Raw genomic sequence first — 288,358 nt, forward strand, 5'->3', positions numbered from 1 at the left:
CCTTTCCAAAAGGATCAAGGCGGGTTACAATAAAATATAGAAATATATAACACATACATAAGTAAAATTACACATCCCCTTATCCCTTACTTTAAAACTAAAATACCAACACTATCAATACAAATTAAAACCAATGAAGGGCAATAGTCTCATCTTGGACTTTGATGGGGTCACACTTTTTTATTGTTCTGCATGCCCTCTTCAGGCTTCTTTCACAGCTCCATTTAGCTGCTTTTGTTAAATTTGGTAGTCCTCCAACCACAGCAAACCCCTCAAAATGCCTCATCCAGAATAAAATCCCCTTTAAATACAATATGGGTTTGTTGTTGTCATTTTTTAAAGTTTTCATGCTTACTGCTGCTAGTGGTCTCTGAGGCTTCTGATGTGGACTGAACCTTTATCTCTTTTCATCTCTTTACCAGGCTTTTTAGTTGTTATCACATATAGGAATATTAAACAGTATAACCCAGCCATGTATTCATCATCATCATTATCATCATCATTAGGTTCTTTCCACAGTGTCTGTAAAGACATTATACAGACATTTCATGAAGGCTTTTACATGTTCAGAATTCTTCCCCTTGTATCAGATTCATAACTGTCTATCCATCAAGCAAAACAATCTCATATGTTGAGACACTGCACATATTTAAACAGGCATTTGTGAATACATGGGCATCCAAAGAGTTAACATCCTTGAACATTGCTATATCTTAGAAATATCTGTTACATAGGTGCGGGACAGACCACCCAAAAAGGGCAGCCTGCCGGTGCCTGTTTTTCCGACAGAGGGAAGCCACAGCCACCAAACCGTGCAGCTTCCCACCGGCAGAAAAAGAACCTGCAAAAAGCAAGTTGTTCTCAAGTCGCAGCAGCGGTGTAACTAGTGCGCCATTGGTGCACTCGTTACTTAAGTGCCATGTGGCGCCATGCAGACACCACATGGTGCTTACATAACAATGGTGGTGCCCATGTATACAGGGTGTCACCATTGTTATGCCCTCATCACGTGTGAGGGTTGTGGGGCGTGTGGGTGCTCTGCCCCCAGGCAACCCTAGCACATGATGAGGGCATCAGTAAAGGCCCATATGTAGCAGGCCATACACAAGCATCTTAAATGGTCATCCATTACAATATCAATGCACATACATCTACTTTAGCATAAGCCTAGATGTTTGTTTTACCAGTAATGTTTTTCTCTTATCAGCATGGTCTATCTTTATCAGTATGTCTGGGAAACCTATCAAGAACAGCACAGCTGTCATATACAGCATTCTTCATTGATGCAGACTGTAAAGCAGACTAACCTGCTAACATTATCTTGGCCTCTTTTATTCTCTCTCCAGCTTTGCCCAGGCTAGCAGGTGTTCAGTCAAAACAAAGGTGCTGACTATTCCTCGTTTATAACATCCAATCAAAATAAAGTTCTTTAGCTATTAATGCACTCTCAGCCCAGTTGGAGAGGATATAAACAAGCTGTGTAGAGCTGGATCCTGGCTGCCTTCCATCACATTATACCAACCATTACACCTGCTAGGAGGTTATTCCCAGTCACATCTGTTCACATCTCACAGTGTTAGATGCACCAGCATTCTCATCTTCTATCTTATTTATGTTTGAGGAAGCATTTTGATGCCACCAGATTCTCAGTGATGCATGCACACATATTCTAGTCTATCTAGCTTTCTGCATTGTATCTTATGCCTTAAATGCTATACTCTATAGGTCATACTCTGTACTTCATAGCTTCATTCCCAGAGCACAAAGCTGACAGCTAAATAAGCCTGGCCTGTAACTCTGAGGGGATCAGCACAAGAAAGGCAAATTTTCATGAGCAAAAAGGAGAATTGCTCTAATGTGTCCTGGTGGTAATCTTTGGGGACATCAAAATACCCAGCTGGGATCTCTCATTTGACTCTACTGAGTAAAATGCTGCTACACCAGTTGTTTCTTGGGAAGAGGTATCTAATTTGCAGAGAGAGCTCTCAAAGCTCAGATGGAAGTCTCCTAACATTACCAGTCAAAAGGTGTTGTGCAGCTTTTGCTTGTTAAAACAGTTTCTTTCTTCTTCTTTTTTAATTCTCAGGGTAAGAGGAAAGAAGTGCTGGGAAAGCACTAGCAGACTACAAATGGAAGACAATTATGTCTTTATCTGCTCCTCCTGTTGCAATACTACAAAATGTAAAATGTTAAAAATGTAAATGATACGTGTTACTCTTTTTATCAGTTTCTGAGATCTTTCCACAGACTGGTGTCCTTTGTTTCTCTGCCCCATGAGCTGAACAATGAAATCCTGGAGGCAGGTGCTACTATAGAATATACATACCTAGTTGCCAACTACAGTCTGTGTGTCTGTATAGGGAACAGACAAAAAAGCTTACCAGGGATTAGCTGGCTACATTCCTTTTCACATACTAAGAAGCAAAATATTTACCCCTGTTGAAGGCAACCAAGTGGTCCTTTATTAATGTTCATGGGAAAAAATTCAGAAGGAGGGATTAGTCAGTGGAAGAATTACCTTTTTTAAAGGTAATTTTTATAACCGCAGTCTGCCCTGAATCTAATGCGAGTCCCCTGTAGATATCATGGTGTAATGGTTTGAGTGTTGGACTGTGACCCTGGAGACCAGGGTTCAAACCCCCACTCGAGCATAAAAACCCACTGGATGACCTTGGGCAAGCCACATTCTCTCAGCCTCAGAGGATGGCAATGGCAACCCCCCTCTGAAGAAACTTGCCAAAAAAACCCTATGATAGATTCATCTTAGCGTCACTATAAGTCAACAATTACTTGGAGACACACAACAACATGTACTCTTCCTTCACTGACTTCAAACTGTGGTAAACCAACCCTGTTATGTTGGGGGGCAACTCCTGCTAAGCCTTTGGAATGGAACACAAGTCTTTTGCCCACAAGTCCTATCCTGGAGACTTGTTTGTTCTCTTAAGCAACATCCAATTCCCACAATGTAAAATTTCTGCAGAGGTTCAGACCTTCTACAAATGTTTCAAGTGATGGTGAACCTTTTACAGACCAAGTGCCCAAACTGCAACCCAGAGCCCATTTATTTATTGCAAAGTGCCACGTCCCTCTGGCTTTCTAGTAAGAAACTCTGGCAAATTCTGTACTAGGGCGACAGCATGTGTGCCCACAGAGAGGGCTCTGAGTGCCACCTCTGGCACACGTGCCATAGGTTCACCATCACTGGTAAACCAGAAAGAACACAGTGGAACTTACTTCCAAGAAAACTGCATGAGATTATGGCACCACTATTCATTGTCATCTGTGTTCAGAAGAGTCTGAAGAATTTTTGAATCTCTGGTTCAGAGTGGGCTGCTTAATTTGGGGTAAGGAAAGTAAAGCCACAGGTTCCATGTCCCCCAGGGCCATTTTGGCAGCCCCCAAGGATCCAAAAATATTGAGAAAAAATTAAATATTTGTGACCAAAATGCTCCCTGTTCCCTTTTTTCCAGGTTATCAGGGCAATTTAACCATATTTTTACTCCTCTGTGCCTTTTTCCAACAGGAAGTTATCTGGACGTTGACTTCTGTGTCCCTTCCTGTTGGAAAAATGTCCTTTCCTGGGCCAAATATGGGTCAAAAACATGGCAAAATTGCCCCATGCCTCCTAGGAACAAAGCATTTGCAGGCAAAAATTTTTTTCCAATAAAGGCCCAGTACAGATGGGTGGGAAGCGGCATGCTGGCACTGATTCTAGGGTTTGGGAGTGCACAGCAGCCACACACTCCTCAACCCTAGCACATAACAGCGGCATCATCTTTACGCAGCGCTGTCCATACATTGCACATGCATTGATGATGTCGCGCATGCACCACATCCAAATCGGGTGGCACATGTGTGACATCACCGCGACGCCCCAGGATGCTTATTCCATCTTGGCAGCATCGTTGGAAGGAGCTACATTTTGCAGCTCCTTTTGCAGCAGATCATTGCTGTGGCTGTGCAGTTGCCGTGGCAACGATCCAGAGGAGAAAGGGATGGCCTCTGGCCGCCCCTTTCTTCTAATCTGTACTGGCCCAACGTGAGAGAATGATAAGGTGAGAATGCAGCCTTCCAAGGTCTTCTAGGGGACAACATAGCCCATCTCTGACACTTAAACATACCTAGCTTAACTATTGCTTGGACTCACTAGGATTAAACATCAGCATTTGTGTTCACTGTGTGCATGTATATGCCTTCAAGTCCCCTGTTGACTAATGGTGATCCCATGAATTTCATAGGGTCTTCTTAGACAAGAAATACTCAGAGGTGGTTCTGTCAGTTCCTTCTTCTGGAATATAGCCTACAGCTCCTGGGATTCATTGGTGGTCTCCCATCCAAGTACTAACCAGGGCTAACTCTGCTTACATTCCCATATCTGGTGTCTTTAGGATATTTAGGCTCTTGTGTTAAGCACTAGGACTTTATTAAATGAAAGAATGGATGGAGTGAATTTCCCTCAACATGGATTTTGAAAAGCTGTAACCCATTGGTAGAACACATGTAGAAGGACCCATGTTCAATCCTTAATATCATGAGATAAGACTAAGCTAGGAAAGACTCCTTCCTGAAACTCTGGAAAGCTACCATCTATCAGTCTTGGCAACATATTGGGTTAGATAAACTAGTGAGCTCACTCAGTATAAGACTACTTGCTATCAAATATCATTGGGAAGTCTCTACACACCAACAATTAAAGGAAGGGTTCCAGAACAGTTTTCAGACAGACCTGAACCTCAGCATTTAATTTCCACTGCAGTCCGCTGAAGTTCATGACCATTTTATAGACTGGAAACTGAATATAACAGTACTTACCTGGCACTTGCAATGGGATTGCTGAGTATTATTACAGTCATTTTCCACTTCTCAGCAATCCACAACAGCCTTTGTAGAGAAGACATATCCAACAGAATTTCTGGGCTGCAGCATGGAGAATGTCTGACATGGGTATGTGGTTTCATAAAAGTAGGTAAAGACAGGACTAGAAAGCTAGTACATTTCTTTAGCTAGAGTGGGAGAAGGAATCATGTAGCCTTCCAGATGGTGTTGAATGGCAGTTCCTATCAGGCCTTGCCAACATGGCCAATGATAAGATGTGCTGGGAGTTGCAGTGCAGCAATATCTGGAGGACTGCATGATCCCCACTTCCAAAATACAATGTTTGGAAGTCCAGGTTTATATCCTAGCTCACCTGTGGCTTCAGCAAGTAGCTTTCTTCAAGTCTATGCCTACAGCCTCATTTAAGTACAGTGCACCCACACCATACATGGGCTCAGCATAAGCAGACTCCAGGTCATGCAGATGGCAAGCCCTAATACAATAAATGGGGCCCATGCCCATGTCCATGGTCCATGCCACGCTGTGCGCCATGGGGGCACGCCCATTCAAATGAATTGCGCTTGAGTATATGTGCCATTGGCCTTATGCAGGGCGGGCGGGCGGGAGTCCGGAACAGATCCCCCACCCACATAAGGCAAGGGTTGACTGTATCTGCAAAATAGGAATAATATTTGAAGACATAGGTTGCAGGATTGACATCAGGATGAAAAATGTCATGATGATAAACAAGGATGTGTGAAGCCTCCCTGTGGAATGTTAATGTTAAATCTGCTTACTTTTTCAAAGGCCAGAAAAGCTCTTGGGAAATTTCTCTAAGCCCTCAGATTCTGCCTGATTTAAGTTGGTGCTGTCATCTTTTCCTGTTGAATACATGAGCCTGGGGTGTTCTGAATGCATACAGACTAAAAGCAATAGAGAAGTGTGGGAATATCTGTTCCTTGTGTGTTGTTGTTAGCTGCCCTTGAGCTGACTTCAACTTGTGGTGACCCTTTGGATGAGACATCTCCAAGTTCCTCTTTCCTCTGCTGCTCTGCTTAGATCTTAAAAGATTTAGGCCTGTGACCTCCCTGATTGAGGCCCAAAACAGATGGGCCAAAAGTTTAAAGCTGCTCTTTGTATGATGCTTTCTGTATACAAGTTGAACAAGTAGAGTGATAATATACAGCCTTGCCTACCTGACCCCCTTGCCAATTGGGAACCATTATGTTTCTCCATAGTCTGTATTACAGTGAAAATAGGAATACTTGGCAATGAGAGTAAGAAGAAAAATTCGAATTCTCAGAAGTAATGCAGGCATTTACATCAGTCCTGCAATCTTGGCATTACTGACATCTCAAACTTTGACTCAACTGTCTTTTGGGATGAATTGTAGGGTTCAACAATCCTAGTTGTTGAACAGTTAGCACCCTAGAAAATAATCACAGGATGATCACTACAAGGGGGAGAACCTTTCATTTGAGTTTAACTATGGTGTGATTTTATGCTTATCTGACTGAATAAGGTTTTTGTCTAAGCTTGAGGCACTCAGTCAAAACACACCTAGTGAAGTGGATTGTTGTAATCCATAACCAGTCATGCGATAATAAATCTGTTAGTCTTTTATGTCCACATAGTGATTTGTTGTTTGACTAACCCCTTCAAAAATGTGGTAAATCATGGTGGCAAATTGTTGCAGCCCCTTGCCTGTTTCCCTGAGTTCTTATGTCTTTAATCATGAGGTGGGGTGGGGACCTGGGCATTGCAGTCAAGGAGGAAGCATTAATATTAATAATAATAATAATAATAATAATAATAATAATAATATCTTTATTTATAGCCCGCCTTTCCAAAGATCAAGGCGTGTTACAATATAAAAACAGTGTTACAAAGTCACCAAAAACACATCAATTAATACATATTAAAAGATAAAAATTAATAACATCCGATCTAGCACGAATGCAAACAGTAAAGGGAGAGCAGGGGCTACAACTGGGACATTAGGGGAAAGACTGCTGGAAAAGGAAGGTTTTTAGCCCCTTCCTGAAAAGGTCAAGGGAGGTGGCCGAGCGGAGCTCGCCGGGAAGCGAGTTCCAGAGCTGTGGGGCTGAGATGGAAAAGGCTCTCTGTGTTGTTGTAGAGTATTTTGCGTCTAGAACTCATAGTAGTTGCTTCCCGGCAGACCTGAGTGTGCGGGGCGGATTGTATGGAGAGAGGCGGTCTGCCAAGTACCCTGGGCCCAAGCCATTTAGGGCTTTATAGGTAATAACCAACACCTTGTATTGCGCCCAGAAGCGAATGGGCAGCCAATGCAGATCTTTAAGCACAGGGGTTATGTGACTGGCCCTGGAAGATCCAGTGACCAGTCTTGCTGCCATATTCTGAACCAATTGTAGCTTCCGGGAGTGGTACAAGGGTTGCCCCATGTAGAGCGCATTACAGAAATCCAATCGAGAGGTTACCAGAACATGTACCACCATTTCAAGGTCCCCCTGGCCCAGGTAGGGACGCAGCTGGCATATCAGCCGAAGCTGATAACAGGTGCTCCTGACTGTCACATCCACCTGAGATGTAAGGTGGAGCGATGAGTCCAGGAGCACCCCCAGACTGCAAACTGAGTCCTTCAATGGGAGCGTGACCCCATTCAGTACAGGTAGACAAACATCCATTCCCGGGCCAGGGGAGCCTATCACGAGCACCTCCGTTTTCTCTGGATTCAAACTGAGTCTGTTTTCCCTCATCCAGCCCATTACCGACTCCAGACAGGCATTTAGAGGAGAGATGCCATCCCTGGTCACTGCATCAGTCGGAGATACAGAGAAACATATTTGGGTGTCATCAGCGTACTGATAACACCGTGCACCGTGTCTCCGGATGATCTCTCCCAGCGGTTTCATGTAAATGTTGAATAGCATGGGGGACAGAATGGCTCCTTGAGGGACACCAGATGTAAGTGCCCTCTTATCGGAGCACACGTCCCCCAGCTGCACCATCTGGAATCTACCCGAGAGGTAGGAATGGAACCACTGGAGTGCAGTGCCCCCGATTCCTAGCTCCCTCAGGCGTTCCAGAAGGATACCATGGTCAATGGTATCGAAAGCCACTGAGATGTCTAAGATCACTAACAGGGACACACTACCCCTGTCCATGCCCAGACGGAGATCATCGACCAGGGCGACCATGGCAGTCTCAACTCCATAGCCCGTCCGGAACCCGCTTTGAAATGGGTCTAGAAAATCAGTGTCTTCCAAGACCGATTGAAGCTGGACTGCAACTGCCCTCTCAATCACCTTCCCCAAGAAGGGTAGCAGTGAAACAGGCCGATAATTATTATGCATCAGGGGGTCTAGGGAGGGCTTTTTTAGCAGCGGTTTTACTATGGCCAATTTTAAGCTGGATGGAAAACACCCTTCCCTGAATGATGCATTGATTATGCGGTGCAACATAATGGTTACAACCGGCCTCCCCTGAGCCGCTAACCACGAGGGACAGGGATCGAGAGAGCAAGTTGTCTTCCTAACGCTTCTAAGGATCTTGTCCACTTCCTCAGTACTTACAGACTCAAAATGATCCAGTACAATTGAGTCCACGGAGGCTCTGGAGACCTCTACTCTGGTTCCTGAACTAATAATTATTGGCTCTTGTATAAGCATCTGGCATATTTGACCCAGACATTCCAGCAGTGCTTCCTTCCACAAGATGGCACTGGGCAGCACCAAGTTCCACTCTTCCTTACATCCTTTCTATGGGAGGCCCCACAGCAAACCAGGAAACCCCACCCCACCCTTCTTCCTATGTTTGATCCTACAAGACCATTCTGTTCAATGAAGAGTGTAAGAATTTCTAGAAATAATCTTCCAGAGATCCAAATGAGAGCTGTTTATGGTTGTGAGAGTAGAAGTACAGCTTGCTGGACACAGGGGCTCCTCTGAGAAACCTTTGTTCTCAGTTTGGTTCAGATGAGGGAGGTGATGGAAAAGAAAAATATTTGTATGACATTATTCAGTGGATGTCATCATGAATTAATGGCAAATAAAAAGAATTAGGGCTTAATGGGAGTTGTCACTTCACCATCCCCAAATCTGTTTAATTTCTGGTTGTCTACCAAACCAAACCAAACCAACCAACTTCTATTTAATGAGTTCTATGGGAAGGCTGGGTTGGATAGCTTGCAGTTGAAAATGCTAGCTCACAGAAATGTTACCTATTGCACTACAAAAAGTATGTGCACAGTTTGTATTCCACAGCATGCTAATGGAGATCCCTGGTAAGGAAGGAAACCACAGGGATGCCAATTCAGCACAACAGGTGTAGTTAGGAAGTGCAAAGCCTGGTCAGTTAGTTGTTAGAATATTTTGTAAAGGTTTGGGGCTGTGGCTGGGCTGAAGAATGTTGCAGAAGGCAGCTAGAAGACCATAACCATGCGCAGCTGAGCTAACATTCCCTTGGAGGCTTCAACTGATAGTTTTCTTTGGGCTAGAATTCTGGGTCAGACTGAGGTGGTGGGCTGGAAGAGTTTCCCCTTCAATCAAATAGGACAATGACTTGCAGTGGGGGTGGCTCTTTTTCAGTCTGAAGCTTGTTAGCTTTCTTAAGTCACCTCTTTGGGATGCCTGAAACTTTTGGTTGTGTTGTGAAGATTCCTCAGCCTATAGGATGAGGGAGATGAATATTTGGTTGTAGGCAGAACTGAAGCCCTCTGGGTCTGGACATTCATTGATGCTTAAAAGTAAAGGGATTTGTTCCTGTGCAATGGCTGTAATTCTAAATATAGAGGATACTATCTAACTGTAACAGTTGGAAACATTTTTACATTTCCCCCACCAAGTAAAATTTGCTATACCAGAAGGCCATTGAGCCAAGAGAAAGGTTTCAACATAGACTTTTCCATTAAAAGGTATTCCTACTTTATGGCCAGTTTCTCTCACCTTGCATTCCTACTCGTTCCCTCCATTCTGGTAGTCAAGGTCTCCTGTCCCAGCCTAAGATTTCCACTGCCCCATCCTGGATTCGTCCTTTCTCACTTGCTGCCTCTCACTCCTGGAACCTTCTTCCCCCATGAGTGTGGCTCATCACTTCTCTAACCAGTTTTAAACTGAGTTAAAGACTATATTGTTCAGGGAAACATTTCCAGGTAGTGTGTGACTGTTTTTGTTTGATATCTGATATTTGACCTGATGTCTGTTATTTGATGTTTTTAACCTGTTGTTTGCTTATTTTATTCTAGCTTGTATTACTATCTACCGTTATAAGCATTTGTTATTTTTTAGATTGCACAGTACTGGCAGGTTTTATTATTCTTATCCATGTTAACCATTCTATGTACAGCACTGTGCAAATTTACAGCACTTTATAAATAAAATGTAATAATAATAATAATCCCACATCTCTGCCTTTTCAGCAAAAGATGGACATGTTACAATAAACAATTCATTTCACAGGGATTCCGTGATAAACTGGAACACCAAACAACCCAGGTCAAAGAAGGAAGCACTGCCAAAAAGGAATATACCTGCAAATTGCACAACACAAATACTGAAAATGAATTAAGAGAGAGATTGTCTTTCTCCAGGCTGTTTACATTTTTCTGTTCCTGAGAGCAAAGAAAGATGAGGTGCTTATTTTTTTTGTTCTGTATTTGCCCTTAATTTGTATAAAGAGGGAGATAATTATCCAAACATATGATGACATGATAGGTTCTAGCACTGTGTTATCTTTTCATGAGTTCCATGACATCAGGGGTTCCCCTACAGGTGTTGAGGTGAACAGATCCCACAGCAGAGTGTCTCCCACATGACCCATCTGTTGACCTTTTCTTCTGATGTGTTTTTAGAAGAGCAGAGAGCTTCCTTTTGCAGATTTTCATTAGAAGACCTTTCCTTCCTTGTTGCCTCACCTTCTTCTCCAGTTGTCATCCTCATTCACATGACACCCGTGGTGAGTGGTGTCTTCCATGTCAATAGAATGGTGACTCTCCTCTGGTTTTTTTTATCTGGCCATTAAAGGAGCTGTGTAAAGTTCTGAAGCTATTTGGTAATCGATCCAGAGATGGCTCCGTTAAAGATCAGATTCACCATCTCATTGACATAGTCAACATCATGCCATAGCACTATTCCCAGTATGCAGCTATTGTATACCCAAGGCAGTCCCTTGTTGTCCTTTGAAGGAGCAATCCCCAGGGCTACCAATAGCAGATTTGGGCCCTGGAGAATTTTGCTTTCCTCAGATGGGATTTCTAACAGCAGATCTATGTGACAGGTAAGAACTGCTAATTGGTGACCATGGAGAGGGATCTGAAGAAGGCATTCTTCTCTTGCTCCCCAACCTGACTTCCTGCAGGCCAAGAAGAGTCCAGAGACTCTCTGGGGCCTCACAGCAAGCAGTAGCAAGAAAAGTGGAGGATGTGCAAAGGGTGGTCAAGGAGATGTGCAGAGGACCATAACACACAGAACATAGTCAGACCACTGGGCCATGGTAATTTGTACTGGTTCCCTGCTCTTGATGATCCCACTTGAAAGGGAAAGAAAAGCCTTTTAGGAAAAGATAAATTCCTGCCTTGCATCCTCATCCTAGATTTGGCATAGTTACTTAGCCGATCCAGCCTCAGAGTTGCTTTAGCATTCCCAGCAATTCTTTGGCAAATTTAATAATTTCTTCTAGAACTGATTCTTGTCTGTTTGGGCTGGAGCTGTGTCTGGTGTCTCAGCCAAAAGCCTTCTAAGGTTAAGTGCTGACTACTTTCTGTCAGCCCTCCCTCATATCCTGTATACAGGCACAGCAGGGCACAGCTCTGAGAAAGTCCTACGTGCTTTGCCCATCAACTACATTTTCTGCTGGCCAGGAAGAGTGACAAGAGAGACAGCATTGAGTATTCTTCCCCACTCCCTCCCCCCACAACAAACAGGCAAATTGCACTCAACTTTTCAACCTGGCAAAGAGAAGAAAAGAGGAACTGGGAAATCTAGAAAGAAGAACTGGGTGAAAACCATGTCTGTAGTGTGTGTGAGAGTCTGACTGCAGCTGCATGGTCATTTCCTTGCTTGGAGGAAGCACCACTGAATTTTGGGGGATTTACTTCTGATTAGACATGCAGGAGATTACACTGTGGGCCTCTTGGCTAATGTCTACGTTTAGCTGCTGCTGACAGAAAAGGCTTCAAAGTGGGTGGATATGTGGATGCACCATTTTTACAGTTGGGAAGAATGAAGTCGGAGGGTTTGCCACTTCTTTTGGGCAATCTGGTTTTCTGCATATTCAAATGAAGCCCTCCCTGATTTCAGTGGGATCTAACTGCCAAATAAGTGTGCCCAGCATTAGAGTGGCTCCATTCAGTCAAGGGTATGTGTGATTTTCACTGTACCCAGCACTTGCAAGCTGCATAAGGATCTAATTGATCTGAGGATATTGTTGTTCATAACCACTGAGATACTTTCCCCTCATTTTTGTAATGTTTAAAAAAAAATTAATTAGTTAATTTTTATTGTTGTTTAATGTTTTAACTAACTGAATGCAGTGGTACAGTGTGCCCTTGGTACCCACTTGGGTTTGGTTCCGGAACCCCTCATGGATACAAAAATCCATGGATGCTCAAGTCCCATTAAATACATGACACAGTTATATAAGGTGTCCCTTATATAAAATGGCAAAATCAAGGCCTACCTTTTGGAATTCATATATTTTAAAAATATTTTCCAGCTGTGGATGCTTGAATCCATGGATAAAAACATCTGTGGATATGAAGAGCTCACTGCATGTTTTCTTAATTCATACTGTAAGCTACCTGGGCTCTCCAGTACTGGGAGAAAGGGAGGCAGTTATAGAGTTGGGAAGGACTGCAAGGACCATCTAATCCAAATGCTTGCCTTGGAGGGATGCACCACTAAAGTACTCACAGAAGATGACCACCCAACCTCTGTTTAAATATAGCTATAGTAAGTATATTTTTATATCGCTTATCAGTAAACTAAGCATTCCCTAAATGATTTACAATGTGTAAGCCAATTGCCCCTAACAATGGCTACTCATTTTACTGACCTTCAGAAGGATGCAAAGCTGAGTGGACCTTGCAGCCCCTGGGATCAAACTCACAACCCTGTGGCTGCAGCACAGGCATTTAACCACTGCACCACCAAGGTTCCCTATTTCCTGACATAGCAGCCAGGGATGGTGTCACCTGTGCAGCTGCCCGGGGCACAGACCTCAGAGGGGTACAGTACTGGAAGTACAGTTTTATAAATGTATAGGCTTTTTAACCTTTGTAAAAATGCAATTGACAATTCATGCTTTGTGTGCTGAAAAATGAAAAAGGTATTAAAATATGGCTGTGTTATTTATTCTTGCAATTTAAAATAAATTTTGGAGTTTTGTGTTTTGAGCTTTTCCATTGAATTAAAACATACTGTAAACTAAAATGAATATATATGTTTCTACTCTCATGGTCTATGTATTAAAGGGAAAGACACCAAGGGCAAAGGAGACATTTCCCAGTATTTTCTTGAGGCCCCTGTGGTTTCCGTCTTATGACAGAAGCTATACCTATCAATACTATAAATGGATGTGTCCACATGGAAATGGTCCCATAAGATGTGTCTGAGCCTATCTACTACCTCTGGTTTGTTGTTGTGTGCTTTTTTTTTTGAAGCAATCTATAATACAATCTGTTGTATTCCTCAGACCATTTACCATGCTGTCAGGGAATGATGGGAGTGGTAGTAACTACTGGTTCACAAAGTCTGATTTAAATTATTGCTGAATGTATGCATTTTCTTCAATTTTTATGGATTCTTTTTAGAATCCTACTGAAAAATACAGAATTGCCCATTGATACTAAGCCTGAAATAGAAAATGATAGGGTCAGACACTGAGCTGTGTAAACAATAAGTGCCAAACCACACCAAACTAAGTGAAAGGTAAATCAAGTGATTGTTTTGTTTCAGGTTGAATAAGACCCACTCAGTGCTTTCCTTGCCTGCTCCAGAAGTAAGAAATTTTTATCCTGTATTATCCTCATACTGTCATTTAGCTACATAGTCAGCATTAGTATGTAAGCTTCTTCAGCTTAGAATTTTGGAGCCACCTCCACTTCTTTCACCTCTTCTTCCAAAATCCAGATGAGTTACAAAGGATGAAAGCCATCTCTGCATGTCCCAAACTCCGTTTTCCCCCACCATCTCTGTGGGGGAAACTAAAGTCCACGTTTCATCTTCATATTTGTGGTTCTCACTCACACAGACTTTGGCTGTCTTGCATGGCAATGTTGTACACATAGAGATTGCTGTGCTGTGGTCGCTTGTGGCAAGGATCCTCCACAAGGTGGCAGCCATGGATCAAAGTGGTCGTCTGCCTTTTGCAAACTCCAGTAAAGTATAGTCATCCTGTCAAGAACAAGCAGCTTCTGAGATGAGTGGCTCTTTGCGAACCTTATTTTATTCTTACTCTAGAAATTCAAAGCAGAGTATCAAGTTCAGCTCCTTTGAGAGGCTGATACCTACCACACTCTTCCCACTGCAAACTCCTGGCCCTACTTCTCATCTTCTCCAAATTTCACCTTTCTGAAACCTTCTCCTCCACATCTCCAGTTCTGGGTCATCCATGATATATTTTAGGCTTATGTAAAGAGTAGCTTAGCAATAATAAGGGAGGAAGCCAAGAGTGTCTTCTCTGTAGCCCTACCCTCTTAGGATGTGGACTGAGCCCAGGCATCCCAGCATCTAGAGAGAGTTTAGCTCCCCTTAATTATATCCCAAATCACAGCCCATTTATTTGATAGTGAGAGATGGAGAGAAAAATAGCAAAGCCTCCACAACAGCAGCTCTTCCATCTGTGTAGTCCCATTCCTGAACCAGTATTGATGCATTCGGACTTCCACTCTTGGTCATGCTGGAACATGAGTAGCTAACATTTAGCCCCCATATGCTCTCCTAGTTGTTATTTGCCCCCCTTCCAAGGATTCTTGTGACCCGCAGCAAGGATGACAAAATCTTTTTTTCTCTTAAAGGCAGAATCATGCTCTCCAAAGTCTCCCACTATTTATACCACTGTAGCAAGAAAAATAAAGAGTTTCTGGATTTTCACTGTATTTCTACTCATTGCCCTACCTCAGGGCAGTGAAAGGGCAACCCTTGGCCCACACAGTACCCATGGGGCCTCGTTTCATGGCTCTTGGAACCCCCACTCCCCATTTTAAAATTTTTCTTTTCACCTACTTTTCCCCCACACAATACCCCCAAGACACCCACAACACTTAAAAGAAAATCACCACCCTGCAAAAATAGGCCAAAAATTAGGCAAAAAGGAAAACCAGAAATGATGTGGCATCACTTCCAATTGTGCCAGGAGCACTAACGCGAGCCACTGGAGTGGGTACAGGAAGGAAAAATGCCCCCCCCCACCTCTGCAGTTACCCACCCTTGTCCTAACTATATAGCCTAAAGGCAAGCAGGTTTAAATGAAAGGGAATATATTTGGATTGTATAGATTACAAGAGGGGTGCGATTTGATCTAATCCAAGGTGCCATTGTTTGCCATTTTATAGTTATTTATATTTAAGAGTTATAATTCTGCTCTTTTTCTGATCACAAATACATTTCCTTTTGATCATTAACTCTTCCTTTTCTCTCCCTTTTCCAGACAGCTGCCAGCTTAACCATGTAGAACATACATGCACACAGGAATCTTGGTAGGAATGTCATATAGGCAACTTGGAAACAAGTGGGATGAAAGGGCTGCTTATCTTGGGTGGTGTTGGAGGAGGAGGAGCTTCATAGTATTGGTTTTGCAGGTGAGACATCTAGTCAGGCAGTGTGTTATATACTGTATAAATCAAGTGGTCTTCCATTTAGCAGGGCCTGCTGAGTAGTAGCACCAACTGAATCAGGTTACTCTATGGCACCACTTTCAGAGAGAAGCCAAAACCTAGCTTTCCCAAAATACAGTTGGCTTGCCTTTTAAAATGCTGTTTCTGAGTATCGGTTACTCCTTGTGTTGCTCTTATGTGTATTATTGATTACAGGTTGAACCTCTCATCTGGAAATCCGAAAACCACCAAAAACTTAAAACTTTTTTTGCTGCCAGCTGCCCACTTCCACCTTTGAAGAAACGAGGTTAGTCACACGACTAGTGTCCCTGGGATTTCCCTCAAGGAGCCCTTGCTCCATCACTGTTAGAAATTTGTGTTTATAGGATTGCAACAGCTGTTATTATAGATTTGGAAGTTTCTATTTTAAGTTGTTTGTTGGATGTTTTGTAATATTGTCATTGTGTGTCAATACTATATATGTGAGTGGATTCATGTGTATATGTATCTGAGATTTGTTTTTTGTTATTTGTTTATTCATCCAGTAATTCTGTTACTTTTAACTTTGATAAAGTTAAAAAAAATTATGGAGGTGGGGGAAAGAGGGGAAGAACTCAGGCTCTTGCAGCTCCACTCACACAAGACCCTTTTAAAAGGAGACATTCCAGGCTTTTCCTACCCTGGCATGAAAGTAGCCCTTGTAGTTGGGGAGGCAGGGAAAAGTCAAAGTAGATCAGGTGGAGTGAAGCACCCATTGGTAGTGGATATATTCTGTCTCGATCTGCTTGATCCAGCATAAATCTTAAATGCATATACAATGCTGGGCATTGGAAATACAGAACTAAAACCCATGGCTTGAATCCTATTGTTAGTCTCAGCTATTGAATCATTGAAATTTACTTTTGTGTTCACTCAGTTCTAGGTGGAACTAAGCAATAGGAATCAGGCCATCAGTGCTTTCTGAATATCATTCAATGGGTTTCCATGGTTAGTCCAAGTTCAACATGCAAAGTGTTATACCACTTTGGCTACAGCTCATGGTTATTTACTATTTTAAAAAACCACAGTTACCGCTTGTATAATATCTACCACAGCCTATATTAATAACAAAACATTAGCATTACTTATGGCCTGCCTTTCCTCTGATTAGCTTAAGGTGGCATGTATGGTTATATTACTCTTCACATGTATCTTTTAATTAGGTCAGGCTAAGAGAGACGGGGAGAGGGGGAGGAGAGAGATCAGCTCATACATACATAGTATGCACCAGCCTCTTTGCAGCATTACATCTTACTTAGCTATGATGCTGTGCCAGAACAATTTCTTCAGCCCAAAGCTGGTTGCATGCCTTCAAGTTCTTTCCAACTTATAGGGACCTTAAGACAAACCTATCATGAGATCTTCTGCGGCTGAGAGCATGTGACTCATCTAAGGTCACCCAGTGGGTTTCCATGGCTGAGAAGGGAATCAAACTCTGATCTCCACAGTGGTAATCCAGTGCACAGGCCACTACATCACACTGGCTCCTTGATACATGCTCATACTTGTAACTGTAGGAAGCAAGCAAGCAAATGGCTGAAGGACTTCGGCCTCATAACTAGGTTAGTAAGTGCTTAAATGATAGCTGGTTCCAGAGAGTAGTCTGAGGATCAAGGAAGCAGTGATCTTGTTAAAACTAAAGTAAGGAACAGCCTGGTCAGTACTTAGATGCAATGTCCCCTGGCAAACTCACGGTTCTAGGATGAAAAGGAAAAAAATCAGGATATAAATGTGCAAAATAAGCAGGCAACAGGGGAATAGTTCAGTTGGGAGACTTTCCAGCCATGGAGAGATTTCTGAGTGGATATTGCCTTCCTCTCCCCTCCTTCCTATCCATGGAAATTACAACACTAATAATCCGAAGGCATTATTAACCCATAAAAGGGCTGCCTGAGACACCCCTCCCCCCCATCCCCTGCTGTTTTTGAGACAGAAGGTAATCACCCTGTGATTAGCATTTGCAAATGGCTGGGCCATTCATCCCCATAGGAACTTCACTCTACAAAATCAAAAGGAGAACAGTTCAAACCACTTGGTCCAGCAATTTTCGACCCCGATTGACTGGCAAGCAAGGATATGCTGTTATTGCAGGCTGGCTATTCAGAGGTTGTTCTCTATAGTGCCAATTCTGTTGCCTCTACTTTCAAAACACAAGAGAGAGAGAGAGAGGGAGGGCACTGCCTCATTGCCCCATTAGTGACATAGGTACATGCCCTGCAGCAAGCAAATCATGCTGGTCTGTATAATTTTGACACATCCATAGTCACTGGGCCAGTCCCATCCTTGGGCAGTGAAACAACTCTCCCAGATGGCAGATTCTACAGAGTATAGAAGTATCAAATGAGAGATCTTGTAGTACCTTGGAGACTAACTGAAAGAAATTGGCAACATGATTGTTCATAGACTTAGAATCATACAGTTGGAAGAGACCATACGGGCCATCCAGTCGAACCTCCTGCCATGCAGGAAATCCAAATCAAAGCATCCCCGACTGATGGCCATCCAGCCTCTGATTAAAGACCTCCAAGGAAGGAGAATCCACTGCACTCTGAGGGAGTGGGTTCTACTGTTGAACAGCCCTTACTGTCAGGAAGTTCCTCCTAATGTTGAGGTGGAATCTCTTTTCCTGTAGCTTGCATCCACTGTTTTGGGTCCTGTTCTCTGGAGCAGCAGAAAACAAGCTTGCTCCCTCCTCAATATGACATCCTTTCAAATATTTAAACAGGGCTATCATATCACCTCTTAACCTTCTCTTCTCCAGGCTAAACATCCCCACCTCCCTAAGTCGTTCCTCATAGGACATGGTTTCCAGACCTTTCACCATTTTAGTCGCCCTCCTTTGGATGCATTTGGTCACATAATGATTCTACAGACTAACATGGCTGTATCTTTGAATATACCACTATAGAGGTATCAAAACAACTTTCCATTGTCAACAGGGAGAAAATCAGCATTAGTCTGGCTGCAGTTGTCCATGACCTGGCAACCTCCCAGTAAGATCACAGCAAAAAGAATTCACAGGACTAGTTTTGAAAATTGCCAGAAAAAAGTAACCAATACAAAACCCAGGTTACTAACTGGGATGGAACCCTGGAACCGTATCTTAGCCATGTGTCAAAAACTCTGCTGCTTTCATCCATTTCTGGTTATCATCCACAATGCTGATAAATACCTTGAAAGCCCTGCATGGCCTGGGACCAGGGAGAGCCTGTGGAAATCACCCGTACCCCCATATGAAGCTATTTATGGTCATCTTAAGAGGTGTTCTTCCAGGTAAACACTACTTCTACATGTTGCAACAAAGGAAAGGGATTTTTGCTTCTGCTACTCCCCACCCTGGTAGTCTTGCCTGTCACCTAAACTAATGTCCTTTGGGTAAAGTCCCCCCTCCAGCATTCACCTTTTGAGAGAGTTTGTATTTCTGCTGCAATTATTTTTAGTTCTATGTTTTATTGTTGTCAACCATTTTATTGTGTGTTGGTGCTTTATTATGGTCTATGACCCCTGGACATTTTTAATTCAGAACCAGGTCAAATAAATGGTGGCATTACTGTAAAAAGAAGTACACCTATATAATCATATCAGCCATCACCTCCAGCTCAGGCATAGAGTAATACAACCAATTCATCACTGGGAAGACATTTTCTCAATCCCATAGACATTTTCTCAATCCCATATGTACGTTTCCTCTTCTCTTCCGAGGAAGCAAAAGAAGATAAGAAAACTGGACTTATAAATAGCTTTGTGAGAAATTGCTTCTTCGGGACTTTATTATCTGGAATACTGCTCCTTGGTATCATACTACAGTTAAACTACAAGTATTCCACTTTTAACACCCATGGTTCTGTCTTGTAGAATTCTAAAGACCAGCAATCTAGGGAGGAATATTTAAAATCTGATTTTTAAAAAAGGGGGAAAAAGATTGTATGCCTGAGTGCAGGGAATTGTCAAATTAACAATTTGTACACTCCTCTGGGAGCCTTTTTGATCAAAGGGCAGGGTATAAATGTTCTAAATAAATAAATAAATAAATAAATAATACAAACCATCGGATGGAACTGTGGCAGAAAGTGGAATAACAGCACTATAAATGTGTGTGGTGAATGGGCCTCTTATTTAACAAAATGAGATGAATTCTGAAACAGACTTATATGAGAGGCTGTGATAAGCCCCTCTCAGGTAATTTCCTTTATTGAGTATGGGAATACCAAGTCTGGCTACACTGTTGCTTTCACCAAGTTTAGAATAAGAGGTGCCTGTCTACAAGAAGGCTCTCTGCACGAGGCTTTCCATAGGACCAAGAGCCCTAAAAAATAGGGATCTTGATCAGAGGGAAAGAATCCACATGAACAGGGACCTTAGTCTTGAAGAAAAGTGACAATAGGAGAATGGGAGATACGTTCCTGTGTTGGGAGAAAGCATGGAGTATTACACTTCAACTAGGTTACAATTTCATGAACAATTTATAATTTGGAATTTGGATTGTATGTGAGAGGGGGGAAGAGGGGAACTATCAATATCAAAAGGAATCAGAAAAAAGATTATATGTTCAGTCATTTTATCAATTTAGCATGCCTAGACATATATTAATATATTACTAATTACTAATATTAATACTAATATATTAGTATAATAATATATTAGTGCTAATGTGTTATTATATTATATATTATACATATTATTGCTAATGTATAATTAATTATACATTATATACCTGTATAAATAGTTCTATTTACAAAACCTGCATATTTATATTTATTTATCAGGCTTTGTAACCCTGTCGGGACTACACACCTTGAAGGCACCAGATCCTGTCTGATCTTGGAAGCTAACCATGGTCAGCCCTGGATAGTCATTGAATGGAGGACCACCAATGAATGCCAGGTGTTGTAGGCTATATTTCAGAGGAAGGGATTGGCAAAACCAGCTCTCAGGATTGCTTGCCTAAGAAAACTCTATGAAATTCATGGGGTCACCGTAAGTCGACAGGCAATCTGAAGGAGCATGTAGGCACATACACACCTTTTGAGTCTTGTCCCCCCCCCCATCCATGCAAGGGGTAGGGAAGTAGCAGCTCTCCAGATTGTTCATAGACTTAGAATCATAGAGTTGGAAAAGACCATACGGACCATCCAGTCCAACCCCCTGCCATGCAGGAAATCCAAATCAAAGCATCCCCGACAGATGGAAGCTGTAGTTTCACAACCTCTGAAAGGCCAAGTGTTCTACATCATGTGCTCCTTCTCATGTTAATTGGCTCTTACTGGAGCCATTAGAGATGCTTTGGCCTGTTACAGACTGCCAAAATAAAGCTGCTTCGGGTCTCTTTGGAGATATGCTATTTAAATGATGCATGCATCCTAAGAATCCGGAAGCTGCACCAAAAGCTGCACTCTGGTGTTTAGGAATGGAGTGTGGCTTTGGTGCGACCTCCGGACTCTTAGGACCCATGCATCATTTAAATAGCATACCTCCAAAGAGACCCGAAGCAGCTTTATTTTGGCAGTCTGTAACAGGCCTTTAATTATTTTTACATGATCAGCTCCTTTCCTGGCAATGCACCACCCTGATCTGGCCTTTGTCACCACTGCAACACAATGGATGGGAGCTAGTTTAGACCATGAAGCACAAAACAAGCTCTGGTGTATCTGCTGAAGCGCATAGTAATTCTTTCTCTCCTAGCCACACAAAAATCCCCACAAATTCTCAACTCTAGCCTCTCTCCTGCCCACTTCCACAAATGCAAACATGAAAAAGAACACATAACATATTTAGGTGATGTGTAAGCTTAACAGAGGAAAAAGGGGACAAAGGCAAGAGCTCCCCCTCTCCACAAGAGGTTCCCGCTGAGATTTTAGATTCCGGTTTTCCAGGGTTCAAAAATGTTAGTGAAAACTTCCACAGAGCAGGAGCAGCTCTGCTCTCCAGACACAGAAAGCCAAGAGCGAAATGAAGTTCCCAAGATGCCTGCATTTATTAATTAGAATGCCCAACACGTTTTGGAAAAGTGTATAATTACTTTGCCACGGGCAGACTGATAAAGAGCTTGGGCATGCTGAAAAGAACCAAGAGGTCTCAACAGGGCACTCTGAGGACTTTGCTTCTCTCTGGGCTTTGCCCATTTCTGCTCTCAGTGCCTCTCCCTCTGTGCTGCTTATTCCCTCTGCTCTCCTGATAATAACCCTCCAATGAGACCAACAAGGGAGGAGAGAAGAGCTTATGCTCTCCCCATCTTTACCTGCCAAGCTTATGTGTGAAGAGAATATCTGAATGGGGCTACAGTTGTAGCAGCTGATACCCTTGTCCTGTGGGAAGGGAGTGGAAGAAAGAAACAGAACTATACTATAGCCCTTCTTTGTTTACATGAACTAGTTCTGGGCAATGACTTTATAACTCTCACAAAAGGCTCAGCAAGACTATAAGACTAGGAGAGATTGCCTGGTCATATGATAAACTGAGCTTTTGCACAAGCATTGGTCTTCACCAGAGCTTTATAATTTGAAATCAGCACACAAAAAAGGTAGGTTTTTTTCCTTCCAGTACACAGATTTTCTTCTCTTGAAATTGACATTACAAACATTAAACAAGGAAGAAAAGGATCACGGAGAAGAAGGAATGATTTCCATGACATACACAGACATAGGAGAAAGATAGCTATAATGGGGTGGGGGGATAATTCAGAAGATGAAACAGTTTATAAACTGTTAATTAGCAGTATTACAGAAAACCTTGATTGGTTCTATTCATCTCCACAAGTAAATTGAACAGAGGATATTATTCTTGGCTGCTTTTAGCTGCTATGGTAAGGTCTGAAGCCCCCTCCACCCCCATTTCTGGCCAAAACAGAAACACGTCTCACAGACTCTGCACTAGACCAGTTTCAAGGGTCTCCCTCTTCTCACCCTCCAAAGGCTTCAAAACATCCACAAGGCAATGCAATAAAGTCTAGGGGGTCCTATTGTTCCCCACAAACACTTCATTGTCACTTGTAAACTAGGGAGAAAAACCTTTTTAAAAAAAAAAAAAGTGATGGAATGGAGTGTTAGGTAGAGAAATCTCCAGTCAGAGGGATATGGTTTCCTATGGAGATGAGAACACAGGGCATTCATTCACAAAAGGATATTTGGTAGTCAAATTAGAATTTCTGAGAACTTCCTTTTAGTTACTTCTGAACAGCCCAGTCAGCATCCAGTAGAACTTCTCTGAGATAGAGTCAGCTGAGAGCCTATATAGATTTATCATTTTAGGTGTCAAGGTTCAAGTACCCTGAGAACCAATGCCCTTTAAGCTGGGCCCTTGGACAAATATGCTCTCACTAAAAACCTTGCTGAATTTGGGGGAGATGGAGAGGAGGTGAAAAACAGATAAGCTCACTTCTCCTTAGAGAAGCAATTGGGGCAAAAGCAGCAGCAACCTACGTCAAGGGACCTATAAAGATGAGACCACCATATCGTTTCCAGACTTGAGAGGTCAACCAATCCCCTATGTCTCATCACAAACTCATAGCAAACCTATTAAGCAATTGACAGATGGTGAAGAAATAATGTCTCATCATTCTCTGTTAAAATATCATTACTTCTCCAAAATTGTGCAGGAGTAGTCATCAGACCATTCGTTTTCTTTCACAGGACACAGGGCAATGCAAGACCTTGCATCCCCATCCCCCTGACTAAGAGAGGGAAAAGTGGGGGTGAGCGAGAAGAACCCCTATGGGGAAAATGCAGACACAGAAGAAAGCCAAGGAACAGCATCTGGCCAGATGTTTCTGATATTGCCCTTGCATTTTCTCCCTGCATGGGGGTAGGGGTGCTTCAGAGGTTGCTGAAGAGTTCGTTTTTCTTGCTCCAGTCCATCTGTGGTGCCCTTTTGGTGGTGCGTTTCTGATGGGCACGCTCCTTGGCTACTGCCAGTGGGATGTCCAGGTCAAGCACAGGATCAACGGCAGGGCTGCTTTTCTCTTCTTTCTCCTGAGAATTGAGCTGTAAGAGTGGGAAGGAGCAGAAAGACAGTAAAGCACACAGTCAGTATGGAGCCCTGCTATCCTGCCTAAGCCCCACTTGTTCACACACACACACCCCATGCATAGCGCAAGACCAAGTAAAACACAGTTAAGTCTAGCCTGTAGTGTCTGAGCTTTCTTTTTTTAAAACATAAAGCTTCAGAGAATGACTGGGTCCTGTGCCCAGTGCTGGCACACAGTTGACACAACTTCTGGTTGCCTGAACATTTGTATTTCCCACATTCCACTAAGTATTTGTATTTCCCACATTCACCCAATAAGGTATCCTTCTTGTTGTTTTGTGCCTTCAAGTTGATTCTGATTTCTGGCAACCGTAAGGCAACCCTATTGTAGAGTGTTCTTGGTAAGTTTTTTCAGAGGAGGCTTGCCATTGCCTTCCCCTGAGGCTGAGAGAATGTAACTTGACCAAGGTAGTGGGCTTCCATGGCTGAGTGGGGATTTGAACCCTGGTGTCTCAAGTGTTCCATTCCAACACTCAAACAATTACACCATGCTGGTTCCCTGAAGGCATCCCAGGCCTCCCTATTCTAGTGGTACATACCACTTTAAAGAAGTAGGTCAATGCAACAGGCCAGCTGCATGGCTTGGGTGCCCAGGCATAGCTCCACCCCCTCATGAATCAGTGCCAGAGGCTGGCGTTGTCCACCACATTGGACAGATGATCCTGTTTGGAACTTTGTGGGCAGAGCTTTTCAAAGCACCTAGGTTGAACTGGATGACAACCCAAATGATGTTTGTCTTCGCTACCTTTTGGTATAGTTTTATTGTTACGTTACAAGATATTTGTAATTTCTGATTTTAGCTATAAGCAATTTCTGAGATTTGCAATTTGTAATGTTGGCAGTTTTTATGAAGAATTATTAGCCACCCTGAGCTCTGGTGAAGAATGCTGTTGTTTATGGCGACCCTAAGGCAAACCTGCTACAGGGTTTTCTTGGCAAGAGTTGTTCAGAAAGGTTTGCCTTTGCCTCACTCTGAGGGTGAGGAAGTGTGATTTGCCCAAGATCACTCAGTTGGTTTCCATGGCCAAGCAGGGATTCAAACCCTGGTCTCCAAGTCCAACACTCAAACCACTATACCAAACTGTCTCCAATGAAGAATAGTGGAGAATAAATTGTACTGTAACAAATAAATAGTAACAAGCATAACAGCAACTATGATAATGACTCAAGTTGACAAGAGTATGAAACACAGGCCATCTCTTTTTACCTTGTCTATCCAAACTACTCTGCACCCCCAATCTCAATCTCTCTCCCCCAAACCTGAAAGAGAGATAGGACAATTGTCTCCTAAATTCTTAAAAGCAGAAATGAGATAAGAAACCATGGAGAGGTGAATTACAAATAAATTCAAAGCTTTGTATTCTGATGCTAAGCAGAATTGCACAAGTCTGTCATACTTCTTCATCAGGGAACCAAAGAGAGCCACAACAATCTTGTCAGATGTTGTAGCCTCTTCAAGACCTTTTTGCAACAGAGATCACCCTCTTTTTTCATGCTAACAAAAGACCCAGAATCCAGCAAACCCACTCTGACCCACTCTTCATTTTCAAAGCCTGCACATGTTCTTATGCTAGTGTGATCACCAAGCCCTAGCAATAACTACAACTCTCAAGAAAAAGAAACAAGAAATACACACTCAAAACTAAGATAATTGACAGTTTGACCATTCTCAGTCTCATGGAACATAATCTACAGCCTGTACAGGCATGGGTTGCATATTTAATCCTCTCTTTTGTTTCAATTACTTTTGTTTTATTTAAGTGGAGATTCATAAGGCAATCTCCCTAGGAATGCTGGTTGAAGCACTGTCATCAGGCCTGAACACACTTGGTATGAAACCCTAAAGAGACTATTCAAGTTATGTCAGGGACACATGGCTCATGTTAATAAGTTACACAAGCCATGTCAGTCATTTTGCATAACTGTTTCCTCCTTGAAGGCTCATGTTTTCACAGGTTATCAGCAAAATCTGGGGTGGAAACAGGGAGGAAGATGAAGAACAGGTCACTGGCACAGTAAAAGAGCCCTAAATGGCTATTTTTCTTCCTGGCAAAAGCCTGGCAGCATTAAACACATTTTTAAAAAGGCATGCATAATGTAACATGGAGTTTTGCCTTGAGCCTTTCCCACAGCCCAACAAGAGAATTTGACTGATGCTCATAACAGCAAGTTGCTCTTTCCACCAGATAAGTCTGAACTTGCTATCTCATTATTCAAATTCAATTGTTGTAATTCTGAGACAGTTTCTAACTCCAGTGAGTGCTTATATTGTTCCAGCACCCCAATGAGCAGAGGTGGACAACTGTGGCCCTCTGAGTGTTTTTCTCCTACAAGTTCCCAGTAGCCTGAGGCAGCACAGCCAATGGTGAATTGCAGTTCAAAATATTTGCTGCCCAGCCTTGATTCACACACATGTCAGACACTGGATTCTTCCCACCCATCTTTGCTGCCTCCTTGTAGTGCCCACTTCAAGGCTGTTTTCATACCTCATTGTGAGGTTCATTTAAAGTTGGAGAAGTAGACACATGCACTGGGCTAGAAGGACTTTCAGGGACAGGCTCTGGCTGATCATCTCTATTGTTCTCCTAAAAAGAGAGAAAGAAAACATGGGGGAGCAGAAAGAATAGAAAAATTAACTGAAATCGAAGGCAATAGAATCAAATGCATTATTTTCCACATCAAAATGCCATTTTTCCATTCTAGCCAATTCAAATAGTTTTGCGAGAAACATTCCTTCTCCCACCTCTTTGGCAAAATTTTGGGCATGATTGTCATCAATTCACTGCTATTCCACAGTTTGGTCTCTCAGCCTTGGTGCTACACTGGGGCCCAACTAGCACTGATCCTCAGATATGCAGGGCAGAGAAACACCTGAAAGTTTTGAAAAGGGCTAAGGAATGGTAAAATAAAATAAAAAATCAATAAAAATTGAAGATCCCAAAAGGTGCATATAAGCAGACAGAGGAGGACTTTGAGGTGAAGAAATGTTCATTTGGCAAGGGGGTATTTCCATCTCTCTCCCCTACACTAGAAATCTCTTCCAAAATGTTAGTGGGTATGATGCTATACAAGGGCACAATGTGGCTGCCATGAACACAGTACTGGAAAAAATACAGCTGCTGGAACATGATGATCCAGCAAAAGGGGAGGCAGGGTTGTTCACAGGACACTTTCACCACACTGTGATGAGTATTCAGAATGGTCAGAATCACCTCCACCCCATTATTCTTCAATGTTAATGCAAAAGCATCTAATAGCTGGCCATTGTGCAATGCTTTAAAAAAAATAATGGGAGGAGGAAAGATTATCTGGCCCTCTCTCCACATTTTAACTACCATCTGCCCCAAATGGCTAATGATTTCACTCCATAAAAGCTGCAGAAGCTTTTCTTTTACATCTTACTAGAGCAAGAAGGCCCAGTGAAAGGGCTGGGTATATGACAGAGCTACTCACAATGTGCGAAGTTGATAGGTGCACACATACACACATCTCTCTCCCGACCATCTATTATCCACCAACAAAATTTGGATTAATCTGGGCAAAAGTTGATGTTGTTCAGGTTTTAGGCAAGATGCCAGAGAAGGATGAGGAAGAAGGAGGAAGAGAAGGAAGAGGGGAAGAAGAGGAGGAGGTGAAGGAAAGCCCCCAACCCCCAACCCTCCACGACTGGAGAGAGGCCTATGGCCTCTCTCCTTGCTCCATGGCTGCTGCCACGCCAAAGGCATGGCAGCATCCCCAGAAAGCCCCCAACCCCCACCCCCTGCCACTGGAGAGAGGCCTATTGCCTCTCTCCTTGCTCCATGGCTGCTGCTGTGCCAAAGGCGTGGCAGCAGCCACGGAGGCCTCCCTACCCCGCCGCCGCAGCCGTGCCAAAGGCACAGCAAGCAGTGACAGGCACCCCAACTCCCCCCGCCTCTGCCAAAGAGAGAGGACTACACAGGCCTCTCTCTTTAACCCACTGCCTTTGCCATGCCAAAAGCATGGGAAATGGTGGTGATGGCCCCCGACGCCCCACCACAGCTCCTCCTACCTGTGCTGCTCCTGTTCTGGGCCAGCCACTGCCCCTTGTGGGCAGTTGGAGGCACTGCAGGCAGCTCCTCTAGTGAAACCTAGAGGAGGAGGAGCTGTGGTTGGGATTGCAAGCGCGCCAGAGGCGCACGAGCGCCCAGGCCCCTTGGGCCTGGGACAAACTGCCAAACCTGGGCAGGGACCATTCAAGGGCCGCAAACCCGGGATTGTCCCATGTAAAACCAGGATATGGCAAGCCTACCTGGAACCATTCTCCCAAGCACCCAAGAATGGCAGCCAGGGAAGAGTTTATATAAAACCAGGGACATGAAGGGAAACTAAATGGGCTTCTCCACCTTCTCACATGCTCCCTAGATATGAGAACGGGCCATGCTGACTGAGCTCCAGTCTGCCTCTTCCTCAAAAGAGAACAAGCAAACAGGAGCATGGGAAAAATCTGCTTCTAAGCACATAATCTACTGAATGCCCCCTGGCTGATAAGCAGTGATCTGGGCCTCCTCCAAGCCTCTTCATCCCTGAGAAAGAAAGAGATCAGGGGAAAACACTCCTGTCCTCTGTAGCAATTTAGACACAAATTATGCCAGCTCCAAGCTTCTGGGCCTAGCAGGGAGGGGAGGAAATGCATGAGTCTATTTCTCTCTCCATTTACACACTTGGCTGAGGAAGGAGGGTGCAGGCAGAGGAGAGGGGCTGGTACTGCTAATTGACCAGCCTCTCCACCCCTGCCTTTAAGAGTGATAAAAATAAGTTGCTTATTCCCATTTGTGAAAAATGTCATGCCCTATTAGAAGGCTAGAAGAAGGGTTTGTGTGTTGTTATTTTTCTGGCCATGTGAGAACCATTCATTTAGACTGAATAGAAACTATGTAATATCACAATTCTTTCTAGGTGCAAATCAAAACATCCTTCTTAAAGACATTTGCTTTCCACTTCTGCATTTTCTGTGGCAACAGTGGTATTTTCTTGCACAAAAAGCAGTTCTGCTGGATTTATGGACAAAATAAATATTTGGACATAACCAACCAATTCCTTATTCTTTTTAGCAGGTAGTCAGTAGATCTCTTTCAGATACAGTTAAAGCCAAAAAGTTTGTTTAAGTTAGAGTGAGGTCTGAAACCTACTCCACCCCTGAGAGATGGATGCATGTGCATCGCTGATCAGCTCATAGACAGCCCCCACTGTGCTGGGAATTTATAGCCACCCAAAGCAAATGATGTAAAACGCCTTAACACCTGATATGTAACAGGGACAGCTGAGTAGCAGCATTTCATTGGCATTTAGTCCACCACTAGAAGAACAGGGGTTTTTGGTTGCTTCAGCAGACCAAAGATAACATGACATGAGGAAAAAATATGATACCTTCATCAGAAACTTGTTTTGTATGGGGCATCATCAATTAACCATATTAAATATATATACATTTAAGTGTTATGAAGAAGTAGGAGCTTAAAACCAAATAAGCAAGGCAGGGAAGTAACTTAAGGAAGCTAGTAAGATGCTATCATGAACCCACCCATGCTTCTTGCACTCAGATCCCTGAGTCTCCTATTCAGCCTGTGGGAAAATCTGCTACTTTAGATTTCTAACTCTATGGCTGCTTTTAAATGCAATATTAAAGCACCATTTATTGTTACAAGAATGACCTTACCATCCTCCTTGGGCTTGTGTATTGCTCCCTTCCCCTCCAAAACCATCTTGTTTCCATTTTTGACTGATCTCAATTTAGCATATCATACGTTGGAGTTAATCTTAATTATTTTTAGTGAAAATAAGGCAGTTTTGTAAACAAACTATAGTTAAGCATAATCACAGTTTGTCCAGGATTCTGTGATACAAGAAGCAATGGTTAACTGAAAATAAAAGGACAAGATTATCAATTTTTCATTGCCATGCTGAGAAGGCAGCGATAATTCTTAACACTAAATAATGGTTTAATGTTACATCGTAACCAGCCCAGCCTCTGCAACATAATACATTCAGGTTTAGGGCTTTGATAAACTTTACAGAACACCTTTAAAAGATAGGTGCAGGAGATCACTGGCTATATTGTCCCAGGTACTAGAATCCTAAGCAGTGTAACATTTCAGAGTCTTTTACAGTTGCTGCCTTAATGTTTTAAAACAAGTTTCTATTCCTGTTTTTTTAGGAAAATGCATATGCAATTCAAAAGCAATTACTATTTTACCTCTCATGGAAGTTAGGTTTATCAGTTCATAGTGCAATACAGCCACTTTCCTTTCTAAACTGGCTTGCTGATTATTAATCAATTAAAGCAACAACAAAAAAGTTGTATGGTATATATGTATATAGTCACAAATCTCTTCCATTTAGCTTTACTCTGAGAACATCTTCATTCTGTCCCCTTAATTCATGCCCCCCTGCCCTCCTTTTGAGGTTCTAATGAGGTTTCTTTTCCGCTCTGTGTTTAATTAGGTTTTGTTTTTTCAAAGCAGACTGGAAGTAACATGGCCTTTTGGGAAATTGGGACTGGCTGTGAGATTCCACCCACAGGGTGAAGAATGGGCCATTCTGTTCCTGTGACAAGAGGCAGGCCCTGAGATGAGTGACATTCCTTCGAGGGCTTTACCCTCCTCTCCTCTAGCAAGAGGCCAGCTCTGCTCTGAATAAAAAAATAAAAATTAAATAAAGAACCACAAAGGCAGCAAGGCATTGGGTCTGGCTTGAAGGATGTGTATCTGTGTGTGCGCACATACAAATGTTGCCTACTAATGCTATGGCAAACAGCACAGGGCTGCTCTTCACTTTACCCGTATTCTCGATGGACAGGGTTTCTACATGATTAAAATTCTGTGACAAAGATGTCACCATAGGCAAGGCTGACACACTTTATTGGGTTCATGTGTCTGGGACTTCCTAATAAACATACACTGAGAGGACATTAGAGTCATTCTGGAACCTGCAGGCACTGTTTTATACATTTTCCTACATGAGGGTAGAATGGAAAGAGAAAGAAATAAAACTGCCCTGCTGAATGTGGCCTTCTCACAACGTAAGAGGCCCATAAATGATCCATGTACTTGGCAGCAGCTTTACCTTTTCCACATCACCATTGGCAACTGGCTCTGGCAAAGGACCTGAGGGGGGAAACCAGAACAAAAAACATGTAGTTAATGGAAGAATTCCATTTAAATGGATTTCTCTACAACCTTTCTGCTGGTTAGCATATCCTTTGTATAAATGTCAGCAGCCTGAAACAAGTAGAGCTCCTTCTACTGTGACCTTCCAGTTCTGTCCCAACCTCCCATCTTAATAAGGGCCCATTTATACATGGAGATGCTTCCTCCATTTCAATATGCCATTTGATTTACTGGATGGATAGGTGGATCGGTGGCATCAAAATTATATACACAGCTTCAGCCTTAGGCTATCCTTCCACCACCCAAGATGGCAGAAATCATCTGGGAAGAACCATAAGGTTACTTCTGCACACACAGTTATTAACAACATTTTTAAAATTCCACTATTCCACCCCAAGGAGCTCCAAGGTAGGTTCACATCCTTCCCCTCACAACAAACCTGTGCAGTAGTCTGCATGTTAAAAAAAAAAGAGAGAGAAAGACTTGAGAATGTGACTAAGGAGATTTCAGTCTTGATTTTACTAGTCCTGGCCCAACACTCTGGCTTCTAAACCATGCCATCTCTCAGTGGTGTCCGTACATTTGTTAGTGCCATTTCATGAGACAGCATCATAAGGGAAGAAGGGCTGGTGCCTTCCTACAGCTGCAGGTGGGTGAAGGGGTAGCAAAGGTATGATGTTAAAGGTAAGTGACACCACCACTGCCCCACACTTCAGTCCATATCCAGGAATGCAGTTGTAGAGAGAACTTTTGCTCCTCTCCAGCCTAGTCTTGGCAAAGGGCTGTGCTACATGGCAAGGACTGTAGCCAAGACAAAGTTTAAGAAGATTGTTTGCAAGTCCAAAGGTCTAGGATTCAGTCCTTGGCACTGAGTGACTATGAGCCAGAGAAGGCTGCCTCCCAAGACCAGAAAACTGGGAGCTGTTGCTAACCAGCAGCTATCTGAGTGGCATAACTGACAAAACAGTTATGAAGTAGGAAAAAAATTGTTGCAAGTCTTGATCTCATGAACCAAACACACCCTTGGAGCCAAAAGCGAGACTAGGTAGTGTCTTATTTGGTTCTAGAAATGTGCTTGGTTTTTGGCCTCTGTGGAGGAAACTGAGCCCTGGTTCTCTCACATACTCATGTGCATGTACACAGATGACATATGAATACTAGGATACTTTTGACTCATCAGTAGCCTTTGCAATGAAATGCTTCTGCCAAACCTGTAAGACCCTCCTCCTAGCGCACTGCTTCACTCTGTCCTTAACCCCAACACATGCATTCATGTCTTTGTGTGTTAACAACTAACAGAAGTCCTAGGAACCGCCCTCTCTCTCTACCTACACTTACTAGAGTTCATATTGCTTTGCCGATATCCTGCATTTGCTTTAATCCCACTTACAATGGTCAACTGGTTTGTTGTCTTTCAACAGTTTTTGCTTTATTCTTTCTTTATTAAATTTTTATCCTGGTCTTCTACTAAAAGTGAACAAAACAACAGTTGAGATGGCTAATATCACTAAGAACAAATTAAACTACAAAACCATTAAATCATCACAATAGTTAATACAGGCTGAATCTCCCTTCTCCAGTATTCCAAAATCCAAAACTTTTTTCATGGAAGGCTGAGATAGTGACACCTTTGCTTTCTGATGGTTCCTTGTACATAAAGTTTGTTTCATGCCAAAAAGTATTTAAAATATTGTATAAAATCACTATGCATCTTTTTAATCTGGCCTTTTAAAATTCAGGCTATGTGTATAAGGGGAATCTGAAACATAAATTAATTTTGTGTTTAGGTTTGGGTCATGTCTCCAAAATCTCTCTCTCTCTCTCTCTCTCTCTCTGTGTATGCAAATACAGGTATTCCAATATCCAAAAAAAATCCAAAATCCAAAACACTTCCGGTCCCAAGTATTTTGAATAAGGGAGACTCAACCTGTTATCATGAAACATCCAAACATTTCATATTTCCTTCAATATTTAATTTAATTTATTTTCATATTTCATTTAATATCATATCATACTTCACTTTATGTCTCACCTTTCTTCCAATAAGTGACCCAAGATGATTAACCAATTATGTTAAAACCAAAAACAGTTAATACCATGGCTAGTACATAAGTTTTAAGAAACTAACAGTGACATTAAAAACGTAAACTTTAAAAGATCCGCTGGAAAGACCCATGCAATTATTCCTGCCTATATTAGTAATAATTTTTTTAAAGTTCCACCCTTTCTTCAAAGAACTTAGAGTGGTCCAAATGGTCTTGTCCACTTTGTCATTATATTCTCACAATGACCTTGCGTGATAAGGTCGACTTAGAAAAGAGACACAGAGAGATAATGGATAAAAATGGCTCTGGAAATTTCCATCTTGGTCTTCCTGGTTTTAGCAGCCACTTTAAAACAGTTTTTAAAGGCCACATTAAAAAGATGCATATGCACACACTTCCTAAAAGCCACAAAGAGGGGAACTGAGTGCAGTTTTGATTGGAGGGCACCATCCATCTTGTAGGAGGGCACCGTCCATCTTGCTCATCTTAACATGCGGGCAGGTTCATAATGAGACAAATAGTCCCTTGCAGAGACATAGCCACGATTTTGGGAAGGGAGGGTCCAGACTAAGTGCCACCATTATAATGGGTCTTGGGCGTGGCGGTGCGGTGGCACACACCATTCATTGTATCTAATGGAAGGGGGGTCTGGACCCCTCAGACCCTGCCCCCCTTGGCTATGGCCCTGTCCCTTGGGTCACCAGGCCCATGGCAATTTAGGTTTTTGAGGACTGAGCCCATCACCTTACACTGGAACCAGAAAAAAAATGGCAACTAGTGCAGGTATTTCAGTATTGGAGTAATATGATCTCAATATAATTTAATTATACTTTTGGATTATTATTTTATTGGACACCTTGGGTTCATGGGGAGATGTGATATATAAATATAGAAAATAAAATATGTAGCATAATGGAGTGGTAGTTAACCTGAGAGTGAAATGTCAGTGTTTCCAAATGTTCTGAAATAGAGAATTGGGGGCCCACCAGAACAGTGCCATCAGGCTACAAAAATGATCTTCCTTCCTTCCATCAGTGAGCCACCCCTGCTGGATCTCAGTCTTCTCTGTGAACAGAAGGAGCCCTTCCATTAAAGGACACCTAGGCCTGTTACAGACTGCCAAAATAAAGCTGCTTCGGGTCTCTTTGGAGGTATGCTGTCTAAATGATGCACGCATCCTAAGAATCCGGAAGCTGCACCAAAGTTGCACTCCAGTGCTTAGGAATGGAGTGTGGCTTTGGCGCGACCTCTGGACTCTTATGATCCATGCATCATTTAACATACCTCCAAAGAGACTCGAAGCAGCTTTATTTTGGCAGTCTGTAACAGGCCCTAGATAGAATCCAAGCCACCCATGTACAGTAGGCCTTGTTCATGCTCTGTAACCTCCTCTGATGCATGAGGTTTGGTGATTTTTGCAAAAAAATCATTTTCCCACTCAAGCTTGCCTCCAGGTACTGAGGTCTCTCTCACACACCCAAACTAAAATAGGACCTTTCATTCAAAGTTAAAGCATTTTTTTTAAATTAGCCCCTGCTGAGCCCCACACCCGGTTCTAGGCATGAAAATCTAGTCCCAGGTCCCTCCCTCAAGTTGCCCCATCTATATCCACTTATACACTCTATACACTTATGCAACCTAAAGCCAATCCAATATTTTGTTGTCTCCATAAGTTGTTTCTGACTTATGGGTTTTCTTGGCAAGATTTGTTCGGGGTTTTTTTGTTTTGTTTTGTTTTGTTTTTTTGCAAATCCACTGATTTCAATGGGCTTAAGCATGGCCAAATTTGCATTGGATTCAAACCTACAGATCATATATTTCTGTGAAAACCCACTTCTAAAACCTTCATGCCATGTCCTGGGGACGGTCATTCCAAACTTTACTTCAATGCCAACAATGATCTGCATCAAGAAATGCAAATACAACCACAGCAGCAGGCTGGATCACCCTGTCACAATCCACCTTGTGTATTGCATTACTGATGTTCAAAGGAAGCAGCCAGCCCTCTGTTTAAGTGTGGTTTGGCATCCATTATTTAGCTAATTCTGAGGTATAGCTGCCAAAGACACAAAGGCACTCACCTGACAATGTATTCTTTGTTGATCCAAAGGAGAGAGAAAGTACATCCCCCTCATGCTTTATATGAGGCAGAACTTTGGACTAGCCTGGAAGTTTCTCTGTTTATTCAAATTCCTACTAACCTATCCTGGCTCCCTTTCTGAGTGTTATACCTGAACAGGACTGCTCTTGACCATCGACAACAGCAATACAGTCCTGTGTCACTTTAAAGGCTAACAAATTTACAATAGCATGAGCTTTCATGGACTACTAGTGTTATATATCCTCAGCCATTTCTCCTTTGCATGTGGGGATGAGTAATTAAAATAGTTTTGTGTTCCTCTCCCCATATTTGAACACCTTGAAACAATGTGGAGGAATTCTTTTATATAGAAAAAAACATATGGGTTTTGTACAAAATCCTGTTTTCTGTGCAGAAACCAGGTTTTTGCACAAAACCCCACGTTTTCCGACACAGAATAATTCCTCCACAACACTTTGGGACATTTGAATACTGGGAGAAAATTGTGCAAGATTCTCACAGCAAGCAGTGATTCAGAAAGAGACATGTTACTCCCAGGGATATCAAAAAAATTCTGCAGTAGATTGGGTATCAGTGTACTCACCTAATACACTTCACTTTCAGAAATCCTTAATTTTAAAAGAATAATTCTGAGGATTTTCTTAGTTGATGAACCCAGAAACTGTACACATTTTAAAAATTCTGTACACACTGCTCTGTATTATTTATGCATGACAAGAACAGGGCGTCTGTGGGACACTTTTCATTGGTAGTTCTCCGAACTGAAGATTGAAGAAATTTGTTCAAAGCCAAGGGAACCCATTCATACAGCAGAGAGAGCTCTCACTCTTTTAAACTTCTCTACCTTTTTGCAAATTTGAGAAGGCCTTTTTCAGGACTGTAGCATCTTTTATTGTTCTGGCCAGCCAATTGTTGAAAAAGAATACCCACTGAAGGACTAACTGTAGCACTAACAATAAGCTATTTTGGTGGGAAATGTAGGAGGTTAACAGGATTAATTAAGAGATTCCAGAGCACTTCCTCTGGCTTTCTTGTCCTGTGAGTCCCAGCACACTAATCACTGAAGCAGTGCTTTCCTTATGCTTCCCCATCCACCCATCACCACAGGGGATCCCAAAGCAGGCTTGAAGTTTGGAGAACATATTGCATAAGATATATACTTGGGAAGAAATGGAAGGGAAAGGTGATTCAGGATTGGGCCTCTCCAGTTCTTGGAGACTTCAGCTCCTTCACACAGCTGAACACACTGTACAACAAATGAAAGAACACTCCTGTAAAGCTCTTTTGGACTACCACTCTCAAAAACCCTTGCCATTGGCCATGTTGGATGTTGGCCATGTTATGAGAGCTGTAGTCCAAAATATATGAAAGGCCAGGTCTTGCAAAACAGACCACAGAAAGAAGCATGTGAATTTAAATGGATTCGCAAGGGCTCACTGTATTGTGTTACAGAACTACATTGATCCTATTTCAGCATGGCTGTCACTGCATTTTAAACTAGGTCATACTTAATTGTTTATAGGAACACCTGTAATCTGTCCTAGAAAATTTATTTAAATTTAAATGTGAGGGCGGGGCATTAATTATTTTATTTTCTTCAAAAGATGCCACCCAACTCAAGATGCATTTGGCACTAGCATTTAGGAAATGTTAAATCCCTGTATCATGGTATCCTTTCCAAACTGCTTGATCACAGGCAATCTCCCTCACCACAATTTCTTTCCAATACCTAATTTTGAAGTTGAACAGACAATGGTTATGTAGATTCTTCTGTCTTAGAGAATTCCTACTTCTAGCCAACTACACAGGGTGTCTCCTTTGAGCACTTGCATTCTCTCATCTTTACCTTCTTTCAAAGTCATGGTTTATGCTTATGCACATTTCGTAATCATATTTTAACCCATGTTGGCACATTCTGATTGAAAAGAAAATTTCATTCATTGGCTGGCTGGCCATGTGTAATTTTGAATCATGCTTAATGCCAGTAAGGGAATTTGGGGGGCGGGGCATATTCTTAAGCCTGGCTCCCAATTTCTTATGCCATTGTTTTCAAAGAGTGGGCATACACTTGTCACCTTGAACTTATGGAAAGAAAGATGGGATATAATTAATAACTAAAGAAACAACTGTACCAAACTTGTGTACTGCTAATATTCCCTTTTTTATTAATGACTGTATGCACACACCAAATTAAAAACTGAGCATTATTTGACAAAATTAACACAGAATGCACAAGGGGGACTAGTGGAACTCAATTTGCCTGTGCCTTAAAGAATTTAGAGGCACCTATAAGCAAGTTGGCCCTTGATGGAAATTGTGTGGATAGTCACTTTCCAACTGGGGATCCTGGAACTGGTAAGCCCAATGCCATCTCTATCAGGAAGAAGCACTCATCTGCAGCTTGCAGAGTAGTTGCCACTGCCTGCTTCCTTTTTGCACTTTTAGTGGTGCTTGGTTCATGAAGAGGGGAAGGTGGAAAGTGAGAGCATTTCTTGCAAAAACTGAGTCAAGACTCATTAATAATAATAAAAAGAATTTCTCCCTGGATACCAGGACAATATCTGTCACAAATAGATGATGCCTCACCTTTCAGATGCGCTTCAGAAGGGATTACTTTGCACTTCTTGAAAAATTCATCTGTCAAACTATCCACCACCAACAGCTTGGTGTCGTCTCCACCAGATCTTATGGCTGAAACAACGTCTGCATGCTGCTTGCCTTCCATGCACACCCCATTCACCTGCCAGGAAGACAAGATAAAATAGATTCTTTATCTGTAGATTTGACCATCCACAGCTTGAAAATATTTTAAGAATATATAAATTCCAAAAAACAAACCTTGATTTTGGCATCTTATATAATGGACACCATTTTATTGAGCCACTGCATTAATGAGATCTGAGCATCCACAGATTTTAGTATCAACAGGGGGCCCTGGAAGCAAATCCCACTGGATACCAAGGGCCCACTCTGTTAAGCAAGGCTGTCGCCTTAGACAGATTTTCTGAGATGATTCACATAATGTTCAGTAGTGGTGCAGCTTTTGCTAGATGATGCACTTTTCTCAAATGGGGTATGTGTGTTTGTGGATGGAGAGCTTCTGGTCCCTGGGTCAAATTCAGCCAGGAAGGATCAGCCCTGCAGTATCCTCACCAGGCTTTGTTTCCTTTCTCAAAGAACACTGCTCACAATCCTTCCACACAAAAATCCATTCCTGGTTGCCTTAATGTTTCCTTGTTTCAATAGTATAGTTTAAGGAGTGGATGGGAGGGAGTATTTTATTCTTAATAATGTTAGATAGCTGAAAGTCAGAAATTTTTGTTGAACATTCCACAAAAAAAATCACTTTGCTGAAGAATCACAAAGCACTTCCTTTGAGTCCACACAAAGTTGTTTATCAGACGAAGGGAATTGGAAGTATAATCCAATGGCAATCTGAATGCAATCATGGGGTTTAATGTTATTGTGTGATAACCCACTACACACAATTCGGGCAATGGGAAGTCAGTCTGAACGCAATCATGTGGTTTCACGTTATTGCATGACAGACTATCACATGCAAATTCGGGCAATGGCATGCTATTTTCGGGCAATGGGGAGCCAGTTCGAATGCAATGCATATTCACATAATTGCACGAAACTTGCGACTTTTAAGTGAATGCATTCTGGCCCCACTTTATTTTCATTCAAATTTAAGAGAAATTCCTCTCGTTTGATAAACTCCTAAGTAATCTACAGAGGCCACTGGGATATTTTCTATGGAACACACATCTCAAAGATGAAGGTCACAGGTGGTGAGAAACTGCCTTTAAGGGAAACCCATCTGCCATTACTAGTCCATCCACTGACAAGTCCCCAGCACACCTCCAAGGAATTCAGGGTGTCTCAGAAACTGTAAGACCCACCACTATAGAAATGACTAAGGTGATGCCACTGCAGTGTTGTGAAATTTGCTAAGAACCTCAAGTAGTCATCATGACCAGAAATAGAAATTCTTGGCAAAACAAAAGCTCCATACTGGTTTGCATTGATGCTCAACAATTATCCCAGTCTTACAACATCCAGAGTTACAAGGAAGAAGGAAATGTGGCCACAGAAGTCTGCTGGAGATTATTTTATCATTCCTAATCACCAGGTCTGAGGTTTCTGTGCTTCTCAGAGCTGCAGTTTCGAAAACATTTTAACCAGGAGCATTGACCCACAAACTGGTGCTAAACTTTGGGACTCAGCACTTGGCATGATGCAGCAGAGAGGTTAGGAGGGAATGTTGCTGGAATGCAACTATAGGGACAAGGCAAACCTGCCAGGGCACATATCCTGATGCCAGGGATGTAATCAAATCTTTTATTGCAAGTTTTAGGTAATGTCTCGGGTCTCTACTTTCAAGTCTAAAGTTAAGTCTCAAGTCCTTAAAAGATGCTTTCAAATCAAGGCTCAATTCAATCCTGGGAGCCAACTTTGAACAGAAAAAAAGATGGTGGAAGGGAACTTATCATCCCAGGCAACTCCCATTGAACATATTTGGCCAGAAGCTCAGGAAGAGAACACTTAAAAGATTTTGGAAAGCTGCTGTCCTAGGAGACAATCCTGGGTTAGATCATTTATTGGTCTTACAGTAAGCCAGTTTCAGATGCTTTTGTAGGCATGGGAGTTACTACAATGAGGTACAATCTTGTAGCACCTTTCAGACTAAGTGAACAAAAGAAGTTGTAGCATTAGCTTTTGTAGATCTGGTCAAGCGCTACCTGGAATATTGTGTCCAGTTCTGGGTGCCACAATTCAAAAAGGACATTGAGAAACTGGAGCATGTCCAAAGGAGGATGGCTAAAATGGTGAAGGGTCTGGAAACCATGTCCTATGAGGAACGATTTAGGGAGATGGGGATGTTTAGCCTGGAGAAGAGACGATTAAGAGGTGATATGATAGCGCTGTTTAAACATTTGATGAGGTGTCATATTGAGGAGGGAGCAAGCTTGTTTTCTGCTGCTCCAGAGAACAGGACCTGGAACAATGGATGCAAGCTACAGAAAAAGAAATTCCTCCTCAACATTAGAAGGAACTTCCTGACAGTAAGGGCTGTTCGACAGTGGAACACATTCCCTCGGAGTGTAGTGGAATCTCCTTCCTTGGAGGTCTTTAAGCAGAGGCTGGATGGCCATCTGTCGGGGATGCTTTGATTGAGATTTCCTGCATGGCAGGGGGTTGGACTGGATAGCCCTTGTGGTCTCTTCCAACTCTACGATTCTATGATTCTATACTTCCTCATATGCAACAAATAGACTCGGACTAACATATTTGAATTCTACAATCACATGGTCACTTACATGCATTTCTATACACATGGAAAATCGTATCCAGTTTCTCATGTGTGATAGTAAAACCTTCTGTCAAAATTACATATATTCCAAAGGAGTAAGGGAAAGAAAGATATTTAAGATAAAGGGGATTAGTCCTGGTTCCTCTATTGGCAGTAGACATGCTAGCCCTGTATTTCCACCTAATCTTCAAGGAAGTCTTTTCCAAAGTAATGCAATAAGATGTTCTCCAAAAGGATGAAACTGCCAAGATATCCATGCAGTCAGGTACCACAGTACAGTAAGATGCCCCTATGTTCTCTGAGGTGAGCAATGGAGGGGAGACCTACCAACCTGACCCTGCACTAATTAAGGCTTCTCTCCATTAAAGTTTAAACCAGGGCAGAGATGGTCAAGATGGCAGGAAGGAAGAACCCTTCCTCCCCAAGCAACAGCCACTGAGTTGAATGCACAGTAATTTACCTGGCAAAATACTGGCTGCCAACTTCTCTTGTGGCAAGCAAAGCTATTACTTGCTAGTTTAACCCAAGGACAGAGTTATGGCGAAGATGAACAACACAACATTATAAAATGTGTCTACTGGCCTCTGGTGTGCACATGGGTCTAAATTTGTCAGGTAGTCACACTGTCAGTTTGTACACAAGCATCACGTGCCTGGTGCAGGCCTGTAAATCCAGCCTGTGTACATCTCCGGCCACACACACCTGGCAGCTTTGCTTGTACAATCCTGTGCTAATCACTTCAGGAAAATCTGATTTTAATGAGGTTTTGCTGGTTTCTCTGCTAATCCCTGAACGGCTCCGGCATAAAAGATCTGGCTGTAATTGGTGCCAGGGCAACTAATACATTTGTCTTCCCCCTAGTTCAGCAGTTCACAAGCCTTTTAATGAAGTGAGTCAATAACACAGTTCTGTCTGCACTGGATTCTCACAGTCTGACAAAATCATATTTCACTTACACCTTCTCAGCCCTGCTATTTATCACACTTATATACTACTCATTAGCCTAGATTCTCTGAGCAATGCACAAGGCAATAAAATTATGTTCAAACAATTACTATCAACACCATGTAATTTAAAAAAAAACAACGATAAAACCTGCAGCAAATAATTTTAAAAAGAGCGTATGAACTGAAAATAAAACCAGCAGGAAGTACAAAAGAGTACAAAGATCTAAAAGCATTAAAATAGTTCTTTAAATCCCTGGGAGAATTTTTAAAAGATCTTCACTGAAACTGAGTGGAACCACTGAACCGGAAAAAAGCAGACCTTCTATGGATGGGAGCCACCAGTGAAAAAGCCCTATTTAATCTATGACTTGGGACATTCTCTTCTGGTCCTTTAAATGGATTTATTCTGCTATATTTGGGCATAATATATCACTATCAAAATGGGCAGCATTACAGTTAATAATGTGTTTAACGTTATTAGCCTGGTGGGCCAAGACCCTGGAAATGATTTGAAACTACAGGAGTTTTATCCCCTAAACTAATGTTCAGCAAACAATGAAAATAAGCATATTTTTTTTAAAAAAATACTTCCTTAATTAAATGAATATCTTAACATTCTTCTTGTCTTTTCTCAAAGTGTCTGTTCTTTCTACCACTTTATTCTCACATCAATTTTTTGAGGTACATTGAAGCAGAAAGAGAACAACCGGCTCAAGATCACCCAGTCTTACAGACTTGCATATTCCTGAAAAGTTGTAATCCACTCCTAAACATATCATTCTTGACAACCTTTTTGCTTTGTTGTTGTTGTGTGCTTTCAAGTCATTTTTGCCTTATGGTGACCATAAGGCAACCCTGTCATAGGGTTTTCTTGGCAAGATTTGTTCAGAGGGGATTTGCCCATTGCCTTTCTCTGACCTTGAGAGAGTGTGACTTCTTCAAGGTCACCCAGTGGGTTTCCATGGCTGAGCAGCAATTGGTATCCTGGTTTCCAGAGTCACAGTCCAATACTCAAACCACTATACCATGCTGGCTCAAGTGGGACATGTTACTATATGGAATTTTGACCCCCTATATAGTGGGCAATAGTAATAAACAGGTCATTGTGTCTTTTTGGACTAACATGACATCTCAGGGCTCCATGAATTCATATAATGAGGACTGCTATAAAAACAGTGTGACTTTCCAGTTTGAGGCAAACAATTTGTGAGGAACAAACTGGATATATCTTCATCACATTTTTACCCTCCCCATTGTGATCTGTGTGACTTCCCCAAGGTCAACCAGTGGGTTTCAATGGCTGAGCAGGGATTCAAACCCTGGTCTTTCAATGCCCTAGTCCAACATCCAAACCATTAACCACGCTAGCTCTATACCATTTTTTGGTGGCTGTCCTATTTCTTTCTCACTTTTGAGTGCTCTTGTTTCAGACTGATGTGCATCCATACTGTTAGCCCCTTGACACGGCCTTCCCACTTCCACACAACTCTTACCTCAATAATACGGTCTTGAGGTTGAAGCCCTGAAGCTTCAGCAGGTGAGTCAGGATCCACGACCCGGACGTATTGGCCTGGCTTGGTTTTATCACTGTGGAGGTTGAACCCATATCCATTGGGACCCTTCTTCATTTGGCAGAGACGAGGCCGTAATTCTTTCTGAAGGAGAAGAAACACAAGAAACGTTTAAGCTTGAGAACCTCTTTGTCAATGTCTTCTCAAGTTATACAGAAAAGGACCAGAGTGGCAGCACTTGCTTCAGTTCAAATGTTGTTCCTTAAGGAGCACCTCTGCAGTACAGCTTTGGGTCTGCAGAGGATTACACACCCATCCCTGTGACAGGTCTCTATGTCCCGAAGCATGGCCACAAATATATCATTCATCTTATTGTTCCTCCATTAAGCTCAAGGGGGTACAGAGAAGTCTCTTCCTCCTCACTCTTACCCATACAGTGCATAGCTGACTTGTGAGACAAGCCAGTCAGAGGGGGAGAGAGACACAGACTAGTGCAAGGGAGAGCAGTGAGTTTCTGTATGAACTAGAAACTGGATCTCCCATTGTGCCATCCAAGACATTCACCATACTATCACACTGGTCCCGCATACTTATTTCATATTAGCAATGGAATTAACGATGAACCCCTAAATTTAGAAACCCCTCCAAACCTGCACCAAAGTTTTGCAGCTGCTTTGCAATGTTTTAATAACCCTCCAACATTTTGCAATCCCCCCCCCCCCCCCGTCTGTGATACAGACACATCGATTCAGGGTTTGTAGTTAACAAAGCTAGCAACAGAGATAGTTCTAAATACTGCAGCCTGTCTATGTCTGCAGAAAACACCATGAGCCCCATAGAAGGGAAGATATATTCTGTTGTTGTGAGTTGGGGCAACCTCCTGCTAATTTATGTTATAGCTTTTATTACTACCATGTTTTCAAATATTGATCAGAGGAAAGAGAGCACAATAGCCCCACCAGCCCCATTCAGAGCTGAGTGCTACTAATTTGCTCTCACAAGCAGAACTTCCTATTGTGGTTTACTGGCAGTTAGCATACATCATGACTCTACATGAATAGCACTACCCCCTCCACCAACCCAGAACAGTGCAGGATTCAGCTCAGAAACTCAGATTTTAAAAAAGTTTCTAGCACTTATAGCTGCACAGGCAAGCTTGAGTGAGTGTGGACTGTTGCATATTGGAATCTCAGAAAATCAGGGAAGTCATTCAGTGACAGCTATGAAAGGGAGCATGTGTTTTTGCCCCTCCTACAGTTCAGAACAGATTAATTAAGAAAGTAGTGGAACAGTTCAGAATTATACAAAAATTGTGCAAATCTGCATATTGATTTTGTAAATGGAAATAATGAATTTGCTGACTGCATAATTTAGTTACAACTGGTTATGGACTTTTCATCCCTTTTCTGTAAATTGCTTCAAGATGTCTTGGCCTTCAGAAATGAGGCATAAATTTAATAAACAAACCAGGTGACTCAAGGCAACTTTTCCTGGCATAAAATATGTCAGGCAATTGTTTAATGTAGAATACTCCTGTTCAGTTTACATCATGCACTGAGAACAGTTTTGTAACTTTTGTACAACCTATTCAAAGATGACACAAGAAGTGAGTAAAGAGGGTTCACATTTCAGACATGCTACCTACCACACACCTGCCAATGCAAACAAGCACAAGAAGTTACCATTTATGATACTTCTCACTGGTATTTATAGTTGCAATAGCCTACCACTTTATTCCACTTGTTAACCACAAGATCTACAAAGATTAACACCTACTTAGTACTGAAAGTTTTCATAACAGTCTGCACAAATTAGAAACACCCTCATCTTGTTGGATTTCCTTCTTCTAGTACAGAAATAGGTAATTTGTGGCCCACCAAATGTTGTTGAACTGTAGTTCCCATTACTCCCTTACCATCAACTATGGTGGTTAGGGCTGATTGGACTTTTAAGCCCAACAAAACCTGTAACACAGGGCCAACTGGCAGGGCCACCTTGCCTTGTATTTTTCCTTGAGTGAAGATAGCACGGCTGGGTGGTAAGAGAGGGTATTTAGTAACTATTGGCCCAGTACAGACAGGCCCTTTGTGGCGTGCCCTTGACATGCTAGGGTTGCTCAGGGGTGGGGCGTGCACACACCCCGCAAACCTAGCATGTCACGGGCGTGCCGCAGCTGCGTGGTGCACACAGCGATGACGTGCCAGCAGCGCAGCGTCCAAATGGGGCTGCACCGCTGGCATGTAATTTCAACGTTGCTGCCGCTTTGCCATGGCGCAAGTGCACCACAAAAAAGGAGCTGCTTCTGCGCACTCCTTTCTTGCTGCACAGCAACGCCACACAATTTGGTTGCTATGGCGCTGCTGCAGAGCAAGGAGAGGTGCCTCCCCGGCACCTCTTTTTGGCACTCTGTACCGTGCCATTGTTGTGCTAAACGATTCTCAAGTGTAGAAGTCCTGGCACACCTAGCAGGAGTTGTCCTCTCCAGATACTGAAGTCAAACCAATAACAGGAGCACAAGAGTTTCACTGAAAAGGAAACATTCCATCATGTAGCATGTCTCCATGATATACAGGGTCCAAATCTAGCCTGAACCATGTCATTTGCTAACACAATGAGAATGAAACATACCAGATACTACAGTCCCAGTGATGCCTTCCAGATTACTTAAAGAATGAAATAGTGAGGTCAAAGTGTGTCAGTTCAATAGAATGTGCTTCCTTTTAACAGCACTTCCTCTCTGTGGTTTGCTCTCCATTAACAAATGCTATAATTCTGTGAAGGCTGAAAATTTAGTGCAGAATTGCACTGAGAACTTCTGTTGCTTGCTGAAATCTCAGAAACCTCAGTCAGGGAGCTCCTCCTCCAGTGACTCAGTCCAAACTTCAAACCCCAGGAGGATTCCACAGGATGCAGCCATAGCAGCATAATTCACAAAACTGTTGAGTGGTACAATGGGGCATTCGTTGCTATCACCACCCTGATGGCCTCTCATGAAGAGAAGAAAGAGAAGGCAATGTGCCCAGCAGTCTTCACACTCTTGTCCTCTGCAGATACTGAAGTCAAACCAATAACTGTACATGTTCAGGGAAGCAAATATCCAGTAACTGAAGCATATCTCTATGACATATAGGAGTGTGTCCAAATCTATGCTGAGCTATCTCCCTCATTAACTATCTGTGGTTAAACTACACCCATTTCTGAAACTCATGCAGTGCCTCTCAGATAACTTTTCAAAATAAGGTCAACATATGTCAACTGTTTATCTAATTGTGGATCCTTTATTGCTCGAGAGTGAACTTGCAAGAGTTCAACACGGGAAGTTATGAGAGTTGTACCCCAAATAGCAGCTGTTCTGATAAACTATTTACCACCTTGTTTGCAGCTAGGAATGGCAAACCAGTTTCCTGTCCTGAAATCCTATGGAGCCCTTTAGAGACCCCACTCTAGGTGAGCACTCATGGCAATGATCTTTCAGCAAAGGAATAAAAGGGAAAAAAACAAAGACTATGGGGGAAGCAGAAACTGTTCCTGTAAAGCTTTCACAATCCATGCTGGAATGTCTCCCACATGCAGCTTTGGTATTTTATGGAATAGACGCCAATGCTGCTACTCATCATCAAACTGAAGGCTGTGAAAACCCTCTGCTCAGTAATTTAGGAGTGGGTGAGCGTCTTTAAGCACTTTGATGTTGCAAAACACATGTGTACCATCATGTGTAAGATGTGGTACCAAGAGTATGGACAGACTTGAAACATCTGTCTCAAAATATAAGTGGATGGCCTTGCTGTTGGAAACATCTTTTTCTCAGCCACCCATAGAACAACAAACATTGGAGATAAAGGCAGAAAAAGAGCAACTAGACTTAAACATAGTCTTTACCAAGAATGATACCGCTTCATGTATAGCTTCTGTATCTGCACACAAGCACCTACTACTTGAATTACAGGTATACCTCAGTTAACAAAGCCTCCAACAAAGATGCTTATTTTGACAAAATCTTCTTACAAATCCCCAGCCCCCTTTTTGTTCCTCCTCTGACTAGCTGGAATTTTTTAGCAGCTCTGGCATTGGGACTATGATGGAGGGCTGGTGAAACAGATTTTTAGCATCAGGTTGCAACGGCATGTCTGCAGTGAACAATACAATAAGATTTAAGATGGGGGAAGTGGGATTTCACTCTAGCCAACCTTACTGTAGTTCTGTCTGTCTGCCTACAACAGGGAAGATTAACAGCAGCCCCCTCCAGAATTCCTTACTGGGCATTTATGAAATGCAAAAGGAAGAGATAACCTTGCCTTATCAGCTCCACCCAGCATATTAAAAAAGAGAAAAGAAGGGAGAGGGAGGGGGAGGAGAAAGAGAGAGAAAACAGAGAGATAGCTAGAGAGAGAACATAGATTTTATAAATGTTGGCTACCAAAACAAAATCGTAAGAAAAGTGATAGAAAATAATTGTTCCTGGAAGCATTTTGGAAGAAGCTTTCAAGTGGTCACTAAGTCCAAAAATATTTTTGTCTACTTGTGTTTATTTGACCTGGTTGTTTTATTGCTGATGTGCATATTGTTACTAGTTTTGGATAATAAGTTTGCTGAAATCTGTTGAACTGCTCTTCCTTTTGGAGGTGTAGGAACCTATCCCTATTCTTTCCATGCTATTTCTGTTTCTGGTACCAAAGTTTGTATTAAAGAAGTAATGCTCAGGGTTACATCTACATTGTTAATTGATGTATACCTATAATGCATGGGTAGAGAACATGTTTTTGTGGCCATATTCTTTTGGGAGTCACATCCCAGTACCAAATGGGGTGAAACCAGGTATGGGTAGGACTGTAACCAAAAGCGGGTGGAAATCAGAGTTGTCAGACTGAAAACTAACTATTGCTGTGTAGAATGGGAAATTTCAGCAGATGTTGCTTATCATGCAACCAGCTAACAAGCAACATCAGCTGAAATTCCCACTTCTATGAAACCATTAATGGTACAGGTGCTCACTCCAGTTTCCACTCAGACAACTCTAGTAGGAACACCCTTTTCCTATCATTAAGGAAGATACCATTCCGTTTCTTGGAACAGTTTGTTCCATGCAAGGAGACAGAATGAGATATAGTTATAATGATGGTGATGTGCTTGGTGCATTTCCCTCTCTGCCTTCTGCGTCCTCCTGACTGACTCACTGTTTTATCTGATTTCAGGAAAGTAAGTATTCCCCTTTGATAGAGTTGTCAAGTCATGATCGACTGTAAACTGTGGACTTTATTGCATGAAAAAAGAAAGATGAAATCAATCAGAAGAGTAATGGCTTTCTCCATGCCACTCCACAAGCCCTTGTAGCATTTCTATTCTCTTCCTGCCCAAGGGGAGATGGTCATCGAAGTGTGCCTTTTGCCAAACAGATTTTTCCTGTTTAGCAAAAGGCATGCTTTGATGACCATCTCTCCTTGGGAAGAGAACAGAAGTGCTACTACATTATATGGAACAGTATGGAGAAAGTTGCTACTCTTCCAGTTGATTTCAGCTTTCATTTCTCATGTGGTACAGTCCTATGTCTCAAATAGTATTGGATTATGACTATGAAGAGCAGGTTTTAGATCCCTGCTTGGCCATAGAAACTCACTGCGTGACTTTGGGCAAGTCAAACACTCTCAGCCCCAGAAACCTAAAGTGGATTATGTATATGTTTGCTCAAGAAATTATCATATTTACATATACAGTAAACAGAGTACAAGGGTTATTGTAAATGGGGAGAAGACGGATTCAATTAACATTGAGAAAGGGACCCGTCAAGGTTGTCCACTGTCACCATTGCTTTTTTTACTTGTAATTGAAATTCTTAATAATAAAATAAGGAAAGATGATCTAAACGTAAATTTAAACTCCGTGCTTTTGCGGATGATTTGATGATTATCTTGGAGAACCCTAAAAAATCAGTTCAAATACTAGAAGAAGTTTTGGAGGATTTTAGTATATTATCAGGGCTTAGGGTGAATAAAAAGAAAACTGGGATTCTAACTAAAAATTTGTCTAAAAGTGAAAAAGAAGAATTTGGATCTCTTACACAATTTCAGCTGATTAATAAAGTTAAATATTTAGGTATAACCTTGACAGAGAACAACCAAGATTTGTATAAAAACAATTATGTTCCGGTTTGGGAGAATATAAAGATTGATTTAAAAAGATGGGGTAAACAACGATTATCTTTGTTAGGAAAGATTGCAACAATTCAAATGATTGTTCTCCCTAGAATGCTATTCCTGTTCCAAATATTGCCATTTGTAACAAATAAGACTTCTTTTAAGATTTGGGAAAAAGATATAACGAACTTTTTGTGGCAAGAAAAGAAACCCCGGGTAAAGCTTAAAGTACTGCAGGATACTAAGAGCAGAGGAGGGTTGGGATTACCCAACTTGGAATTATATCATAATGCAGGCGCTCTAAGTTGGATCAGAGACTGGATACTGTTGGAAGATCACAATATGGGCTTAATTGAAGGCTACGGTCTAAAGTTGGGTTGGCACGCATATATTTGTTATGGATCAAATAAGGATATTAAGCTATTTAAACAACATTATATCAGAAACTCGCTACTAATTACTTGGAACAAGTACAAAAAATTGTTATATAGAGGGTTACCTAAATGGACTTCTCCGCAGGAGGCGTACCACAAGAATGAAAGCAAAGCAACGACTAATTGGCTGAGATATGAGAACTTAGTAACGAGAGTTGGAGGGCTAGAGGTTTTAAAAATGGAAGAGGATATAATAAAATTAGACCCCCAGCTTACGTGGATAAAATGTTGGCAAATTAGAGAGGATTGGAAGAGAGACAAAGATGTACTAGACAAAGAAGATGCACAGTCTGAATTTGATAAGATTATTAGAGGTAGCAGAATCAAATTAATCAAAAATATATATATATTTCTTTTAAGTATGGAGATTTGGGATGAAACAGTGAAAACTAACATGGTAAGATGGGCACAAAACTTACGAAAAGATATTCCTATGGCTAGCTGGGAAAACGTATGGAAAAGAAACTTACGTTTTACTACCTGTAATAATTTAAAAGAAAATTACTATAAATTATTTTATAGGTGGTATTTGTCCCCAACCAGACTTGCCAGAATAGCCAATCACGGAAATCCCTTTTGTTGGAAATGTGGTGAAAAAGGAGGTTCCTTTTATCACTTATGGTGGACGTGTAAGGGTGCCCAAAAATTTTGGAAACAGATTCATAGACAGATAGTTGGTACCTTAAGGAAAAACATACCTTTGAGCCCAGAATTATTCTTGTTAAATATCACAGATGGTATCCAGGATAACTTGATACAAGATGAGCAGAGCGTTTTATTATATATGATTACCTCCGCACGATTGAAATGGGCCCAGCATTGGAAATCTAATAAAATTCCATCAGTAAGGGATTGGTCGTTAAAGCTGAATGAGTTAGCTATTCTAGATATGATCTCTATGTCCAAAAACAATAGAACCCAGCAACATTACGAAGAAAAATGGGACAAGGTTTCAGTATTATGGGAAAAATACAGTAAGAATGTTGATTAAATGAAAAATAGCTTCTCTGGTTTTTTTACTTATATAGTATTTTATTCCATTCTTTTCTTTTTTCTGCTTATATAAGTTCAGCAACACTGTATATCTGTATCTGTATTGGACGTATGTATGGTTACTCAAATAAAATTATAAAAAAAAAGAAATTATCATATTTGATATATTCATTTTAGAAATGGCTTCTTCGGGAATAATTTTTCCAACTGGATTTCCTTTTAATGTTTTGTCACCAAGCTAGAAATAGACAAAACCATCAAGATTACAGTTACACAGTCATTATATATTCTGAACGTTAGTTTCCTCTGCAGTGTTAAATGGACACTGAATGCATTCATTTACAGAAAAGCGGAGGGAAGCTGAGTCCATGACATATTCAATACAAATTTTGCTAACACAAACCTTTGTCTTATCTTTAGTTTCTGCTGTTTCTATCTGTTATTTTTATTGTTTTTGTGGACTTCTAAAAACAATGGCCTAAATCCAATACTACACACATAGTAATGTTGGAATTTTATATGCCCTCTCCCTTTCTCCATCCTTTCCTGTGCCAAGAGCATGCTCCAAGGGTTTTTAATTTTCCAGAGCAGATCTCTGGGGGCTGTGGTTAGGGACATGCCCCTCCATTTATGCTAAATTCCAAAGTGTAGTGTTGGAGAGTCAGCCCTGATTAAAACGAACTTCTCTTATCTTTTTACAGTTTCTCAGTTTGGCATGAATACCTCCAAACACAGATCAGTTTCCTAAATATATGCTTGAGAAGATGAAAGACTATGAAGCCGGTGAGAAGCAAGAAGGCTCAGAGATAGTAGCATGCAGAGGTCTCATTAGCATCTTCCAGCAAGGCTAGGCTTGGTAAAATCCCAGGATATATTCTTGCACCAAGTCCTAGGAAGTGTATTCAGCAACATTCAAAATACTTAGAAATCAGATGCTTCAAAAAAGGCCAGGCAGGACTACAAGAACATCCTGTGTTAAACACTGTATTCATGCTCTACTAAAATATTTTGTAACTTTTTTAAAAAAAAAGCTATGTTATTCTAAGAAGAGAGAACAACACGAAACAACCCTTAATGGGGAAAGAACATGTCTGCAGCCTGGATTTACTTCCAGGCCCACACATTTCTAAGGCTAGATTCTAGTTTTACAGTAGACTGGAGAGCAGAGGGTGCCATCACTATTTCAACAGACCAATGGCATTTGTTTCTAGTGCCTTGTCTCTTGAGCCCCAAGTTTAAATTCTCAAATTGTATGTGCTATTTCTAAAAAACATTCTGCTGGATAGGGAAAAACACAGATGGAATCAGCACTTAGTACTTAACATCACACCGATCAGGGTTTTGGCTTCAGTTGACATATATCAGTGACGTACACCAGCCACAACTTTTATTGCTTTCACTCACATTCCTTCTTGGAAGATACTACAAATTCAGAGTGCTGTTGAGGTAGTTCCATGCTCTCGGATCAATTACTTGGAACAGGTTTTACTAGAAAGTAAAATACTTGGTGCAATCAAAATCTCATGGTCTACTTTATAATTTAGGTACCCAAATCTAATTGACAGTCACAACAAGAGAGTGCATCAACAAACTCACTTGAAGTGTTCATCCATTGATTCAATTGGATTAGCAATGGGTTTTAGGTATATTTTACCCCAGACAAGGACTCCAGTGTCTCAAACTTGTGTCAACAGTTCTATTACCTAAAGTTCTTTGTCTGCCAGAAATAGCCACCTCTAAAATGGTCAGTTTCATGTGAGCCTGGGGAATGCATTTTTAACACCATGCAGTCTACGGAAGCCGAACTTAAAACGGGAGAAAAAGCTTGTGCCTTTAATGCTTGTATAAAAGAGCGTATACCACATCTTGTCTGATCTTGGAAGCTTGGAAGTTTCAAGGATCAGAGAAAACTAGCCAATAGGAAAGACATATGATTATTACGGAAGAGATTATTATGGAGAAAATATTTCAGAAGAAAGAAATTCTGTATTTGTTTTCAGGATAACGTGTTTTGTGCCACACTCATTCTATGTTTGTCACAGCCAAAAGTTTATAGTTATGTAACAGTCTGTAGTTTTTGGCATGGCCCTAAGGAAGATGACAGAGGTTTTCATATGATTGACAGGTAGTTCTTTTGCATTGCTCACTCCCAGATCTTCAACTAGCACAGACATGCAGACTAGTAAATCAATGAACAAAAACAGTTCCCCTTGAAAACTCTTATTCATGCAACAGAGCTCCCTCCTTTCCAGAAATGGAATAAGCAAATGATAAAGTTTTAATCCCAAAATGGAGATATCTGAAAATAGTTATAGGAGGGTAAAAGCAGAGAGAGTGCCATACTATCTAGTACTTGCAATTTAAAGCACAGTAATCTACAATGCTAATTCATCCAGTTCTGCGTAATGCATGGAGTGGCTTAAGGATATAAGTATACAGTGATCCAGTCACAGAATTAACTCCATTATTTTCAATTTGGTTATCTTTGAATCTGAATTGAATGTCAGCTAAAATCAAGTACCTAAAATCACCCAGACCTAAAATCTACAGGTATCATGAAGCAATAAATTTAATCTAGACACTGTGATATGTTATACGTGGAGTTGGAGGGGGGTCCCATGTTCCATCAAATCCAATTCCTTGCTCAGTGCAGGACCTGCAGCTAAAGGTCCCCAGACAGTTGTTGTCCAGCTTCACATGTGCAGAGAAAGAAACCCCACCACCTCTCTAGACAAGTGTTTCCATTGCTGAACTGTTCTTACTACAATCGGCCCTTCTTATACACGGATTTTTTATACACAGATTCAAGCATACACGGTTTGAAAATGGTCCAAAAAGTATAGATTTCAAATATTAAACCTTGATTTTCCATTTTTTATAAGGGACACCATTTAGCTATGTCATTATATTTAATGGGACTTGAGCATACATGGATTTTGTTATACACGGGGGATCTTGGAACCAAACCCCAGCGTATAACAAGGGTCCACTGTACTAAGAGATTTCTTCCAAATGTTCAATGGAAATCAACCCTAAAACCATTAGACTTGATCCTACCCTCTGGAATGACAGAAGATAGGACCAAACACTGACCTCTATTTCAGCATTCTATTGACAGAGGAGGCAACCACATGCCCACATTTAACCCCTAAGTAGGATGTGCAAGCAACAGCACCTTCCTGCTTGTGCATCTGAGCAACTAATACACATTCAAATCCAATTCAACCATGGAGCAAACTGGGCAACTCCAGGCCAGGCTTAACATTTCAACCTACCATAACCTACCTCTTTGAGTTGTAATGGAAAAAATGGGGAGTGGGGAAAAAAACATGCACTCACTTCCTTGAAGTCACAGGAGCAGAGAAGAAAGGTGGGATGTAAGTTTTTAAAACGAGCAATAAAAAATAGCCTGGGAAATGTAAAAGAGGAAGAAAATGAACTCTCTGCAAAAGAATGGCTTGTGTATGGTTCATAAATAAATCAGACACTGTTGCAGAATAGCCAGATCACTTAATAACTCAGTCCTCACAATAGTGCTGCATGGCATGGGAGGTGGCTTAACAAGCCTTATGAAAGGAACTAATTAAGGATTTGGAGTGGGGGAGGAAATCGCCCAACTTGCCTCTCCTCCCTTGTGCCATGGAATGTACCAGCCGAGCTAGTGCCAAGTTTACATTAACCAAGTATTTAATGCAACCCTTTCTTGGATGGCACTTCTAAAGCACCTCTGTTGATTTCATGAATAAAAAGGAAAGAAGGTCCCAAAAGCAAAGATTCCCTTTTTCTCAGCACAGTTTTAGCAGATGCTAAGTCAGCACACAGCCACATTTGAACTGGGCAAAATAACATAGAAAACTGCCTTGTTCTTAGTCAGACCAAGACCTCTTCCTAGCTCACAGTTGTTTAGACTGATGGCTCTGAACCTCTGCTCCTCCAGATTTGATTTGATGTGATTTGTTTTTATATTTGATGTTTTTAATTTGTTTTTTCTTTTCTATATGGTAATTTTATCTATTCCTCTTTTTAATTGTTACTATCTTAGAGTGTACGCCTTGCGCAGGCTTTTATATACTCTTTAAGTTTACCGACTTTGTACAGCGCTGTGTATAATTACAGCGCTTTAGAAATAAAGTTTAATAATAATAATTAGTTAGATTTCAGCCACTGTATTATTATTATTATTATTATTATTATTATTATTATTATTATTATTATTTCTACCCCGCTTTCCTCCCAAGACTGGGACCAAAAGCATCTTACAGTCTAAAAAACACAATACAATTAAAAACCTACGAAAACGACTATTAAAATTGTAATAAATGATCACTGACCATTTGGGCTTGGGCTTCTGGGAACTGAAGTCCAAAGACTGAATTGATGTAGAAGACCAATTTATAGTATCTTTCCAGGGTTTTAGACAGAAAATGTTTGAGTCTGAATCTGGGTCTTTCTACATGTTAAGCAGATGCTCTGTCACTGACCCAAGGCATTCTCCACCCAGTAAAGTATTTCAGCATAGTATCAGATCCATCTCACCTAATGTACCACAATGCCTCTTTTCCTTTTTAAGGAACTGAGGCAAGAAGCAAACTAGAGTGAACTGACCAAAGTTACACAAATGAGTCCATATGAGCTGGGAATCTCAATGTTTTCTGCTGCTCATGGATGATGACATATCATCAACCTCCTCCTTGATGCAATGACCAAGTCGGCCTCGAATTCTAATGGCATCTCCTCTCTCAATGAATGTCTCCGGGCAATAATGGGCTGGATGAGGAAAAACATTGAAACTGACGGAGGTACTCACGGTAGCGGCCCCAAAACCAAGAATTGGGTTGCAACCTCCAGTCCTGGATGGGGTCACACTCTCCTCTAGTGACTGTGTTCGCAGTCTGGGGGTGCTCCTTGACTCGTCACTCCTGATGACAAATCAGGTAAATGTGACAGGCAGGAGCACCTGTTATCAGCTTCGGCTGATACGCCAACTGCGCCCTTTTCTGGAAGTAAGGGATCTCGAGACTGTTATACACGCGCTGGTAACCTCATGTCTAGATTTCTGTAATGCGCTCTACATGGGGCTACCCTTGTGCTTGATTCAGAAACTGCAATTAGTGCAGAACATGGCGGCCAGAGTAATGTCAGGAACACCAAGGAGGGACCATATTACTCCAGTAATAAGTCCCTCCACTGGCTGCCTATTAGTTTCTGGGCCCAGTACAAGGTGTTGGTTATCACCTTTAAAGCCCGAAATGGCTTGGGTCCAAACTATCTCAGGGACCGCCTCCTCCCATATAATCCTCCCCACACACTCCGGTCCTCTGGGAGGAATTTGCTGCAGCCTCAAAGATCTAGGCTTTCGACTACCTCCCAGAGGGCTTTTGCTGTTGTCGCCCCCAGATTATGGAACGACCTGCCAGACGAGATCCGTCAACTGACATCTTTAGACAGCTATAAAAAGGCTGTCAAGACAGCTCTCTTCCAACAGGCCTTTGCTGGATAGATAATCCTGGCCTCAGAAACCCTCTTCTCATGAGAGTCCCCAAGGTCCTCCCTGGAAATTTAAGTAGAATGCTACCGCAGTTTACTGTTTTGTCTTGTCTTGTTTTGTAATAATGTGTATGTGTTGATGTTGTTTTTAATTATAATTGATTTAATAACTTTTTAAGGGGGGGAGGGAAGTAGATTTTGATGTATGATGTATTGTATTTGATTACTGTTAGCCGCCCCGATTGACCTCAAAGGGGCAGGATATAAATAAATTTTTATTTTATCATTATTACTATTTAATAACCTTCTTAACTTCTTCTGGTTTATGCAGCTTTGCTCAAGCATCACATATGTACTCAAAACAACAATAAATCCAGTATCTTGAGACAACAGCAAAAAACTGCAGGTTGTCCAAAAGCCTAGAAGTATGGTTTTCATATTTAAAAAAAGAAGATGGGGAAACCACATTAATGCAGTGATCCTGAAACTTGTGCTCTCTAAGTGTTGGACTACCATTTCCACTGTCCTCAACCAGAACAGGGCAGTAGACCAACACATTTGGGAGCACCGAAAGAGACTTGTGAGAAAAGGCTATGGGCAGTAACATCTGTTGGTCCTGCCTGTATGCAATTTATTGCTTCAGAGATGATCACCAGGGCTGGCAGGCATGTTGCATCTGAAGCTGGCATATCCAAGCCAAAACTGCGTAAGAACCAGCAAGTACAAAAGTTGCAAGTGATTTTAAAGCAAAAGTATGAGAGCTTAAATGTTAAACTGTAGAGGGGGAGGAAACTTTGTGTACAGCTTCATTCTTACAGCTGCACCCGCTTAGAGGTGGAATTTATTCATGTAATGTATTCAAAATTTTAAAATTAACTAAAACAGAATTAGCAACAGCAATAGCAGCTTCATTTATAGCAGCTTCATACCACTAAGTAGTCCCTAAGTAGTTTACAACTGTAAGCTACCTGGGTACCTCAGAAGGATGCAAGCCTGAGTCGAGCTTGAGCCCTGTCTGGTATTGAACTCGCAACCTTATGGTTTGTGAGTAGGTGACTGCAGTACAGGCATTTAACCACTGCAGCACCAGGGCTCCTGGAGAATTGGGAGCATGTGGCCCTCCAAATGCTAAAACTCTTATTATAAACCATCATAGGCATTAGCGTGAGGGACTATGGGAACTTCAGTCCAAAAATATTTGGGGGCATCCAGTTTTGCATCCCTAAACTGCACTATGTTTTCAGAATTGTTACTATGAGCTGCCTTGGATCCCTTCAAGGAGAAGGGCAGGACAGAAATTAAATAAATAATAAATAAATAAATTGAAAGAAAAGAAAGAAAATAGGAAGAGTAAGCTCAATTACTGTAAACTTTGATCCAAGAAAACAATGTACTCATCCAAATTAGAGCATTAATCTGGATTAAACATTCCTTCAAAATGCCTGAAATATATGACAATCAAGTAAACTGTAATATTCCCTTAAGAGCTGCCACTTCAGAAACATCCATCTGGTTACTTTACAAGTGACATAATAATCTGCTACCAAAAGATGCAACGAAGCTACATTTCTATAGTAAATTTTTCATAACAAGTAAAATTTTCTAGTTATTATTAAAGAGCATTTTAAAGCTTTTTAGAAGCATTTTGAGTGGAATTTTTCTGAAGTTGTATGTCATTATTTTATCAGTTTCAAACTGCTTTTTAAACAGTGCAACAAAAAGTAATGATAAAAAGTAATGAGTTGCATAGTACATTTTTAAACTTTAATGACAGAATTACTTTTTGAGACTTTGTAAGTGGTACATAATTGGACTACTTTTAAGAAAGAACTTTCCAAGCTCTCAAAAGGACAGTGATCAAGCCTCATTTAAATTCTTTATCTTAAGGCAATACCTCAGTGAAAGGAAGCTAAACTTAGTCCAACCTACTCCATTCCCCTCTCATGTCAAGTAAAAACTGCACCACATCACTGGCAGTACCTTTGTGCTGTGTTACCCAGAATGAAGAACCATTAAAGCTCATTAACATTTTTTTCACTGATCTGCACATTTATTTCTTTTTTAAAAGAAAGCAACATAGTGTTGCATTGTGGTTACTTGCTAAACATAAGGCAGTAAGACAGCTTCCGTCAGTGGGCAGACATGCTTGCTATATGTAACCTCAGTGCAGAATGCTATAATTGTATTTACCGCCTTAGTTTCCTGGCTGCTGAATATTGCAGAAAAGTAAGAATTCTCTGCAACCATTTAATTTGTTGTAAGCTCTTTCTACTAGCTTGCATTCTGCCTATGACTAAGTATATGAAGCTATCATCACATGCATCATTAGTGGCAGCTGATGTCTTCCATGTCAGTGAAGCATTAAAATTTGATGCGGATTTTTGTTGGAACTTTAAATGCACTATGCAAGATGGAAGGTCCCTTTGCCAGAGCAACTTCAGTACCGAAGATAGTTCATTTAAAGTTCAGACTACAGCCCAGTGTCATGGGAGACATCAGCAGCCACTGTATAGTGCAGTGGTTCCCAGACTTTGGTTCTCCAAGTGTTTTGGACCTCAACTCCCAGAAGCCCCAGCCAACTTAGCCAACAGTCAGGAATTCTGGGAGTTGAAGTCCAAAACATCTGGAGAATAAAATTTTGAGAACCACTGGTGTAGTGCAATACATTATGCATACTACTGCAAATTGTAATTTTTACAATGCTATGATGTGGCTACCAAAAAAGAATGTCAGCTTCAGGGCCCACTTCAGGTTGGCATCCCCACTCCACCCCACCCCAATATAATCAATCAATAGAGTCTATCTACTCCACATTTTCCCTTCCCTGTGTCCTATAGAATTCCTCTATTGGACAGCATGGTTTTGGTCCCTCCCTTCTTCCATTTAATTTCTAAAAGTTCTCAGAAACATATACACTCAATTATTATTCTGCCTTTTAGTGGGGCCACACTTGCTTAATTGAATAAAAATTAGCAAAAATGACTATTAAATGCCCACTTCAGCTGCAAAAGAAGAAACTTTTGGTCTGAAACAGGGAGGGAGACCGATGGATTTTCCCAGAGAGGGTTTACCAAAAGCTTGGTTGCCCTGACTAGGGTTGCCATAAGTGAGGACCTCTAAACCGGGACAAATGTAGGACAAATGTAGGGCAACCTTTTCAAATGTAGGACACATTTTTATAAAAAATGGAGGACGCGCAAAAAATTGAGTTTTTTTTTTAAAAATGTTAATATAAATGCATGTTTTTAGGCATGATCAAAATGGAGGACATTTGGGCATTATTCTTAGACAGATGGCAGAAATGGACTTGCCCTCGGGTTCAACTGTACTTCTCAGAAGTGTGTACTTGGGCAAGGGACTGTGGTTTTTCTTCACTGCGCATGAGTTTGTAAAAATCACAGCAAGTTACATTGGCCGTGCCTCAGAGGCTTGTTGATATCAGTATCACCACCACCATCATCATCATCATCACCACTATAATTGGCCAAGAAAGGCAGACTCGTTAGCATTCAAAGCATCATAAATACACAAAAAATGCACTTGCATATATTTAATAATAAAAAATAAATAAAAAATAAATAAAAAACAAGGCAGGGGTGTATATATTTGATAATAAAAATTAATGTAATAAAATAAAAAACAAGTAATAATAAAAATTAATAAAATAAAACAAAAACAAGCAATAATAAAAATTAATGAAATAAAATAAAACAAGCAATAATAAAAATTAATGAAATAAAATAAAACAAGCAATAATAAAAATTAATGAAATAAAATAAAACAAGCAATAATAAAAATTAATAAAATAAAATAAAAACAAGCAATAATAAAAATTAATAAAATAAAAAATAAAAAGCAATAATAGGAAGGTGGAGTCGGAGGAGGAGGTGGGTCGGCGCCGCAGCAGCCGCATTAGCGGCAGCGGCAATGGCCGGAGCGGACCCCCCAAACCGGGAACAAGGCACGGGTGGGGGCCCAAACCGGACCGTGACCGGGAGGGGCCCCCCGAAACCGTGAATGGCACAGGGGCCGCCGGGTTATGGCAACCCTAGCCCTGACTCTCATGAATGCTTGCTTGAACCTGCACAATGACAGCTTGGAAAGCAAGATCACCTCGTCAGATATTGATTTCTAGAAAGGCTGATCATTGTTTCACAAAGCCATCCAGGAAAATGTTGGGATCCAAAACTACTTCCAAGCCATTAGAGACAACAATCCTCCTCAGTTTGGGATGAATATTCTCACTAGGATCATGAGAGTTCCTGCTAAAAGGCAGAGATTGCTGGTTATTTCCTCACCAGTAGAATGGTGAACATCCTCTAGATTTTACTCTGAGTCAATTAGTTTGGAAAACTCATTTCAAGATCAGACTAAAATGCAGAATTGATCCACTACCTAAGTAACATAGAAGCCAGTGGACACACCAACTTCTTAGTACTGTTTCCAAGTGCTCGATAGTATTGCTGTTCATTTGAATTTACAGTAGACCCTTTGGATTGGTTCCAGGACACCCCGCACATGCAAAAAAAAAAAAAATGCAAATGTTTGCACCTCATACTATTAAGTGGGGCAACATGTATGCACATGCTTTCACAGGTTGATGTTCACATTGCTGCCTGTTAATAATATGGGGTGTGATGGTTCACAGATGATCATATTTGCAGATCTGAAGCTCGTGGATCCGAGGAGCCAACTTTAGTTTCATTTGGTGTCTGTTAACCAGATGCTTCCGCCTTCTTCCCTTGCTGGGATGCTTTGCAACATATTAAGTGGGGGCTCTAGTTCCATTCAACCTTTATTCCCACAACTCTACCTCCTCCTCTGCCCCTCCCTTTTTGGTAAATGGCCCATACTAAGTTCAGACAGAACAGTTCATTCAGAAAGGCTGAGTATGCCAACCACAGGGCATAAATGCATCATACCAGCATTCAAATCACTGAGGCATCTTCATCAGGAAAATATGGAGAAAATCTTACCGCAAGAGAAGAAAATTTTACTATATTTTTTTTCTACTGTCTTCATTTCAAGACTTAATAACAATTGGGGGGTGTTCTCTGTCGGCATCACCCTTTCCTCAAGACTATCTTATACAACACCTAAGCAACCATCTGAAGCAAAACACAGACTTGTGAGACTGACATCATCACTTTTGCTCCCAACCATTATTTTTAGTTTCTTTGCCTGATCATAGAATCATAGGCGCTGTATAGACAGGCCCTATCAGGCACCGTCGTTATGTGCGAGGGGCGGTGCTTCCTGACGCGCCTCGCCCTTCGCACGTAACGAGGGCGTAAAAATGGCAGCACCCTATACATATGGGCGCTGCCATTTTGATGTGACGGACGCCTAGCATCCGCACATCTCGGCTCCTTGATGACACTGCAAGTGCACCATTGGTGCCTTGCGGCATCATAATGGCGCCACAGAAAGAAGCCGCTTTTTGCAGCTTCTTTTTGTTGCGCGAGGGAGCCACGCGGTTTGTCTGCTGCGGCTCCCTCGCACAACAAATGAGGGTGGCGGGAGACCACCCTTTTGAGTGGTCTGTATCTCGCCATAGAATCATAGAGTTGGAAGAGACTGCAAGGACCATCCAGTCCAACCCCCGCTGCCATGCAGGAAATCTCTATCAAAGCATCCCCAACAGATGGCCATCCAGCCTCTGCTTAAAGACCTCCAGGGAAGGAGATTCCACTACACTCTGAGGGAGTGTGTTCCACTGTCGAACAGTCCTTACTTTCAGGAAGTTCCTCCTAATGTTGAGGTGGAATCTCTCTTCCTGTAGCTTGCATCCATTGTTCCGGGTCCTAGTCTCTGGAGCAGCAGAAAACAAGCTTGCTCCCTCCTCAATATGACATCCCTTCAAATATTTAAACAGGGCTGTCATATCACTTCTTAACCTTCTCTTCTCCAGGCTAAACATCCCCAGCTCCCTAGGTCATTCCTCATAGGGCATGGTTTCAAGACCCTTCACCATTTTAGTCACCCTCCTTTGGATATGCTCCAGTTTCTCAATGTCCTTTTTGAATTGTGGTGCCCAGAACTGGACACAATATTCCAGGTGGGGCCTGACCAAAGCAGAATACAGTGGCACTATTACTTCTCTTGATCTAGACACTATACAGTGGTACCCCGGGATACGAATGCGCCGCCTTACGAAATTTCCGGGTTACGAAAAAAATCCATTCAATTAAATAGTTCCGGGTTACGAAGGTTATTCCGGGTTACGAAGAAAATTTTTGGTGCTTTTCGGCGCGATTTCGCACGAAATTGCGGCTTTCGCTATTAGCGCCTATGGGCTTTTCGGCTAGCGAAAGTTTCCGGGTTACGAAAGCGGCGGCGGAACGAATTAATTTCGTAACCCGGGGTACCACTGTACTTTTATTGATGCAGCCTAAAATTGCATTGGCCTTCTTAGCTGCTGCATCACACTGTTGACTCATATTCAACCTGTGGTCTACTTGGACTCCCAGATCCCTTTCACATGTAGTTTCATTCAGCCAGGTGTCCCCCATCCTATATCTATGCATTTTATTTTTCCGCCCTAAGTGCAGTACCTTACATTTCTCCATGTTGAATTTCATTTTGTTAGCTTTGCCCAGCTTTCTAGTCTATTCAGGTCATTTTGATCCTGTCCTCTGGAGTATTAGCTATTTGTCCAAATTTGGTGACATCTGCAAATTTGATAAGTATACTCCCAATTCTGTCATCCAGGTCATTGATAAAGATGTTGAATAACACTGGGCCCAGGACAGAGTCCTGTGGGACCCCACTGGTCACTTCTCTCCAGGATGAAAAGGAGCCATTGTTGAGCACTCTTTGGGTTCGGCCAGTCAACCAATTACAGTTACCTTGTCTGGTCCACATTTTGTAAGCTTGTTTTCAAAGCTAATGTGCTTTGAAAGGTAACACATAGTGTGTGCCTTTGGATTGGCCCAATAAAGGTATAGATTCAAAGACTTGGCCTCTAGTTTGATCAGGTCTAGGGGAGGGCGAGAATCTATAACATTAGAGCTTTGCTCCCATTTGAGTGTTTAAAGCTGCATTCTGATTTGCTGTCTGTCTGGGAATGCAACTAGCCCTACCTGTTTGCTTCAGTGGGAAAGAAGGGAGGCAAACCGACTTAACCCATGAAGGGAGGGATCTAATAATGTATATCTTCTCCAGCCTAAAACTCTCAAAGCAAGACCTTGAATTTTCAGGCCTGGGCCCATCAAACTTAATGAAAAGATGGACAGAGCTAACTGCACACTAACGCAATGATCTGCACCTGAGAATATAGTTAATGGAGCTTGTACTGCAGCCCAGACAAACAAGATCAAACAAGATGCGGGGGGGGGGGGGGCATTTGTATGGAACATCCTCAATTAGACAATGTAAAATGCATGCACACACTTTTGATCAAGCACACAAAATGTGAGGATGTTTATTCAGTCTTACTGGACACATGCCAACCTTTGTAAACTTCAAACCAGTGTGTGCCACTCTTACAATAAAAGCAGAATGGTTAACACGTGTTCTATGGCTTCCCATTGATAGCAGTACTTGAGTCAGATGGATGCAGATTTTTTTTTGGGGGGGGGGGGTACATTTTTAAAAAAAGTGTAAGAGCCTGATCTCATTATTTTTAAAACGGTAACCTGTTGCTCTGTTCATCTTTCCTTTAAAACAATTTGATGTGAATTGTTGTTGTGTACCTTCAAGTTTTTTTTTCAACTTATGGTGATCCTAAGGCGAACCTATCATGGCATTTTCTTGCAAGATTTATTCAGAGAGAGATTGCCATTGCATTTCTGTGAGGCTGAGAGTATGTGACTTGCCCGATATCACCCAATGGATTTCTATAGATGAGCGGGAATTTGAACCCTGGTCTCCAGAGTCTTAGTCCAACACTCAAACAGCTACACCACGTTGGTTCTAGTGCCTTATCTCAAAAGGTAACACTATTACCATTCATTGTACTAACTCACAAATATGTCTTGATGCCCTCAATTTACCCTCCTCCTCCTCCAAAGTGATGTGTTATAGGTAGCCTGTCATCCTGTCACTTCTAATCTCTGGAAAGTGTGCTCTCTCTGTAAACAAGTCAGAGGAGTTCCTGTTGACCAGAGATAATTCCCAGTTAGTTCAACAGCCTTTGCAGTGACCCTGGGTCTCCTTATCATGTAAGCAGGCTCTGTTGTGCTTACGTGGTGGTATCGCTTTCATTGTGTATCACCAAGGATCCATTACATACAGTACAATAGGGAACTAAGGGATACGCTTCATGCCTGTCCCATGCTGGGATTCTGAACATTTCCAAACACTTCAGGTGTCCAGTTGCAACAGCCAATTTAGAAGTTGTGAAAAGAGTTCACTTTAAAAAAAGAAGAAACATAAACTGTGCCTCTCCTCAAGCAACACAGGGAGTTATATTTCTTTTTAATGCAAGCATAAAGCATGCTAATTATGTAACTGTACACAGATGCATTCAGATTTTTTTCCTTCAGTTTTTTCTCATAGAAGAAGAGATATTTCTTGGCAACCAGCCTCAAGCGCAACAATTTAACTAGAACCTGGAAGAGTGGCTTCAAAACCCAGTGGCTAATAAGTTCCAGTCCCTGGATGAGATCCAAAAGATACAGCTCAACAGGCTGTTGGATGTAACTGTTTTGTAAGAAATATCCCAGGGACACTTAACAGAGCCTAGGTCAGTGATGGCAAACCTATGGCATGCGTGCCAGAGGTGGCACTCAGAGCCCTCTCCATGGGCACATGTGCCGTCGCCCCAGCACAGAGTTTGCCAGAGTTTGTTACTAGAAAGCCAGAGGGACATGGCACTTTGCAATAAATAAGTGGGTTTTGGGTTGCAGTTTGGGCACTCGGACTCTAAAAGGTTCACCATCACTGGCCAAGGTCCTACAGCATATCAAGCCAGAACTTCCCCTAGAAGCCAATAAACTGAGACTACTGTACATTGGTCATCTCATGAGAAGGTATGACTCACTAGAAAAGTTAGTAATGCTTGGTAAGGTAGAAGGCAGTAGGAAAAGGGGAAGGCATCATCACAGGTAGATAGTCAAGAAAGCCATAGCCCTGAGTTTGCAAGACCTGAGAAGGGCTCTTGAGAACAAGGTGACCTGGAGGTCTCTCATTAATAGGGTTGCCATAAGTCAACTTGAATGAAATTAAAAACATAGTGTCTGCCATCATCACACCATTCAAATTGCTCGCAGGGACATTGTTTTCCAGCGTCCAGGTGAGACAGGCCTGGAATTCTAAGATGTTCCAAGGAAAGATGTCAGTTTCCTCAATTCATTCATTCTCTCCATCACTCTCTTTCTGTGCATGCATGTGCACATGCATATCTCTGTGCCTGTTTCTGGTTTTCAAAGGCCAGAGTGGAAGTCAATAGTAAACACATTCTTATCACCACCCACACCCAGCTATTCCACCCACAACGGAAACTCATCAGCTGCAAACCAGACAAAGAGGCAATTTAAATACTAGGAGGAAAGATTAAGGGGCTCAGGAAGTTGGCTGGTTGGCAAGGGTGACAAGGTCAGTAGAGCTGGACAACACTGACAGGTGAGGAAGCTTCAGGTCATGATGCTGTGCAGTTTGAGTGCTCAGAAAGTAACAAGGGGATTGAGAATAATGTGTAAAAGAAATTCACAACAAGCTTTCTTGTGCTTGCAGGGAAAACACTGAAAACCACCTAACGTGAAAGGCTCTCCTGTCTCCCAACTTATTTGCATGAAAAAGGAGCAGCTAGAATTGGTGTCAAATTCAACTCCAACATCTTGCTAATGCTCACATTCTCATGGTGCAACAGCTGTGCCCTCCACTTTGCTGAGTCACCTGAAATTTAGCTAAACATTACGATGGGGGAAAATCTATCTTTTTCGGGGGGGGGGAGAGTTCTTTCTCACTTAGGAACAACCTAGTGTTTATGCCCTTCAAAACAAAACCACACACACACACCTTGTCTTGTGATCTTTAGCAGGCGCTTCCATGGCCGATTTGTCAAAGGTGTGAAACCCAAAACTAGTGAAGCACTCAAAAGGCTTTGAAGGCAAGCTGTTGAATCAGAACAGACCAAGCCTGCTGAGCAGCTTTTCCAATGCCAAGTTACCACCCTGGACTTTGGCAGGAATAATATACAGCCCAGCTTAAAAGAGTGTGTCAAGGTAGCTATTTTAAGTATTTTAACAGTGAAGCTGTAACTAGGCCGTATTGTGCCTGGCACTGTCTCTCTGAAGTTGCTAGCAAAAAAAGTAAAAGTAAAATAAAGAGTCCCTAATACAAGGGTTATAAGGTTCTTTCACACTACACATTTATAGCTTGCCTTTCGAAGGCAGGCTAAGACGTTTTTATTTAAGCAAGTTTTTAAAACATAAGCATGGCATGGTGGTTTTTATAATGAGCATGTGTATTTGTCATGCGTTTTAACTTCTGTATATTTTAATGTAATTTTATATTGTTTTTAGATTATTTTAGCTGTTTTAAATTTTATTGTATGGTTTTAAAATCTGTGAGCCACTTTGGATCCCTTCGGGGAGAAAGGCGGCCTACAAATGAAATAAATAATAAAAAAATAATTTTAGCATTATTATTCTGCTTTAGCTGGCATGGCTGCATCCTGTGGGATGCTGGGATTTGTAGTTTGGTCAGAAGCACCAGAGGAGCACTATGGCTGGTAATTCTGAAGGTTCCTCCATGAACTCCAAATCCCAGAGTTCCATATGAATGGCAGTTAGTCAAGCCTATAATTGGCTAGTATGAAAAATCTCCTTGCAAAATGGATCAAGATGTCATTTAGAACTAATAGCAACCAGTTGTTTTTAATTTACTTTTAATTAAAGTTAGAATTTTTGTCAGTTGATAGACAGAGTCATTATAAGCAATGATACTTCAAAAAACACCTGCTTTAAATTAAAACCAGAATTTAGTACAAAAAAGTGTTAAATCCTACATGCCTCTTTAAACAGATTTATGATCCTCCAATCTTCTTCCCCACCTTCCACCAAACACAAAGAATCAAATACTGTTATTTTGTGTAAATAGTAAGATAAAACAAAACAAAAAACTAGGAATACACATCTGATTTGAAGCCATGTATCATAGGTCATGTCTGTGGTATTCTTTGCCACAGTCTACATCAAACACAGCTGACATTTACTTCTCATTTCGTGGAGAAACAATGCTTTGCCCATTATTTATCAGTTTTGCTTCTGATAAATTCTAGGCAGTGGATTGTAGACTTGCACAGTATCAGACTACAGCCCTTATCCCCAGCAGAGACTTTGCACAGTATGCCCCCGTCCCGCCCTCCTCTAGCGGAAGACTCATTTCTAGCACTAATCTGCCCAAAATTTTAGTGTATTCATATTGGATAGTTTAAATTTTTTGATGTTTAATCTTTTTTTTTTTACGGGTTGCTCACTGTTTTTATGATTGGGGGGAGGGTTGTGGTTTTGAGGTTTTTAAATTGTAATTTTTAATTGTTTAATTTTTAATTATACGGTTGGAATCCACTTTGATTCCTTTGTGAAAAAATGGATTACAAATTATTATTATACACAAAAAAGCAACTAAAACCCAATTAGTTTCAGAGCTGCCCCAACCCATTTCCAAGCATCTGAAGAAGTTGATTAAAATCCACAAAAGCTGAAGCTCAAAGAAATCTGTAGTCATAAAGGTGCCACAAAACTTTTCATTCCACCTGGAACAGATTGTACTCAGTTACAACTGCCACGACTATTTTGTGTAGGCAGAAGGCTGTCAGGATGATTTGCATTAGTCTGAAAAGGTTTCTGACTCTTGGTTATTTAACAATGGCAGCAACAAAATGACTTCCTTCCCAAATATGCTGCTGAAGTGAAGAAAGCTTGGGACTGTCATAAGTACATTTGTGTGTGGGAAGGGCTGTGAACATCATTCAGTTCTGTTTCCCGAGCAAGTTCTTCAGTTCTTTGACTTTTGCTCTAGTTGGTAGATCTCAGGGTTCCAGGAAAAACAGAGATTTCCCGAAGCCTGTATTGTGCCTGCCCAGGTTTTAAGAGGCATGTAATGAGATATATGACCACAGGTTTCAAATTCTGTTCCTGGGCAATATTAAAGCCTTTATGTAGTTGTAAAACTGGTACATTCTAAATGTTATTGTAACCAGTTAGTACACATGCTAGTTTAGGAAATGAATGATTTTACAAGATGGGCAAGGATTAAATTAGGTCTTCTCATGGTATCGTTTGACTCATCAGTATAATTCACTGCAGTACACATCACTGGTGGATGCTGATTGCATAGTCCAAATGCTAAAAACATTTCAGTTGTTGTTGTATTTCAGGTTTGATCTGTTCCAGGACCTATTTGTTTTGTCTTTTTGGTTGTCCACTGTATTCTCAGGACTCTTCTCCGGTACCATATCTGAAATGAGCTTATTTTCTTTGTCTGTTCTCTTCACTGTCCAGCTCTCACATGCAAATATAGTGATGGGGAATACCATAGCTTGGATGATTCTAACTTTAATGCTCAGTTGTATATATTTGCTCTTTAAGATCTTGTCTAGGTCTTTCATCATTGCCCTTCTTCTGATTTCTTGACTGCAGGCTCCATTCTGATTATGTTTGATCCAAAGTATAAGAAATCTTTAATTTCCTCATTGCCTATGTTGTATTTATGTAGGTCTTCTGTGGTCATTATTTTTGTTTTCTTAATGTTAAGCAGAAAGCCTGCCTTGGCCATTTCTTTCTTCACCTTCGTTGTAATTGTTCCAAATCAATGTTTTCGGCTAGTAATATGGTGTCATCTGCATATCTTAGATTGCTGATCTTCCTTCCTTCTGTCTTCACTCTTCCTTCTTCTAACTTTAAACCTGTTCTTCATATGATGTTTTCTGTACAGACTTTGAACAAGTAGGGTGATAAAATACAGCCTTGCCTGACCTCTTTGTCAATTGGGAACTAATATTTCTCTTAATTCTGTTCTAACAGTGGCCCCTTGTCCTCAGTACAGTTTTTCATCAGAACTATCATATGTAGTTGGATTCCCATGTCTTTGAGAGAATGCCATAGCTTTTCATGTTCAATGCAATCAAAAGCTTAATAATCTAAAAAGCACATACTGATTTTCTGTTGGAATTCCTTGGTGTGCTCCATTAGCCATCATATGTTTGCAATGTGGTCCCTAGCGATTCTACCTTTCCTGAAACCTCCTTGCACCTCTGGGATTTGTCTTTCCATATGTGATTGGAGCCTGTGTTACAGAATTTTAAGCATAATTTTGCTTGCATAATATTTCAACCCCTTGTTAAAATGTTCTGCAGGTTATCATTCTGCAAAAGTTAGAATTTCACTGAATATTAGCATCAAATATGTAATACAGAGATAGAAAAAAGTGTTGTTCATTATTTGCTTTGAATCAAAAAATACAAATTCCATTCATGCAAGCAAACTCAAGATTTTACATATAGTGGAAGAAATGCTAGATGCCCTAGGTGGATTTAGAAAAGGAAAAGCACTAGCTATCATATTACCAACATTCATTGGCTAATGGAACATATCAAATAATTTCAGCAGAATATCAGGCTGTATATTATAGATCATGACTATGGTTTTGACTGCACAGCTCATGAAAATTGAGGACTGCTCTAAAAGAAATGGGTGTGCCAGAACATTGCACTGTCCTGATGCATAACCTATGCTCTGCACAAGAGGCTATTGTTAGAACAGAGATGAACAGAATAGTTTCCAATTTGCAAGGGTGCATTTTATAACCATATCTACTTAATTTGCAGGCAAACACATTGTATGGAAAGTAGGATTAAACTTAGATGGTGTGAAAATGAAAGAATGAGTGAACATTCATGGCTAAAACTTCAGTAATTCAAGTTATGGACATGATACCATCTTCACTAGCAGAAAATAGAAAGGACTTGCATTGAGTACTGCAAAAGTTAAGCAAGTGCTAAAGCAGGATTGCAGCTGAATGTTGTTTATTGTTATCTGCCTTCAATATTGTTTGACTATTGTTTGTTATTAACCACCTTTGAGTCACTCCTGACTCATGGCAATCCTGTGGATGAGACATTTCCAAGACTTCCTATGCTCCACTGTTCTGCTGGGGTCCTGTAAATTCATACCTGTGACCCCCTTAACAGAGTCCATCCATCTGGCACATCATCTTCCTCTTTCTGCATCCCTTCACCTTTTCTAACATTGTCTTTTCCAATGATTTGTGCTTACTTATGACATGGTCAAAGTACGACAACCTCAGCTTTATCCTCTGGGCTTCCAGGGAGATTTCAGGCTTTATTTACTCTAGGACCCATTTGTTTGTCTTTTTGGCTGTCCAAGGTATTCTCAGCACTCTTCTCCAGCACCACATTTCAAATGAATTGATTATCCTCTTAGCCGCCTTCTCCATTATCCAGCTGTCGCATCTCTACATGCTGAATATAAAGGCAATAAAAATAATGTTCACAGAAGATCTGAGTAATTTAAAGTTGATGGCATTGATGTTGAAATGGTGAAAGAGTATTTACATCTTGGCATACTTATCAAAATGGACAATGTAGTCAAGAAATCAGAAAACAGGGATTAAATCCTGGAAGGGCAGCTATAAATAAGATCATTCACTATAAACATGTATTTGAACATCTAAATCAGGATTATCCATACCATGGCATTTTAGGTATCTATATACAGATGGAAAAGCAGGACAGTGAAAAAAGCTGATGGGGGGATAAGTGAGGGAGGCCGAGATGGCCGACAAGATACACAAGGCTCAGATGGCCCAGCTGGGTGGACATACCATCTTTAGCAAGATCATCCACAAGGAGATCCCCGCCAAAACCATCTTCGAGTACGAGAAGTGCCTTGTATTCCATGACATTTCTCCACAAGCTCTAACACATTTCCTAGTGGTCCCCAAGAAGCATATTGCTCAGCTCTCTCAAGTGCAAGATTCTGATGAAGCACTTCTTGAACACTTAATCATTGTGGACAAGAAATGTGCAGCTGATCTGGGCCTGACCAGGGAGTTCCAAATGGTGATAAATGAAGAGCCAGATGGTGGTCAGTCTGTCTACCATGTACACCTCCATGCCCTTGGTGGCTGTCAGCTAGCTTGGCCCCCAGGTTAAGAACCAGGGAAAGTGGAGAATATTGCCCCCAAACCATCTCTTCAATTTAGTGAACTCGTTTCTTGAAAAATCCAACCACTTTCAACAAACTTCAGCCACGTAATCTTTCTTGAGGAGAATAAAGAATTTGTGCAATCCATGTTTAATGAAGTTCCATGCATGTTTAATCAATTTTTTAAAAAAAGCTAAGAGGGGAAAATAAAGGGTCAAAACAGACGGCCCAAATGCGCTGTGCTGGTGCTGATTTTAGGGTTAGGGACCGCGTGGCAACCGCACAGTCCCTAACCCTAGCACAGCACAACAGCGCTATAATGGCGGCATCTCATCCATACAGGTACCACCATTGTGACGCAAGCGACGCATGGCATCTGCATGTCGCCATGCGTCGCTTATGTAACGTCTGCCCTGCGGTGCTAAAAGAACCCGCCATACGGTTTGGTGGCTGCAGCTTCCCTCCGGAGGGAATTAGACTGCCAGCAGGCCGCCCTTTTCAGGTGGTCTGTCCCGTGGCAAAATCAATTTATTTGAGATGTGTTGCTGGAAAAGAGTTCTGTGGAGGCCATGGATGGTCAAAAGAGAAATAAATGGGTCCAAGAAATTTTAAGTCTCACTAGAGTGACCAAACTGAGAATCAAATCATGCTCTGGACCTATCAGAGATGACTCACTGGAAGGATAATAAACTGTCAACTTAAAGTCAGTAGGACACCGGCAGGACAGACTAATATAGACAGCCACTGACAATATCACTGAAAGCTATGGATGTCACTTTTTCGTACATTATCACTGTTATGATTAAACACCTATATAACATATATTTCGATAAATATGTTTACTGTATGTTTTCTTTCATGTACATTGGGAACAGGAATCATGCAACCCTTCAGATGTTGTTGGATTACAACAATCCTAGAAAGGATAGTCAAACCTGGAAGTTGCAGTTCAAAAATATCTGGAGGTCCACATCCATGATGCATGTTCAGAAGAATCTCTTTTTCTATGGAAATGGTCCTACTCCATTCACATGACATGGAGAGGAAAGGAGAAAAAGCCATCTGCTTCTTTTGGGCTTGCCTCCTCCAACCTTGAGGAAGACGTGATAGGCTACAAATTTCACCATTGCTACCAGAATGAGCCATGCTGGCAATGCTGGCAGGAGTCTAAACATAACCAGAAGGCTTTGAAGTTCTAGGAAACTGCATCAAGCATTAAGTGTGACTTCTTACTCACCTCCTTTCACTAGGACATTTTCAAAAGATCAATGATTGCAGTTCTGGTCCACTTATCAGCTTTTCTAGGTTAAGACACTCAAATGTTTCTAGGCCAAACGCTAATGTGCAGTACCACTAGTTCAGAGGATTTCATTTACTGTTGAGATAAGAGATCAAACAAGGACAGTGCAAGACATCAAGACAACTAGGAACTCATTTAAGAATGGAGGTTAACTAAGAGATACTGTCCTGATTTAGCTTTAGGGACATGTGCAGCCAAAGCCTACAGCAGAATCTTGTGTCCATTCATGGCTGAACAAAGTAAGGTTTTGAGTTTAAACTCAAATATTTTCTTTTATTATTTTTAGCAATACGGTATCTCCTTTGTCACAAAGGTCTGTGTGCATCATGTACACTTTAACACTGAAACTTGCTCTTATATTCAAAGAAAGAAAAGAATAAACACACATTGTGATCAAACATACTCTGTGCTATTTATACCAAGACTCTGAAAATGTTAAAGCTATAAATATTATTCCGAAAAGAAATAGCCATAAGATATCTTGCCACTGTTTAATCATAAGGAATATAGACACACAATTATACTTGAGGTAGAGAATTCCTGAGACTGGACCCCAACCACCTGGAGTTCCATCATTGTCTTCTGAGACTTACAAGATGACCATAACCACAATTCCATCACTGGGTGATTTCTCAGCTTTTGTGGAAGTTATCTCCCCATTCTAAAAAGTTGAAATACAACTTTTGAAATACAATAGGACTTAATTACTGATAAGACGACATTTACTGGAGCACAGACTGGCAGTCTGGTCTCACTCTTTTGTCACAGTCGTGTCTACCACTGGAATATGGTCCCCATAAATTTACATGAAACTGAATTCAGCCCTCAGGCTGAAAGAAGTTTCCCACTCATTATGTGACCTCTCCATTTCCATGATCCTTGTTCATCTGTAGAAGAGTTTCTTAAGTCACCTAAGAAACAGCTACAGATCCCACAACCCACTCGTCCACACCCGAACATCCGTCAGGATATCCACAAAATCCTTAGATAAGATGCTCAGTTGGGAATCCCAATGGTAAGCTGTTCAGGACTCTTTTAATAAGAGGTATTTTGCGAGTATTGTTGGAACAATGTATACAAACCCACTGAACTTTTATAATAATTCTTTGACTCATATTCAGGTCTTGGTTTTAAATATTTCAAGAAAGTGATGAAGAAAAACAAGTGCCTTCCAGAGTATTTAAGCTGACCTCCAAAGGTCTTTAACTATTCACCAAATTTTCCCAAAAATATAGAAGACTGTTTACAATAAATATTGCTTTCTGTTAACCTTAAAATATTTTTCTGAATGCAGGCATTTTCATTCCTTTTCTATTATCCTTCTAACAAAGCTCTTTTTACAGCACTAGATGACTGTGAGTATATTCCTTGAAGTCTGTTGACCTATGGCAACCCAATGTATCTCAATGGGTTTTCTTAGGCAAGAAATACTCAGAGGTGTTTTTGCCAGTTCTGTGTTCTGAAATATTGCCTACAAACCTGGTATTTCTTGGCAGTCTCTCATCCAAGTGCTCACCTTCCTTAAGGGATTTGGTGTCTTTATGGTATTTAGGCACTATCTACCAGATAATTAGCCACTGGGAATTCAAAGCAGGCACAATTCTTGAATGCTCTGTCTGCCTTTAGAAGACTAAGAACATGTTTTGCAGGCTCACAACTTACAGGTTTATATATAAGATTTGCTCTAGTTTCTTTGGAAAAGCCTTGTCTTCTAAAATGGGGCAACTGGGGCCTTCCAGATGTTCACCCCCAGTCAGTTCAGCAAATAGTAAGGCAAGCTGAAAGTTACAGTCAAATGGCATTTGAAAAATCACAATTACCCATCTCCGTGTTCCAGATGTTGGTACAGTTCAGACACTCCAGAAAGTAACAGTGGCCAGACATTTACCCAAATCATTCTTAACTGAATCATCAGTTAAATAGTACATAAAAGTTTATCTTCTATCAGCAGAAAGGTTTTAACATTTTTAAAAAAAACAATTTCAGATGGGGGGCAAGGACCAAATTATAAAAACATCTAGCATAATAAATAGCAGAAATGCAATCCCTTCTGTATCGTACATCTTAATGCATTTCAAAAAGTTAGCCATATGTCCATTTTGCCTCATAAAGAAAAATGTTTGCCCTAGTTCACCTGGTCATGTCACAGGTAAAAAGGATGAAAAAAATGGTCCCCCAACTTCATGTCATGGCAAATTATTGTACCATAAAAATTGACAGTGACCCACAACCTCTTTTAAGAAAAAGCACAATTAAAAGATACACAGAGCTGCCTACTATATTTGTGTATTATCTTCTACTCCAGAAATGCCTCCTTTCTGTTAGCCACTGCTGATCATTCTCCTGTGTCTCTGAAATATAGTCATACCCACATTACAATCATAGTATTTGTTGCAGAGAAGTGGCAGAATTACCTGCATGCAAAATCGCCATCCCTGTGTCATGATACAACATGAGATGGGCTCCTTTGAAGGCATACAATTTTTACACCCCAAAATACTTTGATATTCCCCCAGTTTCAAAGAACCCTTTGTTATGAGAAGTTTGAGAAACAATGAACTAGTCAACAGACTGTCTGTCTTTGGAAAACAAGGGGGGGAAAAGACATCCAGAGCACACATAAAACTCTCCTGGCTTCAGGCCCTCAGTCACCCCATTGACCAAGCTGCCTGTCCCTCACACTGACAGAAAAATGGTTCAAGCTTGTTAAGCAAATAAAGGCCAGGACAACCCAATAAAGTAAATAGGACTCTGACACATGCAAATATTCCAGCTGGTGAACAAGACCTGAATGCTCATCATTAACTCAAAGTGGACTTTAAGCCTGGGAGGAAAGTCCTGTTCCCCAGATAAGCACCTGACAAAAGCATTGGTCACCATATATGTTTGCAGCGTGGTTTAACTTCACTGTATGGCTCAAATGTGCAGAGCTAACTGCACCTCCTTCTGCTCAGAACACTCTTCTACTTTTAAGCATCAGTTCTAACTGAACTCAAGGCGCCCCCACATTTTCAAAAATGATTACACAAATAGCTCACAACAGTAGCCCATCAAAATGTAGTTGTATGAACAGAGTTGTTGATGCAGCCATAATAGGGATGTTGAAGATTAATATGGGATCTTGATTCCCATAAAGGAAGACTGAGGGATTCAAGAGCACCAACTGCACAAATACAAGGCTAGCCTCACACCTGGATAGAGTGAGGAAACTGTTTCTGGTAGCAGATGCTATGGGGATGGGACCACCAAAAAGCTGTTGGTGGACTGAACTATGTATGCCTTGTGGCTTCCTCTATGCTACTGAAGGGCAGCTAACCCAGGTTAGCTTAGACATATCTTGCTAATAGTGGTAATTTGAGTTTCAGCTGACCGGTTTGGTGGCCTTCTTTATAGAGAATGCAATAGGGAGTGGAGACCTGTCTTGTCCTTTGCCTCAACCAGAAAAATGTTTTGGGTCAGCCTTGCATGCCTCAATGAGTTCTCACTAAGAGAAGCTTCAGAAATCTCTTCTCCACTCATAATACCAACAAGTCTGAACTCTGCCCTTAAAAAAAAAATTGGGCATAATTATTGTCCCTACATCAGAGACTTGAAGAAACTGGACCTTGGTGCTATAAATGAAGCAGATGATCAAAAAGGAAGACAAGATGTGCAGTGTGGGTATTCTCACCATCAGCAGCTTCAGATAACTTTTCCAAATGGTGAGAGCTAGCTTTGGAAATCAAAAGGCAAAATCTGAACTACCCTGTAATATATGCAGGAGTGGGGGCAGAGTTCATCACTCTTCTAACCTTCACTACAGCGGAGGCCAAAAGTGAAAGCTAAAATAAATTTTAAAAGCACACACACACACACACGTTTAAAAATCAGTCTCAAGAGACTATTGTGAAATTCACTCCAGCTCTTCTTAACACTCAAAGGTTTCAGCAATAATCCAGCACCTTACAACTGGGAGTATACACTCAAGAACATGGAGATATGATAGGCTCCAATTTAAGGAAGATCCTGATGGAAGACGCGAAGACTGATGAAGCAAAATCAAATGAGGAGACATGGATATGAAAAAATTCAATTCAATTATTCCAGTTCAATTATGGGAAAAGTCAGGATATGAGGCTCTGCAGGGGAGAAAATTTCAATACTGCATTGAGCATGAAATTAAGACCCCATTCACACTACGAAAATAATCCAGGATGATTTCGGGTTGAACCTTTGTTGTTCACACAAATCCCATATGCACTTGATACACTTTGGGGGAAGGGGGCTGGAACCCCCCCCCACTTAATCCAGGATATTTGATACTGAGTTTATTTCCAAGATTTCCCAAAATATCTGCATCAATCCGCATCTTCGGCAGTGAGAATACACTTCCAAATCAATTCAGATCTCTCTGTATCATTCAAGGGAATGGAGGCAGCTCCATTTTATCCCAAAATGATGGCATGTGTGAATAACAAAGGGGTTACAAAGACTCAAAGAGATTCGCAATCCCAAAACAAAATGGAAACAACAAACCCAGGACAAAAAAATGAGTGTGAATGCATCAAAAGATTCATCCCAGCACAGATTTAGTTCCTATGTGCTGAGAGAGTACCATAAACCATAATACTGTTTTACCAAAAAACAAACAGCCTGACAATACTTTCCATGTATTTCTCATCATAACTGGATTATTTAACATGTCCCAATAAACTCAGGCACATCAAACCAAGCCAGAAGAAACAGCTAGGTGAGAAAGCACGCATCTCCCAAGGCCAAACTGCCATGGCCCCATACAAGATATGTTCATGCAGCAAGGTGACAGATGAGGCTCTGCTGTATTCTTTGATCATGTTCTCCCATGCCAAAGGCTGCACACCTTGGCAAAACAAGATCACCCCATGATTTTTCTTCTTTTAAAAAATGTCATTCAAAAACATCAAGTTTCAAAGTCAAATTCTGAACTTACTTATTTTTTGAAATTCAATTGGTTCACTAAGTTTAGCTTCCTCTCAGCAAAGGCACAAAACTACAACAGCTCACATGACAACTGAAGACAAACAAACAAACAAGCTTCATTTATATACCGCTTCATACTGCCTAAGCAGTGACTAAGCGGTTTACAACTGTAAGCTAATTTGCCCCCAACAATCTGGGTACTCATTTTAGTGACATCGGAAGGATGCAGGCCTGAGTCAAGCTTGAGTCCTTTTGCTAGTCTTTAACTCGCAACCTTGTGGTTTTGAGTGAGTGGCTGCAGTACAGACATTTAACCACTGCGCCACCAGGGCTGAAGTCACACAAAGAGATCCAATGCCACCATGCGCTATGGCAGGAAGGGCCAGTGAATGGTCCTCCAGACGTCATTGGATAGCAGTTCCCATGATCCCTCACCACTGCCTATGCTGATAGGAATTATAGTCCAACATCTAAAGGGCCGCATACTCCCACCATTGTACTAAGCTGTGGCATTTCTCTCAATTCAAAAAGACCCTGAGGGAACCTAGAAAAACTTTTTTGAAGTGGGGGACTGCTTCAAAATGCCACAGTAAGAGTGTCCCCTTATAGGTTTAAAAAAAGAGCTGTCCTTATTGCTTGAGGGATGACAGCAACTGACAGTTGTGACTTTTAAGTTACCTTTGGTTGCCAGAGCCTTGTTAGCATTGACAGTTCAAGCTGAAAGGAAACACACCCTTAAACCACCTCTGTGACTGAAGAAACAATGTCCTGTCATACAATAATCTGTATATTTAATGCTTCACAGAGATCTTAGATCCGGAACTGAGGTTACAACTTCCTTCTTTTCTCTCTACAAGGCCTTCATGAATAGACCAAATGCTAAATAAAATAAAGCCAGAAGATTGAAATGACTGAGCTGGCAAAGAAAAGGCCAAGCAGCAACCCTAAGTGAGAAAAGGTTGTAACCTGGGAGGGACTCTTGAGAAGTCAAATTATTTCACAAGGAATTACTTCTCAGAAAGAATTGCCAAATTAAAAACTAGAGAAGACTCCTGTAGCTTCCAGTTTGCAGTCTGGCAACCCCTTCTGGTTTAGAACATGGGATTTCAGCAGGTGTTGCTTGTTATCTGATGTGCGGACAAACAATACCTGCCAAAATTCCCTCTTCTAAATATGCTTTATGCAGTAGCCCCCTCTAGTTTTCACTCTGGCAACCCTACTGCCAGCACATGTCCTGAAAGGCTGTAAACTGGGGTGGACAACTTTCATGGTGGAAGCCACTTTTTTTGCTCCAAGGTCCTCAGAGGGCTGCATCAACAGCCAAAAAATAGGAGAAGGAACCCAGGAATGACCAGAAATCCACCACTGGTTTTGAAAACTAGATTTTTGTTGTTGTTTCCATGTTAGAGGGGGGGACTTCAAACTGACTCCACTCTTCTAGGAATTTCTAGGACAGGCAATTGCTGGTTTTTCTCCATAAAAGGGGTGGGTAGGTCAGAGGCCAAAGGAACATTTTCCCCACCCTGATACAGCATGACTGCTTATTTCCCCAAATGAAAAGCAACCCTACTTGCCATGTTAGGCAAAGTTCAACAATTCTCCCATCTTCTTACGTTCTGCAGTTCCTGAAAAAGCTAGATGCTGTGCAAAGCAAAACTTCCAGCAGCGCAGGTCACAGGTGTGGAAACCTTGGCCCTCTAGGTGTTTTGGTGTACAGTTCCCACTAGCATGGCTAATGGTAAGGGACCATGGAAGTTGCACTCCAAAATATTTTTTGTGTAACCCATACACTATAAGCAAGAGGTGGGAAATTTGCAGCTCTCCAGTTGTAGGACTGCAGATCCCAGCATTACTCACCACTGGCTATGCTGGCTATGGCTGATGGGAGCTGCAGGCCAACATCTAGAGGACCACACAGTTCCTAACCCTTCTGGTAAGACAACAGAGTGGGTAGGGCCAGTTCTGAAAAAACCAACCCAGGTATCCAACTGAGCTCACTGAGGCTTACTCCCAAGTAAGAAAGCATAAGGTGTTTGCATAAGACTTCTTCAAGCCTTTCCTTTCCACTCCTCTGGGCATACTCTTTACTCTGGCAGCAAAGATTCTGTTCGGTTCTACAGGACTCTAGAAAAAGCAAAAACAAGTCTCTCATAAGTGTGGTCACTTAATATCAGAAATGAAGCATTCGTGCCATTGTGGCTTTGATTAATGAAAACAACATAAATCACTGTAGGAATTAAACCCTTTCTCCCTTACTCTTAATGAAGAAAAAAAATAAAGGCATTACCCCTCCCAGGCTTGCTATAAGAAGAAGAAGAAAAGTGAAGTCACTCTTCACAGTTAAGGGAATGATTAACAGCAGAATCATTAACTGGTCCCATGAAAGGTTTTTTGTGGAGGGGGAGTTATTTTTTATTTTTATTATGGGAGTGGGGGCAAATTCAGCTTTTCTGTTTCTTCCATGATATGCCATTGCCATATAGACCTGGGCTCTGATTTGGAACATCTTGCTGATTGCTTTCCACCCATTTCTTCCCAAGAAGAAGATCTATACCACAGTCATATCACACCTGGAGGATTCTAGCCCTCCACCCACCATTAACCTAAGGTGAGGCAAAGCACATGCCTGATAAGGATTTGAATTGCCTTAAATTAAGATAATCTCCTCCAATACTCCTTACAGGAAGTCAGAGGGCTTGTCACCAAGGGATCATGGGCAATAAAACAGCAAAAGTACACTATAGTTCATCTAGCAGCAGCTGGATAACATTTTCCATTCTCATAATGTCACCTAGTCACTCTGTCTGACATTTTAACCAGAACCCTGGGTATATTGCCCCTGACTGAAGGACACATATTTCCAATGGCATATTTTCAGCTTCTGCTGAAGGTCACAAGGCAAATGCAGGACAGTGGTTTAGGACTGTTGACTACTTAGGTAAGTTCCGAACGTTCAAACGTGTTTTGCCACAGAAGCCAAATTCCAATTTGGGAATTGTCCAGGAGAGTGGAGCTGCATTCCAGAGATGGGTGGAAGCTAAGGCATAGGGCAAGGCCAGATGCAATTCTTACAAATCTGGCCCTTTTCCCACCAGGTAGCCAAAGCACAGTTCAATTCCATCCATGATTACTCAGGAGGAAGCCCCAGCTCAATAGCTCCCCTACCTGCAAACCAAAGTTCAGTTCCATGCCAGTTATTTTAAGTATAAACAGCTTCCTCTCTCTTATGAAGGATGGTTAACACATGATGCTGGGGAGGAATCTGAACTTCCCCCTCAGCTCTATAAGATGAACATCAGAGCTCTCAGAGCAGCTTTGATTAATGAATTTATCTGAATCTGTGTATTTATCCAAAACAAAAATTGGAGAAGGAGATTCAGATATGCAGGGAAAGATTGCTCAGTATCAGGGTTCACATGTGTTCTATTTTATATCGGATATTCCATATTTGGGTTTTTACAATCTGGTCCAGTCCCACACCAGGGAGATACATCAACAAATTCCTGTATTTGACAGTGGCTTCCAAGAGATCAACCCTCAAACATTTAGTATCCAGCAAATTGACCTCTTAATGGGTCCTAGAATTGATCAGGTCCCTGGAAGCCAAGATGATTAACTTGAGATGGTCATATTTTAGCCACATCATGAGAAGGCATGGCTCACTGAGAAAAAGAATAATGATAGGAAGGATGGAGGGCTGTAGAAAGAGAGGAAGGCCCCATGTAGATGGTTGGACTCTATTAAAGAGGTCACGGGTGTGAATTTGCAGGATCTGTTCTAAGCAGAGCAGTAGAAAATAAGGAGTCTTGGAGGTGTCTTATCCACAGGGACGCCATGAGTTGGGATCAGCTTGAAGGAGGTTATTAACAACAACAACAACAACCTGGCCTATTACAAATGCTGATGGTCTATCTGTTGGGAACATGGCTGGCTTGATGCCTAGCTTCCTCCTCTCCTATCTGGTCAGCTAGAATGATCAGCAAAGTGAAACTATTATTTCAAGATGACTGATCTGGCATTGTAAGATCTGTTTTTGAGGTTCCCATGAGATTTGAGGTCTCATAAGAGTCTGAATATCATTCAAGAGGTTGGAAGACCTATAAAGGCCTACTTCACATAACCCAGTCAGTCATGAACAGACATCTGACTTTGTCACTTATTATGGCATTTAAAATCTGGCAACCAAGGTTTGTGTATTTATCCAAACTGATATGGAGCAGTTTCTGGGCATGACCACCCCACTGTCTGAGACTTAGAACTGGACCTGCTTCTCCCTCTCCATATCTCACCTTCTTCTTCATAACCAGACTTCCTTCAATTGTTTTATATTTGCAAAAAACCTAAATACTACAATCAGAATTAAAGCAAAGTACATTAGATACTGCATTTTTTAAAGAAAAGGCATATAGCACCTGTGTTTCCATGCACTCCCTTAATAATTTATCTTTCTTATATATTAAGAGTAGCCTGCTGTTCAGGTTTATTCTGTACAAAACAAAGTTTTGTTTGTACAGAGGAGACTACAGTACAATGAATTTTCTAACATTCCACCCTTCAGTTAGATACTTGATACTGTTGCCACAACACAGTGTAGCAACACCAATTAGGCGAGCCCTAAACAGAAGGAACCAGCTAAAAACAGATTTTATGTTTTCTAATAAAACTGAGAGATCTGTACTTCAGAAAAGAATACAACTCATTGTTTCACCTTATCAGGATTTTGGCTTAAACCAGACATGGGAATCATGCAGTCCTCTAGCTGTTGATGAACTGCAGTTCCCAGCAGTCCCCCTTTTGGTTATGGTTCTATGGGTTTCTGGAAGTTGCAGTTCAGCAATATAAGGGGTCGGATATGAGTAGACACAAGAGACAACCTCATAATTTCATGGTTTTTATATTTCATATTGGGAAAACTTTTTCTCCAAGGCAATCAGTCTTTGCTGACTATCTTGAGTGATAACTCCCATCATTCACAACAATCATGATGAGAGTTGTGGGCCAACATGTCTTACAGGAATCTGATTGGGATCTTTTTCCCTACTGCCTGTCTTCATTCAACAAAACATTGTGAGCTAGGTAATGCTGAGAGACAGTAACTTTGGCAAGATCACCCAATGGGGTTCCTGGTTGTGTAGGGGCATAAATCTTTATCTCTTGCCCTAATGCTAACCACTACACTCCAATGTCACTATGCCATATTCATGAGGCTTTAAGCAGAGTGGCCCTTCTCATTTCACCATCCAAATATAATCAAAGAACAGCAATCCTAGCAGCTGAAAGATTCCAGCAAAAACCATGTCTGCCACTCCTAACAACAGAGCCATCAGGGTGGCCAAATGGAATGAACCATCAATGTTCTAGGGTTAAAGTCCATTCAGGACAACAGTTAACAGAACAGTTTAGTCATAAGCAGAGGAGGGGAAAAGTGATGACTCAGCATGGATACAAAGTCCTGTTTTCTACCACTGCCCCTGGCAACACCTCCTACTTGTACCCAGGCAGCACCCAACACCATTTGGGCATGTTATTAGAGAATAGCACAAAGCATCAAGCTTGAATCCCACTGCAATGGAGACAAGACACCCACAAACTTCAGTGCTTGGTCTAGAAATCTGTAAGATAAAAAAAGGGTAGGCTCAAACCTTTACACTCAATTCATTCGTCCAAAGTACAGTAAATGCTACTCTTCTGAATCATCTCATAATTAAAAGCCAAGTCACAACAATAGCACATCAACATCCCACTGGGAGGCCCCCTTGTGTCTATTATGTGGTTACTCCTGGTACTTTCACCAGGAGCTTAAGGGCCCTTTCACAAGAAAAACTGTAGCATTATGACCCCTTCAGGTGCCATGACAAAGACTAAAAGACTGTTAGTTTGTCAGTCAAAGGCAACAGAGAAGGATTTTAAAGGCTCCTCCCTAAAATGCAAATCCCAGAATTCCATAGGATGTGAGCTTGGCAGTTGAAGTGGAATCATAATGCTCTAATTCTATAGTGTGCAATGATGCTAAGTTAACATGAAACATTTATCTGCCAGCTAGGAGTGACCAGCAAGGCATGTTTTTAAATTAATAATGTTATAAATTATTATTTATTATTATTATTGGAGGCATGTTTTTGTATTTATACCTAGAAGCTCTAAGTTTTAAGAATGCCAATTTCTTCTCTCTCACACCCTTCCTGATCCTTACTCATTTTATTTCTTGCATCCATCCAACAGCAATATTGGCTTACCAGATTACTGTTAGAGAATTCAAAGTTTTGTTTTGTTACACCGCAGGTGATCTATTAGCTTACTGTGGATTTTTCTTTCTCCCTCCCCAGTTCCCTCAATTATAGTCTCAAACAGCTGTACCTCTTAGAGGAAGTGCAGCAACATCACTGCATCCTCCACCACCTTGTCACTTTCAGTTTTGCTGTTCTGGGTATGCCTACAGAATCTGACCCACATAAGACATTCCTCTGAAGGTAGTGGGTTCCGTTGCATCAGAACATCTCTCTGCATCAGACATAAGGTACAATTAGTAATGCCATGACGGCAGGGCTTGAGGGCAGAAGTCCAGCACCCCACCCACTCCTAAACATAGCAGGTGCCAGCTCACTGTATTCTGAAGTCAAGGGAATAAAAGGTATTACCATCTAAAAGGAGGGAGGCATAAATACTACTAAGGTCAGGGTCCAGTAATGGTGAACCAGATCAGTGCATATGATCCAAACGCACTAGCAGTTCTTTCATGAAAAAGTGTCACACATTCTGGGATTTTGGGAAAAGAGAATACTCTTCATCAAAAGCACACACATGCACAAAATCTTAATCCACAGCTGATTTGTGGAATTCTGGTCACATATGCTTAAAATTACCTAAGCCTATGAACAAACAAAGGTATTTCCTGGTTTCTTCTGTCATTTACACCAGGGGTGAGAATCAACTGTTGTTAGAGTGCAACTCCCAACAATCCCAGCCAGCACAACCTAGAAGTACTAAGAGTTGTCCTTCTACAATTTCTGGAGATGGCAAAATCCCCGGCCACAATTTGCACCATGAGCAACAGTTGTTTGCCAAAACATTCTTGTTGTCTGCCTTCAAGTCATTTCTGACTTACAGTGACCCTAAAACAAAGCAACCACAGGGATTTCTTGGCAAGATTTGTTCACAGGATGTCTGTCCTTGCCTTCCTCTGAGCATAACCCAAATTCATGGCTGAGACAGAGAGAGTGTGATTTGCCCAAGGTCACCCACTGGGTTTCCATGGCTCAGTGGGGATTTGAACCCCAAGCTCCAGAGCCAGTGTCCAATGCTAAAATCACTGCACCATGCAAAGGTACATCCCACTAAATTCTTTGGGGCTTATTCCTCAGTTAGCATGCAAGGCACTGCAACCCTGAAAGCAAACACAGTGCTGAAAGCTTCATAAAACATAAAAGCTTGATTAATGTCCCCCAGTTACAACTAATAGTTTCAGATCAGTTCAGTTTAAGCAACAAACTAGTCATCAAAAAGAAGGCACGAGTTCTCTAAGCAGAGAGTAAAGGCAGTTTTTGGTGTGTTTGCACGTTCTGAGGAAAAGCAGCATTCAAATCCCCACTCATCTATGAAGATGACTGGGTGACACTGGGACAATCCCCATCTCTCAGCTTAACCTACTCTTATAGGCTTCTTGCAAGGATGGTATGTAAATGTAATTAATACTATTAATAGTATTAGGAAGAAGATCAGCAATAAAAGTCCCAGTTAGAGAACTGTAAGGACTGCAGGCCTTGCCTAAGACTGATTGAATTTTAATTGAAAGCAACTCGATTGGGACTGCTCTGAATTCATCAACTGAGCTAAACAGAATGAAGTTTTCATTCACAAATTTCTTCTCCCTTCACAAAAGACCAGCTAAGCTAGATGCATAGGGAATCAGCATGAAATCCCTGAAAATACACATGGTTATTTCACAGGCAAGAATTCTCCTGATCTAGTTACAAATGCACACACACACACACGGATCCCAGAAGTGTTTTGAAGGTGTGGAATCGGGTCATTCTTAATTTTTCCTACTTGTAGGTACATATTTTTTTCCTAGTAAAACAAACAGGATGCACTCCATTAAAATAAGAACCACCACAAATTAATGAAGCAGGGAATAATCTGACTACCATGAAAACCATGACGAAAATAAGATGTAAAAATAAGAAAATATAAAGAAAAATATAAGGAAAGTGAAAAAATATATAAAATATTATTAAGTGAATGTAATGGTGCTTCTAAGATCTCCTATCACATCCCTTCCCCCCATCACTACTGTAAAAGCAAAAACTGTGGAAATACGTTGGAAGATACACAATCACACATAATACTCTTGAAAGAAATGTAAAAACATTTATATCAACCAAGTTCAAGGTGCAGAAAATCAGGCATGAGGAACAGTCAGGGGCAGAGTAAATTACATCTCTCATCCTTCATCAATCAATCATTCTTAAATATGAAGACTCTTACAAGCACAATGTATACCTAAAAGTCATCTCCATGTATCCCATCTAGCTTACTCCCCAATATATGTGCATAAACTGGATCACAGGCACTTTGTTATTCATAGGAGGACTCAACTACAATAGCTTCCAATTGTTCATGTGTGTGTGTGTGTGCATCATTTAATACACTTCTGAGAATCGTCAGCTATAACATAGGATTCTTGGTGGTCCACTCTGCCTGATCATTTTTTACCAGGATGGCTGACATTCCCATTCTACTCTCAGTTGGGCTTCAGCCTCCACGCACCCACTGTTCTAAGGTCTATGCACCAGCGCATACACATACATACTCTTAAGACAGAGAAACTCAGTTTCTCTCCACAAACACAAACAAAACAAAAAGCATTAACCAAAACAAATCTTCCATCTTCCATCAGAAGACTATAATCAACAGACTTGGTTTCTTTTCTCTTTATGATTGCTGATTAATTAGCAAAATATTTTGAGCAAATGCCTTGCTTCAGATGTTAACTGCAGGCGGCAGTTACCACCTGGAGATCTCAGTGACAGTATTTACAACAAAGGACAAAGGACAAAACAGATTAGCATCTCAAAGGCACAGCACAATGTCTTGAGCTCCAGAACCAGGAAGAGGACATTCAACTGGTATGGCTACTCAAGGAGGTGCTACTTAATCCATGGATCAAATAGTAAATCTGTCCAAATCAAAAGAAATATCTGAGCAGTGAACAATACAGACCCAATAAACTATGATAAATCTGGAACACTAATAAGTCTTCCAAAGAAAGATAAGGTGACATAAAGATGTCAGAGCACCCACTGGCCACTTCTGGAAAGTGTTATCAATTGGCCATGCCCAGCATGTTTTGCTGTCTGATGGCTTATCTATGTTTCACGTACAAAAGATGACTGGACAGACACCAACACTGACAGGACAGACACCTCCTCTGCACCAGGAAGCAGCCACCTAAGTTAAAGGATGCCAGGCAAACCACTCCCCACCTTACTGTCAGTACTCTAAATAATTTGCCATCTCACCCTGCCCAAACCCTGGCCTAGCCATATACATATTTCTGTTCCAGCTTCCAAGCCCAGTCATTAATCTTCCAATTTGTATTCTTGTTCAAGTCATTTCCAACTAAAGGCAACTGTCACAGAGTTTCTTTGCAAAATTTCAGTAAAAATTGTAATTTCCTCTCTTGTTCCTAAGCGGAGGAATGAAGAACCACTGAGATAAATTGCTTTCAATGATTCCTTCTTCCAGCTTTCTTTTGAAAGCAGTTCATCTTTAGGAAGACATATTTGTTAGTGAAAAGCAGCCAAAGTCATTCATTCCTAAACAGCGTAAGTTCAAACACCCTATTACCTCAAAATATTTAGAAGAGTGGTCCCCTGTCATTGAACAAAAATCAACGTCTTCATTTCACTAGCAAGTACAAATATTTACGGCTAATATATGCCTGCAGTATACTGTTCATTATTACGCTGTGAGGCTGCTCATTATACTTCGGTTGCTTGACTAAATGAAGATGGTCCCTAGGGCTCTCTTACAGATGTGGTTGACCAATGCCAATTGGGGCATTATAAACAAGTGCAGGACAATACACATCAACTACCAGTTTAGATTCTCAGCTCTATAAAAATTTCTGAATAGATAGTAACTCTTGTTCAGAAGCAGTGCCAAACCATTTTTATCTACATAAAAAACAACAAAGTGCCTCTGCTCCAAGAGTGCAGCCCTTTAACACTAAACAATTATAGTGCTATGATTTCACTTCAACTGCCATGACAACATTCTCTGGAACCTCTGGATCTGCAGTTTAGAGGGATGTTTAAAACATCTAGGCCTCTCATATTTTATATGCATAGACCGGAGATATGAATTTCAGGGTTATTTGGTTTACCGACAATATATTAACCAACATTAAGTAATCATCAAGCTAGTGACTATCCTTTTTAGTCACTAAGTTGCAGACTTTCCTAACAAACACACAGGCTTCCAGTCCATATCATTTGAAGTCAGGTGGCATTTGTCCAGGCACAGAATGGCCAGACCTTGGGCTGTAGAAGGGCGATATGGAATGGGCATTGTGAAGACACACCCAACTAAAGGTGGTGGCAGGTTTGGGTGTGCAACGCCAGTACCCTGGTGAGATCAAACTCTTCTACCCAAAAAGGCTCTGAAGCTGAGTGTAAAGTTCAAAAAGGGGAAAGTTTAATTTAAAGAACAAAAATAAAGAGTTTTCTCCTCCCCAGCTCTAGATAAAAGATACTTTACAGTTTCAGCAATCTTCAGGGAGTCATCTTTCTGGGTCTGATCTTGGTTTGCTCTCCTCTCTCAATGGAGCTGGTGCAGGGTCTTTCAGCTCCTGAATTCCTTTATTCACTTGCTGCTGGTAACTAAAATGGCTAAGTGGTGTAAGAAATGCCCTTTCCAGCTGTCTGGGCCTGTTTGCCACCAAAAACAGCTCTCTGTCAGCTCACAGCCAAGACTGCTCCAAACTAAAAAGCCTCTAGCTAAGGCAGAGCATGCTGGGAAAGGGCAAACCAAACCTGGAAAAATGCAGGGGATCCTACAGCTCCTCCCACAGCTAATACAATGAATTTTCCTACACTAAAATATTCTATGGCCTGAACCAACACGAAAGAAAGTGCAGGGGGAGATTCAAATAGTCCTGGCAGGACATCACAGGCATGCCTAGAGATGCCTGTGTGTCAGGCAAGGCAAGCACACTGTGCCCAAGTGTGAGAGTTGTGTAACTCTGGATACTTATGTGTATCCAGCTAAAGACTATTCCAACCTATGCAAAGCTAGATACTAGTTTTATATATTTATACCATTTGCCAAGAACTGGGTCCAGTGTATCTCACAATAATAAAACAATTAGGAAAAAATGGTTTGGTATCACATAACCAAGCACGATGTTCATGCACCTTACTACCTGTCCTACATTCCTATTTAGTGGGAAATCATAGTTCAGCTGAACTAGATAAACTATAGTTTACTGGTAAATCAGAAGGAGCAGGGGAGGTAGCTCAAGAGTGCATGCCAGGAGATGGACATGAGTGCACAGAGTGCTCATTCATGGAGCACCAAGCCATGGCTGGGCAGCCACAGAAAACTTGGTGACAACTAGCCAATTCCACAGCAGTTCATAATTCTACTGCCAGCCATTTATCATGCCAGCTTGACTATCTGTTTATTTTCCCTAGAAAAACATAAATGTTATGCAATTAGCTTTTTCTTGATTACTTTGCTGACTTATCTCTTAAGAATCACTCTTAAATACCACTCCTTAAGAGGTGGTAGAATTCAAGTCTACAAAAGTTTATGAAAGCTCATGTTACCAGCTTCTTTCTTTTAGTTAGTTTCAGAGATGGTCCTTTAAGAGTTAGTTTCCTGTTACAAGAGATAAATGATACAGGAACTATTTGGCATTGCAGCCAATAGCTAAATGTAAATTCTGTGTTTTCTCTCGAAAGAGGGTGAGCTAAATAATGCCAGCCTTTATGTTTTCATTTAAAAAAACAAATTGAGATCAGTTATTTTTCCTTTGCCTTCTGACATCTGCAGCACTTCTGGAACCAATTCATTTATCTTCCAATCTCCGTTTTGAGATTAAATCTAAATTGCAATCTTCTTCCCCATCCTAACTTTTTTGAACCTTTGGTTTCTTCACCATGCACCACCTTTACTACCACTGACTCCAAAGATGGGCAACTTGTGGCCCACCAGATGTTTTTGCACTGCAACTCCCATCAATCCTGAAATACTAATGGACCTCCCTTCCATATGAAGCCGCTGGGTGAGATCATCCGGAGACATGGGGCAGGGTGTTATCGGTACGCTGATGACACCCAAATCTATTTCTCTATGTCTCGGATTGTTTCAATGACCAAGGAGGGAATCTCCTGCCTGAATGACTGCCTGAGGTCGGTAATGGATTGGATGAGGGAAAACAGACTTAAGCTGAATCCAAATAAAACAGAGGTACTCGTGATAGGTAACCCCAATCCGGGTATGGAGATAAGTTCACCAGTTCTAGATGGGTCACACTTCCCCTGAAAGACTGCATCCGCAGCTTGGAGTGCTCCTGGATTCGTCGCTTCAACTGTCTTCTCAGATTGATGCAACAGCCAGGAGTGCCTGTTATCAGCTCTGGCTGATACGCCAGTTGAGCCCCTACCTGGAGCAGCAGGACCTAGAAACGGTCGTACATGCTCTAGTAACCTCTCGTCTTGACTTCTGCAGTGCACTCTACATGGGGCAACCTTTGTGCCACGTCCAGAAGCTTCAATTGATACAAAACATGGCAGCCAGACTGATCACCGGAAAATCCAAGTTCAACCATATTACACCTATTTTAAAATCACTACATTGGCTGCCTATTAGCTTCCGGGCACAGTACAAGGTGCTGGTTATCACCTATAAAGCCCTACATGGCCTGGGTCCAGTCTACTTGAAGCAATGCCTCCTCCCATACAATCCTTCCCGTACGCTCCAATCCTCCGGGAAAAACCTCTTACAATCTAGAAAGACCAGACTGGCGGTGACCTCCCGGAGGTCCTTCTCTGTCACCGCTCCAAAAACGTGGAATGACCTGCCGGAAGAGATTCGCCAATTATCCTCACTCAAGGCTTTCAAAAAGGTGACAAAAACCTTTCTCTTCCGGCAGGCCTTCCCCGATTGATAATACCCAGAACCAACTGAATCCCCCTCCTTTTATTATTTTTCTTATTTGTGGTTTGTCTAGTAACTTTGTCATATTGTTATGTATTTTTAACAATGTTTTATTGTTTAATTTTATACTTGGGAGGGAGGGTTGGGCTGGGGTCTTGTAGGGCTTGTTGTTTTTATTGTTGTATATTGTATAAACTTTGCTGTTACCCACCTCGATCCTCAAAACGGAAGAGGCAGGATATAAATAAATACTTATATTATTATTATTATTATTATTATTATTATTATTATTATTATTTTATTGTGATGGCCATTAGTATATGTGTGATGTTGTCATTTTGTTATAAGGATTAGTTATATTTATGGAGAAGATGATGCTAGGGTCACTGTTATCAATGGGTCTCCTTTAGTGGGGACTACCAAAAAGATTCAGACTAACAAGTATGTACTTCTACCCTTTTCCCACATGCCTCCTATAATCTCAGGCAGTGGTTTTGAGCACTTGTCTGCTCTGTTTTGAGTGATGTCTGCTGCAGTTTACCTTGCTATAAACCAAGTTGTATTGATGTATTTATTCAATTACTCTAGGCCAGTCTACTTCCAGGAGTGTGCAGATCTCAAGGATAACTGGTAGGAGATGAGTTGTGTGAATTCTCCAGTCCAACAAACATTTCCACACAAGACTGAGCTGCAAAGTTCTCTTCAAACTAGCATCCCCACAGTCTAGCATTCCTCAGACTAGCATTCCCAACCAAGACTCAGGCAAAAAACAAAAAGCCCTTGCAATACAAGGGCTGGGACCTGGAGAATTGTCAAACAGAGTATAATTGATTACTTTTTAGCATTTATACTCACTTGATTGTGTCTCCTTTGAAATATTGTTCAATAGCCTCCATATGTTTCTGGAAACTCTTTTACTGAAAGGATGAAGGGGGGGAGGAACAAAAGGAATGTAGCAGCATCTTTAACGCTAAATGCTTTTTATTTTAGCATGAGCTTTTGTATAAGCCGTTGTTGGAGGATTCATACATTTTAAAAAAAGACAGGGTGTAATAAATACTTAAGTGTTTATATGGCTCCTTTCCAACAGATTACTTTTTTGAATGGTTACTTTTTGGATAACAATTCCCAGCCTTCATTAGATTAAAGAATGTGGCTTCCACCTCCTACAGCACATAGCAGGATGCACACTTCCACTGACAGAGGAAGTCACTCTGTGCAGCTAAAGAACAAAAACAAACAATCACAGACTAGCATGCATCTATACTGTTTGACACCATTTTAACTGCCAAGCATCCTTTCTACAGAGTCCTAGGACTTGTAGTTTTGTGAAGCACCAACACTCTTTAGCAGAGGTGTAGTTGTAGTTTAGTTGTAAAACTAAAAATTCCAGAATTTCATAGGATGGCGATACAGCACTTAAAATGATGTCAAACTGTATTATTTCCATAGTGAAGATGCACCCTTAAAAGAGCTACATGGGCATAAAACAAAAACATGTCTCGGAGTAATGTGTTGGTTATCTCGGGTAAAAATGCTTTCACTCTCTCTCCTGGATATAACATCCTCTTCAAAAATCCAGAGAGAAAGATTAGGTGGGTGAGAGCACCAAACAAGACCTTTTGTACAGCAACACCTACACTTTGGAACTCCCTATGCAGATCAGTTTGTCTTCGTATTTGACTAACATTAGACAAGAAGTAAAAGAAAAGTCTTTTACTACAGGCTTTTGATGGCTTCCAGTATCCACTGTCTCAAAAATGATCATACAGTAAAAATCCCTTGATGATTTGTTAAGTTATAGAGATGGGATACCTCATATTATGGTTACTTTACAAAATGTTTTTACTGTGTGACCATTTTCTAGATAGTTTATATAGTTGCGTTATTCCACTGGACATGTAAAATTGTATTATTGTAATAGACTCATGCAATTTATAGTTTAGTAAGTTTTTGTAGTATTGTTAAGCAAGCATTCACACAGGAACCTGACTTTCCTGGGTAGTCTTTTTGTGTTACTCAGTTTGGAGACCTTCTGTGTGTAAGTGTACATACCCTACATTTCCCTTTCCATATTCACTCTCAAGCTGGTTTTAATGATGGCCTTGCCTTCTAAAATTTGGTTATGTTGATGCACTGTAGTTGTTAATGTGGTGTATCTCTTAGAGAGGAGCTTGAGGAACAAAATAAATCGTAAATATTTTTTATTAATAAGTGCTAAATGTTAATGTGCATGTTTAGTTAAAAGTAATTCCCCATTATGTTCAAAGGAGCTGACTCCCTACCAAATTTGTTTAGGCAGGACTGTAATCTTAGTGCCTATTGGTTTCTCAGATCCAGATCTATTTCTCAAAGCCAATGGATCACATTAAGTAAAGGCCTGGGAATATGTAGCTTTTCAGATGATGTTCACTGGAAAATGGGAGATGCAGCTCAACAACATCTGGAAGACCACAAAATGCTCATCCCTAAGCTCAATCACATTAACAATAACATGAACTGACTTACAGATGACAAAACCAGAGTTTGTTTTCCCGATTCCTGGTCTGTTTCTCTCATGCTCCTTTTGTCAGCTTCTATCACAGGGTGGACAGCTGGAGAAACATGATTTTGAGCTCAATCATAACAATAAGCCATGGACTAAACATGCCAGAGTTTGTAAGCTAACAAATGTTAACTTCTAATCATACTTTATGGCTGGCTCCCCAACCACAGTTGGCTTGCGTGGGTAGATTTGGTCACAGCAAGGTAGCATTCAGCAGGCCACAAGTTGGCTTACTGTTCTGTGCTAACCCTCATCACTGACTTTCTCCATAGGGCAGACACAAAAGAAAAAGCTGAAGGAAATCTGAGCTGCAGTCATCAGAAGCTTGCCCATTTCTCAGTAGCTAATAGTCCAGTGAAAACATAAACAAGATTATAAGTGAGAAACTATGGGAAAGAAATCCAGAATCCAAGAAGTAATAAGAAATGAAGCATTTGACACACAGGAGTGCTTTTGTTCCAATCCTGGCTTTTTTTTATAGGTCCCTGCACCAACTGGAGCTCAAAGCAGAACATGACTTGGCCAACGTCACCCAGTGGGTTTCCATGGCTAAGTGGGGATTTGAACCCCGGCCTTCAGCGTCATAGTCCAACACTCAGGCCGCTACATCCCACTGGCTCTTACTTCACTGACATAACTGAAAAAATTCACCAGTTAGATTTTAAATGCTAGATTTCAAGGGCATAGTTAGCAGCCAATTACTTGAGTCAGTCTGCCGTATTGCAATCGCTTTCTACCCTTAAGGTTCAGAACGGGAGAAACAAGCTGCCAGCTGCATAGCACTACTGCAGTTAAGCCCATAATCCTATGCCCATATACCTAAAACTAAGCACCCCCAGGCTGAGTGGGATTTATTTCTCGAGTGCAAGGTCGTATTGTAATGCATGGGGGGGGGGGGGGGGTTTAAGTGGAGGACAGTACCCAAAATCCACCAAGAGCTGGTCTATTCAGAGGCACTGGATATCTTTACGTTATCTTGTTAATTATATTGGAATAAGAGAATGGTTGCTGTCAAGAAAGCCTTTCCTGCTGTCCCAGCAGAGCTGCAGAGGAGTCCTGTCTGAACTCAAGTGTATCCCAGAAAATGGAGTCGAAAAGTACTGAATTCACCAGAGGTTCTTTCCACTGAAGTGATTTCATGCCAGGACATCCTGCCCACCCACCCACCCTAAACATAATACAACATTCTCCCTAACCCTAAAACAACATCTTCTCTACCCACCTAAGCTTACTACAACATTCCCCCAACCCTAGTACATTCTCCCTACCCACCCACCTTAGGTCTAGTGCATCCTACCCACCCACTCTACACCATCTTCCCTACCCACCCACCCTACTACATCATACTCCTTAAGTGTATTACAACAACAGTACCCACCTGCCCATCCTCCCTACCCAACTACCCACCCTAAGCCTAGTACAACATCCTCCTTATCTACCCACCTACTCTAAGCCTACTACATCCTAACCATCCTCCCTAAGCCTACACCATCTTCCTGTCTCATGCACCCTAAGCCTAATACAACATACTCCCTAACCCTTTTACACCCTCACTACCCACCCACCATCCCTGAGCCGAGTACTTCCTACCTAACCACCCACCCTAAGCCTAGTATAGCACCCTCCTTACCCACCCACCATCCCTAAACCTACTACAACATCCTCCTTAACACTAGTATGTCCTCCCTACCCACCCACCCTAAGCCTACTACACGGTCTTTCCTACCCACCCACTCACCCTAAGCCTCCTACAACATCCTTCCTAACCCTATTACACCCACCATCCCTAAGCCTAGTCCTTCCTAACCACCCACCCACCCTAGCACAACATCCTTTGTCCACCCACCATCCGAAAGTCTACTACAACATCCTCCCTACCCACCCAAAGTCTACTACACTGTCTTCCCTACCCATCCACTCACCGTAAGCCTACTACAACATACTCCTTAACCCTATTACACCCACCGTCCCTAGGCCTAATACAACACCCTCCCCACTCAGCCACCTGCCTCGGTAAGCCTGCTACAACACCCTCCCTAACCCTAGCTCTGCCCCCAACCCCAGCCTCCCTAAGCCTAGTCCTTCCTACCCAGCCAGAGCCTATTATTATTATCATTATCATCGTCATCATCATCTTTTGGAGCAGCCCCCAGGGCAAGGGCACCCTCAGTACCCCTGGCAAGGCAAAGAGGCTGGAGGGGGCGTTTTGATCGAGAGTTCCTGCATGGCAGAATGGGGTTGGACTGGATGGCCCTTGGGGTCTCTTCCAACTCGAGGAGTCTGAGTTTTCCAAGAGCCCAGCTGCCTCTCTCTCTCTCTCTCTCCTTGCATGCAGCTCACTCACAGAGAGCCAACGGAAGCGCCCCAAGCGCTCGAGAAGGAGGTCACATTTCATAATGAGCCACAAGATACAGAGAGAGAGAGAGAGAGAGAGAGAAGCCCAAAGAAACCTGGCCTCTCTTCCCCCGGTTTGGCACCGCTTTAGCTCTTTGCCTGACTCAAGGCTATGGAATTCTGGGAGTTGGAGGTTGTTGTGGGGCCCAGAGCGGAGCAAAGAGTTAAAGCGGTGCCAAACCGGGTTATTTCTGCCGTGTGGCTGCAGCCCTAGCTCTTTCTTTACCAGCGGGGCCGCGTGGTTGGCTTCCTCCGCTTGGGGCTCCTTGGGCTCAGCCTCCTCTGCCTCCTTCCCCTTCTCCTGCTGCTTCTCTTCTTGCTCCTGCTGCTGAGGCTCTTCTTGGGGCATCCCCCGGAGGAGCTCCTCGGTGCACCGGAGCCCCAGTTCCTGGAGGCGCTGGTCGGTCTGGGCGTCCACCACCAGGAGCCGGACGGAGCCCGGGGAGCCCCGGATGCGGCTGACCACCTGCTGGTGGCTCTCCTTCTCCACGTTCTCGCCGTTCACCTCCACCAAGCGGTCGCCGGCCCGCAGCCCGGACTTCTCGGCGGGGGACTCGGGCTCCACCAGCCGGATGAACTGGCCCACTTTCCCCTTCTCGCTGTGCAGGTGGAAGCCGTAGCCGTTGGGGCCCTTCTCCGGGCAGCACAGCCGCGGAAGGAGCGAGGACGGCGGCTGCGGAGGAGCAGGAGAAGGAGGGCTCCCTCCCGAGTTCTCCATGGCTCTTCCTCGCAGGGAAACTCCGCGGGAAAACAGCGGCAGCAGGTGCGGGCAAGTGGACGCCGCTGCTGCGCCTCCACCAATCGCCGCTCTCCCTTCGCACTCTGAGCGTTCCAAAGCCCCGTCATTAACATTTTTATCCCAGGGGCGGGCTCAATGGCACCAATCAGAGCCGCGGAGGGGAGGAGCCAGGCGTTCCGAGCCCGCCCACTTTCAAGAATTAGAACGCAGAGCGGAGGCGGGGATATGCAAATCGGAGAACCAGAACAAGGTCGCCCCTCGTCCCTGATTGGCTGTTTCGAGGCCAAGGAAAGGTTCTCTCTCGCGCCCACCCAGGAAGTTGGGGCGGAGCTGGAAAGTGGCGACAATCTCCGGGGCTGTATTTTAATCATTTCTTCAATTGCGGTTGTATGCCGCCTTTCTCCCAGGAGGGACCCAAGGCGGCTCACAGATTTTTAAAAAATGTTTTTAATGTAAAATAAAATTTAGGTGTGGATGCTTCCTCCTCGGGGAGGCTGGAGTAGGGTTGCCACATCCCAGGCCCTCATATTCACATATTAATATTTAATTAATTAAAATTTAATTTAACTTGCATAATAATATTCTTAATTTGCATTCTGCTTTTTTCAGTTTCAATGCACTAATCGTCACCCTTTTCTACCCCTAGTTGTAGGAAACAAGTGTTCCCTCGGGATTGTTGTTAACTGTTGTTAATTGTTGTTAACCACCATTCCCTTCTCCTTTTGTCTCGTGTCTTTTTAGATTGTAAGCCCAAGGGCAGGGAACCGTCTAATTAAAAATAATAATAATTGTAAGCTGCTCTGAGAGCCTTTAGGGCTGAATCAGGGACATAGCCAGGATTTTAGGAAGGGGGGCTCCAGACTAAGTGCCACCATTATATTGGGGCTTGGGTGCGGCGGCACAGCAGCATGCACCATTCATTTTTCTAACGGAAGGGGGGGTCCGGACCCAAGAACCCCCCCCCCTTGGCTACGTCCCTGGCTGAATCATAGAATCATAGAATCAAAGAGACCTCAAGGGCCATCCAGTCCAACCCCATTCTGACATGCAGAAAATCCAGATCAAAGCATACCCAATAGATGGCCATCCAGCCTTTGTTTAAAGACCTCCAAAGAAGGAGACTCCACTACACTCGGAGAGAGTGTGTTCCACTGTCAAACAGCCCTTACTGTCAGGAAGTTCCTCCTAATGTTGAGGTGGAATCTCTTTTCCTGCAGTTTGCATCCATTGTTCCAGGTCCTGTTCTCTGGAGCAGCAGAAAACAAGCTTGCTCCCTCCTCAATATGACATCCTTTCAAATATTTAAACAGGGCTATCATGTCACCCCTTAACCATCTCTTCCCCAGGCTAAACATCCCCAGCTCCCTAAGTCATTCCTCATAGGGCATGGTTTCCAGACCCTTCACCATTTTAGTCGCCCTCCTTTGGACACGCTCCATTTTCTCAATGTCCTTTCTGAATTGTGGTTCCCAGAACTGGACACAGAATTCCAGGTGGGCCCTGACCAAAGCAGAATACAGTGGCACTATTACTTCCTTTGATCTAGACACTATACTTTTATTGATGTCGCCTAAAATTGCATTGGCCTTGTTAGCTGCTGCATCACACTGTTGACTCATGTTCAACTTATGGTCTACTTGGACTCCTAGATCCCTTTCACATGTAGTCTTGCTCAGCCAGTAAATACTGTAAATAAACTGCCTTAGAGTCGACCCAGACACATGCATTGTGATCCTGATATCCTTACCGCCAAGGAGGACAAGGCACTGCAAAATGGAGGGCTTTCCAGAAAAATGGAGGACAGGACCAAAGAAAAGCTGAAAACACTCCTAGAAAGAAAGTAAGAAAAATCATGCTTCTTAGTCATGCTCCAAATGAGGAACATTCTGGAATTTTTCCTGGATGGATGGAAGATAATGAAATGGAGGACATGTCCTGGAAAAGGAGGATGTCTGATCACCCTGGACTCATGGCGCCCTTGCAGATGAGGCATCCCCAAGACCTCCCTGTCCTTCACTGCTCAGGTCCTGCAGGCCCAGGCCCATGGCCTCCCTGACTGAGACCTACAGTGTCCTTCTTTTTTCATGCCCTCTACCTTTCTAGAGTAGATCAAGACATAAAAAACAAGGTAGTTTGGGATATTACACCAAGTAAACCTAGACTTCAGGATTGGCAGTCCAAGATACTTTGCTAGCTGGGGAAAGGGATAAATGGAGCAGCATGCTCCCCCACATCTAGAAGGCGGCAGGTTAGTTCTGGGGAAACAAGGCAGTCATCTTAGAACCCAACACCTTATTGCCACCTCTCTACACCTGCTGCCTGAGCTGACCTCCTCACTTTGTCTAATGGTAGAGCTGACTCTGAGGGCCAGTGTGGTGTAGTTATTTAAGTGTTGGGCCATGATTCTGGAGACCAGAGTTCAAATCCCTGCTTGGCCATGAAATCTACTGTGTGACACTGAGCAAGCCCTCCCTCCACGGCCAACTGTCATCGTCCAGCGTGGAGGGAGTGAGAGGGCGGGTCCAACACCATCGGGACTGCCCTGAAGGGACAGAGCCCTCCCTCCACGGCCAACTGTCATCGTCCAGCCTGGAGGGAGTGAGGGGGTGGGTAGGGGCTAATTTTGTATTGCAATTTTTATTGTACACCGCTATGATCATTGCGGAATAGCTGTCTATAAATAAAACATATTATTATTATTATTATTAGCTCTCGGCCTCAGAGGAAGGCAAATCTTACCAAGAAAATCCCATGATAGGTTTGCATTAGGGTCGCCATAAGTCAGAAATGACTTGAAGGTACAAAACAACAACAAAAACAGACTATGATCTGTTTCCAGGTAAGCCTATCCACCTCCCTGGTGAGTATAGTTATTTGCGAACAGAAATATTCTATCGTAAGTGCACATCTGAATGTGGAAAAAGTGGAGAATCCTCAGTTCTGCATAGATGCTCATTTAGATCTCATGTTGATCCCACCCACTGGAAGTGTGGGTTCCATTCCACAGTTGTCTTTTGGGATGTATTTCTGGCCATGCTCTTGAATGTGTCTCAGCACTACAGTCTAAGCTATCCCACGTTTTCAGGAGAAGATGGGCTGTAATGTAAACACTTCTCCAAGCATTCCCAAAACCAGTTCAACATGCTACAATGATTGGAAAGTCCTTGTATTTTAAAATGGCTGCAGACACCAGCCTTTATTAATCATTAATCAAAAATGCAATTTCTTCCCATTGCCTATCAACCATCTAGCAGTCTGTTTTATCAAGGAGCCAAGCCACAAACTACACACTTGGAACAGACTGGGGACCATATGGAAAGAAAGAAGAGGCCACAGGTTCTTCCTCTCTGGCTCTAAGGGTGTTCGCAGTAGTTTCTTCAGCTACTGCATTCATCAGCACAGGAAATGTTTCATCACTGGAAGATACTTCTCTGCATGGGTATTTGAAGCTGTTATTGTGTTGCCACCCATACTAATCCTACTAGTTCAGTTTGGGCTAGCAGCTTGGGGAATTAGAATTTGCACAATTCCTGCATGATTTGGCCTGAGTTCAGATCTGTTGATTCCATATACCCGGTTCCTAACTTGACAGCTACTTGCCTAAACCTCCTCTTTTACATTATTATTAAAGTTCTGCAGTACTGCAGCTTCCTGACTCTTTTTCATCCCGCCATTTTATTAAATGGACACATTCCTCACAGATTAGACTGCAGCATAGACTGAATTAAACCACATTTTAGTAGTGTGGGAAATGGTATGGTTCTTGTTGTGGACTCCAACTGCAAGCATTCCTTACTACTGGCCTTTGTGGCTAGGGCTGATGGGAGCTGCACTTCAATATCCCAAAGGACTACATGATTACCACCCTTGCTTTGCCACATACTTTCTCTGTATCTTAATTTCTCTTCAAGTAATACCTAAAGGAAGGGGGAAGATATTCACAGCATCTTTGCTTAGAGAGATTTTTTTTCCTTGTGAAGACTTGGTTTACCTCACATATTTGTCAAGGTCTTGCATTAGATTTTAATTTGTTAGTTATTGGGCCATGCATGCTCTTTCTAGGGGGCAAGAGAAAGAATTTAGAATAACTGTCACACTTGGCATTATTAAGCTGACTAAGCACCAAGGGAAAAGGAGGCAAGTGTGTACAGAGGGAGGGAGAGAAAGGGAGCACAGAAGAAGAAAAGCAGAACAATCAGGTGTATAACAATTCATGGCTTCTGGCCAAGGATCCTGTTTAATTTAAACAGAGAATTAACCAAGATGTTCTTAGAGTGATAGCCCTATAAGTCACTTGTGACTGATATGGGGGTAGGGAGAACAGGTGCCAAAGCGGAGGAGCTCTTGTCCCTGGGACTCTTGAGCCAAAGAAAGGGGTGCTTTCCTACTAGTAGAGCTTCCATGTCATGTAGAGGTAAGAAAACATGATGCAACTGCAGTAGTTTGTGTCCTTGTGATGTGCAGAAAGTGACTGACAAGTGGAGTCAGAGATGTTTATCACACTATGCTCTTAAAGAGCTACTATTCCAGTGTGACTCCTCTAGCAGCCTCCTGTTGCATGCTGGGATTGGCAGTTTTAAGGAGCTGAACTTCTCTGCCTGAGAATTCTAAATACCCCTCCTTAAAACTGCCAATCCCAGCATGCAACAGGAGGCAGCTAGAGGAGTCACACTGGAATAGTACCTCTTTAAGAGCATAGTGTGATAAACATCAGAGTGAATCCTGCATCTCTGGAAGGAACCAGGCTCCTGACTTGTAGCTGTTTGAAAATGTCTTTTCTGGTTTAAAGGACCAAGGAAACTGGGCCAAACTCCACCCTTGTATGTGCGCTAGTTTATACATTCCTTCTGTTTTGAGAGCCAAGTCTGCTGAATATAGTGGGGTGGTGCAGCTGATTGAAAATGGAGACTGTAGAGCATCCAAAGGCAGAAGACAACTGAAGAACTGAAGTGAGGTCTTTCTAAAGCAGGGCTGAAGCCCTCCAGATGTTGTTGGTCTGCAACTCCTGTCATTTACATCTGTTGCTCTGCTGGCTACAGGTGATAGGATTTGCAGTCTAGCAACTTCTGAAGGGCCACAAGTTCCCTACCCCAATTCTAAAGAATTTCTGTGATCTTTTCAGTTACCAAGATGGCTTCACACATTATACGTCTATGGATCCATAAAGAAATATTTTATCTGTCCTGTAAGATTGCAAATGGGCATGATTGAAAAGGCATCCCCCCCCACCCCCGAATTACATTGGAGCTCCTCTTTCGTAGTTGCAAATAAAGAGGGGGGAAATTCTGTGTACTCCATAAGTTAAAAAGGAATCAGAGTTGGGCAAAATCTTTTATTATGACCACTAAAATGGCGCATAACTGATGTGAGCTTCTGAGTCCTCCAGAGGGCATGGTAACATGGTATAAAAACTGAGAAGTGAAGAAGTGGCAAGTCTAAGCATTTGTGTGGGTAGACATGACGAGACAAGAATTTGAGCTATGTGTCCAAAGCTACAAACTACAGAATAGATCCATTGAATCAATGGAAACAGGTAAGTCAGCAGTTGCTTAAGTTCCTTTGATTCAATGGGTCTACTCTAGTTAGGACTAAAAATTGGATTTCGGCCTCAGTTTTTGCCTCATAGTGGGAATCCCAGTTCATGGTGGAAATGCTGTGGACATTATTTATATTAGCAATTGATAAGTTTCCCCATAATTATTTGATTAACAAACTGATTAAATTTGGAATAGATGGGAACACTGTCCGATTGATCCATACTCATAGGGTAACCGTGATCAAAGAGTAATCATCAATGGTTGAGCTTCAAACTGGAAGGAGGTGTCACATGGAGTGCCTCAACATTTTTATCAATGACGGGGTAGAGGGTGTTCTTATCACGTCTGCAGATGACACAAAATTAGGAGAGTGGCTAACACATTGGAAGATAGAAACAGAACTGAAAAGTCCTCAATAAACTTGAAAACTGGGCAGAAATAAATAAAAACAAATTCAATAATTCAACAGAGACAAATCCAAAATTCTAAATTTAGGCCACAAATAACCAAATGTACAGATATAGCATGAGGGATGCTTGGCTCAGAAATACTACGTGAAAAAAAAGACCTTGGAATTATTGTTGATCTGAAGTTATACGTGAATCAGTACTGTGATGTTGCAGCAAAGAAGGCAAATGATATTTTAGCCGTAGAAGCATAGTTTCTGAGTTGAGAAAAGTGTTCTGTATTCTGAGCTGGTCAGGCTTTATCTGGAGTATCATGTTTAGTTCTGGGCACCTCATTTTATGGATATAGGCATGTTAGAGAAGGTTCAGAGAAGGCAATGATAAAAGGTATGAAAAACAAAACATGAGGAAAGGTTGAAGGAGTTGGATATTTTTCAGCTTGTGAAGAGAAGACTGAGGAATGCTTTGATTGCAGTCTCTGAATACCTTTAAGGGCTGTTGCAGAGAGGAGAGGGCAGGGAAGTTCTCTGCTGCCCCAAAGGTAGGATCATGTTTAATGGTTTGAAGTTTACAGGTTTGAAGATTTCAGTTGAACAGTAGAAGGAATTTCTTGACAGTAAGAGTGGTTTGACAGTGAAACCAACTGCCCAGAGATGTTTCTTTAAAAAAAAAAACTGTAAAAGTTTCCCCTTTCACAAAGTTGTCAAATTGTGTCTGAGTCTGACTGTAGATTACTAAACCAAAGAGCCAGCATTGCCAAAGATGTCTCTGTGGGTCATGTGGCTAGCATGACTGCACATAACACTGTCACCTTCCCACCAACTTGGTATCTATTTTTCTACTTGCACTTTTACATGCTTTTGAACTGCTAGGTTGACAGAAGCTGGGACTAGAGACAGTAGCTCACTTAGTCCAGTGGTGCCTGGGCCTTCGCCAAACTTGCAGTCATCAAAGTCAGCACCTTAACTACATCTACTGCGTCTGGCTTCAAAAAGAGGTTGGACAGCTACCTGCTGGGGATGATTCAGCTAAGCAGTGAGTTAGACTCCATTGCCCATGAGCCTGCTTCTAACTCTGTGATTCGATGACTATGACTCATTGGAATGAACAATTAATGGTTTCTCTCTGTTCCCACTACCTACAGAGATACTACCTTGTCCTGTGGCTCACAATGAATCCCATCCTGGAGCCCTGGTGGCGCAGTGGTTAAATGCCTGTACTGCAGCCATTCACTCAAAACCACAAGACTGCGAGTTCAAGACCAGCAAAAAGCGCCCAAGCTCGACTCAGGCTTGCATCCTTCTGAGGTTGCTAAAATGAGTACCCAGACTGTTGGGGGCAAATTAGCTTACTTGCTAATTATCTTACTTGCTGTTCACCGCTATGATCTTTGGAATAGCGGTATATAAATAAAACAAATTATTAATTATTATTATTATTATCCTGGGAGAAAGATGGGATATAAATCCTTGAAATAAATTAAATTAAATTAAATTAAATTAAATTAAATTAAATTAAATTAAATTAAAGCCCTACATGGCTTGGGCCAGAGTTACTTGAGAGAACGCCTCTTCCTACATAATCTGCCCTGCACTCTCAGAACATCTGGGAAGAATTTATTAGAACACCCAAAGATCAGATTAATAGCAACTTCCCACAGAGCGTATACAGTCATAGCCCCTAAATTATGGAACAACTTGCTGGAAGAGATCCGTCTTATTACTACCTTAGATGCTTTTAAGAAGTCACTAAAGACGTATCTCTTCCGGTGGGCCTAACCACCCGATCTTCTATGAAGAACCTAAGAAAACCCTACTTTTGGCTGTAATACTGCATGTTAGATGATGTTTTTATTGTTCTGAACTGCATTTTTAAGTGATGATATTTTATTGTAATCTAGATGTTATTGTGGTTTTATGCTTGTCATTGTGGTTTTATGCTTGTAATCCTGCTTCGATCCATTGGGAGAGGCGGGAAATAGAAATAAAATTTATTATTATTATTATTATTAAAATATAATTATATATAATATAATCAATTTCTTGCAAGACAGAAGCAGCTCCCTTGGCAGCCAAATGAGCTGCCCCCGACATGCAGCTGGGATTACACTGAGACACTGAGTAAATAATTTTAATGAATTTAGTGGCAGGCAGAAAGATCACATTTAACTTTTTGATTGGATTGGGGAAATGAGTTGGAACAAAAAGGAGGTGAAAGACTGAGAGTGAAAACTGCCTTCTTGTTCATTTTTCCAAGGGATCACAGGAGCAAATTTGAGCAGTGCATTTTTGGAAAGGGCTGCTTCATCTGTCATGTGAGGTAAACCTGGTTGGAATGGACTTCACTGACTTCCTCTTGGGTAGCTGCCAGCCTACAATCCCTCTTTTCAATCAGGGACAAAGGAGGGTCTGGAAGATTTACAGATCACCTGAAACATGTAGGAGGAAGCAACTCTTAGCAAGTTTAGTGGGTTAGTGCTTGGCACAGCCTGGTCCCCATTGTTCCCTTTCCACTCCCCTAGGATCAAGCATGTAGTATGGATACAAGGAATCTGACCCGTGGGTGGGTGGGGGAACATACCTTTCAGCTACGTAAACTACCCAGAAAACCCCATTATAGATTCTCTGATCCAGAAAACCTCATGATAGATTCACTTTAGGGTCTTCATAAATTGGAAACTACTCGAAGGCACACAACAACAATCACATTTAAGCTTAAAGAATCGAATGTTTGCCTGTTTTTGTTGACTGGGGAAGGGAAAGAGATTAATTCAATTTTTCAAGTTCATTACAGCAAGTAATAGCCCAGAAAAAGAAATCAAAGGGCAGGGGGAAACCCAGCAGCTTCTCAATTAAAAGATTTGTTAGTTTAAAATCTGGAGGAGTGTAATAAAGAGAGGCAGCATGTAAAGCATTATTGATGGGAGTGGAGGAAAGCGAATATGGTCTTGGCTTTTAAAAGAGGATTATAAAATGTGATGAACTTGTGTCTTCTGAGGAGAACTTGGAACAGATGAGGCTACACTGTTCAAAGTTCAGGTGGCGAGACTGACAGACAGCTGTTAAAATAGGCAGGTTTATGGGAGGGCTCAAGATGTAGAAGACCAAACAAAAAGTGGAAAAATTGGGGGGAAATCACTTCCCCACCATTTTTTTCAAAAAATTTTTTATGGGAGAAAAAAACAGATTATGGAATGTTTTATTTTAGAATGGGGAATAAACTGATTTAAAAAAGGTGTGCACATATTAATTGCCCCAAAATCACTTCTGAAAACTATGTCAGAGGAAGGCTATATAGTATCGGATTATGACAATTCCTGGTGTTGGCTTCCTTTTCTCAGTTATTTTTGTGAGAATGAATGAGTTATGTCTGTTTAATACTGTGGAAAATTGTATATATGTGCCATCAAGTCACTTATAGATTTATGGTGACCTCATGAATTTCATAGTGTTTTACTCAGAGGTGGTTTTGCCAATTCCTGCCTCTGAGGTATAGCCTACAGGGGGTGGCAATGGCAAATCCCCTATGAAGAAATTTGTCAAGAAAACCCTATGAGAGGCAGTGTGGTGTAGTGGTCTGAGCATCAGACTGGGACTCTGGAGACCAGGGTTTGATTCTCTGCTTGGACATGAAACCCACTGGGTGACCTTGGGAAAGTCACATGCTCTCAGCCTCAGGGGAAGGCAATGGCAAAACTTCTCTGAACAAATCTTGCCAAGAAAACCCTTTGATAGGTGTGTGTTAGGGTCTTCCTAAGTCAGAAACAACTTGAAGGCACACAGCAACAACAACAACAACAGGATCACCTTAAGGTTGCCATAAGTTGGAAATGATGTGAAGGCATGCAACAGCAACCAAAAAGTTTTATTTGTAATTATATTCTAAATAAACAGAATGTATAATCAAACATTATAAGTTATTCTGTAAACTCAAAAGCTAACCTGACCATCCTTGAGAGTGAGTTCCACAGCCGAAGTGCCAGTACTGAGAAATGCCTGTTTCACGTACTCACCAGCCTAGCTCCTCAAGGTGTTTGAACATGCAACAACCTCCATTGAGATGCTCTCACATTCTAGTAGGCATGTACTGGAGAAGGTGATCTTTAGATATCATGGCCCACACTGCATTAGAGCTTTGTTTATCAAAACCAACACTTTTAATTGAACCTGGAAGCAAATTAGAAGTAAGCACAGTTGGTATACAACCAATGCTATATGGTCTTTTAAGTGCACCCCAGACAAAGTCTGGCTGCTGCATTTTGTACTAGTTGCAGTTTCCAAGTATTTTTCAAGGGCAATCCCATATAGATCACATTAAAGTAATTGGGAGGTTATTAAGGCATTAACCACTATGGCCAAATCCATCCTCCCTAAAAAGGACAGCAGCTGGTGCATCAATCAGATGATGCTTCTTTCTATAGCAGCCATATGGTCTTCAAGGGTCAATGCTGGGAGCACCCATTGATTTCCACCATTCATTCCAGATACAAATCAGCAGAAAGTGGCTTTACTTTAAGGTAACATTAGCAGAAAACTAAAAATATCAGACATTGGCGCGTTACAGACGGCCCAAAATGGGTGGTCTCGTGCCGCTGCCGGTTGCTCCGTGAGGGAGCCGCAGCAGCCAAACCACGCGACTCCCTCACAGAGCAAAAAGAAGCCCCAAAATGGTGCTTCTTCTTGCACCCTGGATGAGATGCCACGAGGCGCTACTCGTGCACTCGCGGCATCATATCTGGGGCGTGATGTGCGGACGCTATGCGTCCGACACGTAAAAATGGCGCCCGTGTGTATAGGGTGCCGCCATTTTTACGCCCTCGTCATGTGCTAGGGGTGAGGCCAGTGTGGACGCTAGGTCCTCGGCCAACCCCTAGCACGTGATGGGGGAGCCGCAAAGGCTCGTTTGTAATGGGCCCTTATTAGCTTTCACAAGCGGTATGCTAAAGAGAGGATGGGGACAGTGGCTCTGAAACCATTTCTCACCAAGTACCTGAGGTTGGGATGGTTATGTTTTGGACTACATCACCCAGAATCCTCTAGCTAGTATGGCCAGCAACCATGTTGGCTGGAAGGTCTGGTAGTTTTGTTGTTGTTGTGTGCCTCTGAGTCATTGTTGTTGTTGTTATGTGCCTCCAATTCATTTCTGATTTATGGCAACCCTGTTATTGTTGTGGTGGTGGTAGTGTGCCTTCAAGTAATTTCCAACTTAGGGCAACTCTAAGACAAACTTATCATGGTGTCTTGTTGTTGTTGTTGTTGTTGTTGTGTGCCTTCAAGTCATTTCTGACTTATGGCAACCCTAAGGGTTTTGTGTGGCTGAGAGTGTGTGACACACCCAAAGTCACCTTGTGGTTTTCCATGGCCGAGTGAGGCATGTTGAAGGAGTTTATCACACGGGAGGAATTTCTCTTAATTTTGAATTAAAAGAAAGTGGGGTCAGAAAGCATTCACATGAATTCGCTGGTTCAGTGAATTTTTGTGACTTTGAATTGTGTTTGAACTGACTTCCCATTGCCCCAAAATTGCTTGCCATTGCCCCAAATTGCATGTGATCACCTCTCACGCAATAATGTGAAACCCCAGGATTGCATTTGGACTGACTTCCCATGGCCTGAAATTGTGTGTGGTAGTCTATCACGCAGTAATGTTAAACTCCATGATTGCATTCAGATTGCCATTGGATTATACTTCCAATTTCCCTTGTCTGATAATGTCCTAACACTCAAATCATTACAGCCCAAAGTCACATTTTCAGATTCTGCCAAAGATGCTCTTTTTCCCTTGGCCAGGAGTAGGTGTAGCTAGAACCTGTCTTGGCAATCCACTTGTCCTGACAAGTACATTGATTTCAGACATACAAGCATGCTAAGACTTGACTTAAGCCTACTTCCTCTGCATTTGAGGAAGTAGGCTCAAGTCTACAAAAGTTTATGCTACCAACTTCTTTCTTTCAGTTAGTCGCAAAGGTGCTACAAGACTGCAAACAGAGTAGCCTGTGCAAACAGAGTAACATCTGAAACAAAATGTAGCTCTGTAACTCTAACATCCTCAACTTTCTCCTCCTGCATGGTTTCAAATATTTTTGTCTGATGGAAAAAGCAAGTGAAGCTTCAAAAAGTTGCATAATATATTTTGTAATGTGACATTGGCCAAATAAAAGTGTCACTACTTTGTGGATTTTGTTGCATTTTGCTGTATATTTTTCAATTTTTTTTTATATTACTCTTACTAACTTCAGTAGAATCTCTGACCGTCCTACCCTGCATCCAGTACAGGGAACAGTCATTCAGCTGATAAAATTAATAAGGACCAACATCTCAGCCTTACAATGCAAACACTTTTGCTAGGAACAGCAGCCAATATCTTCCCACTACCACCCCAAACATCAGCATGGCTGCTGTTGGTGGGATGATAAAGGCATTTGAAGAATGCAAGAGTCTGCAGTATGAGAGAACAGGAGGAGGAAGGTTTTAATTTAACAGATCTTGTTTACTTTTCCTGTCACCTTTGGACTATGAAACATGTGGTAAAACCCAGGGGCATTCATTCCTTAGAGAATGCGCTGCAGACACAGATTCTCCCACATCCTCTGAGTATGGCAAAGCAACTTCTGATGAAGAGTTGCCACTTCTTTGTATGTTTACTCAGATGTAACTCCTAAAGTATTTGAGATATGCAATTCTCTACACCAGTGACGGTGAACCTTTTAGAGGCTGACTGCCCAGACTGCAACCCAAAACCCACTCATTTATTGCAAAGTGCCATATCCCTTTGGCTTTCTAGTAACAAACTCTGGCAAACTCTGTGCTGGGGCGACGGCACATGTGCCCACAGAGAGAGCCCTGAGTGCCACCTCTGGCACATGTGCCATAGGTTCGCCATCACTGCCCTACACCATCAATTGGAGGCAAGCTCCACTTAATATCACAGGATTTATTCCTGAGTGTGCACAGAACTGTACCTTCAGTCAGCTTTCTTATTCCTTCTAATAACAATTGTAGGTGGTGAGTGTGCCAACAGGACTGTAGATGAAATGAAGTCATTGGGGACAAAGAGGTATTGAATCTCAGGGTTTGCAGAAGTACCATTCAAAAGTAGAGAGCAAAACTCCCAAGAAAAAGGAAAGAACCACTGAGGACTGTCTGTGCTTTGTATCCACAGAATGTTGACCATCAGTTGGAAAATAAGAAAATGTGGTGAGAGGAATGGCGTACCCAGAGAGGTCATAACTGACTGCCTGAAACTGGAGCACTACTAATAGGAAGTGATAATGCAACATTTTATTGCAATATGCTTACTTACGTTCTTCTTGTTGTGTGCCTTCAAGTTGTTTCTGACTTATGGCAACCCTAAGGCAAACTGATCATGAGATTTTCTTGGTAAGGTTTATTCAGAGGGGCTTGCCTTCCTCAGAGGGGGTTTGCCTTCCTCTGAGACTAAGGCGCATTCTAGACAGGCGCCCCCGTCACGTGCTAGGGGTTGGCCAAGGACCTAGCGTCCACACCGGCCTCACCCCTAGCACGTGACGAGGGTGTAAAGATGGCGGCGTCCTATACACATGGGCGCCACCATCTTTACGTGCTGGACGTGTTGCGCCCGCACGTGTCGCCTTGCGGTGTCTCTTCCGGGGCACAGAAAGGAGCACGATTTTTGCGCTCCTTCTGTGCAGCATCCGGGAACCGCATGGTTTGGCTGCTGCGGTTCCCGGACGTTGCAACCAGCGGCAGCAGCTTCTCGGCAGTCTGTAACGCGCCCATGAGAGTGACTTGCACAAGATGACTCACCTGGTTTCCATGGCCAAGTGGGGATTCAAACCCTGCTCTTCAATGACCAAACCACTAGACTACAATATATACTTCGGAGTAATTTCCCTTGAACTCTATGGGACACTGATGAGTAAATACACTTTCGTTTAAGCTGTCAGTCTGGAGTAAGTGTATTTCGCAAAACATGCAAATATCCAAGCTGTAAGTTGTTCCTGTAGGGAATCAGACAAACACACTTATCCTCCAATATTGTTGTTGTGTGACTTATGATTACCCTAAGGCAAATGTATGACAGGGATGTTTTCCAGGATTGAGAGCATGTGACTTGCCCACAGTCACCCAGTGGGTTTCCATGGCCAAGCGGGCAATGGAACCATGATCTCCAGAATCATAGTCCAATGTTAAAAGCACTGTACCATTCTGGCTCTTAATATGCCCTCTTACATACTGAAGTTTAATTCAGTAAATTTCTAACAAATAGCAGGCAAAGCAAAAAATGCCACCATGTGTCAAAGAGAGTGCTCAAGAACAGGGAACATTCTGGGTGCAAATGTTACTGCAGCCAAGGAACCCTCACAAAAAGACTAGAAGAGCTTGTTGAGCACAATTGGCAAAGGATATGCTGAATGTCAGAACTATTCTCAAACTCTATAAGCAAGGAATTAATCAGTAAAACAATACAAAACCAGAACACCCAGAATTAGATAATTTTCTGACCATTTATTGCTAGTTAATAAAATGGGAAGCCAGAACAATTCAGATGGTTGATAAGGATCTGCTGTCCTGCTGTCATGTGACAGTACAGAGGTTTTGCTGCCCATGACAGTGAAAGCAGAAGTAATGTACATTACAGTTGGATAAGATGGTCAAAGGTTATACTAAGATATTAGATTTCAGTGCTAATCACATTTATTTGGGAGTAAGGCCCAGTGAATTCAGTGTGGCCTATGTCTGAATAAATACAATTAAGCTTGTGCTGCATACCTTCATTCCTCAGTCAGGTACAAAATGAGAGTCATTGAATTATAGTTAACAATACAGAGGTGAACTGAAATATGGAGAGATATTTTATTTTTAAAAATCATTCATATAAATCATATTCCCTTGGCATACCCTCTTATAACAGATGAAAACTGGGACCCATGTAGCCAAGCAACATCAGAGTGTGGTCAAGAAGGCAAATGCTGCTAATGAGGCAGAAGACTCAATCTAGAAAAGGCTGCAGCAGTTTGCTTTTGCCTGAATCTACTGGGAGATGCAAGATTCTGCCCCTCCTCTCTTCTCCACACTTCTGAGTTAACAGGGGAGCTTATCCCTTGGGCAAATAAGCCGGCTTACCTCTTCCAGCTTCAGTTCTGGATGCAGGATGTCCCTGGATGTTATCCTAACTAAATCGCTGTCAATCTAGCCATGACGCCACTGCTCAGATGCATCTTGGGTCGAAGCCTTGCTCAGCCTGCACTTTTTTGAAGTCAGGGAGCTTCCGACTTCAAAAAATGGCCAGCTGAGTGAGGCTTCAGCCTGGGATGCATCTGAGCGGCGGCATTGCAGCTGGATCAGTGGCAATTTAGTTATGATAACATCCGGGAGCATCCCAAATCTAGAATTGTAGCCAGAAGAGGTAAGCCATCTTATTTGCCCAAGGGATAAGGTCCCGAGTACAAACTACTTTTGCATCTTAAACTCAATTTGCAGTAATTGAAGTACAAAAGGTAAAATGAACAGTTGGAGGGTATGCCCTTGTGTGCTGCTGTTTATGCACAGGAACAGAGTGAATATGTATGTTCATTTAGAATGAGGGTAATAGAATCCACTGCCCATTTGTAATTGGCTTTGTGAATGCATTACACAGACTCCCCAGGGTTACTGTTCTTAAAGGCAGGATGTAAATAACTTTGAATAATTTTGTAGCATCATTGCAAATTTCATTCAGAGTGAAGTCAATGGTTTATGTCCTCACTCTGATTTAGATTCATCACATTGTAGCAATGATTAGTGCAGGGTGTCATGCTGCCTATGTGATCCTTGACTGACAAATTTTATCCCAATAAGCCCATGTGGTTTTTTAAAACAATGATGATGATGATGATGATGATGATGCCGCCACCCTATCTGGTGACTGGGGGAAATTGACTGTGAGTGGTGTCCAACATGGGTCATAATGAGCTATGATTAAAACATAAATGCATAATTATCACATTTTAACATATGTGTTGGTTTAGGATTATATATCTTGTTTTCAAAATTGTAAAAAGCTGCATGAGAATAGTAATATACAAAAAACATTTGTGAAGAACTAAGGGCCAAATCTACCATTCCTTTTAGTGTGCATGCAGACACACAGAGAACTGTAGGATAATTGAATCTGAATGTGATTCAGTTCAGGGTGAAGGTGCCTGTCACGTGTCTGCTTCTCTACCTAGCCAGACTGCACCTTGCCATTGGAAAGTGAATGCAAAAGGACCCATTGTGGTAATTTTTAAGCTGCAACTTGAGATGTGTAGTGATCCAATCACACAAGCATTTCTCTTCGCAATAAGAAAGAACGTACAAAGTTAGGGGCATAAGCAACATATAAATGTTTAAAACAGCTAAATATTTTTCTATTTACTGTTTACAAATATTTAGCGCTCCTTCTGCCATTTCTCCCATGCCTTAGAGTGCAATAGAAGTTGTAGAAAAACAGCCAAGATTCAAAGGTTACTGTGAATCTATAAAAAGAAGACATTTACATGGGCAACCTATGATCCAGTGATCATAGTAATGATCACACACATGCACACCCAAGACTGGAGGAAAAAGCAGATGGAGAACCAACGTCCAGTTGTCCTTTCTCAGCTAGGGTTGACAAGTTAGGGGCATCATAGGTTTGAGATTTCAGGGCCAACACCTGAGGCCTAGGAGGTAAGCATCACTGAGCATCAACCACAGTTGCTAAAATCCACAAAATCTAATTAATGAGAAATACTTCTCTGGTTAGCAATTAAGTTGTCCAAGTTCTGCACTGATCAGAGAAAAAAACTCACATACATTTCACACTTCTATCTGGCCAGTCATGCTGGCTGGGAGTGATGGTGCTGTAGTGCTGACCATCTGGAAAGCCTTTAGTTGAGAATGGTTGATCTAAACTGCCAACACAGTTTATATACTTTTTTTTAAAGCAGATAGAAGAACTCTTTAAAATAAGAGGAATATTCTTCTGATTTTTCAGGATATATTAGATGTTTCCTTATAAGCTATGCACCATAATCTTCAATGACTTTTAAAAAAATCCTTATGATATTAAAATGTGGATCTATTTTACCGCATCAGGAAATGGCACTGAACATATTATACAATGCAATGCTTTATTACATCTTCTTTTCATTTCAGCTCTTTGGAAAGCAGATCACCAATATCTGGAAACAGCAGGTAGAAAGATTTGCATTATGTCCAGGTACAGAAAGGAAATGAAACAAAAAACCAATGCAGGGCCCTTCTGTGATCTTCTTCAACTTACAAACAGACACATTATTGTTTTTCAAAGAAGTAGCTGTGTTAGGCCCTTGTGGAATAAAAAGGAAGCAGGCAGGCAAGAGGAAAACAGGAATGTAGCAGCACCTTTAAGATAAGCCAGCTCTCAGTTCATGTAAAAACAGATGACAAGGAATCAAGGTGTTGTGCAAATAATCAGTCACCTCACATATTATTGTCCCTTGCTTCTTCCCTTTCTGTTTTGAACTTGGGTGTGAGCCATGGATTATACTGGTTAGATGAGAAATACTTTTAAAAAAATTAAGACATACAACTATTTTGAATATACAACTTAGAAAAGTTCTGGTTTTGGACTATAACTCCCTGAATCTCCTAGCTAGCATGGCCAGGACTCATGTTGACTGGAAAGGGTGGACCTATGAAGCTCTAGTCCCAAAGAGCAACTTTTCCAAACTGAAAAATCAGATTATGCAAATAGATCTTACCACACCTTTGAGACTGTGTGGAAGAGGCAGGCCGGAGGATGGAGAGCAGGCCAGGAGGACAGAGAGGCAGGACGGAGAGGACGGAGGAGAGGTAAGGAATGGGAGAAGGCAGCAGAAGAAGGCTGTGGACGAAGTGGTAAGGGACAGAGGCCAGTGACGGGAGAAAGACAAGGCCATTGCAGCCACCCCCATCACAGGGACTGGATTGGAATCTGCATGATTCCCACTTGGGCTGAATCAATTTATTTCAAGATAAATCAATTCAACCCAAAGGGACCAGAAAAAAACCCATTGACTTTTTGACACAGGTTAAATGGGTCAAAAGCATGGCCCACCTTTCGGAATCGCATCAGTGATTTGAATTAAGTGGGAACTATGCTCTTTTAAACCAGTTCATACAGAATCATGATCCGATTTACAGTAAAAGATAGTAGGAATGAGGCCTTGGTCTACTTCCTCAGGTGCTCATACTACAACTTCTTTCACATAGTTTCAAATGTGCTACAAGATCCCTTTGCATACTGATATTCCAGACTAACATGGCAATGTCTCTGAAAAAGCAGAGGATATTCTAGCAGGCAGTGACTTCTCAAAATCCAATGTATTTATATGAGTTTTGGGGTGTGTTTGTGTGTGTCTTTCTAGTGGCAATCCCTGAAATCCTACTGACTGGAATGCTAGAGTAGCTTTGTCAAACCTGGTTTCCCAAGAGGGAAACCCCAGGTGTTACCCCATGGACTAGCCCTCCTTCACCCCTAGTTGACTTTTGATATCAACAATATTAAAAGGGATATTTTAGTTGTGTAGCCACTGAGGGTGCCCCATGCAAGGAAATAGCCTGCCCAAAGATCTGGTGGGCTCAGCTTAGAAACTTCACCCCTATGTTAGCACACATAGATAGGATAGGTCCATTAAGGCTGGACTCTGTATAATCCCTTCATACCAGAGTATGATGGTGGGTGATACACTGGGTACTTGCAAAACAGTTGGGAATAAAGGGCACTTCCATCTGGAGATGACATCTCTTTGTGTGAGATATTTGTATTTATTGCCCTGCTATTTCCCTATACCTCTGCCTATTCTTCCTCCTAGAAAAATCCAGACTCATGAGATAATGCCTCAGGACACATTTCATCCTAAAACTAGGCCCATCTCAATTCGGTCTTGGTTGAGTTCAGACAGTCACCCTGTCCATTTCTCTCTTGACTCCTCAGCACACACAAGCCAAATCAGGTCCTAGGCTACATGCTCAGCCAGACTCATTCATTACTTCTCCTGATCAGAGCTCTATACCTGAGCCCAGTAAAGTATCACTTTCTACTAAACCCTCCAAATTGCTAAAAGTTACCACCTTTACAGTGTTAGTTCTTGTATGTCTCTGTGTGTGGTTTGTATGAAAGTCAATTTCCTGTTATTTTAAACAATAAAACTAAACTAATTTGCAAACTGCAGTCTGGAGTTCTTAAGTTGGAACTGTTATAAATAGGCTAGACCTTGATTTTTAAAACTTTGACTGAAGCCCTTTTGCTGCTTCCCATTGAGCTAAATTTATTGCCCCAATAAATACAATCTTGGGTGCCCTCCTGGGACCCTAGCATTTTGGGTAACACAGCTTTCCTCACTGGACAAGTCAACCACCTTTAGATTGATTGATAAGGGTGAGATACCCATGATGAATTTTTAAAAAATGGCAGCATGGAATTTGATAGGGGAGAGAAGAGGAGTAATCTGCAGCAAACTAAAGGCCACCATTTATATTTCAAAGGGTGTTTTTTTAAAACAACGTATTGATCAGTGTAAGCTCTGGAGGCAAGGTTCATGTTGCAATGTGTGCTAATACAGCAAAGGGTAGCTTTGGGTCTCTCTGCATGGCCAAGGCTTGTACAACTTGTGTAAAAAAGGTAAAGGTAGTCCCTTGACATGAATGTCTAGTTGTAACTGACTGTAGGGGGTGGGGCTCATCTCCATTACTAAGCCGAAGAGCCAGCGTTGTCCAAGGACTGCTCTGGTGGTCATGTGGCCAGCATGACTGCACTGAACAGGTACCTTCCCACCGAAGTGGTACCTATTTATCTACTTGCACTTTCATGCTTTTGCACCACTAGGTTGGCAGAAACTAGGACTAGTGACAGCAGCTCACCCCATCATGTGGCATTTGGGCCTCAAACTGCCAACCCTTCAAAGTTCTGTTTATCAGAATTGGCATCTTAACCACTAAGCCACCGCATCCCTGTGATACAACTTGTGAGAGGTATGCAAAACACACCCAAATTGGAGCTTGAGAAATTTGCCCCTTGTATTGCTTGCCCTGTCAAGTTCTTATCAAACCACCACATAGCGTGTGGAACCTGGTGGTTCACATGTTGCCCAGGCCTGGAATGGGATGAGTAGGGAGCTAGCAAGCTGAAAGTGGCTACTTATACTGTCTTACGCTACAAAGATAGATAGAACTTTGGTAGGGGGCAGGGCACGGGGGAGGTAATGTGTGAGAGGCCTTATGGCAGAGCACAGTATTGTTCTCCTCCATTTCCAATCACTTAGTTGTGCTTCTTTCCTTGATAGTTTTATAGCTGTTGTTACTCTGGGCATTTGCAGACACAAGGCTGATGCCCCAACATGGTCACCCATTCTCAGTTTTTGCATAGGGCAATAGAGACAAAGGCAGTATGAAAGATTGCTCAGTTCAGTGTTTGTGAACTGGGGAACATTCAGAAACTAAGGCGCCTTACAGACGGGCCTAAGCGGCGCCGTCGTTATGCCAGGAATACGCGCGAGGGGCGGCGCTTCCGGACGCGCCTTGCCCCTCGCGCATATTCCGTACGGCAAGATGGCGGCGCCCTATACAGACGGGCACGGCCATCTTGACGTAACAGACGCGCAGTGTCCGGACGTCTAAACCCGGAAGAGCCATCGCGAGTGCACGCTTTGGCACTTGTGGCAGCTCTTCCGGGTTGCCAGAAGGAGTGCAATTTCTGCACTCCTTTTTTGCAGCGCGGAGGAGTCGCGTGGTTTGGCTGCTGCGGCTCCTCTGCGCTGCTACCGGCAGCGGCCCAAGACTGCCCCTTTTGGGCGGTCTGTAACGGGCCAAACTTTCTTGAGCATAGCTGGCTAGGGACTTCTGAGTGGTTGAAGTTCAAGAAATTAACTTTTCCATGCTCTGATTTTCATGGCCTACTTTTTCCACATCAGGGGGCAGTCTCAGAGACTTCCTTGAACATTCTTCACTCACCCACATCTTGTATTTTGTGCATTTTGGTAGATTCAGTGAAGGTACTCAGTCCTATTGTTAATCTTGTTGAAAATGTTAGATTTACCTACTAGTTGACTCACCAAAGAACTAATTCAGTGGATCCACTCTAGTTGCAGCTAATCTGGATTCCAGCCAGTGTATGCTGCCATGGCCATATTGAAGAAGGCCTTGATGGGAGGGGGCTCTTTTTGGGTACATGCACACTACAGAATTAAAGCAAGTTGACACCACTATAATTGCCATGACTCTATCCTACAGACTCCTGGGATTTGCAGGTATTCAGAGAGCTGTGGCACCTCACCAAACTACAAATGCCAGGATCCTGTAGGACAGAGTCATTGCAGTTAAAGTGGTGTCAAACTGCTTTAATTCTGCAGTGTGGCTACATCCTTTGTAAGGCTATGATTCCCACTTATGGTTAAAATGCTAATAATACCTGCTTCTAGGAATTTAAAACAAGCATGGATGGCTATGGGCAATTTTTGGTGCATATACAGTGGACCCTTGTTATACACTCGGGTTTGGTTCCAAGATCCCCTGTGGATAACAAACTCCATGGATGCTCAAGTCCCATTAAATATAATGAAATAGCAAAATGGTGTCCCTTATAAAAAATGGAAAATCAAGATTTGATATTTGAAATTTATACTTTTTTTGAACATTTTCAAACCGTGGATGCTTGAATCGTGTATAAAAAATCAGTTTATAAGAAGGGCCAACTACAGTAGCAACCCACAATGGCTTGACAATCCATATGTTCAAGAAAGTAACTTTGAAAATATGGAAGGATATAGAAGGAGGAGAATATGGAAGAAGGAACCAATTAACATATTGTCTCTGGGGGTGATCAGTAAAAATAAGCTGTTTTCTTTAAAACATAAGTTTGAAAGGAAGGGAGATTGCTGTGGGAAAATTAGGGGCTACCATTTGAGTTTTTAAAATAAATATGGAGATCTGTGAGGCGAAATATTTTTATTATGGCATGTTCAGTGCAATGGATGTAACCTGTGTGTGTGTGCACGTGCACACACTAAAGGAGCACAAGTTTTGCTACCTCAATATAAATATAACCTACTTGTCATTTATTTGCAGGAAGCAGAAGTAAAACAAGAACATGGCGTATTTCACAAAAAGTCAGTCTAAGTTGCATTGTACAGGCAGTGGCAGATGACATTTGGGAAAAGTTAAGCATGCTTCAGTCCTGCTGAAACCCATTAAGGCTGCAAATCACTTATTTGGGCATATATTCCCTTCAATTCAGCTGTACCTTCTTTTAAATAAATATGAACTGCACAGGTGCACAGCTATTACAGGATTGCACCTATTGTTTTTAATGGATGTAGTGCTTCTCCTGGGCACTGCTGAATCAAGCAGTATCTTTATATGAAAGATATATGGTGGCATGATTCCCAAACACTTTTATCACTCTTCAGAGGGGATTTGACTGTGGCATTATCCTTGTATACATCCCCATCAGATAGTTATCTGATCAGGCACAGGTCCAGTCCAAATAGAAATGTTCCAAGATTTACTTTTCAGTCAGCCTCTTTGGGTATTAAGAACTGATGAAAGGAAGGCTCATTTCTCCTCCAGAAACCCCAATTCTGTTTTCTATGAAAGATACTGAAGAAATCCTAGGGAGGACAGGCCATACATCACTCCTTTTCCCAAGCCAACTAACCAAAAAGACCCAGTTCTATACCTGACCAGAGCAACCTCTCTCAAGCTGTGCTTTTCAGATGTGTTAGACTTCAATGCCCACTAGCACCATTCAGCACAGCTGTTGGATGGGGAGGATAGGAGCTGGAATCCAAATCATATGGAGGATCCTGTCTTGGGGAGTTTATGACAGAGGGTGTCAGTGCTTTCTGGAAAAGAAGGATATGTTTCCTTTTTCCAGCCTGCAAAACTTTGACACATTCTGCTTTCCTTCCCACAGATCTAGGTTTAATGAAAAAGAAAAGAGGCAACTTCCTTTTGTTTATAGTCAGCAAGAAAATTACAACTCTCTTTCTCTCTCCACACTAACTTCCATCAGCAGCATACTCCTGATGTAACAGGCACTAGGAATAATACTTGCAGCCCAGAGCCCTTTCCTTGGGGCGGTAGAAGGAAGGGAGGAGAAGGAAAGCAGCTCAGGCAGCAGGATCTTTGGGTGTGGGAAGCAGGAAAGAGCCAGAGGTCAAAAGGAAACCTGTCTACTTAAAAAAAAAAAAAAGAATATTCAGAAAAAAACCTGAATGCTCATTTCATTTATCACACAAAACATCACTTTTTAGGGCAAACAAAGGGTTATTGCTCCCAGTCATTTTACTGCTATTAAAATTAACCCTTTAGCATATAGACTTGCCCAAGGGAGACCTATGTCTGCAGCTGAGGCCATTGTAGCCCAGTCCTACTTAGGTACCCGGTGCAGGTTAGTGGCATGGTAGTCAGGAGAAAGTTGATTTGCTTTGGTAAGGATCCCTCCATAAAAGCCAGGCCTGGGCAATATAACACACCCTGAGCATCACCTACCAAAATAACAATTTGACCAATCCTGAATTTGAGTATACTTGGCCTTGTAGTGATCTCCCTCCCTCCCTCCCTCCCTCCCTCCCACACACACACTCATTCACTCACTCTCTCTCACACACACATCCTTATTCATACATAAACATAGATATAGACACCCCCCCCCAAGACTGTCATGATGGGTGTCCTGTATATAATCTCAGAAAAATGTTCTCTATAAAGTTTTGCTTTTGGAGAGGATTCTGCCCTCACAGCCCAACAGTTCTTCTTCCTTGCATTTCCAATGTGCTGGTCTGCTTCTTGCGCTCTTTCCCTGGCATTAGGTCCTCAAGGCTGCCCTGACATCCTCCTCCCTCAAAGGAAGGAACAGCAGCTGCTCCGCTTCTTCTGTGACTCTATGTAGTCATGGATTTGGAACCGGGGTTCTTCTGGCTGCAGGATCGCTCGCTGTTTGAGTTCTCTGAAGGCACAGGGGCAGAAACATCAGTAAGACGCTCTTGTCTGTAGAAGAAGCCCTTTCTTGCCACAGAAAACTATAGCTTGGCTTAAGGAAGACTATTTCAGCTTAGCCACGGCAGGCACGCCAGGAACACAACAAGCTTAACTCACTCCCCCTTGCAGAGATGGTGACAAAGACTCCCACCCGCTGGGCTATGACCTTGAATGTCATCTGACACAAGCTCAAACCAGAATGTTCTCTCACCAAGCAAAGTGTTTGAAAAGCTCTAGAAAGATCTCTCCAAAATATCTCACTGTTCCAACAGAATGGAAAATGAGAGTCAGTGGGGTCAAAATTGTCCACAATTACCCAAGCAAGAAACATGGTGTGGGCAGGAGGTAGGGTGGTGATGGGGGACATAAAAGAAATCTCATAGCAAATATTGGCTTAGTGAGCTAGGAAAGTCAGGCAGTGGGTGGCAGAGATGGGAAGAGATTCAGTGTTAATTCAATTTAGGAAAGAGACTGAAAAACCTTCTGACATATATATAGTTTGTCATTACATTAGTCCACAGTATGGGCACATTTAGACTATTAGCTGCATATGTACTGCAGAAATAATGCAGTTTGACACTGCTTTAAGTGCCATGGCTCAGTGCTATGGAATTCTAGGGGGCTGTTCAGAATATGTTATAGATCTGTTTGCAAACCAGTTTAAAAGGGGGTTGTTCACACTTGCACTGGTTTGTCCTGACTTGAATTCTGGAGAGGCTGGCGCAAATCCCCCGTAACCCGGTTCTTTTGGAACCGGGGATTTCAGAGCATCTTTTCAAAAGAACCAGTCTTTTTTTACCCAACGCAAATAGGAACTTGCTGTCGATTCAATTTGGAGCAAAGGAAGGGAGGGGTTAATGTGCAGGGGGCAGATTATGCCCACCCCTTTGCTCTCTCCTTGCCAGCCAAAGCCAAGGAGGAGGTTCTCCTGGGAACATCATTAGATGGTGTACTTTTTAAAAAAAATAAAATTTGACAGCTTATGCACATCTTTGGTATTGCATAGCTGCAGTAGACTGGCATCATCGATATGACAAAGGTGCACATGATTTGCTTGACATTTTCTAAAAAACTCTACCGGGGGGGTGGGGTTAAGGATCGTTTTTCCTCTTTCATGAGAACTAAAACCACAACAGATTCTGCTCCAAAGTTGGTGCAAATTAAAACCAAAATTTATACCTCACATTTAAATCTGCAGGGGTTTCTTGGCTGAGAGAGTGTGACTCCCCCAAAGCTAACCTATCCTAGGGTTTTTTGTTTTGTTTTGTTTTGTTTTTTTGCTAAGGGTTGTTCTGAGGGGCTTACCATTGCCACCCTCCAAGACTGATGGGAGGGGGGATTCGCTCAAACAATGTGACGTAGATGTGCATAATTTGATTGACAGTTTTTAAAAAACTGAGAACAATCAAAATCCGGCTTCATTTTAAATAGATACAAATTGTAATGTGAACTTCAACAGGGATAAATTGCCACGGAGAGATTCAATCGGAATAAATGTAGTGGGAACTTTGATTCTGTATTGCATCACCAAATCTCCCCAGATCTACTTGACACAAAAAAGCTAGTGTGAATGTGGCCTAGGATTTGTAGTTTTGTGAGATATTTAGCCCTCTGTAAAAGAGCTCTAGTGCCGTATCAAACTACAAATTGCAGAATTCCATAGTGCAGAGCCATGGCACTTAAAGTGGTGTGAAACTACCTTATTACTGCCGTGCAGATGCAGCCTATTGTGTCTTATTCTCATTGTCCCTGTCCAAAAACATTCTGGACTTTAAAAACATACAGAAGATGGCAGAGAAAATGAGCAAGGGGGTGGAAAACCAGCTATAGAGGAAAAGGCTAAAGCAAGTGACTTTTAATTTTGCAGGGACCCAAAGGCAACGGCAGGACTAAGATAATTCTACTTATGAATTGTGTATAATCAACCTACATTTCTGAACATTACTTTGCGTCTTAATTGAGCTGTACATCTGGCAGCCAGTTACAAGTTATTCAGTCATTTAGGGATGTCAGTGGTGATCTAATGATCATATTGCTTTGGTAATAATTACTTTGTCACAAATAGGGTTAGGGTTTTGAAAAATGGACAGATGTCTCCTGCTGAGGTAAGAGGAGGTTGAAAATGCCATCCAGACTTGCCAAACCGGCCCACTTCTAGTTTAAGGCAGCCAAAGGGACAGATGACACCTTAGCCAAGTTGGCCAACAAATACAGAAGAGACTGCAATATGAAAAATCAGGATGCCTCGGCACCCTGAATATCACCCATGCTGTCATTATTCTTAGTGAGTGGGGCAGGCTGTTACTCACTTTGCAATGGCAAGAAATGCCAGTTCCACATTCATACCAGTCTTTGCACTGGTCTCCATGAAAGGCACTCCATACTCCTGCAAAGAAACAGAACACCAAACATGGCTACAGCTTGGCAAAAAGCCCAATGAATCCCTCCTACATGCTTGTGCTGGCCCATATGCCCTGGGGTCTCACTGCCTAATAAACAAAAACCATCATCCACAAATTTGGATGGAAGGGACAGAAATTATGGTGTTTGGCTGAACTGTCTTATTTTGTGTCAGTGAGGCCACTTGTACTGGCATTACTCACCCTGGCTAGTGATTCTCCATCTTCTGTTCTTACAACTCTTTCACTGCTCACATCAGCCTGCAGGAAAAAAGGGGGAAGGGGGTTATAAAAAAGATATGCAGAGAAAGAGCATGTTGACAAAGCACAAAGACATCGGCCATCTGTTTGGGATAAAGAATGAAGAGTCCCTGTCAGTCCAAACATTTGTACCCATCCTAGGCAGGGTCTACTATTCCTGGGCATCTTTCCTAAGATTAAATTCCCACTTGACCTTAAAGGTCCCTGGTCCAGACACACTCTCCTAGCCTAATATACCTCATGGGATTATTGTAAGGACAGAAAGATGAAGAGTCATGTAGCCATCTCAAGGAATGCAACTGCCAAAAAATCCATCATACCTAGAGTTTTCTGCACTACACAGATATAGAGCTAAAATTCTGCTTTAACTATCCTGGCTGCATCCTATGGAATCCTCTTGGGGTTTGTAGTTTTGTTAGAAGCACCTTACATATTGTATATTTTTACTTAGATTTTTATAGTCTGTTTATAAGCTGTACATGTTTAGGATATTCATATGTATCTACATATTGTATTACGGTATACTGTACTTAGTGCACTATATTAACATTTTAACTATATATAGTAATATATAGTAATACATAGTAATAAAATTGCTTGTATTACTGTGTTTTAAGGTATTTTGAAACGGCCCTTGGGCTATTCAATAAACACATTGTTGTAGAAGCACCAGAGGAGCTCCTTAGCTGGGAATGCTAAAGGCCCCTCCTTTAACTGCAAATCCCAGGATTCCATAGGATGGAACCTGGGCAGTTAAAGTTAGATCATAGCACTATAATTGTACACACTGTGAAAGAGCCCTTCCATTTCCAAGGGTTCCTTAGACTTTTCACTAGCAGTAAGCATTGCAGTAGCCTACTAAAGGCCATTGGCTGAAGTTTCAAACCCTGGCTGCCCTCTGCTGGCTGATTTTGGTCAGCAAGGATCCAATGGCATGCCCTTTCTGATTATTTTTTAATAACTATAAAATACAAAAATTAATATGTCAACAAGTCTCATGTATATTATACTTTATTTCACATAATCATCAGAAATGTGGCCTCGCCACATTCTGACTACATCTAACATTCCAGTAAGTGAAAGATGCATTTTTTTCCTGAGCAAAAGTCTTGTTTCTCTTTCGGCTCCATCACTAATTGTATGCACTAACTTCATCACAAAGAGTGTAGTCTGCTCTCTGTGGATTCAGTCTAATAATTTGCTAAAACATTGGCAATTTTAAATTTGCTACTGGTTACTTCATTTCCCACATTTTATTCAATGAATTCAAGGATAAATGTCACATTACATTCTGGAATCAAGCTTTTAAGGTCAGTTCACACAATTTGATCTGCCTTGTCGTAACATGGTTTCCTGCTCCAGCAGTGATTGTTCGATTTGCTCAGAATCCATGGCCCGAGATCCTATTTGACTCTAATAGAGTCAGTATATTTATGCTTCAAGTCTGGGAAAGGGGTGTGAAGGCTGCTCCCTGCTCAGTGGCACTTAGAATCATAGGAGATTACCGCATATCGTTCTCAGAACGTTCTGCACGTAACGTGATGAGAACGTTCCTGGAACGGATATTACCGCATTGAGTAAACTGGAACGTGATCAGAACGTGATTGGAACACACTTTACCGCACAGCGTTTCCTTTTTCTTGAAACCGTTCTCAGAACGGTTTGCTGTATTACGTTTTGTGGGCTGTGTACTGATGACGTCGCCACTCAGTGGTTGGACGGCTCGGGAGAGGCGCTGCTCCCAGGAAAGAGGAAAAAGGGAGGCTTGGGGCATGGAGCTCACCTCTCCTGAGTCCCTAGGCTTACTGAAATCCCTCACCTCCCTTCCCCATAGAAATCAATCCAAAAACGGAGTTTAAAAGGAGCAGAGAGCCCTATGGGTCTTCATCTGGGGAGGCAGAGGTTGCTTGGCTATGGGGATGTCCTGCCATCTCTCTCTCTCCCCTCTTTCCCCATAGGCACTCAATACCTCCTTGCACAATGCCCCCCCGCCCAAAAAAAAGGACAGAAGCTGGCTTTGAACCCTCAGCATATGTCAGCATAAAACACCAATCTGCCTGCTCCACCAGGAAACAGCCTCTACCAGGCTACAATGTTTTATACAAGCATGTTCCTGGAGAACGTAATAGAAGCAGCAGTTGGTAGAACTGTGCTTATGACAGACAAACATATAAAACCTGGCCAACAATATACTGAATGCACCAAAAAAAGTAAAATAAAAATCACCATCAGCTCATGTCTATGGTGTCTTTATTATCCTTATTATTTGGTAACCATCATGTTTTTATGTTTATTTAAAATATTGATAATCTTTACATTTTTAATTGTTGCATATCACCTTGGAAAACTTTGCTTAGAAAACAGGCTACTAATGCAAAGAACTGTCCTAACCTGGATGCTCTGTTATGACAGAACAGTTATGTGAAGTGCCCCTTCAATGCATCTCATGGGATGGGGATAACAAAGGCTAATGTTGCATGTCTGACCAGAAGAATCAATTTTTTCAAAATGAAAAACAGTAGTAATGGTCATTTGCATGTTCTAATTTTAGAATACATATAAATCTAGAACTCTCTTGTGACTGCCATTAAAACTAATAGGATTAAATTAAATTTTAAAATTCAAAAAGGAAACAAAAATGAGAAAGCCCTCTTTGAAATATGGCAAACATCTATTCCAATTCCCAGCAAGTCAAGGGTTAAGAGATATATCCCCATTCCATGTAAAGCCTATTCTTGGAGCCATCTAAATCCTATTCCAAACACACTCCCAAGCCATCTTGTATATACATCTTATCTTGTATACATTGGGGCTCTGCACAGAAAATGTGAGCACTCTTGCATTCCAAGACCTTTTGTCCCCTCTGTTTATCAACTGTTCTTGGTCCTGTACCATCTTTAAGATACCTTGCCTCTGATTTAGTCCATGGAAGCTTTTGCAACAATAAATCTGTTAATTGTTAAGGTCCTGTAAGACTTCCTTTTGTTTATCTGTAACCAGACAGGAGCAAGAGACCAGATCACTCTAAAGCAACTGAAACTACTGGGAAGTCCAGTGTGAGAAGCATGGAATGGAGCCAATAAAACTCTCATCATTGTATGTAGAAGCAAGGAGCTGCTTCATGTACTCATCAAAGAAGAGGGTTATTGAAAGCAGATACAATATAAAGAATATCCTTTACAATCACAACAAATAACTGTGCAGATGAACACAATGATGACGGAATAATTTGGGTGAGGTGAAGATGAATCAATTCAATTTAATTCCAGTTTACTGAATTAGTCTACTAAACCAAACAACTATTGACCATTTCAAACTACTACTGACAATTTCAAAGTACAAATAATAAAATTATAAGTACTACAATACAGTTGCAATAAAAAAAACCTTATTACATAATTAAGGTTCCAATGACTCAGTCAAGGAAAACAGAGCCCCAAGTTTACAAGACCTAAGCAGTGTGGTAATGACAGGGTGACTTGGAGGTCCCTTATAGGGTTGTCATAAGTTGCTTGACAGCAGTTAACAACAAAAAACTGAACCAAAATAAAAAAATATACTATTCAGTAAACTAAATACAATCCCTTCTCTCTACCTTTTTCCTCCCCTTAAATTAACAGCCTTGGTTGCAATCACTCAAAAAGAATGTAAGTTTGTTCACTACAAACCAATTTATCATGTAAATCAGAAGGGGGCCCAGATAATGCTCTCTGCAACTTGTAAATAGATGGCAAGTAGACAGTCCTCTGTTACTAGGGCATAGCATATGCACAGCCTATCTGTGAGTGGAATGCCCTGAAATCTTCCCTGAAGAATCATTTTCTCCATCATCTCAAACCAGATACACTAAAAGCAACACATTGATTCCTTCTCATTTCAAGAAACAGATGAGCCAATACAGACCGGCACTTTGTGCTGGCCTGTGGGTGGAGTTAGGGTGCAGCGTCCATACACTGCGTGCCCTACCCTGCCCCAGGACACATTTTGGCATGCTCCGGTCCACATGGGGTGTCATAAAGCTGCGCTGCCATGGCCATGGAGCACCTTGGAGGGCGCAAAAAGGAGCTGCTTTCTGCGGCTCCTTTTTGGCTCTCCAGAGGCTGGATCAGGGTCGCAGCATGAGGTTGCTGTGGCCCTGATCCAGCCACCTGGTCTGTATAGCCCCAGATATTTCTATCCCTTGAATCGTGACTTGGCTTTTGCTAACCATTTTAAAGCTAGAGTGAAAATGAGCCAAGATAGAAGACAGTTGGGAAAAATTACTTGTTGGTGACAATTCCAAGAATCCTCTTACTAGTACGGGCTGAGTTGTAGTCTAAAACAAAACAAAACAAAACAAAACAAGCACAGCTTTTCAAAGCTCTGACAAAGAGAGAAAGCATTTGTAAAACGGCACAGATTTGCCCTTACCTGTCAGGATATGATACACACCTTATTGCCTAGCAGCATAATGACCACATCCTTTTGAGCATATTCATGGATCTCTGTGAGCCAAGCCTCCAAGATAGGAGGAAAAGAAAGAAGATTTAGTATGGCACAAAACCATGAAGCAAAGCATTATACTGGGGAAAACACAAAACACCATGTACAGAGTCACATGGGCTCTTAAAAGCTGACCAGGGAGTGAGAGGCCACACATTCCTTGTGGTTGCTTACCCTGGTACTGTGATTCTATAAGTGGCTGAAGCCACCCACAATATAAGCAGATTTAAAAGCATTACAGTCCTACATATAGTGGTATTTTGGGTGGTGAGAACTTTGCTCAGTGTAAAATGGGATGAGTGGCCCTCAATGGAATTCCATCATCCTGGGGTAGTAGAACCAATAATACATTGTATTGCCTCATGTTACAAAACCAACCTTGGATTAAGCTCCATTGGGTACTCCTTAGTCTCCACACCCAAATGCAACTAAATCTGAATATGTGTGACTGATATAAATGTACATTCTTTCCCTGTTTACCCCTGCTTCCTTTTCCATTCCTTCTTCTTATTTCCCCATATCTAATTGTACAATATGACTAAGGATGGCATCTCTCCTCTGGATGCCTGCCTGGGGGCAGTAATGAGCTGGATGAGGAAAAACAAACTCAGATTGAATCCAGAGAAAACAGAGGTACTCTTGATAGGCTCCCCTAGCCTGGGCAGGGAAATTTGTCATCCTGTCCTTGATGGGATTAAACTTCCCCTGAAGGATAAAGTACGTAGTTTGGGAGTACTCCTGGATCCATCCCTACATTTATCATCTCAAATAGATGCGATGGCCAGGAGTGCTTGGTATCAGCTCCGGCTGATTCGCCAACTACGTCCCTGTCTGGACCGGAGGGACCTAGAAAAGGTAGTACATGCGCTGGTAACCTCTCGTTTGGATTTCTGCAATGTGCTCTACATGGGACTACCTTTGTATCAGGTTCGGAAACTGCAGCTGATTCAAAATGCTGCAGCCAGGTTAATTACGGGGACACCGAGGTCCGACCATATAACACCTATTTTAAAATCTTTACACTGGCTGCCTATACGTTTCCGGTCCCAATACAAAGTGTTGGTTATTACCTTTAAAGCCCTAAATGGCTTGGGCCCGGGTTACTTGAGGGAACGCCTCTCCCTACATAATCCTCCCCGCAAGCTCAGAACTACAGGAAAATGTTTACTCGACCACCCTAAGGTGAGATTGGTAACAACACAGCAACGGGCATTTTCAGTTGTAGTGCCCTCCTTATGGAATGACCTCCCTGAAGATATCCGCCACAGTGGAACGGTGGAAGCCTTCAAGAAGGCTTTAAAGACTTATCTCTTTCAACAAGCCTACCCTCCCAATTCCATCTAAGATTCTACCTCCCCTATTGTTTCTGCAGTTTGGTTTTAATAGATTGCTATGTTTTTAACAGTTTTTTATCCTATGCTTTTACTGTCGTTTGAATTTAATTCTATTTTAATATGTATTTTATGATGTAGACTCTTTTTTACTGTTTTTACTGTTTGATTAACGACATGTACACCGCTTTGATCGTTGGAAAAGCGGTTTATAAATAAACATTTATTATTATTATTATTATTATTATTATTATTATTACAATTCATGCTCATTCAGGAAGGAACCTCCTCTTAGGCTTTGCAGAGTGCCATGCACGTTGATGATGTGACATATTTTGGTAGATGAATTAACAGTTCTAAATAGCAACAGCGATAACAAGTACATTTCTATACCACTTATCAGTACACTTAAGCACTCCCTAAATGGTTTACAAAGTGTAAGCTAATTGCCCCCAACAATCTGGGTACTCATTTTAGCGACCTCGGAAGGATGCAAGCCTGAGTCAAGCTTGAGCCCTTTTGCTGGTATTGAACTTGCAACCTTATGGTTTGTGAGTGAGTGGCTGCAGTACGGGCATTTAACCACTGTGCCACAAGGGTTACTGAAAACATTTCTCCCTATCAACAAGAATAAGCAGTGGCTTGGAGATTATTTTGGAGGATATGATGCTCACACTATGTATGAAATACATACCCTAATATTGTCAAAGGACATTCTGCTGGTGATATCGTAGAGGAGGAGCAGTGCTGGAAGAAAAAAAGAATTATTTTTCTTTTGCTTTTTGCCCCTCTGATATTAAGCTGCTATGATCAGTCAATCCATTTGTCCATTTGTTCCAGTACAATATGTGTTGGTTATCAGTAGCTCCCTATGTTCTCAAACAGAAGTACATTTCCAGGCACATTGCCTATGATCTCTCCAACCAAAGTCTCTGGATTTAAAGTTGGGAACTTCTGCATTCACAGTGCATCAGTTGTGCCACAGACTTATGGTCCATTTGCACTATTATGGAATGCTGCTCCACTAAGACTGTCAGCTCTGGCCCAATCTGAGAGGTGCTCTATTGGAAAACCTACCTTGTGCATCTCGGTAGTAAGCATGAGTCACACTCCGGAACCTCTCCTGGCCTGCAGTGTCCCAGATCTGCAACAAGGCAAGGTTAGTAAAGAAAGATAAAAAGAGAAAGTTCTTCTTCTGTTTTCAGTGTAGGCAAAATGCACGTACAGTACATGACATACAAAATAAAAATGATTGGGCAGTCTTCACAGGAAGAGGCCTATCAAGGTCAAAGGCTAAAACAGTAAGTCTCTACAGAGGGATACTTCTTTGGTATAGTACCTTTGTCATTTGTTGAATCCTTTTTTCAGTGTCACTTTCATCCCCCCCCCCCCCCCGGGTCACCACCATTTTGTTAATTTGGCTTGGCATTAAGTTGTTTTTATTCTGTGTTATACTTTTATTGTTTCTGAATTTCATTTTCATTTCTTGGTGTGAAAGATATGTAAGGTCTGTTAGTGGGTGGCCTGTAAGGACAAGTAAATTATTAGGAAAGGAATATAAAGCCAGAGGATAGAGATGGTACTGGGAAGCTTGGGTGCCCAAACAATAAGAACAAAATTAGGAACAACTGCCTAAAACTGGAAGGGAAAAAATAATGAATTACAAATGGATAACTTGGAGACTATGATCAGGGCTATAGCTGGTCTACACTGATTTTCTGGAAACTGTAGCTGGCAAGACAGGTGGGATTACAGGAAGGGCGAATCAGGCTAAATTGTGTGCACAACCCATAGACAAGGCAAGCCACTAAATCAGTGGTTTCCAAACTCTGGTCCTCCAGATGTTTTGGACTAAATAAAATAAAAAAATAAATCTTTAATTTATATCCCGCTTTTTGTTACCACAATTAAAGCAGCGTACAACCTTTTAAAAATACAATATATACAATTTCTACACACACACACCCTTAAAAAAGGATTAAACAATTCTATCCATTAAAATTACAGACAATAAAATCTAAAAATACAATAATAGAATAACGGTGGGCAGAGTCTTCACTTATATATATCTGTGGGGGGACCTTTACATGGCCGGGTTCTATTCCAGGAAGGCCTGCCGGAAGAGAAGTGTCTTGACAACTTTCTTGACACTCTCTAGGTTGGTAATTTGATAGATCTCGTCTGGCAGGCCATTCCATAAAGTGGGAGCGATCGCAGAAAAGGTCCTCTGGGAGGTCACCGTCAATCTGGTCTTTGTGGACTGCAACAAATTCCTCCCTGAGGATCTGAGGGTACGGGGCGGATTGTACAGAAGAAGGCATTCCCTTAAATAGGTTGGGCCCAAGCCATGGAGGGCTTTAAAGGTAATGACCAACACCTTGTACTGTGCCCGGAAACTAATAGGCAGCCATATTTCAATATTGGTGTAATATGGTCACTCCTAGTTGTTCCTGTAATCAATCTGGCTGCCATATTCTGTACCAGTTGAAGTTTCCAGACTACGCACAAGGGTAGCCCCATGTAGAGCGCATTGCAAAAATCAAGCCTTGAGGTTACCAGTGCATGTACTACCGTTTCAAGGTCACCCCGTTCCAGCAAAGGGTGCAGCTGACGTATCAGCTGGAGCTGAAAACAGGCACTCTTGGCCGTTGCATTCACCTGATTTCTCATCTGAAGCGACGAGTCGAGAAGCACCCCTAAGCTGCGAACATAGTCCTTTGAGGGGAGCGTGAACCCCTCTAGGACTGGAGGTTGGGGGCCCCTACCGAAAGTATTTCCATTTTGTCTGGATTTAGCTTGAGCTTGTTTTCCCTCGTCCAGCTCTCTCAGGCGTCACCTCCCAGAATTGCAAGGTGCTGGCAAAACCGGTTGGGTCATCTGGGAACCAAGTCCAAAACACTTGGAGGACCAAACTTTGGCAACCACTGCACTAAATTATCACAGCTCTCTTCCTAGAGATGCATTATCTAAAGAAACATGAATTCTCCTTGAGTTTGACCAGCTATTGTCTGCATCCATGCATTTCATTCCCACAACTCCATAGGGTGGAGCTACAGAAAAAACTGGTGTCAAACTGCATTATTTCTACAATGTAGATGCACCCATGTTTTCATGGGAGGGTCCTATGGTTTGAAGGGCAAATTTTATGCTTTCTGGTTTTAAAAAAAATAGAGTTATGGAATTACACTGCAAAACTGCAGTTCACTGATGCACTATAGCACTAATAACTTTTTAAAACATTAAAAAGGAGAAGAAGAGAAGGGAACATATATCTTCTATATGCCAAACAATGAAAAATGAATCGTCTTGAGGGTAGGAATAAAATATTCAATCTGGTTCTAGTTATTTCCAGAAAATACTCCCAGCTAACAGAAATGTCTTTGGGTTTTAAAAACAACACTAGGACTATAGCAACAAATGCCATAACTTCCTGATGTATTTGTCCCATCTGGACTTTAGGACATCACAGATTGCATGCTTTACTTCTTTAGTGACCAAAATAATCTCATTGTCCCACTAGCTGAGTCAGTTCTGCGTGTGATGGGATGGAGGAGGAAGGGATCAGACTGGAGAATTCTGTCATCATAGTCTTTACTGTCTGTTTACAAGCTGTATGACAAGGAGAAGTGTGTCAGTGGAAGCCCTGGTTTGGAGAGTGCATCTGTCCTGTGGCTGATAAAAGTACAGCCCTCCCACAGAAGGCAAAATATGTACTGAGAAAGCCCTGACCTATTCAGAAAGAATCAAAGAACATGACATTTCAACCTGTGTTCATCAGACCTACCTGCAGTTTCACTTTAACACCATCCACTGTCACTACTTTATTCTGTAAGAGAGAAAAGAAGAAAAGCATGGCACTGTAGTGGAATAACAACCGCAACTGAAAAGTCAGCACTGGCTTTTCCTTTAGACCACCTGTTACAGTCCTACAATTTAACTGGCTGCCCTATATCCATTGGACAAGCAATAGCAGTTTAGCTGGTTAAAAGATAACAGAGACATTATCTGACCTAATGTTCAGCCAGGAACCCTAGAAATGATTGATTTATGGATATTAGAATTTATTTTCTCTTTATAGTTTCCAAGCCTACTCGAAACAAATCCCAAACTACAGTCTCTAGGATTAGTTGAAAGGAAAAGCCATTTCTGTGAATTAGCTCATGTTTGTGTTATAGACATGTCCTAAAGAGATGGAGGACCAATAGATATACACATGATACACCTTGATCCATGTAATGTGTTTTAATGAACTCTAAGATGGGCCATTTTTTATTTCACATAGGAAATGGCACAAGTCGATACAATTGACAACTTTTCCTGCTTTGTGCCACAGGCCATCTTTGCATGGGGTAACCTAACTTCATTAAGTCAAAGCTTATTAAAGAGAAATTACGGTAACCATCTACAGAAAGTTAGTAAATTGCCTAAAAACTGGGGAGGGATCCAGTTGCAAACAGCACCAGTTATTAATCATCATCTCCCTTCCCATAACATTCATAGGAGATGTATGGATTCATATCTGTAAAAGACCTGAAAATAAAATCAAACTATGAGAGCTACCCGGGGGGGGGGGGGGGGGGACAAACTAGGATTAACTAGAAAATCTTGCTTCAAGCTACTGGAGGGTGGGAATCATGTGGCACTTCAAATGTTGCAGGACTGCAACCTCCACTTATTTCTTACCAGTGGATATGTGAATTAGGGCTGCTGGGAATTACAGTTCAACCATGTCTGGAAGGTTGCATGATTTCCACCCCTGGTGGAAAACATTAAAAATGCAATTTAACAAAGCGATCTGCTGTAAAACATTTTGGTATCTCTATTTTCAAGATGTGCCCTATTTTGGTTACTGCCAGTTTACCTTCTCTGAACCAAATGTCATAGCTGTCTCAAAATTTCCTGATATGAGGGTTTCCCACTGGATCAACTACAGTAAATAATGAAAATGTGACGCACATCATCAGTACCTATTGATAAAAAAGAGTTAGGTACCAAACAGGTAGGAAAGAGCCATGAAATCCCAGAGTCAAAGTATAGTTATGTTGCAGCTATTTGGAAGGCTCTTTTAAATTTCATAGTTGTGAATGTCATCCATTTTTATCCCATCATTCTTTCAAGGAGCTCAAGAAAGCATGGAAGGTTCTCTTCCCAAATTATCATTACAACAAACCTGTGAGGCCTGTTGGGATGTGAACTCATGACAGGCCAGAGGCTACCTTTTAGGTTTTATTATTGAACAGAAATGTGAATCTAGTCCTACTCTGATGGCAGCAGCAGCAGGTGGCTTTCATGTCAGTGGGAGTGAATCTGTTCCATGTTTCCATCCAAACTTTAAAGGATCTGTCTAAGGCCATGAACTCTATCTCCAGGCTAGGCTTAGTACCATGGACTGTGCCTCTAAAGTACAAAATAATGCCTGGTGTGTATTCACCACTCACTTACATGGGAGCCACCAGCCACCAGTTCCTGGCATACTAATCACAATACCACACTTTTCTCTCATCAGTTATTGGTCTGATTGGCCGGAGAGGTTTCTTCTCTTGGTTGGATTAACAAGGTGAGTGTTGCTGCCTATAGACACCCCATTTAGCTAGCTGAATGTAATTGTTTTGTATAAAGTAACTGACCTGTTTACTTGTGACTGAGCACAGATACCAAAACTTAGAAGAACAGCTTAAGGAATCAATAACTACCCAGTTAAAATATGTTCCCCATTACTCCTATATGTATTACACTTACGAGAAATGAAAAAAGGCTTTCAATGTACATTTATCTATTTTATGCCAATACTTTCCACCAAACATCAAAAAAGCATCTTAGGAAAAGAACAGTTATTGTCCAATCTTCTTCAAATTACCATGGAATAGGGAAAAATACCTATTATTGCTGCTGAATAACTAAATATTTGCAATGGTCATGTCGCAGGCATATTATAATTCTGATGGGCGGAACAGATAATCATGGATTAGCAGCCATGTTCAGCCCATCTTCAAAGGGGATGTGTAATCAAGGTGACCCAGGTCAAGAGCACCCATTCAGGAGTGAGGGATTGCTATCTGCCCAGTACTTCATGCCAGTTCTTCAAAATCTGGGATAACAAGGATACACAGCAGTGCAAGTCTCATTGTGTAATTAAAGTATGCCACTGAAAATATCTGCTCAACTGTGTTTGAAAGTAAACAGCCTATTTGCTTGCCTTCACTATTGACTTTACACCAGATAGTATCATAACCAGTCTGTAACTGTCACCAGTCGTACATTACTTTTTAACAATTATCACTAATGCAGATCCATTCATGCTCAGGTGAGCAGCAGCACTGAGAACAACATGGTATACTACCTCAAGGAGCTTTGTGGAACCAGCAATGAAGTTGTAAACCATTAGGACTCAGCAGGCTGTATCAAGGGTTCTTGACTTCTCTGTGATATGTTGCAACAGATGGAGGATTATATACTTGAGGCTTAATTTCTTGCTTTGGTTAGTTTGCAGTTCCCATGACATAAAAGTTGGTCCCTTATTGTGATGTGAAAAATTACCTCCTACTTAAGCACAGTTACAACCTGAAAATTGTTTGTGGCATGGAAAAGAACAGACACTGTTTCAAACACCGTCTAGGAATATCAAACACTCAATATTACAGATGTTTCATACTGAGTTTTGACACCCCTACAGTCTATAAACTGGTTTAATTGCTCACTCAATTGTTAAGACAACAAACCGATGAAACCAATCCTGAAGAACTGAGAACAAGAAGTGCCAACACATTTAAGATTATGCATGGCAACATTTCAATTCAATACAGGCATCTTTACTTACAGAACCAGACTCTCAAAGTGCAGAGCTCTTAAAAAACTAGGAAATCTGTAGCAAATGAAGTGCTTATTAGTCACTGACATTTTTGTCATCCATAGATCTGAACAGACATCCTATGCCAGTGAGTTTCAAAACTCATCAACAACAAAAAAATGTTGATTTCAACTTAGCAGTGACAACTTCCTTAAGTTCTTTCTAGGTCTACTAGTGGGCATATACCACCCATATTTTGTTTATACCCCACCCCACATTTGACTTCATCAGTCATATGTCTAACCTGCACTTTTTATAGAGCCCTCTTGGATTACTGCACTCTATAATTCAGGTCACTTTTACTGCCCTTTTATTTATGTTTGATACACCTTCAGATGACTTTTTAATATAGTTTTTGATATGTCTATTCTGTGTTTTCATGAGATGTACCTGGCATTCTGAATTATGCACAGAGATAGTCTACGATGGTTTAGTGCCCAAATGAAAAAAAATCCAAATGGTCTATCAAACTTAAGGTGTAGAGATAATAAATGTCAATTTTGTGCCCCAAACTCTACCTGGGGCAAACCTATGAAATTATATAGGAGTGCTCCATCAGGGTGAGTGGAAAAGTTGCTCTGCTCAGCTAGAGACAGACCAGAGTCATCTGCCAAAATTGAAAAACAGTTGTTTGTTTGTTGGTTTTGGTTGTTAGGGTTTTTGGGAGGAGGGGGTGGAAAAGGTAACTGCTTTGAGTGTATCATAACACAGTCTGGTTTTCCAGTCCTTCCTATGAAAAGTTCAGAAAAATTTACATGTATCAATATGATGTGGTCCAGGCCTTTTTTTCTTTTCTTTTCTTTTTCTTTTTTTGTCTCCTACATTTTGGGACCCACTTGGTACAAGGATCTATATTGGGAGCACAGCTTTTTAATGTTCTGCTTCAAAGTGCAAAGAATTACAGCTGGTATCTCCCATGTCAGTGTAGTGGTTGGTGAAGCCACTCCATAGCTTGAAAGTGCTGTGCAAGGCACTAGAGAACATTCCTAACCAGGTTCAGCACAATGGATAGTTCTCTAAAGACTATTTTGGGACCTGGAATGAATCCATTGCCCATTGTCATGGGGACCATCAAGACCACCACTAAGAAGAGCATGGATCCTTGTGATGATCTATTTTTCAGGAACTACAGTTGTAGAACATCTTGCTTCTGTTCAAAGATTCCTGTAGTTAGGAACACTGAAGCCCAAATAAGGATGCAACTACACTGTAGAAATAATGTAGATTGACACAACTTTAAATGCTCCAGCCTATGGAATCCTGGGATGTGGAATTTTACAAGGTCTTTAGCCTTTTCTGCCAAAGAGCGCTGGTACTTCACCAAACTACCAATCTCAGGATTTTATAGGATGCAGCCATGGCAATTAAAATGGTGCGAAACGTCATTATTCCTACAGTGTAGATGCACTTTAAAAATAAAATTAAATGGATGTAAACATTTGATATGCTGTATTTTTGTTCTGTAAAGAGCTACCATGGTGTATATTTGTGTGTATGTGTGTTTAACATATCCAGACTGGAATTGCAGCATATAGTTAGGAGATATTTTATGCATCCACCCATGCTGTACTACTAACAGAAGTCTCATCTTATCTCCAGACTGCCATCAAGGGGGATGCTCCCACTCCTTGGTGTCAAGGAACCTTCCTTTCTGGGGCTAACACCAGCTTTAGGAATGTGTCAGATTTTTTATTGAAACTACAATTGGGTGAAGAGAGGATTTTAAAAATAACCCTTGTCCATGTGCTGCTGTCCTGATCCTTATTGCTACCTAAAGAACAAAAATCAAACATGTTAAATGCTTACACACATTCAGTATCATGTCTAACCTGAACTTCATTTTTGCCCCCTTTGCCTGCACCTTGGTTCTCTCATGAGAGGCACAACAACAGTATGCCTAACAATTGTCTCTGACTCTGTAGCAAAGGTCTCTCCCTTTAGATATTGGCAGCTGTAGTGGGGTCTCACCCGGAAGTCTATGCCGACAGTGGCTATGAAGGTCCCAGAGAGGAAGGCCCCGTCTTTGAACTGGATGAGGAAGCAGGTTTTCCCCACGCCTGAATCTCCAAGCAGCATCACCTACAACATGGGGGTGCAAAAGCCCATTAATAGTATAAGGGACGGTGCATACCTTCCATGAGACCAAACTGTGTATGAGGGGGGGGGGGGAGTTGTTGAGGAAGAAGAGCTGGACGAAAAATGAAGCAATTCCAGAGTCCTGAGCCTGGACAAGGAACGCAGATACAGCTGTGCACAATATGAACTGCTCCTTGTTACTTCATAGTCTGGTCAACTTCCTCTTTTCTCCCAACTCCTTTGCTAATTATTTGCATAGCTGTTCACATAACAGGTCATTTCTCTTCTTGGGAGCAATGGAGGAAAAGTCAACCAGGACAAGAAGATGTTTCTGTTCAGGAAGCCCTAACAGTCAATAGAGTCTGGGAATTTTTCTTCCTTAAATTATTTAGGGGAGATGAGAAAAAAAGGACTGAAGAAGCATTGCAAACCACATATGGAACCCCCATAAAATTCTGCATTGGAGACTGGGCAATTGCAGGATAAGAATCAAACAGGGAACAGGGATGTGAATCTTTGCTTATATCATTCTTGCATTCAAAAATTAAAGATATCAAATTTTTCTCCCCATTAAGGAGACCTGGTGGCACAATGGCTAAATGCTGGTACTGCAGCCACAATGTTGTACGTTCGATCCTCGAAGAGAGCTCCAAGGTCCACTTCTGTTCTTTCAAAGCTCGGTAAACTGAGTACTGAGCTTGTTGGGAGCAATTGGCTTACATATTGTAAACTGCTTAAGAAGTGCTAGTTCACTGATAAGCAGCATAGAAATGTACTTGCTATTGCTATTGGTATTAAGTGAGATTATGGGAGTTTTTGCATACTTTGCAATATTTTGGGTTTCTTGCAACCATTTTGAAAATGGGTATTTTTTTAAAAAAAAATGCTGCAACTTACACAAAACATAATATTATTGAACAAAAATTGGAAGGGGATACCGAAAAAAAAGAAAAAAGAAAAGACCCACTCTTACCTAAGGTGAAAAATGTCATCTTTAATATGCAGCTTTCTTTTGTTTTCCCTTTATTTTTCTGCCTTTTTTTTCTTAGCAGAAAAATCTGTCAAGGAGAAAGGGTATTACAGCTGCAAGGTGACTTCTAATTTTGAGCAACAGGAGCCCTCTGTCTGGAAGGACCCACACACAAGAATGCAGACAGCGACCTCGTACTTGTTCATTTCTCATCTTAGTGCTGTGACTGAAGCTTAGGGAGAAGAGTCTATTTTGATTTTCCTGATCAGGGTATCTTTTGAGAAGGGTTGAGCTCAGTGACATCAATACATAACCTCTATCCCCACCCCAAAAGCTTAAAGACCCTTCCTCTGGAAGAGTGTTGTTGGATCAGATCTGATCAAAGGTCCAACTACTTCTGCCTTCTGCTTGCAAGAAGCCCACAATAGGGCATGGAGGCAATGGGGGATGGTATAGGCAACCAATGTCATCCTTCTATTTGGAAAGGGAAGGGAGGAAAGCCCCTATACAGGTGGCCAAGTATACATTAGAGAGTAATGTTAGCAAGTCTTTCTACCTTTTGTGCTCTCTCAGAAGCTGACCTTAGCCACATATCATCAATGCAATATGTGATCTTCTGCATGCAACTAAACCATTTTGATAGGTGTTAAACTGACAATACTAATTTACTGACAGATTCTGGGCTTCTTCTCTGATTTTGTCACCATGTCTTCTCTCTGAGTGAAAAGAAGTTTGCAAACTCTCTTCTTCTGATTGATTACCCTTTTAATCCCTTCTTCCTTGCCATTCTCTCATTTCTCTTGAATAAGACAGAAGGGGCCCTTTTACACTACACAATTATAGTAGTTATGATTCCACTTTAACTGTCATGGTTCAATTCTACAAAATCCTGGTATTTGCAATTTAGGCAGAGGCTTCTAGAATTCTTAGCAGAGACCTCTTCTAGTGCTTCACCAAATTACATATCCCAGGATTCCATAGGATGGCCATTAAAGTGGAATCATAGGCCTGTAACTATTCAAACAATGGCCAATAAAGTGGAACCATAGTGCTATAATGGAGTCTGGCCTGCAACTATTCAAACAACCTGCTACAGCTTCCACTTGCAGTTAGAACTCAACGAGTTATTCCACTATATTCAAGGTCTACAATACATGTTCAGCTCCTCCTTTTGCTTCTCCTTTAGTCCAGGCAATATAAACTTAGCTTGGGAATAAAAGTCTCCACCTCTGGAGGCAATTATCTTTATACAGAGAGAACCTAGTACAACCACCCATCAAACTATGTGTGTGTGTATGTGTCTTCAAGTTGCCTGTCAACGTACGGAGACCCCATGACTTTTATAGAGTTTTCTTAGGCAAGGCTACTCAGAGGTGGCTTTGGCAGTTCCTTTTCTGAAATATAGCCTACAGCACCTGGTATTCACTGGCAGTATCCTATCCCTGCTTAGCTTCCAAGATCAGATATGATCTGGTGCCTTTAGGGTATATAGGCCCAAGTCAAGCTATACTGCCACCTTATTTAACTTTGATTGCATGGACTGTAGGAAATATCCATGGCAGTAAACCTGCCATACACTGTGAGACTTACATCTATGTAAACATGGATAAAGGGCCAACTCTTATTTTGCACTAAAGATTTTGAGCTGGAGAGGTCACCAAAGAACTGTTTGCTGCAGGAAGCTCCCAGTTCAAACAGAGGCTGGCTTCTCCACACTATGTTCATTATAAGCAACCAAGTCTACCATTCACTAACATAGCCTTTGCAAGCTCTATACATTTACCAGTCTCTGAAGACATTTTTGATGGTGCAACTCAAACCTTGCACCTGCCTTCATTCAAGGGAGGCAGAGTGATGATCACATGCACAGCCTGTGATTGGGATCCTGAGTCTCTCTACAACCAAGAGTGCTTTCTTTCTCTGCCCCAAAAAGCCATTGCCACCATCAATACATATGTAGACTTCACTACAGCTTGAGAAAGCAAGGGAGGCAACACTGCAGCATCTTTATTCAGGTGGTAAGTGCCTTGAGCAAACTTTACCTGAGCTGGGAATCTCTTCCTCCGTTGGCAGTGCCTCACCCTAGCTGCAAGATAGCAGAGCAAACAAGCAAGCCAGCATCCACTCCTCCTCCTAAACAAACAGACTTCAGCTTAGAAGTCCAGGCTTTGCTGGCATCCCTGGGTCAATTTGTACTTCAGGGTAGGGACACTGTACCATATTAAGAGACTGATATCTGGATACGCATTGTCTCCTACTCCTCCTCTTCTTTGTATTTATACCACCACTATATTATAGTAAAAAAACAACTTTCATGGATTAGAGCCCCATTTCCATCAGACAGATCCTAGTCTACATAAGTATGTGTACCAAGAAACCTGTTCCTCTTTTAAGAAACTTTTCAGTTTCTTCAATAAGAGAGTAACAGGGTAACCCTCCTGGAATATATCACTGTGAGAAATGTGGATTGGTAAGTATTCATCTACCTATAAAGAGTGATTCTCCCCCAGCCTCTTCTGAGATAAGAGCAGTCTCCTGTCTGTGGCTGCGGGACAAACCTATCGGGTATATCAGCAGCACTGACAGAAAACAAATAAACAAACACCTGGCTCTTAAATGTCAAGTCTTTTAAAAGGATTTTTCCCCCTTCCGGATTTGAAAGCAAACATGACTGACTCAAACAAACAAAAACCTTAAAAGACAGGACTAGGAAAAGAAGACATCTCTGAAGTAATGGAGCCCTTTACAAAGTAAGAGTGTGAGTTGCTTTATGAAATCCCTGTCTAGTCTTCTGAACTGCTCCTCACCAGCTGGATACGGCAGTTATTTCTCTGCTGTTTAATACTGGAAGCACACTGTTTCACCATTTCACAGTTATACTCCCAGTTAGTTTCATCTGAAGATTGTTAAACAAAAGGAAAACCCCTTCCCCTCATTTCTATATTGGAGAAGAACAGGGACTAATGCACAAAAGATACAGGCCATTGAGCAGGGTTGCTGTTTCTACAACAAGTCAGGAGTGGCTGAACGAAAGATTTGTGCTAGGGTTGGCATCTGCCTGTTGGGCATCTGCTAGGGCCCGCTGCCAACTCCCAGAGGCTTCCCTGGCCCTGCTACTGATGCTCCTTTGTAATGCAAACTCTTTACTATCTTCTCCCTTTGAGCACATGACAGTGTCTGAGAGCATAGTGTGGTGTAGTGGCTTGAGTGTTGGATTAGAACTCCAGGGGACAAGGGTTTGAATCCCCACTCAACCATGGAGACCCTTGGGTAAGTCACACTCTCTCTCAGGCTCAGAAGAAACCCCCACTGAAGAAACTTTGCCAAGAAAACCCCATAATAGGGTCACCATAAATTGGAAATGACTTGAAGGCCCTCACCACCAACAAACAGGGACAGCAATAAAGAGAAGGAGGACCAGCAGACTCTGCTAGGGTTGGAAAATTTTCCAATTGAAAAAATTATTAGCACAGAAAGCACTAAACACTCCACTCTAGGTGCCCCTCTCACCTGGAGCCCTTTCTCACTCCACAATAGGAGTGCCACTTTAACTGCCATGGCTCCTTCCTGTGGAATCCTGGGACTGGTAGGGAGAGGCCTTTACAGACTTCAGAATCAGCCAGAGAGCTTCTCCTCTGGTACCTCTGACAAAACTGCCAATGCCAGGAGGCCATAGGATGCGGTCATGGCAGTAAAAGTAGGATTATATTGCTATAATTGTGCAGTTTGACAGGGCCCTCAGTATCTGCCCAAAAGCTCCCTCCTAAAGCTTTTCTTTAAACTCAAATGTTCTGGGACTTTGTTGATCGCAATTTTTGTGCAACTGTCCATTTACCCCTTAGTCAGGATGTCTCTTCTACTGCTAGCAAAGTCCCAGTCAGCTTATTTCTGCCTGTGCACTTTTCCACCTCAACAAAACTTACCTGAGACCAGTTCAGCACAGAACTAGTTCCTAGTATTAGTTTCAAAATGACCATAATCAGTAAACCACAAAGCTAGATACTGGTTGCAGTTCTCTCTGTTATTGAACTCACTCACTATTGAACCAGTGGTTTTCAGACTTTTAACCTTTGTGACCCCCCTTACATGCATATATTGCCCTCCCACTCCCTGCTCAACACAGTATATGAATTCTACTGAGACAGCTCTCACTAAGATTTCGAATGACCTTTTACAGGCCAAGGCTAATGGCCTTTACTCTGTTCTCATCCTTCTTGATTTGTCTGCTGCCTTTGACACTGTTGATCACTGTCTTCTAGTTGATATACTTTCTGACCTTGGGTTCTCAGACTCTGTTCTTGACTGGTTTAGATCTTACTTGTCTGGCAGATCTTTTGCAGTAGTTGCAGGGGGCCAGACTTCTTCTCTTGTTCCCTTATCTGTTGGAGTTCCCCAGGGCTCTGTTCTGGGTCCCCTTCTGTTTTCTCTCTACACACTGTCCTTAGGAAAACTCATTAGCGCTCTTGGCTTTTCCTACCATCTGTATGCCGATGACACCCAGCCGTATCTTTCCACCCCTGACCTTTCTCCAAGGCTTGAACAGCAAGTTTCGTCTTGCCTCACAGCTGTCTCGCAGTGGATGCGCCATCGGCGTTTGAAGCTCAACATGTCCAAGACCGAGCTTCTTGTCTTTCCTCCTAAGCCCACCCTTCAACACTCCTTTTCTGTCTCTGTGGACAACATTTCTATTCAACCCGTCCAGCAAGCTCGCAGTCTTGGTTTTATCTTTGACTCTTCTCTGTCGTGTATCCCTCAGATCCAGACCACAGCCAAGGCTTGTAGATTCTTTTTGTACAATATTGCCAAAATCCGACCATATCTCTCCGCCTCTACTGCCAAGATCCTGGTCCATGCCCTAGTGATCTCACGACTGGATTACTGTAACGTCCTCCTGGCTGGGCTTCCTCTTTCTCACCTCCGTCCTTTAATCTCTGTTCAGCATTCAGCTGCACGCATTATCACTTCCACCCACCGTGCTGACCATATTTCTCCTGTGTTGGCATCCCTTCACTGGCTCCCCCTCCCTTTCCGCATTCAATATAAGCTCCTGCTGTCGACATTTAAAGCCCTCCATGGACTGGCCCCTCCTTACTTATCAGACCTTCTTTCTCCTCACCTTCCCACTAGGGCCCTCCGTTCTGGTAGTCAAGGGTTCCTGTCTCAGCCCAGGATTTCCTCTGCCCCATCCCGGATTCGCCCCTTTTCACTTGCTGCCCCTCCCTCCTGGAACCTTCTTCCCCCACAAGCAAGAGCCATCACTTCTTTAACCAGCTTCAAAACAGAGTTGAAAACCATCCTGTTCAGAGAAGCCTTCCCAGGCATTGCATAATTGTTGCTTACTACTTGATGTTCTTTTGGTGCCTGTTTATCAAACCATTTCCTGTATTGCTATGTACTGTATATGTATTATCCTACTTGAGAGTATGTATTTTCCCTTGAAGATTAACCATCCATTATGAAGCCAAGCCCTCCCTCCAGTCCATCTGCCTTGGTCCAGGCCTCGGAGGGAGAGAGGAACTGCTGGACCTCTTACCCTTTCCCTCCACCACTCCCTTCTCCTTCTGTGTCTTGTCTTTTTAGATTGTAAGCCCGAGGGCAGGGATCCGTCTAGCTAAAAAGATTGTATGTACAGCGCTGTGTAAATTTACAGCACTTCATAAATAAAGGTTAATAATAATAATAATAATAATAATAATAAAAATATTTTGTTTGGTTGAAAGAAAGAAGTTGGCAGTGTGCATTTTCGTAGACTTGTGTTTCCTTCCTCACATGCATTTGGACCATTTGAGGAAGCAGACTTAATACTATGAAAGTTCATGCTTCCATTTCTTTCTTTCAATTACCACATTACTGCACTACACTTTTATAGTGCTGCTATTCCACTTTGACTGCCCTGGCGGCCTCCTGTTGCATTCTGGGGTTTGTAGTTCAGTGAGGTCTAAGAGCTCTTTGGCTGAGAATTCTAAATGTCCCTCTTTAAACTACAAATCCCAGTATGCAACAGGAGGCAGCCAGAGCAGTTAAAGTGGAATAGCGGCGCTATAAGAGTATAGTGTGGTAATCTGATACGTCTCAAAGGCACTACAAGATCTCGATACAAACTGATTCTACACACTAACACAGCTATATCTTTGAATATTTTGTTTGTTGAATGTCCATATTTTTGTTTGAATATTAATGTATATTCATGAATATATTCTTGCAGCAGCATTTCATCCCAAAGACCAGGGGAGTGATGGGATGAGTGGGAGAAGAAGAAGTGGCAGCTCAGGATGGGTCCCGCCAGAGGCCATCATCCAGTGAGCTTCCCCACTCTCCTTCTCCGCCTTCCTCATGCAGAGGTGGCTGCTCCAAGCACCCTTCTCACCTCTCTCTTCCCCTCTAGGACAGAAAAAGCTTGGGAAGCAGAGAAGGAAAAAGAGGGCGGGGGGGGGGATCAGGGCCTCCAAGTCTCACGGCTCCCTTGAGCAAATCTCTCACACACTCTGGAGGTCCCACCCCATAATTTGAGAATCACTGACTTGCACCATTTTGGATCACAAGACCTGATTTGACATCATGAAACCAGCACCAGAAAAGTTCTATGCAGGAACAAGACTGCTTTTCTTTTCTTCAGTTCCTGACCTCTTTCTGCATGGCAGGGAACTTGTTCACCACAGAGCAGGCAATTCTGTATAATATAGTTAACCCAATTCTGAAGTGGTGCACAGTAGTATACAAGAGCAGGCAGTCTCTGTTTGTGGTAAATAACACATGTGGCCCACTCAGCACATGTGGCAGAGCAAAACTGGCACTGATGATCATAGAAACTAGCCCCTTGAACAACTTCCATGTACAAAACAGTTCTGCCTTATAAACTTGTGAAGGGGTCATCAAAGTTGTGGGGAAGCCTTCCCACCTTAATTTGTTTGTCTATCTTTCCTGCCCCCTTTTTTTCCCTTCTGACCCTGGATCATGGAACGTTTTGCATTTTTCTTCTGCCCCTGATATATGTATTTCCTATTTTATTGTTTCCTGTTCCTGTTTTTGTAGTAATGGTTTTAATTGCTTATTGAATTTTTAACTTGTATTGTAATGTTTTTATAATCTTGTAAGCCGCCCTGATCATTTCTATGGAAGGGCGGGGTAGAAATAAAATTTATTATTATTATTATTATTACATGTCTGCTTGCTGGGCAGGCATGTTGACAAGAGTGGCTTGCAGGTGGCACTGCTCTCTGCTGCAGATAAAGAAATAACAACAAAATGCACTTATATATACACTTATTTAAGAAGTCAAAGCTGTTTTCTTCCATTTGCATCAAATTGCTGCCCTAATTCAAGCTGTGCACACATCTTTCCAGAGCTTGAAAAGGTTTGGGACTAAAACTCCCAGAATCCCCACAGACAGCATAGTCACTGGGAGATCATGACAGTTGTAAACTGAAAGGTAGCTTTCCAAGCTCTGTGCCTTCCCCTGTCAGCTCTCCTGGGGTAAAAAAAATCAAATAGCCTAGAACAATGAATTCCTGAATCTATTACTGGAGGGTGCCACTCAGGGCAGAGTCCTTTCTGATTATTATTGTTGGAACTGCTGTAGGTGTAAGAGCTAAAGTGCTCCATCGCTGGCTGCATCTGAGCCACAAGGGGCAATTCCCTACTCCCCTTCTTACCATCACTTGTGAGTGTGATTCCTGGAGCTTCCATCCCACTTTGTAGAGAGATTGGCATGGTGTAGATCTGAATTTGAGGAAGTCAACTTCACTGCTTGTCTGGCCCTTCCCCCACCTTGGCAGCCTTTTTTCTTAGAGACAGATCTTATGATCAACCTCCCCACAAATCCCACTTTGAGCTGCTTCTTCCTGATGTGGTTTGAACAGCAACTGCTGTAGCTGCTGTGAGGCAAAGAAAGAGAGGGAGGAAGGGAGGAACACACTGTGTTGCCATCTCTGAGGGATCCATTTTAACCAGCCGTCTCGCTCAAGGAGAAGGCTCTGGCCATCCCATCTGAACTGGCAACAGTCAAATGGACCCACCACCCTCCAAGGCAGACTAGAAAAATGGCTCAGAGGCCAGGCTTTGATTCAGTGCCAGGTGTGGATTTTTCCACTTTTTCTGGCAGAGCTAGAACAACTGACTAGAACAACCAGTCCTTGTCACTACTGTATTTCCAGATTGGACCATTTGAACTTTGGTGACTTAAGCATCATTTAATGCAAGGATGGACAAGATGCTGTCCTGGGCCACTTATGGCCTCAAGTGTGTTTGTATGGCCTGCAACAAACACACACACATACACATGCACACACCACACATTTATCCAGTCCAAAAATGGCTTCCACTGCTCCAGGAGTGGCAATCTACTTTTTAAAGAGATCACTGCCCCCAACAGACAATAATGCTAAGAAAGATAGAGGGAAGTAGAAAGAGAAGAAGACTGCACATCAGGTGGATGGACTCAATCAGAAAAGTCATGAGCCTGAATTTGCAGGACCTGAGCAGAGCAGTGGATGACAGGGAGGCTTGGAGATGTCTCATCCACAGGGTCACCATGAGTCACTCAAGGACAGTTAACAAGACAACAAGCCCTACCACCACAAAGCTGTGTGTGTGTGTGTGTGTGTGTGTGTGTGTGTGTGTGTGTAATCACTTTAAAAACCAGGAGTGGCATCCTGGACACTTCCAGTCTAGGGTCTTTTTGGCACTGGTGCGGATATCCAGGACCCACAGGAGTTGCCCAACCTGGTCTTAAGGTAGAGAAACCTAGCAAGAGAGAAAACAGTCCCCTTAAAACCTTGTGTCAGCCCTGACACATCTGACAGAGAGTGTCTCTGAGCATGTGCAAGCCACTTTCCTCTCATCCAAGGACTTGTACCTGCTGGGGGGGGGGGCTTTCCAGTGGAGGCATAAGCCCCACCAGCACTGGGAAATGTACCCCTCAACCATCTCCTGCCATTTTTTTAAGTGCAGAGTTTCAGGGATGATAAAGGTGCTTCATGAGATTTGGCAGTGGAGAGAGGGATGGGACATTGTACCTCAAAAAGGCATGATCACTTTTAGTATGTGTTGGTGGGGGGGGGGGGCAAAATATCCCTCGCACATCAGGATCCTAAAGAGTAAAGATATACAACAGTGAAGTTAGAATCAGCCAAACCATGGTATTCCCCATCACCCTGTACAGATGTGAGAGCTGAACAGTGAAGAAAGTGGATTAAAAGAAAATGAACTCTTTTGAGCTACAGTCCTGGAGAAGAGTGTCAAAGACACTGTGGACGACCAAGATACACACAAGTGGGTCCTTGAGCAGATCAAGCCAGAATTTCCTTGGAAGCCAAGATGATCAAACTGAGGCTGTCATACTGTGGCCACATCATGAGAAGGCATGACTCATTAGGAAAGACAATCATGCTAGGAAAGGTGAAGGGAAGTAGGAGAGGAAGACTACATGCCAGATGGATAGACTCAGTTAAGGAGGTCATGGGCATTAATTAATTTACAGAACCTAAGCAGAGCAATCGAGGACAGGGGGTCTTGGAGATGTCTCCTCCACAGGGTCGCCATGGGTTGGGACCAGCTTAGGGCAGGGTGACCAGGCATCCTCCTTTTCCAGGATGTGTCCTACATTCCAATCTTCTGTAGAGAGATTTTGTAGCACCTTTGAGACTCACTCAAAGAAAGAAGCAGCATGAGCTTTTGTAGACTTAAGTCTACTTCCTCAGATGTGTTTGGATCTTTCAGTGAGTCTCAAAGGGGCTACAAGATCTCTCTACCTACTGATCATACAGACTAACAGGGCTATATCTTTGAATTCCAACCTTCTGTCAAGGAGGAAACATCCTCCATTTTGAGCATAACTGGAACGAACGGATTTACATGTATAGGTGTGCTTTTTAGCTTTTATTGGGTCATGTCCTCCATTTTCCTCTAATGCCCTCCGTTTTGTGGTGCCAGGGGCATCACTAGGGTTGGTGCCACCCGGTGCAGCAACTCATGGCATCACCCCCTTTATCCACCTCCTCCCATTTCACACCATGCAGAATCTGTAGCAATGCTTGTTTTGCACTAATGCTACTCTACCACTGAGTCTCATGCTAATAGCTGTGACATAAACAGACAGCAAAATTAAAATTACAAAGGGCCCTTGTTATCCCCTGCGGTTTGGTTCCAGGACTCATTAAATATAATGCCATAGCAAAATGGTGTCCCTTATATAAAATCAAGGTTTGTTATTTGGAATTTATATATATATCTATATAGATATAGATATATTAATATTTTCCAATTGGCGAATGCTTGAATCTGTGGATAAAAAAATCTGTGGGTAAGGAGGACCAACCGTATGCCTTCAAAATTACAATATCGTACGTACAACCTAAATGTATTTACATATAATAACAATTATTATTATTGTTATTTATTTATTTATTTATATCCCGCCTCTCCCTACAGATTGAGGTGGGTTACAATATACGTAGTGGCGATTTGGTTGAAACGCTATGCTTTTAAAGAAAAATTACAAAAATATATATTTTTTAAAAACAATTAATTTAAGATTTTGAAATTTTAATTTAAAATAAAATTCTGGGTCCTCTCCTTTCTTCACCCCCCTCCCACCTTCCCTTAAAGCCTTTTAAAGGGAAGCAGGTGAATGCCACAGCCCCTTCCTGCCCAAAGGTAGGTGTCTGAGGAGCAGTGGGGTCCCCCCCTTTAGGGTGTCACTTGGTACAGTCCGCACCCCCCTTTTTTCAGGGTGACAGAAAATAAAACGGCCCCCTCCGCTCCCTCCTTCCCTGCCTCCAACCGCCACGCCCCCTCGCGCCCCGAAAGGGGCGTGGCCAGGCTCCCACCTTGCCTGCGAGGTCGTGCGAAGCGCCGCTCCTGCTCAGAGAGGACGGGGCTCTCTCCCTCAGCGGAGGTGGCGTCTCGCCATTCTGCGCCTGAGGGACGCCTTCGCCTTCTCTTTTCCCCTTCCCCGCCTTGCCGTTGTTCATGGTGCCTCCCCGGGTTAGGGAGCAGGAACTGAGGGAGGCTGGGGAGCTCCGGCCACGCCGAAGCAGCTCCCTCCGCCGCTCCTCCTCCTCCTCCTCCCCACACAGCCTCAGAACCGCCCCTTTCCGAGCTTTCAGGTGGCGCGAGGCCAAACCGTCGTCGTCGGCGCGAGGTCGCAGCCCCTCAGCCTCTCTCTCTCTCCCCACCCCCCATCGCCGCCTCTGAGGAGATTTTCAAAACTTCGCCCCTCACAGTTTCGCCCATGGTTTCACACGCCTTACTCCGTGTATTCAGCGAAGCACTCGACGCAAAAAGTATCCGTGAGGGGAAGCGGGAAGCGCCAATTTCTTGTGGGTTTTTCAGGTTATGTGGCCGTGTTCTAGAAGAGTGTTCCTACCCCTTCACCAGCAGCTGTGGCTGGCATCTTCAAATGAGAATGGTGGCATGGAAGAGAGAGGGGTGTGTGGGTATACATACATATATATATATATATATATATACACACACACACACACACACATGGGGCCACACTATCATCTATATCTATCTGTCATCTATCTATATATACATACACACACACACACACACACGGGGCCACACTATCATCTAGATATATATATATATATATATATATATATATATATACATACACATACATACACACATGCACATACCTACCTACCCCATTTTCTTCCATGTCGGCATTCTCTGAAGATGCCAGCGAAACGTCAGGAATAAACTCTTCTAGAACACGGTCTCACCACCCAAAAAACCCACAAAACAACTATGGATGCTGGCCATGAAAGCCTTGGACTTTGCATCACCAATAACTGTTTCCCTCCCTTTTTGGACATTATTTTTCCACACACTTTTCTCCACCCGTGGAGCCAGAGGTCGTTGGTATATTCATGTGTTCAAAATCTCACCCAAGGCATTAATTATTATTTCATAGAATCGTGGAAGAGACCACAAGGGCCATCCAATCCAACCCCATCTTGCCATGCAGGAACTCACAATCAAAGCACCCAGACAGATGGCCATCCTGCCTCCTTCCAAGGAGGGAGACTCCACCACTTCCTAATGTTGAGGTGGAATCTCTTTTCCTGTAGCTTGCATCCATTGTTCTGGGTCTTATTCTGTAAGGTACTGCACTTAGGACAGAAAAATGAAATGCATAGATATAGGAAGGGGGACACCTGGCTTAATGAGACTATGTGTGAAAGGGATCTAGGAGTCCAAGTAGACCACAAGTTGAACATGAGTCAACAGTACAATGCGGCAGCTAATAAGGCCAATGCGATTTTAGGCTGTATTAATAGAAGTATAGTGTCTAGATCAAGAAAAGTAATAGTGTCACTATATTCTGCTTTGGTCAGGCCCCACCTGGAATACTGTGTCCAGTTCTGGGCACCACAATTAAAAAAGGACATTGAGAAACTGGAGCGTGTCCAAAGGAGGGCGACTAAAATGGTGAAAGGTCTGGAAACCATGTCCTATGAGGAACAACTTAGGGAGCTGGGGATGTTTAGCGTGGAGAAGAGAAGGTTAAGAGGTGATATGATAGCCCTGTTTAAATATTTGAAAGGATGTCATATTGAGGAGGGAGCAAGCTTGTTTTCTGCTGCTCCAGAGAACAGGACCCAAAACAGTGGATGCAAGCTCCAGGAAAAGAGATTCCACCTCAACATTAGGAAGAACTTCCTGACAGTAAGGGCTGTTCGACAGTGGAACACACTCCCTCAGAGTGTAGTGGAGTCTCTGTCCTTGGAGGTCTTCAAGCAGAGGCTGGATGGCCATCTGTCGGGGATGCTTTAATTGGGATTTCCTGCATGGCAGGGGTTGGACTGGATGGCCCTTGTGGTCTCTTCCAATGCTATGACTCTATTATTCAATATCATAAATTTGGTCCTGAAATGAAATGTTTTGGAAAATAACCCCCATAGTAGGTAAAAAAGATTTCTGTGAAATTAACCTACTTCCAAATGCAAACTCTTCCATTCAAAATCCTCTCTCCCCACTCCATAGTTTGACTCCTGACCTCTAAAGATAAATAAATACTTTGGTGACATACAGCATGATAATCAGGCAATATCTGCAAAAGAGAAAAGTAAATTGGATTTCAGATAAATTCTCAAATATCTGTCAAGAGTCTGCTAATCTGAGAAAATCCAGTAAGTAAGCAGAACAATGTTTGTGTGTGTGTTTGTTTTTGTAGCTGCCAAGAATTCTTTACTCATTTGCAGAGCAGCAAAGAATCATCTTACCTAAACAATCTCCTTATCTAATCTGTTTTACATGAGGTTCTTTCTTTTGTACAAAATCATGACCATGATAACCATGGAATACAACTCCTAATCTGGCTAGTGTTCCCTCCTGCTAAAGGCTTCCATCTGCAGTTGGTTAGAATTAATATTTCACCTATGTGCAAAGTGAATTCTCCCTTTTCTATTCCTCACCTGCCTGATCAGGTAGAAGCTTCCTTGTAAGGAAGCTGGTCCATCATATCAGATCCGTGTCTTCAAAAAGAGGCAGAGATAATTTCAACAAGAAGCATGAGACTGGCTGAGACAACAGTTGGAGATGCCATGTTTAGCAACAGTCTCCAAGGGGCCCTTTATTGTATTTCCTACCCATTTTGCATTTTCTTGGTAAGGAAAAGAAGGATAAAATGTTTGTAATGTAATAAACATGAGATGAATATGAGAAGAGTCACATCACAAGAAACATGATTCATTTCCTGGAAGCCACAAAGTACTAAAGGGTGCCTTTTTGCCTCTTTCAGTGGGGATCAGGATCAACCAAACACATTTGTTGCTATCTGTGAATCAAACTCCTGAAGACTGATGTGACAGAGAACGAATACTTTCTTTCCCCCACATTGGAGACTGTAGGCATTCCTATCTAGAAGAAAGAAAGCTGGGGAATTAGATTCTGAGCAATGTGTGGCTCTCTGAGGGCAGGTCTACTTCTTTTCTACCATTGTTCCTTCAAGGCTCCCCACATTCCATCAGTAACTCTGGTAATGTCAGCGTTAGGAAAACAGTGGCCCTTTTTTACAAAATCTAATTGAAAAGGTTCTCTGCAATCCATTACTCTAGACCTCTGGCAAGAGCAACCTGTCCCTTCCCTGACAGCCTCCCAGATAGCAAAAAAAGAAGGAGACAGAGAACAGATGTCAGGAAAGGAGGAGAGAAAGGGGGAATGGCCCCACCTCCTCCCAGCATGTGGCCTGGCTAGTGTACCTGCAAGAGAATATGTTCCTTATGGGGGAAAGGAGTTTCCCACTCCTGCATTTAAAGATCATAATCATGAGAAAACCAAATTCTCTGGTAACTAAGGCTGCATCCACACTGCAGAACTAATCCAGTGTGATCCCACTTTATCTGCCATGGCTCAGTGCTATGGAATTCTGGAAATGGTAGTTTGTTGAGGCACCAGTGCTGTCTGACAGAGAAGGCTAACTAACTCACAAAATTCCCAGTTCCCAGAATTCCATAGCATTGTGCCATGACAGTTAAAGTGGTATCAAACTGGATTATTTCTACAGTGCAGATGCAGCCCTAGTCTATCTTCTAGTTCTGGTGTCTGAACAAATTATCATTCCCAAAATCCCATTGCATGGAGCCATGGCAGTTCAAGTGAGGATTGTTTATTATAAATAATAAAGGGAGTTTATTATTATAAACTGGATTATTTCTGCATTGTAGATGGCCTCCAGAATAAGTGTTAAACAAGCATTGGCAATCCTCACTCCACTACCACCCCGCCACCAGAAGTCATTTTGTATTTCATTTATATCATGTCTTTCTCCCAACATAGGATCCAAGGCAGCATACAAGAATTTAAGAGTATACAAATGTTAAATTGTCTTTTAAAAACTTAAGTTCCAAATAGCAGTAAAAAGAAGTTAAAAACAGGTTTAGAGTTTAGGACTGATAATATTATTTGTCAATACCTATATAATGGTCAAAAAATGTTACTTGATTGTCAAGAAACCCTGAGAAAAACTCCGTACTGAAGAGAGTCTTTGAAGTTTGAGACTCAATCTATGCAAAAATTGCAGGTGTTATTTTGTTCAGAAAACTATTTTCTCAGCAAACATCATTTTTTTCCTCAGCCTGAGGAAGTAGACCCAAGTTTATGAAAGTTCATGCTACCAGCTTCTTTCTTTCAGTTAGTCTCAAAGGTGCTACAAGATCCCTTTGCATATTGATTTTTCACATTAACACAGCTACGTCTTTGAATTCTACCAAAGTAAATGTATCATTCTAATATATATATATATATATATATATATATATATATATCCATCCTAGTATTTAGATGCTCCCAATAATCTGATCTATTATGACTTATTTATTTGTTGCATAAATATTGTGTGTAATGCAGGCTGTTGAAAAATATAACATTCTGCTAATCCTGAGGCTCATAGTGAATCAGAAACAAGGCAATATATATACCTTCCAAGATAGTCTCTCACTTAAGCTCATGATTAACTGACAGTCAAAGTCAGTTAATCATGAGTTTCTCATTCCACATACTAAACTATGTAGTGGTAGACAACAGAGTTGCCAGATCAGTTTATCCTGGGCCCTGAGATTCCAGAACCAAAACCCAATACCTAGGAATAACCACTTGAGACTACCTTGACGTTAAAAGAGTGATGTTACAAGTTGTGATTTCTGGTGATGTCATTAAGCATAACACATTCTGCATCAGCCACAGCTGTACAGAGCATCCCATTCAAAAAACAAACAAACAAACAAACAAAACCCCACCAAGTCTAATAAATGAGGAAATGACAAATACACATATTTTTCAAGGTAACGCTCTTGCCCTGAGATCTACCTCATCACCATAAGGAATGGAAGAAAGGTCCAGTCCCTGCAATCTAGGAACCCTATTATAACCAGCTTAGTCTTTCTGTAGAGAGTTGTCTCTAATGATTTTGATCTCACTTTTTGCACTAGTGCCATGGGAAAGTTTACTGAGGTCAGATTAACTTTATTCAGGTTTTAGTTACATGAGTGAGTGTCAAAAAAAGTTCTAGAGGACTAATTTCAGGCACCATAAACTAGAATGAAGTCCGATATTATTAAGATTGTATGTAGCAATGTCCTGTGTATGAGCCAGAAAGTAATGATGCATGCAAACACAGACAGATAGATAGCACATATAGATATGATTCATTCAAGTGTTTTTTAAAAAAACAAAATTTCTGAGCTGTCTTTGCCAGGTCTCCAAGAACTCCCTGTTTGGTCTGGATTTTCCCACTACATCTTGCTAGAGGAACCTGTATTTCCAGTCTCTGTAACAATGGTATGGAAAATATTCAAGAAAGGTTAATGCAGCCAACCCAGAAAACTGTAGAGTAGACCTTCGGTGAATTTGGTGTGTTCAAAATTTCCAAAGGATTCCACAGTGTGGAGAGCAGTTATAGCCTTTACCTTGAATTTGTAAATCATTATCCAAGTACTTTAATGAGAAAATGGGGCCTGTTACTAAAAACCTCCCTGTTCAGTCAAACCGGGGGCTGTGTTTTATTTCAAGGGTCTGTAACACTGATAAGTGGCATGATGCAGCTCTGTCCATGGATACAGGACAGATAGTGTGGGTCACTAACAGTGCTAATTCAGGCGCAGTCAGCTGAGGATGAAAACATGCCTCCTTCTCTAAGAGGCGTACTTTAAAGGAATATATGTTTGCATATGTGCAGGGCCATTGTGGAACACACTGGTGCTGCTGTGTGCCTTCAGGTCATTTCCAACTTATGGTGATCATGAGGCAAACCTAGCACAGGTTTTCTTGGCAAGATGCATTCAGAGGGGGTTTGCCTTTGCCTTGCTCTGAGGGTGGGAGAATGTGGCTTGTCCAAGATCACCCAGTGAGTTTCTATAGCTGAGCAAGGATTCAAACCCTGGGCTCCAGAGTTGTAGTCCAATGCTCAAACTGCTATACCACACTGGCTCACATGGGGCATGTTACTATGTGGAATTTTAACCCCCTATATAGTGGGCAATAGTAATAAACAGGTCATTTTGTCTTTCTGAATGACCTTTACCTGACACCTCACACGTAACAGTTGGGGGCCCATGAAATCACATAATGAGGACTGTCACAAGTAACACTGAACCTTATCACACTAATGAAATCTTGTTCAGAAATGGGATTTAAACTAGAATTAAAAATTTAAAAACCCACAAATGCTGGAAGTTTATCACACGGCATTCCTGCAAATATGAAATAATGCAAAAATAAACCGAAAGGAAAATGGAGAAAAACAGCAGCTTTTTACTTTTGGGAAGTTCTGAAAGTAAAAAACTGCCGTTTTTCCGTGTTTTACCTTCAGTTTATTTTTGGGTTATTTCACATTTGCAGGAACATCATGTGATAAACTTCCCACATTTGCAGATTTTAAAAAATTTAAACCTACCGTAATTTAAATCCTGTTTCTGAACAGGATTTTGCTAGTGTGGTAAGGTCCAGTGTGACTTTCCAGACTGTGGTAAATAATTTGTGAAAAACAAACTAGATAGCTGTTTATCACATTTTGCAGAGGTGCTCCTCCCCACTGTGATGGAAGACATCTACCTGTTATAATACATGAATTTCCTCGCCTGAATCCCCTGATTTTAGCATGCTCCATTTTGGGATCAGCCTTTGGAAGGTGAACACAGGCTTCATTTGCAAGTCTGATTGCTAAGTCATGTACCTCTTAGGAAGTCCTGTTGTATCAGGGCAAACTTCACTCACCTTAATGTCATTATTTATGCTGACTCTCATCAACCCCCTCAGCTTCATGTGACCTTAGGGTCTGTCCACAAATTATCAATTTTTAAGAAAAGGTTGAGTAGTTTCTCACCGAAAGAGATGCTTCTGAATTATAAAGTGCCACTATAAGGAAGTTCTGTTATCTTGCTATGACTCCCAAAACTGTCTGTTTAGACATGGCAAAATACTGGCCTTTTGACTGCAGAGATGGATAGTCTGAATGGTGTGTCCAATTCAAGGGCACCTATACACAGCAGTGAATCTTTAGTAGTAATTAGGGTTACTATATTTTAAAAGAAAAAAAGGAGGACATATTTAATGAGTGACTACTTCTAACCACTAATTACTATGATGGCTTTGACATTAAATAATCTATAAACTCAGGCAGTTGTAAGAGGAATCACCACTTCTCAGTTGAGTTAGTCCAACAGATAAGTCAGACCTTCTTTGCAGCCAGGCATCATCTTGGCAATGGTGGTGGTGTCCCTTTCTTCTTTCCACCATCTTCCTCTCTGACAGGCCTTCCACTCACAAAGGAAGATGGCAGCTCTGGTGACAAGGGTGGCCCTGACCCAGCTGGAAGCCTGTGAGTTGACTAGTAACCCCTGCATGGCTGAGGCCGGCTGCTTTGGGGACTTCTCTCACACCTGCTTTCACCTGTCATGTCTTCCTCCTCCTCCTCCTCCCTCTGCTACCTGATCACCTGCTTCCTCCAATCCAGATTTTGTAAGAAAACCCAGACATTTGAAAAGTCTGCTGAGACAAAAAATTCAATCCTAAAAAAGAGAGCATGTCAAGGAAAAGGTGTTATGTATGGTAACTTCAGCAGTTGTTCTATTTTCATATTCCTTAAAATGGCAATACTGAAAATAATTGCCATGATCAACATATACATTTTAGATTTTGATCCCCTCTTCCTATTGATTTCAATCCCCCACTCAAGTGCCATTTCATACATTTTATCAAGCTTTTGCCAAATAAAACTGGTTAGTCTTCTGGATGGTACAACACTCTTGTCTTTTTATTGGCAGCACAATACCAGTGCTTAATAAACAGTGATAATTATTTGTTTATTTTAATGAGCAATAATCATAAATAATTACCATGCTTTTAAACATACTATACTGAGGGAATCCTTGGGCTCCCTGGAATGGACATCATAGTATTCTGCTGTAATCCTGTGCTATCCATATGAATGTTTTCTTCCTTCTCTATCACTCAAATAATTAGTCAGCTGAGGCATGACTGCATGACCATATACTTCACTTTTTCATTCCACAATGACAGGAATGGCTAGCATCCACCTCCTTTTAAAAAAAAAATTGGCAGAACATATTGCCCCTGTCACTGGCTTATGACACTTGTATGCAAAGCCCAAATGTATCCAAGAGAAGCGAAGTGTGACCATCTGTCCTGTAGTGAATGATCACTCTGCTTGTCTTGTATACATTTCAGCTTTGCATAGAAATGTCACAGCCTTCTTGCATGTCAGGGCTTTTTGGCTCTAGCCTGGTAACAATCAACCTGCAGAGTGATTTGCAGTGTTATGAAAGGGTATCAAATTGTTAGTTAATTAGTTATTCTTGTATTTTCCATTCCAGGCAGGTAGAAAGGGGATTAGGGGATTTTCCACCTCAGAGGCCAAAATAACTTGGCAGGATTGGGGTATTAATGACTTAGTTGAAGGGGGCACTATTTAGATTACTGTCACATACTCAATATTGCCCCAGAAGCAGTTGTGAGGCCCTCCCAACAGTCCATCCCAACTACCACTGCTTTGACCTTGAAGGGAGAGAAGAATAGGCAGGCACAGCTCCATCATGCCTTGTCCCAGAAGCAGATGAAAGGCCCTCTCTCCATCCCAACTATCACTACCATGACCTTGGAGGGAGAGAAGAAGAGGCAGGCACAACTCTATCATGCTTAGCCCCAGAAGCAGATGAGAGGCCCTCCCTACATCCCAACTACCACTGCCCTGGCCTCAGAGGAAGAGAAGAGGCAGTACCTGCTGGATTTAATCTCATCCTACACTGCCATCCCCTTTTCCTCTTGTGCCATGTCTTAATTAGATTATAAGCCTGAGGGCAGGGAACTGTTTTGTCTTTCTTTTACTTATAAAGTACCATGCACAATAGAAGAAGAAGAAGAAGAAGAAGAAGAAGAAGAAGAAGAAGAAGAAGAAGAAGAAGAGGAGGAGGAGGAGGAGGAGGAGGAGGAGGTGGTGGTGGTGGTGGTGGTGGCGGCAGAAGCAGCAGCAACAATAGCCTCAAACTATATTGAACTAGCTCTGGTAGCCTTTCATGTGCCTCAAAACTTAATTTGGTGTTGACTTTCATAGACTTGTGTAATCATATCACCCTGAACACAGCCCATCTCATTTGGTTTTGGAAGCTAAGCAGGGTCATGAAGCCTGGTTAATACCTTCATGCGAGATCACCAGGGATGGAATATCAGGAGACTTTCAGAAGGGCTAGGAAAGAGTTCTGTCTGAAACCTTGCTAGGGCCACTGCTACCAGTCAAGGAACTGATGATACTGGGCTAATGGACCAAGGGTCTCCTTCAGTATAAACCAGCTTCCTATGTTCCTAATACTGTGGATTTGAAAAGCAGCTTTAAAAGTAATATTAAAGAGTGCAGTGGGGCCCTGAAATCTCATTAAAACGCAAATTGATCCCCATTTTTGGCCAGGGAGCATTTGGGAAATAGGCAGAACATTGTAAACTTTGTTTGGGGGACCTCAGGTAATCCCAGGGTCACACTTTGAGACCCTCCCCCCACTATCTGCAGAGTTCAAGTTCAGCACTTCTTCAACCACATAATTTTGAAAATCTAATTCATAGTAAGAGAAACAAAAGATTTCTTCAGCATTACAGCCTTAGCCCAATGGCTAGTCCTAATTAGAATAGATCAATTGAATCACTATCTGAAAAGTAAAACAAAAATCTAGATTTGATGGATCTACTGTCATAAGAAATAGCAACAGGATTAAATCAATAGGAAAACCTGTCCATTTAAGCATATGATTTTGTCATGACAGCACTAAGTTGTTGTTGTCATCATCCTGATCATCAGGCATAACATTAAACAGAAGAGAGAAAATCCTGCCTCTCATCTATAGATTGATTCTTCCATTCTATATACCACTTCAGTATGTTCAAACATCCACATATACATTATTTCCATAATCCTTGCAACAACCCTGTGAAGAAAGTATTATAATACCCATTCTGCAGACACAGGCGTTTATCAGATGGGGTCTCTGCCGCGTGGAACTGGGGCCTTTGCGTACTGGGCGATTCGAATTCACATGCTAATGCGAATGTACTTTCGTACCTGGCATCGCTGGATGTGCACCCCTTCCACGGGGCTTCCGAACTGATTGCGTACTGGCTCCTCTTTTTGGCGCGTGTTGGCGAGTGCACTTAATAAATGGATTGGCGATATCCGCATTGGGGCTCTGTTCGATCTCAGTGCGAATGGGTCTAGTGTAAATTTCCAGTCCTGAACTCCGTCGCAAGACCCCCAGATTCCAACTCTCCCATGATGCCCTGTTGCAATTTGCCCCACTTTTCCTTCCGGTGGGTCTTTCCTCTTGCTGGTTCCAGGGAAGCCGGGGGAGGAGTGCTCTTGGCGCAGAGGAAAGGTAAGCTTGCAGTCCTTCCAGGGGTTTTTCTGCACATTTAAGCATGTTTCGCTGCTGCAAAGTGGGGTTTAAATTTACCCGCTCGTGACGGGGGGGGGGGGGAGTTCTTCCAATGTTCTTTCTGCTCCTCTCCTTCGGTGTGCAACCCATCCCATCATCCCCTGCCTTCTCCCTGGGACCCATCTGAACTTCTCCTTCTGCCCGCCACCAATACCATCATCCACTGCCTTCTCCCAGGGTGTCCATCTGAACCTCTCCTTCTACCTGCCACCAATCCCATCATCCACTGCCTTCCCCCAGGGGCCCATCTGAACCTCTCCTTCTACCTGCCACCAATCCCATCATCCCCTGCCTTCCCCCAGGGGCCCATCTGAACCTCTCCTTCTACCTGCCACCAATCCCATCATCCCCTGCCTTCCCCCAGGGGGCCCCATCTGCACCTCTCCTTCTGCCTGCCACCAATCCCATCATCCCCTGCCTTCCCCCAGGGGCCCATCTGCACCTCTCCTTCTGCCTGCCACCAATCCCATCAACCCCTGCCTTCTCCCTGGGACCCATCTGCACCTCTCCTTCTACCTGCCACCAATCCCATCAACCACTGCCTTCTCCCAGGGTGTCCATCTGCACTTCTCCTTCTGCCTGCCACCAATCCCATCATCCACTACCTTCCCCCAGGGGCCCATCTGAATCTCTCCTTCTACCTGCCACCAATCCCATCATCCCCTGCCTTCTCCTAGGCCCCCTATCTGCCCCCCTAATTTGACCTGCAACCCTCCCAGAGAAAACCCTTGGACAAGTCACACTCTCTCAGCCTCATAGGATGGAAATGGTGAACCCCATGTGAACAATCCTCCCATAGCTAGCATGTGCATATGTATGATCGCTCATAGCTATAGTTATCTACCCGCCTGTAGACCTTCCTGTACATGTATGAGTGTTTCTGGGTATGATATCAAGTAATATTTCTTTGTTTGCATTTCTTTTCAGATCCTACAGCACGCTGGGGATGACATTTCTGGACACTGCAGCATCTGAAGTTGGGACCCCCGCTTTTTGCTGGACTTGCTTGGGGGAATACCTTGCCCGGTCTATCCTCAGTGTGTTCTTCCGAACTTCCCCGGCACCAACTTGTACAAAAGCTCGGGAGACAAGCAATCGTTAAATAAAAGATTTTAATTATGATTTTTGGTCTATTTACTAAACTGCCGGATATATATGCATACATATATAAATGTATATATACACCACCAGACACAGAGCATATGTGATTTCATATGTGTGAATATATATATACACACACACACACACACACACACACACAGACATGGACACATATATATACACACAGACATAGACAAATATATACATACACATTCAGAAATGCACACACACACCTACAGCAAATTACGTTGTATATATTTCCCCTATATAAATACAGATACATATATATATTTTCATACCTAGGTGTACATACATACATACACTCACACCCATACCCACACTCTCTCACACACACACGGACCCCAACAGATCCAGGGACTAAGTAGGTGTGTGTGTGTTTATAAATATATAAATAACTATATCTATATCTATCTATCTACACACACACATAGAGAACATGTAGTAACAAAATTATAGGCATACATATGCATACATATAGATATGCAAACCCACAAACAGAGCACATGAAACTACATATTATTATTATTATTAACCTTTATTTATGAAGCGCTGTAAATTTACACAGCGCTGTACATACAATCTTTTAGTTAGACGATTCCCTGCCCTCGGGCTTACAATCTAAAAAGACATGACACAGAAGGAGAAGGGAGTGGTGGAGGGAAAGGGTAAGAGGTTACCTCCAAGGCCTGGACCAAGGCAGATGGACTGGAGGGAGGGGGAGGCTTCATAATGGATGGTTAATCATTTTCCAGGGAAAATACATACTCACAAGTAGGATAATACATATACAGTACATAGCAATACAGGAAAGGGTTCAATAAACAGGCACCACAAGAACATCAAATAGTGAGCGACAATTATGCAATGCCTGGGAACGCTTCTCTGAACAGGATGGTTTTCAACTCCGTTTTGAAGCTGGTTAAAGAAGTGATGGCTCTTGCTTGTGGGGGAAGAAGGTTCCAGGAGTGAGGGGCAGCAAGTGAAAAGGGGCGAATCCGGGATGGGGCAGAGGAAATCCTGGGCTGAGACAGCAGACCTTGACTACTAGAACGGAGGGCCCTAGTGGAAAGGTGAGGAGAAAGAAGGTCTGATAAGTAGGGAGGGGCCAGTCCATGGAGGGCTTTAAACGTGGACAGCAGGAGCTTATACTGAATGCGGAAAGGGAGGGGGAGCCAGTGAAGGGATGCCAACACAGGAGAGATGTGGTCAGAGCGGTGGGTGGAAGTGATAATACGTGCAGCATATGCATATGTGTGTGTGTATACTGACACGCAAACAGCCAACATGTACATATATATGTGCGCGTATATAAATACATACAAACACACCCACACACAGAGCATATGTACTTCTATGTATGTATATAATTTTCATATGTGTGTATACACACACACTCTTACACACAGACACTCACACACCTTGAGCTAATGTAATCATATATATCTCCATATATATATATATATATATATGTGTGTGTGTGTGTGTGTGTGTGTGCGCACACACACACACACACACACACATACAGTCACACAGACCCACACAGATCCAGGGAATATGTAGCTCTGTGTGTGTGTGTGTGTATGCACACAAACACACACAGAGAAAATTTAGAAAAATTTAGAAAATTTAGAAATTAGAAAAAATGATGGCCCAGTACCATCAGGGGCTAGCCTGAAGAAGAAGAGCCCTCCCTCCCTAACTGTCATCTTTCGGCCTCTGAGGGAGAGAGAAGGCTGGCCCAGTACCATCAGGGGCTAGCCTGAAGAAGAAGAGCCCTCCCTCCCTAACTGTCATCTTTCGGCCTCTGAGGGAGAGAGAAGGCTGGCCCAGTACCATCAGGGGCTAGCCTGAAGAAGAAGAGCCCTCCCTCCCTAACTGTCATCTTTCGGCCTCTGAGGGAGAGAGAAGGCTGGCCCAGTACCATCAGGGGCTAGCCTGAAGAAGAAGAGCCCTCCCTCCCTAACTGTCATCTTTTGGCCTCTGAGGGAGAGAGAAGGCTGACCCAGTACCATCAGGGGCTAGCCTGAAGAAAGAGGCTCCTCCCTCCGTAACTGTCATCTTTCGGCCTCTGAGGGAGAGAGAAGGCTGGCCCAGTACCATCAGGAGCTAGCCTGAAGAAAGAGGCTCCTCCCTCTGTAACTGTCATCTTTCGGCCTCTGAGGGAGAGAGAAGGCTGGCCCAGTACCATCAGGGGCTAGCCTGAAGAAAGAGGCTCCTCCCTCCGTAACTGTCATCTTTCGGCCTCTGAGGGAGTGAGTAGGCTGGCCCAGTTCCATCAGGGGCTAGCCTGAAGAAGAAGAGCCCTCCCTCCGGTCCATCTGCCTTGGTCCAGGCCTCAGAGGGAGAGAAGAATGCTGGACCTGATTCCCTCCCCCCCTCACCATTCCCTTCTCCTTTTGTGTCGTGTCTTTTAGATTGTAAGCCTGTGGGCAGGGAACTGTTATCCCCTCTATTGTAAACCGCTTGGATTCCCAGTGATTGGGCGGTATATAAATAAAACCTATTATTATTATTATTATTATTATTATTATTAGTTACAATATTATATACATACATATACATGCCAAGGCATGCACAGAGCATGTGAAATCATACATGTGCATATATATATATATATATATACACACACACACACACACACACACACACACACACACACAAACACACGCACAGAGCATATGCTATTTTATAGGTGTATCTACCTATGTATCAATACATATATTTAGATATATATACACACACAGCGCAAATGCAACTATTTGTGTGCATATATACCCACACACAGAGCATATGTGATAGTGTGTGTGTGTGTGTGTATAGACACACACACACACATACACACACTCACACACACCTAGAGCAAAACATATATATATTTCCATGCCTATGTTCATATACATACACACACTCACACACACGCACACAGAACCGGGCATTGCTAATTTGTTGCAAGTGAAGGTAATTGTTACATTAAAACCAAGCAGGAATGTAGAGAGGAAACACTAACAGGCACGTTGTATCGCAATGTTAATGTGCATGAGCTTGCTCTGCAGCTGTTTACCTGGCTGTCATGCAAGGCACAAAAAACAGGAAAAGGATGTGACTTCCCTTTTCACCCCGGAAGCGTTTAAGGTCGCGACCCATGCAGGGCACCACTGAGCATGTGCGAGGCGGCCGATACGAATTGGCCAATCTGCATGTTAAGGTCCGGCTTGGTAAAACATTCTGCACTGAATGCACTTCACGCGAATGCGGATCGGGCAATTCGAAACCCGCCAATGCAGAAGGACTCCCAGGTATGAAAGTACATTCGCGTTAGCACGTGAATGCGAATCGCCCAGTACGCAAAAGCCCCAGTTCCGACCCTGTCTGATAAACGCCACAATAAAAGCAGGTCTGAGGCTGGGGCTTTGTAGCTTCCCCCTTGGATCCCTGGTTACAGTGGCATCCCTAGGGTTGGTGCCCATTGACCTCCTCCATACAGAATCCTTAACAATGCTTTTTTTTTTTTTTGCATTAATGTTACTCATAAACCGTAATTCCCACAAACCCCTGAGTGTAATGCTAATAGTTGTGACATAAACAACTAGCAAAATTAAAATTATACCTTCAAATTACCATATCATATGCACAACCTAAATGTATTTACATATGCATAGTGAAGATTTGGTTAAACTGATGCTTTTAAAGAAAAAATTAAAAATATATTTTTATTTCATTTTTTTAAAAAAAATAAATTAAAATTTTGAAATTTGAATTTTAAAAAATTCTGGGGCCTCTCCTTTCTCCTCCCACTAAGCTTCACCCCACTCACACCATCTTTTAAAGCATTTTGAAGGGAAGCAGATGAATGCCACAGCCCCTTTCTGCCAAAAAGTAGGTGTTTGAGGTGCAGTGGTGTCACCCCCCCCCCTTTAGGGTGTCATCTGGTGTGGTCCACACAGCCTGCAGCCCCCTAGTGACACCACTGCCTGGGTTTAGCAGTATTTGATGTAAATATGAGAATCCTGGCCCACAGCAGTTTTTAACCACTGAACAACCCCAGAGACTTTCCCTGAGTTAAGCTGTGATAGCCAGATTGCACAAGCATATTTGACATCTCCCTTTTAACAAAAGCTGATTCCCTTGCTGAAGATCCTGCTACCTATCTGTCTTCAGCAATGCCTTCTCTTGCAATATGCACATATAAAATGTGTTTGGGGCAGGTTTCAGTTGACTATGTGGGGACTATGGGGATCTCTGCTTGTCCGATCATTGTCACTACTTGTGATAAACCTTTTCTGATTATCTAAACTGCTGTCACCTTCTGTGAATGACTAGCTTCAATGGTTTTGACAACATTGTGACTCTTTTTATGTGTAGATCCCTTTCAAAATCCCCACCTGTCACCAAAGATTGCAGCTACAATTGTATATCTGCTGCCACCGCAGAAAACCACTATGCTTGACCTTATCAGTAATGGAAGCACAGCTCCCTTATTTTCCTCAAAAGGCACATATGTATTTTTAAAAAAAACGAACAGAAGATAATGAAAATGTTCACAATTACTTGTTCAAATCCATGTGGTTTCTACACAATGTTTTAGTTTAGATGTTATAGTTACTTATATGCTTATATATTTAATTAACATTCCTTAAACACACCTAACAGATTGCCATCCCAGACTAACTAACTTAATTCTGACTAAACCCGACTGTTCTGGCCTCTAACTCTAATCTTTAATTGATTGTCACAGTCACCAGCCTTTTAAAAACCCCATTCAAATGCTCAGCCAAACGCCAGACTTACCTCCAATATTTCTTGCTCTCACCACTTCAAACAGATCACTAGCTTTATTTCGTGTAATACTCATAGTACCATACATAACCATACACAAAATGGTTATTGTTGTGTGCCTTCAACCCTAGTGGCGCAGTGGTTAAATGCCTGTATGTACTATAGTCATTCACAGCCACAAGATTGTGAGTTCTATCCCAGCCAGGGGCTCCAGAGTCAGTTCAGACTGGCATCCTTCCAAGATCACTAAAATGAGTACCCAGCTTGTTGGGGCAATTACCTTACACATTGTAAACCGCTTAGGGAGTGCTTAAGTGAACTGATAAACATCACAGAAATGTACTTGCTATTGCAATTTGGACTGATGGGAACCCTATGGCAAACCTATCACAGGGTTTTCTTGGCAAGATTTGTTCTAAGAGGGTTTTCCTTTGCCATCCTCTGAGGCTGAGAGAGTGTGACTTGCCTAAGGTCACCCAGTAGGTTTTCATGGCTAAGCTAGGATTCGAACCCTGGTCTCCCAGTGTTCTAGTCCAACACTCAAACCACTATGCCATACTGGCTTAACTTTAATAACTCATTTTCTCTAATATACATTCAATAACACACAGGTTGAAGGTCCCTTATCTGAAATTCTGAAATCCAAAATACTAAAAAAAAAAAAAAAAAAAAAAGTTTCTTGGGTGGCTCAGATAGTGACACCTTTGCTTCCTGATGGTTCAGTGTGTACAAACATTGTTTCATGCACAAAATTATTTTTAAAATATTGTATAAAATTACCATCAGGCTATGTGCATAAGGTGAAGATGAAGCATAAGTGAATTTTGTGCTTGGACTTGGGTCCCATCTCCCATCTAAGACCAATACCCTGTCAATCAGAAATATTCCTAAGAGATGGCCACCCAATGAAGGAGAGTCCACCATCTTCTGACAGAGGATAATCATAGAATCATAGAATTGTAGAGTTGGAAGAGACCACAAGGGCCATCCAGTCCAACCCCCTGTCATGCAGGAACTCTCAATCAAAGCATCCCCGACAGATGGCCATCCAGCCTCTGCTTTAAGACCTCCAAGGAAGGAGACTCCATCACACTCTGAGGAAGGAGTGTGTTCCACTGTTGAACAGCCCTAACTGTCAAGAAGTTCCTCCTAATGTTGAGGTGGAATTTCTTTTCCTGTAGCTGACATCCATTGTTCTGTGTTCTAGTCTCTGGAGCAGCAGAAAACAGGCTTGCTCCCTCCTCAATATGACTTCCCTTCAAATATTTAAACAGGGCTGTCATATCACCTCTTAACCTTCCCTTCTCCAGGCTAAACATCCCCAGCTCCCTAAGTCGTTCCTCATAGGGCATGGTTTCAAGACCTTTCACCATTTTAGTCACCCTCCTTTGGACACACTCCAGTTTCTCAACATCCTTTTTGAATTGTGGTGCCCAGAATTGGACATAGTATTCCAGGTGGGGCCTGACCAAAGCAGAATTGAGTGGCACTATTATTTCCCTTGATCTAGACACTATACTTCTATTGATGCAGCCTAAAATTGCGTTGGCCTTTTTAGCTGCCACATTGCACTGTTGACTCATGTGTAACTTGTGGTCTACTTAGACTCCTAGATCCCTTTCACATGTAGTCTCCTTACTTCCTTTGAACAGCCTCTGGATGTATGTGTATATGTGCATGTGTCTGTATGACTTTTTACTTAGTGCCAGAAATGTTTCACACATCTTAAGTTCCTAAGGCAGAAGTATTTCAGGAATCTTTGACAAATTCAGACAACTGAAAATGTGTCAGGCAGCCAGTTATCATGCATGGAACCATTCACAATATCACACTTGCTCATGAATATTTATCCACTGTGCAGCAGCTGAGTAGCCTCCTCTTGTATTAATTTAGAACCCCCCCCTGCCCCTCTGGGGCCTTGTTAAAGATTCTCATTTGACTCCTTTTTATTAGCTTGCACCAGGGTTGTAGCTATGGGAGGGACAGTGAGAGTATAGTCCCTTCAAATAAGAATGTTTCTCCTGCCTGAAATTTCAGAGACTGAGACACTGGGGCCATTGACACTACAAAATAACCCGGCATGGAAACCAGGTTTTTTTGTTGTCATTCATACTTTCACTTGGTGCAGTTTGTGGCAGAGCAGGAGGTGGGGAGGGTGTCAGAAAACCCACTTGCCCCATTTTATTTGAACCGTTTTTCCCCTGCATCTTCTGAAAAGATGCAGATAGCTGCAAATGAAAATATGCTGTTGATTACATTTAGAGTGATCCTTCCCAAACAAAGAATGGAGGGATTTAATAAAGAGGGGCAAAACGTACACATCCCACCAGACTGTTGTCCTCCTACCTGGGGACCATCCCCTCTTCTTCTGGCAAGGGTTAGGTTGCCCATGAGGACAACTGACAGAGGGGAGTTAATTAATGCCTAACCCTAACCCTAACCCTAACCTATCACGGGCTTTTCTTGGCAGAGTGTCTTCAGAAGGGGTTTGCCATGGCTACCTCCTGAGGCTAAGAGAGGGTGACTCCCCCCAGGTGAACCTATCACAGCGGTTTCTTGGCAAGGTTTCTTAGAAGGAGTTTGAAAGCAGAAGCAGAATGATGAAGATGTGCCTCACTTGATTGACATTAAAAAAAATACCCAAACCCAAAAACGATCAAACGCATTTGAAATGGAGGCTCTGTTTTAAATTAATATGATGGCAGCATTAAAGGCAATGGGGTAAAAATGCAACTGAGAGATTCAGTAATGGTAAACGTAGTGTGATCTTCAATTCGGTTTCACATTCCTGTGAGTGTGAATGAGTACTCTGAAAATCATTCATACCTAGAACTGTGTTTGGTGCACCTTTTGGTGCAGAGGGAGGCCACACAGTTTGGCTGCTGCAGTGTCCCTCAGGAACAAAAACGGGAGCCTCCAGTTCACCCTTTCGGGACAGTCTGTCAAGCCCCATTATTAGGATGAACAGTTAGTTTGGTCTGAACCATATGTTTCTTTATCCATAGAAATGGTCTCCCATTAATTAATAAAAATGCACTCTTCCAAATTCTTTCCAAGCACCCCACTTCTGTTTTGCTTTTTTGAAAACCCATCCTTCGGGCACAGGTTCTCCAGATTGTAATAGAATTCCACATCATATGTCAACTAACCAGAGCGCTATTTAGCTCAGTCAGTGTACTACACCTTCCCCAAACATACAGCAAAAGATATTTGTAATTTTCACATATGTACCTCTAGTAGGAGCCAGCATGGTATAGTAGCTTCAACATTGGACTATGATCCTGGAGATCAGGGTTCAAATCCCAGATCAGCCATGTAAACCCACTGGGTGACACTAGTCAAGTCACACTCTCTCAGCCTCAGAAGATGGCAATGGCAAACCCCCTCTAAAGAAACTTGCCAAGAAAACTACATGATAGTTTTGCCTTAGGGCAGCCATAAATTGAAAATGACTTGAAGGCACATGAGACATTTAGTAGTTTCACTGTATACCAGGGTAGAGGAAAAGCTGGTTTCTCCTCCCACCCCCACCCCCACCCCCACATGCCCTATATATGAACCCCATTGAGGTAAAATGCCTTGCATGAAAAAAAACAATGAATATGTCTAGTATGCTCATCATGATACTTTTAAAACCTGCTTGCCATCTTCTCCCTCCCCCTGATTTCACTGAAATATTTAAGAAGTCTATTTTAATCTGGTCTTTTTCTCCACACCTTTAGAAGTGTGGAACACACAATTCTCAAGACAGCCGCCACCAGTTCTGTCAGCCCCAGAAATACACATTTTGCTTTAAATGGTCCAATAGTTGCCACCAGGGGACAGTCTTGCTCTTTCAAGCCTCTCCGAATTTTCCTAATAACCATGTCACTGTCAAGAGTGTGGATCCTTATGGAGCTAAAAGAGCACAGTCCAAGTGCAGGAGAGAAGTTATCAGCAGCCCCAGGGAAATCCAAGATTTATGGCAGTAAACAGTCTGGGAGTGAGGAGGAGGAGAAGGAAACTCTAAGCCAAATAAGATCTGAGCATATACAGTGGTAGCAGAATGCTTGACTGGTTTTGGGAGGAAAAGAAAAAATTGAGGGTAGGGGAAGGGAGTGGCATATCCTAGAAAAGGGGATGGAGGGATGGATGGCTCCAAGCTTTTGAGCAGAGGTATTCCACACTGCAACATTTTGTGGAATATCCTGAATTCTTTGTGACTACTATACAAACCAACACTTTGATTTCTGCTACACTGCTAGTCTTTTAGGAAATTAATGGATAAACTTAATTATAGTAATAGCAACAGTATTTGCCCTCTATCTTGAGCGTAGTTGTTGTCCCACAGGAATGCTAATGGTATCATATCCCCTGCAAATAAATGAATATCAAATCAAGATGTTAAAAGGTAGGTTACAGTTTTTCTTCTCTTATTTTACACACTGTTTGGATTCAAATGGAAATAACTGTTAAAGTATATTTCTAATTGTATTGAAAATGTTCAGATGTGTCAATGGTTAACTAAGGTTTAAAATGGTTCCTGTTGCAGGCCTGGAAGTCTAGGCCTGGAAGAACAAGTCTTCAAGGACATTTGCTGAGACATAATATAAACAAAATGTATTATTGTTATGCTCTTGTGTAGTATGGTGACTTCATGGGAAAGAGGTGTGTCCACTTGGTGGGAAAGTTGATCTTTGGAGAGAACAAAGACTGATGTCATATTCAAGTTTTTTCTTCTAGCATGGACTCTAAAAGAGAATAGATGTATAGTTGCCTGCTGTGAATGTGTAAATAGCAACAAAGTCAATAAACCCTCATTTGAGTGAAAAATCTGTGTTGAAGTTTCTTTGTTCCTGAGTTCCAGAGAAGATTGCATCTGTTCCAGTTGGTACCAGTTCAAACCACCGGCAGCATGAAACATCACCCATAACAAAGAGTTTTTCTAACAATAACTATTTGTTCTGTCAGTATCCACCAGCTACAAAGACAAGCAGATCACAAGAAGTCTGAGACAATATTTTAAAGCCCAAACCACCTGACCCTTGGAATGACATCCATGACCACGTAACAGAAGCAACTGTGTGAAGTAGTAGCATTTGTGTCTGGGATGAGTATGACTGTAATTCATGAGATCAGTTACAAAAGCAAGTTATAGACGTCACATTTTTATGCAAGCCCTATACAGGCATCCAGACTCAAGGGTATAGACTCAACATGGGGGTGTGTGTATGTGTGTGTGTTAATCCTGTCGCCACTTCCATTGTCCTCTGTGAGTGAAAGGCGATGACAAACAAAGTGAACACACTCCCCTTCTTCCCATGTTAAGTCTATATGTGTCGTGAATGCTTGCATAGGGCCAGAATGTAGCCAAGGCCTTGTAATGGTTGCAGTGCTGGACTAGGACATGGGCAATCCAAGTTCTAGACCCCAGTGGACCATGAAACTTACTCAAAATATATTCACACTGTAGAAATAAAGCAGTTTTGTAGTTTGGTGAGATATTCAGCCCATCTGTTGGAGAGCTCTAGCACTTCACCAAATTACAAATCTCAAGATTCTCTATAGAGTCATGACAGAGTAGTGTCAAACCACTTTATTTCTGCAGTGTGGATACACTCTCACTGACCTTAGGCCAATTAAAGACCCATTCAGCCTATCTACCTGACAGGGTTGTTGAAAGAATAAAGTGTGGAAGAGGACGGCTGTGTATGTTTCCTTGAGCTCATTGCAGGAAAGGCAGAATACAGATGTTACCAGTAAACAAAACAAATAGAATCTATGTATTTAGGAGAAGTAACCCCCTCAGTTATGGACTTTGGCAACCAGAACTTAAAATGTTACTGAACCCTAGGCTTAGAGGCAATCCCTTTTGTAAAGCTATGAGACAAAAGATCCAGCAATCATGGATGAGATGCAGGGTAACCAGATGCCCTCCTTTTCCAATACACGTCCTACATTTCAACCTTTTGCCTGGGAGGAGTTCCAAAATACCCTTCATTTTAAGCATGATTAAGAAGCACAATACAAATGTTGAAGGTTTCTTTTTACCCTACCCCCCTTCACTTCAGCACAAAAGGCAAATGAAAGGCATAATTTAAATGTAGATTCAGTCAAGGGTTTGTTGCTAGTAAAGTACAAGCTTTTGTCTTGCTCAGAATTCTATAAGTATATTCCAAGCCAACAAGGCACTTTAATGAAATCAGAAATATACAGTTGAGTACCTAATAAAATACAGTATATATAATGACTGCATAGGAACCATATGAAATGAATTTATATTTATATGAGTGCTTTTAGCTTCTGTTTTGTAATGTCCTAAATTTTGAGGTCCCTTGTCCACTTTTGCAGTTAGGACATCTGGTCACCTTGCTGAGGTGTCAGACTGAGGAAGAGGAAAGTTACAAACCTGGTTGGGGCTGTGCCGTGGTGTGCAGGCTGGCTCTGTGCTGGTGGGATGCTTGCTCAAAAGCAGCAGATGGAGTCCAGGGCTGAGTGGAATCCATCCAGGAGGGAGAGGAGGAAAGGCAGTAAGCAAAAGGCACAGACAGGGTGAGGCAGTGCAAGGCAAGGCAAGGCAGACAAGGCAGGAATATGGGGTGAGCAGCAGTTAAGCAGGAATCCCTCCCAACATGGCTGAACATTACCTGGGAAGCGGACGTGAATGTGAAGCTGACTCTAGCTGTTCACAATAAAGAAATGAAGCAACCTAGTCAGTGAGACTGGGCTATATGGAGATGTGTGAGGTTAAATCAGAGAAAGCAATACCTCCTGCAATCCCACTGGCAATTTTGGATTTAAGAAATCAAGAAAATTATAGTGGCCAGCCCTGTTACATCAGGAAATGTGATTGCTGCCACCACAATGGCTATGAACAAATTGAGTCCTGTGAAATACAGTCATATCCATGGATTCAAGTGTCCATGGTTGGAAAATATTTTAAATATTTCCAAAAATCACACGGGACTTAAGTATTCATGGATTTTGGTATCCATGGGGGGGGGGGGGTTCCTAGAACCAAACCATAGCCAAGGGCCCATTGTATGAGCAGAGGAAAAGAGCTTTTTGCAATATCTTTGTTCCCTGGCTGGAGAGGCCCCATTCAAGTGGAAATAAATCTATCTCAGAGCTTCCCACTCAGCTCTAGTTTCACTGCATGTAACATATGGCTCTACCTTTAACTATTCATGGCAAGCAATCTTTTAGCATTACTTACCAAGGAACAGCAGTAAAATTCAGTAGCTTTTCCCTATAACAGGTGATGGCTCCAAGAGTTCAGTGACTGAGGCTATATCTGCAATGCAGAAATAATGCAGTTTGATACCACATTAACAGCTATGGTTCAGTGTTATGGAATCCTGGGATCTGTAGTTTTATGAGTTAATTAGCCGTCTTTTCTCTGAGAGCTCTGGTACCACAACAAACAAAAAAATCCTAGGATGCTATAAGATAGAGCTGTAGCGGTTAAAGCAGTGACAAACTACATTATTTCTGCAGTGCAGATGCAGCCTCAGTTACTGAACTCTTGGAGCCATCATTTGTTATAGGGAAACCCTGAGCCTGGATTCCTTTATGTGTCTCATCCTCTCTGGCTAAAAATATAATAGCAAAATAGATAACTGGCCATTTTATGCCCATTACTAATGTCTCCATTGCTAGTACATGATAAAGCCAGGTCTGTGTGGGCCCTACTGTTCCCTCATTCTTCCCAGTTAGTCAGGCACTGAGTAAGGGACAAGAATTAGAGAAGAACTGCTGAGATATTATTATTATCTGTGCCCAGACAGAACTCTTTAGAAAATGGTAGCAGGTAATTTACTTTTACTGGCCACTTCAAAGTATTTTGCCTCATGGGACTGGTATCCTGTTGGGTCTGAGGCCTTCCCTCTATTTATGGCAGTGGTGACAACAAAAAGGGAATGGGGAAGGGAATGAAGAAAGGGAAGAAAAAGAGCAGGAACAGCACATTGCTGAGGGGAGGAGTACAGGTGGCATAGAGGCCATGGGATCTCTGAGCAGCGCAATCATGCATTTGGTTTAATGAGCAGATTTCTACATTTCTTTAAACTTCAGGTAGTTTATTAGGAGAGCCCTTGCTGAACTCCTGAACTTGAGGTCCTCCATGTGTTTGAAACTACAACTTCCATCAGCCCCTGCCAGCATGGCCAAAGATCAAATGTAATGGGAATTGTAGTCCAAAGCATCTGAAGAGTACCTGACTGTGGAGGAAGAAGATGCAGAGATACAGAAAACCTTATAAATACTGTACCCTACCAATGGTCAATTCCCAACCATGGCTACAGTAGCCAAGCTGCCCTTACGGTAAATCCGATGCCCACGGTTGCAGAAAAAGAGCCTGGTATGAACTTGCCCTGGTCAAATTGAACCAGCAGTGATGTTTTCCCCACTCCGCTGTCTCCAACCAGGATAGTCTGCAGAAATCAAACAGAAAGACACATTAGGATCATTCAGTGATGATCCAAAAAGTTTACAGAACATCCAAAGTAAAACTGCTGCTACATCACTATGTACAAGTGCAGATAGCAAATAAATGTGTATCTTTATACTACTGGGGGGAAATGGTGAGGCAAAGATCTGGGGCATGGTGGGTTATGGTCTCACAGGCTGTGCTAGATGTAGATCTGAAATTAAGGGGAGTTTGTGCCACTGAGATTTTCCAAGACAGCTGCTCATGACTCAGTAACTAACAATATATTTTCCTTTTATGGCCCTCAAAACTTGCTGCCTGAGGTGGCTTCCTCACCTTAAGTAATAGTAGACCCAACTCTGGTTTTCACCTAAGGTCTAGTTGATGGAAACAGAAAAAAAAAACATCAAAAGAGAGTGACTCTGTGATGCAAATCGTGACTAGGGCTTACAATTTCTCTGCTAGGTGAACAGGATGTATTGTAATAAATCAGCAGCTCCTGAACAGGAAAAGCCTGTTTGAGCAACAGAAACCCAGGGCTGAAGCTAGAGTATCCTCAAAACTCCACAGTGGATCACCTCTATCACTCTGCTGCCTGTAAAGTACAATAACATGCAAAACCTAGAAAACAGAATATCTTTATTGGAACAATTAAAATGCACAAAATTCACAATGCCAGCTTTCAATGCTCCACTGGCTTGTTCATCAGGGAAAAGTGTTAAAAATCATACAGGAAACAGATTTTTTTTATGACGCTGGAGTCTCAGGCCTACATTTTGTCAAGAGGTTGTTAACATTGTTCTCAGTTAAGAGTGTATGGAGGGATATCTATGTAGGCAGAGGTCATTCCTCCCTTTTAACTAGGTAGGCTCTGGGAGACAAGAGGCATAAAATCCAGGAAATAAAATTATGCTGTCAGTAGTTTTCAGTGGGGGCTATGGTGGCATGGGTTCAGGTCAGGGTCTAACCTTGAAAACTGTCAAGCCTCAAATGTATAGGACTCATTGGCAAGGAAAGGGAAGGTTTTTATTTTAATTTGTTTAGTTGGAAACGACTAGAAGGCAAACAGCACCACCCACTACAGTGAAATTCATCCATGGACTTTATCACACAGGAAAAATCAGCGGTTTAACAAGTGATTAATCCATGAAAATCACACAATCATGATTAAAGATTTTCATACCCATCTTTCACTGCTTCATGGGCCAGACTCAAATGCAGAGTACAGTACTTGACAGTTTTAGTTTTCCTTTCTTTTAGTTAATTTTTACCCATGGAAGATGCAGCAATGATTCCTCATTCATTTGTGCCACATCTCACTCAAGCTAAGTGTCAGGGCCAGCACAGAACACTCTGTCGTATCTCTGGTGCTCCTTCCTTTTCTTTCCTTCCCTCCCTGTACTTTAATATTTGTAAACATGGAAACTCATTAGGCTTGTCAATCAATTTATTTAACTTTGAAACTTTTATTTAGTTCTGGGTTTAGGAACAAGTGGCTCATCAGACGAACATGACTGCAACTACTATCATTCTTTTCTCTGCAAACCCTCCAACATTTCACAGATGAAAACTGGGATATGTATGGCCAAGAAAAAGATGGCAAAAGTTATAAATATGGAAGAACATCGAAGATAGAAGAGACTGCAGCACCTTTCTTTTGCCTGAGCCTACTGGGAAGGGCAAGACTGCCCCCTTCATACCCTCTTTCCCCTCTGAAATAACTGAGTGCAAATTACTTTTGCTCTTTGAACTTTGCAAAAATTTGAAATAAGCCAAGGAGAAAGGGAGAAAGTGAGAGGAAAAGAAAAAAACTGGACATTTTAAAAGCAGATAAAAAAAAATGGAATGACAGAGGCTTAATTGGGGCTTTTCCTGCCAAGGTGGGACAGTTGTAGGTTATGAATCAGAGTTATGATGAATAGGCCTGATGGGAGTTGCAGTCCAATGAAACCGCTCGGATTCCCAGTGATTGGGCAGTATATAAATAAATCCTATTATTATTATTATTATTATTATTATTATTATTATTATTATCTTCAGCCCTGATTTTAACTAGGGTTTTTACAGAACGCTCTCAGTCTTTGGCCCCCAAATAAAAAAAGATGGTGTAACTGCTAGGTTTTCAAATGGTGGGATAGTTTTCAAATGGTAGGACAGAGAGGTGGGACAGTTTCTCAAGGGGGTTCCAACCTCAGGCACTGATTAGCTCACCCTCCAGAGGGGGAAGGTGCTTGAAATGCTTTTTCAGCATCCCCTTCAGCATTAGACCACATCGCAGGGAGATAGAGAGGAAAGGAAGGAAATGAGTGTCAGGGTGCGGTGGGGAGACTGGGGCTTGTATGTACATGGTGGAGGTTGGGAGGGTTTGGAGCAAAGGTCACTGCCCCCCTATTCCTCCTGATGCACAAACTTCAGAAGGTGGGGAGGAGCAGCATTCACAGCCACCAACCGCTTAGCAAAGTTGGGTGCTGAGTGCACACTCCCAGAACAGCCGGTTTCAGTAAGTGGTCAGCCTCTTTGATGATCACTGTCACAAGCGTTCCTTCCAGTGTGTGCATTTCAGGAGAAATGGTTGGAGCAATAGTTGCTCACTATTCTGTTTCTCTAAAATGAGGAAGTATTTTAAAATGTAATCTAAAATTTTAGCAGATTGAAATGAGGAAGAGACACTATCTAAATGAGGCAACATTAGAAGCCAAATATCTTTACATGAGAGGCATAACAGGAAATTGTCCAGCTGACTTTAAAACAATTTGTTGTTGCTATATGCTTTCAAGTCATATGGCCACACTCATTGGGTTTTCTTGATAAGAATTGTTCAGAGAGGGGTTTGCCATTGCCTTCCTCTTAGGCTGGGAAGATGGGACTTGTCCAAAGTCATCCAGTGGAGGGTTGAGCATGGATATGAATCCTGTGTACAGAAACAAGCACAGGCATCACATCAAGTATAAGTGTTGTGTTGAGTTGGGTATTAAATTTATAGAAATAAAAATATTCTAATTTGAATAATGTTATTTCCTCATGAAATGTTAAAATGTGAGTATCCATAAAGGAATGAAAATATGCATATATATATATATATATATATATATATATATATATATATCTATCTCATATGGGCATATGCATACGTAGGTGTGAGGGGAGGTGGGGGAACTCAAACTTTCCACCTCCTCCTAGGAACCACAGTTTCAGCTGTATGTACTGCCTCTTTCATACTGAGGCATCATTTCTTTTTTTCTTTTTTCTTTTTTTACAAAGAAGGAAAATGAATGCAATATTGATCATAGTCTTTCAAGAGGGTAGGCTCTCACAGAATGATAGAGTTGGAAGGGGCCTCATGGGCTATCAAGTCCATCCCCCTGCTTAATGCAGGATGGCCAGCAAAAGCATCGCCAGTAGGTAGCCGTCCAGACTCTTTTTGAAGATATACAGAAAAGGAAGCTCCACCATCTCTCTAGATTCCTCTCCATTTCATGTACAAAAGCCAAGTAGACTAACAGTTGAATCTTTCTTCAACACTGACAACGGGAGAGCTGTTGCCCAAAATGCTGGGGTCCAGGGAAGACACCCACAAATTAATATGTTTTAGGGGAATTTGGTACTTAGCTCAAAAGAAAGTTATAGTACAGCTGGGGTAACAGGCAGCTGTGTTGTTAAACTTTGCAGGTCTTATTTCAGTGACTCTAAAAGCACAACCAATATTTTCCTTCTCCTTCTCCTCCTCACTTTTACCTGTCTCTATTGTAAAGCTCCATTTAGTTGTCCCCTTCCTGAAAACACATTGCTGAATTCCCTCTGAATCCTTTTCTCATTGAAATTTTTTTTGTCTGATTTTTCAGGCACACTCTTGTCTACTTTTGATATGAATCAAGTATGAAATGACATTCATTTTTTAGCTTCTTATTTGGCATTGCAAGTTCAGACTGAGACTCAACTTCTCTTTCCAGTCTTGATCCAAAGCAACTTCTGAACCTTTAGACTGGCAATATTGTTTGGATGATAGTTGTAGTCCCACAGCATCTGGAGAGCCTCAAGTTGCTCCTCCCTTTCTAACCTCTGAGTTCATAGGTTTCATGTACCTGGTACCCTTCAGATCCCGACAAAGAGAGATCCAGAACCCAGAGGAAGGCAGTGAGAAAACCCTCTCCCATGTCCTCCCTAGGCTGCCTAGTGGAACTAAGAGAAGTGGAACTAAGAGAAGAGACTTGCAAAATACTACTCTCCAGGAATCAGTCATGGTATCACCATGTTTCAAAAATCCTGGGTATATTTACTGTATTAAATTCCACTATCCAAATCAACTTGATGCTTTTATTTTAAGCGAAGACTTCACAGAGCTCTAGACAGTCTGCACCTTTCTCTCCTGAAGCCAAAAGATAACAACGGTGTTGCCCTTAACTAGTTACCGGCTTCTTCCAGGGAGCCCAACACACACAGAGACACATAGGCACACCAACACACATTCTAGTGGCACTCTCATATTGTGGCCTTCCTTCCCTGCCGCCTTTCATCTGATTCCACCAACCTTGCAAAATATTGCAGACAGAAAGAGACAACAGGGTTTCACCAACAGTCACACCTCTGCTCTCCACACTGCCTGTGACTTTCAGAAGAAAAGTCTGACTGTCACGGCATTGCTAACTGGGCAGGGAAAGGAGAAGTGTTTGGGGTCTGCTTACCATAAAGCATATGGTATGCAAATATTAGAGGGAAGCACTAGCTGAAAAGGAAGTAGATTTCTCTGACACTATTCAAAAGAGAAGGTGCAGAAGACTCAGGAGAATGCAAGCCTGTGAGGATGGACAGGCTGCTGCTATGGCACTTAACAGCAGGGCCCCTCTTCCTTATAGTAGGTAAGATGGCTGTGTTTGTCTGTTTAGCCTTAGAAGATGTGGAAGACCTGCAGCTAAGGGTTTTTGTCTTAACAGCTTGAAGGTGATATATCTTACAATAAGACACAAGAAACTGATGCAAACATATTCTATGTTAAGAAGCAAATCAAGTTAGTGAACCTAACTATATCTATTGTTTTATTTTCTTCCCCCTTTTGTTTTTGTGTTTTAAACAGAATTTGGCACCTTCTGCAATTGCAAGGCAGTGTAGAACATGGGCATACAGAAGTTAGTTCTGGATCTCCTGGTAGATCTCTGGAGGGCTGGAGCAGGTTACTGATTCCCAATTGTTGAACAAGGGCAGCTGCAATGAAAAGACTTCCCAATCCATCTAGATTGTTTTGATGAGATGAAGGCAGTGCTTTAGGCCTAGAGAAATTAGGGGTGGAAATACTGTGAGCACAGCTCAGTTCTAGTACTAAGCAAAGTAAAGTAAATTCTAGCTAACAATTATTTAAAGTTATTGTTAAGCTTTAACTGATTCTTTATGGACCTTATCACACTGGAGAGATCCCTCTGAGAAACGAGATTTAAACTAGATTTAAATTTTAAAAAAACTGCAAATGTGTGACGTGTCAGACGACATCATTGTTAAAGTGAAAGAACATGAAGTTAAACTGAAAAAGCAGAGAAAAAAGGCAGCTTTTTTACTTTCAGAACTTCCCAAAAGTAAGAAGCTGCCATTTTTCTCCATTTTACCTTAGCTTTAACTTCACGTTATTTCACTTTAGCAGGAATGTGGTGTGATAAACTTCCCACATTTGTGTTTTTTTCAAAAAAAAAAATTAAATCTAGTTTAAATCCTGTTTCGAATAAATAAATAAATAAATAAATAAATAAATAAATAAATAAATAAGTGTTTTGCCCATGCTATCTGGTGAATTTCAGAGTTCTAGTAAAAGCAACAATGTAGATCTTTTATTGATGTCTCTATTTACATTTCACACACACCCCTGGGTTTATGAATGTCTGTCTCCATGACTACAAAGATGAGAGTAGAACCCCAAAAAAGCCAAAGCCGAACAAAACACATTCATTTTTAAACTTCTGGGAGACTTCTTGTGTTTCCTGCCACAGAATGACATAGTTATCCCTCAGTGTGAAAGCAGACCTTGCAAGTCCAATGCTTGCCCATCATAGTGCAGGAAGTCCATTGAAAAGGAATCGGGACAGTTTCCTCCTCACAGCAGTGGCACTAGCTGTGATGCTAGTAACTGATACAATTTATTTTACAAAAGTCATGGAGAGAGGCAGCAGAAAGAGCTTTGCACCAGGAAGACCAGTCCTCTTTTTGTCATCTTGATGTCCTAATTTCAACCATTTCCTCACATTATCTCTTGTGAATCAGAGGAGTGACGAAATGTTGACTAGATCAGAGTACAAGCACTTGCGGTCTGGTTGATTCCACTCCCAACAAATCCTTACAAAAATGTTCTAGAAAACTTCAGAGAATTATTGAGAAAGTTCTTTTTAAAAAGTTCTTTCTTGTGCAAAAGGGGGGAAAGGAATTTTAGGAAACCAAGAAAATATTCAGGGAATGGTGTGGCTGGAGCATCTGCTCTTTGTTTTATGAAGCAACTGTAAAGCTGTGTCTGCCACACAACCTGTCCCGCATACTATAAACTAGCCTGTTGCCCTCTTGTGTGGTGGAGGAACATATCTCACTTTTCATGCTGAAATAACATTTAGCTGCTGATGGAGTCAGCTTCTGGGTATGGAGTGGAGGGGCATGCCATCTTGTTCTTTACTTCAGCAGTAAAATGTCCTCGGCCAGGCCTGAAGATAAATCACACTGTCTGAGGAATATGCTTTGCTTTTAGAGTAATCAATAAGTACTATTCAATATGGATCATTACAGGATTATCATATGCCTCTCTTCTCTCATACACACACACACACACACACACACACTTTGCTAATGTTGACATAATGTCATTTTCATGATACTTATTTTCCCATTCACACTGCTGGGACGCTGACAACTTTTTACTGTATATGACTCTGACAGCAATTAGCTATAAACTAACAAATCTTTGAAAGAAATAAAATAAGCTTCTATTATTTTATGAAACATGTACATTTCAATGACAAGATATGATAGTAAATATGATATAGAGTATGATAATGTATGATATTAAATATGATATTAGGTCTATATTTTTTCATGAAGGTCTGACTCTAAAGGAATATGAAAATAATGTGAACAATAATAATGTAAACTATAAATTTGCAATATTAAGCCTAATTTACCAGGAGCCAGATGAACTCTGGAATAAAGCCAGGGACACTGTCAGGAATGAATGCAAAAAGGCACTATCTTCAGCCAAAAAGAAAGAGAAGCTTCAATGGATGTCGGATTAAACTCTTCAAGCAGTTTAAGATAGATGAGAAGCAAAAGTAAAAGGTGACAGAAACAGAGTCAGAATCCTGAATGCAACTGTTCAGTGATTTGTGCACAGCGACATGGAGAACTACTATAATAATCAATGCAGAGAAATAGAAAAGACAACAACAAAAAAAGAAGAACAAGAGGCCTCTTCCACAAAATCAGAGAAATCAAAGGAACTTTTAAACAAATCATGGGGGTGCTATGTGAATAGCACAGTGTTACCCCAAAATCTGGGGTCCCAGGAGGGCACCCGCAGATAATATTTCATAGGGTAATTAATATAGCTCAATTAAAAGTATCCTTTGTATAACAGTTACAAACCACATAGAATTCCAGAGGCAATTCCAAATAAGCTTCTTAAAGTTTTGTTAGTGAAATAATCATCACACATGCAAACATTCTCTCATGCACACGCACAAGAACTAATGAAGCAAAGGTGGAAGGAACAGAGACTTTGAGGGTTGCTAAGAGGCGATACTACACCTTTCTTGAAGTATAGTTCCAATTGAGACGCATCCAGAATGGAGATGACTCAGTAGCTGCCACAGCAAGTGAGGGTGACCTGCTTATTGAGAAGTCTAGCAAAGGTTGGGAAAAGGTCCTGTCCTGGTCTAGAAACTAGAACAATTTTGTAGTACTGAAGCACTTACATTTATATCTAGAAATGGCTCCTAAGGGCAGGACATTAGGCATTGATGGGCTTAAACGACTTTCCCAAGAGAGAAGAATGGGGTGCAATGTGCAATAATGACTGGACAATCAGTGTAAATGTTCTCAAATGAAAAGAGTTTCATTCTCAGAAGGAAACTCCCTTTGTCTATGATATGCAAGTAATCTTGCAGTCTAACTCACTGTCACCTCCCCTTAGTCTAGGGATTATGCTGGTTCTAATCTTGAGAGATCCCATCATGGCTGCCTTGGGCTTCTCCCATGCTCAGCTTTCCAGTTCAACCTGGTATATCTAGTTTCCTGTTCTGGGGAACCCCTGTTTAGGCTGCTTGCCTAAAACATCCCTTCTGATATTAAATTGATATCAGGGTCACAGAGAGGTAACAGAGGGATGGTCCTTGCATTATAAGGGGAACACATTAGATGATCAAGTAGAAATAAAAAGATGATGGAAACAATATACAGAAGAACTATATAAAAGAGATGATAGGATGACAAATTCTTTCAAGGAAGAACCATTTGAAGATGGACCTTCAATTTTAGAAAGGGAAGTGGAATCTGCACTCAGGGCATTTGGGGAAAATAAATCACAAGGAACAGATGGCATACCAATAGAACTGCTTCAAGCTACAGAGACAAATTCTACTCTAGTTTTATCTAAAATATGTCAACAAATATGAAAGACAAAATAATGGCTCACAGACTGGAAATGCTCAATCTATGGCCCGATACAGATGGCCCAAAAGGGGCGGGTCTGTGGCGCCCCTTTCTACACCAGATTGGGACCAGGGCAGCCTCACTGACAGCCCCTGCAGCCCCAATCAGGCTCTTTTCCAAGCCATGAAGAAGCGGCAAAATGCTGCATTCCCCCGGACACCCCAACAGGCACAGCCATGGGAGAAAGGGGCCGCCTGGCCCCTTTTTCCCTGGCTACATTCCCGTGACAATCTAGTTGCCATGGGAACAAAGCTCACGCCCAAAAGCTCCTTTCTGCACCACAGATAGGGCGCAGCAAGCACCCTCCAGTGGTGCAGTGACATCACACACGTGCCGGGTTGTGTGGAGGCGGCGCATGTATAATGCCATCATCCCGTGCTGTGTATGGACGGCGCACCTTCAAAACAGACTGTCCATACAAACTAGGGCTGGGTAGTGTGCGGTTGCTGTGCACTCCCCAGCCCTAGTTTTGGCCTGAGGACAGCACTTCTGCACCGTCTGTATTGGGCCTATCTTCCATTCCACAAGAAAGGAGACACCAGGGATTGCAATAATCACAGAACCATTGCATTAATGTCGCATGTGAGCAAAGTGATGTTTAAAATTCTACAGCAAAGACTTTTATTATATATGGAGAGTGAAATGCCAGATGTCAAAGCTGGATTCTGGAAAGGAAGAGGCACTAGTGATCATATTGCAAAAATACATTGGATAATAGAGTACACCAAAGAATTTCAGAAAAAAATCAGTCTGTGCTTTATAGATTACAGTATAGCAAAGCCTTTGACTGACTAGATCATGAAAAGCTATGAATTACTCTTTAAAAAATGAATGTGTCACAATACTTGATCATCGTGATGTGAAACCTATACACAGGACAAGAAGTTACAGTTAGGACAAAATATGGGAAATTGAATGGCTTCCAATTGGCAAGTGGCTCAGGCAAGGCTGCATTCTATCACTTTGTTTAACTTGTATCATACATAAAACAGGATTAGACTTGGAGGAAGAAGGGATGAAAATTTGGGGAAGAACATTAACCATTGGAGATATACTGATGATACCCTACTACTGGTGGAAAGTAGCAAAGACTTGGACTGATTGCTGAAGAAAGTCAAGGAAGAAAGTGGAAAGGCAGATTTACAACTGAACATAAAGAAAACAAATATGGTGACCAGAGATTACTTAAATGACTTCAAAACAGATGACGAAGACACTGAAATAGTTCAGGATTTTCCATACCTGGGCTCAATCATTAATTAGAATGGACGCTGTAATCAAGAAACCAGAATTAGATCAGGACTTGGAAGGGTAGCTATGAAGGAACCAGACAAGATCCTGATGTGTAAAGATATCTGTTGAATACTAAAGTTAAGCTTGTCCATGCCATCCTATTTCCCATTTCTATGTATGGTTGTAGAAGCTGGACTGTGAAGAAAGCAGGTAGGAGGAGAATCAGCTCATTTGAGATGTAGTGCTGCAGAACAGTTCTACAGATACTGTGGACTTCTAAAAGACAAATAAATGAATCCTAGAGCAAATCAAGCCTGAAGATTTACTAGGAGCCATAATGACTAAACTGAGGCTGTTTCTTGTATTTGCATATACTTTCTCCCCGACATTCTGCAAAGCAAAGGGTCTCCACTGTACATTTATACCCTACCTTTTCTCCAATGTGCTCACAATAGTGTACATGGCTCTCTTCCTCCCCTTCTATCATCACAACAACCCAATGAAGTAGGTCAGTTTAAGAGTGATACCAATTTACCAAAGTGTATTGCTCATATAAGCAACTATATAGAAACTGCTAGCTATGTATCCTGGATAGCCAAGTGATTTGAGAATTTCCTGCTTTGCAAAGAAGGTTCACAGCTTGAACTATTGACTCAGTTTGTATTCATTCTGTTTTTCAGGTTTCACATCTGCTCTGGAAGGCCCTAAAGAGCTGGCTGGATTTCTTGGCAGGCCACTGTCTGTGGTATGTAGATATACCAAAGGCTATGAAGACTATGCTAAATATTGGTGCCAAGGAGACAGCTGGCGTTCATGTAAGACAGTTGTTAAAACTGGTCGAACAGAAGCAGAGGCGAAGGCTGGCAGAACCTTTATCAAGGACAATAGAACAAGTCTTCAATTCACAGTGACTCTAGAGAAACTCACCGAGGAAGATGCTGGGACTTACTGGTGTGCCATAGAAAGAACAGGAAGTGATTCTGGATTCCATGTAACTATTACTGTTCTTCCAGGTGAGTTCCCTTTCCCAAACTCTACAGTAAAAAGACACATGAAATTAAAAGGAGAAGAAAGTCCTAGGGCTCATTTGCTAAGAACGAATGTTACTTCTAGGTAGGAACTGTATCTCTGAGGAGAGACTCTACTGAGACTATGCGCTAGAACAGAAGATAATTACTGGACATGAATATTTTGGTGATTTTCTACTTTTCAGAATCAGGTTTTTTTTGTAACCAGCAGCAAAAAAGGTGATAAATGAGAAACTTAAAACATAAACTTTGTTTTATGATATCACAGGGTATGGATGTATTAGTAGTATACACACTAGGAAAAGCGCTGTGTAAAGAATTTCCACTTATCACAGAGTATGGGTTCCTGTCAGTTACTGCCCATTTCCTTCAGTAAACTAGTCTTCTGTAAGATAACAGTAAAACCTTTATTCAGCAACCAAGATAAAGTTAACAGCTTGACTTCTGCAGACAGAACTACCATAACCTCCCTACGCACACACACACACACACACACACACACACCAGGTTTCATGGGTTTTTCTTTCATTGGCCCATTCCTCAAAACATTCCTTCATCTGCTCTCTCTCCCATTCACACCCCCTTTTCTCACACTCCAGCCATTCTTTCCATGGTGTTTATCACATGGAGGTTTTTGCAGCTTTTTGCAGCTCAGATCCGACGTGACTGCGGGTCCAACAATGCAAATTCATGTGATAACATGATGTATTATCACATGTGATTCCTTTCTATGGGAGCTCCTTCCGTGGCACTTCCGCAGTGAATCCAAAGTGACTCCCCATTTTGGTGAATTTGATAAAAAGTGAATTCACAGAATTCGCATTCAAGCTCACTTCGATTTCACTCCGAATGGTCTGGTGTGGAATGCAACTTTCCTTCCCTCCCGGTACACCCCCCCCCCCAAACCTCCAAAGAGGCAAATTTCCCATGATGCTGCACTGCAATTTTGCCTCAATTGCTTCCGTTGCTTGGAAGGGTAGATGACAGGGATGGAGGGAATGAACAGGAGGCTATGGGGAGAGATGGGAGCAACAGAGGGGGCCATTGGAAGCTGGGGAGAGCAACAAACTCCAGTTCCCAGAATTCCATAGCCTCGAACCAAGGACCCCGCAACAAATTCTAACTCCCAGAATTCCATAGCACTGAGTCAGGACAGTGAAAGTGGAGTCAAACCGGATCATTTCCTAAGTGCAGATGCAACCTAAGAGAAGGCAACTGTTACAAAGGTAGGAGAGTGGATTGGATTCAGGGAGGTGGCATGGAGAATAATTATAATAATTATAATTTAAAAAACCCCAAAATGTTTTTAAAATAATAATAATAATAATAATAATAATTATAGGTTTTAATAATAATAATAATAATAATAATAATAATAATAATAAGTTATTAGTTTGTTGAGGCACCAGAGCTCTCTGGCAGAGAAGGCTCAATGTCTCAGGACACTACAGTTTCCAGAATTCCATAGCACTGAGCCAGGGCAGTGAAAGTGGAGTTAAACCAAATTATCTCCCAGTGCAGATGCAGCCTAAGAGAAGGCAACTGTTACAAAGGGAAGGAAAGTGGATTGGATTCACGGAGGTGGTACTTTAGGGAGCATGGAGAATAAGGGAAACCAGATCATTTCTGCACTCCTTCAAAATGGGTCTCCTTCAGATCCAAAGGATTTATTTCCAAGTAAACCTGCAACTTCTACACTGATTATTTTGCAGTAAATAATAATAATAATAATAATAATAATTCAATAATAATTCAATAATAATTTAATAATAATAATAATAATAATAATAATAATAATAAATGGATGGAGCTCTGACAAAGAGGATAGATCTAGATGTGGCTGAAATGGATGAGGAGAATGACAGGAAAATAGATGTAGATAGATGTGGCTGAAATGGATGAGGAGAGAACAGGAGTATAGATGTAGATGTGGCTAAAATAGATGAGGAGAATGACAGGAGAATAGATATAGATGTTGCTGAAATAGGTGAGGAGAATGACAGGAAAATAGGTGTAGATGTGGCTGAAATAGATGAGGAGAATGACAGGAAAATAGATGTAGATGTGGCTGAAATGGATGAGGAGAATGGCAGGAGGATAGATGTAGATGTGGCTGAAATGGATGAGGAGAATGACAGGAGGATAGATGTAAATGTGGCTGAAATGGATGAGGAGAATGACAGAAGAATAGATGTAGATGTGGCTGAAATAGATGAGGAGAATGACAGGAGGATAGATATAAGATGTGGCTGAAATGGATGAGAGAATGACAGGAGAATAGATGTAGATGTGGCTGAAATAGATGAGGAGAATGACAGGAGGATAGATATAAGATGTGGCTGAAATGGATGAGAGAATGACAGGAGAATAGATGTAGATGTGGCTGAAATGCATGAGGAGAATGACAGGAGAATAGATGTAGATGTGGCTGAAATGCATGAGGAGAATGACAGGAGAATAGATGTAGATGTGGCTGAAATGGATGAAGAGAATGACAGGAGAATAGATGTGGATCTGTATGAAATGGATGGGGGCTCTGACACAGAGGACCCCTTTGAATTTGGCTGCCAGGGATGGGAAAATAGAAGGGAGGAAGAAACATGAAGCAGTCATTCACGTGAAAGTGGAGGCAGACTCCCTTCTTAACCCCATAAGTGCAAAGGTTCAGGATGCATTCAGACCCCCCCTGAGCTTGCGCAAGGGTCCCAGTTCGAATCGTTGAATACACATGGTATGCACCGATGTGGTAATACAATGTGCACTCACTCCTCTTTGCATGAATCCGCATCACGTGACTTGCCTTGGATTCGATTCCCCCCCCCCCCCCCGATTCGGAAGAGCAACGGAAGGGCAACCAGGTGTGATAAAACATTCACGTTACGACATGAATTCACATAACTGAACCAGGAATCACCCCGGATCTGAGCTGCAAAAACCTCCATGTGATAAACACCAGAGAGATTGACCTTGGAGCTAGTAAGTGTAGCACCACTCCCACACACATCATTATCCAACCAGACATCCTTTTCCCCCCGCCATCTAAAAGTACACCATATCCCATCACACACTAATAAATATCCCTGCATTACATTATATTGAATATCACTATGACACTACTTAAACCCAGTATTTCAGCAATAACATTTCATAGTGAGATTGAATTTATCAGCTGAGGAAATGTATGAGAAGGTCCTAGTGTTTGTTGCTGTTATGTTGGTTTTTGTTTTATTTTTTAAAGATCTCCAAACAATGTTTCTTTTGCTCCAGACTACTTTCTGGCAATTTCTAGCATGAACTGCAATATTTTACTTCCACTCTAGAGTGGATTTTGTTTTAGTTGTGAGAGATATTGGAACCTTAGGTTTGCTTTCCCTCTCCTCTCCTCTTTTCTTTTTGAGTTATACAAAATGTCCCCTTCAGACCATAGGACCACTTCAGGGAATCACACCCCAGTTTGTATTTAGCATTTGGAAGAAGCTTCATGTGGATCCAAGAAATTCCTATAAACAGCACCATACTAAATAGAATGATTGGACACAAAGTCAAATCCTGGTAAAACCCAAGGGGCTATATAGCAAGATTGCACACCTCTTTAGACCAATTTGGAAGAGTTCTGTGAGAGTAATTGGTCACTCAACATGTTGAAGAATGTGCCTGCAATACAGTAAATCTTTAAGCTCTTTTCCTGTAGCTTGCATCCATTGTTCCATGTCCTAGGCTCTGGAGCAGCAGAAAACAAGCTTGCTCCATCCTCAATGGGACATCCCTTCAAATATTTAAAGGGGACTATCTTATCACCTTTTAACATTCTTTTCTCCAGGTTAAACATCCCCAGCTCCTTAAGTTGCTCCTCATAGGGCATGGTTTCCAGACCTTTCACTATTTTGGTTGCCTTCCTCTGGCCATGCTCCCTGCTTCTGAACATCCTTTTTGAATTGTGGTGCCCAGAACTGGACACAGTATTCCAGGTGAGGCCTGACCAAAGCAGAATAGAGTGGCACTATTACTTCCCTTGCTCTAGACACTATACGTCTATTGATGCTGCCTAGAATTGCATTGGCTTTTTTAGCTGCAACATCACACTGTTGATTCATGTTCAACTTGTGGTCTACTAGGACTCCTAGATCCCTTTCACATGTAGTCATGTCAAGCCAGGTGTCCTCCATCCTATATCTATGCATTTCATTTTTTCTGTCTTCTGTAACAGGCCTAAGTATAGTACTTTACATTTCTCCCTGTTGATTTTTTAAAAAGTTTTGGTCCAGCTTTCTAATCTGTTAAGGTCATTTTTATTTGTGATCCTGTCCTCTGGAGTACTAGCTATTCCTCCTAATTTGGTGTCATCTGAAAGTTTGATAAGCATGCCTTCTATTCCTTCATCCAAGTCATTGATAAAAATGTTGAATAACACTGGTCCAGGACAGAACCCTATTGTACCCCATGGGTCACTTCTCTCCAGGATGAAGACAAGTCACTGCTGACTGGCTGAACATTTGGGTTCAGCCAGTCATCCAATTACAAATCCATTTAACAGTTGCACTGTCTAGCCCACATTTTACTAGCTTGTTCATAAGAATATAATGGTGGATTTTGTTGACGGCCTTACTAAAATCAATATATGCTACATCCACAGAATTCCCTCCAACTACCAAGCTGGTAATTTTATCAAAAAAGGAGATAAGATTAATCTGGCATTTGGCGTGACTTGTTTTTGAGAAAGCCACATTGACTTTTTGTGACTATAGCATTCCTTTCTAAATGCGTACACACCCTCTGTTTAATAATAATAATAAGTATTATTTATAAACCGCTTTTCCGCAGTGATCAAAGCGGTGTACAGATAGAAATTGCAATAACAAAATACAAAATACAGACTAAAAATTGCAATACATAAATAAAACTTCAATAAAAACATTAAAATTATACAAATTAAAACCATTACATCAAATCCAAGCTAGCTGAGTGCAGTCGATAATACAGTACATATAGGGGGGAGTCACATGATATCAAAGAGCATCTGGGAAGGCTTGCCGAAACAAGAAGGTCTTAAGTCTCTTTTTAAAGAGATCCAGGGAGGTGGTGGAGCGGAGCTCATCGGGAAGGGTGTTCCAGATCCTAGGGGCTTAGAATCTGCGCGAGAATCTTTCCTGCTATTGATCTCAGGCTAACTGGGCAGTAATTGCTTGGGTACTCTTTTTTTACCTTTTTGAAGATGGGGGTAACATTTGCCCTTCTCCCATCTGCTGGGACTTCTCCTGTTCTCCAGGAGTTATCAAGGATTATTGCCAGCAGCTCTGAGATTATTTCTGCCAGTTCTTTTAATACCCTTGGATGTAGTTATGGTGGTGCTGGAGACTTGAATTAATTTAGATTAACCAGGTGTTACTGTACTACCTTTTTACTTATTCTGTGCTACATTTCACCTCTGGTCTATTTTCCTCAGGTTGACTACCCTTTTACTTTTCTGAGAAGACTGAAGCAAGGAAGGTGTTGAGTAGTTTTGCCTTTGCTCTGTTAGCATTGTGTCGTCTTCTCCACACAAGGGGTCTGCCATTTCCTTTTTCTTCCTTTTGTTACGGGCATACCCAAAAAGGCCTTTTTATTCTTACCTCTCTAGCAAGCCTGAGCTCATTTTGTGCTTTAGCTTTTTTGACTTTCTCCCTACACATGCTAGCTAGTTGTTTGAATTCCTCTTTGATAATTTCCCCCCTTTTCCATTTCTTGTACATGGTCCTTTTAAAAGTAGCTCAGTTGCATGTTCTTTAGTCATCCATCCTGGCTTCATGAGACACCTCCCATTTTTCCTTCTCATTGGAACTGTTTGAAATTGTGCCTAGTATCTCCTTTTGTGGAAACTCCCATCCATCCTGAACTCCTTTCTCTTTTACTATTCCTGACCATGAGATCACCCCCAGTATTTCCCTTAGGAGTTTATCAGACAAGGAAATTGGAAGTATAATCCAATGGCAATCTGAACGCAATCTGAACACAACGTTATTGCATGATAGACCACCACACGCAAATTCGGGCAATGGGAAGTCAGTCCGAGTGCAATCATGGGGTTTCACATCATTCCGTGATAGACTGCCACACACAAATTCGGGCAATGGCATGCTATTTTTGGGCAATGGGGAGCCAGTTCAAATGCAATGAGCATTCACGTAATTTCGCTAAACTAGCGACTTTACGTGAATGTGTTCTGGCCCCACTTTCTTTTCATTCAAAATTAAGAGAAATTCCTCACGTGTGATAAACTCCTAAGTTTACTGATATCAGCTTTCCTAAAGTCTAAAATGTGTGTTTGACTATGCTTGGCTTCTCCTTTCCACTGTATAACATACTCCAAGAGAACGCGATCAGGTTTTGTGTAAAATCTCCCCTTCCAGAATCAGCTGCCTAAACAATTGTTTTATGTTTGTTCATGATAAAGCCTCCTCTGAACAGCTACCCCCTTCTACACATTTCTTCTTTATAGTAAATTAGCACCCAGCATGCTCTGATGTCCTACCACACTCACTCATGCCCTGCTTTCTCCTTACCATACTTACTCCAAAATACCAATTTATAATACATCCTATGAACTGTAGGATGTATACAACCATGTATAACAGTCAGCAACACATGGGTCATTGTTATTCTCTGAACCTTGAGGAATACTGAAAGAAGGCATCCTGTTATTGCTAAACAAAGGTCTGAACCCTGCTCTGAGTCTTGTTCCATACATGCAGAATAGCTGAAAAGTTTATATTTAACATATATGAAGTGAACTTAGACCTGGGTTCATACCCTTGTTTAGTGAATAACCTATGTCTCACTGACTTCTGTAAAGAAATAACTACCCCAGAAATGTTCTGTTTTCCATTCTTTGAGTTCTGAACTGATGGAATTCTGGCAGAAAATTTTCAGGAGTTGGTAGGGAAGAGGAGGAAATAGTATTTAGGCCCACATCTCATTGTTCATCCCGTATAAAGTAGAGCCATTGAATTAATCAGATTTATGTACATCTTGATTCAAAAGGTGAATCAAGATGTACATAAATCTAATTGAATGGGCCTACTACGAAGACTGAAACAATCTAGAGAGCCAGTATGGCGTAGTGGTTTGAGTGTTGCACTAGAACTCTAGAGACCAGACTTCAATTCCCTGTTTGACCATTGGATAACCTTGGACAAGACATATGCTTTCAGCCTCAGGAGAAGGCAATGGCAAATCTCCGCTGAAGAAATCTGGTCAAGAAAACCATATGATAAGTTTTCCTTAGGGTCGCCATAAGTCAGAAACAGAAATGACTTGAAAGCACACAACAACAACAACAACAACAACAACAAACAATGGGTCTACTCTATTTGGGTCTTAGCAACAGATTTTGCTTTCTCTCAGTTTTTATTTTGGAACCATTTCTGCTGAGATTAGTTACCATTCTAAGCATGGACTCATTGCCAAAGGACTTTGAAGCACTAAACTAACATTCAAACCATACAATTTAAGAACACTTTGTGGCGGCAACACTGTGCACTGCCATCAGTCTAGGAAATGACATATATCTTAGGGTGCATCTGCACTGTAGAAATAATATAGTTTGACACCACTTTAAGTACTGTAGTTGTAAGATGCAGAGTATGTAAATGGTGTGATAGGATTAATGGGTAGACATTATTATTGGAAGATATTATGTTAGAGTATGTATGTTTTTAAGGGAAGACATGTTTATGTGTTAGTTGGTATGTATTATATGTTATGAACATTATGATTGTTGTGCTATTTTTATATGTTTAATAAAAATATTTTTAAAGTATTGTAACTCAGTCCTATGGAATCTTGGAATTTGTAATTTTACAAGATCTTCAGCTTTCTCTGGCAAAGAGTGCTAGTGCCTCACAAAACTAGAAATCCCAGAATTCTGTAAGATGGAGCCATGGTAGTTAAAGTGGTGTCAAACTTCATTCTTTCTACACTGTATATGCACCACCAGTTTCAGGAAGTAAATAAACAAAAATAATAGGAGCATAATGAAGGTACTAGACGTATTTGTGCATTTCTAGTAGTATTACATAAAAATATACTTAATAATTAGAATCTGAGATTTAAATAATTAAAGTTTTATTAGTTAAACTATATAGAAGAATGTTCCTCAAGTCCCTGGTTAGAAAACAACACAGTATAAATGTTTAAAATAACTTCATCTGCAAGGATCCATTTTTAATGGATTCTCTTTTCTATTTGTGCCATATATTTTGTATAAGCAAGGAGTACAAAAACTGAAACACAGGGATGAAATTCAAAAGTGGACACATATTTGGCCTAATGGATCATGAGTTACATTTCTGTACAGAAGAAGAGGATTGTGAATATTATTGTCTGCTTTATTCCTTTCAGGTTATTTATCTGGACTGCTGGGTAGCAATAAAAGCACAAGGAGTTAGCCCTTGTGTGTGTTGTCTGCCCTATGTTACTGCACATATGACTTTGGCCCGAGACAGATGGGCAGGAAGCACCGTTGTCGGGCCAAAACTAGGGTTTGGGAGCATGCAGCATTTGCATGCTCCTGAACTCTAGCACGTGGCGGTGGCACCATCATGGAGGTAACCCGCCCATACATGGGCCACCATGATGACGCAAGCGCAGTGTGGTGTCTGCATATTGTGGTGCTGCGCTTGTGTCATGGACACACCACAGTGGTGGCGGTGCCCACGCTTGTCAAAAAGGACCTGCTTTTAGTGGCTTCTTTTTGGTGTGGAGGGAGTCCCTGCAGTTTGGTTGCTGCAGGCTCCCTTGGGAACAAAAACGGGCAGCTCCAGACCACCCTTTTGGGGCAGTCTGTCGAGCCCCTTAGAATCCTATCTCTTTGGGATTCTCACACACACAAAAATAGAAATAACAGCCTCAGCCACAGTAGTGAAACAGGGCAGTTATACCCTATATTTGCAGTCATTGCAGAGAACCTGACATTAGAAGATACTGAGCAATAATAGTGTGGGCAGTGTATTGAGGTGATGATATCTTGCCTCTGTGAATGTCTCTGACTTTCTGATATAGGTTTGAAAGTGAACAGTGGACTCGTGGCTTTCAAACCTGTGTTTTTGGTTATAAAATGTAAGAAAAAAGGGGAGACTCAGAAGTCCTGACAGTGCTCTAATTCTGGGTTTTTCTTTTAGCACCTACTACCATAGCTGTAACTACTATCAGTGTTTCCACAGAACCCATTTTCCCTATCAAAACAACAGAGAGCTCTCCAGGGTAAGTATGGACACATACATCACAATGGATACAAGTACTGAACAACAAACAGAAATGCCAGTCCAGGGAAATCTAAGGGTCCATATTTGGTTTCTAGTTCCCTGTTGTATTTTGTTAGTGTTCTTGTTGCCTCTGACACAATGCACATTCTGTGCAAAGTGAATGGCCTGCTAAATACCAAGTAATACATGCAGGATATTTCACATGTCAGCTTCAGTCCAGCATTCAGCTGATGAGCTTTGCTTTCATTTATTGGGGGCATGGCCAATTTGGCTTGGCATCACCAATGACATAGCTCTTCACAGAAGGAGAGGGAGAAAGGAACCATCCTCTTGATCCCAGTCCCTCCTCTGGAGGAACCTTCTGAGCTCCCATCCAGTCAGAACAGATACAAGGCAGGCATTCATTTAACAATCCTGAACTGTATGCCATACAACCCAAAACATGTACATAAAAATCTCATGTCCATTCACCCTGTTTTGTCCCAGGTCTGGTCTCCATGACAACTTGACAATCCTGTTACCCACTGTGTTTCTAATACTGGTGACCATCTTAACAGGAGCACTATTGCTAATGTGGAGGCTAAAGAAGCAAAAAGGTATGTAGAGATGTAAGAAAAACTCCTGTGTGTGTCTTTTCTTCCTCTGTCTCACCACTGCCCTTTCTGGTTTCCTCCATATTCCCTTCCTAGCCATTTGACCTTTGAGCGAGCTCCTTCAAATATCCAGAGATGCATCAGCTATAGGGGGTTAGTATTAGGCACAAACCACGCTCGCTGACAGAAATCCCCTTTGACCAGCATACCGCTCTTCTGCTGAATGTAGGGTTGCCAGTTGGAACAAAGAACAGGGCTTTCATCCCTTCAGTGGTTGGGAGGAACAAGGAATTTTAGCAACTGTTATTTGCCTGAAATTCCCATAGCTAGACACAGACTGGTGACATTGCCCATTGAGACACCTGGAGCGCTAAGATGGATCTCAGTGGAACATTTCCTCAGTCTCTGTCTAGCTATGGAGACACAACCAATGCCAAATGCTAAATCCAATTGTTGATCCCAACTAGGGTAGAGCCATTGAATCAGTCATTGAGTGATAAGCCATTTATTCAGTGGCTAAAATCATGCTTGTGCAGCACACCAGCAGCTGCACATTTTCCAGAGAGATGCAGTAATGGTAAGGGAAGGCAGACAAAATCTGGTGGTTCAGAGCAGATAATTTCTCCAATCCCTGCCTTCTTTCCTTCATGACAGTAGCACACCCTGGTTTCCCCCCCTGCCTGATGTCTTTACAGCCTATGCCTGCATAGTTATGCTAGCATACTCAATATGTTTCAAGCCAAGGGTCTACTCTTTTTAGGAGTTGGATTTAAGCCACTGTGTTGACATACTTGAATATGGATACAGCTATTGCAATGAGTAAAACATTTCTTCAAGAATAGCAACTCAGTACATATAGTACTGTGTAGTCTATTTATTGTTTTGTACTGGAGGTGGGGGAGGTATTTGTTTTATTATAAGATGAGGCTACAGTTGGCCCTCCATATCCATGGATTCAACCATCCATGGTTTGATACTAGTAAATAAATAAATAAATAAAATCCACAAATCAAACTTTGATTTTGCCATTTTATATATAGGACACCATTTTACTGCCACACTGTATATAATGGGATGTGAGAATCCATGGATTTTTGTATCCATGGGGGTCCTGGTATCAAACCCCAGTGAATACCAAGGGCCCACTGTGTCTGGAAAATGGGTTATACCTCCTTGCATAATGAAGCACACATAACAGTACAACTTTCTCACAGACAAAGCAGATTTTGAAACAAGATTGTTGGTTGGGTCATAGATACTCAGAGGTATAGGAAGGAAATGTAAGAACACAACTGAAAGATTTCTTTTAGAATGTTCAACAGTCTGGCTCAGTCCAGGCCAATATAGGAACTAGGTTGAAAGAAGCTACTACATTTCCCCCAGATGAACCACCCAAATCTCCTTTGCGAAACTCCCCCTACCTTTGAGAACTACCTTTGTAGACATTCCAGAACTAGTACATTAAAATAATACATTAAAAGCAATACTGTTACTCATTACTGTTTTTAGTTACTGAGTCCAACAACTTTACTTTTCAGCATTATAACAGCAATATTAATGTTAAGGTTCTTTGCATAGCAGGTAACACATTTTTTATTGCAGAAATGTTATAGAGGGGATTGTGCAGGGTTTGTGGCTGGTTTTAAGGGTTCTTTCTGTTAAAGAAATAATGTCTGAAGTCATGTATTAATAATATGTTCTGTTACTTGCTAGTCATGTAACTTGTTACTTGTGTACTGATCTTATATTACTCATGAAAAGGAAACAAAGAGTGTTGCTTTTAAAAGAAATGTTGCTGAGCTCTGGGACATTAATCTAGAGGTATTCTTGCTTCTCCAAATGTTAATTTTGTTTTTTCTACTGATCTGATTTTCTAAAACATATAGCTGGTCATGTTGCACGAGTGCCTTACAGCTATTTATCTTTGCAGCTGCCAAAACGTGTAAAGATGTTCCGCTGCCTATGGTAAGCAAGTACAGGGCTGTTTTCTTTTTCCTCTCTCATTGAGTAGTATGTATACCACACACACACACACACACACACACACACACCTCTCCAACCTCCTTGACTTTGCAGAGGTTACCAGAGAACACTGTAAAAAATCACTTGTGCCAACTGAGGAAATATATTTCTTATACATACCAGCAATCCCAGCTTTTTTGGTGTATTCTAATCACAGGACCAGGCAAAATGGTTGAGATCAAAAGGAAAAGGAAAAGGTCCCTAAATTGATCTCCTTAAGGGATCTAGGTTCCTGGATCTATTTGTAAATCACTGAGAGAATGATTTCATATCATAGCATCTCCATATTTAGTTGTTTGGACGCTTAAATTAAGCAAACAAAAATTACTTAGACATAAATAAATGATGGGGATATGGATGAATGGAGATTTGATTTTATTAGGGAAGGTTTTAAAATTAGAAACTTCGCTGGAAAGAAAAGCAATGCAAAGAGATTCCAGATAAGGGATATACTAAAGCAAGTGAGTGCTCTGTTTAAGTAGTGTGCAATGCAGTGGCATCCTAAGGAAGATGCCCTGGCTGCTCTTCCTTCCTTGTGATCATGCTTAGTGATTCACTTTCATTTCCACTGTGGATTCTTTAGTCCCTTTTTACCCCCACCATAGCTTTCTGCACGCATTGTGTGGGTGGAGGGCCTGGGAACATAGGTGCTGTCAGTGTACCTCCTGAAATCCTGCATTGAATTGGACAATCTGAAGGGGACGTATAGATGAGTTTACCTGGAAAGTTTCAGAAGTTTAAGACATAGTCATATTAGTCTGGAAAATCAGTATGCAAAGGAATCTTGTAGCACCTTTGAGACTAACTGAAAGAGAGAAGTTGGTAGCATGAGCTTTCCTAGACTTGAATGCACTTGAGGAAGTAGACTCAAGGTTATGAAAGCTCATGCTATCAACTTCTCTTTTTCAGTTAGATTCAAAGTTGCTACGATCCCCTTGAAGACTTAGAACATTCTCCATAATCAGGAACCTGGCTTTATTAGGTTTCTGAATCACGGGCAAGCTACTTTGTGCACCCCACAGAAAGCTTATAGTGGGAATCCCTCCACCTCCCACCACACTCGTCCTTCACACCTTTCTGCTCAACATGTTTTCATTCCAGCTTAGCTACCAGCTTGCCATGCTGTACTTAGAGACCTCTGCTATCAAATATGTACTATGAGCCTCAGGGCTGTCTCTTCCACTTATAGGCCTGACAGAAAAAAAGCAGGGTCTCAGGCAGACAGTTTTGGTGTCATGAACAAGGAGTTGATTGCTACACAATTATTATTATATTTTTAATTGCCAGGAATAGGGGGAGGTGTTTATAGGATTTTCTGCTTCACATGCTACAATAACTTTGGCTAATTGTAGGTATTATGTTTACGTTTACTGAAATGGTGAGGTACACCATTTCTTTCACCATCCTAAGCAGCAAAATATCTTGGGATTGCCCTGTCTTCTGAGCTCCCTTTTTTGGAAATGCACAAAAGTTCTGGATCCTAGATACCAGAATTGCATTCCTGAGATCATACTGCAAATGTGTAGTCTGCTGAGATCAGGCCAAAGATAGAAAATGTTGGTTTATTTTCAGTCTCTTTTTGGTTTATTCTCAGTCTCCTAGACCTACAGAAGGGAATACTTCAGAAGCAGTTTTGAATCCAAGATTTAGACAAGACCACAAGGCAGCTCCGTCCAATATCAACCAAGTCATGAACAACCACCCAGCAGAAGTGGAATACACAGCTGTTGCAATAGGAGTACCAACTGCTGCTGCTTCATCACAGGTCCTTTCCCTCTCCCCATTAGTATGATTTGCCAGGGTTTTTCATTTTTAAAAAATCCTGCCTTTGACTCTTGATGTATGTTAGGGACAATGCATAAAAATATTATGTTTATCAGTTAACCACATTACAAAGAGGACAGTTTTGGGAAGAAGCCTTTTTTGCTGAAACATTTCTCTCTCTCTCTCTCTCTCTCTCTCTCTCTCTCTCTCTCTCTTTCTCACGCACACACACCTGGGAACATAATTTCCAGTGTAGTTCTCCAAATGGTACAAATGACAAACATGCACATGTGTTTTCTGTCATTATTATTATTGTTATTCTATGCCTTCAAGCTGAACTCTGACTTATGGTGATCCTATCATACGGTTTTCTTGACAAGATAATACATTAACAACAAGATGGAAACTACAGGAAAAGAGATTCAACCTAAACATTAGGTTGAGGATAACTACAAAAAAAGTATGGAAACAAATAAATAATGATATGATTCGGTGGAACAAATTCGATCTTTCCTTATTTGGAAGGATAGCCGCCATCAAAATGAATGTATTACCGAGACTCATGTTCTTATTTATAAACCTGCCAATTATTACAAAAGAAACTATTTTTAAAGAATGGGAGAGCGCAATATTAAAATTTGTCTGGAGGGGAAAGAGAGCTAGAATACAAGGAGTAATCTTGAAAAAGGAAAAAGCTCTAGGGGATGTGCCTTACCTGACTTAAGATCTTACTTTAGAGCTTGTAGCTTAATTTGGATTCAAAAGTGGGTAACACTATCAAATAAATGGTTGCTTAACTTAGAAGCAGTTAATTTAAAATTCTGTTGGCACGCGTATTTGTGTTATAACAAAGAAATAGAGAATAGGGAATTTAACAACCACTTAGTAAGAAGGGCTTTGCTGCAAACGTGGAAAAGAATTAGACAAAAGTTATATTCCGGTCTACCCCAGTGGATTTCGACCCAGGAAGCTTTTTTTGGAAAGGAAGAGTTAAGGACTGAATGGATAAGATATAAAGATATATTAAGACCAAATACAGATGGTAAGATGATAATAATAGAACATGAAGAATTGTGTAAAACTGGTATTAAGTTAAGTTGGTTTGGTTACATGCAAATAGCACGGAAAGCAAAGGAAGACATGAAGGAAAGAACATACGAAAGGGAACCAAATGAGTTAGATAAACTGTTTTGGGAAATAGATAAAGGCAAGATATCAAAAATCTATAAGTTACTTCTAAATAGAGAATATGAGCAAGAAATAATTACTAACAATATGAACAAATGGGCCCAAGAATTGGGGTGCACTATCTCTATAGAAGATTGGGAGAACGCTTAGGAGAAGACTAATAAGTTTATGGCATCACAGGATTTGAAAGAAAATTACCTAAAGGTTGCAAACCATTGGTATTATACTCCGTATAAGATTGCAAAAATTTATAAGTTGAGCAATAATATTTGTTGGAAGTGCCAGAAAAGAATAGGAAATTATTTGCATATGTGGTGGGCCTGCCCAAAAGTTAAGAAGTACTGGCAGAAAGTGCACAGTAAAATGCAGGAGATATTTAAGGTTAACTTTCCGTGCAGGCCAGAACTATTTCTATTAAACATGACTTCTTTCTTAGGGGGGTCTCTGGAACATAGACTTTGGAGAATCTTTTTATACCTAATTACAGCGGCCAGAATACTTCTGGCAAAAAATTGGAAGAATAAAAATGTACCTAAAATAGAGGATTGGTTATATAAAGCAATAGAAATGAAAGAATTAGATAAATTAACGATGTTGATTAAGGATAATAAAAACAAAGGGAAAAAACTAAAAAACTGGGAACCAATAGAAAAATATTGGTTTAAGAAATGTAACTTAAAGGGAAAATGGATATAGAAGCAGAGAACTGACGTGAAGTCGGATAATCATACAGGGAAAGTATGGAGTCAAACCAAATGTATCTTTTGATCAAATAATATGTCTAGATATTATAATGTGGAAAAAAGACAATGAGTGTTTTGTATGTATACTCTTACTTACTGTTTAATAGATGATGATGAAAGATGTATAGAGGAAAAAATTCAATAAAGATATTAAAAAAAAAATTAGGAGGAACTTCCTAACAGTAAGAGCTGTTTGAAGTGGAACCCACTCCCTTGGGGTGTGGTGGAGTCTCTTTCTTTGGAGATCTTGAACCAGAGGCTGGATGGCCATCTGTCAGTGATGCTTTGATTGTGAGTTCCTGCATGGCAGGGGTTGGATTGGATGGCCCTTGTGGTCTCTTCCAGCTTTATGATTCTATGAACAGCAACAGCAACAGCAGCAGTTTATTCAAACAAGGTTGGCTACTTCCTTCTAAGTAACTTTATTATACCCAGGTTCACCCAATGAGTTTCCATAGCTGAGCAAGGATTTGAACCCTAGTCTTCTAGGGTTACCATCCACTACATCACACTCACTTACTGATTTCTCTAGTCTAGATCTAATTCACTAACTAAAACATTCTTCTTCCACTCTTGCCTTGGCTTTTATAGAAATAGCTATTCTCCTTTTCTTTGCACAGTATGTCATATTATGCAATAGCAGTATGGAGGGAACCAGAATCAAGACCTTGCAGTGCAGAAGTGATAGGAATATATTGGCAGTACAAACAATTAAATCTGATGCCCCAAACCAGGGTTGGGCATCTGGGGGAGACTATGGGACTGCATTAACCTCCCTAGGAGACCTCAGAAGCCGAACCCTCTCCCTATTGCATTCTACTATGGAGTGTGTTTTGCCCCTAAATACCTTTTCACAATATTTTTGAGCCCTTCAGGGCCATTTTAAGCCTAGGAGAGGCAGCTTGTTCTACTTCTTCTTTGCAACATGAGGTGACTAGAAGACATTTCCTGACCTTTTATTGTAATTAGAAGATGGCCTCTTCTGGTACTAAAAGGGCCCAAAGTTAGCCAAAAGAATAGCTCCCCCCCCAAAAAAAAAAAATCCCACCCTATATCCCCAAGGCAGCATTTAGAAGGGGGGGAAAGAGACAGAAGTAACCTGAGAATAAAGGAGAAAAGAGGGAGGAGGATAGAGAAACTGGGAAATTTGAAAAGCAGCTGAAAAAATGGGATGACATAGCATAATTAAGATTGTCCCTGCCAAATCAGAACACTTGCAGGGTATGTGGTCCTCAATCTGCAATATTCTTACTGCTGTATCATCTTCTCACTAACCAGTAATCAATGTGCTGTGTCTTAATTTTTTAGGTTCACACCAATGCAGAAAACATTTCTTATGCTACCTTAAGGTTTTCTATGCCGGATGAGCAAGCTACATATGCCAATGTATAGTATACATTCGATCCAACCCTGACTGCAAGAGAGTTCTGTGAACAGAAGAAAGAGATGGAATCTTCTTCGGGGGACCCTTTCTTCTTTTTCCTCCTTACAGAATGGGCCATTCTAACACTTACCAGTAGGTTGCTACAGACACTTGTCTGCAACGAGATACACATTTGCAGAAGGAACCCACACAGAATGCCACTATCATGATAAACCAACTTAAAGTACATCTCAGTTCAAACTTCTAAGCCAATCTTTCCCAAATCAGCATACCTCAGGTATATGAGAATACAATTCCCATCCTCCCCAGCCAATATGACTATGCTGACTGGGGGGGGGGGGTGATAGAAAATGTAACCCAGTACATCTGGGGGAGCACCGCTCTTTGCAGGGTACCCTGATCAGTTGTGATGCTTCCATAGGCCTCACAAGGTTTCTAGAACCTAAGCAGTACAGGGATTTGTGTTCTGCAGTAATATTTCATGATCACTGTGCAGCTGGATTAACTGGTTAGTGGGGAGGGGGGGGTCCTGTGAGTCAAATTGCTTCTGTAAGATCACTTTTTATATCGGAGTCCATGTGGTACAGATATTGCCTGTGATCTGGCTGTGTCCTTCTGTATGTTTCTAACTGCAGTCCTTGTCTTTTTTAGAATAGCTGCTAGGGAAATTCTCTTGGGAGGAAGTTTTTTAAGTCAAGGGAGGCAAGTGGCTTCTGATGGTGAGAATAAATCAAGAGCTACTGTTTGAAAGAAAAGGAATAAGAAATGCTGAGCCTGGAGGCTTTTTTGCCACGATGGTGAGGAGGAGAGCTTTTTAGTGTTACATGCTTCATTTTGGTGTCTGGGGGACTGAAGCATTCTGCTGAGAACGTAGAAACGTGAAGGCAGGAATGCTCAAGAAGAGACTGCATGCAAATATTCATTGTTTATCCTTGAATTTCCTTGTTGTCATTGGGAGCACGTTTGTGTTAAGCTGTAGCTTTTTTGTGTTTGAAAAGGGTACTGAATCTTGTGAATGGCCTCCCAGGAATACTTGTTGTGGCATGGAAAATTTTAAAATCTGAACCAGCAAAGAGCGGTTACTCTTAAAGGACAAGCATGTTTCTACTCCGTGAAGCTGCAGCAAAGGGAGAAGAGAAAAATACAGGGACCACATTCCGTTAACCCTTCCCTAGTCTTTCCCTAATCCATCTGCTTTGGCTGCCATCCAGGCACAGCCGTTCTGTGAGTCCAGAGCAAGAGAGCGCATGAAAGCGGGGCCATTCCATCAGTTGCAGTGGAAGAGCAACAACATTTGGCTCTCCCTTCCCTTGAACTACTTTTCCCTTCCAGATGGCCATTCTAGGAACCTACTAGCTAAAAACCAGTGCCTATGTGAGCTAGTGTTCCCTCTTCCCACCCAATCCTTTTTTTCTCACCATGTCTTTTAAGAGATAAAAGCTGATATTAGATTAAGAACTGTTTTGTTGTGGATCTTTGTAAGTCAGTCTGGGAGACCTTTGTGATTGAACAGCAAGGGGAAATATTTTAAATAAATCATCTCACAATATTCCTTGAACCCATTTCTTAAACATATATTTTCTGAATTTTAAAAACAAAAGTAAAACTCCAGTTCAAGGTGAAGGATTATATGAGACAATCCCTCTGATACTCCACTGAACACATATGGAATTGACAGCCCAGTGCAGTGCATCCTTCTTGAGATGTAGCTGTCACAAATTTTAGATACACATAGGCTGGGGGTTCTGGGACTTGTTGTCCAGAAGGTAACTCTTCTGAGCTCTGGGATTGCTGCCTGGGTCTGGGAGATAGGAATCAGCTGAATTCCTTCCATGACAAGAAGGTTTGAGACCTTCAGTAGAACCTGGACCACTTGATGGCACTGTTTTGCAAAATTGGATTCATTTGCCACAGTTCCGAAATCTTCAGAGATTCATAGAGAAAAACAAGTTTAAGGTGACAGTGCTACACACATTTACATGGAAGTAAATTCACTGAATTAAATGGGGCTTACTTCTATATAGGAATGTGCTGCATGCTTCTTTCTGTCTGCAAATAATATAAAGTTTGCAAGCATCCAGAGCTGATTACTAAAATTAAGGGTGCAAAATTAGGAAAGGGGAATTGTATGGCCCTCCGGATACTGCTGGACTGTAATTCCCACCATCCTTCACCATTGGACTGATGGGAGATGCAGGCTAGGACTTATGGGAGATGCAGGCTAGGACTGATGGGAGATACAGTCCCAGCAACATCCAGAGGGCCACACATTCAAAGCCCTTAACACATAATAAATAAATAATAATAAAATAATAAAACTTTTATTTATATCTCACTTCTCTGTCATTGACAATCGAGGCATCTTACAAGTGAAAACTTACATACAATCCCAAATCCCCTATCCCACCCTCCCCTTAAAACATTAATTAAATCTTAACAATTTAAAATCCTACATTAAAACAACATCAAATAGATCAGAAACATCACTCTGGCTACTCAGACTTTTGATGTTCATCACAGATCATCCTGCAAGGAAATTCTGGGCCTTTAATTCCACTCAGTCAATGTGTGTGTATGGAGAGGGTATTTTCCTCCAAGGCAGGAAAAATCTTGTTTAGAAAAAGCTGAAGAAATGCTTCCTAGCTCTGCTCATTAATAACCTACAGACATTTTGCAGGTATCCTCTCTCATAATGAGGTCTTCAGGGTGGCAAGGGATAGAAACAGAAAAGATGGAAGTGGTTGGAAAACACTAGAGGACTACAAACTGAAGACACTCTTGCCTGGACTTCCCAGAAAATTCCATGAAAATTCCAGGGCAATGGTAAACATAATCTGTTTCATCTAGAATGACAACTTGGAGAAGACAGGAGAAATGACCAATGGGCAAAAAAATGAGGTAAACAAGGGAGGTACCAGACTGAGAAAGATGATGCAGCAGATAATGGACAATCTCCTCCAAGTGGGATGCACAGGAGTAATGGGGCTTTCCATCTGCAGCTGTATATTTCCAGACCTTGCATAAGGGGATATCCCATACCTCTTTTTGCAAGGGTCTCACCCCAATCCACAGGAACAAGCTACTTGGATCAATTCCATTTCCTCGGTCACTGTGGGATCATGAGAGAAGCCTTATGCTGGCGGCAGGGACTACTTCTTTCCTGTGGAGATCAGTGGCTGGGGAAACTGAGTAGTGTCTTCCAGCCTCTGGCTGATGTTGCACACTGTTGGGAGCAGATAGCCAAAGGGAACTGATTTTGTAAGTATGCCACTGGAGACTTGTGATCCGTTGGCATAATGTAGAATGTTGGCCCATGCATGTGTATTGTGGAGATGGTTGTTTCTTGTTCTCCGAACTCCAGAAAGAAACAACAAAAAGCCCTGACAACAAAACAGGAAGTGAGGAACAACATTATTTCCCTTTATTCTGTCAGTTATTATCTAACCAACTATGTGGTGGCATTATCACCCAGGTTGTTCCAAATAAGAAAAAGACTATTTGAGAGAAAAGAACAAATATTTGCATGCCCCTCTATGCAACATGTCATATTTTCAGCGGGAATAATTCACAGCCCTAAGTCAACATGCCGATTTCCAGCTATGGTCTCACTAAGAGCTGGTAAATAATTCACAGCTGCTATGAATGCTGACATGTAGTTCCCCATCCTTTACCTCAAGTTCCCTTAAATGAGCTAAACTGCTATGTCAATAGAGTGGCTTTTAATGTCCTTTTACCCAAATATCAGCTGATAGCAGTAACTCTCAGAAGAATGGAAATTATTATTGGATTGATTGATTTTGATTGAAATTTTATTTCTATACCGCCGTTCCCACAATCACAGCGGTTTACAAACAATACAAATACAATACAATACAGATTAAGAAGAGAACAAATTTAACAATGAAAAAAATACCCCAATAAAACCAGACATAACTATACATCATTAAAATCCATCATAAAATCAGTTAAAAAATACTAATCAATCTAAAAATACAGTACAATACACGATACACAGGGGAGAACCAATCAGGACATGTGAGGGAAGGCTTGGCAAAATAAATGGGTCTTCAGGTTCTTCTTGAACGACTCCAGGGAGGGGGCTAAGCGGAGCTCCTCAGGGAGAGCGTTCCAAGATTGCGGGGCCGCAACAGAAAATGCCCTTTGCGCCATTAGTAAAAATCTTGTCTTGGGAACGCTCAAAAGATTTTTCCCACCAGACCTGAGTGTGCGGGGCGGATTGTATGGGGAGAGGCAGTCCTCCAAGTACTCTGGGCCCAAGCCATTTAGGGCTTTATAGGTAGCAACCAACACCTTGCATTGGGCCCGGAAGCGGATTGGCAGCCAAAGCAGATCTTTCAATATCGGTGTTATGTGGCTGGCCCTGGAGCTGCCAGTGACCAGCCTAGCGGCCATATTTTGAACCAACTGCAGCTTTCGAGCTTGGTACAAGGGTTGCCCCATGTAGAGCGCATTACAGAAATCAAGTTGAGAGGTTACCAGTGCATGCACCACTGTTTCAAGGTCCCCCCGATCGAGGTAGGGACGCAGCTGGCGTATCAGCCGAAGCTGATAACAGGTGCTTCTGACTGTCGCATCCACCTGAGGAGTCAGGTGGAGCGACGAGTCAAGAAGCACCCCCAAACTGCGAACTGAGTCCTTCACGGGGAGCGTGACCCCGTTCAGGACAGGTGGACAAACCTCCTTCCCAGGACCGGGAGAACCTATCACAAGCAGTTTCGTTTTCTCTGGATTCAGGCTGAGTCTGTTTTCCCTCATCCAGCCCATTACCGACTCCAGACAGGCGTTGAGCGGAGAGATGCCATCCCTAGTCACTGCATCAGTCGGCGACACAGAGAAGACTATTTGGGTGTCATCAGCGTACTGATAACACCGCGCCCCGTGTCTCCGGATGATCTCTCCCAGCAGCTTCATGTAAATGTTAAATAGCATAGGGGACAAAATCGCTCCCTGAGGGACCCCAGATGTAAGGGCCCTCTTGTCAGAGCGACAGTCCCCCAGCTCCACCATCTGGAATCTACCCGAGAGGTAGGAACGGAACCACTGCAGAGCAGTGACCCCGATACCCAACTTCCCCAGGCGATCCAGAAGGATACCATGGTCGATGGTATCGAAGGCCGCAGAGATGTCCAAGAGCACTAACAGGGACACGCTACCCCTGTCCATGCCCAGACGGAGATCATCGACTAAGGCGACCATGGCAGTCTCAACCCCATAGCCCGCCCGGAAGCCAGTTTGAAATGGGTCCAGATAATCCGTATCCTCCAAGACCCTCTGTAGCTGGAAGGCAACCGCCCTCTCGATCACCTTCCCTAAAAATGGCAGCAGTGACACAGGCCGATAATTATTTCGAATTAGGGGGTCAAGGGAGGGCTTTTTTAATAAAGGTTTTACAATGGCCGCTTTTAAATTAGATGGAAAACGGCCCTCCCTGAATGATGAATTGACGATGCGACACAACATTTCTGTTGTCGCCATTCCCCCTTGAACTGCCAGCCATGAAGGACAGGGATTGAGAGAGCAGGTCGTCTTCCTAACGCTGCTGATGGTCCTGTCCACATGGATAGATAGACAGGACCTCTGCAGAGGAAAACTGTACCTCTGCAAATCATTAGGACACTCATTTGGTCCAGGCACACCCTATTAGTTAACATAATGGCTAGCAGTTAATGGTTTATTATACTGGCACAGCATTCTAATCCAGTTACCCTGAATAGAAATAAGCTAAACATATATTATTACAGTGAGATAGCTCTGTGGCTCATATTCTTATTTGGCTTGATATATTGTTGAGAATGAACTCTCAGGCCCGTTACAAATGGGCACTCTAGTACGCGATGAGCGTGTACTAGGGTTAGAAAGGCGTGTCACTTCTTGACGCCCCTAACCCTAGTACGGACCCAGGCTGTATAAAATGGCGTTGCTCTATACAGATCGGCGCCGCCATGTCTACGTCACGGCGCAATTGTGATGTCATCGCGCTGCGCAAGGGTACCTAGAGTGCCCTTTCCACGGAGCGAGAAGGAGCTCCGAAACGGAGCTCCTTCTGTGGTTTGCGTCGCTGGCGCAGCCTTTAGATGGCTGTGCCAGTGACGCAAGGAAGAAAGGGGCCGAGCGGCCCCTTTCTCCTCCTCCCCACTGCCGTTGGGCGTCCTTGGGGCATGAAGCCCCAAGGATACCCCTTTCCAGGCCGTGGGGAAGCGGCCTTTTGCCGCTTCTCCGCGGCCTGGAAAGCAGCGGATCGGGGGCTCAGAGGCTGCCGTTGTGGCAGCTGAGGCCCCGATACAGCGGGGAAAAGGCTGGTTACAGGCCACCCCAAACGGGCGGTCTGTAACCCTCCTCAGTCTAGGGACTTGTATGAGGAGTGATTATAATCAGTATGATCAGCTGCATGCTCAGTATGACTTTGCATACTAACGAGTGATCATACTGTGGCAGTAAACTCCCAGAGGTAATGATTTTAAGGTTGGATATTAACTGCAAACAAAGTAAGAATATAAAAGTCCCAGGCAATCTGAAGGATTGTATCTTCCCATATGATCCTTCCTAAGCTCTAAGATCCTCAGGAGAAGACATTCTTTCTGTACCATCTCCTGCACAAGCATGCTTGGTGAAAACATGGAAGAAGGCCCTTTCTTTTTTTTTTTTTTTAAATAAATTTTATTGAATTAAAATATCTTCATTTACAAATATATCATCATCTTAATATCATCAACAATAATCCCATTTTACAGAGAAAAAAGATAAAAATTACCAAAATAGGAAAAAAAGAAAGAGAAAAAAAACCTAAAAACAATTTGTTACTTCCTCCTTCACTGATCTTCTCCTTTTTCCCCAGTTCTTATTTACTGAACTCTTATATCAATATAGTCCTTTTACCGTTAATCAAAATTTATCTTCTTAACTGTTGCACCAACTTTAACATTAATGAGATTATCCAGCATTTCCACTTATCACCCCAAAGTTAAATATTATTCTATAAATATTCTATAAATATAACCTACTACCACTACCATATAAGCTTATATATTATTCAAAACAGCCCTTTCTATGACTTCTCCCAAACACTGGAACTCCTTTCCTAGGGAAGCTAGGATGGTGCTTTCTCAGTAGTCTTTTTGGTGAGAGATTAAGAATTTTATTTTCTACAAAACCTTTGGAAATTGATTTTTAACAAATTGTCCTACAGATACTTTTCAGGGCCCCAATTTGGTTTCCTCTCACTAAGAGCTCTCTTGAAGGAATCCAATATCTTTTTCTTCGATTAATATTTGGTGTCCCCAGCTGTGTTGCTGGATCTGCTCTTTACTTGAAGTCTGTCTTAAATCCCCTAAAATATCTGGCATGGATTTATTCTACGTAGGAAGTGGAGTTTTGTATCAATGATTATCTCTATGGAACTGGAAGTAAAGAGATAGCCTCCTTGTTGTCTATATTGTTTATCTGCCTTGCCACCTTGGCCAGTGTAACTGCCAACAAGTCACTAAAGGTTTAAAGTTTTTAATGACTCTTTGTTCTCCCCTTCTCCTTCCTGTCCTAAGCAAAGATAGAGGCAACCATGAGCCTCTGCCTCAGAGGATGATTTTCCTCTTACTTTCACTCATGGGAGTCAGTCTTAGGGACTCCTGTACTAAACTACAGATTTTTTTTACTGACTGCCTATTTTCCTCGATGCTAAATGTATTCTTTGTAACAATAAAGTAAGGGGCTGTGCAGACTGACCATTAAGGCAGGCCTGGGACATGTCATCCATATGACGCATACCCCGATTCCGCCCCCATTGAGGCATGATGCCTTATGCTGCACCACACAGTGTGCGGCATCACGGCACTCCTCTGGTGCTGCGTTTAGATGATGCAGTGCCAAAGGAGCACCGTAAAGCTGTGGCAAGGCACCTACAGCACCCTTTCCATTTTTTGCATCTCCTTTTTGTGCCATGGAAAGGCCAGATTGGGGCAGCAGCATGCAGTTGCCGTGACTCTGATCTGGCGAAGATGGAAGCGACTGCAAGCCACCTCTTAGGGGCGGTCTGCACAGCCCCTAAATCTTGTTTTTTAATCTTACCACTGTATCCTGTTTATTACCAGAAACTCAGATGTATACCTTTTTGAACACACACTGCTACTCTGTTAATATATAAACTACCAATTTTACTAAATTCCAACACTCTATCCACCTCTGGCTCCACTGTTGCCTTACATTTAATCCCATCTCCTTGGTGTTTAAGACAATGGTGTTTAAGATTTTTTTCATATCACCCTGGGGGAAGGCAGTGGCATGTAAAATTGCCTCAGAAGGCTTATCTTCTTCCTCTTATCTATGGACCTAGATGAAGCCAAAACAACTGTTAAACAAAGGTTAATGGATACTGATTAACACAAGCTACAAGGGGACTTTGGTTCCCTCAGCCATTAGGTTTATTATGCCCTCATGACAGTCATGGAATGCCTTACTTAGGTTGGTAACATGGTACTATCCCAAAATACAGAAAGGCTTTTTCTTTGGCAAGGTGTAATGTCCTTCTCTCTAACCTGTTGATAACCTACCATGGAATAATGAGACCAAACACAGAGATGTGGATTCAATTAGTGCCACTTTACTGACCTAGAATCTATTTACATTGTAATGATCTTTGAAGAAGCACGAGAAGGGAGCAACTGGATGTGGATTCAGCTGAGGCCAGATGTCACCTTTTAACTCGGGGGCAATCCAATAACTGGCTTGCTTCCTGTCAGGATGTGCAAGTCAGCACAGTAAGTTGTGACTGGATGCGGGTGTAGCAAATGGCAGGTGTAACCAGAACAAAGTAAGCCTGCAATTAGTAAATGAGAGCGCAATTGGCCAATTAGGCCAGGTGGCTAATATAGCCAATCTGCAGACTATAACTGCTTTGCAAGTCTGCTGGGTTTTTGAGAGCATATAGGGAATTGTATGTTTTCCATACTGTCTGGCTTTGCTCTCTGTGAGGTTACGTGGTGCAAGACTGGTAATGCTGAACTGACATGCTGCTATACTATGCTTTGCTTTAATTTTCTCTTTTTTGTACTAAGCCATTTGTACTATGTTTTGCTTCAGTTTTAAGACTCTGCTAAGTAAAGCTACTTTTTTGTTAACATACCTCCAAAACTCTGCTATTGTTATTTTTACCTCAACATACACCCCAACACTTCCTGGCCAGCCTTCTACTAGAAGGCAAAGTACTGGTCCCCCCAATGACTGGTCTTCTTTTGCTTTCTTAACTGCAATCTCCATTCTGATCAGTAACTGATTCAGTGTATGGAACAAATTACTTCAATTTCATAATCATCTACTTTAAGCTTATGTCATCCAAGATTATTATTTTTGTTTCATTTATGTTCAGCATTAAACTTGCCTTAGATAGGTTTGCCTTGAAGTTCTTTTGTTCTTAGGTACCAAAATGGCCTTTGATAATTTGAATTGGATTTTTTTACTTAAAATAATAAAGGAAATATGGTCATCATGATTAATAACAATTTTCACTGTTATATATAGTTCAAGATTCATCTGCATGAACATTATCACCAGCGAATGATAATTCATATAATAAATTTTATATTTACAGTATATAGCTCGCTCTCTCACTCTCATAGCAAAGTAGTCATATAGCTTCCAATAAATATTGCATATAGCTTTTAAGAACTCAAGAGCCATCCAACTCATTCAGGATGACTCTTCTCCCATTCACCTTAGTGCAAGGAAGGCTTCTGCATGCATGTTTGGTCCCTCTGGTAATGAGCTGCTATATATTATTAATTCTCCTAATCTTTTCCAACACCATATTAGGCCTCTTTCATAGTGCAGTTCACTTGCTGGCCTCTTCCTTAGGGATCTAGATTAATCCTAACATGTCACATAATTTCACCTTTCCCCATCTTGAAAACACTTACCCAGTATATTAGTTATTAATGCAGAGGCTATACCTATGAGGAAGTCATATTAGTCCTTTTGTAACTGGGAAAAGGGAAGACAAAGCACTGTCCTGGGCCCAGGCATCTACAGTGGATTTAAACATTCAGAAGATATATCTGGTACTACTATTCCAAACTGGTTCTTTCACTATGGAATACAGAAGAGAGAAGCACAAGACTAAATGAGCACAGGTACTCATTCATTTATAGATATGGGGACAGAGCAATGCAGCTCAGATATTGGGTTTATATTACGGTATATACTCCTGGTGAGTTAGTTGGAATCCAAAGGTGGTTGCCATACTAGACCTGAAGGATCCGGAACTGTCTCTTTCTATCCTCAGAAGATCCTATATTATATTCATTAAATAAATCTAAGCTGTTGGCTGCCTGGAAGCAATCCCACACCCATACAGCTGTGTTGCTTTCACCAACCAAGATAACAGTTATGATTATCCCACCACATAGGCCATTTCCAAGCTACTTATCCTTTAGAGGCAGGGAACTTCAGTGGGTACTGAAAGGAGCTGAATTAAGCTGAATCCAGACAAGACAAAGGCAGCGCCCGTATGAACAGGGCGCCGCCATCTTGTATGTATTCTATATGTACTAGGGTTGGGGGGTGCGGAAGCACCGCCCCTTCGTAACCCTAGTACGTATAGAATACGTACTAAATGGCGGTCTGTAACCCGCCAAAGATGCTTACTATCAAGGGTCCTAATCTGGGTTTGGAGGTGTGTCAACCAGCCCTGAATGGGGTTACATTCCCCCAGAAAGACTGTTTGCAGCTTGGGGGTGCTGCTAGATCTGTTGCTCAAAATGACAGTTCAGATAGATGCAATAGCCAGGAGTGCCTACTATCAGCTTTGGCTGATACACCAGCTGTGCCCCTACCTAGAGCTGGAGGACCTAAAGATGGTAATTCATGTATTGGTAATCTCAAGGCTGGACTTCTGCAATATGCTGTACATTGGGTTACCTCTGTACCAAGTTCAGATTACTGCTTTCTGCTTACTGTTTACTGGGACATAAAGCAGTGGTCATATTACACCAATATTAAAATCACTCTACTAGCTGTGCAGTGTCTGGGCAAGGGTCAAATTTTTGGTTATTATCTTTAAAGATTTGCATGGTTTAGTTCCAGGTTACCTACAGGATCACCTCTTCCCATATACGTAATTCACCCTATATACTCAGGTCCTCTGGCAGGTGTTTACTCCAGTCAGCCAGAGAACAGCTAGGTTGGCAACTGTCAGCCAGAGAACATTTTCTTCAGCCATCCTTAGACTTTGGAATGACCTGCTGGAAGATATCGGATAGCTGAATATGCTGTCCAAATTTAAAAGAGCACTAAAGACCAATCTCTTTCAGCAAACCTATCCAGATAATTTTTAAATTGTAAATTTTAAGTGATGAATTTTGAATGTGAATTATTTTGGTGTGTATACATCTTGTATGTCCTTTTGAACTGATGTGTGTTTTAACTTATGTTTTTTAACTAATTGTTGTTGTTCCCCAGCTAGATCCATGGGGAGAGGCAGTTAAGAAATAATGGAAATAAGAAATATTATTATTAATATTATTATTATTATTATTATTATTATTATTGTCTACCAAAAACAGAGACAAAAACCAAACCAGAAGCAGGCAGATTTGCACTTCTGGTTTTGAAAACCTGGTGACCTTTTTAATTTCCACCAGTGTAAACAGAGGTTGTGATTGACATCGTAGCCTCCAATTGTCCAGGTTAGGCAGGGACAGTCCTGATGAACTCTCTGTCGTCCCACTTTTTGAATTGCTTGTAAAATGCCCCACTCTCTTTCTCCTCCTTCAGCTTTCCCCTTTGTCCTCAGTTTATTTTGGTTACTGAAAACTGAATTCCAAGTTGAAAGCACTCAGTTAACTCAGCTGGAGCGAAAAGAGAGGAAGGGGCAAAATCTTGCACTTCCCAGTAGATCCAGGCAAAAGCAAAGTACTGCAGCCTATCCCAGTTTGCATATTCTTCCTCATTAATAATGTTTGCCATCTTGAGGACACACTGGTGTTATGTGTCCACACATGTCATAGTTTTCAACCGAGAAATGTTAGAGGATATACCATATAAAGGAGGAGCTGCTCCCACAGGAAGCTTCCAGGAGTGGCAATTCACTTTCTTTCTTTTGCCAGAAAAGGAGCAATGCCAAAAAATTTGAGACAGCAAACCCCAGCCTTGGTGGTCACTTTGGATCCACTTGGCCAGCACCTGTCTTACACATTGTAGCACTTACACAGATTTAAGGTTATGTCAGCATTAAGAGAGTTAATGAGTTACTATTCTCAGAGAGCCTGCATAATTCAAAGCTAGAATTGCACTGCTAAGTCCAAATTCTCCAGCTCAATTGTTTTAATAGATCATGGTGTTTGACATGCATTCATGGATGGCAATTCATTATTTTCCTTGGTTTCAATTTAATGTGGTCATCCTTCAACATAAGCATCTAGTTTAAAAATGCAAATTTTTACAGTGTTGTCATATTTCCAAAAAAGAGAGAGAGAAGAGAGAGTGAGACATCTTTTCATACAGTATCACTCTGGGCTTGTCTTCTGATTACCATGATCAAGCCTATCCTAATGGCTTTGTCTTAAACAAATACTTTGGCACAATTTTGAATTTGGCAGGAGAAGCTAAAGCTGCAATTTCTTAGATTACTTCCTGACACAGAGATGATGCTGGAATGTTCTGAAGTTGGGAATTCCCCTTAAGAGAATGAGTAGGAGCTCCTCCAAATATAACGGCATGGGCCCACCACTTTGAAATCTAAAGAGCAAATCTGATCCAGCATGGTGTAGTGGTTGGAAGACTGTAGAGACCAGGGTTCAAATCACCACTCAGCCATGGAAACCCACTAGGTGAGCTTGGATAAGTTACACTCTCTCAGCCTCAGAAGAAGGCAAAGGCAAACCCCTCTGAATAAACCTTCCCAAGGAAACCCTATGATAGGGTTGCCATAAGTGATAAATAACTTGAAGAGGCACACAACGACAACAAAGAGGCAAAATCTAAAGAAGCAGCTGTGAGCACACCTGTAAGAGCTGGAAAACCAGAGTCTACAATTTCTGAGATGTAAATGGTTTTATTTTTTAAATGTTTGCATTTAATATGGTTGTATTCTCATTTTGTCATTTTATCTTGTAAAGTATCCTAGAAAGGATGTGGACTTTAAATAGATTTTTAAAAATTATAAAGTAAAAATAAAAACTATATCAGCTATCCATCACTCTGTGTGCAGTGAGTGTATGAGTGAAAAGCACAAAACAAAAGAGAAATTACATTTATGGAATAGAGAGTCAAGGAGAGATAACAGAAAGAATGAGCTCAGTTTGATGAAGGGGTCTATAAACCAACACCTAGATTAGAAGGAGCACCTCTTTCTGGACAGCATTGGGCTTGCTATGGGAGTATCCAGCTATGTCAACCTGAATATTTGCAATATGCTCAACCTGCATGTCTGTAAATAAGCTCAAAGGAAATGCAACTAGGTTAGCATCACCCCAATTTACTTTTTTGGACTACAACTCCCAGAATCCCCCCAGACAGCACAGCCACAGGCCATCCAGATTGGAGGATCTGGAGAAAAAATAACTTTCCAAAAATTAACTGGATGAGTGGACTATGCAAGAATTGTTTTTCTACTATCTTTTCAGCTAATACTTGTGCCAAACTCCCATCCCTCCTACAGCTGATGCCTAGCCTGATGTCCCAGCTACCTAAGACAGAAAAATTCAGGTCACTGCACACAACAGAGTCATGCAGGAATCTGAGGCTGTCACAATTGCCCTGCAGGATGAATAGAAATGTTGCCATCCTGTTTCATTATTATGTGTCATCTCTCTCTCCTCCCAAGAAAAGAATCTAGAACTATGACATTTTATGTATAACAAGCCCAAGTCAAGAAGCACCTCTCATAAGCAGTAAGCAGCTTGCAGTTCTTACAAGAACCCTTGGTTGAACTTTTGTGTATTATTTATAATTTTATTTTTAGCCCCAGTGCACATGGCTCAGTCAGTGTTGCAACTGTTCTACCTGATACAAGGAGCACTGAAGATGACAGGGTAAGAGGTATGATTCTCCGTTGTTCAGATCATATTTCCAGGGCATTTGACAAAAAGACTAATACAATATAAATTAAAAATGAAAGCACAAATAAACTCAAAAGCCATAAAATCATATATTGTTCAACAAAGATATCTTATATTTAAGGGCAACAAGATTTTTTTTATCTACCCAAATATTAGGAGAGATGCTGATCAGCAGTACCTTATCCATAATTAAATATGAACCTTTTTTTCCAATAGATTTATTGGCAACACCTAATAACTTAGTGCTTTTATAGGTTACCCTTCAGTATAAACCCCCTATTATTCACAATCAATAATACAATAAAACTCGGACAGAGTACAAAACAGTGAAGGCAGAAGCTATAAAATCACCAATAACAGTGCAATTGAGCAAAGCCATAAAACAAAACACTAGAAAAAAATTGACAACATGCTGGAATACCTGGACTTTTTTTAAAAAGAGTCTCTGCTTGCTGTTGAAAGGACTCCAGAATTTTGAGACAAATACAATTCTTTGGGGACAGCATCCTGTATATGAAATGTTTAATTGAGGCATCTTTGATGAGCAATAAAAGGGTTGGCTCACCTGGTAGATGAAGGACTCTCATGATCAGTTGTAACTAAAAGAGTCCTTTCAGAAACTCACAGAACATGGATGCATTACTTTTTAAGGTTATGCATTCTATAATTCCCCAGGAAGCATGCCCATGGGAGATTCTGGGAATTGTAGTGCAAAGAAGAATCATTTGTGCACTTTGGGAACACAGAGAAGAATTTCATTCTCAGCTACTGTTGGTTAAGTTAGGCTGTTGGGTAAGTTGGATGAGTTAGCCATGGGATACATTAGATATTACAACTAAATCCATGGTGCTTCTTATTCTATGGGTATTAGAAATATTTCTCTATTCTTTCTCCTTTGAATATAATTGTGGAACACTTTACATCATAATTCAAAACCTGCAAAATCACTTTCAAACAGAGCTGTAGTCCAGAAAAGTAATTTTTCCAAGCTTTGAAAAATAGCCATGATCATGAATGGCTATGAACTGGGATAATCATGAATTGAGAAATGGAAAATGGTACATGATTAAATACATATATAAACTTAGAAAAAGGTTATAGTAAACGTACAAAGAAAAGGTGTAAAAGAAGAAATATTGATTTATTAGATTCAGCAGTCAAAAAGAGTCCAAGAAGTTCAGAGCTTGTTTGTTTTCCATGGGTTTTTATTTGTTCTTGTTGACTTTTTAACATACAGTTTGTTGTTGTATACATCTTATCTACCATTTTTTAAAAATTAGATTATGTTAAGTATATTGCATTGTATATGTTTTTCAGGTATGTTGATGCAGATGATTTTATTCAAGATAAAAGAAACACATAACAATGAATCTGATTCTCCACACAAAGCCATCTGCTGCATTGATGCTATTCAAACTTATCTTAAGTTTTGCTTGAAGCAGAAAGAGGAAGAGATTTCCTACATCAGAATTGCTGAAAATTAGGAAATAGCAGTTCAATGAGATGCATGCAAGAGGAAAAAAATGTGTCGGAACCTAAGAGCAGCATTTCCATTTGGCCACATCCCCAAGAGTATGACATTTGTCATCATTCCAAGGTTTCTATGGCACTGGATACAAAACTGCTGTGCTTTCAGGTCATAGGAAGGGAAGCACAGGTGCTACTTGGGCAGTTTCAATGAAAGCAAGAGCAATCGTTGTGCCATCATTGTAAATATTCCTTTTCTAGTTGTAGTTCAGCCTTATCACTATGATGAGGCACTATAATTTTCAACTCATTTGCAACATGTGCATGAGAATGCTGATACACACACACACACACACACACACACACACACACACACACACACGTCTAATATGACCTCTAGACTTAAGGACTTGAAAGTGTCAAGTATAGCCCATCCATTGACATTAAAAATCCATCCACTGATTGTTCCACTTCTCATTCAGATCACTGCTAATCTAAATGAGCTAGTTATGGCAGCGCAGATAGCATTCATCGCTAGAGTACAAAACTAGAAACTGATGCCATGTTAATGAGTACTTCTTGTTCCACTTCCTATTTTCACAAACACATTACCATCACTGGGGGAACCATGCTCTGGAAGTGTGTAAAGTATGACTTGATGATCTGAAAAACCACTCAAGCCTCTTTGAGATAACTAGGGGAAATCCTTCTCCCAAGTTCAGACCAGAATCATGAGAAGACAAGGCTTTCTTGGTAGCCACTCCCATGCTATGGAACCAGGACAGCACCCTCACAGTCATCTTTGAAATAATACAACATACAGTTGTCTTATGACCATGGGCAGAAACATTAATTGTAAGCTGGGTTGCTGTGTCAGTTTTAACTGGTGGGTGCCGTTCTCGTTTTTGCATGTGTTCCCAATTGTAGCTAATGCAACTTATTTGACAATAACCTCCCTCTCTCCCAAGACTGAGCTCAAAGGATTTCACAGCAAAGTTTAAAAAGTGACAGATTAAAAACAGAGAAAATGCTACAATGCTAAAACAGAACTAAACAGACAACAGCATTTAAAAACTGTTGAATTAAAAAAAAATTCAAAAGCACATTAAGAAAGCACCCATCAATTTAAATCACCTTTCTTAACAGCTGGTCAATTCAATAGGTACATGAATGATGGGATATTATCTAATACCTAAATGAATGTGACATATGAAATGGGGTATTTCATTCAGCTATTTTGTAAGATTTGCAAAAGTGTTAACAATTGACCCACAGTAGAGTCCCCATAACTTTGCAAAGAATCTCCATGAGTTTCCATTGAGTTCCTTTTCTTTCTCCTCAGCTCAGTGCTACACTGAGAGGAATCATAGGCGCATTCCAGATGGGCCCTATGGGGCGCCATTGTTACGCGCGAGGGGTGGTGCTTCCTGATGCTCCTTGCCCCTCGCGCGTAATGACTGTCAAAATGGCAGCGCCGCATACAGATGGGCACCGCCATTTTGACGTCACAGAAGCACAGTGTCCAGACATTGCACACAGGAAGTGGTGCAGCGAGTGCGTGCCTTGCGACTTGTGGCGCCTCTTCTGGGGCGCAGGAAGAAGCACCATTTTGGCGCTTCTTTGTTGCTACACCCGGGAACCACGCGGTTTGGCTGCTGCGGTTCCCGTAAGCAGCAACCAGCAGTGGCGCGAGACTACCCGTTTTGGGAGGTCTGTAACGCGCCTCACTCAGTAGTCAGTTAAGCTGGGACAGCAGCAACACATCACAATTCATACTCTGTACCAGCTGTCAAAGAAATATTCAGCAACTGAAATTAAACAAATTGTTGATTATCAAATATGATGTGATTCAGAGAGAAATGGCTAGGTAAATAGGACTTTAAAAGCTTTTTCCATCTTGAAAATTCTCATCTCACTATTTGAAATCTCAGCCATATTCCTCCATAGAGTTGGGGCACGGGGGCACAAGCATTGCAGAGTCTGGAAATGTTTGTACTACTACTCACAGAATCACCCAAATGTCATAGCCACTGCACATGCTGGCTATGAGATTCTGGGAACTGTTGTCCAAATAAATAACTTTACCAAGAACTGACCATTAACAGCAGAATAAGATACAAAATGCCAAGAAAACATTCTTTGGAAGGAAGCCACAGGAAACCTATTGGAAAGCCATTCACCAGATTTAGTGAAAAAGATTTATGATGTCTAAGAGTACTGTAATATGTCCTTTGCCTGTAGGGAATGAAACACACTGTAGTCTCATTTACTACACTTAAGTCTATGGCACATAATTTGGTTGCATTCATTATTTTGGCTCTTGCAGATCTCCTTTCTTCTTCTACAGGCCCCGCTAAGGAAGTTAGACGGCTTAGCCTGTCTTGTTGCATTTGCCTTTGGTCTACAAACTCCATGCTTTTTGCCAAGTAGGAAATATTGGGTTCTTAAAAGCAGCCTGAAAGTGAGATCCAAAATGGCCTCGATGGTAGCAAGCTCATTTGTTAAAGAAGATGTATAAAGGAGGAGAAGGGGAGCTCTTGTTTTATAGCAAAAGCTACTTATCAGGAAAGAATCAGAATCCACCCCACACATCCTATTGATCCCACATGATCACCCTGCTCCTTTTCCCCTTCCAGATAAGTTCACTTCTACTTTCAGAACACAACTGAGGAGAAAAGCAGTTGAGGTGAAGAGAAATTGCAGGATGGGTGAAGCAAGCTACTAATGTGGCAGGGAAAAGGTTAAACAATCCAGGTCTTTGGGAATTTGCAGTATTCTGTCTTTGCAAAGGCACTGTCAATCACCATCGAGAACATTTTAAAAGAACATTATGAATCATCATCATCACCTGTGATTAGTGTTTTGTCCCTACATCTTTACTTATTGTCAATAGCCTTGGAGGTCTATTTTCATGAGGAAAAGTAAAATATAAAATATTTTAGATAATATTGAAAGACAAAGCAATGATAGTTTGTATCAGTATGAAAAGGATCATTAGCACCTTTGAGACTAATTGAGAGAAACCAGTTTGGAGTATAAGCTTTCATAGGGGCCATTCAGACTACATTTTAACCGGGTTCAGGATTCGAAATTTGCATGTGAAGTTCATATTGGGCCCAATTCGGTCACAATTCATGTCGAGGCTTGCACAAGGAAATGCCCCTTACCCCGGGGTATCCAGAATCGGGCTAAAATCCGTCTTTTCCCAAAAGACCCAGGTTCCGCAAAATATGAACTTGCCCTCGATCATGTTCGGGGCAAATTCAGGGAGGGATTAGGGTTGGAGGGCAAGCAGAGGTCAGAGCATTCCCTCCCCTCATCCAAGGGGAGGGGGGGAGGAGGAGGAGGAAAGAGCAGAAGTACTGGAGGCTGAGAGGAGGCAAAAGGGGGGGAAATCAGGGTGACTTTTGGGCTGCAAAGGGCTGTAAGAGGGAGGGGGAGTGGAGAAAGTGATGGAGATGGAGGAGGAGGAGGAGGAGGAGAGAGGAGCCCTGGGAAGAAGGGAGCCATGGAGGGCATTCTCTAACGGAGCAGGAGGTGGAGGATGAAGGAGCCAGGGCAGCTTGGGAGGGGAGGGTCGTAAGGAAAGAGGAGGAGGAGGATTGCCCAGGAAATAGGGCTGTGGGGCTAAGCCGGAGGATGTAGGGAAATCCAGCTGCAGCAGAAGGAGCCTCTTTTATTTCTGACAATTTATGTGCATGATTTTTTGGGTGACATGTCTGTGTGCTTGCTTGTGCTACTGTGCTACTTTCATTTCCTCTTGCTCCTGGATTATTATTATTATTATTATTATTATTATTATTATTATTTGTGTTATATGCGGACGCTACAGTCAGAATGTCTGCACTGCATTTCCCTTTTATTTCCAATTGATTCCATGGGTCTACTTTAGTTGTAACTGACAGGTCACTCTCTCTCAGCCTCAGTGGAAGGCAATGGCAAAGTGTAAGCAGGAGGAAAGGGGTCAGTTCAGGTCAGGTCAAAGGCAGGGCATGAACGGAGCTCCCATCAGGCACTTTCCTCCCTTTTTAATTTTTTTTTAAAATTAATTTTGACAAAATGTGTGCGTGTTTTGTTTTGTTTTTACTTGAGGCAGATATATAGATAGATAGAACGTGGCTGGAAGCTTGTTCCCTTTCCCTTTCATTTGCTGGCTTCCAGCAAAGGGTAAATGTTGCAAATGGGCTAGACTTTTTTCCCTTTGCGAATCAATCCTACAATTCAAATGTTACATTTGTTGCTCTTGTCAATTAGGCAATTGGCCAAACGATACATGCTTTTGCAAGGAATTCAGGGATAGCCCTGAATTGCTTTTAAAAGCAAAAAAGAATGCAAGGCAATCGCATCCTTTTCTGGCATTTCCGAGGTGAGGAATTTATTATTATTATTATTATTATTATTATTATTACATTGTGGGGTGGCAAGGAGCTGGGGATACAGGATGCATTAGCTTGCATTTTGGGGTTGAAAATGGGGCCAAGGGCAGATCATAACCTGCACTGACCCAAATGCCCCCCCCCCACACACACACACACGAGATTTTAAATTGACAAAATGTGCACCCTTTGGGCATTTTGTGCATGGCTCTTTAAAAAAAAGGAGGGGGGAATCACACTTCTGATGCCCCTGCAAATGTCACCTATGACGATTGCTTGATTGACAGCAGGCGCCCTCAAGTTAAACCCGATAAGGCATTCGGGTTAAAATGCCCCTCAATTGTAGTGGGCACTCGCTAACGGAGAGATTTGGGGGAGGGGCATCCGGATCTACCCAGTTCCACCCACGTTAATTGGGCCAGTGGGAATGGGGCCATAGGCTCAGGCTGCAGCCACCCTGCAGAATCAGTGCAGTTTGACACTGCTTTAACTGCCATGACTCAATGCTATAGAATTCCAGGTTTTGTAGTTTTGTGAGATATTTAGCCTCCTATGTCAGAGCACTCTGCTGCCACAACAGACTACAAATCCCAGGAAATTAGATGGAGCCATGACAGTTGAAGCATTGTTAAACTGCATTGATTCTACAGTGCAGATGCAGCCTCAGATTACTTTGTCAGAGGCATCAAATCTCTTTGTGTATCTGAATAACAATGATAGTGACCACAACAACAGTGATATAGCATAATAGCAAGTACTACTAGTAGTCATATGGAGAAGGATGACCAACAAGTAACAACAACAAGAAGACATATAGCATCATTGTGATGCTTGCCATTTGCTCTTTGGTGCATTTTCTATTCTAGATTGAACAGGAGAAAGAATGATTGCTTTTGTTACAATATTTGGGTAGCAGGTTGATAAAACAATCTGTTACCAATTGCACATGCAATATGGAAATCTCCAGGAACTTTACAGAACTTTACAGAACTAGATTTACAGAAAATTGTCTGGGAAGACTGATCTGGATCTAAATACAAAATATGGCCCCTTAATATCACTCACACAACATCAGTTATGAATGTGACAAGTTTTTGGATAATCTAGAAGAGTTTTCAAAACTATCACAATGAAAGCAAACGACAGGAAGCCTAGTGTGTCAACTACACCTATGCATCTAGAGTATGCCACTACATAGTCCAAGTGGAGGCTTACATAGTTAAACAATCCTCCCCAAAATAAAAAAAAAATCTCCACATGGAAAAGGATGTCAAAGAGAAGAATTCTAGTCTACTTGCCTAGTTTAATAGATAGAATAGTGTGTGTTTAGATCATTTCCATCATATAAACCTTCACCTGCAGTTTCAAGTGATATAGTCCAAACACAAGCCACCTTCTCACCAATGAGGAGATCCAACCATATGAGGAAATCTATGACTAGCTCACACTTTTTTATGGTAAGAGCAACAGCAGGAAAACTCAGTTTGGATTAGGTCTGCAGCAATAAGTAAGAGTTTCCAATCCTATGTCCTATCCCACTGTCCTGATCTGAATTAGCTTCCGAGGGTTAATACCACACCATGGGGAAAGGTGCAGGGTGTACAGTATTATATGAGAACCTGTAATCCATCACCTACATCATACAGTAATATCAGCTTTGGGGTCAGATCAGACTAGGAAATCAGTATAAGAGTGAAAAGTGAAAGGGAAGAGTGAATTCTGCCTTCTTCACAGGGCCCCAGTCCAAATACTTCACCTCCAGTAGCTGCATTTACCATTTAAAGGAAGGAGGGACCCACAGGAGATCTAGACATGTATGTCTGATGTCACATCTGCTGTGGTCCAGAGAACTATGCTAGAATTGTTATGAGCTGACAGCAAGACAGTTGATGCTCCCAGTCAGTACAAGCAACAGAAAGCAAGCAGGGAGGAAAGGGGGATGGGTGAAGTCCTGAAAGTATGTCTTCTCTCATCATTGCTCCAGAAAAGTAAACTTTTAAAACCTATTTATAGCCATATTTACATTATTGTTGTACCAGAAGGAGTAAGGAAGATAGCTAGAGGGGAAAGAAAATAATTTTATTTAAAGGCAAACTCCAATCAGTTGCCAAAAAAGTGCAGGCCAGATAAACCATACATTTGTGTTATGTGTTTCATTTTAGTTGGTGTACAATAGTCTCATCCTCTCTTGAAAATAGCATTTAAACAGCTCTCCAAAGATGACAAAGGATTTGGCCTTTAAGTCTTGTCATTGTTGCTTAATTTCAAACAAAGGAATAAGCTAAATTATCTTGACATCAAAAAACAACTCAGGAAATGGGAAAGGAAAATGAGCACATCACATAGCCAGGAAGGGAGTCATAGACGCTAATGTCTACATTTCAAATCATGTAACTTCATGAAAAGAAAGCAAACATCACCCCAGGTTGATGTATATGAATTCCACTTTCACATATCAAAGAACCATCCCAACAGTGAAAAGTTTAGAATCATTTGTTTTTAGAAAACAAACAAACACTGGACTCAGTAAAATATTATATAACTTTTTTAAAAAATTAAAGCCTCCGTTTCATATGGATTTCTTGAGAAAGAATGTAGCAATAGCAATAACAAGTACATTTCTATATCGCTTATCAGTGCACTTAAGCACTTTCTATGCACTTTCTGTGTCACTTAAGCATTTCCTAAGCAGTTTACAATGTGTGAGCTAACTGCCCCCAACAAGCTGGGTGCTCATTTTAGCAACCTTGGAAGTGTGCCAGGTTGAGTCAACCCTGAGCCCCTGGCTGGTATTGAACTGACAACCTTGTGGTTTGTGAGTGAGTGGCTACAGTACAGGGATTTAACCACTAAACCACCAGGGCTCCTGATGGTCATCATTTTTTCTGCTAAGTAACATTTTACCCCAAGGTTTTCCATTTTAGACTGGTGCATAGAAATTGAGAATATGGACATTTCACAGAAATTCAGTCTGAACAACCCACACTTTTTGTTTTAAGAAGAATAAATCCATGTTCTGGTCACTGGAGCAGCAGAAAACAAGCTTGCTCCTTCTTCAATATGACATCTTTTCAAATATTTAAACATGACTATCATATCCCCTTTTAACCTTCTCTTTCCCATGCTAACCATATGCAACCCCCTAAGCTATGTCTCATAGGATATGATTTCCTTTCACCATTTTGGTCACTCTCCTCTGGACATGTTCCAACTTGTCAATATCCCTCTTGAACTGTGGTGCCCAGAACTGCCACAGTAGTCCAGGTGAGGTATGACCAAAGCAGAATAAAGTAACACTATTACTTCACTTGATCTAGACATTATTTATTTATTTCATTTCTATGTTGCCTTTTCTCCAAAAAGGAACCCAAGCTGGTTCACAGATATTGCACTCCTATTGAGGCATCCTAGGATCATATTGGCTTTTTTGGCTGCTACATCACACTGATTACTTATGTTCAGCTTATGGTCTACTAAGACTCCTAGATCCCTTTCACATACACTGTTGTCAAGCCAGGTGTCACCTATCCTATATCTGAGACTTTCATTTTGTTCTGCCATATTCTCTGCATAGCTAGAAGTTTTTTAGCATCATCAGTACCTGAAAGATGGTGAAGGAGAGCTAAAGAAACACAAAATTTCAGTGTCAGGTTGCAGCAGCATGTCTGCAGCACATGAGGTAAAAAAAAGCTTGAGCTAGGAAGGAATGGGATTCTTCTATAGCCACTCCTTACCTTAGTGCTCTCTCTCTCTCTCTCTCTCTCTCTCTCTCTCTCTCTCTCTGTGTGTGTGTGTGTGTGTGTGTGTGTCCCTGTCCCTATCCCTGCAACAGTAAAGGTACAGCAGATGCATCCAGCACAACTCATTGAGCATGTGTGAACAGCAAAATGGAGAGAAAAAGAAGCCAGCCTGACCACTTGCATCCAGCATGTAAAAAACAACAACACAGACCTATACATTTGGCCATACAAATGGAAATTGTATGGAAACTGGAGACTGGGGCCATGTGAAGAAGGTAGAATTCACTCTTCCCTTTCACTTTTCAGTCTTATTCTGGTGAAAGAAAGGGAAAATAATAATTGCTGGATGCATTTTGGAAGAAGCTTTCAAGTGATCTCTGAAAGGTTCAGAATGTTTTTGTTTACTTATGCAAGGCTTACCTGATGTTTCACATATGCATACCATTAGTTATGAATAAAACAGTTGCTGAAACTTGTTCAACTTTTTGTTTGTTTGTTTTCTGTTAAAGAAGGAACACATCTTCTTTGTTAACTGAGGTGTACCTGTTTTTATATGTATGAGAGTTTTATACCCACCTTCAAGGGCTAAAATCTACAGCCTTCAAGGTAACTGCAGATAGCCCTCCCTACCATCTGAACTAAGATCAGAAACAGAAAATGCAGACCTATGATTAGCATCTTCAATTTCTTTCTCCTGTTTGCCTGATGAAGAAGCCAGTGTGACTTTGAAAGCTTGCTACATGTAATTGTGCATTTTGGTTGGTCCAATAAAGGTATCACTGTTTGGATGTTATTGGATTTGCTATATGGCCAACACAGCTACCCCTAGATGCAGTGGATTAGTATGACTGAAGACTGGGAGGCTGTGCATACTGGCCATAAAGGCTGGGTTGGGGGTAGAGTCGGAGTGTAGTGTCCATATGACACATGCCCCGGCTCCGCCCCCAGGGCAGCATGATGCTGCGTGCCACACCACATGGCATGCAGTGTTACAACGCTCCTCTGGTGCTGTGTTTGCACAACACAGCACCGAAGAAGTGCTGTAAAGCTGTCGCGGCACAACTATCGCTCCCTTTGCAGGGTGCAAAAAGTGGCTCTTTTTTACACTCTGAAAAGGTCAGATCAGGACCGCGGCGTGCAGTTGCTGCAGCCCCGATCTGGCTGTAAAAGGGGTGGCCCTTTGCACAACCCCTTATTAAATTTAGCAGAATGTGTAAAGTAGGTTGTGAGCAGGGGTATCAATAGGTGGTGCAAGGGGTGCAGTCTGCACAAGTGACACCCCAGAAGGGGATGTACACCTAGTGGAGTGGTAAAATAATAATAATAATAATAATAATAATAATAATAATAAGAAGAAGAAGAAGAAGAAAATGTATTTATATACCGCCTTTCCAAGAAGATCAAAGTGGTTTACAAAATAACAATTACAAAATTACAAAGCATATAGAATGCATAAAAGATTAAGCAAACAAAATCCATAAACGAATACAGTAACAATCAAAGAAAATAAAAACATTACAATCTAATGAAATTCATAATTAACCCCTTTCCCAGCCCCTCAACACAGGTTCAAATGGCAAAAAGTAAAATAAAAATACATAGTAATTATAACAACAATAAAGTTAACAAAGCAAAATACAAACAAGTAATGGAGTAAAAACAAGTGAAAAGAAAATAATCCCCATTCTCAACCCCCACCTCAATCCTAAACTCCAATATAAACTATACAAAAGAAGAAGAAGGGGAAAAAAAAAAAGGGGGGGGGAGACAAGACTCCTCCTTAAGCCCAGGTGGAAGGAAGGCAGCAAACATTCACTCAACCCAGCATTCCCTGGCAGATGGTGGAGAGGAGGGAAGGAGGGCCAGTCTTCCTCCTTAAGTCCAGGAGCTGAGTACACATGGTGGGACTAGTGCAGCTACTAAGCAAGTGATAAAGTATGTGACTTTTCTTTCTCACTCACCCAGCATCCTCTCATGACCCTGAACAGGCCATCCCAAGGCCTCAGTATTGCCACACAGCAGTGGCGGCAGCAGGAGGACAGTGCTTTCCATTTAGAGTCTGTTTAGCTGTTTGCCTGAGTAGCCATGCTACACCCTAAATGGAAGGCATCGCCCCCCTCCCCAGCAGAAGCCTAACTAGGTAGTGAGTGGGCAGCTGGGGGGCAGGCAAGTTAGGCAGCAGGAGGGAAGGCAGGGAAGGCTGCTCCCACCCACCCACCTACTATCCCACTGGCTGAAACCGACCACAGTAACACCAATGCATGGGAGTAACACATACAGAATCTCTGGCCCTCCAGATGTTGTTGGACTCCAGGTTCCACCAGCCCCTGACAGCCTGTTAAAAGTGAGGGATGATGGGAGCAGCAGTTTAATAATTTCTGGAGAGTCAGTTTCCCATCCTTGGAAATATGTGGACTGTAGGCTGTAACCTTGCCCAGAGGTACTTAGACATATACAAAAATTCTATAACCCAAATAAAAACTATAAGAGAAGCTCCCCCCACCAACCCCCACCAAAAAAAAACACCAAAAAAAGAGATTCTGATTGCAGAGTAGAATAATGTAGCTCATATGGCAAGTTTCCAAAACCATTCACTAGGTCTGTTCTTGTACATATGCCTTGTTTCTCCTCCCATTCAGTGTCTGCCTCTCTGTTCTTTCCAAATTATCCTCATTAGTGCATGGAAATAAACAAAGGTCTAGCAGTTGTTGCCCAACAGCACTCTTGCCTGAACAATACAGCAGACACAAACAGCACCATTCCCTATAATTTCTTGCCAAATTGAAAGTTTCTTGCAGTGCAGCTTTTTGTGAGGGTCTATAAATAAGCCACAGACTAGCAATAACGTCCCATTATGTTCAGAAGATCTCATTCTCACCCTCTTTTGGTTTCAGCCAGCATTGCAGGTATTTACTTGGATGGTTCAGAGAAGGAGCTCAAATGAACAACAAGCAAAAACCTTAGGAAAAATGACCCATACTGAGGATTAGGAGCCCTCAACTGGCATGATGTTGGTTAATCCCAACAGAGTAGATACAGTCAATTAATTTTTGAATAGTGAGTCAGCATGCAGGTAAATCCCACTGATCCCGGTTCTGCTCTAGTTTGGATTAACAGCAAGATTTAGTCCCGTTCCTAATTTTTATTTGCAATACCATTATTCCCTTTCCTTCCCAAAAGCATGCTGCAGTTAAGGTGACCTGCACGTTTTTGGCAAGAGGTGCCTGCCTGCTCTGTGCGTTCGCCTTGCCAAGCACCACAGACAAACTGCCAAGAAGAAATGGCACAAAGTCCTACAGTCCCAGTATGCAAACCAGGCATTTTAGCACGAGCTTTTTCATAGACTGTTGCCCATTTCCCTGCATACCTGAAAACGTCATCTAGAGCTTCTGTTATAACTAAAGTACACAGAATGAGGAAAAGTAAGACAGGCAGTCAGAGTCTCCATCAGTACCTTCCCTTTGCAAAACAAAACAAAACATAGTAATAAAATAATAAGAAATCAGTTTCTCCTTTATGTTGTCTCATGCTATTTTCCTAAGATACCCCCCCCCCCACAGTTCATCTCTCTGCTCCCTCATACAAAAATGCACCCACTTTTGTACCTTGTGCAGAAGGTCCTCATTGTAGTAAGTGCCACCTTGGATGCCAGTGCCGTTGGCACCCATTCCCTGGTAGGCATAAGGGCTGCCAGCCCCACTCTGGTAGCCCCAGTAGGTCTCCATTTCTTCCTAGAGACTCCTTTTCTTGAGTGGAGGAGGAAAAAACCTTGGGGTCCGGGCCAGAGTTCACTGCAGCAAGCCAGCCCAGCCCTTTTCCCAACTCCAGCCTTGCTCCATTTTCCTCCTGGAAGGGAAAGGGTGCGAAGGACAGCCCTCCCAAGACAGCTTGCCTGGTGCTGGAGGGAGGGGCTGGAGGGGGTGGCTGGGACTGAGATCCAGAGTCCGGCTGTCCTGAGACTGAGAAGAGCTAGGCAAGCGAGGATCTCTTGCTTTTATTGAGCCCTGCCGTTGCAGCAGCCTTTTCAGCACCAAGAATAGCTCCACTGGCCTAGGATGGAGACAGACTGCATCTCTTTCAGAACCACGGACAGCGCCATGCGAACCCTTGATTGCAGCCGAGGCTGAGCCCAGCCTTGGAGCAGCAAAACATGAGAGAGAAGCTCTGCATAGGGCCAGTCTTTCGGCCGTGTCGCTTTAATTCTCCAAACTTGAATAAACACTCTGCCTTCCCTCTTACATCACACTGCCCCCTGGTTCCTTTTCCGGCACTGGCAGCACTGAGCGCCAAAGACAGAATCCTCCAAGCCATTGTATCTTCCCCATCACCAGGTATGGATGCCACAGCTGGACAGTCAAGAAACAAGACAGGAAGAAAATCAACTCATTTGAGATGTGGGGCTGGAGAAGAGGGCTGAAGATCCTGTGGACAGCCAAAAAGGCCAGAAAATGAGTCCTTGAACAGACCAAGCCTGGAATCTCCCTGGAACTCAAGATGACAAAGTTGAGGCTGTCATACTTGGCCACATCATGAGAAGGGAGGGCTCATTGGAAAAGGCAATAATGCTAGGAAAAGTGGAGGAAAGTAGAAAGAGAGGAAGACGGCATGCTAGATGGATGGACTTTATTAAACAGGTCACAGATATGAATTTGTAAGAACAAGGCAGAGCAGTGGAGGACAGGGAGTCTTGGAGATGTCTCACCCATAGGGTCACTATGAGTTGAGATCCACTTGAGAACAGTTAACAAGAACAACAACAGCAACTGTTCCCAACTTATCCCTGCAGAGTTTAGAATAAAGAGACATAGTTGTAAAATAGACTAAGAGGTTATTCAGACAGTGAAAATAATCCTCATGGATTGAATCTTTGTTGTTCACACACATTTTAAATGAACCTGAGCAAGGTTTTGGGGGGACAGGCTGCAAAACAACAACACTTAACCTGGGATAAGCAATCTCCATTCCCCCCCCCTCAGTTCTCCTAAAAGATTTCCATTGTCAAATGTGTGAACAGCAGATGCAAATAGACCTTGGATAAACTCTACATGCCTTGAACATGTTTTGAATACATCTGCATCATCAGCTCCATCTTCATTCACAGTGCTGACACATGTGATCAACAGAACATGCAGATATGCACAGAGGTGCAGTTCTGATTTTTAAAAATATTGCGAACAACAAAACCAAGATGCATGAGTGAGATTATTCACATAATCACACTGGAAAACAACAACATCTGAATAACCCAGAGGTCTATGAAAGCTTATGCCACAACTTCTTTCACCCAGTTAGTCTTAAAGGTGCTACAAGATCCCTTAGCATTTCAGAAAAAATAAAGGAACTTGGCCAGAAGAGTATTTCCACATACAGTCAACCTTCCATATCCATGGATTCAACTATCCACAACTTGAAAGTATTCACACACACAAAATATTCCAAAAAACAAAGCTTGATATTGCCATTTTAAATACAGGACACCATTTTACTAGGCCATTGTATATAATCGGACTTGAGCATCCACAGATTTGTGTATCCACAGGGGTCCTGGAACCAAACCTCAGCGGATACCAAGGGCCGACTGTACAATATATGAGAAGTGTTTTCCTCTTATATTATATTTTAATTAAAATCAGGAAAAATCAGGAAACCACCGCCACCACCTTCTCCTGTCTGTCAAGAAAGTGGAGAATATGCCTCTTGGCCATTGCAATATGCTCAGGGGAGCTGATATCATTTTGTCATTCAACCAGGGACACATGAGATCAGAAAGGAAGATGTGCCAGGTATTTCCACATGAAAATGAGCAGCCCTAGGGAATAGTTGTTCATTGAGAGAGACATAGAACTTGTGCCCTTATTTTAAAGTTTTTTTTTCCAAAGAGAAAGAAGATTTTTTTACTTTAATAATGTATTTAGTTTCAAGAATAGAAGTAAGTGGGTGTGGAGAAGTTATAGAAGATATTCTAAAGTGAAATGTGAGAGTGCCTGGTGCCATCTTTAGATGTAAAATGATAATTCCAGAATTCCATATAACTAGGATGTTACTCAACCAGCAATCCTTACAACAGCTTTTTCCCACCTGGTGGTCAGGACTACAACTAATATCATTGGCGACTATATAAAATTGCTTTGGATGATGGGCACAGTAATCCAAAACAACTGGAAGACACCAGGCTGGGGAGGGCTGCCTTATAGAAAGAGGCTTGTAATTGTAATATCCATGCTTAAGCACAGAAGCTGCTAAGGAAGAAAGGATAGAGGATGGATGGATGGATGGATGGATGGATGGATGGATGGATGGATAGAAGAGTATACACCAAGTGAACAGTTTGCTGAAGTCTTAACAAGTAGGTGGGTAGGCCAACCCAAAGTTTGACTAGCGGATAGGTAGTGCAATCCAAGGGTAATCAGGAGTAAATATTCTGTGACAGCAGAAAGCAGGGCAGGAGATATGGAGAGATATCTGGATGAAAAAGAAATATGCTAACTCTAGGGTAGGCAACTAGGCATGCTTCTCCCTCCCATCCATTCCAGGGGCACAGGGAGACTAAGGGCCTTGACAGAATAGAAGTAAGTGGGTCCTGCCACCCCTTTCCATTCTGGATCGGGGCCACAGCAACCGCATGTCACAGCCCCAATCTGGCACTTTGCCAGAGCAAAATGCCACTCCTTTTAGCGCCAGCAAAAAGGTGCCCCTGCTGCCACTGCCGTAGCAACTTTTCACAGCATGACTAAACATTACACCAAAGGAGCATTGTGATGCCCCCTGCTATGCAGTCAGGGGTGTGGTGTGATGCTGGCATTGGAACAGCGTTGGGGCATGTGACCACCATGCCCCCACTCTTTCCCAAGGCCGACGTTAAATGCCAGGCTGTTTAGCCCCTCACTCCCTAAATATCTGCCCTTTGCTCTCAGTATGTGTGCTCTTTGTAGCTACTACCATTAGAATATCAAAAGCAGCATGGAAATCCCTGCCTGGGAATGGAATTTATACCCTTCCTGTTTTCATGGGCTTCACTTTTCCTGTTCCCTCTCCTCTCTCCCCACTCCATCCCCATCCCAAATTCTGGTGTGTTTATCATTCTGAGGATTGGAGAGAGATTTCTGGGATTTAAAGGGTTACTCATATGACTTCAGATTTCAATACAGTCCACTTATTATAAATTTCAGTTATTTGAATTTGCTGCTTGTTCATACCTGACACCAGCATATGCATGCAAATTGTATCTTCATAATGTCATGTCTCCACATAGTGTTTGTTTTGTCACATCAAGATCAGTGGCATGCTGCATCATTTATTAGTATTGCACATGTGGCTGTCTTATTGTAAATGTATTAGGATTTCATTTTTCAAATTTTATTTCTCTCCAGGAATGAGGCATAACCCAGGAGCAGAAAACAGCAGGCCCTGATACTAAATTTGGCATCCTGGGGACCCAATCCATTACTCTGACATTTCTCAGGTGGCCATACTCACTTACATATGACACCATGATTTGAGTGGTTTTCCAGCTTTTGTACGAGTTCTCTCCCCCCTCACACACACACTTCAAAACACCTAATGCCTTTTCTGAAGTTAAGATACAAAACACAGTGCAGAAATAACCCAGTTTGAGACCGCTTTAACTGCCCTGGCTCAGTGCTCAGGAATTCTAGGAACTGTAGTATATTGTGGCACCAGTGCTCTCTGAGGGAGAAGACTAAATGACTCACAAAACTACATTTCCCAGAAATCCCTAGCATTGAGCCATGGCACTTAAAGCAGTCTCAAATTGGATTATTTCTGCAATGTGTTTTGGACCTAAGTTACCAGAACTTTAAGATAAGCTACGACGGCATTTTTGACCCCATCCTTTTGCTTTAGGCTTCAGAATGCAGCCCCAGGAACCTTTTAAGAAATAGAATTTATTCCTTGGCATCACTTACTCCTACCTTGCTAGCCTCCTCTCAAAGAAAAGTTTCTTCCAGTCATCTTAATTTCTTTTGGTGATGTCCCTTGAGATGGTGAAAGTAATTAGGTCTTTCTTTGTTCATGGATTGGCAGCACAGTCTGAGAGCACAATAAAATTGGATTAAATATACCAGAGAAAAGAGCCAATAACAGCAGCTTGCTCTGGGAACTCAGGAAGATATAGCTGAGGCAAGAGCCAGCTAAAAAAATGGATAATTGGACTGAAATCCAACAGAGTCTGGAAGGATGCATGTAACAGTCGGTTAGCTTTGGCCAGGCTACTTCCTGCTAGGGCTTTATAAGGCCTATGGAACCAATGCTGTAGCATTCGTTAATTCAGCTGTAGGACATCTAGTGCAGAAAGTGCTAGTCAAGGTCCCCTCCCTTAGTTGTGAAATAAGTGTTCTAATAAATACATTCCCTCCCCTAATCTCTCTTGGTATTACTTGACCTTCAGACTTCACACTGTGCACTGAAAGGATATTATTAGTGAATGATGTCAGGGTTCAGTGCCTTCAGGGGGGCTTCCTTATGGTCGAGAGTTATGTCAGCTATATGTGCAGTTACAGTGTTAGGTCTGTGGACATCCTTGGTGCAGAGGTTTTAAAAGTCAAGACATCACTGTGACATTTCAAAGAGCATAAAGGAATAAACTCAAATTATGAACTTCAGCATTGTAAAGATAAGGCAAGAATGCCCTGATTTCAGGCAAGTACATCCCTTTAGCAGGCTCTTTTAGCCCAGAGTCATTGGTAATATAGCTAGCCACAGCCAAAAGACAAACCAATCAATGATAGGCAGAGCCTGACAGCATGGCTAGGGTCAAAACAAACCACAGGAGAATCTGGTGAGCCCAAGAACAATACAGGGTCTCCTCAGCCTACTCCTGAACAAGTGAGCAGGGTATTGCAGGAGGTAAAGTGGCATCAGCAGACCAGTCACAACAGGACACAGGGCTGGCAGGAACATCAGGTGGAGCTACAAAACAACACCAACACATTCTCAAACTGAAACTTATATGCTGCTGGTATCACTTCCAGAGTGGTGCCCAAGGCTCATGGGACCTTGCATCTTCCAGTAGGTCTCTCAAGGAGACCATTTGCTTCCAGGTAAGCCACTACTCCTGAGGACTAGAAGCCAAAAACTCCTTCTGACAGTCTCTGACAGGCCCAACTTGTATGCTTCTTTGCTTTTGTAGGTTGGAAGAGGTCCCAACAGGATGTGTTGGGTTTTTTTTAACTCAGTATGCTTTAAAATTCAGTAGTGTTCTTATATTACAACTTGCTTAATTGTGTTGTTGTTGCTGCTGCTGCTGCTGTTGCTATTATTATTATTATTATTATTATTATTATTATTATTATTATTATTATTTCTATCCCCTCTTTCCCCCAGATTGGAAGCCAAATCAGCTTACAGTGATTAAAAAATAAATTGCTAAAAATCCACAAGATATGAAAGCTAAAACACAATTAAACAATAAAAACATGCATACAAGTTAAAATATATATTATTAAAACACACACACACACACACAGAGATAGGTTAAAACATACATCATTAAAACACACACACACCAGCACAACAGTTAGCAATAGCCAGTACATTGTGTAAGATGGGCCTTAAATAATCTCTCATCAAATGCCTATCAGCATAGAAAAGTCTTTGCTTGTCTGCAAACAGAAAATAAGGAGGGTGCCCGTCTGGGAAGACAGTTCCAGAGCCTGGGGACAGCCACTGAGAAGGCCCTCTCCCCTGTTCCTACCAGATGTACCCATGAAAGAGGTGCGACAGAGAGAAGGGCCTCCTGAGCAGATCTCAGAGCATGGGCTGGTTCACAAGGGAGAATACAGCTCTTCAAATAACCTGGACCTGAGCTGTGTAGGACTTTAAAGATCATAACCAAAAATGGGCTGCCAACCAGTGGAGCAACAAGGGAGTTGTGTAACACCTGCAGCCAGCACCAGATAGCAACCTGACTCTTTGGACTGATTTAAGTATCCAAAATTCTTCAAACTTAGCCCCACATAGAATGCACCAGACTAGAGTAATCGAACCGAGATGTAAATAAGGTATGTTGTGTCACCATGGCCAGATTTAATGTCTCAAGGAATGGGCACAAACTTTAACTGTATAAATACACTCCTAGTCACTACTGAACTGTGAGCATCAAGGTTCAGAGTTGAATTCAGGAACACACCCAAGCTATGAACCTGTGTCTTCAGGGGGAGGGTAATCTACCTTTTGACTGACCAGGAGCACCTCTGACTTGTTTGGATTAAGTTAAAATTCGTTTTCTTTCATCCGGTCCATTACTGATCACAAGAATTGGTTTAGGATCCAACATGGTAGCCTTTGTGAATTTTTTTGTACCTGTTTTTAATTTTCTCATGAGCCACACTGAATCCCAGCTTGGGAAAATAGGCAGGCTATAAATCAAATAAATAAACAATTGCACTGTTGTTTAGCCTGTGATCCATTAAAGTACACTTGCGCTACATCTGCATTGCAGAAATAATCTAGTTTGACATCACTTTAATTGCCATGGGTCAGTGCCCTTGAATTCTGAAAATTGTAGCTTCTTGTGGCACCAGAGGTTTCTGATAGAGAACAAACAAACAAACAAGCTTCATTTATATACTGCTTCAGACTGCCTAAGCAGTGTCTAAGCAGTTTACAACTGTAAGCTAATTTGCCCCCAACAGTCTGGGTACTCATTTTAGCAACCTCCTCAGAAGGATGCAAGCCTGAGTCGAGCTTGAGCCCTTTTGCTGGTCTTGAACTCGCAACCTTATGGTTTTGAGTGAGTGGCTGCAGTACAGGCATTTAACCACTGTGCCACCAGGACTCCTGGTGGCTTAATGTCTCACAAAACTACAGTGCCCAGAATTCCATAGCATTGAGCCATGGCAGTAAAAGTGATGTGAAACTGGATTATTTCTGCATTGCAGATACAGCCTTAGATAAGCTTTTTTTTTTACATGTGCAGCTGCCAGACCAAGTTGTCCCCACTCCTATACAAATTGCCTTTGATTGTTGTTGTTGTTCTGAAATGCAAGATTCTACAATCAGGTCTCCTATGATGCAAGTTCACTACTCCCCCAGTTTTTGGGTCTCCTACTTAGAAGCATCTCCTCTATGTCCTTCTCAGAAAATCTCAGTGCCATGAAAATCATGACTCACTCAAATTCTGCCAGTCAGATTTCACTTAAAAGCAGAAGAGCAGGACTAATAAGAAAACCTGGCAGCTTCCACAAATTGGATGATAGATCTCATGCAATGAATGGCCTGTTTAAAATGTCTTTCCAGCTCATAGACAAGCTACTTACTTTACAATCTGTCTGATGCCTTTCTGTAATAGAAATGTGAGGCATAAGGCCTTACTATCTACCTGAGAATATATAGAACTATTTCAGGGAGACATGGGTATATATATCATGTGTTTAAATTGGGTATAATTTATCCTGTTTTGGCTGCTTGTTATCCTATACAAACCAGAATGCAGTTTTCTGTCACCTCTTTTAAAAATCTGTTATCCTGAATGAGAAAAAAAGGAACCTTTAACTTTCTTCAGTTTCTAATTTGTTTTCATTGAGTAAGAACTTGAAGTGGAACAGTGATGAGTCACAAGAGGGGAACTAAGGTCCTGGAAAATTAGCTGTTCCGTCATTTTTTTTTTCATTTTGTCAGACATACCAATTTTATCCCAGGATGCAGAAAAGAAGCCAGGACATCAACATTCACTTTACTGAGGTTAATCTTGTAGACAGAATTTTAAAACCCATTATCGCTGATGCCCAAATTTCAAAAGAAGTATTCCAGTAGATCAACAAGCAACAGATTGGAGATGACATGTTCCACTTGCCAAATACAGAACACTATTATGTATGCATGAGGTGTGACTTTCTTATCCAGGACAATGTAGTCATGTACTAATTAAGTGCGACCATGATAGATGAGGGATTCTGGGGTTTGTAGTCTAAAATGTAATTTCTCCATAGTGTGGCACAGTCTAAGACAATGACTGGGGATGTGCAGTGCACTCTCATCTGCATTGCAGTACAGAAATAAGTGCCTGAATATATGCATAAAACGAAAGAGAGAAAGAGAGAGAACTATATAGTGCATATGGGAAATGGATTTAGCACCTCAGCAAATGTGCACTGCAGCATTTGCATGCAATCCTCACATACAATTTTAAATCCAAATTTAGCAAAGGCATCTCTATTCCTGGACTACGGCAAATACAAACACTAGAGCACCTTAATATGAACTGATCTTTTTTAAAAAAAAAAAAAGTAAAGGAAAAAAAGATCAGCTGCCATCCTATAGCCCCTGTCCAGACTGGCCTGAAAGGACAGTCTGGGGGCAGAGTCAGGGTGCAGTGTCCTGACAATGCACGCCTGACTCCACCACCGCCCAGGGCACCCTCACGCCGTGCGCCACTCCAGCCAGCAAGCGGCATCATGATGCATCTCCAGCGCTGCATCCAGATGATGCAGCACTGAAGGGGCACCATATAGCCATGCCGCCACGGCTATGGCCCCCTTTTGAGGGCACAAAAAGGAGCCGCTTTTTGCAGCTCCTTTTTGCATCTTCGGAAGGCTGGTTTGGGGCTGTGGCATGAGGTTGCTATTAAAAGAAATCAAATAGCATTAAAAGAAATCAAACATTTAAATACAGTAAAATAATTTAATTTTTTTTTAATTTCTTTATTGCAATATGTAAAGGACAACATAAAACAACACCATCAGACATGTACTAACTATCAAAGCATATTAGACATACTTAAAACATTACATAGAATCATAGAATAAAAGAGTTGGAAGAGACCGCAAGGGCCATCCAGTCCAACCCCCTGCTATGCAGGAAATCCAAATCTTCCATTACATCCATTACATCCCCTCCTCTCAAAACTAACATTTACCACACAGATACTAAAACTTACATTCAATGTGTTTCATCAAACTCTATTTCTCTTTCAAACCAAACTTCCACCACCTTTTCTTTATGAAGTCTAGTACTCTCCTATATCTTATTACTTGTTATTTATCATATTCGTCAGTTCTAATAGATAAACAGCACGAATAACTATAGTATTTCCCAAACCTGTACTCTTAACAAGGGTTTTCTTAACTGAAAGACAAATTGTCCTCCATCTAAGCCTTTTAATATATATCTCAAATGCTGCTCCTGAGGGGGGGGGGGGGGGGGAAATAAGAGAACAGAAAGAAGGAATCATTTCCATCTATAGCAGAATTATAATTAAGTAATATTTTGCATAAAGAGGGGAAAAACAAGAACAAGGAGCTAGTGACAGACTGTATACCATCTCAATATAATATTAGTAAGTCTCCCCCATTTCTTCTTGATATAGTCTAATACTTTTACCCAATCATCTGACACAATCTCCCAGGAGTCATTTTTCATCATACAAGAGAGTTTGTCCATCTGCATGATATCATAGAGTTAACTGATCCAATCTTCCACTTTGGGGACATCTTTAGTTCTCCATTTTTGTGCATATTGAAACCTATCAACAGAAACCATATAACCAGGTTATTTGTTTTATTATATATTTTTGCTAATTTTACCGGTGTTTGATGCCATCTTAAATACATTTTATACCAATTTTCTTTTAGATTCTGCACTGCTGTATATTTAATATTTTGTTTCCATGCTCTTTCCCATAAATCTAAATTGATAGGGTGGCCACTATTTTTTGCCCAACTGAGCACTGTTTCTTTAATTACCTCCTCTTCAGTGTACCAGGTTAATTATAAATTGTATAATTTCCCCATAAGTCCTCTTTATTTTCTCTCAGTAATTAAAATAATCTAAAACATATGAAACAACATAATGAGTTAAAATAGATCTAAAAGTTTTTAAAACTATGTATAACAATATTTGGGTGGAATTAATGAGATCCAGAGGCCTTGATGAACAGACGGGTTTCTCTTAAGAAGCCAGCCACAGATGCTGGCGAAACATCAGGAATAAACTCTTCTAGAACATGGCCACATAGCCCCCCCAAAAAAACCACAAAAAACTATAGACGAGTTTTAACTTGGCACCTAAATGAAGTGAATTTTGGCACCACTTGGGCTTCCAGGGGAACAGCATTCCACAGTTAGGATGCCATGGCTGAGAAGGCCCTCTCCTCTGTCCCAAAACAGTGTATTGACTTCACTGGTGGAACATGGAAGGAGCCCCACCCCTAGCAAAAGTACCTGATAAATAAACTTGGTGAAGCTGCCATCACTGTAGACCATGAGTGAACAATTGAGGCCTGTCAGATGTATTTGGATTGCAAATTTGGATTTATTAAGGGTATGACCACCACATTAAACTAGTTCTTTTTCTCTTTCTCTTATGTGTGAATTAAACTTTTAGCACAAAATATTTTAGCATTACCAGTAAGCGTTTTCCTTAATAATACTGTTCTTCATTGACATTTCTTCCTTTGTGTTTTTAAGCTTGATTAGAAACATACCTTCTGTTTAAAATAAAAGGGAAATGGAGATAACCAAGCATGAATTGGGCCAGGTAAGGATATCAACAGTAGGGGAATTGCATCATGATTGTGATGAGATTGTAATTTAGTTTGGGTCACGAACAAAAAGCAGCTTACAATGAAATAAGTGGTTAGTTTGTAATGGATTAGATCAGCAGAACCACTACTGAATTAATGAAGGACCATGGAGTTAAAATAGCAGCTTCATGTAGTCTGACAGTCCAAATGAAAAACAATGTTCCTACTACATTTGCTGCTGCCTTCAAGTCAATGCCAGCTTTTTCTTGGCAAATTTCATAGAATCATAGAGTTGGAAGAGACCACAAGGGCCATCCAGTCCAAACCCCTGCCATGCAGGAACTCTCAATCAAAACACCCCTGACAGATGGCAGTCCAGCTTATTTTAAAGATTTTCAAAGAAGGAGACTCCATCACAATCTGAGGGAGTGTGTTCCACTGTCGAACAGCTGTCAGGAAGGTTCCCCTAATATTGAGGTGGAATCTCTTTTCCTGTACTTTGCTTCCATTGTTCAAAACAAGCTTACTCCCTCCTCAATATGACATCCCTTCAAATATTTAAATAGGGTTATCATATCACCATATCTTTTCCAGGCTAGACACGCCCAGTTCCCAAAGTCATTCCTGATAAGACATGGTTTCCAGATACTTCACCATTTTAGTCACCCTCCTTTGGACACTCTCCAGTTTCTCAACATCCTTTTTGAATTGTGGTGGCAGAACTGGACACAGTATTTCATGTGAGGCCTGACCAGAGCAGAATAGCGTGGCACTATTACTTCCCTTGATCTAGACACTATACTTCTATTGATGCAGCCTAAAGTTGCATTGGTCTTTTTTAGCTGCCGCATCACACTGTTGACTCATGTTCAACTTGTGGTTGACTTGGGCTCCTTGTGGGTTTCTGTGGCTGAGTGGGGATTCAAACTGTGGTCTCCCAGAGTATTAGTGCAACACTCAAAACACCATACCACACTCTCTCCCTACCATTATTAGACAACTTTCTCTGCAAGAAAATGTGACAAATTGCATTTCACCTTTTTTCTGGACACCTCTGTAGCTCTCTCCCCCACCTACCATCTTTCCTTGTCTTCCCCTGAAGAAGTCATGCTGCTTATTGAGTAATGCAGTCAACTAATTAAATGCTAGATGGCTAAAATCAATATCAGTATGCATCTTTTCCTGGCTCTATGCTTTGTTTCTGAATAAGGATGAACAAGCAAAGCACATCGTGTTTGTGGTTTTGCTAAGCCCATCTGTTGATTTTCTTGGCTGACAACACTGCAAATAATTTCTCAAAACACTTATCAGCTCACCTTGAACACGTCTGCATCTGTTCCTCATTGTGGAAAAGGCCACACTTTATAGTCAACGCAGGCTCTATTTTCAGAGAGCCATTTGTGGCAAAACAGAATATCTCCTGGTTCTTGTTTTATAGAACATACATTAGATCAGCTGAAATCCTGGGGACTTCTAAACTACATTTGACTCAGGATGGAGACATGTTTTGCTGTTGTCCACAGAAATGCAGAATCCAAGCTAAGGTTCACAGCACCACTTCCTGCTTATTAAAGCTTTGTTTAATCAGAATTGTTACTTAGAAGTAGACTGTTTTAATTTCCTGAATGGCCATGAGAGGGCAGCCACATGACAGAGGTAGCAATAAAGAATACAGCTAGGATCAGACAAATATGCAGGATCTAAAAATGGAATACAGAATTTTCTTAAAGCAGGTGTGTGAATCGTGGGTCCTTCCAACTGTGGTTGGGCAGTAATACTCAGCATTCCTCAGCTAGCTAGGGCTGCTCGGAACTGCAGTCCAACCATATCTTCGGCCACATGATTTTCACCCCTCACAGGACTGCCAAATGAAGAGAAGTGAAGGTAGTCAGCCTGGGCTACTCCTGTGCCTTCAACAGCAATTTGATCTCAGCAAATCAGCAAACAACATTTTCTGTATCACAAATACAAATGTCTGTACACAGGTTGTTTACTACTGTCTGCAGGAAGGCTGTCTGCTAAGTTGGCAGTCCTGTGATTTATGCACGCAGGAGAAAATAAAACAGTTTCAGAAGTGTTAAAGAGAGGTTAACGTTTGGCAAGAAGCATCTGTAGAAATATCCACAGCAACTCAGCCAGCAACCAGCAGCCCCTTCTGTACAACAACAAAAAGGAACGGTCAAGTTGATGCCCTCAATCTAAGCTTTTGGAGCTTTGCAACAGCATATTTTGTATGCATTTTTCCCTGCATGGATCAAGTCAGCTGCATCCCAAGTTTCCACTAGGGATAATTTTAGCAGGATCATTTGGATGCAACCAAGGCCTGAGTCCCTGCATGTTTACTGGTGCACCATCAAGTGAGTATTTCCAAGTTTGAAGGCACCATCTCAAGGATACTAGGTTCTTTGGTAGGTTTTATATTTTTCTAAGGCAGTTTGGGAATCATGTAGCCCTCCAGATGTACATGATTGTAGGTCCCAGCATTCCTTCCCATTGGTTATGTTGGCTAAGGCTATGAAGGACTTATAGCTCAGATATATCTGCATGATTCCCACACCTAGCCTAAGGTGATTTTATTGATTATACCCTGTCTTCTGATCCCTTGATATACGGTGGATTAGAAATACTTCATTAATAATTCTTAAAATGATATTTTATTCTGCTGCCAGCAAAAGGCTGTTTTCATGTTGTCAGTTCGCATGCTCAGCTGCCAGTTATCCAGTGTACAGCAAGAAGTCACACATGTATGGAACCTGCTGTCTGAAATAGGTAGATTCCCACTAATTTCAGCTGCCTCATCTCTCACTGATGAGAAAGCATTTCTGGTCAGAGCACCCCTCAAGTGTCTTGTCACTGTAAGGGTTGTTCCGTAATCCCCCTCCTTTCCCTCAGAGAGCTGGTTTTGCAAAGTTCTGAATGGTGAAGATCCTTTGGGCCTTAAGATGTTTGACTACAACTCCCACCATTCCTTTTCCATTGGTCATGCTGAGAGGGAGTAATGGGAGTTTTAAGCAAAAACATCTGAAGGACCAAAGACTCTCCATCCTGACTTAGCCCTCCAATGCCTGTCTTTCCACACCTTCAATCCCACCACTTAGGGAGCAAGAATGTCTCTGCAGCTACCTGCAGGAGACAAATGTGCAAGGCATTTCACTTTCTCCATTCTTGCTCGTTTTCATCCATTGCTGAAGTCAGGTTGTGGTTTTCTCCTCAGTAGTGACAATCTAAGCAGGTATCTGGGCTCTGGGAGGTATAAATATATCCAAGCTGGATGCTTCTTTGAAGGATGATCTCATTCAGTATCAATAGCAGTGTGCGCGCACACAATTCTGTTTTCTAGCAGTTGAAGAGGTGTCTCCCAGACATGTGAAAGTGCAGGCAGTGAGCAAGTGTTAGCAGAGGAATTTCTTTATTCCAAGCTCAGACTGAGTTGAGGAGCTTCATTGGCTGTAAAAAGGAAGAGAGCAGCTTGTTGCTCAACAACCCATGCTGCTTTTCCAAAAAACAAACAAAAACAAAAACAAAAGTCCCCTCCTCAAATAAAAGGCTGCTTGTCTGAAGGCTGCTATCTCCTGCATGCTTATGAAGGAGTAAGTCCCAGGGAACACAAAGATGAGTCCAAACAAGATCCCTCACTCAATCAAGAATAAAAACTTCTAACATTCCAGGCTATTTGGAGGGGTTTGAGAAGTCTTGAGGACCAAACGGGAGGTAAAAACTATGCCTGAGCTCTAAGCTCGTTGACAGGGATACGTCTATCAATCCCACCACATTCAGTATCATGTTTGGTGGGAACAAGAGAGAGGACCTTCCCTGTATTTGCTCCCAGACTCTGGAACTCTCTCCTGGGGGAATCTAGGATGGCTCCTTCTTTGCTGTCTCTTTCGCACTATGTTGTCACTTTTTTCCTCTCCATGAAGCTGAGGGAAAGGGGTCTGTGGGGACTTTAAAACTCTGGAAGAAAATGTGGCAGGAGGCCCTCTGTTCTAAAGGCTTCATTGGAGGGCTGTAGCAGCAGTCAAATGCCACAGACATATTCACATACTTCCTCTGCACCATAAACACAATCCATGTGCAACAGGGAGTTGCAAATGCTCACATTAATCTCTTTCTCATCCTGCATCTCTTTCACTCCCCAGACCTATGACTGAAAGTACATTGTAGGAGTTACTTATTCTTTATGGCAGAGCTGGGGGTCATGCAACCCTCCAAATGTCATTGGACTACTGCTCCCAGCATTCTTCATCATTGACTATGCTGACTAGGGCTGCTAGGAGTTGCAGTCCAATAATATCTGGATGGCTGCATAATTCCCACCTATGGTTTATGCTTATGCTTTAAATTCATCAATATTTATTGGCTTTGATTATTTTTGTAAATATTTGCAAGCAACCATTCTAGATCAGGTCCACCCAAGATGGCAAACAAAATGGAAATTCTAAATGTAGTAATGTAATATTTAGACAATTTAACATTTCAAAATGCAACAAAACAAAGCACATTAATTGCCACTGATCAATACATCTACTGGAAAATAGGGGGCGAAAGGAACTGAACCCAAGAAAAACACCTTGGAATCATGTTCATTTCACTGTGAGGGAGAAGACAGTGCATAGAAAACTCTTCCATTAAAATGAGAAGGACTTAATTCCACTAGACATTGGTCAGACCTAGGGTTGCCATAACCCGGTGGGAGGCGTGACTCCCCCGCTTTCTAGGGGGCGTTCCCGGTCCCGTCACGCCCTCTTCAATTCTGCCCGGCTCCTGGCCCTGCTGCATCCCTATATTGTGATGAGCGCAACAGCCAGGGCTGGAGCTGGCAGGGGAGGACTCTGCTGCTCTGCCTTGACCCTCTTGGCCAGCCCTCCCAAGGAGCAGACTTTAGTCAGGCAGGGCAACAAAGCGCCAGGAGGAGGAGCAGGGCCAGGCAGGTCGGCAGCAGCAGTGGCCCCTGCCTGTCCAGGCAGGCCGCTGGGAGAGGGGAGGAAAGGGCCCTGGCCTCTGGGGCAGCCCGGCCTGGGGAAGGAAAGGGCCCTTTCCTGGAACCCCTGCCCCCCAGCCCTCCTCCTCCTCCTCCTGCTCTTGCAAGGGGCTCTGAAGTGCAGGGAGAGCTGCCTCACTAAAGGGGAGGGGCGCCTCAGGGACCCAGCCGTCAGAGAGGAAGAGGAGGAAGAGCCTCGGCAAGGCTCAGAAGAGGAGCAAGGGGCTGGCACCTGGGAGAGGCAAGAGGGCACCTTCCAGGCCCCTCCTGGGCCCCAGGCTCTCCCCAGTATTGCCCCCGTCAGACATTGGAAGCCCCCTCCCTAAGGCCCCCCAAACACACACCCCTCTCCTCTCTAACCCTCTCTCTGACTCCCTCTCCCCCTGTTACCCCACTTTAACTGAGCCCTCTCTAACCCACTTCTATCTACCACCTTCTCTCCATCTAAACCCCCCTCCAATCCCTCTCTATCTACTCCCCCCTCTCTCTAACCCAGTGATCCCCAAACTGTGCTCTTTAAGTAATTTTGGGCTTTAGCTCCCAGAATCTCAGACTATTGAGTAACATGTCTGAGGCTTGTGCGAGTTGAAGTCCAAAATCTCTTAAAGGACACAGTTTGGGAACCACTGCTCTAACCCCCTTATTTAATAATAATAATAATAATAATAATAATAATAATAATAATAATAGGATTTATTTATATACCACCCAATCACTGGGAATCTGAGTGGTTTGTGAAATTCACAGATAGCCAAAGTACACAGGCAAATCAGTTCCTGGCACTGAACAAGCAGAGCTCTGCTCTGGAGCCACAACAAACTACATTTCCCAGAATAACATAGCATTGATCCAGGACAGTTAAAGTACTGTCAGACTGGGTTATTTCTGCAGTGTGTATGTAGTCTGAGAGCCCTGCAGAGAGAACAACGCTGGTGCTTTAGAATTTAAACCCATCTAACCCCCCTCTATGTAAACCCTCTCTAACCCCCTCTATCTAACCCCCTCTATCTAACTCTCTTCTAAGCCCCCCTCTAACCCCTCTCTATCTTACTCCTCTTTATCTAACCCTAACCCCCTCTAGGTACCCCATCTAGCCCTCCTTCTATAGCCCTCCTTTCTCAAACCCCCTTATTTAACCCCCCTTCTATCTAACCCTATATATTTTTTAAAAAACCAGCAATTTTTTCATGTCCTCCATTTTTAGAAGTGCCCTACATTTGAAAATGTTGTCCTACATTTGTCCTACATTTGTCCCGGTTTGGAGGTCCTGACTTATGAAATATATTTGCAATAATGGAGATTATTATGATTAAAAATGCTGGTTATAATAGTCCACATATTCATGCTCTGTCTCACTCTTTGGTCATCCCTTCAACTCTTCCCAGTTTTATTGTACCTGAACGCAATGGCATCCAGCAGTCTCACAAAAGATCCCTATAGATGTGTGTGACTGTTCAGAGATATTTCCTTAACCTCCTTTGAAATTTCTGCATGAAGTCTAATTGCATTGCCTTAAAGCAATGTTCCTCTGAGCACTGACCCAAATAGTTTTATGCCTTTTCTTTCCACCCTATGAGCAGGCATTTCAGTTATTCACATTATGGTGCTTAAGCTTTTCTGCTGTCCCATCTTCTTCCCAAAAGAGACTGAAAACCCAAGCCCAGTTCATGATCTTTAGATGGCTTAAATATAAATCCTTTAAATGACAACCAACTGAATAAAAGGAGCCACAAACTTTTAAGGCAATTTGTGACTGTTGTGATGAAATTGTGTGATGCCTAAAAGCACAGCAAGAAGAGAACCAGTCAGTTTCATATTTAGTCTATAGATTAAGGCTGGCCCCCAGACTGATGGCCTCATTCCACCAGTGAGAGATGAAGCATTCCCTTCCTTGTTCAGATCAGTCATCTCTGATACCTTGTGAGTTGACACCTAATTTTATCTAAAGAGACAAGGTGAAGTAGTTGCCAATTTCACTACTCAAGAAGTGTCACTGGGTCAATTTTTTATATCCCAAAGCATTTTAAAGAACTGTTTTATATTGATTTTAGATCTTTGAATGATTTTGTTTTACTATTTTATTTTCTTTATGTTGTACTAATTTTTAACCCTTGCTTCAGTTTGGTTTTTTGGTTTTTGTTTTGGTTTTTTTATTTATATACCGCTATTCCAAAGATCATAGCGGTGAACAGCAAGTAAGCTAATTAGCAAGTAAGCTAATTTGCCCCCAACAGTCTGGGTACTCATTTTAGCGACCTCGGAAGGATGCAAGCCTGAGTCGAGCTTGGGCCCTTTTTTGCTGGTCTTGAACTCGCAACCTTGTGGTTTTGAGTGAATGGCTGCAGTACAGGCATTTAACCACTGCGCCACCAGGGCAGTATTATGTGCTGCTTTGTTGTTCTATGTTTTGTATTTTATATATTCATTTATAAGCCCACTCATCTTTGGGTGGGCTAATGGGTCACTAAATAAGCTAATGAATAATCAAGGAATTTGTAAGGAAGCAAAACAAGTTTCCATTAGAAAAACAAGACTGGTGGAGCTATTCTAACAGTTGAGGTTGAAGGAAGCCTCTACCTGTCTTCTGAATTCCATCCACTATCGGATAGCCAGACTGAGCATAGCGATGCCACCATAAAACAATACTGCTTAAAGGTTCTACCGCTTGCTGAGTTTATCTACAATTCCCTTCAAACCTCCAGCTTTATCACATGATCCTTGGTTTTGCTGCAGTCATATTATTTAAAGAGAACAGAAACATACCGGCATTGGATCTTTCATTATCAGACTTCTCTTCAATCGTGTGATGCAGATGTTTGGCAGTGAAGTAGACTCAAGTTGATTGACTTGGACTCAAGTCAGACTGTAGTTGCTTCAATGAATCTACTTGGAATTGACTCAGCAGTTAATGATGCACTAACGTAACTCCACTTGTAACTTGTACATTTTTAGTAGCGGACTTGCTGGCCTAACTTTATTCATAAACATTATGAAATGGAAAACAGTTTGCCTCTTTTGAACAATAATGCTTTCATCTCACTGCCTTTTGCCTACCAGTCAATTCCCTGCTTCCTATAGACCTGTACCTTAAGCCCATTGTCTAACATATTTCCTGCTCCCCTCCGAGAAATGCGCCTTGTGCTATGGAGGCAAATCTTGCCTACTGCTGCTAGGAAAAGCTTTAGAAGGCTCCTCGGATGTGCAGCAGGGACATACTGTTGAGCAGCCTTCATATAAATATTTTTTTATTTTTTTATTTTTATTTTTTAAAAAGTTTTTTTACCTAACTTGGGGCATGTCTTCTTGATTTTCTACTTATTAAAAGGCCCAGCCACCCACACACCACCACACCTCCATTTTTTCTGTCAATGCCAGCTCCCAGACTTGACTTAAAAATATCTCACGAGGACTTGAGACTCAACTTGAGACATGAGATTTGACTTGAGAGTTGAGTAAAAGGCTTGAATACATCGCTGCTGTTTGGTGCCATTGACAGTCCCTGTGCTCTCTCTTCTACATTCCCCCTTAACCTCACCTCCCTGTCCTACCCAGCATGCCTCTCTTCTTCTTTTTAAAAAAATTATCTGTAACACAATTCCAGAGTTATGGGAATGCAATTTAGTAACAAAGAAGAGAAAAGGAAGGAAGGAAGGAAGGAAGGAAGGAAGGAAGGAAGGAAGGAAGGAAGGAAGGAAACAGGCTGCCTGGGAATAGTGAGGGGAGAGGGAGAGAGGGGTAAGAAAGAGACTGACACCAACAAATTCAAGCACAAATTGAATATTAAAAGAGGTAATGAACATAGGTTTGTTAGAGGTAGTAACCTTATATTCAGTAGTTCCCATTTTGCATGCCTGTTTCATAGTTTAGACATATAGTCTATATCATATCATTTCCAGTTTGTTGGTCTCAACAGCACCCATTCTCCTCCTTGATCAGTTAATCTACAGTTAGTTTGAATTTCTTCATCCTTCAAAATCTTTGTCTGTTTCAATGTAAAAAAAAAGGATGCTCTTGGTGCTGAATATAATTTTTTTATCCATTTCAAAAACATTTTTGGAAAACCAAAACTAGCTAATACTGTTAAAATAAACAGCAAGTACATTTTATCAAAGACTAAGTATCAAAACAAATAACACTGGCTGATCAGTTCTAGTCCGAACAGTGCTCATAAAGTAAGCATTCCCATCTACATACAACTCGGTCCTGTGTTTGTTCATTTGGTATAAAGTCCTATTGACTTCAAAGTGGCCGAGCCTCTTGCTTACTACAGGGCTTTGCCCGAGTTCTCCCACTTTAGTAAACTTTAGGTTAGATTGCTGCAACACATTATAGGTCATATGTAGGAGTACTGCAAGAGACAGTTGGGAAGTTTCAGCTGTTTCAGAAGATAGTAGTTTCCCTCTTTTTTATTGTAGTGTTTGCTCACATTTTAGTTGTAGCATTGTTATTGTGGGAACTGAAATAACACAAGTAACTGTGAGCAACTGTTAGCTGGGACTGGATGCTGGGACTGTATTTCCCCATTCTTAAAATAAAGACAAACAAGCAGAATAGTACATAACAATAAATAAAACAGTAATAAATAACATATGTTTGTAGGTGTAGCTTAAAGCAACAGCCCTGTGTATAAGTGGGCTGTCTTGCTTTTATTGGGCTATGTGAGCTGATCTGGAGACTTTTCTCCTTGAAAGGCAGGATAAAAAGTAATGCTTTAAACAAGGGTTTGGCAAAGTGTGGCTCTCTAGAAGCTAACACTCCCAACTAGCTTTCTCATCACTGCTCAAGCTGACTCAGACTGCTGAGAGCTGCAATCCAGAAACATCTTGAGGACTGCTCTTTGCCCATCCCTGTTCAGCAGTTAAACTTAAGCTATGGCAGATTTACAAAAACCTTCATGGGTTTATTCTGTGCCCCCCCCCCCCCTCTTCTATACTGTAGTAAATAGTGTAGCCCTATTTGACTACTGTAGAGTAGATACCAGCATATTTACACCAGGAGCAAAGCCTGAGGGAAAGAGTAATAATAATAATAATAATAATAATAATAATAATAATAATAATGTTTATTTTTAGCCCTTCTCTCCCTACAGATCAAGGTGAGTTACAATAAAAAGAAATAAAATTCATACATAACAAATCATTAGTTACATCAATCTATCCTTCAAGGCTACAGATTTTTAAACTGTAGGGCACATAAGGAATTATAAACCATCGCTGTCACAACCACTACAGTGAAGTTTGTAGATGTATCAAAAACTCATTTCTGAAATTATACTTAAATTTCAGATACCACTGTTAAAACTATCAGTCATCAAGGTACATTAGACAATATTGCAAATGTAGATTAATTCGCAGTTAATGCATTAGGTCCACAATTGTAAAAATCTGTATACTTTTCTAGTCTTGTAACATTTACTGCTTATACATACAATTAGATCATCTCAGTCAACATCAACATTTGTTAAGGTGATTCCCAAACAGTAAAGCTCAACATACATGCTGAGAACAGAACTACTGGCCCTGGAGTAGAGAAAATCTAGTTTCATTTTCACATTTGCTCACATTTATCAAACATTTCCTACAATTCCCTTGAAGGAAGCAAGTCTGGCTGTGAAACTACACTTTCTACGGTATACCATTCACTTCTGCCTTTCACAGAAGATTAATAATCATGTGCTCTCACAAAGTGAGTAAGACCTGACTTCCCCTTGCCCTGGAAAAAAAAACACAGACAGTGAGAGAGGCTGCAGGATTTGGCACTGAGAGGCAAACAATATAGGCTCTTGGAAATTGCTCAGAAAAACCAAATTTCTCTGAAAAGTAACTTACCTAAGCAAGGACAATGAAGCTGTTCTTTGGCTTGATCTGGACTCTTTCTCAAGGTGAGCAAAACCTGGAACTCAGAGGTAGATTAGATTTGGTACTAATTAACATGAGTTTGAGATAGAGACAGCCCCTGGCTGAGGGCATATTAACAAATGTTGTTGGGCCAAGTCTGCCCATTTCTGTCTTAGTTTTGGCTAAATATATAGTATCTGAAAGCAAGATACGAGCAGAAAACAGGAAATCGGAACCAAAGGGCAAATTTGTACATGGGTCCCAGAAGTAAGGAGCAAACTCTTCTCAGTCCATAGTGCCCTATCTGTGAAATTCCCTCCCCAAAGAGATTACATCAGTACTCTCATTGACAATTTTTGGACAGACAGTCGATATGCTTTTGTGCTACATCTGTTGTTTGAGTTTTATTGTCTTGTTTTAATGCTGCCTGGTGGTAAAGCTTAAATTTATTTTAATTGACTGTTTTAATATCATAGGCTGCCTAGGAAAGGGGCATCACAAAAGTGGTACAATAAAAATTATTTTTAATACCCAAATTTTAAAAGAAATATTTCCTTGGACTTTTCCCCAGTTTACATCACCTTGTGATATGAACATAGGCAGGTTATGCCAATGAAATAGACATCTTATTTCTTGCTTTCTCATCCAGTCATGCAGACACCCAAAAATGAATTGATTTGTCAAGAGGGATCACTAGTCCTTTACAACCTGACAACCAACAGATGTGTTGGATGACAACTCCTATCTTCTTCAGCCAGTATGACCAATGGCATATTTGGGAGGCACCAGGTTGGGAAAGGCTATTCTAACCTTTCTCTTGGATTTTCTCTCAGTTGATTCCATGCAGAGTCCAGAGTTTTGAGGGGGATCCTAAATGTTCCACATGGTCTAAACATTTTGCTTTATGTGCAGTTGGGTTTTCCATTTCTCTCTATTTTTCACAGTTTGCTGGGCACTGGAAGGTCCCCGAAGAGTCTCTGCCCATCTTGGTGGCTCAGTGTCTCTGCAATGTAAATACAGAAAAGGCGATGAGGAATCTGTCAAATTTTGGTGCAGAGAAGAAAGTCCTCACTTCTGTTCTAGCAGCCACCTTATCCGAACAACAGGGTCAGAGGCAGAGGTGATGGTGAACAAGACATCCATCAAGGACAGACATACTTTTCGTAAATTCAGTGTGACCATGAAAAACCTCACTGATGCAGATGCTGGGACATATCTTTGTGGGATAGAGAGGAGGGACTTCGACATCTCACATCAAGTGGAAGTTATCATTACCCCAGGTATACTGTAGTACAGGAGGAAAAAAATCTCAATATTTCCATAGAAAGACTGTACACTGCAGCTTCAATCTGAAAATAAGATAAACTACAAACCCCAGGATTCCATAGGATGTTGCCCTGGCAGTTAAAGTAGAATCATAGCACAACAATTACATAGGTGGTAGCTTGTAGATCTGCTGAATTTGTAAATCTTTTTTTTTCAAAACAATCAAATCAAAACAAGTTTTTCCAGGCTAACAAAACTCCCAGAACCCCTCTGACAGCACTAGTAACCTAGTAAGCCAGGCAAATGTACCCTACATGCCTTACTTCCCAGAATGGTAGCACTTGCAGAAGTTGGTCTTGTTCTGAAGAAGAAAAAATCATCAGTTTTGTTGAGAAATATGAGAGGCAATAGCATAACTAATAAGCAGAGTAGTTACTATTTCCAGGCAGAGATGAGCAACTACAAATCCTATCCGATACATATAGGGCCCAGCAGAGAATAAAGCAGACTTGATTAATTTATAAAAACATGAAGTAGATTTGCAATGTGAAGTCGAAGGCTTTCATGGCCATCCATAGTTTTTATCAGCACTGTGTACAGCGCTTTAGAAATAAAGAATAATAATAATAATAATAATAATAATAATAATAAGCATTTTTCAGGCTATGTGGCCATGTTCTAGAAGAGTTTATTCCTGACGTTTCGCCACCATCTGTGACTAGCATCTTCAGAGAATGCTGGCCTGGAAGAGAGTGGGGTATATACAGTGCGCCTGTGTCATACGCGGGCACCTTTTTTGCAGCTTTCAGCTTATGCTGAAAGCTGCACGACGGGAGAAACAATGGCATGCATACCTGTGGTGCGCGCACCATGCATGAGCCCCATTATATCCAATGGAGCTCAAGCATACGCACTATTTGCCTTATGCGGGCTGGTCCAGAACGAATCCTCCACATAAGGCAAAGGCGAACTGTATATATACTGTGTGACCCTGAGTAGGCAGGAGTGATTTCCCTGTTAATCTGTGTATTGTTCTATTGTTGAATGACAAGGCATCAGGGTGGGAGGATATGCAAGGAGGAATAGAGTCTGTTTAAGTAGTGAACATTGTGTGCTGGAAAAACCCTGAGCCTGGGTGGTTTTTCATTTGCATTTTGCTAGGTCTTGATTTTTTTGGGACTGGTAGCCAAACTTTGGCCTGAGACAGATGGGCGGGAAGCACTGTTGTTGGACCAAAACTAGGGTTCAGGAGCACACATCGTCCACACACGCTCCTGAACCATAGCGCGCGGCAGCGCCATCATGGCGGCCACCCATCCACATGAGGCCTGTCATGATGATGCAAGCACGGTGCAGCATCTGCACATTGTGGTGCTGCATTTGCATCATGGACACGCCACAGCGTTATAATGGTGCACAGATGGCGGCGCTTTTAGCGGGTTATTTTTGGTGCAGAGGGAGCCCGTATGATTTAGTTGCTGCAGGCTCCCTTGGGAGCAAAAACAGGCAGCTCCAGACTGCCCTTTTGGGGCAGTCTGTCGAGCCCCATCACTAACTTTAAGGGTTTCATCTTTCCTGTTGAAGTTGTCTTGATATTTGTGGATTTCAATGGCTTCCCTGTGCATTCTGACCTGATAGCTGTTGGCATGGTCCAGAATTTCAGTGTTTTCAAGCAGCATTTTACGCCCAGAATGGTTTATAAGATGTTCTGCTACTGCTGATTTTTCTGGCTGACCCAGTCTGCAGTGTCTCTCATGTTCCTTGATTCATGTTTGAACACTGCGTTTGGTGGTCCCTATGTAGACTTGTCTGCAGCTGCATGGTATGTGGTAAACTCCTGCAGCTGTGAGACGGTCTCTCCTGTCCTTCATTGAGTGCAGCATTTGCCGGATTTTCTTGATCGGTTTGTAAACCATTTGGAGGTTATGTTTCCTCACCAGTTTCACTATTCTGTCTGTGACTCCTTTGATATATTGTAAAAATACCTTCCCTTTGGGTGTGAGACTACACTTGGGTTGTTTGTCTTCACTCCTCTGGGCAAAAAATGCTATTTGAAAACATGGAAATTATGGACCATGCCAACAGCTATCAGGTCAGAATGCACAGGGAAGCCATTGAAATCCACAAACACCAAGACTCCAACAGGTGTTACAAACCAAACAGGAGGAAAAAATTGAAGATGTTAGTCATAGGCCTACATTTTGCTGTTTTTCTTCTTAGAAGTTTATCACACAAAGGATGTTGGGAGTTTATCCCATGCATATCCCAGAAAAATCACATAATTACGCATAATGATTTCACATGACATTGCACGAAACCTGCCATTAAAGTGGTGACAAAGAAGAATTAATGCTCATCTTTTTACTTTTGGGCTTTTGGCGACAATGCATTCCAATATCACTTTATTTGCGCAATTGCATGTGATAATCATTCATGCAGCTACTCACCATTTCCACTTCATTTGTGGGATGCTTTAAATATGCTTTAATTTCTCTTTAATGTTGAAATCAGCCCCAGTGTGATTAACTCCTTAGTTAAGATGGTATGGAAGGGCATATCTGGCAAGCTGGTACCTCCTGCTTCTGGCCATGTTGCAACTGGGAGATTTTTAAAGTCCAGGAAATTTGACATCCATTTGTATCACAACAAAGATACTTCCTTTGCAATCCAGTACGTCTCCATCCTTGTTAGGCAGAGACAAAGATTTTGGAAGATAAACAAATTCAAACTAATTGTAGATTAACTGATCAAGGAGGAGAATGGGTGTTGTTGAGACCAACAAACTGGAAGTGACATGATACAGACTGTGTCCAAACTATTAAACAGACATGCAAAACGGGAACTACTGAATATAAGGTTACTACCTCTAACAAGCTTATGTCAATGTTGCAGCAAATTCAGCAGTAGGAGTGGAGGAATCCTTGAGAAAGGATAAGTAGCAGTAATAATCATAATAATCAGGAGACCATGTGTTCCTCACCCCTGAATTATGGTCTTTCCTTTTATTTCATGATCTTTGGATATTGCAACCCTAGATATCAACATCCTAGCAACACTTTGGACCTACTCTGAAATATTCTTTTAATCACTCATTAAAAAAGGAAATACAAATACCTCCTAGATCAGAATTTGACAGCACATGTTCTTCTTTGCGTCTTCTTCATCCTCTTCCTCAGCCCTTTTTAGAAACAGAAAACCAGCCACAGAAGACTCAAGTGGACCTACCATAGCTACTGAAAGGTACTGTTATCATTTGCATCCTCTATGTTCCAAGAATGCTTCCAAAAATTGCATTTGGTTAAGGCTAAAAGCTAAAAAAAAAAATAAAAAAAAAATGGATGCCAAGCCATACGGCAGCTCAATGGCTGGGACAGTAGCCTACATCTGCCTTCTCTACCTTAGCACCCTTCAGATGTTCTGAGCTACAATTTCCATAGCCAGCATGGCCACAAGTTACAGTATGTTAGCTGAGAATGATGGGTGCTCTAGTCCAGCACTTATGGAAAGCTCCAGGTTGGAAATAATTCTGCTACTCTTACCACTTTCTGCCATTCTCACCCTAAAATAGTATTCACTTACTCACTCACTCACGTATTTACTAATCCTATTTCTAACCTTTATTTATACCAATAAGGACCCCTAAGATAGAAGTTAAATAAATGTATGGTAAATTTCTATATGGGTGGAATGTTTGTCTTTATGAAATAAATTAGTTGAACATGTCCCTCCTTAGCATCGAGTCCAGCAACATTGATTTTCTGCTCCTGGTCTTCTTGAAAATTCCCATCTGCCTGATCATGGTAGCTGCTGTAGTTTGGGTACATGTGTGGTACAACAAGGAAAGACGCCCCTGGGCCAAGAAGCACCAGGATGACAAGAACAGCTCCAAGCAGTCCCAGCAATAGGTAACCAACAACTTCTTTTCACCCATTTCCTTAATTACCAGACTTCCTCATATCATGCAGTGGCACTAGCTGCTGGTAGGTAAACTAGATATGAATGCAACAAAATACAAAATCAACAAAAGAGCAATGTCTTTATTGGCCAAAGCAAATACGGAAAATATGAAGAAGGAAACGGTAGGGCCACTGCGTGGAGAAGATGGCAAAATGCTAACAGGGGACAGAGAAAAGGCAGAATTACTCAACACCTTCTTTGCCTCAGTCTTCTCAGAAAATGAAAAGGGTTCTCAACCTGAGGAAAATGGAGCAGAGGACAGAATGGGGGAATTTCAGCACAGAATAAGTAAAGACATAGTACAGGAATACCTTCTTAACCTAAACAAATATAAGTCTCCAGGACCAGATGAACTACATCAAAGGGTAATAAAAGAACTGGCAAATGTAATATCGGAGCCTTTGGCAATAATCTTTGAGAACTCCTGGAGAACAGGAGAAGTCCCAGCAGACTGAAGGAGGGCAATCGTTGTCCCCATCTTCAAAAAGGGAAAAAAAGAGGATCCCAACAATTATCATCCAGTTATTCTGACATCTATACCAGGAAAAATTCTGGAGCAGATAATTAAACAGAGAGTCTGTGAACATCTAGAAGGCAATGCCATAATCACAAAAAGTCAACACGGGTATCAGAGAAAGAAGTCATGCCAGACAAATATGATCTCTTTCTTTGATAAAATTACTAGCTTGCTAGACGAAGGGAATGCTGTGGCTATTGTATATCTTGATTTCAGTAAGGCTTTTGACAGGGTTCCCTATGATATTCTTACAAACAAGCTAGTGATATGTGGGCTAGACAAGGTATGTGTTACATGGATTTGTAATTCGTTGACTGGCCGAACCCAAAGAGTCCTCAACAATGGCTCCTTTTCATCCTGGAGAAAAGTGACCAGTGGGGTCCCACAGGGCTCTGTCCTAGGCCTAGTGCTATTAAACATCTTTATCAATGACTTGGATGACAGAATTGGGGGCATACTTATCAAATTTGCAGATGACCCCAAAGTAGGAGGAATAGCTAATACTCCAGAGGACCTGAATAGACTAGAAAGCTGGGCCAAAGCTAACAAAATGAATTTCAACACAGAAAAATGCAAGGTACTCTACTTAGGGTGGAAAAATGAAATGCACAGATATAGGATGGGGCTGGCTGAACGAGACTAAGTGTGAAAGGGATCTGGGAGGCCAAGTAGACCACAAATTGAACATGAGTCAACAGTGTGATGCAGCAGCTAACAAGGCCGAAGCAATTTTAGGCTGCATCAATAGAAATATACAGTCATCCCTCCATATTTGCGACTTTGATATTTGCGGATTTGATTATTCACGGATTTCATTAATATGTTCTCTCTAAGACTGTCTAGGTCCTCCAGTGCAACTCTGTGGTCAACTTTAACTAAAAGTTGCACTGAAAGACCATTTGTAGCTACTCCAGTGCCATTCTATGGTCAGTGTATTTTGGACATTGACCACAGAGTTGCACTGGAGGACCTAGAGATTCCTAAAGAGGTGTCCTCTCAGATAAAAACAGTGTTTTTGTTATTTGCGGTTTTTCCATATTCATGGGGGTCTTGTTTCCCTAACCCTAGCAAATATGGAGGGACAACTGTAGTGAATAGATCAAGGGAAGTAATAGTGCCTCTCTGTTCTGCTCTGGTCAGGCACCACCTGGAATATTGTGTCCAGTTCTGGGCACCACAATTCAAAAAGGATATTGAGAAACTGGAGCGTGTCTAGAGGAAGGGCAACTAAAATGGTTGGAAACCATGCCCTATGAGGAACGACTTAGGGAGCTGGGGATGTTTAGCCTGGAGAAGAGAAGGTTAAGAGGTGATATGATAGTCCTGTTTAAATATTTGAAAGGATGTCATATTGAGAAGGGAGCAAGCTTTTTTCTGCAGCTCCAGAGACTAGGACCCGGAGCAATGGATGCAAACTGCAGGAAAAGAGATTCCACCTCAACATTAGGAGGAACTTCCTGACAGTAAGGGCTGTTCGACAGTGGAACAAACTCCCTTGGAGTGTAGTGGAATCTCCTTCCTTAGAGGTATTTAAACAGAGGCTGGATGGACATCCGTCAGTGATAATAATAATAATAATAATAATAATAATAATAATAATTTATTTATTTATTTATATCCCACCTCTTCCATTCTGGGGATTGAGACGGGTAACAGCAAAGTTTATACAATATACAACAATAAAAACAACAAGCCCCACAAGACCCCGGCCAAACCCTCCCTCCCTCCCAAGTATAAAATTAAACAATAAAACATGGTTAAAAATACATAACAATACAAATAAGAAAAATAATAAAAGGAGGGGGATTCATTTGGTTCTGGACATTATCAGTTGGGGAAGGCCTGCTGGAAGAGAAAGGTTTTGTCACCTTTTGGAAAGCCTCAAGCGAGGATAATTGGCTAATTTCTTCCGGCAGGTCACTGCAGTCTGGTTTTTCTAGATTGTAAAAGGTTTTTCCTGGAGGATCGGAGTGTACAGGAAGGATTATATGGGAGGAGGCATTCCTTCAAGTAGACTGGACTTAGGCCATGTAGGGCTTTATAGGTGATAACCAACACCTTGTACTGTGCCTGGAAGCAAATAGGCAGCCAATGTAATGATTTTAAAATACACTGGTGCCTTGGGATACGAAATGATCGGGTTACGAAATTTCCGGGATACGAAAAAGTTGGATTGGCAAAAACTGTTTCGGGTTACGAAATATTTTTCGGGTTACGAAATTCATTTCGGTGCGAAATTCAAATGCTGCAAAGTGCAGCTATAGGCTTTCCAGTGCTAACGGAAAGCCTTCTCTTAGCTAAGGGGGCTGGGTTAGGGGTTAGCTTTGGCGCGAATTTTGAATTTCGTTAGCAGTATTGATTGGCTTGAGAAATCAAGCTGATCATCTGGATTGGCTAACGAAATTGGGGGGGGGGGGGGTGGCCTGGCTTCAGAAGCAAAAGCCGGCTTCCATTGATCTGCCCCCTTTGTCTGGCCTTGTGGACTGGTGAGGAAGAGTTGCTTCTGAACTCTAACTCGTGCCATTGCACATTATAATAATGTCTGCCTTAGCCATTTTAGGAACCTGCTTAAGGCCCGGCAAAAGCAGACATCCTTGGACCAGTTCTTCACAAAAGAGGGAGAACCGTCATCCAAGAAGGGCAAAGGTGCTGATGACCCTTAAAAAAAACACCAAATTAAAAAAAAAAAAATTGTTGTTAAAATGGTTAACTTTGTTAAATTGGTTGAATTGGTTAAATTGGTTGAATTGGTTAAATTGGTTGAATTGGTTGTCTGGGTTTAAATTTGGGTGTTTTGGCTGCCCCCCCCCTCCTCCTCCTCCTCCTCCTCCTGCCTCACTCTGAGATGCCAGGACCAGCAAAGGTAAGAAAAAAACTTTTTTTCTTTATCCTTTAGAAACCTTTAGAATGGACCTGCAAGTCATTCTTAAGCTCTTTAGTGCCTCAGGCAACTTTGTATTACATTGTATTGTAGGGTACTTAGCTTAATAGGCCTCTATTGTAACTTTGTTTTGACTTGCAGGTTCAGTCTGAGGTCATAGAACGCATTAGTTATTTTCAATGGAAAAAGTGTTTCGGGTTACGAAATTTTCGGGTTACGAAAGGAATGGCGGAACGAATTAATTTCGTAACCCGAGGCACCAGTGTAGGTGTTAATATGGTCGAACTTGGATTTTCCAGCAACCAGTCTGGCTGCCATGTTTTGTATCAATTGGAGCTTCCAGACGTGGCACAAAGGTTGCCCCATGTAGAGCGCATTGCAGTAATCAAGATGAGAGGTTACTAGAGCATGTACAACTGTTTCTAGGTCCCACTGCTCCAGGTAGGGGCGCAACTGGCGTTATCAGCCAAAGCTGATAACAGGCACTCCTGGCTGTTGCATCAATCTGAGAAGACAGTTGAAGCGACGAATCCAGGAGTACTCCCAAGCTGCGGACACAGTCTTTCAGGGGAAGTGTCACCCCATCTAGAACTGGCGAACTTATCTCCATACCCAGATTGGGGTTAACTATCATGAGTACCTCCATTTTATTTGGATTCAGTTTAAGTCTATTTTCCCTCATCCAATCCATTACCGACTTCAGGCAGTCGTTCAGGGGGGAGATGCCCTCCTTGGTCACTGACACAAACAGACATAGAGAAATAAATTTGGGTTTCATCAGCGTACTGATAACACCCCGCCCCATGTCTCCAGATGATCTCACCCAGCAGCTTCATGCTTTGATTTAGATTTCCTGCATGGTAAGGGGTTGGACTGGATGGCCCTTGCAGTCTCTTCCAACTCTATGATTCTGTGATTCTAAGCTATTGAAACTTCACTGGCTTCTTCATCAGTCAAAAATGTTAAAAATCATACAGGAGAAGAAAAGTGATGATGTTGACATCAGGGAAGTGACTTTTCTGTTGCTAATGGAGTTGAAATTTTATTACCTGTCCTTTATTGTCCTTTGTTCCTAGTCCTTATGTGGTCAAGAAGGGTAGGTGGCCTCTTCCCTCATTAAGATCCCTCAAATCATAACTGACAACAGAGTAATATCTGAGAAAAAAAGTCAGCCTGTGACTCCAACATAATCACCTTTATTCTCATATTTTTGCCTGATGAAGAAGCCAGTGAGGCTTAGATAACTTACTTGATGTATTTTCTGCATTTTGGTTGGCCAGTAAAGGCATCATTCTTTAGTTGATTTTGGATTTTGTCATATTTTGCTGCATAGCCAACACAGCTACCCCTGAATGTGTTTTCCAGACATGAGTGAATACTACAGACTGTATGTGAGAAATCCCTGTTCATTCTGATAGGGTTCAATGGTATCCCCAGAAGAACACATGGTAATTTGGGATCATGCAGAGCAGCCTGCATCTCTTCTTTCAGTACACATCCCAAACTTAAACTCTTTTTAAGAATACAGCCTCCATATGCAGAATTCGTTATCCATGGATTCACGCATTCATGGCTTATAAATATTTTTAAAATATATCAATTCCAAAAAGCAAAGCTTGATTTTGCCATTTTATATAAAGAACAGCATGTTACTATCCATTGTATTTAATGGTACTTGAGAATCTTTGGATTTTGGTATCTATGGGGGTGGGGTGAGGGTTCCTGGAACCAAACTGCAGTGAATACCAAGGGCCCACTGTAGTTCTCAGTAACCAGCTCTTTTGTGATATTTGGGGCTGAAAAGAAGGTGGGACAATCTACTTAAGTTTTCTGCTTGCCGGCCAGACTGCCAAGTTGAAAATAATCACATTATTGGAAAAGGAAATAGTTATTCTCTGTAAAGGAGTCATCTTTTTTCTGAACTCAGATTCCCACAAAAAAGTTCAATTATTCCCACTGGAGGAGGTTGTCTTTCTATTAACATCAGATTGGCGGTCAATATGCTATTTCTAAGATTGTCTTCTATAAGGAAATCTGCAGGTTCTTTGAAATCCAAGAGTCTCCTTAAATAGCTAATGTGTAACTAGCTAAAATTGACTTAATTGGTTTTAAATAGAGTGGACCCTTGGTATCTGCTGGAGTTTGGTTCCAGGACCCTCCATGGTTACCAAAATTCCTGGATGCTCACATCTCATTATATACAATAGTGTAGTAAAATAGTGTGCTTATACGAAATGGCAAAATCAACACACACACACATATATTTGTGAATATTTTCACATCATAGATGGTTGAATCCATGGATGTAGAATCTGTGGATACAGACAGCTGGCTATATTTTCAATTTGTTAGGAGTATGATGGTTACTTTTCTTGTTGCCTTCCACCTTAAAAAATGTTTTTGAAGTATTTTTGTTTGTTTGTTTTCTTCTGTTTTGTTTCTAAAAAGGGAATTTCCCAGTAAATTGGTTGGAAAACTATTGCTTATGTTTTTAGAACTATTGTGAGCTTTTGTTGTGTTCTGTATTTCTGGGCTTCAATAAGAGAGAGACTGATAGAGAGAGAGAGCATATTCTGCTGGGCTGTAGGAAGGAGCCTTTGGCAAATATGGCTCAGAAATTCCCCAAGTACATATACAGCATAGACAAGTATGCCATCTTGAATGGTGACATCATGTCATTCATTCTTTTTCAGAGATGTGCCCTTTATAAAGAAGGGGATCCACTAGCAGGGAAAGGTATTTTCCCCTGCCAGATCTATAATATCCTGATCTGCAGATTTGCAAGACGTAGTTTATGTCACCTGGCATAGATAGTCAGTTCTTGGATTTTTATCCTAGATCAAGCTGGGTCATACCTAGGCCAAAGCCTCTTTACCAAATCACACAACACAGAACTACTAGATTAGGCCCATCCAAGCTACCTGGTATTTGTAGCAGCATGACCTTGGGAATATATATTTGCCAATCATCTTACATGTGTCAGACAGGGTGGAAAAACTTATGGTCCTCTTTTTTACCCTTCATGATGATGGCCAGTTACAGTCCACCAACAGTGAGCCAACCCACATTCCCCCTCCTTATGTTATTCTTTTATGTAAAACATTTCTCATTTGCCTGTCAAAATGTGTGAAATAGCCTAAAGAGTTTGCTGGCAAGATGCTGCCAAGCTATCTCTGATATTATTAACAGCAACTACATAGTTCATACACATTAAATTAGAGGGAATAAGAGTTAAAATAAGAGCGGAGAACCATTGGTAACCCAAATAATGTTCTCCCTTCAAATTTGCTTTAAACTCAGATTTTTCTTTATGAACAAAGATTGTTCTTAGGAAAAGTGATAACAAAAATTCCAAGAGAAGTAAGAAGGATCAAGCCAAATGTTCCATTCGAATGTTGCTTCTTTGATAAGGAATGCATTCTTAGTGGGGGGGTGGGGGGGTGGGGGGTGTTTCTTTCACTTAACACACTATCTCTTTCTAAATCTAGGAGTGAATCATGACATGAACACAACCCCTGAATTCCATGTACAGATATTGCCTAACTGCTGATGGACGTGGCTGCTCCACTCTATGACTTTCTGATGAAGCTGACAGTCTTTGGTTTAAAATTACAGTAAATGCAATGGGACTGGGCCTACATGAGAAGAAAACAAATCCTCAAATCCTCATAATAAGTCTACTTAATATCCTGATAGCACTAGATCTTGGAAATTAAGTAGGATCAGCCCTGATTAGTACTTGGATGGGAGATCACCAACAGATACCAGGTGCCATAGGCTATATTTCAGAGGAAGAAACTGGCAAGACCACCTCAGAGTATTCCTTGTCTACGAAAAAGATGACAAGTGACTTGAAGGCACTTACACACAGAAAGTTGGGCAGTGGCGCACCAGAATTCTGAAGAATCCAACCAGAATCCAACAATTTCAAGGGGTGTTTATAGGGATAACACTTACATACCATCTCCTGACAACTGTCCTGATTTCTCAGGGATGATCCTGATTAATCACACTTTTCCAACTGCTTTTAAAATATCTCCATTTCAGTATCCTTCTTCCACTTTCTACCTTTGTCTTCAATTAATCTCAATCAAAGCAAACTGAGCTTAAAGTGCAAAAGTAGTTTGGGCTCAGTTAACTCAGCAAGGGGATGAGGAGGGGGAAAGGCAGAATCTTGCCCTTCTCAGTAGGCTCAGCAAAAGAAAATGGCTGCAGCTTCTCCTAGCATATCTGTTTTTTTCCCCCTCATTAATAACTTTTGCCATCTTGACCATACACTGAAGTTGCTTGGCCATATGGGTCTAGTTTTCATCTGAGAAATGTTGGAGGATAAGACATGATGAGTAGCTAATGCAATTTAGCTGCCTCCATCTATTGCTCCAACAATCATGGGGTGAAACCATAAGCCAGGCAGACAGCAAGCTTAGCATGGTTCATATCAGTATGTGACGGTAATATAGAATTATATTCTTTATGCTAAAACTTTAAAAAAAACAATCAGGAAATATTGCCACCCTTCCTGCTGCAAACGTGTGTGCAAATAAAATACAAAATAGTTTTCTTTTGAAATATTTCTATTAACTGTTATATACTTTCCAAAAAGAATGAGCTGCCTAAAGCTGAAAGTACAGACAATTATGCTGATGCTATCATGTAGAAAGAACTACCCACACTACAAAATTATAGCACTAGGATTCGATTTTGACTGCTGCATGGATGCAGCCCATAGACTTCTCCTGGGGTTTGTAGTTTGGTCCAAAGGCCTCTCCCTCAACTATCAATCCCAGGCTTCCAAAGGATGTTGCCATGGCAATTTAAGTGGAATCATAGCATAGCAGTGTAGTGAGGATGAGATCATAATTTTCTTGTCCAATTCTGGGGGAAGGGAATAAAAGATGCAAATCAAGTTTAGAAAGAAGGGCTGAATGATTGCTACACACACAAAGAAGAAAAATTTCTCTGGAATGGCATATTTTGCCTCAAAATGCAATTAAAAGAGGAACTTGCCATAGGCTGTGTGGGTGGCTGGAGTAAAGAAATGAGACACCAGTGACACAAAGCCATAGATAGCCATGAACACTCATCGCCACCTCTTGTATAATCCACCCTGTACACTCAGATCTTCTGGGGGATATTTACTCCAGTCAGCCAGAACCCAGTTGGCAACTGTCACCCAGAGGACGTTTTCTTCAGCCGCCTCTAGATTGTGTAAAGACCTGCCAGAAGACATTCGACAGCTGATTTAAATTTAAAAGAGCATTAAAAACCAGTCTCTTCCAGCAGGGTTGTCCAGATGGTTTTTAAATTATGAATTTTAAATGTGGGTCATTTTAATATGTGTATATCTTATTGATCCTTATAAATTGATCCTTATAAATTAACAAGTGTGTTTTAAATTGATGGTGTGCATTTTTAATTTGTTGTTGCCTCCCACCTTGATCCATGTGGAGAGGTGGCGAAGAAGAAGAAGAAGAAGAAGAAGAAGAAGAAGAAGAAGAAGAAGAAGAAGAAGAAGTTGAAATTGTTGACTTCAGACTGGAAGGGGCAAGACGCTTGCAGAAAGAGCATGAGCACTGCAACTCACCTGAGCCAGAAACATTTGAATATGGAGATGCAGCAGTTCTCAACAAACACTTTTTAATAAAATGGTAGGTGTGCATGTGTGAATAAGATTTTTTTTCTATTTGAACCTTTAAACGCTTTAAAGGCTATCTATTAGCGTTGTTGTTGTTGTTGTTGTTGTTGTTGTGTGCCTTCAGTTTGTTTCCAACTTATGACAACCCTAAGGCCACTACACCACACTACACCCTTGAGGTCTGTTCCAACTCTGTGATTCTATGATTCTACTATGCTGGCTCCATGTATTAACAGATGGGATCAAACATTCCCCCCCACACACAAATTTGTAGTTTTTTACACTGTTCCATGCAACAGCTTCCTCAGCTCTAAAGCACCACTCAGTCCCATTCAGCAACCTCTCATGGTTTAAATAGGCCCTTCTTTGTGAGATGGGAAACTGCCACAAGGTGTCTCAAGCCCACATGCTGGAGATTTTCCAGCCTTGATTTTAGTTTTGAGAATAGGACTCAGCACTCTGAACAGCTCATGAAAAAAGTTTCTGTCAAATCATGTAGATTCACCACTCCAAAGTAATCGAGTCACCGTTACTCTTGCTTTACACCCACAAAAGTTGAAACAGGCAAATCAGTTTTCTAGTCGATGTTCAAAGCAGTCAGAAACACAAAGAGACATCTAGTGGTAAAATAATATATCTGCATTCAGTGGTGAGTAGAAAGAGAATATCAGGCCAATAACATCATGCACAATATCAGAGGTGTATTTACTTGTTCTTCCTCCAATGTGATATATGCCAGGATAAAAGCATCAGACTCCCATCTAATCTAAAGGCATCAGATCCTGTCTAATCTTGGAGGTTAAGCAGGATCAGCCCTGGTTAGTAATTGGATAGAAGGCCACCAAGTTATGCCAGGTGCTGTAGGCTATATTTCAGAAGAAGGAACTAGCAAAACCACCTTTGAGTATTTCTTGCTTAAGAAAACCTTCTGGAGTTCATGGGGTTGCCATAAATCAACAGGTGATTTGAAGGCACATTCACACAGACATGCCAGCAATGCCCCTCTACACTGGACAAACAGGGTAGTCTCTAAGCAAGAGTATACATGGACACAAATCTGACATTAGAAATCACAATAGCCAAAAACCAGTTGCAGAACATTTCATCTTTTCTGGACATACATTAAAGGATTTACAGAGTATGGTGCTTGAAGATGGAAATTACAAAGGAAGACTAGAAAGAGAAACAGATGAATTGAATTATATTCACAAATGCCAATCCATTACGTATGAGCAATGGCAATGTCTTCATGGCACACTGCTTATATTGATACAACAGTCCTTGCTACTACACATATAACAAAACGATTCTTCTCAGACAGAATTTTGAACCCAGGAAAACTGATTTTTGGTAAGCAGATTTATTCTTTCACACATCAACACTAACTGACCACTGTAAAGCCCTGAAAGAGCTGTATCACTTTATGCAGCCCTTTGAAAATTTAGGGCAAGAGATATGTTTGCATCTTTCTGGATCCTATTACATTCCATCCCATTCTCACACTGGATAACTACTTTATACCTGAGGCTTCAATATCACTCTGTACTATATCTGAAGACATGAGTTTATATCCACAAAAGCTCATACAAAAATGAAAATGTGCTACCACATTACATTTTAGTTCCCTTCCATTCCTCCTTTTTTGACTGGGGTGAGTGAATGATCCATGGATTATTGCAGTCATCAACACAGAACATAATAAAAATGAATTAAGAATTAAACTATGTCCAGGGGAGAATGGGCAAAGCCACATTTTATGTGTTCTCAAAAACGTAAGAGCAATTTTGGCAGAAGAAGCAAGAGAAGACATTATTATGGATGCTAGAAGACTGGCAGCTTCACAACCAGGGAACATGCTGCTTGGGGAATCCTGGGAACTGTAACCAAAATAAATAAATAAAAACTTTCCAAGTTCTGCCTTTTTGCTGTGTTTTTATACCTCTCATTGTCAGGCTGTTATTGCCAGGCACAAAACCTCTGTCCCAAACTGCTGAGACCAATCTCCCCTCTCTTGGGATAATCTGCAATTTGTTTACAACTTTAAAGTGTCTAAAAGTTATGGGAAAGGAAGTGATGAAACAACTTTCTAAAAGAAGAAGCAGCAAACAAATTGCTTGTAAGCATCACAGCAGCAACATTTGCAGATGCTCTAAAGAATTGCTGGGAGTTGTCCCCAACAGAAGTGAGCTTTCTTTGGAAGGAAAAAGTGAGGTGGAAAGTGAAAAGCTGCCTGCTTTAGATAATGCCCTTGCTGGCCTTGGTTGGCTCACTCTTCCTCCTGCCAGGTAGGTTTGTTTTGATGCCAAAAACCTCAGTCAGAAAGTCGTTTGTCTGTCAGCGTAAGTTGCTGAGATATGCTCAGTTTGCTAAAAATTAGGTAGACAATACCCTCTAAGCATAGTAAGTGTCAGAAAGCTGATGTTTAAACAGTAACTCTGAGGATGTTAATGTTGCCATTGGGAAACAGGCAGTGAAACCAGGTACTGAAATGTATTGTTAACTGTGAGTAATGTTGAGACATGAGAAGCAGTGACACATGCTTGGACTATTGTAGCACACTATATGTGGGGCTGCCTTTGGAATCTGTTCAGAAGCTTTAGCAAGTTCAAAATGCAGCAGCCAGAAGGCTGACCCAGGGCCAGTTATAGGAAGCATATAACTCCCTTGTTAAAACAGCTTCATTGCCTACCAGTTTGTTTCCAGGCACAACTCAAAGTGCTGGTTATGACATATTGGCCCGTTACAGACGGGAATGAAAGTACGCGCAGAGCGCGTACTAGGGTTAGAAAGGGGCGGTGCTTCCGCACCCCCTAACCCTAGTGCGCGCTCTGCATGCACAAAATGGCGGCAGCCGTTCCGCACGGCCGCTGCCATGAGGACGTCACGACCGTGCCGCCTCTATACGGGGCTGCGCAGACGTGACGTCCTCGCTCCGCGCCAGGGCACATAATGCGCCCTTTCCGCGGAGCAGGAAGGAGCTCCGTTTCGGAGCTCCTTCCTGGTTTGGTCTGCTGGGCTCAGCCTTCAGACGGCTGCGCCCAGTGGACCAAAGGAGAAAGGGGCCGAGCGGCCCCTTTCTCCTCCTCCCCGCCGCCGTGGGGTGTCCTTGGGGCTTGAAGCCCCAGGGACACCCCTTTTCAGGCTGCGGGGAAGGGGCCTTTTGCCGCTTCCCCGCAGACTGAAAAGCGGCGGACCGGGGCCTCAGCGGCCTCCGTTCTGGACGCTGAGGCCCCGATACACCGGGGAAAGGGGCGGGTGCAGCCCGTCCCAAAGAGGCGGTCTGTAACCCGCCATAAAGCTCTATATAAGCCGCTCTGAGAGCCTTTAGGGCTGAAGGGCGGGGTATAAATACCGTAAATAAATAAAAAAAATATACATCTTGGATTCATTCCAGAATTCTAAGATCTACAGGGGAAGGCTTTTTTTTTGGTGGTGGGGGTGGTGGTCCTGCCACCATCACAGGCTCACTTACAAGATTATTACATTCACTCAAAAATGACTTATCCCTCATGGGATAAAGTTTTAATTTTTAAAACTGGTGCTATCGCACTTTGCCACAGCTGGGTGAGTGCAACCTGCCTACAGCCTGAATCCCAGCCGCACTTATCCAGCAGCTTTTCAAAATGCTCCCATTTTTTAAAAGTCGCTGGATAAGCATGGCTGGGATCCAGGCTGCAGAGGGGTTCCACTCTCCCAGCTATTGGAAAGTGTGATAACACCCGCTATTAAAGATGACTTTATTGTGAATGTTGCTTTAAAGTGAATGCAATAATTTCCTTAGTGAGGACATGAGAAAGAGAACCTTCTCAGTGGCTGCTCCCACCCTCCAGGAGGCTTTCCACAGAAAGCTAGGCAGGCCCTCTCTTTCCTTTTCTTTTGCCAGCAGACAAAGATGTTTCTCTTCAAGAAGGCTTTTAATATATGACCATTGTCAGGGATGCTTTTATATGGGGCATGTGCTCTATGTTTTTACACTTTTGTATTTTTAATGTAATTTATACTTTTTAAATGTTTTATACTGATTTTAATTGTATTTGCATTTTTTTATTGTTAGGTTTTTAGCCAATGTATCTATGAGCTGCCATGGGTTTCTTTCCAGGAGAAAGGCAGCATATACATAAAATAAATAAATAATAAACAACAAACTTTAGAAATAGTCCCAGTTGGTTTCCTATTGAACATTATGAGATATTCTTGGATGGCACTATAACCTCTGTCTCTTAGACTTTAGTGCAGTGGTTTCCAAAGTTTGGACATCCAGGTTTTTGGACTTCAGATCCCAGAAGCCTCGGCTAGCTTGGCCAACTACCAGGAATTATGGGAGATGAAGTCTAAAATATCTCAAGGAAAAAGGTTTGGGAACTGCTGTTTTAATGGTTGGAAATAAGGATGGATTAAGCCATGGTATCTGACAAATCTTCACATCGGTATTCTGATGGTTGTGATAGTGAGAGTTAATATTTTTATACCATCTTCCAAGTGTTAGAAGTGCTTTGCAAAATTATTTCAGTAATCCTTACAACAATCCTGCAAGATAGGCTTTACTTATAATAACAATCTGTTATTGTTGTTGTTGTTGTTGATATCGGCATCCTCTTCCTCATCATCCTCATCATTATTGGCAGTGGTGACAGGAGGAACTGGAGCAATATCTGTGCTTCAATTGAATCCCTGCATATAGAAATGTTTATATCAGGCAAAAAGGTTATAGCCTAGCCTGTTTCCTTTTTATGTTTCAGGGTATTTCTGTGAGCTGACTGGTCCTGAAACTGTGCATGCAATCCTGGGGACATCTGCACATGTGCACTGCACCTATGATCAAAAATATGAAGCAAACGTGAAATATTGGTGCAAAAAAACTAACAGAGACTGCCCCATCGTTGTTCAAACGTCTGGGTCAGAGAAGCCAGTGAAAGTAGGCAGAGTCTCCATTAGAGATAGCCATGCATTACGCCAGTTCACAGTTACAATGGAGACCCTCACTGCCAAGGATACTGGAACTTACAGTTGTGGGGTGAATGTGAACAGAGGTCCAAACCTATTGGCTCTTGTTAATGTGACAGGTGGGTGAAGGGGCCCCTGCCCTGAATACATCTAACTGCAACTGAATTACTAGTGGGGAAAAGAGGGGACAACAGTTAGCCTAACTGCTGTAGCACAGAACAACCAAAAGAATCAGTTGTTAGGAAACAAGGAAGCCAATGGGGCACATCTGCTGTGTCCCAGGAGAAATTTTAAGCAGTCTACATGCAAGGTCTTCATATTAAGTATCCACATCAATCCTGGATTGCTTCCCATTTTCCATATTGCTAATTTAATTAATTCATGCCCTACTTTTTCACATACATACCTAAAAAGCTCTCAAGGGGGCTCCCTGAAGGCAGTCAATATTCACTCCTATATAAGGCAACAGCTGCGTGTGTTTAAGACATCTATAAAGCATGACACTGTGGTCAGCGTTGACTTTACAAGAAAGTACTTCTAAAGCTAAGAAGTGGTTTTCTTCTGTCAACTTGAAACTAACTTGCTAAGGCAATAAATGAAAACATGGTGAACTCAATTCAGATAAAACTCCACTTTCGTCAAGGGAATAATACCTTTGACACACATCTCCTGTGAGCAAAGGACTAGCTTCCAGTTTAATAATGAACTCACTGATAATCAGATCAAAACATGAACGAAGAGACCAAAGTGACAGACTAATGGACACAGTGATACAATGGGCCCTTTCACAGTATAGAATTATAGCACTGTGATTCCACTTTAACTGTCATCAGAGAATCTTTTAGAATTCTCTGCCAAGGAATTGTAGCCAAACTGCAGATCCCAGGATTCCATAGACTTAGAACCAAGATAGATATAGTGGAACCATAGTACTAATAACTGCATAGTGTGAAAAAACCAATGTCACCACACGTGATGACAAGGGGATTGCCTACACTGACAAAAAAAAAAGAGCTTCACATTGCATTATCCAGTTCTGCAGGTGACCCCATTAGTGTCACACCTACTTGAAATAAACCAGAATAAAAATGTATTCACTGCCACAGATTTTCCATGGCTAAATTCAAACTGGTACAAAATTTATTTTCTTCTCAGCCTGCAAAAACCTATCAAGCAATAGCCTTATTGTTTACCTGTTAATTGTGCCAGCTTATACTGTCACTGTTTGTCTTGCTCATCCAGTCCTCTTTCCCCCTCTTATGTCCTAGTGAGTGATCAAGAGTAAGGGACATCTAAATATCTTCCTTTCCCTCCATCTATTGATTTATTTTTAATTGTATATTTAATATCTCCTGATGTACAGACACACATTCACACCAACAGGATGGAAGCTGCCCATCTCCTTCACTGCTATTGCCAGCAATAGAGCGCTTCACTCCCATTGCTACCACTACCACTCCAGCAGAGCCCTACTTATAAAGTGGTTCCAAAGTCAAGCAACATTGAAAGAGCAGCCCAGTTACCTCCTCGCCATTGATCTCATGGGTAGGCTCATTTGGAGAAGGGTTGGCAGCAGTGAGGTTAAAGTGCTCCATTACCAGCAATCACAGTGAAGGAGATGGGCAGCTTTATTCCCCATGGTGTATAGCTTGAGCTACCCCTCCATCTCCCCACAATCAGAGTAAAAGAGCTAGCAAATGAGTGAGTGATTGCACATGTGGCCACTCTTCCCAACCCCTGCAAATATGGAGAGACAACTGCATGTAAAGAAAGGTTTATAAAATACTAAACAATCCTCTATTGCAGGATAGCCTTCTGTTGTTATGACCTGAACATTTTTAAAAAATGGTGACACACACCAGACTAGTTCCACCCTCCAATGAGCCCACCTTCCCTGATTCCACCTTGATCCTGACATATGTGTAAAAAAATCCAGTTTTTCCTAAAACTGCAGAGTAAAAATTGAGTTTTTAAAATTCCTATTAATGCTTAAAATAAGTGCTTTCACTATGAAACTGGTAGTACATCTGGAAATGAAGTGAGTATGAATTTTTTCATCTGTATAGACAACCCCAAAGAATCTTGGACTAAGTTAAAACCAAGATAACAGAATAAGTAATGATGATTTCAAAATGTGGCCAGGAACAAGGATAGTGGTGTATGGAAGGCTCTGCATATGAAAATATACATTATTTTACAGCCAAGGCAGTTATAGATGAACTATTTCAGATTTATGCCCTTCTGAATCTTAATATGGACTATACTGATTTCACACTTTTGTTTCTTTTGCTTCCCTGCATCAGTAACTACTGGAAACTCAAACAGCCCTGAGCTAAGTGAGGACTTCTTTTCCAGCCTGGATTCCAGCTCCATCAGGTGTGTGAGCTTTCTCTCCCCCCGCCCCCCCAACTCAGCAGCACAGTTCACAAACTGCTCTGCTGTGATCCACACTCTCCCTCCTATCATATCAATATGATTGCAAAGGGGAGAAAATCCCTCAAAATAAATTCAAAAGCAAAAGAGGGGGTTCTGGAAAACAGAATCAAAACTTCAAAATAAAAAATTAAAATAATTAGATTGCCATAAATAGAAACAATAGGGTAAATCTTCTAAATTCTAAATTTGATAGAAACAAGCCATCCAGGCAAAGAGCTCAATTTTCATGGGGTAAAAAATATGATTATTTGGGAAATTCAATTGAAGTGTCCAATAGTTTTCTGTATCTTTTAAAAAGGAAGGCTGGCATTTCCCAGAAAATCGGAGAAGTGTCTGCACTCTCCCCCAGTTCTTTTTGTTAATTCATGTAGGAAAGGTTGATAACACTAAGGGTACAAAGAAATTTTAAATTAATAGTTTTTTTAATGCAGAAACACCCATCCACACATACCCCACAAAAGCTGAAGTACCAAATGAAACATGAAAAATATCTTTTCATCTCAAAATATTACCTCTATGTAGCCCTTAGTGGATCTATTAGTTCTTTCATCTGTATCCCTGCACAACAAGGCATAAAATCTTAGAATCTGTGATCTCAGGGAACAAGATGGGTCCCTCCCCAAAGTCCTGCTTCTTGATTTCACAGGGTTCTCCTTCTTTCTTTAGAGCAGTGGTGGGTAACACATGGCACTTTTGGTGTAGTTGGACCTCAAGCCTCACCAACTCTTACTGTGTAAACCATGCTTGCTTAGTCTGATAGGAGTTGCATCTGAAGGGCTTCATGTTCTCCAGTTGTTGTGAGAAGCAGAGAGTATCACTGTCTCTTTTTTGTAGTAACTCATGGGTCAGCATCCAAGTTCAGTACGTAGGGATTGTGCATGTTCCTTCACATCACCTGTTGACTTCAGGCAGCCCCAAGAATTTCATAGGACCATGGTGGCAAAACTATGGCACAAGTGCCCTCTCTGGCACACAAACCCATTTGTGAGGGCATGCAGAGAGACCTGTTCTGCTTCTTCCCCCTGTCCTCCCATGCTTTTAGGCAGCTGAAGGTCTGAGAGGGTAGAGGGAAGAGTAGGAACAGGTATCCGTCTGTTTCTCTTCTAGCCTGGAATGCAGAGGTCCAACCCCTGGAAGGTGGAAGTCCTGTCCCTGGAAGCCCCCACCCCAGCACCACATTACACCCGATCCAGGAATGCCTTTGAGTTTCATCATGCAGTCTCTAAAAGGTTCGCCACCACTGTCATAGGGTCTTCTTAGTCAAGGAATACTCAGAAGTGGTTTTGCCAGTTCCTTCCTCTGAAATATAGCCTACAGCACCTGATATTCATTGGCAGTCTCCCATCTAAGAACTAGCTGTATTAGCCATATAGCTAAGTACAATAACATCTAAAATCCACAAAAAGGTGATACTTTGATTGGACCAACCAAAATGCACAAAATAAATTATCCAAACTTTCAAAGCTCCACTGGCTTCTCCATCAAGCACAGGTGTTAAAAATCAAAAAAGAGAAAGAAAGAAAGAAAATCACAATGTTAAAGGCATAAGACTACATTTTATCAAAATGTTGTTTTTGTTGTTCTTAGTTAAGATGGTACAGAGGCATATCCATGTATGCAGAAGTCTCTCTTCCCTTTTGGCCATGCCATCTCTGGGAGACAAGAGGTCATAAAGTCCTGGAAATAAAATGCAAACCCCATTAGCACAGTGGCATCACTAGGGGGTGCGGGAGATGCAGACTTCACCGGATGACACCTCGGAAGAGGGGTGACACCCAGGTTGTGGGGGGAGGTGTGGTGCTTCTGCCAGTGCATGCCCCTTCTTCTCTGCCAAGGCAGTAGAAGAGGAGGAAGGCAGAGTGGACCCTTCCTGGCTTTGCTTCTGCTTGGCTCCATCTTCACAAGGAAGCTGCATGGAGGTGAAGCAGGAGGGAGCCTGGCACTCCTGACTTCACATCCGCTTGGCTCTCTCCTCATGAGGAAGCCACATGGAGGGAAAGGAGGAGCAAGCCAGCTTCCCTCCCCTCCTATCCCCTACCTCATTTGCCTTTGCAGCCTTGGGCAGGCAGGCAGCTGAGCAACTGAGTCCCTCCCTGAACCGAATGACACCAAACCTGGGAATACCACTGTTTTAGCAATAAAAAAAGAAACTTCCTTTGAGATCCAGGCTGCCTCTGTCCTATGCCAGGCTACCTGTCCCCTTAGGTAAATTCGTCTGAATTTGTCAAGAACTCTCTGTGGTTTTACATTTGGAAAACTTTTAGATGCTCTTTAGGTATACAGTATATCATGGCCATCATTTGCAGCAAGAATAACATTCTGTTTCTTTTATGCAGTTATCTGATATATGTGTCCTTCCTGGTTTCGATTGGCTTGAAAATGCCCATCCTCCTGTGTCTGGTCTTGGCAATGGGCTGGATATATAGAAAGAAAAAGTGGTCATCTGATCAAGTGACATCTGAGACACCATCATGAAAGCCTTATTAAAAAAACTCTATACTGCGTATTCCGAACAATGTATCAAAATCAAGACAATGCAAGAACAAAATGTCCTAGATGGATTCCCCTTTCACTCAGCTAGTTTTATTTCCATTCCAGATCAAAAAGGAATAGGAAGGAGGAGGAGGGAGGACTCCACAGTTGAATGATACCTTTATTAATTATTGACTATAACGAATGTTGGACAGCTTGAGTATCTCTTATTCAAAATGACTGGGACCAAAAGTGTTCTATATGTTTGATTGGGGAGGGGGATTTTGTATTTGCATATACACAATGAGACCTGCATGTCATAGTGTTTTGAGTGTTGGACTATGATTCTGGCAGACCAGGGTTCGATTCCCTGCTCAGCCATGGAACTCACTGGATGACCTTGGGCAAATCACATGCTCTCAGCCTCAGGGAAAGGCAATGGCAAGCCTCCTCTGAACAAATCTTGCTATCAAAACTGCATGCTAGGGTCGCCTTAGGTCACCATAAGTTTGGAATGACTTAAAGGCACATAACAACCACAACAATGAAACATAATGGAGGTGGTTGCTGGAGAGAGCCTGAGGATCTGGGAAATGGTGGGAGGCATGGCTTCCCATCTCTCTCCAGCCTTACAAATACAATACAGGAATGCACTATACATCTTGTGTTATAGCTCAAAAAGTTTTGGATTTTGGAGTACTGTACTTAAGATTTCAAAAATCTGGATTCAGGATACTCAACCAATAGAAGCTTTGAGGTTCTCCGGAATTCTTCATCAGGCTAGGCAATACAAAAAACTATGAAGAAACAAAAAAATCCAAAAATTAAATCAGACTTTGTGGCCCTGAAATATTAATATATGTAGAAGTATGTAGTTTAGACTCAGGGGCCGTTCCCACTAAGATAAACTCTGAATCCTGATTCGGGGTATATGCCCCTAGTTCCCACTGGAAATCGAATCCGATCCTCATTGGATCGATTCCAGTAGGAAAAACTGGAGCAAACTTTAAAAACCCAAGGTATCTTGATACTAGTTTTTTGGTGGGTTTCCCCCCCAATGAATCGATTCTGACGTGATTCCAACAGGTGGGAACACCAGATTAGAATCAATTCTGACAAATGTCACCATCCCTCCCCAGAGACACCCCCAGTGCTGGTTTTGTTTTTGCTTTTGGGTTAAAAAATAAGCATAGAAAAATCACTATATTGCTGAAGCAGACACTTGCAAAGACAAGTGATTGCTTTAGCAATCTAGTGATTTTTCGATAAGATTTTTAAAAAGGGGGGGTCCATCCACCTCCTCCTCCTTCCGGGTCCCTTGACAGTCTCATCCTCCATCTCTTCCTCCTCCTCAGGACCCTGACAATCCCTTGACTTCTCTTCCACCTTCTCCTCCTTGGTTTTTGTTGTTGTTTTTGCCATGGCATGACCTTCCTCCAGGACTGAGAGAGTGTGCCTTGCCCAGGGTCACCACCCAATGGGTTACCATGGCGATCCAAGGGCGAGGAGGAAGGCAAGGCTCCAGGAGGGTGCTGAAAGGGGCAGCAGAGGTGGCGGGGGCCGCATGGGTTTGGTCCCGGAGGGGCTCAGCATGGAAGGGGGCTGGAGAGGCTGCTGGGGGCCAGCCTGACACCCCCACCCCTGGCTCCTGGCAACCCTTCTTTTCAGGTGGCCCTCTGAGCCCCAGAGGAGGCTGGCCTGGCTCCCCTTGCCCCCACTCCATGGGCCATGGCACAATCGAGTGGCCGCCAGGGCAGGAGGAAGGCCCGCAAGGGGGGGGGTGTTACCTGGATAAGAGCTGCCCCAGAGAGAGTCAGTGACAGGGCAGGAGGAGGCCTCACCTGGAGTCTGGGGTTCAAATCCTTGCTCACTCAGCCCTGGAAACCCACTATGTGGTTTTGGGTGAGTCACGCTTTCTCAGCATCAGAGGAAGGCCACAGAGCCTAATCACCAAATATGTCACCAAATGTAGAAAACAAAACATTGACCCAAAGATTGGAAACACTCAATATACATTCCAGTCTTCAAGAAAGAGGAGACCATGGATTGGAGAAACCACAGGATTGCAATAATTTCCCAGGCAAGCAAAGTGGTGCTCAATGTGTTACAACAGACATTTACCATATATGGAATGAGGCATGCCAGATGTTTAGGAAAGTTAGTGGCACTGAGGATCATATTGCAAAGGTACATTGGATAATGGTACACATTAATTCCTTTGCCTGATGAAGAAGCTAGTGGAGCTTTGAAAGCTTTCAACATATATGACCCAATAAAGGCATCACTGTTTTGTGATATGCGAGCAGGGAAAAGAGAAGTGGTTGGGGCCCGCTTACCATAAAGCATGTGATATGCAAATATTAGAGGGAAACACTTGCTGGAAAGAAAGTAAATTTGTCTGACAGTATTCAAAAGAGAAGATGCAGAAGAGACAGTAGAATGCAAGGATGGACAGCCTGTTGCAATGGAACTTAACCGGAGGAGCCCTCCTTCTTCTAATAGGTAAGATGGGATTTTTTTTTGTTTAGTCTTAGAGGACATGGAAGTCCTCTGAAAGCTGAGAATTTGTGGCCCCAAAAGCAGAAGAAGTGCTAATGTTGGAGGCACCAGACCTGTAACTAAGGGTTGTTTGTCTTAGCAGGGGTTTTAAAATTTTATTTTTATATAAAATTCACAAAATGCATTAAATGTAATAAAATAATATTCACCAAATATTATATTTTGATCCAAAAAAGTAATTACTTGTCTTTTGGATAGTTTCCACAGTTAATTTTATATAATATGCTTATCTGTCTTCTACTTGTTCTTATTTTCATAGATATAATTCCAACTTATCTGGTTTTATACAACATTTTTTCTCTTACAATTTTGACTTTGATCTCTCTCTCTCTCTCTCTCTCTCTCTATATATATATATATATATATATATATATATGATGAACTTATATCATCTATTCTCATTCTTATTTTTACTTCTTAACTCTTAACCTTTTCACATCTTTTTTCAATATTCTGTAATGGACAAGTCACTTTTTACTTTCTTTGTTGTCTTTTGATTTAACCAACATGTTAATTTGTCTAGTTTGATCATGTCTATTAATTTCAGTAACCATTTACCTATTATTGGAACTCCCTTTATTTTCCAGTTTGGAGCTAAAAGTATTCTGGCTGCTGAAATAATATACAGTAACACTTTCCAGTACTTTTTTCATCTGTCCTCTCATTTGTATGTATATAATTTGTTAATGTTATCACCATACCAGTTTTATGGAAATTATTTTCAAACTACTGTGAAATTGACAACTTGTTTATTGTATAGGAGTCTTGACAGCTACTAGCTATAAACTAACAAAACTTTGAAAGAAATAAAATACACTTCTAGTATTTTATGTCACATCTATATTCCAACTATTATGTATATTAGCTCTGTACATTGGTAGTATATTTTTAGTGAAGAACCAAAGAAAGCTTGAGAGTCAGCATTGGACAATCACTTGGAAGACCAGGGTTCAATTTCCCACTCATATGAGAATGGAAAAAAGACAGGCTGCAGTATGAAATGATAGCAAACACAAAGTGCTGAAGGCACTTTGAACAAATACAAGTCTAATAAATCAAAAATAATATATTAACAAGAATACTTTGTGTTTGTTATCACTTCCCCACTCAGCCATGGAAACCCACTGGGTGACTTTGGGTGAGTCACATACTGTTACCCTAAGGTCAGGCCCCCATCACCCCTCTCAATTATGATATCAATTTAATATTAAAAGGGACATTGAGGTGGGTACCCTGAAAGGAAATCCCACTACGGAGACCTGGCCATACATATTTGGAAATCCAGTTGGCTGCAGCATGGGCAGAAGCAAGAGCACCCACCACAATGAGATCACCTAAAGACATCAGCATAATCCCTTTGTCTGTGGAGGGCAATGATGGGATTCTGGCCATAGAAGGTGGTTGTGCATACACAGACAAAGGACTGTTTTCCAGCAGTAGGAGTTTCTCTTTGCGATATTCACACCAGTCATCTGAAGAGGGTAGTTATGTATATATAGAGACAAAGAATTATTCTCCAGCAGTAATTGTTTTCCCTTGTCTGAGATATTCACACCGATTGTGCAAATATTTCTTCAATTTCCTGACTTTTCTACTCCCCTGGGAAAAAATTAGCAATGAAGTAATCCATTCATCCCGACATGGCTGCCCTGGGATGGGATTTTAAGTATACACACCACTATCTAGGCACTAGCAATGTGGTCTAGATTGAGGCAGGATAGAATGTCTGTTCAACTTCTATTAGATTCCTCAATAAGCTGCCCTTCCCACTTGTTGTGGTGGCTATTGAGCCATCTCCATTCTGGACACCTGGAATGTTAATAAAGTACAAAAACTATATGGAATTGCCTCTAGAGTTCTATGTGGTTTGGAACTGATATACAAAGGGAAAGATTTCAGGCTGAATGTTGCCCTAGCCAAGGTATACTTTTTTTTGGAGCTATTCAAATCTCCCTAAAATATATTAATTTGTGGGTGCCCTTCCGGGACCCCCAGCATTTGGGGTAACAATACTCTCAGCCTCAAAAAACCACCTTAGGGTTGTCAAAAGTCGAAAATGATTTGAAGGCACACAACAACTGAGTTCCGAGGGGAAGGGAGACAATATTAAGGAAGGCGAAAGGGATGGCGAAAATAGTCAAACTGACATAGAGGAAACAAGGCAAACAGTGCAAGGACCCAACAGTGGGAGGCAAAAAAACTTGCACAGGCAGCAAGTAAAAGGGAACCATGGTCTGCGATGTCTCTACACTAATGCACAGAGCATGGGAAATAAGCAAGATGAACTCAAACTCCTAGTACAACAAAACAAATATGATATAATAGGCATCACTGAAACCTGGTGGGATGAGTCTTATAATTGGAATGTGGAAATAGAGGGGTATAACCTTTTTAAGAGAAATAGGCCAAACAGGAAAGGAGGAGGAATAGCACTATATGTCAGAGATATTTACACCAGTGAAGAGATCCTGGACATCAATCATGGAAGCCAGGTGGAGAGCATCTGGATAAGAATCAAAGGGGAGGGAAACAACAAGGGTGTTACGGTGGGAGTCTACTACAGACCCCCAAGTCAGACTGAGGAATTGGATGATATCTTTCTAGAACAGATGACCACACAGTCAGAAAAGAGAGATGTAGTAGTGATGGGCGACTTCAACTATCCTGATATTTGCTGGAAGTCAAACTCAGCAAAATCCTCAAGGTCTAGCAAATTCCTCACTTGCCTGGAAGACAATTTCATGGTCCAAAAGGTGGAAGAGGCAACAAGGGGGTCAGCTATTTTAGATCTGATCCTAACCAACAAGGATGACTTGGTTAATGGGGTGCAAGTGGTGGAATCATTAGGTGGAAGTGACCATGTTCTCCTGGAGTTTGTAATACAGTGGAAAGGAGAAGCCAGGCAGAGTCAGACACGCATCCTAGACTTTAGGAGGGCGGATTTCAGTAAATTTAGAGAAGTATTGAGGGCGATTCCATGGTCAGAAATACTAAAAGATAAAGGAGTTCAGGACGGATGGGACTTTCTCAAAAGGGAGATACTGAAGGCACAATTTCAAACAGTTCCAGTGAGAAAGAAAAACGGGAGGTGTCTCAAGAAACCAGGATGGATGACTAAGGAACTTTCAACCGAGCTAAGTTTGAAACGGAACATGTATAAGAAATGGAAAAAGGGGGAAATCACAAAAAAGGAATTCAAAGAAATAGCAGGCATTTGTAGGGGTAAAGTCAGAAAAGCTAAAGCGCAGAATGAACTCAGGCTTGCTAGAGAGGTTAAGAACAATAAAAAGGGCTTTTTTGGATATGTCTGCAGCAAAAGGAAGAAGAAGGAAACGGTAGGGCCACTGCATGGAGAAGATGGCAAAATGCTAACAGGAGATAGAGAAAAGGCAGAATTACTCAACACCTTCTTTGCCTCAGTCTTCTCAGAAAAGGCAAAGGGTGCTCAACCTGAGGATAATGGAGCAGAGGACAGAATAGGGGAATTTCAGCACAGAATAAGTAAAGAGATAGTAGAAGAATACCTTGTTAATCTAAATGAATTTAAGTCTCTGGGACCAGATGAACTCCATCCAAGGGTATTAAAAGAACTGGCAAAAGTAATATCGGAGCCATTGGCAATCATATTTGAAAACTCCTGGAAAACAGGAGAGATCCCAGCAGACTGGCGAAGGGCAAACGTTGTCCCCATCTTCAAAAAGGGGAAAAAAGAGGATCCCAACAATTATCGTCCAGTTAGTCTGACATCAGTTCTAGGAAAGATTCTGGAGCAGATCATTAAACAGAGAGTCTGTGAACATCTAGAAGGCAATGCCATAATCACAAAAAGTCAACATGGGTTTCAGAGAAACAAGTCATGTCAGACAAATCTGATCTCTTTCTTTGGGCCCATTCAGACTACGAAAAAAAAGCGGTTTTCAAAGCGAATCTTGCACGTGAAGTTCCTACTCACCCCGAATCTCACACAAGCGAATCCGAGGCTTGCACACCCATTCCGTGTTAAATGGCCCCTAGCGCGGGTCTTTTGAAATCGGCGCAAATGCCGTTTCTTTTGAAAAACCCCGGGTCCTGGGAATGAGAACTTTGGCCTCGATCACGATCGAGGCAAATTGAGGGAGGGATTTAGGTCAGAGGGTGGGCAAAGGGCAAGGCATTTCCTCCCCTCATCGGAGGGGAGGGGGAGGAGGAAAGAGCCCTGGGAAGAAGGGAGCAAAGGAAGGCATAAGCAGAGTCGCGATGAGGGTAAGGAGGGGCCCCTTGGCAGCACCCCATTTGCCATGCAAAAGTCCGGACAAGGCAAGGCAGGCCTTTCCGGGGGAGAGGAGGAGGAGGAGGAGGGGAGCCTCCAGGGGAGCTGGGCAGGGGATCATCCAGGGGAAAGGTGCTGCTTTGGGGGAAGAGAGAGAGCAAGCTCTGGCCCTGGAAGGAAGGGAGGGGGCTTTGCGAGGAAGGAGGGGGCCTCATTCCCGGGTGGCCTCCAGGCCTTGCAGGGGGTTCTGGGTTCCGAAAAGCCCCTTGGAAGGCCCTGCAGGAAGCCTCTGGGCAAGTATCGCCAGCGGAGACCAGCCCCAGCCTCCTCCTCCTCCTGGGACTCCAAGCCTCTTTTGACAATTTATGCGCATGATTTTTGGGGTGACATGTCTGTGTGCTTGCTTGTGCTTAATTTCCTCTTGCTCCTGGATTATTATTATTACTATTAATGCGCTGCATTTTCCCTTTATTCCCAATTGATTCCATGGGTTAGAGCATTCCCTCCCCTCATCGGAGGGGAGAGAGAGGAGGAAAGAGCCCAAAGGGTGGATGCTAAGGGTGACAGGTGGCAAAAGGGGGGGACTGGGCTGCATAGGGCTGGGGGTGGGGGGGAGATGGAGAAAGTGATGGAGGAGGAGGGAGGAGGAAAAGGAAGAGGAGGATTGCCCAGGCTGGGGGATGTAGGGAAATGGATGCAGCAGAAGCAGCCTCTTTTGACAATTTATGCGTATGATTTTTGGGGTGACATGTCTGTGTGCTTGCTTGTGCTTTATTTCCTCTTGCTCCTGGATTATTATTATTACTATTAATGCGCTGCATTTTCCCTTTATTCCCAATTGATTCCATGAGGTCACTCTCTCTCAGCCTCAGTGGAAGGCAATGGCTAAGTGTAAGCAGGAGGAAAGGGGTCAGTTCAGCAGAGGGGGAAGCTACAATGTTGCAAAAGACCCCACTTACAATCAATGTTACATTTTTAAACAATTTGCCTTTGCCTGGGACAGGAGCAGATCTGATCCAAATGCCCATAGGTTTATAAAAAATTAACCCTGTGCCTGGCTCTTTAAAAAAAGGGAGGAGGGGGAGGACACTTTCCGATGCCCTGCAAAACGTCACCATGACGATCGCTTATTGACAGCGGCCACCTCGCCAAATGCATTCGATTTCAAATTTGCAGACACAGAATGCATTCGATTTCAAATTTGTAGTGGGCACTTGCTAACGGAGCGATTCGGGGGAGGGGCATCCGGATCAGCCCAGTTCCTTCCAGGTCTTTTATGCCAGTCTGAATGAGGCCTTTGATAAAATTACCAGCTTGGTAGATGAAGGGAATGCTGTGGATATAGTATATCTTGATTTCAGTAAGGCCTTTGACAAGGTTTCCCATGACATTCTTGCAAACAAGCTTGTAAAATGTGGGCTAGACAAAGTAACTGTTAAATGGATCTGTAATTGGTTGACTGGCCGAACCCAAAGGGTGCTCAACAATGGCTCCTTTTCATCCTGGAGAGAAGTGACCAGTGGGGTCCCACAGGGCTCTGTCCTGGGCCCAGTGCTATTCAACATCTTTATCAATGACCTGGATGACAGAATTGGGAGCATACTTATCAAATTTGCAGATGACACCAAATTAGGGGGAATAGCTAATACCCCAGAGGGCAGGATCAAGATTCAAAATGACCTGAATAGACTAGAAAGCTGGGCCAAAGCTAACAAAATGAAATTCAACACAGAGAAATGTAAGGTATTGCACTTAGGGCGGAAAAATAAAATGCACAGATATAGGATGGGTGACACCTGGCTGAATGAAACTACGTGTGAAAGGGATCTAGGAGTCCAAGTAGACCACAAGTTGAACATGAGTCAACAGTGTGATGCGGCAGCTAAAAAGGCCAATGCTATTTTAGGCTGCATCAATAGAAGTATAGTGTCTAGATCAAGAGAAGTAATAGTGCCACTGTATTCTGCTTTGGTCAAGCCCCACCTAGAATATTGTGTCCAGTTCTGGGCGCCACAATTCAGAAAGGACATTGAGAAACTGGAGGGTGTCCAAAGGAGGGCGACAAAAATGGTGAAGGGTCTGGAAACCATGCCCTATGAGGAACGACTTAGGGAGCTGGGGATGTTTAGCCTGGAGAAAAGAAGGTTAAGAGGTGATATGATAGCCCTGTTTAAATATTTGAAAGGATGTCATATTGAGGAGGGAGCAAGCTTGTTTTCTGCTGCTCCAGAGAACAGGACCCAGAACAATGGATGCAAGCTACAGGAAAAGAGATTCCACCTGAACATTAGGAGGAACTTCCTGACAGTAAGGGCTGTTCGACAGTGGAATGCACTTCCTCGGAAGGTGATAGAGTCTCCTTCCTTGGAGGTCTTTAAACAGAGGCTGGATGGCCATCTGTCAGGGATGCTTTGACTTGGATTTCCTGCATGGCAGGGGGTTGGACTGGATGGCCCTAGTGGTCTCTTCCAACTCTATGATTCTATGATTCTATGAACAACAAAGGATGTTTAATATGTTATCTTCTCAGTTTACATATGAACAACTTCCCATGATTTCATTGGTATGAAATGTCTAATACATAATAAAATGGGCATCCTTTTCTCTTTTATGACACTTCTAACATACCTGTATGGACAAGCCTCTCCCAAGATATTTTGTTGGCTGAGGCAAACAATGAGATAGCATCCCTTTGCCTTACTTGAACAAAAGATTACAAGACTGGCATTTGAAACCCTCTACAGCACAAGCAATAGAGCAGTTTCTTCCACTGTTTCTAAAGGATTTAGGCTATGATATGCATGGCAGTGTACATTTGTTTGTTTATTATTAGTCATGGTGCCTTCATAATAATAATAATAATAATTTTTATTTATATATCCCGCTTCTCCCTTCAGATCAAGGCGGGATTACAGCAGTACAAACATCATAAAATACATAGATAATACAAAATACATCAATCAGAAATAAATAGGGAAGAGATGTTACAATATTGCTCACAGTCGTAAGAATCAAGTCATCATATTCAGATGTTCAAAATCAGATTAGAGGAGATCCGTTGGATAGGCCCGCCAGAAAAAATCCGTCTTCAATGCCCTCTTGAAGGCTTCCAAAGAAGGTATAAGACGGATCTCTTCTGGTAGGTTGTTCCAAAGTCTAGGGGCCATCGCAGTAAATGTTTTACAAGAGGTGGTTTTCAATCTGGTTTTGGGGTGTTCTAATATTTTTGTGCCAGATGTTCTGAGAGTGCGGGGCGGATTATGTAGGGAGAGGCATTCCCTTAAATAACTTTATACCTCACCTTTCCTCCAGTGTGCTGAAGGCAGTGTACATGGCTCTCTTCCTCCCTTCTGCATCATCACAACAACCCTGTGAAGTAGGCCAGCCTGAGAATGACTGTCCCAGTCTAACCCCACGAGTTTCATGACTAAGTGGAAAACTTGAAGCCTAGCCACTATCGCCTAAAACAGATGGACCAAATAAAGTGGCTTGCAGCTGATTTGGGGGCATGGTGTTTAGATTGATGCACACCCGCAAAGTGGCTGGAAGCTGTGCCAAGGGTGTGCCAAGCCATCAAGAGCTGGCTCTTTTAAGAGCGGATTTAATCTGCTCCTGCTGGCTGCTGTCTTGGGACTGTGGCAGCAGACTGCCACAGTGGGCCACATGTGGTCACTACAGTCCTGCTCCAATTTGGGTCAGAGCAGCTGCAGACTGCTCCTTCTGGGCCATTTGCTTCAGCCCTATATCAGTCTGGCTCCCTTCTTTTAAATAGTGCAAACCTCTATGTTCCAAAGCCATGCTACCATGTCTGTGCTTCCTTGTGCTGCTTAATAGTAGAATTCATTAATCAGGGACTCCAATGGTGACTGAAGTAATGCATTCTGTATCCTTTAGCCTTGTCATAATCTTGCCATTTAGTCTTGGAATTTCAGAATGAGAAACGGACTCATGTCTGGATACAGGTAAAAAAATTGGGTTTTTTTATTTACATATTGTTGCTTTTCACATTCTGCAAAGTAAGAAGTCTCCACTGTACATTTATATCCTACCTTTCCTCAAATGTACTCACAGTAGTCTACATGGCTCTCTTCCTCTCCTTATTATCATCAGAACAAGTAGGTCAGTTTAAGAGTGATGCCAATTCACCAAAGTGTATTTCTCATATAAACAACTATATAGAAACCTCTAGCTATGTATCCTGGATAGCCAAGTGGTTTGAGAATTTCCTGCTTTGCAAAGAAGGATCACAGCTTGAACTATTGACTCAATTTGTATTGATTCTGCTTTTCAGGTTTCACATCTGCTCTGGAAGGTCCTAAACAGCTGGCTGGATTTCTTGGCAGGCCACTGTCTGTGGTATGTAGATATACCAAAGGTTATGAAAACTATGCTAAATATTGGAGCCAAGGAGACCACGGAGACCACTGGGGTTCAGATACCATAGTTGTTAAAACTGACAGAACGGAGGCAGAGGTGAAGGCTGGCAGAACCTTTATCAAAGACAATCAGACAAGTCTTCAGTTCACAGTGACTCTAGAGAAACTCACAGAGGAAGATGCTGGGACTTACTGGTGTGCCATAGAAAGATTAGGAAGTGATCCTAGATTCCGTGTAACTATTACTGTTCTTCCAGGTGAGTTTCCTTTCCCAAACTCTACAGTAAATCAAAGACAAATGCAGTTAAAAGGAGAAGAAAGTCCTAGGGCTCATTTGCTAAGAATAGATGTTACTTCTAGGTAAGAACTGCAACTCTGAGAATATACACTAGAACAGATAATAATTACTGGAAGTGAATATTTTGATTATTTTCCACTTTTCAGAATCAGGTCTTTTCATAACAGCAGCCCCTGCCCCCCCCCCCCCCAAAAGGTGGCAAATGAGAAGAAGCTGTTTTATGAAGTCATGGGGTATGGATGTATTAGTATATAGCCTAGAAAAAGCTATGCATGCAAAAATGCCTCTTATTACAGACTGTGGGTTTCTATCAGGTACTGCCCACTCCCTTCAGTTCAGTAAACTAGTCTTCTGTGAGATAACAGCAAATCTTTTATTCAGCAGCCAAGGCAACGTTAGCAGCTTGACTTCTGCAGACAAAATTACCATAATTCCCCAATACAAGCCTAATGAAAGCAACATGCCCCACAAAGGTTTAATGGGCTTTTCATTCATTTGCCCATTCCTCAAAACATTCACTCATCTGCACTCTCTTGCTCTCTTTCTCCCATTCACATCCCCTTTTCTCACGCCCCATTCCTTCTCCTGAGACTGATCTTGGAGATTGTAAGTGCTAGCACTACTCCCACACACATCTGTTCATTGTCCAACCAGACATCCATTTTTCTTCCTGCTGTCCCACCATACACTCATATATGTTCCTGTATTACATTATATAAATATCACTATGAAACTACTTAAACCCAGAGGTTCAGCAACAACATTTCAAGGCAGGATCAAAATTGGTCAGATCCTGACAGTTCCTCCAGTTGGGGGAAATGTATGAGGAGGTTCTAGTGTTCGTTGCTGTTATGCTTGGTTTTTGTTTTATTTCTATTTCTATTTTTTAAAGATCTCCAAACCATGTTTCTTCCTTTCTGGCAAATCCCAGCATGAGCTGCAACATTTTGTTTCCACTCTTGTGTGGATTTCTTTTTAGTTCTGAGAGATATTGGAACATTATGTTTTCTTCCCTTGTCCTCTCTACCTTTCTTTTCCTTTATTTTATTTTTAGAGTTATAGTGATATAGGGCATCAATGAAATGGGAGTTTTATACTATAATGTTATGAATAAAAAAGGAAAGGAAGTTGGAGAGGAGAAGGGAAGGAAAAAAAGAGTCCTGTGACCTGAAGGGGACATTTTCTCCTCTCTGATACATACATATAGGACCAGCCATCCAGTCCAACCCTTTGCTATGCAGGAACTCAAAAATCAAAGCATTCCCAGCATACCTATTTCTTTTGAGATTCTCCCCCCTCCCCCCCAAAAAAAGAATGGAAATAACAGCATTAGCCACAGTAGTGAAAAAGAGCCGTCTCCATCAATGACAGTCAGACCCTATATTTGCAGTCATTACAGAGAACCTGACGTTAGAAAATACTGAGCAAAAATAGTGTGTGTAGCATATTGAAGGTAATGATATTTTGTCCTTGTGATGGTCTCCAACCTTCTGAGATAAATTTTAAAGTGAACTGTGGACACATATGTTTTTTACACCTGTGCTTTTGGTTATAAAAGGTATAAAGGGGAAGACTCAGAGGTCTTCATAGTGCTCTAATTCTGCCTTTTTCTTTTAGCACCTACTACTGTAGCTATAATTACTACTAGTGCTTCCACAGACCCAAATGTCCCAATCAAAACAACAGACAGCTCTCCAGGGTAAGTATGGACAGACACACCACAATGGATACAGGTACTGAACAGAAACAGAAATACCAATGTAGGGAAATTTAAGGCATGGAAGCCATAATTTCCATATTTGGTTTCTAGCTTTCTATTTATTTATTTTGTTGTTGTTATTATTGTTCTTGTTGCCTCTGACACAATGCATGTTCTGTCCAGAACGAATGGCTGGCTAAGCACCTAGGAATACATGTGGGGTATTTCATGTATCAGCTTCAGTCCAGCATTCAGTGCTTTGTTTTA

The 288,358-nt window shown here is 41.8% G+C and overlaps 5 protein-coding genes and 1 pseudogene across 7 annotated transcripts; 4 read left to right on the top strand and 2 right to left on the bottom strand.

Moving 5' to 3' along the window:
- Positions 1-22,122: 22,122 nt before the first annotated feature.
- On the bottom strand, positions 22,123-96,023 carry NHERF1 (NHERF family PDZ scaffold protein 1). The gene is made up of 6 exons (XM_089536839.1): positions 95,442-96,023; positions 42,702-42,863; positions 37,531-37,684; positions 30,755-30,795; positions 26,158-26,256; positions 22,123-23,628 (listed from the first exon to the last, which is right to left on the bottom strand). Exons 1-6 carry the CDS (start codon positions 95,931-95,933, stop codon positions 23,461-23,463), a joined length of 1,116 nt encoding a protein of 371 aa, XP_089392965.1. The 5' UTR covers positions 95,934-96,023; the 3' UTR covers positions 22,123-23,460.
- LOC149322214 (adenosine 5'-monophosphoramidase HINT1 pseudogene) lies at positions 70,505-70,885 on the top strand (annotated as a pseudogene).
- Positions 96,024-111,280: 15,257 nt separating the features above from the next.
- Positions 111,281-229,697, bottom strand: RAB37 (RAB37, member RAS oncogene family). 3 transcript variants are annotated; one of them, XM_089536859.1, is made up of 10 exons: positions 229,111-229,697; positions 173,886-173,996; positions 137,167-137,277; positions 132,136-132,177; positions 129,429-129,495; positions 129,046-129,098; positions 126,970-127,035; positions 122,482-122,538; positions 122,188-122,264; positions 111,281-119,846 (listed from the first exon to the last, which is right to left on the bottom strand). In XM_089536859.1, the coding sequence occupies exons 1-10, from the start codon at positions 229,228-229,230 to the stop codon at positions 119,741-119,743; spliced, it is 810 nt and encodes a 269-aa protein (XP_089392985.1). In that variant the 5' UTR covers positions 229,231-229,697; the 3' UTR covers positions 111,281-119,740. The 3 variants fall into 3 exon arrangements, with proteins under 3 accessions (XP_089392985.1, XP_089393000.1, XP_089392992.1); XM_089536874.1 differs by lacking the exon at positions 137,167-137,277 and having other exon boundaries at positions 119,461-119,846; XM_089536866.1 differs by lacking the exons at positions 173,886-173,996; positions 229,111-229,697 and adding an exon at positions 149,071-149,309 and having other exon boundaries at positions 119,461-119,846.
- On the top strand, positions 178,794-202,348 carry CD300LF (CD300 molecule like family member f). The gene is made up of 7 exons (XM_089507889.1): positions 178,794-178,848; positions 184,576-184,908; positions 194,079-194,160; positions 194,649-194,758; positions 196,686-196,720; positions 198,372-198,542; positions 201,781-202,348. Exons 1-7 carry the CDS (start codon positions 178,794-178,796, stop codon positions 201,862-201,864), a joined length of 870 nt encoding a protein of 289 aa, XP_089364015.1. The 3' UTR covers positions 201,865-202,348.
- Positions 229,698-250,798: 21,101 nt separating the features above from the next.
- LOC149322217 (CMRF35-like molecule 7) lies at positions 250,799-255,973 on the top strand. Its single transcript, XM_089524585.1, has 4 exons — positions 250,799-250,846; positions 251,747-252,082; positions 255,245-255,308; positions 255,802-255,973. Exons 1-4 carry the CDS (start codon positions 250,807-250,809, stop codon positions 255,971-255,973), a joined length of 612 nt encoding a protein of 203 aa, XP_089380711.1. The 5' UTR covers positions 250,799-250,806.
- Positions 255,974-267,262: 11,289 nt separating this feature from the next.
- LOC149322218 (CMRF35-like molecule 1) lies at positions 267,263-274,913 on the top strand. The gene is made up of 4 exons (XM_089507898.1): positions 267,263-267,343; positions 269,798-270,121; positions 272,306-272,378; positions 274,775-274,913. The coding sequence occupies exons 1-4, from the start codon at positions 267,301-267,303 to the stop codon at positions 274,911-274,913; spliced, it is 579 nt and encodes a 192-aa protein (XP_089364024.1). The 5' UTR covers positions 267,263-267,300.
- Positions 274,914-288,358: the final 13,445 nt, after the last annotated feature.

The sequence above is a fragment of the Sceloporus occidentalis genome, unplaced genomic scaffold (genome assembly GCF_023333645.1).
Source record: "Sceloporus occidentalis isolate IW3139 unplaced genomic scaffold, rSceOcc1.0.p SCAF_1, whole genome shotgun sequence".
NCBI lineage: Eukaryota > Metazoa > Chordata > Lepidosauria > Squamata > Phrynosomatidae > Sceloporus > Sceloporus occidentalis.

What these genes read in the sequence shown, in the direction of transcription:
- NHERF1 (XM_089536839.1), bottom strand. Translation starts at nt 95,933, where the DNA reads ATGGAGAACTCGGGAGGGAGCCCTCCTTCTCCTGCTCCTCCGCAGCCG. An exon ending in CCAACCACGCGGCCCCGCTG is followed by an intron (nt 42,864 to 95,441) that starts GTAAAGAAAGAG and finishes CTTCTCCTTCAG; the next exon opens with AAAGAATTACGGCCTCGTCT. An exon ending in TTCTGAAGCGCATCTGAAAG is followed by an intron (nt 30,796 to 37,530) that starts GTGAGGCATCAT and finishes TTCCCCCCTCAG; the next exon opens with GTCCTTTGCCAGAGCCAGTT.
- LOC149322217 (XM_089524585.1), top strand. Translation starts at nt 250,807, where the DNA reads ATGAAGCTGTTCTTTGGCTTGATCTGGACTCTTTCTCAAG. An exon ending in GATCTGGACTCTTTCTCAAG is followed by an intron (nt 250,847 to 251,746) that starts GTGAGCAAAACC and finishes TATTTTTCACAG; the next exon opens with TTTGCTGGGCACTGGAAGGT. An exon ending in CCTACCATAGCTACTGAAAG is followed by an intron (nt 255,309 to 255,801) that starts GTACTGTTATCA and finishes GTCCCTCCTTAG; the next exon opens with CATCGAGTCCAGCAACATTG.
- RAB37 (XM_089536859.1), bottom strand. Translation starts at nt 229,230, where the DNA reads ATGGAGACCTACTGGGGCTACCAGAGTGGGGCTGGCAGCCCTTATGCC. An exon ending in CCGTGGGCATCGGATTTACC is followed by an intron (nt 137,278 to 173,885) that starts GTAAGGGCAGCT and finishes CCCATGTTGTAG; the next exon opens with GTGATGCTGCTTGGAGATTC. An exon ending in TTATGCTGCTAGGCAATAAG is followed by an intron (nt 122,539 to 126,969) that starts GTGTGTATCATA and finishes TTTTTCCTGCAG; the next exon opens with GCTGATGTGAGCAGTGAAAG.
- CD300LF (XM_089507889.1), top strand. Translation starts at nt 178,794, where the DNA reads ATGGACAGGCTGCTGCTATGGCACTTAACAGCAGGGCCCCTCTTCCTT. An exon ending in AACTATTACTGTTCTTCCAG is followed by an intron (nt 184,909 to 194,078) that starts GTGAGTTCCCTT and finishes TTTTTCTTTTAG; the next exon opens with CACCTACTACCATAGCTGTA. An exon ending in AAGATGTTCCGCTGCCTATG is followed by an intron (nt 196,721 to 198,371) that starts GTAAGCAAGTAC and finishes GTTTATTCTCAG; the next exon opens with TCTCCTAGACCTACAGAAGG.
- LOC149322218 (XM_089507898.1), top strand. Translation starts at nt 267,301, where the DNA reads ATGCCCTTGCTGGCCTTGGTTGGCTCACTCTTCCTCCTGCCAG. An exon ending in CTCACTCTTCCTCCTGCCAG is followed by an intron (nt 267,344 to 269,797) that starts GTAGGTTTGTTT and finishes TTTATGTTTCAG; the next exon opens with GGTATTTCTGTGAGCTGACT. An exon ending in CTGGATTCCAGCTCCATCAG is followed by an intron (nt 272,379 to 274,774) that starts GTGTGTGAGCTT and finishes TCTTTTATGCAG; the next exon opens with TTATCTGATATATGTGTCCT.